The 284,377-nt window shown below is 48.4% G+C and overlaps 4 protein-coding genes across 14 annotated transcripts; 2 read left to right on the top strand and 2 right to left on the bottom strand.

Moving 5' to 3' along the window:
• The first annotated feature begins 9,230 nt into the window (after positions 1-9,230).
• Positions 9,231-40,062, top strand: RAP1A (RAP1A, member of RAS oncogene family). 2 transcript variants are annotated; one of them, XM_039565307.1, is made up of 9 exons: positions 9,231-9,333; positions 23,077-23,146; positions 26,542-26,622; positions 29,763-29,831; positions 30,595-30,651; positions 31,660-31,800; positions 35,000-35,143; positions 37,617-37,732; positions 39,341-40,062. In XM_039565307.1, exons 3-8 carry the CDS (start codon positions 26,566-26,568, stop codon positions 37,701-37,703), a joined length of 555 nt encoding a protein of 184 aa, XP_039421241.1. In that variant the 5' UTR covers positions 9,231-9,333; positions 23,077-23,146; positions 26,542-26,565; the 3' UTR covers positions 37,704-37,732; positions 39,341-40,062. The 2 variants fall into 2 exon arrangements, with proteins under 2 accessions (XP_039421241.1, XP_039421242.1); XM_039565308.1 differs by lacking the exon at positions 9,231-9,333 and adding an exon at positions 9,610-9,708.
• Positions 40,063-53,679: 13,617 nt separating this feature from the next.
• INKA2 (inka box actin regulator 2) lies at positions 53,680-65,146 on the bottom strand. Of its 5 annotated transcripts, none has more exons than XM_039565442.1 (3): positions 65,043-65,101; positions 55,669-55,772; positions 53,680-55,533 (listed from the first exon to the last, which is right to left on the bottom strand). In XM_039565442.1, exons 2-3 carry the CDS (start codon positions 55,681-55,683, stop codon positions 54,571-54,573), a joined length of 978 nt encoding a protein of 325 aa, XP_039421376.1. In that variant the 5' UTR covers positions 55,684-55,772; positions 65,043-65,101; the 3' UTR covers positions 53,680-54,570. The 5 variants fall into 5 exon arrangements, with proteins under 5 accessions (XP_039421376.1, XP_039421377.1, XP_039421378.1 ...); XM_039565443.1 differs by lacking the exon at positions 65,043-65,101 and adding an exon at positions 57,141-64,856; XM_039565444.1 differs by lacking the exon at positions 65,043-65,101 and adding an exon at positions 56,868-57,127.
• Positions 65,147-71,986: 6,840 nt separating this feature from the next.
• DDX20 (DEAD-box helicase 20) lies at positions 71,987-76,974 on the top strand. Its single transcript, XM_039565461.1, has 11 exons — positions 71,987-72,164; positions 72,208-72,302; positions 72,470-72,638; positions 72,843-72,957; positions 73,040-73,182; positions 73,609-73,747; positions 74,032-74,090; positions 74,432-74,514; positions 75,033-75,138; positions 75,219-75,320; positions 75,676-76,974. Exons 1-11 carry the CDS (start codon positions 72,011-72,013, stop codon positions 76,773-76,775), a joined length of 2,265 nt encoding a protein of 754 aa, XP_039421395.1. The 5' UTR covers positions 71,987-72,010; the 3' UTR covers positions 76,776-76,974.
• Positions 76,975-78,112: 1,138 nt separating this feature from the next.
• On the bottom strand, positions 78,113-191,177 carry KCND3 (potassium voltage-gated channel subfamily D member 3). Of its 6 annotated transcripts, none has more exons than XM_039565223.1 (8): positions 190,919-191,177; positions 184,519-185,703; positions 108,962-109,124; positions 94,779-94,880; positions 89,656-89,748; positions 86,973-87,029; positions 85,826-86,073; positions 78,113-84,085 (listed from the first exon to the last, which is right to left on the bottom strand). In XM_039565223.1, exons 2-8 carry the CDS (start codon positions 185,625-185,627, stop codon positions 83,881-83,883), a joined length of 1,977 nt encoding a protein of 658 aa, XP_039421157.1. In that variant the 5' UTR covers positions 185,628-185,703; positions 190,919-191,177; the 3' UTR covers positions 78,113-83,880. The 6 variants fall into 6 exon arrangements, with proteins under 6 accessions (XP_039421157.1, XP_010402601.2, XP_020440483.1 ...); XM_010404299.4 differs by lacking the exon at positions 190,919-191,177 and adding an exon at positions 190,614-190,721; XM_020584894.2 differs by lacking the exon at positions 190,919-191,177 and adding an exon at positions 190,368-190,600.
• Positions 191,178-284,377: the final 93,200 nt, after the last annotated feature.

The raw sequence follows: 284,377 nt of genomic DNA, 5'->3' as shown, positions 1-284,377 counted from the left end.
GAGAGGTGCCTGGAGTGTCCCCAGGAGCTCGGCTCCACCAACAGGAAGATGAGCTGGAGGCAGCCGGGCTCTGGGGGCCAGCACAGCCCAGGTTTGCCAGGGAAGATCTTTAGGAAGGAAGCATTGTTTATACCTTTTTATTTTTAATGTATGTATATTTGGATCCAACCTTTTCCATGATGGATGGCAGAAATCAAGGCCTCTTTTGTTCTACAATTAACTCAGAGATGTTTTCTGGTTCCTTAGCAAAAAAAGGAATTTATTTATCCTTACAACAAAGCACACACTGAGCTCTCATTGCTGTAGAAAACTGTTGTTAATGACACTTATTGCCAGGATTGCTGCCCTGATCTGGGGGGAAATAAAGTGCTCTTAAATACTTGCTCTAAGTTTTGGAGCCTCACAATGATGTATATGGAGCTTGCCCCTAAGATCTGTCTGGAGGAATCACAACACACTCTGCAGTGGAAGGGATTTTAAACCGAGCGTGTTCCCAGGTAAATAATAACACCACAACCTGTTCCTGGTGTGAGGGGGAGATTTAGCAGCTCCTCTGGGACGGCTGCACCTCCAGAAGCAGCATGGGAAACGCAGGTCTGGAAGGACGGGGAGATAAAGTGTTTTTGTTTCCATCTCCTCAGCTCCTCGTCACTTCCACTCCCATCCAAACACGTGGGGGATGAAACTGCTGAGTTGGGCTTTGCTCATTTGGCAGATGGGAAATGAAAACTGTGCTCGCTCAAGGTTTCCATGAGGGGCTGGAGCAGGGAGAGCCCGGCACCAGGGCAGCCGGAGCGGGATCTGTGTGAGCAGGGCAGGCAAGGGCAGCCTTGCCTGGCTCCTGGTGAAGGAGCAAGAGTGAGCAATCCCCAGGAGAGCCCACGAGCCCCTCTGGGGTCAGAGCAGAGGCAGCAGCGTGCCTGGCAGGTCCCAGTCGGAGCCACAGGAGAAGGGAGAGCGGCTCCGTGGCTCTCGGCCGGCCCGGCCGGGCGGCTCCGGACAAAGGGTCAGCGCGGAGGGGCTGCAGCCCGAGCTGAGCTGCCCTCAGCCCCTGCCCAGGGCTGCAGGGCACGGAGCAGGGTGCGAGAGCACAGAGCTGCTGCCGGGGCTGGGGACGTGCCCCAGCAGCAGCGCACGGCGGTGACAGGAGCCATCAGGGAGATCCTGTCAGACTGGAATGCAGCTCCTCACCACAACACACAGCCCAGGCAGTGAAACAAGTGATCAAATGCTCTGATACCTCTGCGGTTTCTGTAACTCTGGAGAGACAAGTGGAGATTTCTGTCATTAAGGCAACCTTAAGAACCGGCCCCCATCCCCCCACGAGCTCAGCTCCCATCCTGGTTTATCGAACGGGACAGCAGCTCCTGGGACACTTTTTGTCTGTTTAGAGTAAAAGTGAGCTCTGGCAGATAAATACCCTCATCCCTGCCATGTTTGTTCCCTGAGAAAACAGCCCTGGGAGCTCCATCCCAGCCCTCCCACCAAGCAGATGCAACGCTGGGGACTTGCTCCTTGTGCTCTGCCTGATGGAGCACGGCTCAGTCCGACATCCACCCATGTTTTAGAGGGAAGCCACAGCTGTGGGTGACTCCAAACCTGGCAGTTTGTCCCCACCCTGCTCAGGTCACTGCTGGGCTGAGTGCTGTGGCGTCAGTTCAGCTTTTTTCCCAATCCCTCCCATAAATGCTGAGACAACTTCAGTCCATGAGCCATAATCTTCTTCCCTGTCCGGGCCGGCTGCTCCCGGCAAACCCATCTGGTGGATTTCTCACATCAGATGCAACTGTTTTATCTTTGCTCCCTTCCATTGCTAAACACGGGCTGGGAGACAAGCTATTTTCAACTGCATCTGCTGTTATTTATGCAAACACTTTCTTTTCAAAGGGCAACAGAGGGAAGCGTTGGAAGCCAAAGCACACCCAAACGTTTCGAGGGTGTCACTGGGATTTTCCGCTGGGCTGCAGCCGCGCACGCTGCTGGTGAGGCTCAGCCAGCACGGCTCAGCTTGCAGGGGGCTTCTGCCTCCCACAGTCTTCAGGCACAGAAAGGAGATCCATGTGTGATCCGTGTGTGATCCGTGTGTGATCCGTGTGTGATCCGTGTGTGATCCGTGTGTGATCCGTGTGTGATCTGTGTGTGAAAGGAGATCCGTGTGTGATCCGTGTGATCCGTGTGTGATCTGTGTGTGATCCGTGTGTGATCCGTGTGGGATCTGTGTGTGATCCGTGTGTGATCTGTGTGTGATCCGTGTGTGAAAGGAGATCCGTGTGTGATCCGTGTGATCCGTGTGTGATCCGTGTGTGATCCGTGTGTGATCTGTGTGTGATCTGTGTGTGATCCGTGTGTGATCTGTGTGTGATCTGTGTGTGATCTGTGTGTGATCCGTGTGTGATCCGTGTGTGATCCGTGTGTGATCTGTGTGTGATCTGTGTGTGATCCGTGTGTGAAAGGAGATCCGTGTGTGATCCGTGTGTGATCCGTGTGCGCTGCCGAGGGGTCCCGGGCTGACCTGCCCGGCCCTGGCGAGGCACCACTGACCCCTGCCCCGGGGGAAACCTTGGCAGGGTGGGAGAGACCCAGGACATTCAGGCATTTCTCAGGCAGTTTCCAGTCAAAGTTTCTGAGTCATAGCAGGAATGGAAGTGACTCATGATCCGCTAAGGAGGCAACAGCTGACTGCAGAGCTGGATTCAGGGGTGGTTGGATGGCGGCTGTGACACTCAGCTGTGGCCCAAAAGGACCAAGGGTGACTGTACTGGGAGGGGAAGCTCAGCACCGTCTGTGAGGAGACACAGGTGCCTCGTGCTCCCTCCTATCCAGCATTTGCTTTACTGTTAACAGCCTTCCCAAAGGAAAATACCTGCTCTTCCCGGGAAAGAGGCCCAAAGCCAGGATTATTCGCTTGTGTTCAGGAAGCAATCAGAACACAAAGAGTGCTGTCAAGAGTCTAAGTGTTACTGTAATCATAATTATAGTGCAGCAGCTATTAAAGGGAGCTCAGGAACAGCCTCTCCTGACATGGCTGGTTTAAGACAAGCTCCCGCTAACCCCTGAAACCAGGAGGAATGAAGGTGCTGGAGGGTCTCCAAGGTTGTGGGATGATTAAGTCCAGTTAGGACAGCAGAGCAGCACTAACTGGAAACACACAGCTCTTCTCCAGGTACAGGTTCATTATTTCCTCACTGATGTCTTTACAAACCCTGTCCTGCAGCCCTGTGCCTGGGCGTGCTGCTGGCCTGGGGCTGGGCTGAGGCACAAGGAGTGTCTGATCCCTGGATACTGGCACTGACCCTGAATGGAACCAGTTATCAACTGGGAGAGGGCAGGAACAGGTAATGAAGAAATTCCACAGATCTTACAGGGATTCCAGAAGCTGACAGACAAATACCTGGATTGTTACTTTTACCTGCTAACCAAAAATTACCCCTTGCTACAACGCAGTCATTGTGTGACTATGCTTAAAGAAAACAAGTGTTTAAACCCCATGAAAGGAAACACGGGAGTGAGTACTTCTTGAATCAGACATTCTCTCATTTCAATATATATGACATTTAATTCCAAGGCAATATTTGTCTCACTGTGTGGCTACCACCAGACCTCCACAGTCAAAGGATGTCTCTGACTTCCTCTGGTAGTTACTTTTATATTATCTTTGTTTTTTCTTTCCTTTCCCCCCACTTCCCCATACTGTGCTGCCTGGATTTTACAAAATAGAAGGAGGAAAATGGCAGCTGCGTGTGCCCTAGAAGTGGGTGAGAGCAGCTGGCAGCGGAGGATGAGGTTTGGTACCCAGAGACACTTGGAGGCACCGCCCAGCCACGGGGCGAGCGGGTGCCGGGCTCCACAGGGCTGTGCAGGAAGAAGTTGGGTAATAGCAGAAATTGTGTGCTTGCAGCTGCCTTTGAGCAGTGAGCACAGTTTGACAGCTGAAAGGATAACACTTGTTATTGCTCCTGTTGAGCTGTGCTGTCCCAGTTTTTCCTGCTTGAGACTGGGCCTCTCCTGGCTGTGGCTGTGTGGGGCTCAGGGAGCTCAGTCCCCTCTCTTTTGGCTTTTTCTTGTGCAAATCCAGCAGCTTTGCCCAAGCCACGTTGCAAACTGTGGATGGGGTTAGCGAGGGCAGAATCAGGCCCTGGGCTGTGTTATGGGGGTCTCTGTGGAGGTGCCACCCATCCCTACCAGGGGATTTGTGAAGTATCTGACAAATGATCTCAGTATGAGGAGCTGCTGGGTCAGCTCCCACCCTAAGATGGGACCATCTCCCATCGTGTGTCCCAGCTTCTGCAAGACAAATTCACCTCTCCCATCCAGAAACAGCCCCAGCAAACTGCTGGCAGCAGCTCTGTGCCACAGCCCGGCTGGCTGTGCAGGGGGGAGATGCACAGATAACAGATTGCCGGGGAGACTCGTTCACACAGAGCTCCAGCACCTGTGACTAAAGCCAGGAGAGGTGCCCAGGCTGCTGGCTCTGCTCCTGTTTAGCTTTCTAAGGGTCCTTTCCTTCACAGGCTCCTCTGGTAGGAAATTCCAGGCTGCTACAGCTTTGGACAAGGAAATTCTTGCTTGTAGAAAGCAAAGAGTAAGAGCAGCCCAGTGTGCTGCTATTAGCCTGAAACATGGGAATCCCTGTGTATGGTAATTGGCAGTTCCCTGCCGTAGCTGAGCACGGGAAGTGGGATTTGTGCTTCCTTCCCCAGTGAGTTTCACAGCCTCTGATGGTATTTATAAAACCCTCGAACCAGAAACCCCTATCAGTCTCTGCCTTTCCCCTGACTCTGCAGAACTGCAGACACCAGACTGACTCCGGGCTTTTCTGGCACGCTTGCAAGGTAGGGAAATGTTTGGGAAGCTGCATAAGAAGCCTCCATCCCATGTCCCTTTCCGAGTGACAGTCACAAAGGAGGAAAGGCCAGGCTTGCTGGTGTTTTTGGTAGAGGAAGCCTTGTTCTTGCCTCCTCACCCTTTCTGCAGTCCTGTGCTCACAAGTGGGACATCCTTAGGGCTCAAACTTGGAAAATATCTCCATGTTTGCATTGGGATCCAGCCTTTCCTGTGATTTCAAGCAACTTTAAGGACACTGGATGAGCTGGCGGAGGAGTATGGCCCCAGCACTGCTGCCCCAGGGCTGTAGTGCATGGAAAAGCCAGTCCAGGCTTTCCCTCTGGAAATCTGCTGGAGCTTCTGCAGAGCATTGCCTTGGGATCAGCCATCCCTCCCCAGATTCCACAGCTCCCAGCTCATCTGCCTAATTACCTGGTGGCTTCACCCAGCCAGACAGTGGGCATGGAACAAACCAGGTCTGCAGTGGGAGCAGGGATGGGGTTTTCAGGGAATCTGGTCCTGTCTGCTCTGGGAACAGGCTCAGGCCTTTGGCGCTCACCCGCCCCTACAGAACCTGGGATGTTGGGCTGTGTTAAATGATCCCTTATGGTCGGATCCTTGGCAAGGGCAGCGTGGGAGGTGAGGTGTGAACTCGGTGACCCTCAGCCAGGGCAGCTGCTGGCAGCCATGCGGGTGCTCACTATTAATTACATCATTAAGTCATTATTCATAATGATACACTGCAATCTCATCTGTAAAGAAAATAATTACGCTTGCACTTCAAAGGCTTGTGTTGAGGTCCTTGGAATGGGCATTTTTTCTTGATTCTTCCATGATTAGAATTTAAAGAATGATTATTGTAAGTTTAGAGAGCACCAGTTCCTTTCTTGTGCAGTTTAAGTTCAGACACTCAGGACTGGACCGTGATGCAGTCAGCACCTTTACTTCTGACAGCCAGAGCAATAATGTGTTATCAGCCTGCACGGTGTCAAACCCACTTTCATTTACTCTCCAGCCCTCTGATTCAATCAGCCAGGAATCCACGGTCATTATGCAATCACAAATTGTTTCTGAATTTCATTAAATCAGCATATGGGCCTCAGCTATGTATTTACATCAGCTGAACTTGTGATAATTTATCCAATTGGCCAATTATTATTTTGGAATAAAAGAAGTCATGAGGGATTCTGCTTCATATTAATTTGCCTGCAGAAGACTCAATACAGCCTCTGCAACTCAGCTGCAAAACCAGGTGAAAAATTGCAATCCTGTTGCAGGTTCTGGGATAAATAAGTGCTTTCCTTTCAGTCTTTTACTGCTGCCATATAGTAGGAAAGGGGGAGTGAAATCTTGGTATGATTTAATATGAACGGGTTTAGATTTCAGAGTTTGGGAAAAAAGTTATTGTGGTAACCCCTGTTTTGTGTAAATAGATGGGCTGTGATAAATTACACTATTTTTAAAATAAAACTGCAGTGTGAAGGGTCACTGGATTTCTGGGCTGTATCCAGGACATTACAGGCTGTGTCCTGTATGTGACAGGATGCAGAGAATCGATTCTCTTTGCCTCATAACCTTGTGTTGTTGCTGAGTTGGTGTGGAGTAGAAATCCCTGTTTTGGGGATGTCAGCAGGTCCCAGCCCTCCGGGCAGGTGTCAGTGCTGTCAGTCACCCTGGAGATGTCCCTGAATTAATGGGATTTGTTAGAAATGGGGAAATGCACCTAGGGAGAGACAAGGTGTGGACACGGGATTTAACACCCTGTTGACAGACTGGATTTGCTGACGAGCAATCCCCTGCTGTACCAGAGATAAGGAGCAGCAGCACAGGAGTGAAACAGCTCTGTCTGAGGAGCTGCATCTGTCTGCCTGAAGGAGGGCAGAATCTGGGACTGGGAGAAACGGAGATCCAGATTTACCCCCTGTTGGAGTCATTAGGAAAAGTGCCTCTGATTTCAGCTGAACTTGGACCTGCTTCTCCCCTTCTAATCTTTTCATAACCAGGTTCACATTCATCCAGATCTAATTTCATGTACTTGCAAAGTCTGACTCAGCTATAAATGTTATCAGCTTCCACTCAAACCTGCAGAAAATGGGGAAAAAAGTCAACCTTCCCAGAACAGACACCAAACAGGAGCTCTGCCTTGCTGAGTCAGGGCCTCAGTGTGCCTGGACCCTTATTGTTCTGAAACTTGGAAGATGGTCCGCAAGCCATGAAATAGATAAGTGTGTGATTCCTTGGATACAATAAAACTCTTCAGTCAGTGCTGAGTGGGAAAAGCTGCAAATGTGTTGATAATTGGGGCAAAGTTTGTTACAGATTTAATTTTAAAGGAAATTTGGGGTAAAACCTTGCAGAATTCTCAAATATCTCCATGCACACTGAGCCTCTTATAGGAATTCATCCCTGTGCAGTTTCTGCCCATAGGAATGATGTTTTTGCACAGCTTTTAAAACAGAAATTACTGGTGATATTTTGTCCCTGCTTGTTTTCCAGACACAGCCTCATGTTTTTAAACATCGAGCTAGTAACTTCCTAAGTTCACAGATTTCACGATAATTTTTGTACTCTGAAGAAACAAGTGGCTGAGCATCCTTCAAGGCAGATGCTTTTGCCACACCGACTGTCCCAGTGTGACTGAGCCTCTCAGTGCTGAGGCTGCCAAGTCCTGCAGAGACAGAAAGTGTGGAAATCCTTTGCTGACATCGCCCTGCCTCCAGCGATTCAAATCAAACAGTGATTCACCTGCTCACTCCCAGCACGGTGGTCCCCAGGGAAGGAGACACCTCTTAAGCCATAAAAACAGGGATTTACAGATCAGTATCAGCAGCCACAAGTTGTACCTGGAAGCAAAATTCTGTGCTGTGTATTTATTTCTGCTGCACACACAAAGCTGTGAGAGGGAGAACTGGAGCAGTTTCAATGAGAGAGGGTGAGTGGGGACTCTGAGCTCTGTGTGTCTCCTGGCCGCTCGCTTGCTGGGGATTTTGGATAAGTAATGTAATCTTTGTTTTCTCATCTGTACAGCCAGACAAGTAATATTTAGCATTTTTGTTGGAGTTCTGGATGAAAGGCAGTATGACTGCTAAAATATTGTTGCTGTAGCCTCAGACTTCAACAAATCTGCTTGTGCCCCCGAAGTTTTGCAAGTGGTGATAGAGGAGTGTGGGGAGGGTGTGCTGCTGCTGCCTCTGGCACCGTCTTCTGCAGCCTCACCAGGAGCGTCCCCAGAGGTGGTGGCTGCAGTCCTCGTCCTGTCCCTGGTTATGTAAGGAGGTGACACTGCCTGGAAACACGAGAGATCCCTCTGCATTTCATGGAGAGACGGCCATTGAAATCACGGAAGCAACTACAGCTCCTCCTGGGGTATTTATACATTCTTAACAAGGGCAAAAAGCCCCTGAAATTTATTGACTGTTGACATTAGCTTTTCTGGAGTGTGTAGTTTAGAGCTGAACTATAGCTTAAGTCGGGGCTAACGAAGCGATCTCCCAGATCATGAGACCCTGCGCAGTGACTGTGCTGGACTTCTGACCCGATCCTCTCTGTGTGGCTGCTGTCATTCACAAACCCTCAGTGACAAAAACACCATCAGGACATTTATGTGCCGTTTCCTCTTCCTGCATTTTGTGTTTATTGTTGATCACAGGCGTATTTCACTTCAATGTTACAGTTCTTTATTTTTATGCTTTTCTGAAAAAATAAATAAAACCCCCCACACTTCTAAGTGCTGTGTTTCAAGAAAAACTTTTTAAGGGGCAGAGGTGATGTGGTGCTGGTCCTGAGCCCTGTGGTGTCAGTGCTTGGTGACCTCGGAGCTGCTTTTGTCCTGTCCCATGCGTGACTGCTGCAGCATCATCTCCATATGGAAACACCCTCAGCCCAGTTACCCGCTTGGTCCCTGCTGTTTGCTGACCACACTTTCCTGGAGAAATTCCTCCCGACGTCCACCCTGCCCCTCCCCTGGCCCAGCCTGAGGCCGTTCCCTCTCCTCCTGTCCCTGTTCCCTGCCAGCAGAGCCCGACCCCCCCGGCTGCCCCCTCCTGTCAGGGACTTGTGCAGAGCCACAAGGTCCCCCCGAGCCTCCTTTGCTCCAGGCTGAGCCCCCCCGGCCGCTCCTGGTGCTCCAGCCCCTTCCCCAGCTCCGCTCCCTTCCCTGGACACGCTCCAGCCCCCGCACGAGGGGCCCAGTCCTGGACACAGCGCCCGCAGAGCCCCGGCCCGTGCCCGCCCCGCGGGACAGCCCTGCTCGGTCCCGCTGGATGCACATTCCCGACACAGAACCAACACCGCCCAGAGCCCCGCACCTGCCCCGGCCCTCCCGGAACTTTTGCCGGGGCCCGGCGCCCCCGTCCGTCCCCGCCCGCCCCGCTGGCTCCTCCCCGGGCCGCGGCCGCGGAGGGCGGAGCGGACGCGGCGCCGCCGCCGCGCAGAGCAGCAGCCGAGCTCCGAGCCCCGAGCCCGCACCGGGGGAGCCGAGCGGCGGCGGGAGCCGGCCCGGGGGCAGCGGTGAGCGGGGAACGCGGCGGGGCGCGGGCCGGAGCGGGGGAGGCAGCGGGGGAAGCGGCGGGTCCGGCCGTCCCGGCGGGGCCTGGCGAGGCCGCGGGGCCGCGCGGGGCGGGCGGAGCGGGGCAGGGGCCGGCCCGGAGTCCGGCGGGGCCGGGCGGTGTCAGCGGGGCCGCGCCGAGCGCTCCCTCCCCGCAGCCCGGCCGGCAGCGAGGGGGAGGCGGCTGAGCCCCGGCCCCGGCCCCGTCCTGCCCCGGCCGGTCCCGTCCCAGCCCCGCCGGACATCCATCTTGCGCGGCAGCGGGCGGGCTGCGCGCCGCCGAGCGTGTCGCCGAGCTCGGGAGATAACCGGAATTCTTGTGGTGTTCGCGGGGCCAGGTGTGTGCGGGGCGTCCCGTGCTCGCTGCTCCGCGCCATGGGAAGGGGCGCAAGGGCTTGTGCGGGGCCCGAGGAGCACCGGAGGTAAAGGCTGGAGGCACGGAGGGCGGGCTGGGACAGAGGGATGCAGGACGAGGGCAAGGGCACGGCAGGACTTGGGACAGGCTTCACCGGCCGCTCCGCTTCGCCGGCCCGGATGGGCGGCAGGAGGTTTGGGAAGGTGGGACAAGCCAAGGGGGAGCCCCTCGTGAGCCGCATGGAACAACGGGTTGGCCCGTCCTCATCCCCCGGCCCGTCCTCATCCCCCGGCCCGTCCTCATCCCCCGGCCCGTCCTCATCCCCCGGCCCGTCCTCATCCCCCGGTCCATCCTCACCCTCCACTTTCACGGACTGGTTGTCTCGGACCACCTCAGCTCTGAAAAGGTTCCTTGCACTTCTTCAGTCGCTTCAAAGAGCAACTGTTCTCTGCATAGGGAAACTTTGGTATTTAGATACTTCTTTTTAATTGGTGTCTTTGCTTGTGGTATTTTGAGGTACAGAATGTTTGGGTTTGGTGCAGGGGTTCCTGCGAAGCTTCCTCAGCGGGAGGGTTGGGGTTTGGACACAGCGAGTCAATTCCGACTGACAGAGCTGGAATTGGGCTTTGCTTTGCTCACAGCTTGGAAAGAGCTGCAAACAGGAAGGGCAAACCATGAACGTTCTGGGTTTTTTCCTTTCAGTAGCTTAACAGGGGAGATAATATTTCTTAAAATAGTTGTTTGACTTGAAAACACCTGTCTGCCTTCGGAGTATTGTATTGGCACTCTGTAATTTTTGTTGCTGTTGTAATTCTCTCTGAGTAGTTGTGTTGCTTCACGTAAAGAGACATCAGACTATCTGAAGAGTTGAGGAAAGCGGCTGTTCAGTTGACGGTGCCTGTGTGCTGTGAAATGTTTCATTGTTGTGATTTGTGTCATTGCTTTTTTTCATGCTGAAATGGTGTGTCAGTGATTCTCCCTGGTGTAGCAGATCCTCGGATCTGAAAGGATTTTAATGTGGGAATTTGTGAGACTTTCAGGAAGTAATGGATGAAGCTTGGAGAAACAGAAAATGGTGCATTAGCAAAGCTCTGTGCCTTTAATGAGAAGTTATCCAAAACCAGGCAAGTTAAAGGGAAGTTCCAGATGGAGCTCTCTTGCTTTTGTGATCTCTGCAACTTTCTGAATTCACAGAAGTGATGTATTTCACGAGTATGAAATGCTGTCTGATTATTCTGACATCATTATCACGTTGCTATAGTGACTTCATTGCGCTGGGAATGCCGTGTTCACATCCGGTTGCTATGGAAAAAATCAGTGTCATAAATAAAAACATTTAATGTTCTGTTCATCCCTGTGGCAGGAAAAAAGGCATCGATTTATCGACGTGAGTGAGGACTGACAGCATATACCAACAGAAGTTCTTAGTGCCAAGTTATAAACTGGGAAATTGTTACTTGCTGTTCTCGGCAGATTGTCCCTTGCCTCTCTCTGTTGTGGCAGGTAGCAGAAGTTGTGAAATCCTGCTTTTGGAATGGAGGGTGACAGAGCGTCTGTCGTTCTTCAAGGTGGAGTCGTCAGGAAGCGCTGTGCTCGCACCGCTTCTAAAAATAATCTGTTTTCGTGCGCAGTGCTTGCGACTCAGTGTTTGTGTTCCTCAGATCCTCCTCAGGGAGCTGAGCTGTCCCCCTTAAACGCAGATCCTGCTCACAGCCCGTGTGTGGGGGTGCCCAGGAGGCTGTAGGGCTCTGACGAGGGGACCACGGCGGTGCAAAGGAAGCCTCGGTGCCATCCGGGCCCGGCGGTGCCACAGCCGGGCTGTCACCCCTAGGGCTGCCAGGGCGCTGAGCGCTGGCTGCCATCACGTGTCCTGGCTCTGGCGTGGCTGCTTTTAGGGTAAGTAGCTTTGCTGAAGGTTTTGAGAGGATCTCCCTGCCAAACGGGCTGAATTACTCGCACAGCCTAAGTCCAGTGACAGGTTAATGCTTTTATTTGGAGACTCATGTTTACACAGAGCATCGAAACAGTTTATATTTGGAACCATAAGGTGCAAATATACAGACATAGGTTATTAGTGATACATTTCGTGGCTGCTCAGCCAGTCTGAGGACTGTTCTTAAAAAACCTGAAAGTAATTAAATAGCAAGAGTGTAACATGTGGATGTACTTGAACATAGAAGTTTTAATTGTATATTGAATCATCGTCCTGGGCATAAACAACTCCAAGCATTTGTTTGTACTTTATATTGCAGGGCTTTTTCTTGTACCCTGCACGTGCACAGTGCACTTGGTGGCACTTGGAACTTGTGCTCAGTGTTTAGAGAACAGATTGCTTCTGTGCAACTCTGCAGACTTAAAAAAAAACATCTTCAAGAGGAATCCTAATACTCTGACAACAGGAACATGTTATCTGTTTTCCTAGAGAAAACAAAGTGAATCTTTTGAACATATGTAAGCTCAAATCTTTAGGCTTTATATTCAGAATGTTTTTTATGTGTAGCTGTTTGAAGTTCAGGATTATCCTTGATCCAGTGTTAGTTTCAACCTTGCTGAAATTAGCTCAGCTGGCTCTGGCTGTGGATCCTGATCAAAACTTTCGGGTTTTAGGGTAATATGGGAGACTTCCTATTTTATCACTTTCTTTTAATTTCTGATGGGCCACATTAATGTTGAACATCAATCACTTCTTATAACTTTGTGTATTTAATTCTGCAGAAGCAGATGCAAGAGAGACACTGCTTTTAAAACTTGGTGAAGTCCTAGGGTTGTATTTGGATTTTCTGGCCTTGATTTGGGGCATGTTGGGTTATTTTTTGAAGATGAGGTAGTGAGGATGGCGGTTAAAGTAAAGCCTCAATTCATTTTATGTTGAGCTCTGAAGTAGTTACTGATTTGCTTTTACTCTTTTATTTAATAGTGGATGGGAAATTAAACAGAATTTTAATGGAAATGTCTTCTGAAAGGGGTGCTCCTAAATTCCAGGGTCAGATTTTCCTGTAGGCATTTGTGTTGGCACTTTAGGAAAGTTGCTGCTGCTGGAAACATGACACCTAATGGCAGAGATAAGTAAGAATGTCCCAAAGTTTTCTGAAAGAACTGTTCATCTTGCTGAGCTCTCTTACTTGGTCCAGCCTATCTTGTTCAGATGTTAAAACTTGTGTGAGGTGTAAACAGTCCCTCTCCATCCTTCCCGTCAGCTCCCTGCAGGTGCTGGGAGGTAGAATCAAGTTCAGTACATTTCAGTTAATAAAAATGGTGAAATAGAGCATGAAGTTGTGAAGATGAGTTTATGCCAATCCTCCCTATACAGGTGATGGATGGCAGTGGTCAGGCCAGGAGGAGAGGCCCGGTTTTTGTGGGTAAGACATTTCCCAGAGTGGTTGGTTTCTGCAGTACTGGGATACTCAGCCCCTGCAGCTGCGCTGTGAGGTGAGTAAGGCAAGTCAGAGATTGAACTCCTTTGCTTTCCCATTGGTGAGCTTTTACTGTTGAGCATTCAGGAACTCTTGGAAGCAAGAACCCAGTAGAGTCCAACTGATACAGTTTTAGTGTCTCCAGCACGAATATTAGAGTGAAAAAGCCATCTGTGTTGGTTAAGTGAAGAACTGTTGAACTGTTGAACCTGAAGAGAAAGGATTAAAGTAGGCGTGAGGAAGATACACTTTTATTGTGCCAGTACCGCTGCTGATGGAGGGAGGGAGTTGAGAAGAGAACAAGAAACTGCAGTTCCTGACACATCTGAGCTAGGGCAGCATCCTTCAGCCTTGTGCTTGCCTGTGACAACTGAGAAGAACGTGACCTGTGGCTTATTCTGGCTGCCAGAATAATACCAAAGAGGTGACATTTGGTCTCTGTCCTCAGAGGTAGCAGGTTGTTATTTGCAAGAGCCAGCCTGCATTTATGGGAGCTCCATTGAGCTGCCTTTCTGTTGCAACAAATTGAGGGTCTCCCCTGGTTGTTTTTCAGCTGGCTGTGCTTGTTGCTGGTGACTGTTGACATCCTCTGTGAGCTGGTTTGACATGTCTGACTGAAACCCTTCAGAGCTAAATGGCTCATTATTAGAAGCTTCCTGTTATTTCCTGTGATAGCATAATTTTGTTAATTAATGCCTGTTTTATGAGCTCCCCTCTGAAGAAAAAGGGACCCAGTGACAGCAGAGCATCAGTCAGGACACACCTGGGCCAGGTTTTTACACTGAAGCACTTTGTGCTGCACCTCTGCTGCCATTTCACTCCCAGGTTTGCTATGAAACAAGTTTTGATCTGCAAAGGGACAGGAACTGGTTACTGAGAGATCACTTCTTCCCTTGCAAATACTGCAATAATTAAGGTTGTCTAAAGTAATCCATTTAACGAAATTAAAATGAGGAGGCTGTGGGAAGAAGGGTGGTGCTCAAGGAGGAGCCACTGAGTGTTACATTCCTAATCAGAAATGCTGTGCTTAAACTTAAATTGCATTCCAGTGCTGTGGGAAGATCCTTTGGGGCGTGTGTGGGAAGAAATGGGACACCAGAACCCATCCGTAATGTGGATCTCCAGTCATTTTGGGGTCTGTAACTTTTCTGTTGGCAGGCTGCACTCAAAGCCCTGTAGCAGGCAGCACACCTGGGTGAAGGTGAGCTCAGAACTGCCTGATTCTGTTCCTCCTGTGGCAGCAGTACCCAGGGCAGGGCTGGGGCTCTTTCTCACCGTGTCAGCTTCTGGAGCAGGTCGGGTGGCTCTGCTGAACCCCGACGTGGCCACATAAAGACGGTGTTTTGATGTTTTGATGTGTGTTCTGCTCCCTGCTGCGAGTGCTCCAGCAGGTATGGGGTGCTGGGAGTTGGGAAATACCTGCTCTACCTGAACAGGCACTTCCTCACTGCAGCTGCAGTGGCTTGACCTGAACCCAGGTAAAGGCACGGATTGGATTTTTTTTGGTTGAGAAATCCAGATGCTGACAAAAGCAGACTTGGTATGTTTTGAAAACTGCTGGTTGCTTTCTTTTGATAACAAAATCACCTGTCTGAGGGGGAAGTCTTACCCTGCACAGGGCTTTTATACCAGGGAAGAAGCAGGTAACAGGACAAACAGCCAAAGAGGAATCTCCAGGGCTGCTCACAGCCCATGGCTGCAGGTGGTTGTCTTGGCTTTTTCACCTGTTTGACTTTGTTTAACTTAAAATGTGGGGAGCCAGGCAATGGCAGTCCTGTTGAGCAGGTGGCCCGAGGCATTGTGGTTTGTTATTTATTTTGAATATTGATAAGATGGAAAATACTTAAATCCATCTGGGCACTGAAGCGAGAGGTCTGGATGTGCCCACAGCAGTGGCTGTGTTAGGGCTGAAACAAATCTTTATTCATCACTTCAGTGAGGCAAAATACACTGAGAAATATGCTCGATGTAATGAGCAGGATGAGCATTTCTGTAATGGGTGATTGTTGCTTTGTCAAAACCCCTGCTTTTTGGGAATGTACTGCAACTAGTAGTGTGTTTGTCAAGGGGCTGTGTTGCATAACTGCTGCTTGCTGGAGCATTGCAGGAAAACAGACACTTGCATTTCACTTGTCAGTGGCTACAACTGCAGACTCAAGGCTGGCTGGAATGTTTTTAGTTGAAATATTTGTTGGATTCAATGATGTTGTGTTCTGCAGTGTTCTAATACTGAAAAAATGCGAACTTGTCATGTTTAAATCAGGGTATTGCGTGTGAACTCAGGGCAGTGCAATCTGCTCGTGATGGATCTGAGCATCTCTGGCTGCAGCTGGGGCTGTGACTGCTCCCTGCCGCTGGAAGGAAGGCTGCTGTAGGTTTTTGTCCAAGTGAAGAATCTGTTTGGAATCAGGCATTTCTCACATTTTTAGTTGGAAATAGACCCTTAATCTGGAAAGCACGGAGGAGGTGGGAGGAGCAGTTCAGCTGGATGTATTGGTTGCAGTGCCTTTTATGTTGTATTTTTATGTAATATTCTTTTCTCTCATGCAAATAAACTTGAAGTTGTAGGGAGGGGCAGCTGAGAAGAGGAAAACTTTCATTACGGACAGCTGACATGCAGAATAATATCTTTTTATATGCCACTCACCACGTGATAGTTAAAAGTAACTCATAGTTCACTGAGCAAAGCTATTTCTGGCGCAATTCTCCTTTTTTTGTGTAACAGTCTCATTCCAGCACATCTTGTTTTACCCTGAGATTTGATGTGTTTGTTAGTCCTGTGCTGAGTAACAGTTACTGGGTATCAGGCCTGAAGAACAAAAATCTTGATGGATTTATGAAGTAAATAAGGGTGAAGATAAATTTAGGCAATTGTTGCTTTCTGCTGTAGATTGTAACAGTAATTGTAGCTGAAAATAACATTAAAGATACCGACTGAAGTGGTTCCAGGCAGCCTTTCTCATGAAATATTTATGCATTTAGGGCTTTTAATTCATCAGATCACTTATGAAGTTGTGGAGATTACAATATTATTACGGCTTTGCCTTGTTTTGTGAATACACTGCATTGGCATATTGATCACTAGAATGCAGTCAAAGCTTTTTCAGGAATCCCATTTGAAATGATCAAACAGATACTGTAATGCTCCAGGGCACCTTCCTCGGTGGTGTGATTCTGAGAAAGTGGGTCTTGTCCTTTATTCTGTAATTTTCAGTATTTGCAGCCTCTGTTAAATGAACTGTTTGCCCAAATCCTGGTCATAAACACAGTATCGAGTCCAAATCCATTTAGCACAAAAGCAAACTTGAGCTGGGTGCTGGGGTGGCTTAGCAGGTGTCAGAAGAATGAAGTTGTGTCTGCAGAGCTGGGATGCTGTGAGTTCTTTCATTGTCCTTTTCATGCCAAGGTCACGTCCACTGCATCTCTATGGGCAGAAGTTGAAATATATTCAGGAACTTTCTTTGAACCAGTGATGGTAGAACTGTGCTGAGGGCACAGGTTTGGCTGATGCTGTATTTGCAGATTTACTCTAGAAAAAACAGATGACTGGGAGTTTTAACTTTGGTGGGAAGGTGTTCTCACCACGGGGAAAGCACAGAAATTGTGGGAGATGGCAATTAACACCCCAGTGAAGTGTGGTGTGTTCTCAGGTCCTGCTCAGAGTGCAGAACCGGCTGTCCCCAGGCCATGTGTTTGACAAATTTACATATTAATATGGGAGAGATGATTTTTTTCCTTTTGCCCTATGCCTTATCATTTCAAAGACACATTCTAAAAATAAGACTTTTTTTGTTCCTGTTTGAATAGTGTTGATGAGGTGGAGGGGAAGGACTGGCTGATGCCAGTGCTGCTCATGGGTAGGATGTGTCCTCCCTTCCGTGTGAGTCAAACACAGCCCCTCTTCTGGGAGCAGGACTCCAGCTGCCCCTGGGCTTGGGGGTTGTTGCTGTTTAAAGGCAGCTGTATAATTGTCTATTTTGGTTGTAATCAAGCTTGACCTATAAATACTGAAATGGCTCATATAAAAATGATTAAACTATCAGAGCTGTTTCCTTTAATGTCACCTTTTATTCACTCTAAAGGAAATTCCAGGATGAATTGTCAAAGGAGTTTTGCCCTTTTAAGCAGGTTCAGGAGGATTAAAAAACTTCAGAGAAGCCCCAGTGCAGAGTCCGGGTCTCGCAGTGGTTTGGTTAAAACCCCCCTGGCCTCAAAGCTCTCACTCCAGCACTGAAGTGTTAATAACTATTTGAATATTCCTTCAGTCAAAACCTTCACACAGAAGAAAGTTTCATTTTCGCTGTAGAAGAAAATTCAGTTTCCACCCCCACTCTGCCCCAAGGTTCCAGGAAGCAGCATTAAGGGGCTGAGCTAAATACTGAAGGATTAAGCACCACATTAAATAACTTCATTTCTTTACGAAACATAATGAAACTGTTACTTTCCCCTCTATTTGAAGTTAATTCTGTGCACTTACTGCTATTCAGGTACCTATCAAGCCTTAAAATCTGCCGTGAAAAGCATTCAGGAGGTGCAGTCCTACTTGGCAGTGCTAAAACACATCCGTTGTTAGCTGCGTTTAAGTCCTCATTACATGGATACTCATTGCTGTAGGGGGTTTATTTAAACTGATAAACAAATGTAGTATTAATAAGTGGCCATATGGTCAGTGGGGCTTTTCATTCTGAAAATCATTGTTAAAAGAGGCGTTTAATGAGCGGCAGTTGCGTGGGAACGGGGTGGGGGGGCTTTGGTTGCTTGTGGCTGCCACACACCAGGCAAGTGAAAATCTCTGGGCTGCACATGCAAAGCTGACCTTTAGAACGGGCTGCACGGGCAGATCCAGTGTATAAACACACACACACACTGATTATTGCAGCTGTGCCAGGGAGATTTAAAGAATCTCAATATTTTCTGGAATTTGTGAGTTAGCCCGGTCTCCTGTAGGGCTGGGAAGTGCCCCATGTTTAGGGGCTTGGTATTAGTCTTAGGATTTATCACTGGTGGGTGTAAATCATAGAATCATGGAATGGTTTGGGTTGGAAGGGACCTTAAAGCTCATCCAGTGCCACCCCATGCCATGGGCAGGGACATCTGCCACTGTCCCAGGGTGCTCCAGCCTGGCCTTGAACACTTCCAGGGATGGCGCAGCCACAGCTTCTCTGTGCCAGGGACTCACTACCCTTTAAGTAAAGACTTTCCTCCCAATATCTAATCTTAACCTACCCAATGTCAGTTTGAAATACATGGGAAGAGCAGTTTAAACCTCTCCAATTTTAATGAGAAGTTTCAAAGAACCCCTAGTGGGCTGGAAGCTTCTCCTCTCCATTAAATTTTTTATGCTGGAGACCAAATAGGGTCAAACTGGGCTTTATGACCAATGTCTGGTCACTGCTGCTGCAGAAATGAAATAATTAACGTGCAAGCTGAAATTGCAGTGACAATCCATCTACCTCATGTCACTTATTTACTCTTAATTATATAAACCAGGAAGAATAGTGGCGAATGTTGCCAAGCTACTATCAGCACAACAAATTATTCCTACCAAGTAGAATGGAGTTGGTCTTTTGCTATGATTGAGCCTCCTCGGGTCTGTCTGGAATTTAATCTGTTTTATAAAAGGTCAGGATATTTCTTTCCACTAAAGGAAATGGAGAGGAATAAAAAACTTTATAGGGCTTAAAAATCAGTGGCAAGTTGGGGATGTGGTAGACAGCAGATGGAGGAGGTCCCCTAAGTGGCTGCTGCGTCTAATGGTGATGCCCGTAAACGTTTACATGTTTGGCTGATGAGGAGGGGGGAAAGGAAGTATTTTTTTCATTTTTTCTTCCAAAAAAAGCTGTGGAGAACTCCTGTGAATGGTGTAAACCCCTCTGCTGAACTACTCCAGTAGGGCTAGATGGGAAAAGGAGAAATGGCGAATGCGGCCGTGGTGTTGCTTGGGAGGACCTGTGACCTCACAATCCTTCCTATCAAGCTACTTCAGATATTTGTAACTGAGAAAAGTGTGTTTTGCCCTGGATGTGCTGAGCTGAGGTGGCTGTGTCCTGTTTGCAGCTCGGTGCTCGTCAGTATTAATTTGCAGAGTGCCGCAGTCCGTCCGGAGGGGAGGCTGCCAACTCCAGCCACTGACGTAGCGCTTTGTTCTAATTTGGGGATGCAGTTTGTGTTGGTCTTTGAGTTGTGCTGCTGGCTTCCTTTCCCCTGCCTTTGTCTGGCTGGCACATGTCCCTAGCAACTTTCTGCAATTGCAGACCAATAGGACAAAAAATAAATTAGCCGTTTCAGCATGGCAGGCTTTAGCTGCCCAGAGCCCTTGTTCCTTGCCTGGAGAGCTTCTACAGCAAAGCAGTTTCCAATGAATAATTAGGCAGTCACTTCCATAGAAGTTAAGATTATGTTATTTGATTCCAGGTTCAGAGTGAAGCTGATTGCACAAAAGATTACAGGCTGAGGAGGATCAATCCCAGAGTGTTTGTGCACAAAATGACTATTTCCAATGACAGAATTATTGCTGTTTTCCAAGAAGTTTGTTTCTCTGCCTTGTTTGTGTGGGCTGCAGTTAATTTGCTCAAAGCTCCAGCTCAGCACAACACTGGAGTCGGAAGGGCTCTGTTGCTGGAGGACTTTACTCTTCGCCCAGGCTTTTATGGCCTTGGCCCTTGCTCAGGAACCTCCCAACGCACCGTGGAGGATGCGGAGTGATTGAGAAAGTGGTCATTGGGATGTGAATGCTGGGCCTTGAGTTTTTGGGAATAGATGCAAGATTTGACGGCTGCTCTCTTGCCTTTCCTGATAGAACTCTTCAGATAACACCTCTGGCCGGTGTCGTTGTTCTCCTGTGTTCTCAAATACCTGGTTGCTTATTTGGCTTGTCACCAGCTCTATTTTCTGTGTGTGCTTCTTGCTGTGTCTTTTTGGGGTTATTTGTTATGCAAAAAACAAAAGGAAAATATATTTAGACTTAAGTTGCTGATGACTTGGACAAGGGTCAGTGTGCATGTTCCAGCATCAGGAATGCACCATAGTGGGGTCATGACTCACCCTACAACACGCTTGTGCATAGCTAATTACACATTTGTTGCCTTGACGGGTATTTGATTTGATGCTGAAAGCAGTCAGTGGAAATGGTAATGATTTTACTGTTAAAATCACAAAACTGAGGCTGAGATTCCTGGCACAAATTATAAAATGTTACCTCTTACGTAATGTTAATATGTAAAACACGCTTTGGTGTCAGGTACCGCAGTGATAACGAGTAAGAAAGTAAATGCAGAGTCTGTGAACGGAAGCTTGTCAAACTAATTTTGAAGTCACATTGAAGTCCTGCTTTCTGCTTAGTTTGGTCTTTTAGTCTTTTGTTTTTCTCTTCCCTCTCATTTTTCTGGTGTTGTTGGCCTCAGGAAAGGTGGAGGAGGTTTTCCCTGCACCCTAGAGCCAAGGAGTTTGACAGCCTTGGGGAAGGGGCTTGGCAAGTGAATCCATGGCAGTGATTTTTATTAATTAAATAAACTCCTTGTTAACTAACAGGGTGATCTATGACAGTGTTTGTCTTGCTGCTGTTTAGGGGTGGTATCTGCTAATGAACTGTGGGATTCCCAGACAAACCCCCTTTCATTTGGGATGCACATCCCTGTTCCCGGCACGGCTCGTGTGTAACCGTTGCATAGTTGATGACAGTTTTGATGAGCATTAGGGGAGTATTTCATGTGCTTTCGACTTCATTGAATAATTTAATATCTCAGAACATGGTGTAGAACAAATTAGGGAGCAGGTGCTGAGTGGAGCTGTCGTTGGGCAGTGCCGGGAACGGCGGCTGGGCTGGTTCAAGCCAAGGAGAGATCCTTGGTCTGGTGTTTCCAGCCTTCACTGCTGTATCATTCTCTCTGTTTGTTTGGATTTTTTTTTTATTGTGGAGGGAATCTGTCAGTTTAAGTGTGGTTTTGATCACTGTAAATCTTCCCCTTGCAGAAGTGCTGGGTTTGGGTTTGTTTTGCCAACATGGCTCTGAGTAACGGAGGGATTTTGGTAGAGTGTTGAGCAATGTTTAGTTGACACTTTTAAAAAAAGAAAATCCACCCCTTTCCATGGCCTAGTTTATAGTAACTGAAAAAAACTGGCACGGAGAACATTTACAAGTTGAAAATTAAACAGGTTTGTTTATAGTAGCCACGATTCAGTATTTAACTGCCAGGATAAAAATAACCAGGACGTGTGGCTGCAACATCCCAAGAATCTGCCTCTCATTTGGTAAATGGGAAGGGCATGGCCACAGGAGTGGCACAGCCAGCCTGGAGTGGAGGTGCTGGAGTTCACAGAGACATCTGTGCTTCTCTCCCAAATGTGCACAGTGCTGACGGCACTTTTCCCTTGGAAACGTTCAATATTCCGGTTTCCTCTGGTGAAAATCAAAAAAAGGGAGGTGTGAGTGATGAGCAAGCAAGGAGTTATTCCCTTTTTTCTTCCCTGAAGCCAGGTGAGTGGTCCTTGCTCCCCGCCTCTCTCTCCTCTCTGCCGGGGACATCTTTCTCTATCCCAGTGCACCTTTCTGGGGAAGAGCAGAGAGCAAATTCCCCTCAGGCTCACAGTGCACGTGGGTGTAGAAGCTGCACCTTGAGAGGCCGTCTCACATTGTCTCTAGGAACTGATGCTGTGGTTTCTGTGCTGCTCCTTTCCGTGCCTCACTTCTTTCTGTTCCTTTTCTCTCACCCTCATTTAAACTCGGGCTGTGCTTTTTGAGTGCAAGTGCAGCCAGCGCTGCCGTCTGCGGTGCTGGAGCTGGGACTGGCAGCACCTTCACAAAAAATCATGGAATCATGGAATGGTTTGAATGGGAAGGGGCCTTAAAGCCCATCCAGTGCCACCCCTGCCATGGCAGGGACACCTCCCACTGTCCCAGGCTGCTCCAAGCCCCAATGTCCAGCCTGGCCTTGGGCACTGCCAGGGATCCAGGGGCAGCCCCAGCTGCTCTGGGCACCCTGTGCCAGGGCCTGCCCACCCTCATGGGGAAGGATTCCTTCCCAATATCCCATCTAAGCCTGCCCTCTAGTCTTGCTTTCTCTTATACTTGGAAAAATAATTGACAAGGATTATGAGAGTTTCATTATCTGTTTCTAAACAATTTTGATTTCTGTGACTGCAGAGCTGCTAAAAAGAATTATTTTCAAAAAACCAGCATACTAAGTTTTCATTTAAACTTCCTATGATTCCAGAGGAACAGTTGATTCTTTTTTTATCCCTTGAAAAGAAAGGATAAAGTGCTGAACCTATAAATGAGAGGACCCTTTGCCTGTCATAGCAGCAGGGTGTAGCCAATGCTGTGATAACTGTCTGAAGTATCAGTACTGCTGCTGTTCAGTGTTACTGAACAAAGGATTGGGATACTGGAAGTGTTACCACCTTCTAAAACTCTTGCACAAGGAGCCAGCAGGTTCCTGGGGCGGGGGGATGGTGCTGCTGGAATTGTTCTGCTCTTGAGGACTGTCACAGAATCCCAGAATGGTTTGGGTTGGATGGGACCTTAAAGCTCATCTCATTCCACCCCCTGCCACAAACCTGACGGATTCCGTAAAATAATTGTGCTTTGGAGGTGTTGCATTGGATTTTACCATGGCAGTGCTGATTGGGAGCAGATAAGCGATGGTTTTCCCCCTGTAACATCATCGAGACGTTGGGCTGTTCTAAATCTTTCTCCTGTCTTTCTGGTAGTACTTCCTGTACTAAGTTTTCATCTTCTGAAATTAGTTGTGAACTTGATGCAACTTCAGACATGGTTAGTTTGACTTGAGTTTGTCTTTTGTAAGTGAAGTCTTCCTTGGAGTATTCTAGGGAGGAGAAGTCCACAGGAGGAGGGTGGTTTGGCTTAAGCACTGCAGAGATGCTTTGCAAATGCTGACACTTGAAAAATGATTAACTTTTTTTAATTCTTCTTTTTTCAGTTCCTTGTGGGGAGCCTGGAAGAACCTTCAGTAGAGCTGCTAACACTGATGAGAGATCTTTTATGCCAAGGTAAGAGTTTTTTAGTGTTCTCATTATATTTTAAATGAAATTTCTGTGAACACTGGAGTGGATAATTGATAAGTGAGGTTCTTGCACTCACTGTATTTCAGTGCTGTGTTTGCTTATTTTGGTTTATGCTTCCCTCTCCCCACCGCCCAAATTATAAACTTCTTGATGAGCTGCTGAAACTTTTGTAACAGAAGCAGCTCGTTTTTGCATCAGGTTTCTGTCCTGCAGGGCCTCAGCCCTGGTCCCCACCACCTCCCCCAGCCTCTGCCCCGCTTCTTCCGCTGCTTGGGAAATACCCTGAAAGTTTTGCTTCTTCCTGCTGTGATTCAGCCCCTGGGTTGCAGGAGGGTGAAGGATGATTTGTGCAGTTTGGGGAGTGCAAGAGGGCTTGGCTGAACAAAGGTGCAGGTGAGTGGGAGCCACGTTTCAGGTCCGAGCTTCAGCTGTGTTTGCACTCACCCCCTGGTCCTTCGCAGGGATCCTCTGCCTGCCCTGCCTTTCGCTTGGATATTGACACAAAAATCCTGCAGCTTTTCTCACCTCTCCATCTGTTCCCAGGGTAGAGCCCTTCACTTTTCTGTCAGAAAGGAGCTGAGCAGCTTGGGGCTGATGCTGTGAATACATGAATGTCCATTTCTGTCTCTTCCTGGGCAGTGTTGGTGACAGCAGCAACAGAGAAGAGATGCTCCTGTTAAAGATACAGAACAGAGATGAATTCTGATGTATCAGGTGTTTGATGGTGTAGAAGCAAAGTTTTTCATGATTACAGAAGAAAGAACCCTCTGCCTGATTACTCTGTAGGTGATGGAGGTGGTTTGGAGAGTGATGAAATGGGCAGAGGGAGCTGCAGCTCAGGGCAGTGCTGGGGGTGTGACACGTGCTCTGTGCCCCGGGCTTGTCCTGCTCTAGCTCGGTGGCTGTGCCTGGGAAAAGGGAGCCAGGAGCAAGGAGACACACTCAGCTTTTGCTTTGTTTTTGCACCACAGCATTCAGAACTAATGTGGCCAGTTTCACAGCATTTACAGTTAATTTTTTTTTTACTTCTTAGCAATCATACTCTTCTCTTGACTCTAAAGGAACACTTAACACTCACAATTTAATTCCATTTTGAAATGGAGCTGTTGCTTCACAGCATGTGACTCTACTACAGAGAGCTCTGGATGGAAATGAATGCTGCTGTGTCTGACTGTATTTAGGTGGGCTTCAACAGTTGCCAAATGAAAAGTTGGCTGGGATGCAGCATAGTAATTTCTTGAGCACTCTATTCATGTTGTATAAACAGATAACATTAACATACTTGTGAAAGAGCTACAAGATAATTAAGGCATGTGGGGTTTACAGTAATAAGGCTCGTGCCTTTCAGGATCTTGGTTTCCTGTTGCACCTGAAAAAAAAATTAGCAAATACTGTAGAGAAGAAATGAGAAGTTAGTCTTGTACTGCTCCCAGCCTAAACTTTCCCACAAGTATTTTCTACTATAAATAAGAAGTGAAATAGTTCACAGCTAAATTTAACCCTTAGCTTGATTGCTTTCTGGGTTTTCTTCGGTGGGACTGACTGTGGGGCTGTAGGAAAATGAAGACAAACTGGATCAATAAGTTGCATTTATGCTTTATAAAAAATGCATCACCTTTTAATTCCTAGGGATTATCAAGGGGAAAATAATTGTTAATTGGAATTCCCCCCTCCTTCCCATTAAAAATCATGATTTTTGAAAGAAAGGAAGTGAATGTTACTTCTCAGGGAAATGTTCAAGCAGAAGAGCTTACAGTTCCCAGAATTTAGCCAAAACTGTTGTCAATGTCCTGGTGTGCACAGACATTGCCTGCTGCGCTTTGAGACAGTTTCTGGAAAACCCCTTTCAGTTTGACTTGATTTCACAATTTGCAGTTAGGCAACTGCAGCTCACATGGGCTTCAAGAGTTGAAGAAAAACCTCCTCCAGGTGCTTAAAACGATGGGCTGCACTGACAGCTTGAGCCTTACTCCCTCTCCAGGGCTTGGATGAGGGAAGGGCAGCTTGGCCATGTGACTGCAGAGAGCCTCAGCACAGGCAAGTCCTTTATTTCTGTTATTCTGCCTTCAGAATGAGCTTAAAGTCCTGCTGAACTGAACACAGAAATTTGTGTCTCTCTCCAGCTGCACGTGGGATTTTAAAATTTTTGTTTAAACCCGTACTTGTGTGACATTCAGCCCATGAAACAGGCTGTGGCTGAGGGTGAGGGCTAAGGGAGGATATTTGGGGAGGGTCTCCAGCTCCCTGTTGAGCAGCAGGTCCCAGTTCAGCTCTGACTGGTGATGGGTGAGCAGCAGCACAGGGGATTCCTCCTCTTGATTCTGTTTTACATCTTCCCCTTGGGAGCTGAAATGACAGAAGAGAACCTGTCCCGATTTAATGATTACATAAACTTGAGACATGGATTGTCAGGAAGTTGACCACATTGCAAAGCTAAAAATACAACCCCTGTTCTTCACAGGCTTGTTCACGGCAGTCGACAAGGTGATACATGTCTCTATCAAACTCCTTGGAAGACGTTTTTCTTTTTAAAGGCTGTAGCCAGTGAACCCATAAATATCCTGTGCAACGTTAGTTTGAGATGCCTTAGAGGAGGGGAGCCTGCCCAGGCTCCCAGCACTCGAGTGTGTGCAGCCTTACTTGGGAAGGAAGCGCTGTCCGTGGGGAAGGGGGGATTCGTGCTGAGCTCATTGTTTGCTGCAGCTCCGCCAGCGGGACAGCCCAGCCTGGCTTCTAATGTAAACAGAGAGTAAAGTGTTTATCACCAGCTTTGTCATTTGCCTTATTTGTCAGGGAATCTCGAGGAGAATGAGAAGTTTTCTGGTGCTGCATAGTGACCTGCGGGAGTTGCAAGATTTCCATAAAAAGGCAGAGTCTGTGCTGGGCGAGCAGAGAGCTCTGCCTTGGCAGCCGTGTGCTGGGCCTGACCTTTTCCAGGGAGAGAACACTGACCTAAATCCCTCCCTGCTGGGGGTGGAGGGGAGAAGGAAAGCTCTCCACTTGCATCTTTCTGATCTAATTTTCTTGTCCCATACTCTGGTTTGTGCCACGAAATGCTGAGGAAGCAGGGGGCAGGCGGTGACAGCTTGTGGTGCCCGGCACAGCTGGGACAGGCTCCGTGTTTGTCCCATGGTGTGTCCATCCTCTTCCTGTCCGAGCACTGCCAGGCAGAGGGATCCAGCTTTGGCAAACTCCTGTAACCTGGGGCTGTCGGAGTGGCCTTCCCCACTTGAGTGTCCAGGTGGAAAAACGAAACCCAGAGCTGTTAATAAAGACATTCTCGTTCTCAGGAGGATTGGGTGAGGGGGGAGTGTTGCTGCTTTCAGGATGCATTGTCACAGTTCTGTGTTTTAACTGCTGCCTTTTCTCCTGCCTTGCAGGTCGCTCTCTGAACAGACCACACCATGCGTGAGTACAAGCTGGTGGTCCTTGGTTCAGGAGGTGTGGGCAAGTCCGCTCTGGTGAGTTTGGGGAAGCAGCTCTGAAGCCCATACACAGCCCTGTCTCACTGCAGAGCAGGTTACTGAGGCTTTGGGGTATTTGTGTGACTTTTAATACGTTCCAGGACTTCCACATAGCCACTGTGACGCTGCTGAGAGAGCTGTGGAGGGATGTCATGGTTTTGGAGAGGTGATTAGTTGCTGATAATTAGCATTTCATGTTTGCTTCCTGCATGGGTGTTGTATTGTACATGGCTGGAGTGAGTATCAAAAGCCCAACCAGCCTGCTACAGCAAGAGAAGTCTGGCTGGAATCAATCACAGGATTAAGGGGGTTCAGCCTTGCACACCTCGAAGGCTGCGTGTTTTCCATCCCGAGTGAGCACCTGGGCTCAAAACACCAGGACTGAGAATCCTTCTGCAGCCTGTGCAGAGCAGAGGGAGGAGCAGATTGATGACACTTTGCACTCCTTAAGTGCCTGTCTTGTTCCCAAGGAGAGGTTTGCATAGCAGGGTTGATAGCAAAGCATTGTGAGAGGGACTTGTGTCACCCATTTATCACTCACCAGTCAAGCAGCTCTCTCCAACAGAAAGGCAAAGAACTGGTCAAGTGTGAAGTTATCTACAACAAGGAACTGCAGTGTTCCTTGTCACAGACATGATAATGGCTGAGCAGCCTTTCATGTCCTGCCCCGTTGTTCATTCTGCTGGTACAACCAGGTAAGAGTCTTGGTAAATCACCTGCGGGATCCAGGTGAACAGGAGGAGAGATTATTCAATTATGTATCAAATTTGATGCACTCTTTCAGCAATCCCATCCTAATCTTTACAAGATGTTTACAAGGTGTACTTTTTTACAAGCTCTGTTCTTCCACAGCAGTTTAAGCAATCTGTATTACTTTTTCCTCCAGCACTTCCTCGATTATCTTAATTTTCTTGTGTAACACTGAAAGACTCACTAGGTGAAACGGGGCACTTAGTAGTATGCTGTAAATAAAAATTACTCAGCGTCTGACATAGTTGAATTTCCTTCTTTGTGATGTGAAGTCTGAGTCAGCACCACCACTGACCTTTTTAACAGCTGAAATGCAAATACTCCAATAGTCTAGTAAACAAAAGTTAAATTCTTTCTGACAGGCTGGGTGCTAAGTCAGCATATTTGGTAATTCATATGCAGCATAGATCCATTATGTTTGTAAGAGCACACAGTAAGTGCCAATTAGCAGCTAAGAGTGGATAATATTTAGCTTTCAAAGAGTCTGTGTACTTATTTACAAGCATTAGCAAGGAGAGGCTACAAGGTGGGATTTAAAATAATATGGGGGTCACTTTAAATTTCATTCTTCCAACTGTATAAACTGACCTGTGCAACAAAGAGCCTGGTGTTCATCTGCAGCTCTGTTTCCATTCGAGTGCAGATGACAATCTGGGGTTGTTTCACTGCAGATCCTCCTGTTGTTTTAACTCTTCTGTGCCAATACAGTGCCGATGGTGCTTCTGGTAACAGTGAGGGAGTAGCAGAAAACCTTCACAGTTAGAAAGCCACTGTTGTTTAGCAACTTTTGTTTCCTGTACAGCAGTTTTATCCCTTTTCTGAGGCTAAAAATCTTCTGGAGTGGCAGGGGGGGACACTGTTTACAAGGGTGTCCAGTGGTGCAGAGTCTTACATAGAACTGGAAACTAAAGTTGGGCTGCACAACCAAAACAAAGAGAAACTTCTAAAAGTCTTGGATCTACTTAACCCAAAACCACCCCCAGATTTGTAGCTTCTCCCTTGGCCTGTATTTTTATTTATGATAGGTGAAAAGAAAGCCCATCAGAGATTGAGTATGACGTGTCAGGAGTGGTTTGTCAGATTCTCACACTCAGGGCCGGCTCACAGAGTTCCCCAAACAGAGCGGGACAGATGTGACAGTGCTCATGTGTGAGCCTCTGGCAAAGAGCTGCCTCCTCCTCTGCCTTCTCTGGACCTCTTTGGGGAGCAGCTGTGCTAGCCTGGCCATGCTGAAATACACAGAAACAATCCTAAAACACAATCTGTAACCTACAGCTCTGGCTGCTGGGTTCATTGTTGATTATCCACGTTCATAGGGGTGTCTTACTGTAAGGATTTCGCTGAGATCTGTTACCTCAGGCAGACTGGGACAACTGTTTAGTGTGAGAAGAAAATGTTGGAGAAGCAGAGACTTCGTTCATTAGAGTGTAAAATACATTTATTTAGGGATATATAATGATTTTGAAATGAGGTAGTTGTGGCTTCTCAGACTTCCCTCACAAATTTGCAGTATTTATGTATAAAACTTGTGAAAGGTTCAGTTGGCAAAAGGTATCTGGTGTGTTTGTTGATTTTCAAGAGACAAAATTCTGTGCTGGGATCTCAGCTGCACAAACAAACACCACCGTGTTTTACAGATATCACCCAAATCTTCAGACACTCCTGTGCTGTTTTACTGCAAGTTATTGTGGGTGAAAAGGAAAAAGGAGCTTTGCCTCCCAGAGGAGAAGGAAAACTCTGTCCTGGCAGAAGCCAGGGCACGGAGCTGGGCTGTCCAGGGATGGTCACATCCATGTGACAGCTCGGTGGGAAATGCTGAGTAGATTTGTTCTGCATAATTACAGGGAAGAAAGAGTTTCCCTGTGAATGGAGTGAGGGCTCCTCCTTCAGTGGTTTGTGCACAGGGAGTGTCTGGAGGCTCTCCAGGCTGCACTTGCTGCTCTGCCTGTCCCTGGGTGTGCAGTCCAGGGCAGCTCCGCGGTGACTCTGGGCTGATTTGGACTGAAATGTGCATTTTCCACAGTGCACAGGTTGCCAGTGGTTCTGCTGAAATTTCAAGGCTTCCATATTTGGCGATTTTTATCCTAAAGTCACAGGCAGTGGAGTAAAGGCATTTTTGAGGATATCCTCTTTTCTGAGAAAAGCAAGCAAACAGTTGACGTGCAAAACAGTTTTGAAAACATGCTTGAATAAAGGGATTTTAACAGAAAATACACGATTTTTTTTTTCAAAATTGTAATTTTTATGTCTTTTTCTCTGGTCATCACTATTGACTTTTAGCAGCAGAGCAGTTTTACTGTTGTTACTTTTTCCTAAAGAGCTTCTTGGTGAATGTCTCTGGTTGTGTTCAGCTCGCTTAGGTTTTTTCTTCTTTCCTTCCTCCCCAGACTGTACAGTTCGTTCAGGGAATTTTTGTTGAAAAATATGATCCAACAATAGAAGATTCATACAGAAAGGTAAAACACCATTGTTTTTATTTCTTTCAAGTGCCACAGAGAATATGAAATTCTTGGGAGCTGTTTTGGATGCAGGGCTGGAATTGCTGAGCAGAAGTCTGTGTAGGATCCCTGAGCTGTTACATAATTCCAGCCACAGAGCTGCTTTCTTCCCTGGATGGATGTCAAGTGACCCATTGTTTCACGGATTAGCATAAATGTCACCAGCATTAAAGGCACCCAAACATACACTAAAAACTTGTGACATTTGTGCCTGTGATAAGTAAATGTAAATTGTGGTGTGAGTTCTGCTGTTAAATTTACTTGAATTTCCTGGAATTACCCTCATTAGACCTGAGACATTTCTCAGTGAGTGGAAGATTTGCAACGTCTTACTGTGAGGATCCTGAAATATTTTGCATTTTCTTCTCTTCCTTATTCCCTTCTCCCCCAGCAGCAAAGAAAAATTAAAGTTTTAAGGTGCTTTGATTTGTAAGAGTGGATTAAGTCGAGATATTTACAATCTCACTTAAGTTGAGAGTTTACAGTGAGCTACTCATTTAAGGCTTGCTAATGAAGGGAGTCCTGGAGCATGTGAGCTGACCCAAATGCCTGGCTTGGGGCATAATTAATCCTCTAACAGCAGTGCTGCTCAGCCCTGGGGAAGTGCAGGTGCCTGCTCTGCTAAGAGCCCTTTGTGGCAGAAGTACAAACTGAGCTGAGATCCCTCTTGCCTGTCCCATTTCAGACAATTTTTGAACAGTTTGTTCCCTTTTTTCCCCAGCAAGTGGAAGTAGACTGTCAACAGTGTATGCTGGAGATCCTCGACACAGCAGGGACAGTAAGTGGCATTTCTTTGTCTCATTGCTGTGGAGTTTCTTTGTTAAGAATGATAATCCTGCCCAAGCGAAAGCAATAAATCAGCTGCAGTAAGGTAAATGGAAGGATTTTGTTAAATAACCCAAACCCAGTGTGGTGAGTGCCAGTGGCCTGGTGAGCTCTGTCCCCAGCTGGTGCCCCAGTGCTGGGACACACAGGTTGGTGCCTCCTGTGCCACTGCCCTTCCCTCTGCCATCCCCCATATCAACATTCTGGTCCGGGAGCATTTTAAACACTAATTTTGCAAGTGGCCAGAATACAAGGACACAGCTTGCAGCCAGTGCCAGGCACAAGGGGTGCTTCCCAGCGAGTCACATCAGCCTGTGGTGGGGAGATTTCCTCAGCAGACCTTGCACCTGCCAAGGAACCCTCCCTCGCATGGTGGCACCTCCCTGGCACTGCCCCGTGCTGCTGGGGAGGCTCTTGTTGTCCCTCACAGCTGGGCTGACTCCCCTGGCCGTGCCAGTGTCACCTGCAGCTGGCAGAGCCCTGTCCCCGAGCAGACAAACCCTGTGGGGGCTGGCAGCCCATCCCAGGGCAGGTGGTGCTCCCTGGAAGTTGATTTGAGAAAGCGTTGACAATTCTCAACAGCAGAAGCAGAAGTGGTTGTGTGGGCATGGTAAAAGCCCTTTCCCTGGTGGGACAGAGGCAGCTCCAAGCTGGCATTGTCCAGCCTGCTCTGGCATTTCAGTCTGTCTGCAGAAATGTTTTTATTGCTGCTCTTCATCTTTTCCCCATTTTTTCAAGAAGCCCTTTTCTCTATTAAGGAAAAAAAAAAACCCAAAGGGAAAGAGCGTGTTAATGCTTTTATTCAATTTCCATGCTTCAGTGGGTTTCTGTGAGGGGTAAATATGTAAATCCATGCTGTGTGGCACTGTATTCTTGTCTCCAGTAGAATAAAAGTATTCCTTTGTAACTATTCATTAGCTGCATTCACCAGCTAATTACTTTAAAAAATATTTGATTGCAGGAGCAATTCACAGCCATGAGGGATCTCTACATGAAGAATGGGCAGGGGTTTGCACTAGTATATTCTATAACAGCACAGTCCACGTTTAACGACCTACAGGACCTGCGGGAACAGATTTTACGGGTTAAGGACACTGAAGATGTGAGTAGAATGTGTTGGTTTTATTTCTGCAAATGATTAGAAAGTGTTTGCTCTCAAATTCCTGTGTGTTTACATACAAAATTTCTTTCAAAGAATATTCTTGGTTAGTGTTGAGTAAGTTTCCGGAGCCTTGTAGTTTCCAGTGTTGTTGTTTGAGGCCCAGCACCTGCTAAGGGGCATCACAAAACCAGATTTTCCCAAGTCCTGGAAGCCACAGTCTTTTGAAGTGGTGGGAGTTGATTGAAAACAACATCACTTATTTTTTGTGCCTTAAACTCCTTTCCAGGATTTGCATTTTCTTCTTCCTCTGTGCTATAGCTGTGCTTTATTTCCTTCAGATTTAGGGAAAAATAATAGCTGAACTCAACAGTAATGATGTTCTCGGTAGCTCTGCAGCTGTCTTGCACTGACAGGGGCTGTTCCAAATGTGAGAAGGGAAAGTTGAGGTTCCAAGCTGTCATGTTTCCCAGGGGTCAGCTGGGAATTCTCTGGAGCCCTGGAGCAGCTTCTCAACTCTCGGTCACTTGGCAAAATCTGTCACCCAAGGAGGTCACACAGTTGCGTGAACTAAACCATTAAGGGTCTGATAGAGCCTTGGGTTGTTGTTTTGGTTGTTTAAAACTCTTTAAAATCAGGAAAAGTCATCTGTGGGGAGTTTGCTGTTTGACAGAAGGTGGGACAGGCTGGGGCCAAGGGTGGCTGCTTCCCTTGGAGCATCATCTGTGTGCTGCTTACCTGCTTGGAATGGCTCTGGGCCCCTCCTTGGTTTAACAAGCTGAGCTTCTATTTATGCAAAACTGCTTTTCCTTGAGGCAGGGATTATGCTGGGGTAAATCCCTGCTGACAGGATCCTGTGCTGGCTGCACTGGGAGCTGGGCTGCGCTCACAGGGGGAATTTGCACCCTAAGCTGGGCAGGTTCATCCCACAACAGACACTGCTGCTTCCCTTTGGACTGCAGGGATCTGATTGCATTGTTAAAATGCATTTATTTGCTTTGTGTGCTACTTGTTGAATCCAAGCTTGAGAACCTTTTGAATGTTTAAGCTGCATTTTGCTGACTTAGGAAATGTCTCCCCCCTGTTTGTCATATCAGAATGTGTCTTAAAGTCCCAATACATAGATCATTAAATTATATATGTCTGGAAGAGTTCAAATTCCAATCTTCTACACCTAACAGGAAATTATCAGAGGCTCACCAAACTCCATTTTTGGATAAACCATTAACACCTTTTGAAATAACCTTACACAGAGTTTCATGTCTTTTCAAACGTGTACTGCTTACTCATCTCAGTATCACTTTTTGCCCTACTATTTTACGTCTTTAGTTTTTTGCTGAGCACGTTCAAAACACATTTTCATGTTTCAGTATGAGAAAATTAACTATCTAGAAAACTGTAAAGAACAGGATTAGGCTGATAGAGTTGTAAATGTCCTGTAGATCTCTGATTTCAAATGAACTTTTTTTGCATTTGCTTCATCTGTACTGACTTAAGGTTTCTGATGAAATAAGTAAAATTTATGTCTCAAAAATAAGAATATGATCACTTTCTAATGGGTATGGCTGGGAGTTTTAAAGACAGAAATTAATCTTGACTGTAGTTGTGTCAGGAAGAGACTACAAATATTAACACTGAAGTAGATTAAAAACACACAGTGTGTTGTAAATTACCAAAGGAAGCGGATAGTGATTTATTTTCCAGCTGGAAAGGACTCGTTTTCTGCACAAAGAATGAAATGTTTGAGGAAATGGAGCGGGTGCACACCCTTATCAGCAGCTCTTTAGGGTTTTTTTTCTGCTGCTCAGTGTGAGGGAAACAGGAAATGGTGCTGGGCTGCGGCACCGTCCTGCTCTGCTCTCAGCCGGTGTCATCCCCGGAGCCGAGGGTGCAGCTGGCCCAGCGAACTCAGCGTGAGCAGAGCCCCCAGGTCAGGGTGTGCACAGCCCTGAGCTCTGCAGCTGCCTCACACTGGGGGCAGTGGGGGAGATGGAGCTGGGGCAGCGCCTGGGGCCGCTCCTGTCACCGTGCAGGTGTGCAAATGGCACCTGGCAGCGCGAGCTGCGGTTGTTGGGGAGACATTCCTGCATGGTTTTTGTTCCCTTGTTTCAGGTGTTACAGAAGCCCAGAGTGGCTTGGGTTGGAAGGGTCCTTAAAGCTCATCTGTGGGCAGGGACACCTTCCACTACCCCAGGGTGCTCCAAGCCCCACCCAGCCTGGCCTTGGACACTTCTGTACCTATTTGTGACATCTTGGAGGGCCACAGCCACGACAGAGACTGGAGAGGGGCAGATGCCACCTCACCCTTGTCTTGAACAAATGATTTGCCTGCATGTGCATCATGAGTGTAGAATGGGTCTTTTGGACACAAATCAAGTGTTTGTGTTGATGTTGCATGGGATGATTTTGGGGAAGTGTTGTGCTTTCAGGAGCTGAGCTGCTGGGTGGGCACTCGTTGGACATGTGCATTACTCTGAGGGAGTAATACTGGGCAGTGTTTGTGCCTGTTGTGGTGAGCATCCCCTTTTCTGTGTGTGCAGGACATGTCCGTGTGTGAGGTTGTGCTGGGGTGGGACAGGGCTCGGGGCTTGGGGAACACTTGGCTGCACGGGACTGTTCCTTTTCACTCTGCGTCAGGGCAGTGCTTTTCAAAGGTGCTTCCATTCATTGTTTTGTGGCTTGGCAGGTTGACAGGGCAGGTCAGAGGGGCTGAAACGTGCAATACATGTCTGAAAACGTGTGTGTGTCTGTGTGTGTGTGTTGGACAGACAGAAGAGCTCTGAACTGGGCTCTTGGCAGCAGCTCAGCCTCTGTCACAGGAAAGGCACTTCAAATGCATTTCAGGAGTAAACTAGGTTTTGGACTAGAAAGGTGTAGAGACCAGAAAATACAACTTTACTGACTTAAAATTCTGCTGAAACACTATAATTTGGTTTTGTATATGTTTAATCTAGTGCACCAGGGGGTGTGTGGTGTGAACTTTGCTCAACCCTTTCCCAGCAGGCATCTAAATTCCAGCCTGGTCTGTCAGCTCCGCTGAATTCCTGATTTTTATTGGTTTTCATACTTCATACTGTATTTTTCATACTGTATTTTTCATTTCAGTGCATTTCCCCCTCCTCAGTCTGAGAGCCACAGCAGCACAGAGCTCGCTGTACATGAACTTGCTGATGGATCTCTGCTCCTGCTTGCTCCTCTGCAGGTTCCCATGATTCTGGTTGGCAATAAATGTGACCTGGAGGAAGAGCGAGTCGTGGGCAAAGAGCAGGGGCAGAACTTAGCACGACAGTGGTGTAACTGTGCCTTTCTAGAATCGTCTGCAAAGTCGAAAATCAACGTAAATGAGGTAAGTACCACCTGCTCCCCTGTCTTCCCAGCATGAACGTGACATTAAACCAGCATGTGTGTCTGAACTGGGGAGATTCAGGATGATTCTGGATTCTCAGCCTAGGAGGGGTTGCCTTGTAGTGTATTTAGGTACTTTCTGTCTGTTTTAAGCTTTGCTCCCTTTTCTTTGCAAGGGAGGGTGACTTCCCAGGTGAGTGTGTCTGTAGCCTCTGTCAGGGGCCATGAATAGCAGAGGGTCCTGAGCAAGCCCAGTTGGCTGCATGACTCTGAGCTTAGATAAACTTTATCTGGAAAGAATATTTTGTCAAGATAACTGCTGCTATTCTGAACGTGGATTTATGCCCTGTTGTACTCCTTGTCTTGTGTGGTGTTGGCTGTCGGTTTTGAAGTATTTGCATTTCTGGCTGCACACACCTCGTCACAGCCCTCTGTAAGCCCCAACTTGCCAAAACAGTGCCCAAAACCCAGATCTGAGCAGTTCCCTGAGTTTCACTGAGACCCCCTTTGCTCTGGGGTGCCTTTTCCTGCTGCCTGGGGCTGTGGGGTTGTGCTGAGGGAGCTCTGCTCCACGTCAGGCACCACGTTTTTATTCTGCGCTGGGAATTATCGGCCTGTGACAGAGGCCAAGTTTCCAGGCACAAAGCTAAGGTGACCCCGTGCAGCACAGCTGGGCTGGTGCCAGCAGATAAGTGGGACCGTTCAGGGGGTGGGTGATAAGCAGGAGCAGCAGGATCTTGGACTGGGCCCAGGGCTGATCTGGCAGCCAGCAGGATGTGCTGCGTGGGGCTGCTGGACAGGGAAGGGAGCTGCAGGCTCCATGAATTGCAGCTCCTGTGGCTGGGATTAGCCTGGCTGCAGTGCTCAGGGATCCAGCAGAGCTGAGCCACGCTGCCAGCAGGGATTTATTTGTGTGGCTGAGCTGGAGTAAAACTGGGACTGGTAATGAAGCAACGAGCAGCTCAGTCATCAAACTCATCCCCAGGGGATGTGACAAATCCTGGGCTGTTTGCATTTCCACAGTTTGGGGGTGCAGACTGACCCTCATCAGGCGGAGGTGCCTCACCCCGTGGGAAGGGGGTTCTGTGGGGGGCAGAGCCCAGGGCTGCCCCGGGGTGGGTGCACAGCCTGGTTTGACACCCCCTCATCCCTAACGTGGGAATCCTGGGTCTCCCTCTTTCCCTGCCGGCTCTGCAGCCTCCAGTGAGGTCACATCAGAGAAGAATGTGAGAAAATGAGTTTCTGGTTTCATTGTGATCTTCATTTTCTGGTTTCCTGCCAATTGATATTTTCTAGTTATGAAAAGTACAAAAGCTGAGGAAATCAAAGAGAAACTGTGAATGAAGCAGCTCAGTGCACTGGGAGTTTGTCCTGCTGGCTCCTGAGCCGGGAAGCATTTGCATTATTTTGGGGTTTGTTCTTGCTTTCTCGCTACTTTTGGAGTTTCTAAAATTGTTAAAATCTAGGGAAAGAGTGATAAATTCCTGCATGCATTTGCTGAATGTGAATCGAACCTTTCAGATAATAAGCTTTTAATCCAGAGTGAATCAAGTGTCCTTCTGGTGACCTCTGAGATGCTCTTGCAGCACACTGACTTTTTTTAGGGATGGTGGCATTCCTGAAACCTTGTTGCAGACTTCTGTACTCACAGTCAGTACTGGCACCTAAATAATCTAATTTATGAGAAAGGAAAATCTTAAATTTCAGTTGTTACAGTATGTTATAAACTGTTTCTTTGTCTTCTGAATTTCTCTGGAATCAACAAGAATTTGTGAGCTGTCAGCCACTCCAGGAAGGGGAAAAAAAATAAACAAGGACAAGGGTGGAGCCCTCTGAAGGTTGAAATATTTCTCCTCAGTGCTGTGACCCAGCTCCAAGCATTTTTGCAAAGCTCATTTTGCTATAAATGGGTTGAGTCTTGCTGGGAAAACAACTGACAGCAGCAGCGTTCACAAAACCTCTGCAGCTGAAAGAGGTCCCTGTAATGTCCCCTGGTGGAAATGTCGGAGTTCAGGGCAGATGTTGGGAAAGGGCTGCCTGTCCCCTCCCTGCAGGGGGAACGCTCTGGGCTGGTGGGGCAGGGTCTGCAGACACCTCCAGCCCGAGGGCACCACTGAGAAGATGATCCTTGAGGATATTATGCCTGTCTTTAAAAAACCCTTTGTTATTCCCGAGTTTTCTCCCACTTTTCCAAAGCAAGGAAATTGTTGCCATTTCATTGCTGTGCTCTTCTGAAGGCTTTGGTGATGATAAACTGAGTTTTCAACTCCTTTATGTTCTGCACACTGATGGGAGCTCTGTGTTTCTTCTTCCATAAGCAGCTGCTTGAGAAACATTTAATAAATTCAAGCAGTTTAATTCAATTTACACAGCTACAGCCACCAGGAAAGAGTTGTCAGCTCCCCAGCCTGCCTCAGTTTGGACAGCTTGTGTTTTATTATTTGAATTTTTCAGCTTGTGTTTTTCATTTGCAGATCTTTTATGACCTGGTCAGACAGATAAATAGAAAAACACCAGTGGAAAAGAAGAAGCCTAAAAAGAAATCATGTCTGCTGCTTTAGACTCCCATCACGCAGCAGCTCTGAGCCAGGTAAGAGGTGTCTGAGCCCTACGTGGGGCAGGTGAGCAGAGCAGGAGCTGCTCCTCTCAGAGCTCCCCTTCCCTCTGCTGCTCTTCCTGGAGTGTGGCTGAGCAGGAGCTTCCTTTTGACTCCTCTGGGTTCTCCCTCTGGCCTGTGACACCGAGCTCTGAGCCACCAGGGCTCGCTTTGCTTCCTTTTTATCCTCTGAGAAATTCTGGTGTTAGTGCTGCCACTGCTGTCCCCGTGCTGGGAGCTTTGGGGACAGTTACAAATTGCTTTGTGTGGGACGTGGGATTCAATGGCACAGAAATAAAAAGCTGCCCACCAAAAAAAAAAAAAAAAACAAAACACCAAAACAAACATAAAAAAACCCAAAGCCAACCAAAAAAACATGCCAAGGCTGGACACAGCTATAAATAATCTTCCTGTGTATCTTGGCAGGGAACTCTGTGTGCTCACAGCTGTTGTGTCGTGCTCCTGGAAGGAAACAGCAGCTCTGTAGCTCCAGGTTTGGGACAGAAATGTCCCCGTTCAGAGGCAGAGGAGGGCACTGGGTGATGGCCCAGCTCTGCCAGCTGCCTTTGTCACGGTGGGCTGCACAGGCTGTCACCCTCAGAGGGTTTCTGGGACCCACCAGAGCCTCTGGTCTGTCCTGTATTGATCAAGCCTGTCCTGCAGCATTAGAGACAAACTCAGAAGGCTTTCAGGGATGAATTCCTGAGGGCAGGGGACTCTGCCAGGCCTGAATTCCCTGCTGTCCATGGCCCTTTGGGCAGCCCAGGTGTGGCTGAGGAGGATCAGTGGAGCTCTGCAGTTAGCGGCTGCTAATGGGCTGCCCTGATGGATGAGGCTCTTAGCCCGAGCTTTGGGTGCCAGAAAATAACAGCTCAGGGCTGTGGGGAAACAATGGCTTTAGAAAAAGAAACTGAAGAGCCTTAAGTGGCTTTTCCTATTGCTCAGGTGATCCCTCCTGCTCAGCCAGGATGGAATTGGGCTTCCCCAGGCGGAGGAAGCGATCTCTGCCCTTGCCCTCCCTCCCAGGATCCCGTGTGCAGCAGCACTGAAATACTGGGAACTGCTGCAGGAGTTCCTGTGTTCAGTCACCTGGAATCACAGAATCATGGAATGGTTTGGGTTGGCAGGGTTCTTAAAGCCCTTCTCCTTCCACCACTCTCCCTAAATCTCCTCCTGATTCACTGCCTGGATCCAGGCTCAGGAGATCTCTGACTCATCAGGCTTTGAGAGCATCTCAAAATACAAAAGATGAAATCCCTCTCGCCCATGTTGCTCATCCAGGGGTGAATTCCAGAGCCCTTGGAGGCTTCCTGGCTCGGAGCTGCTGAGCCGGGCACTGGCAGTATCGGGCAGTGACAGACTGGTGGCAGTTGTCTGTCACTGCTCTGTGGCCGTGATAAAACAACATCTTGGAGAGTTACACTTCCCACAATCTCCTCCTTTCTGTACCTAGAAACAGAGCTGAATTCTGGGAGAAATGAGTTCTGCTGCCTATGGGCACGGGCCGTTGGCTTTCGGGCCTTTGGGATCGTTGATCTCATCAGCAGAGTAAGAAATGTCCCTCCATCACCTTCTGTTTTTATTTCGTTTTACTCTCGCCAGATTGCAGGAATGAAGAACTGTTGCCTAAGTGGAAAGTGCCAGCATTCCCAACTTCAAAACCTGATGGAAATGAACAACATATCGGAAGAAGCTTCTCCTGTTTTTTATATACTACGAGAAGAATTTAGATCTTAAAAATGGTTTGCACACAGTCCCTGGAAAAAGCAGTTGCTCTGTGTATATCTCTTGGAAATTTAAGCCAATATTCCTCCTCCTTTGCAACAGCAATTAACAGATGTGAAAATAAATATAATTGACTCTAGCATATGATTATCCCAAGGAGCATGGATGCATTTCAAATGTTAGAGATTGCTACTATAATTAAAATTCATATTGACCATTTTATCATCATTTCTCCCCATCAAGCACTAAAAATGTTCCACTGTTATATTTTATATCTATAACTATAGATATATATTATCCAAAATTTCCCTTTGAACTCACTGCAACAAATAACTTTTTGAGTCATTGACTTCATTTTATATTTAAAAGTTACGGAATACATTATTTTCATTCTGCCATTATATTCTAATTAAAAATGTTTGTGCATAATGCTTTGGAAAAATGGGTCTTTTATAGGAAAAAAACTGGGATAACTGATTTCTATGGCTTTAAAAGCAAAAATATATAATATACTAAACCAACTCTAATATTGCTTCTTGTGTTACTGTCACAGATTAAATTACAGCTTTTATGAATGATTAAATTTTAGTACATTTTCATTTTTGTTTCTGTGTTTTTGTTACTGTTTCCAGACTTTGGGTTTGCTCCATGTTTTGTGAGTTCCTCTCCTGTCCTGGTGGATCAGGGATGTTTGTGAGGTGCCCCCATCCCGTTCTGCCAAGGCAGCATCTCCGCTCCCCCCGTGTTGTATTTAATGTACCCCTCCCAGAGGACAGCAGGCAACTCTTGTGTTTTCTTTTGGCTGTTAAAAGATTGTATTGCTGCAAATATTTCCTCTGTACCATGGCTTTGATACGCACAAGTTTGGTTTCATTCCAAGGTCTGACTTGGAGGATGATCCTCGGTTTCAAAGCCTGTTTTGGCTGGTGGTCCCTGATCAGCTGAAGGGGGTTTTGGTTTCATTTTGGGTTTGTTCCTTGTATTTTTTTAATACCTGTTGCTTTCATAAAGTTTCAAAGAGCAGGATATGAAGAGACCCGTGGGTGCTCCATCCTCCTGTCTGTGTGCAGTCAGAGCCACCTGTGGGATCCCAGTCCCGTCCTCGGGGGATGCTGCTGGAATCCCCGCAGGGCTGGAGGACTTGCTCCTGCTTCGCTTCCCAGTAAGTGAGAAGAGAAATGTATCTTCACAGTGGAGAAAACTCAGCACTGGCCTTGTCCTGCTGGTTAAAATGGGAAATTAAAGTGTGACAGATGTTCTGGACCCGCTGTAGAGTTTATTGGAAACCAGGGGGAAAAAAGTTTTTTGTAAATAGGTTTTTCTAAAACTGTGTTCCTGATGCAGCTGTTGAATTATAGAGATCCCAGTTTCTAAATGCAGCCCAAACAAGACTGTATGAAAACATCTGGATAACGTGACAACATCTCCCTACTTCCAAGCACTAGGACAAGGATAGTTACTTCAGTTGGTTGTCTTCAACCCACTCCGCACCTCCTTTTTCAGGAGGAGCCAGAAGCACGCTGTTTGCAGGTTGGTTCTCTTTACTAAATGTAAAAATATTTTAGTAATAAAGTAATTCCAATGAGCGCGGTGTTTTCCAGACGTCTCGTGTATGGGATGGGGCGCAGGGCGGGCGGGGAGCGCTCGGAGCGGGGCTCGCCGCTAGATGGGAGTGTGCGAGAAGCGCAGCGGGCGGGGAGCGCTGCCCGGCACCGCAGCGCCGCTTCTCTGCGGGGTGAAGCCCCGGCTCCCACCCCTCTCCTCTCCCGTTTGCTCACTGGGTAAGGAAGAGTTCTTCTTTAATGGGTTTTTAGCACAATAGCCCCAGTTCCGCCCCGGGACACGCTGGAGCCGCTGCGCCGTTTCGTGTCAAGCAGAAATGTCCTGAAGCACTTGGTTAAAAGTGGCTTCGCTGCAGCGTGTCCTAAAGAAAGGGGAGAAGAAAAACCTCCCAGAAGTCCCAGGCTTCTGCTTTTGACCAGAACCCAGCCGAGCACAGTAACATTTTGCTGTGAGCAAAGGGGCACATTTAGAATTTCCCTGGAGCCCCTGGAGCCATCGAGCTCCTCTTTGAGCCGTGCACAAATTCCACCAAAGAGATTCCCGGCCACCTCTGCAAACGCGCCGCTCTCAAACTCCCCAGCCTGTATTTACCTGTCTATTTTCAGTGTTTTCTAAAGGTTATTTTAAGTCATGTTTTCCCATCCAGTGTGGATCAGATGATCCCACACGTCCTGCCTCACTGGGAAGTTTTAATTGCAGGTTGCAATGTTGACCCGAACAAGTGACAGGGACACCTTCCCAGGCTGCTCAAATCCAGGTCTGCTCCGCTGGCTCTGAGCTGCATTCCTGCCATTGCAGTGGCTGGTGTGGGACGTCTTGCATCCAGCAGCCACTAGAGAAACTTGAAAATTCATGTTAAATTCACCATTAACCTTTGCAAAATCACCAAAACTAATGAATGTTCTATTTATTTTGCCAGGACCAGGCACTGAGGAATGAAATTGGATTTTCCAGAGGCCCAGGTGCCATTTGGTGAATAACCAGCATGTGCCAGCCGTCCTGGCTGGGGCTGAACATCCTTCCCGGCCTCCTGGCTGGGGCTGGGATCTGGCACTGCTTTCCCTGCAGCAGCTGGTCAGTGGTCTGGCTTGCAGCCACAGCACTGTCTTTCCTCCTGGGAAGAAACTCCCCAAATTTGGAGACAAACCCTGTGCAGGATGAGGGAGAGGAGCAGGAGTGGGGACTCTGGGCTCAGTAGCCCCAAGCCACGGCCAATTAGCCAATGCTGCAGCCTCCCAGCAGCCCTGGGACAGTTCTGCCCCTGCGGCTGCTCCTGGCTGGGGCTGAGCTCTCCAGTTCAGTTACTTCCCAACTCCAGAGAAATGGGGAAACACTTTGTATTATCCCGGGACTGAAACCAGCCTTTTCTCCTCCCTTTGCAGGAAGCTGCACACAAGGAAACTCTGCTCGTTCCTCCTGTGGTGAGTGACACCCCGTTACCACCTTGTCCTGGATCCTCTGTCCCTCATATCCAGCGGGATGCTCTTCAGAGGGAGCAGCACCAGAAGTTGAAATCATTTGCCAGAGATTTTGGACAAGTCGGTGGCAGAGCTGGGAGTGCAGCCCCGTGCTGGAGTCGGAGGTGCCCGCCCTGGCTCGGCCCTGCCAGCTCTGGACTCGACCCCGGTTGCCCCACGGACCTTGGGGACTCGGGGATTGCTCAGATGAGCCCGTTTCCCCCAGCGCCGGCCCTGGCAGACGCCTGAGGTCAAACATCCCTGGCATTTTCCTCGGGAGGCACCGACGTTCCAGCCCCAAATCCCTGCTGGCACGGCAGGCGGGCTCCGGGGCACAAGGAGCGCGTTGTGCACGGGAGGGAGGATGCTCCGAGCGCCCACGAGGGGCCAGCCCGGCGGGGTGGCAGCTGCTTCCCGCTGCCACCGCCCCAAGGCACCCAACAAAGGGCAAATTCACGGGGCGGGAGCGGCTCCGTGGGCTGGGGGCACTGGAGCTTTATGGAGCCTCTGGCATGGTGAGGGCCCCTCTGTGCCCGTCGGGACCGCCTCGGCTCGGGGGTGCTGCCGGGGGCTCCCAGGACTGATTTCCATGGAGCGCCGGTTTCCAGCCAAGAAACCTGAGAAGCGCCTGGGTCTCCTCCAGAGCAGCCCCAAGGAGAGCAGGAGCTCCCCAAGCCGAGCCCTCTGTGACATGGGAGTGATCTCTAATCCTGCCTCTTTCCCTGCAGGTGTTTTACATGGAAATCCGGTTTCTTGCAACCCATTTTGGGTGAGTGATGGGGGAACGGAGCGAAAGGGAGCAGTGTTGCAGCTCTGCTGCCCTTTCCTACCCAGGCTGATACAAATCCTTGGATAAACTGACTCCAGCCCTGCTGCACCTCGATCCCCCCTGCCCGTGGTTACTGCGTGGGTGCAACGTCTCGAGGGCCGCAGGCTTCCAGTGCTCTACACCCATTTTTCATTTGGCTTTGGAATAAGAAGTGTCAAGCTGCTGCGTCAGTTTGGCTTAAATTCACAGGAGAAATCATTTGATTTGAAGCAGTTTATGTTATTAAATATGACTGCACAGGAGCCCCTGCAGGATAATCCGTTATGATAAATGATGTTTGAAATGAGGGAGACCCGACACTGGCCAGCTCCAGCTCCAGTCACGGATTAATGTGCAGGAACAGGAAGGGCCCAGCGGAGCCAAGGGCAGGGCTGGATGTGGGCAGAGCAGCAGCTCCAGCTCCAGCACCATCAGAGCTCCCCCAAACACAGAATGAACAGAGCATCCTCTGTAACCCCCCGGGAGTGTTCCAAAGCCCTGTGCGTGTGGCACCTGGGGACATGGGGCAGAGGTGGCCTTGCCAGTGCTGGGGGACAGCTGGACTTGATCCCAGAGGGCTTTTCCGACCTCAGTGACTGTGATGAACCAACACTTCCATACCTGAGGGTTTCTGTGCTGTCCCGTGCATCTCAGTCACCTCACTCTCGATATTGTCCAGTGCAGAAGCAGCAAAATTTGGCAAGAAACTGAAATTTGGCAAACAGGAGCCAATTGTTTTCTGAACTCTTGTTGGAAATGTACAGGGATTTCAATGGAAACAAGGAGAGCATCCATCTGCCCCCCTCCCCAAGATTTCAGAGGTGCTGAGCATCCCCAGGAGATGGATTCAAGCTAAAGGAGTCCTTGGACAAGGGACTGGGCTGCCTCAAAACCCTCTGCCAGGGGGTGCTGGGTGAACCTGGCTGGATCCAGGTGTCAGGAGCAGGACCCGAGGAAGCGGCTGTCCCTGGCTCTGTGCACTGAGGCAGGCTGTGATTTTGGTGTGTTAGAAATGACTGTCCCAGCTGGGGCACATTCCCCACCAGCCTCGGCAGGAACAGGACCTGGATGTGCTGCCCTGCCGAGCTCAGGGTGTTCCCTCTATTCAGTGCACGATGCAGAGGCTGATTAGCAGCCGACGGGCAGCTTTTGGCCCTTTCCTTCTGAAACAATCAGTGTTTAGGGCTTGACTGAGAAGGATTTGGTGTGAGATAAGCTTCCCAGAGTGGGGCCAGGGCTGAAGTAATAATTGAATAAGTGTGAGGTGGTGAATGAGACACGTCAGGATGAGTCAGAGCAAGAGCTGCTCTTGAGCAGGAGGGAAAGGCTCCTGCGTGGCTCCCCTGCTGCCCGAGGTGGGACCGAGTCCCTCGAGCTGCCAGAACCTGATTTTTCGGGGGAAAGGGCAGGGAGGGAGTTCTCTGGGGGCTGTGCTGGGGTGCAGAGCTCCCCAAATCGTGCTGCTCTGGGTGCTTGGCTCAGGGCTGGGCTCCTGCTGCCCTGGAGCACCCTCGGGGTTGGGATTCTGCCTCATCAGTGCCAAGGCTGGAGCTGCCAGGGCAGGAGCAGTGAGGGAGGGACAGCACCCAGCATGCAGAGCTGGGGCCATCCCCTGCAAGACACGAATTTATTTGCCACTGTCTGATGTGAGTTGTACCTTCCTGACAGACTTGGGGCTGTGCTGTTGCCATCTCCACTTCCCTTCTGTTGGATTTCCCACTTCCTTTAATTTTTTACCAGTTTGTTTGGTTCTGCTCCCAGCAGAGGCAGCTCCATGGGAAGGAGAAGAAATCAAGTGTTTATTTTTAGAAAGTGCCAAAAGAGTTCAACCCAAGGCAAATACAATTACTTCAGGTTGTGCACAGGCTTCTGAGAAGCTACAGAGAAATCATTTCCAAATGGGAAATGCCCGAAAACCCAGTGCCACGAAGGCGCTGGGGGATGAGAGCATCACTGAGCCGTTTGAGGAGCACGTTCCACCCCGGCGGAGGTGCCCCTGCCCACGGCACAGGGTGGAATGAGCTGGTCTTGAGGGTCCCTTCCAACCCAGATCGTTCTGTGATTCCATGAATTCTGGGGCATCTCCGGACACCCCATCCCAGCCCTGCCCTGGCACGGGGGAGCCCAGCGGGCGCTGCTGCTCCTGGCAGAGCCCCCCAGCTCTCCCAGCCTGCCCCTCCTCGGGGATGCTTTTCTGCTCGAAGGGGCCTCCCAGATGCTATTCCTGGCCCAGTTTTAGGGCATTCACTGCCTGAAGCTTCCGCTGGGCTGTTTGTGGAGCCCTCGTGGCTGGGCAGGGCAGGGGTGGCAGGGAGGCTCCTCGGCTGAAAGCTTTCACTGTAATTAAGCTGAACAAGAGACCGAGTTAAATCTCTGCTTCTCTCGCTCTGCCAGAGCGAACACAAAGAGGAGGAAAGGCCTGAACCAGACAATTAAAACAAGCAATAACATTGCACGGAGAGATCCATGGAATGATTTTTCCTTGACACGCTCGCCCCCAACAAGTGCCACATGTCCTGTGTATAAATAGCAGCTGCCCAGACTTGCTTAATCATCCCATTGTTGCTTTATAATATTAATTAAACATTCCTCTGGGATTGTTTGCATCCTAATTAAGTGGGGAACTTACAAAAGACAGCGAAGAAACCAAACAAGTGCGTGCTGGGGGTGCAATTTTGCTAAACCGTGTGCAACTGGCCTTAAAAAAAAAAAAGTTAAAATTGCAGGACTGTGGTTAAAAGCTTTTGAAGAGTCACCAGTGACGGGGACTGTTTGGTGAACCGTCCTGGGGGATCAGGAGCGGCTCCTCTCTCCAGGATGTTTGGCTGAGGGAAGCCAGGGGGGCTCTGGCGGGATGAGCATCCCCCCGTCAGTGCCACAGGAGCGAATCGTCGCTGGCAGGACCCCACCGATACCAAAGGGACAATTAACCCGCAGCTGCTCCGCACGGGGGATGGAGGGACACCAGGACCTGCTTGGATCCCTCCAGGCAGCAGCTGGGGCCGGGCATCGCTGCTCCCGAGCCAGGGATCCCCAAAACCCCCGGACTCGGGGCCGTGCTGGCCGGGGCAGACCTGCGGCACCCCACGGGTGACAATATTTTGTTGCGGGGGATCCCGGCTTCCGATGCCGGAGGAGCCTTCCCCAAAGGACAGATCCCCAGGGCCCCCTGGCCTGCGGGGCTGGGGCTCGTCCTCCCCTCCCCTCCTTCCATGTGGCCGGGAAGACTCAAGCACATTGTTCCCGACTCAGCCTCATGCACCCTGCAGGGATGTGCTGTGAATTACTTCCCAAATTATGTGAGTAATTAAAATCAATGAGAGGGTATCCTGTTAAATAACGTAATTAGATGAGCACAGTGAGGGAGATGAGTGCAATGGTGTTTTTGTTCTCCTGCCTGGAGACAGCTTTTAACCCTTTCCCTCTTGTCTCTTCCCCGGCAAGGGCTCCCCTGGGTCAGGCCTGCTCCAGCCAACGCTGAAGTTTTATCAGATCCTCCAGAGCTTCTCCCAGACCAGGATTGGCTTTCCCCACAGTCGCCATCCCTGGGTTATGTGGAGGACACTGGCAGTGCCACCACCTGAAGGCTACAAACATCTGAAACTGAGAATACAGAACTCCTTTAAATCCAGGCTAATCCGAGACTGTGGCAGAGGAAAACACGTCCCTCCTGCACCCGAACTGTGAACAGAGGCCCCACAAAATGGGAATTACCTCGCCGTGCACAATGAATCGCCTGAGCCGTCCCCCCAGTCCCTGTCCCGGGGCACAGCCCTGGCCTGGGTGGTTTCCACTGCGCAGTCCCGGTCCCCACGGACAAACACGCGCCTTTCCTGCGGCACTGAGGGCTCACGGCTGCCTTCATTCCAGAGGAAACCGAATGGCTGAGGAACCCTAGTGCTGAGAGTCATTTTGGTTCTATTCGTGCTTCCTCCAGGGCAGGAGGAGCCTCAGCCTGTTCAGATACACGTGGAGAGCTCGCTCCTCCAGCGTGGAGTGCTGAGAGCTCCTGGGGGCTCTGGAAAGGGTAAAGGCATCTGGCCAGATGGCTCTCATTGCAGGGCTGGAATCTAAATAATTAATTTTTAGTATCGTGTTCAGGACTTCGGTGTCTCCCAAAGGAAACGCTGCAAAGTCCTCAACTTGGTGCTTATTTTTTCCAGCTGCGATGCACGGAGGGATGAGGGGCTCTGCATCCTGCTGGATGTTCCACTCATCTGCGATTCTCCAAGGTGGCGAATCCTTGCAAAGATGTGTCACAGCTAATTACGCTCGTCCCACGAAATCATATTATGGCAAAGAACCTGAACCCTGCTGGGAACAACCCCCTCGGGTCGGGACACCGGGAAGGCTCCCTGGGATGTGCTGCAGGAGCGACAGGCTGTTCCAGGGAGCTTTAAACACACACAGAGAACTCCCTGATGGAGCCCGGCGCTCCTGCCCGGCTGCGGCGGCTCCGGTGGGGTGCTGGAGCCAGCGGTGCCACGGTGTCACCCGGGGCTGATCCAGCCAGGGGCTGCACCCGCCCCTGTGCCCGAGCTGAGGAGGAGTGGGAGGAATTGCCTGCAGGGTGCTGGGAAGAAACCGCAGGTCTGGCTGTTTAAGGTGTTTTATCCAGTCCATCTCCGAGTGATTTAGAGCTGCCATAAAACCTCTGCGGAAGGAGGACTTCTGCTCGACTTTCCTGGCAATGCATCTTATCTCCAGAGAATTTCCCAATACTCTCTAGCTGCAAATAGAATGTTTCTCCCATTCCTCTGAGGAATAAATAAGAATTCCTCTTAGGAATGTATCTGTTCTTTGCCTCTTTAAGGCAGATTCCGCGCAAAGCTCCGATCATCCTGCCAACAGCGTTACATCAGTGACGCGTTTGAAAACCAGGTAAGCAGCACACAGAAAAGTTCCCCTCTTTAATTATTTCAAATCCAGAGAACGCGGTCTCTCCTTTTTCCAAGCAGAGCTCAATTCAGGGCACAGGAAACTCAGCACAAAGCCGACCATGAATCGTTTCCACACCATTAGCATGAGCACATGCAGATCAGGCAGCTGCAGCATAAACGCCTGGCTGGCTGCCTTTGGGTGCGAGCTCCCGGTAATTGGTCTGGAACAGAAAGAGCGGAGGAGGGGGGGAAGCTCGGGGCAGGTAGCTCGGGAGAGCTGCAGCTGAGCGATCCCAGGATGGGCTGAACGGGAGCAGCACCCCCAGACTGAGCCGTGAGCGCAGCCCCGGGGAAGGGAACGCCCTGGGCTCCGCAAGTGGCCCCAGGAACGCAAGCTCTGCTCTTGCCTGCACACGGCAGAGGGACAGACCAGGTCCCTCAGGTCCCCAGGACGCTTTTCCTGCTGCCCTGGCCATCTGTGCTGTCTGGCAGCAGAGCGTGCGGCTGGACGTGGTCAGCAGAGTGGCCGGACACACGGATGCGCTGGGCGAGTTCGCTCCTCGCCACGTTACCCCACTGCCTGGCACGGCCCTGCCGAGGTGCCTCCCTACACTGGGATCCCATTCCCTGCTGCCCTTCGGACGGAGCTGTGCTGCAATGCCCTCGGTCTGGGCCAGAGTTGAACAATCCTCTGCAATGCTCCTGCTCCCTGCCAACACCCGGCCAGCCCGCTGAGGGACTTCTCCAGCCCCAGAAGGCTGTTACAGACAAAACAGTACAGAAAATACAGAGTGAGGGCCTGGAGAGACCCTTCAGTTATCCCAAGCAGGCAGAGGAGGCTGCTGTTAGCCCACACATTTTAGAATAAAGCAATTGCTTCATCATGCAGCTGCTTTTCTCAGCCCGAGTCTCTCCCGCTGCTCCCTGCGGCTCTTGGAGCCTTTGGAGGTGACAGTCCCCTGTCCCTGCCTGCCCTGGCCAGGCTGTGCCTCCAGAGCGGCTGTCGCCGGCAGAGCAGAGGGACTAATTAACCCTGGCACGACGTCACGTTCGTTATCTGCGGGTCCGAAATGTCACACGGCCAGCTCCAGCCCGACGTGGGGAAGGCGGCAGAGCCCTCGGGGAAGGTCCAGCCTGGACTGCTGGCGTGGGCTGGTGATGAGGAGTGGACGTGCCCCCGCATTCTGGAGCTGCGGGAGCCCCACGGGCAAAGCCACCTCTGTGTCACCTCTGTGCCACCTCTGTGCCAGGGCATGGGGCTGCTCCCTGCCAGGGCTGCTCCTCTGCGTGCCCGGGGACCCTGGGGAGGTGACAGAGCGGGGACAGCACAAGGCCGCTCTCCCTCCGCTCCTCCAGGGCACATCCAGCCCCTTCCCCAGGTGGGCTTTGGTGCTGAGGGCAGAGGGGGCTGAGCTGGGACCCTGCAGCCTCCCCTCTGAATCCCAGAGCTCGTGTCCTTCCAGCCCCTCTGGGATTTCAGGGTGCGGTTACAGCATGTGGGAAGCCCCCTCCGAATTAACCTCCAGCCTGGCCAAGGTGAGGACTGACACAGAACCCGGTTGTTTTTCTTTCTGGGATATTGATTTTCCCCCCTTTCGCTTTCCTGTCCAGTGAAAGCTGGGAAATCTGAGCCAGCACAGAGGCTTTGCTAGGAGCGTTATTGCAGGAAATGCTCCCAAAAAACCACAGATGAGGAGTCGCTGGTCCCGGCCAGGAATGACCCCTGCAGCTGCAGGAAGGCCACGAGGAGCCCAGAGAGATCAGCCCAGTCTGGCTGGGCAGAGCCAAACCAGGGGGTGCTGGGGGTCCCCAAAGCTGCCACAGCTCAGCCTCGCAGAGGCAAATTGTTGCAGTAAACTCCTTTTTATTTGTGCTCTAAGAGCAGCACAGGAGATTGCCTGCCAGCTGGAAGGGGTGCGAGTCCTTGATTAGAAATGCCACGTGGATACAAATGAACTTGAACAAAAGGGAGGAGAAATAAACCCCAGCCTCCTCCTGCAGGGCCACGCCAGCCGTGCTGTGGAAGCGCTGCTTGAAGAAGGGATTCTGATGATGATGAATATGACGATGAAGGTGATGGGGAATGTGCTGGAGGGAATAAACCAGTGCTGGATTTGGACTCGGATCTGAGTGCAGCCAGGACGTGGCGATTGGCTCCTTTCCTGCTGGACTCCGTACAAGGGGAATGGAGGGGAACTGTGTTTGCTCAGTGTGCCCTCAGAAAGCCTCTCAGGTCAGCTGGGCACACAGCAGCCGTGCAGGTTTGCAGGGCACAGGGACCCCCAGTTCCAGCGGGTAAATCACAGAACCCCAGAAGGGTGTGGGCTGGCAGGGACCTTAAAGATCATCTAATTGCAACCCCTGGGACACCTTCCCCTGTCCCAGGCTGCTCCAGCCTGGCCTTGGACACTGCCAGGGATCCAGGGGCAGCCACAGCTTCTCTGGGCACCCTGTGCCAGGGCCTGCCCACCCTCACAGGGAACAATTCCTTCCCAATATCCCATCTAATGCAACTCTCTTCCAGTCTAAAGCCACTGCCCCTTGTCCTGCCACTCCACAAACAGTAAATAGAATGCGTGTCAGTGGCAAAGGGAAACACTCCCAAGGGCAGCCAGCCGTGTTTTCCTCTCCTCTTGCCCCGCAGTAGCCTAAGAAGCCCCATCTCATTGTCAGAAGAATAAGCTGTGCAATGGTTTTGAAAATAAAGGCTTTTTAATTACAAGCACATTTGGGAGCCTTCTGGAGGCCATCTGGCTGGGAGAGCAGGGTGTGGGCACCGGGCAGGGAAAGCCCAGGGCGGCCGAGCAGAGCAGCTCCTGGAAAAGCACTCGATTAATGTTAAGAGCTAAATCCTCTCTTTCCATTAAGCCATATGGGCCAGACCCAGCGCTCATCCATCCCAGGGATGTGGAGCTGCAGTGCTGGGTGCCTGGGCTTTGGAAGCTCTGGGATGTGCTGCTCATTCGGCCCTTGGACGAGACTGGACAGAGATTCCCAATAAACCCGAATGCCCAGGCTGCCTCTGCCATCGCTGCCTTCCCAGGCAGCTTCATGGGGAACCTGCTCCTGTAATTACTGTCCCATGTCTGGGATTAGCCACTCCTATCAGCCATGCAGAACACAGCCAGGGCCTCATTAGACACTGTCATTGTGCTAATTAGGTGGGTTTCATACTCAATAATGGAGCACAATTTTGTGGCAGTTTCATGAAAAAAAATAGGAGCAAAAGCCATTATAATTTCAGGAAAAGTCCCTGGAGAAGTGAAATGGTAATTCACAAATCCAACTCTGATCTATTAGCAGATCCTGCTCTGGAGACTAAATTAGGGAGGATGTCTGGCTTGGGTGATATTATTTATTATTTGAATGTCTATAAAGAATATTTATTAAATATTTTTTCTCTTAAGAACCTTGAGACGCAGCTACATTTACTCGCTATTCCCAAGTGTTTGAAGCCTAGACCACACTGGATTTGTCACTGCAAACACCCTGGAAAATCCTATTTTAATGCAAAACATCCTTTGAAGATACACTTAACAGGCAGAGAGAACACAACACATTTGAAACCACGTTGGTCATTTGGTCAGCTGTCCATGCAAAGTGTCCCGGTGGGCATCTGATCCTTTGGAAAAGGAACAAATTAAGGAACCCCCACACCCCCTGTCCTCAGGTGCTCCTCCTTTGTCCCTAGAGCCGAGGGGAGGGAGGAGCAGCGGCTGTGGGGTGCCAGCAGCTCCCCGGCTCTGTCCCTGCTCCCAGGGAGGTGGCCTGGGCAGTGCTGGCTGGAGCAGGAGCCTTTTGGGTGGGAAAGGAACACGTGGGAGGCAGCTGGGGCCAAGAACTGCCCTTTCCACGTGGAAGTAGGAACAATGGGCTCTCCCTGGAGCAGGGACAGAAAGGCCGGGCAGCAGCTGATCTGAGCTGCTCCTGGCACAGCTCCGGGGGCAGCTGTCGGGGGGCCACAAGTGCTGCTCCTCCTGAGAAACTTCCCGTGGCTCCTGAGGAGCCTCCAGCGCTGGGGAACGGCCCCAGCAGCTGCTGGGCTGGGGTCAGCACTCAGGAGGGACAGGAGCTGCCAGAGCGGGGCCGCGTTCCCAGAGCCCCGGGCTGCGGCTGGACCGGGCTGGCACCGGCCGGAGGGAACGTGGGGCGGTCCTGGAGAACGGCTTTTCCCATGGAGAAGGTTCCCCGTGTGCATTCTGGGCTGCACATTTCCCTGTCCTGCACACACATCCTGTGTCCTGGGTAACACAAGGCCTTGCAGAGGCAGCCACCTGCAGAAATGTGTCCCTCACCTGCCATCCCAAATGTCACCGTGGCCGTGCCATGCTCAGCCTGGCCCCACGACTGCCCATCACACCTGAGGGCAGTGCCAGGGACGAGCTCACAAAGGCCCAGGTGGGAGTGCTCAGCTCTGCTGAGTAAATCCCCATCCAGCACAGTGCTCCTCTCCCCGTGGGACTCAGCCCTTGGTGCCAATGGGGCACATCTGGGATGGGGGTGCCCCAGGGCTCCGGGCTGGGACCCCCAGGTTGTGCCTGGGCTGCAGGGAAGCCCAGGGCTGGGGCCACACTCTCTGGGGACTGAGGCAGGTGCGGGAAAAGCTGTTCCTCTCTTGGGAAATCTCCTCCCCTTTGCTCTGGAAAGGAGCAGGGAGGTAACAAACAGGATGAACTACAGATAAAAGAGGAGGAAAACAAAATGCTTTACAAGCAGCTTTTCAGCATTGAGAGAAATTAGGAAGGGGGAACAACCAGCCCAAAAGCCCACGAGGAGGAAAGACAAAAGCCTGCTCAGGTTCCTGCAGAAGTGCTGAGCACAGCGCTCGGGTGCTGCCCTGCTCCTCTCCTTGTATGGGCACAAACAGGGCCTGCCTTGTGCCTATATTTAATTTGCAAAGAAGAAGAATTCTCCCTCCGTGCCTCTGCCCCACTGGCCTCTCTGCCTTGGGAAGTTACAACAGGAATAGAGTTGTGCCTTTAAAACAAATAATCCCCCTGCTCGCACATAAACCCTTCCTAAACTCGGAGTGAGTGGAACAGGTTTTTGGAACACAACCCTGCTGCGCACATGGAGCATCTGCTGGGGCTCCTGGCTGATGGGAACGGGGGCTGCAGTGCCCTCACCAGCTCTGTGCTCCCTGCAGCTGTGGTAGGACCCCCGGCCCTGTTCCCCTCCTCAAACCAGGGACCGTGTGCCTCTGAGGCTCTTCCCTGGCAGCAGTTTCTGCCCCGAACCTTTGTCCCTCTGCCTCTCCTGGTGCTGGGGCAGGCAGGACGGGTGTGGAAGCTGCAGAAGCCCTGCAGGCTCTCGGGGCTGTGCAGGGGCTGCAGGGGATGTGCCTCTGGAGCAGTGCTGGCACCCTGGCAGGGAGCTCTGCCGTGATTTACAACCTCTCCTTGAATGGAAACTCTCCTGGCTGCTCCCCAAACTCCCCGGTCCCAGCTGGGAACAGCCAGGGAAAACCCCGGAGTGAGAGAAGAGACCGAGGGTGTTCCACAGCAGAGATGAGACTGATTCCACTTTATTGGAAACTCTTGGAGAGTCGGACACTGAAGAACTTGGTTCTGTCAAGAGGAGGTTTGTACACAACAGCAACAGGGAACACAACAATAAACAGGGGATGGAACTTTGCATCTGGGTGAAAACCCAACAATAAACTTCTGCAGTGATTTATCTGGAGCGATCTGTAGGGACAAGGGGAGGCGAGAGGGGCAAACCCACCGAGACCCCCAGGTCACAAACCCCCTGCAAGGAGCCTTGTGCCCCACTGGTTTAACTGGCAGGGGAGGGAGAGCTGCTGGGAGGGCACCAGGGATGCAGTTTAAGGGGAGACCCCCCCAAAGTTGGGGGGTTGCCCCCCACTCAGCAATTGTTCAAGTCTTATAAATTCAAACATTTCTTTCCACTTAAATAACAAGTGCTTCAGGTACAAGGCTTGGGATGCCTGGTGTATAACCCAGTTTCAAGTGCACACAAGCAGGAATAGATTTTTTTAAAACAACTCTCTTTCTATATATATCTGCACACTCATACACACACATGCACAGCGTGGGTTTTGTGCTGCAGCCATTGAACTGGAGATGATGGAATGGGCCTGGCACCAGGAGCTGCTCACCTGTGGCACCACTCATCTTAGAGCTGCTAAAGATTCGGATTATTTTTGCAAATACCGGTCCCCAAAGGTCTCCCCACGTGGGGCTGTGTCAGCTGCTGCTCAGGCAGTCCCCGAAGCCGTAGTTCTCCAGAAAATTCCATGTGCAGGAGAGTGAAGCCTGCAGCGTGTTCTGCAGGACTCCTCTCCTGTCCCTGTGGAGAGATCAGGAGTCTCCCAAAAAGGTGAGTGTGGCCTCCAGCTGCTGGTGGGTGTGGAAACGCTGGGCAGAGCAGAGGACAGGCTCAGACCCACACGGCCGTGTTGATGTCAAACCCCGCCTGGCTGTAGTCTCTGGAATCGTGGACTTTCTTGGTGCCGATTTTGGGGTGCTCACTACAGCTTTCTGCCCTGGGGCACCTCTCTGCTTTGCTGTGATGGTTCTGCAGGTTCCCATGAAGGGGGAAGTAAAATGTCCCCTTGAGTTTGTTGATCTTTTTGGACCTCTTGGAAATCTCGGGCCGTTTGTCCTCAGGAGGAAGCCAGCAAGGTTTCTCCTTGAGCAGCCTGTCTCGGTCCGGCCGGACGCTCCTCAGGAACTTCTTGAAGATGTTGGCTGTGAGGGAGAACTTCCTGCAGAGCTCCTGGGATCTGCTCATGGACAGGGACGCCTCGCTCTTCTCCCCCTTCTTATCCAGCTCGGGCAGGTCCAGCCAGTTCCCCACCAAGTCTGCAAAGATGTTGTCCCCCAGGACCAGCGGCTGCCGGTTCCTGCTCTGGGACATCAGGGACGATGTCCAGTCGTGGCCGTCATCGCACCCCGGGCACTCCTGGCACAGCAGCCACCCCCCAGCTGTGCCCTGGCTGCTGGACTCGAATGTCCGGGGCCGGACGTGCTCCACTCTGCTGGACACGGAGGAAGGTCCTTTTGGGGGACAAAGGTCCTCCCCGCAGAGGCTCTGGGAGGAGGAGGGGGTGTCTCGAGGGTGGTCACTCTCTGGGAATGCAGTGGGATGGGACAAACCCGCTGGCCGTGGCACAGGACACGCCAGGGCCGGGGGGCAATGTCCCTGTGCCTGCCCCAGCTGCGTGTCCTGCCCGGCCCCGCTGCTCCGGCAGCACCGGCGCTGCTCCGCGGGGCTCCGGCGCCCCGAGATGTCCAAGTGCTCCAGGGCTGTCTGCACCTGGAGCAGCTTCAGCTCCTGCAGGGCGCCCATCATGCAGTTCATCTGCTCGTGCAGCCCGTCGCCCACCTCCTTCATGGAGAGCTGCGGAGGGAAGAGCACAGGCGGGTCAGTGTCCCCAGCATGGAGCAGGACAGCGAGCACAGGGCAGCAGAGCGGGGCTGAGCAGCTCCCTGAGACATCCCCCTCCCTCCTGACTGCATCTGCCATGCATCCCACCTGCACCACATCCATTTCAGCCAACGGCACTCAGGTTTTCCTTAGATTTTTCTAGGAGTGTCCCTCTAGGAACAAGAGGAGCTGACAGAAGTGGTTTGTTTGACCTGACAACAAAAATAAAGAGTTTGAGTTTCCTTTAATTGCTTGGCAGAAGCCCAAGGTGTAGAATTATGAATGGTTTTGGCTGCTGCCAGTTTTAGAATATTCCTGTGCCTTTGTGTCTTTTGTGCCCTGTCACCAGCTGAAATCAGGAGCCAGAACACTGAACAGAGGTGCCTTCCAGGGAGAGCCTTGCTTCCTTACCTGAAATGCTGAAGTAGATTAAAAAGAAACCCCAAGAAGAATTGTTGTTACTCCATAACACATCTTCAGCTCTCAAGGCCCTCAGTGCAGGCACCTCTCACTAGAGGACAGTCAAAGACATTTCAATGCATTGGAAATTTTGTACAGAACAACCAACAAACTCTAGGATTACTGACATTCAACCGGGAATTCTTTGATTCCCAGGCTACAATCTTTAGTAGCAGTTCTGCTTCATCCCTGAACCTCACTACAAAGATTCAACTTTCTATACCAGACTTAAAATAAGCAACTTATTCTCCAGAGCTTCCCAACTCCCCCCCTTCTCTTTCGCTCTGTTGCTTTCTCTCTCTCATGCAGGATCTGATCATATTCCCAAAGCAGCACCATAAAGCAAACGGGCTCCACTTTCCAACAGCTGCCACTTACTCTTTTTTAGCAGGGAGGGGGAGTGGGGAAGGGGCAGGAGAGGGGAGGAACAGCAGGGGCTGGCAGGGCTGGAGGTGAGGGCATGTCCCACTGCTGTGAGGTGGTTTGCAGAAGAGATTACCCCTGTCAAAGGAAGCTTCAGCCAGCCTACGCTGTCACAAACACGTTAAAAGGCTCACCACCATTTTTTGTACAGCAACAGATCTCAAGATTAGGGTGAAAAAGGCCAGCTTTTTCTTTTTTTCTTATGTTCAGCTTTACATTACCAAGGTTTATTTTCTACCTCTCCTTCATTTTAACCAAGCTAGTTCAATTACTTGCTCTATTTCCATCTCTGTACGTGGGGCTGAGCAGTGAGAAAGAGCAGCCATCAGAAAATTGTAACAATCCAGCTCTGTAAGTGGAAACTGCTCAACAGTTTCTGACCACAAATCCCCACTTCAAACCCCAGAACCTAAAACTAAACTCACCAGCAGGTTACGGTCATTTTTCAGGGCTTTTCTCTCAAGAAAGTTGTTTATCATCTGGAATGAGCACACAGCTACAAAGATACAGAAAATCTGTGCTCAGCTTCCTGATTCCACCACCCAGAGCCTCCAGCGATGGCATTTTTAACATCAGCAAATAAACTCCTGCTGCAGACGTGCAAACAACGTCCCAATTCCAGCCTCACCGAACTCCTGGTTCCCACACCAAGCTGGGGCCAGATGCTCTGCCAGCCTCAGACAGAACTATCACCTTACCTCTCCAGATCTGCTGTAATGCTGCTCGTCCTAACCTTTCTTGCCTTATTAATGGCAGTCTGTTTGATCTGGGGCTTTGGAAAAAGCTGGATTTGGAGCCAGCCTGGCCCCTCATTGGCCACTTCCCACCAAATCCCCTGGCGCAGTAATCGCGCCGTGGGGAGTGACGGGGTCCTGCCCCGGGACTGGGCTCCTGGAGCCCTCGGCATCTGCTGGGCAGCTCCGTTCCCTCCACGGCCTCAATTACCTGCCCTGGGACGGGGCAGCCCTGCCGGGCTCAGCCAGGCACACCTCGGGAGCACTGACCCTTCCTCGGCAGCGTTGGGCAGCGCTGGGCTCGCTCCTCACAGCCAGATCCAGCCGCCTCCCGCAGGAACACACCTGAGCCCCGACGCTTCCAAACCCAGCACTTTTCCTTCTGAACAAAGGAGCTGGGGCTGCCAAACCCGGTGCCAGCACCAGACTGGGGAGCCTGAGCTGCTGGAAAAGAAGCGGGGATGTCTTCCTCTGTGGAAACCCTCTCCTGTGAATGACTGAGATGTGGATGCCTGGGCTCAGCCTCCCTCGCAGCACAGGGGCAGGAGAGGAGGCTCTGGGCTGTGACTCCTCTGTCCTGCTCCAGTGGCCTGCCTCAGGAAGGGTGAATCCCACCCTCCAGCCTCAGTGTCCCTCTGCAAACGTGAATCCCACCAGCACCGACAGAGTTTTCAGCATCCTGACCCTTTTACCTCTGCTGGCAAATGCTGCTGTAGTTTCGGGTTGTGCAAGTTAAAAAATGAAGCAAATCAGCCCCCTCTGCTTTATCTTTTGCTCTTCATGGTATCTGCTCAGTCTTTTACAGAGCTGGAGAGCGGGGGAAGCCCAGCCCAAAGTGAAGTCACTGCCTGGTGACCAAACGGCCTGCGGGGCTTGGATTCCACCCACCTGCAATTAAGAGTACTCACCTTGGAAAGAAAATTCTGGAGGGAAAAAAACCTCCCCCAGTGTCTAACTGCCAGCCTCTCCTCCTTGCCAAGACCTCAGTTCTCCCAAGTTCAGACTGGCTTCTCTGAGACTCTCCAGCAAAGGAACAATGTCCTAGAGAAGAGAGATCACCTCCCTGGCAGAGGGTCAGGACTGAACTACCTGGTCTGCGAGAAGAAAAAGGGATTCTGCAAATAATTCAGCAGACTGGGCTGGAAATCAAATGGATGCTGTACTGCAGGCAGTGGGAACTCCAGGCTGAAGGGGCAGCCCTTGTAGCCTCACTGGCTCTTGGTCACACACTTCATGTAGAAGGAACTTGAATTTGTGATGAACTGAAGTCAATTCCAAGCAGAGCGTGAATGTGACACAGAACCCCAGAGAGCCTTAATGTGGTGTGGAGAGAGACCCTGACCACGCTGGGGCTTATGCAAGTGCTGTTATGTAAGCTGGGCACCAGGAGAGGCTCTGGCTTGTGCCTCTCTGTGAGCTGCAAACCCCAAACCTGTTGTGGGATCAGTGGGGCTGCAGAGCAGAGCACAGGGGCAGCAGCACTGCCAGACTCGGCTCTGCACAGAGCCTGCCCTCCCCTCTGGCTCCTGCTGCTCTCTGCTCAAGGTGCACAAATACATCAGCATTTCCAGGGTGTCTAATCTGAGACACTCTGCCCTTCAATATAAGTGGTTGTTTGGCTTCTCTGCTTCCAAAAAAAGCCCTGTTAGAACCATGACAACTTGCAGATACCCAAATCTATCTCTATAAACCAGTTAAAAATCAGATGCCTCAAATTGGATCTCATTATTCCTGAAACTCTCGCAATCCCTAAAAATTGGCATGAAAACTTTTATGTCTAATTCTGCACAAGCCAACTCATGCCTTTTAAAGCAAGACAAGTGCTCACAGGGCTAAGTGCTCCCCTTCAGTGCCCGGGACTGGTGTGTGATGGGAGAGGTTCCTTTCTCCAGCACTGAGGTATTACCTGGCTCAGTCCTGTGGAGGTGTGACCCAGCCAGCTCAGCCTCAATGCTCCTCCAAAGCAAAGCTCATTGAAACTACAGACACCCCAAGCACTGAAAACTGAAGTGCAAAATTCAAAACTCCACTTTCAAATGATCATCATGGAATATTCAACGTGGAGGGGGGGGAACCAAACAAAAACCTGCCAGAGTTCAGATACAGAGGGGTTTTTGCACTGGCAGTGTCCCATCCTGAGCAGCAAAGGCACCAATTGCTCTGGAGCCACCTCTTCCACCATCTCCTCACTCCCCAAGGATAACCCAACAACTGCTTTACACAGTTGGTAATCAATGATCTCCCACCAATGACTAACACCGCAGGAGAAGAGCCCGTCCCAAGGAACCTCCTCCAGCAGTTACTGGCATTTCATCAAATTCAGCCTCAAATACCTGAAGTGTACAAGTAAGGGAGATTTTCCTTGTCACTTCCCACTTCCCAGGTAAATAAGTAACTTTTACCAGCCACTCTGGAACTGGTGTTTTTCTGTTAACATCCCCCTTCACGGAGCTCTCAGAATCCAGTTCCAATCAATCTCCTGGAGCCACAGCTGTCTGCATTCCAGCCCATCCACACATCTGCCTGCCCAGGGCCGCAGCAGCTTTGTGATGCTGATGGAAAGGAAAAGCCCAGCAACATCCCCGGCTTTCAGCTGAGCACAGAGCTGGGAAGAAGAGCCCTGAGAGTGTTTGTCACAACCAGGAGGAAGACAGATGTCCAGCTCTTAGGTAAAAGAAATGCAAAGAGAGGAAGTTATTGCTAAGAGGACAGGAAAGAACAAATGGCAAATAGTTCTTGATAATAGTTCTGATGGGCAACAGACCCAGCAACAAACAATTGGTATTTAAAGCAGATGACATAATAGAGACTGAAATTATTTTAGAACTGCTGAGCTGATCATATTGTTTCTGTGTTTCCCTTCGGGTCACTAACTGGATTAATCTTCAACAAGGCTGCAGTTGTGGCTGCACAGCCCTCGCTGCACAGCTCACACAGAGCTGCTCTCCAGCTCCATGTTCCACCTTTCTTTTTCTTCCCCTGGAGGATGCCAAGGGCCTGCAGTTGTCTTTCAGTCCTTGCATTTTATCACTATAATTCCAAGTCTCTCTTTTACCTCTTGTCTTCCCAGGGTATTTTAGGTGTTCATGAGGATGTTAACCGTGAGCTCAGTTTTCTGAAAGAGGAAGGATGCTGACACTGAACCAGAGACTCCCCCTCACAACAGTTTAAATAGATCCTGAACAGATGTTAACCATGAAAGACGTGGTTCACATCACTCCATTATCCACCTTCCTTCCCACTGCAAGAATATTGTTCTGTGCTTCCCAATCACATTCCCTATGTTTAAAAGCAAATCAGAAAAATCAATTCTCCTCAACCGGGATAAAAATGGACCAAAAATAACTTTAATCTTCAGACTTTTACTCACAACCCAAAGCTAAGAGAGACCACAGGCCTCAATGGACAGACCAGCCACTGCAGATGATGGTTAAAATGTCAGTTTTCAGCCCAGACCAGCTTCTCTGGGAATCTGCTCTTTAAAATTCCTGAATACATGAAGCTGGGAGTCTGAAAAAATCCATCCTCATCTCTAGGAGACTGCTCTGGAAATACCAAGAGGACAAAGCGTGTGACTGCTTTTTCTCCCCAGTTATACGTGACAGGACATCTGCTGTCAAGTCACTCCTTTGCACCTTCCCCTCAGGAACACCAAGGAATGAGATCCTGTGACAAGCACCCAACCTCCTGGCACTGCTCCAGCAGCCAGGGGCAAAGTCACCCAAAAAGGGACCCCTTCATCAGCAGAGACACACATGGAGCCGCCTGTCCCACCTGCTGCAGTTGGGAGCAGCGACACTGGACCCTCAGGGCTGTCTTGTGCTGCTCAGACTGCAAACCACCCGAGCTGCCCCTCCCGAGAGGGCAGGAATGAAAACACAGCAGATCGTCTTGGAGCGTGACACAGTTACCGGAATAGGAGCCGGTGTGAGACAAAGAGTAAAAATAATTGGCTGTATTTTTCACTCGGACCGAATGTTCTATTCCCGCAGGATATTCATAGCAAGAAACATTGCCTACCAGGACATAAATTAATGTAAGAAGGGAGTCAGACTCTATCAAACTCAGTAATTCAATGCATTTATGACAAATGTGCAGGGAGAACATTAAAAGTTCAAGTCAGAGTGGTGAGGTTTCTTTTAAACAGTACTTAAATACTTTTCCTCCTAGAAGAAAGCAACAGAAACCGCAGATATATCCTGGATTCATCTGAGAGACCAAAACACGTAAAAGTTCCAACCACAGCTAACGTGGCTGTGCCCCCTCCCGTTACAGCCATACAAACCCAACGTGCCAGAGCAATCTGCCCCATGGACTCCCCAGCAGAAAATAATGATCGATTCTAACTGCAGACGAGCTCCAGGCCCCCATCCCAGAGCACATGTGTGAGGCTGGGACATGGCAGTGCAAACTGTGCTGGTGTCTGCGAGTGCAGGGAGGCGCTGCCGTGTGCAGCGCGAGGCACGGAAATGAAACTCCTCTCTGCTAATGCCCCAGCAAGACAATTCTTGTTAAATCTGATCTTTCGGCTGAGATAACGCTCTGCGACTCGGGGAGCAGGCACAACTCTGCTGTGCCTCAGGACGATGCTTGCAGATTCTGAACGCAGCCGATACAGTGAAAAGGGCTTTGAGTATCGAGATTAATTGCGTGAATGGCAGATTCCCAAGCTCTGGGGCACATTTCACAACTGCCACTGCAAGGACAGATGACAGGAGTGCAGAAGCACAGCTTATTCCATCACCAGACCTACAAACCAGCGCTGCACATTCCCACAAGCCATGCTGTGTCCATAAATCTCCAGGGGCTTCCCGGAGGAGAACAAGGTCTTAAAGTACTTCCTGCACCCGGGGATGAGGCGCAAAGAGCTGGCACAGCTTGTCGGCGCTGGCTCCGCTGTCAGCCCGGGACGAGGATCCCCGCTCCAGCAGAGCTGCCCCATCCCACCCGGCCGGGATGAATGGCTGTGTCAGCTGAGGCTCTCCCGGCTGCGAAGCATTTGCATGTGGAAGCTTCTGAATGGATTCCAATCAAAGGGACACCACACATGCCAGAAACTATCAGCTTACAATGGAAAACATGCGACTGGAACAGGAGAGCTCTCTCGAACTGACTGAAAGGGGTCAGATTCATCCTGGGGAGCCGTGGCAGAGCTTTCCCAGAGGAAATGGGAAGCGCAGGGTAAGCATGCCTGGACCTTGCTCCTTGGTGACTGGTCTGGCACAGCCCTCTGTGATCTCAGGGCACAGGTGACACGTGGGGGCTCACCAGCACCCCAGCCAAGCACATCAGCATTTAAATATGTTTTTAATAAACAAAGCAAGGGAAAGAAAAACCAGAGCTGGAATCCTTCTATCTCACTAGTGGGGGATTGAGTTGCACAGGAAGATAACCTTTCCCTGGGAACTGGGAGCTGTGCCAACATCCACTATTTTTTGAGAAAATCCCCTCCTCAAAACTGGCCAAGAGTCTGGTTTACCAAAACAGAGGCTGTTTGCACTGAGACAAACTACACTTCTGCAAACGGGACCGTCTCTAACCTTGCCATGTGGCACTGGGCAGCCCCAGCAAGCCCGGCTCCTCACAGAGGGAAGTTCTGCAGAACCTCCCTGCACAACGGAGCTGCTCCCTGGACACAGCACAACCCAGGGTGTTCCTAAATCCCCGGGGATGCCCCGGGGCCGGACTCCCCTTTGCCCCACTCGCTGGCTCCCCGCGGCCAAAGCCGCTCCCAGCACTCCTGCCCGCTGACCCCGGCTCTGGCGCATCCAAAGGCGAGCTCCCGCTGCCCGCGGTGCAGACGGGCCCAGCTGTCCCTCGAGCTGCGAGCTGCTCCTTAGAGAAACATTAATCTATTTTAATTCCGGGCTATCTGGACAGAATTGATTTCTAAAAGCTGTTATTGCTCGGGATATCACTGGTGGATGCTTTAATTGCTACAGCTCCTGCTTTCACTCCCAGCCTGCAGCTCACTCGGGCTGCAGGGAGGCTGAAGGAGGTGACCCCAAGGCCCTCTCCAGCTGCACCCCGTGGATGTCCCCGCACAGCCGCGCTCACGACTGCGCTCGGATCCCCGGGGCACTCGTGCGAAAGGAAGTTTTTAAGTTTGAGTAACAAAAACTGGGCGGTGGGAGGGGGAACGAATGTGACTGGTGAAAACCAAATGTATGGAGATCCAGGCTGCTCTCAGTCAAGTCACAACTCGTCCAGCTGAAGATGACAACTGCCCCTTCCCAGTTTTTTAAGCCAAGCATATACACAGATTTATGCCAGGCTAACTCATGGTTTATTAATATAATAAAAACTGTTGCATTTTTACAATGAAAATCTATTCCTTCACTATAGCAAAGGCTGAACAAAGCCAGAATTTTCTCATTTAAAGTATTTTTTTTCTGGCTTTCACATTGTGTGAGGGATCTGCCTTTCTGTTGAATATATTGACTCTTCAGAAGTTATTTTTTGCACTACAAAACAGGCATGTTTTAGACTCAGAGGTGCAGTGTTTAGGCTCCTCTACAAAAATATTGCTCAGATAACAAAACCGATTTGGTTAGAAGACAAAACACTGATTTAGGAACCTTATTCTTAGGATGTTCTTCTGGAAGTTACTCCTTCTCCCATCTCACCTTCCAACTCACTCAGATTTTCAAGAGCTCTCCCATTATTCTGTATGTCCTGGTTTGCAGTTTGCATTTCATTCATCACACCCGGTGTACAGCACACCAGTGACTCCCATTTTCCTTTGTTTTAGTTTGTCATTCACCTCCTATGTTTGCTGGGGAAACACTGGGAACGCCAGCAGGTTAAATGTCACTGCTGCCACATTTATTGAGAGTAAAAGGCCACTGCCCCAGCCCGTGTTTCACAAGACACTGGGATCTGGAGGAGCACAGGGCTCTCCAGCCCTGGTCCTGCCCTGGGCGCAGCTGGAACTTCGCCTGCTCCGCAGGGACTCACTAGGGTTGTTCCACACGGAATGCTTCCTGCAATGCAGGCACTGTACAGAACTCCGGGGAGCACAAAACCCAGCTGAAATCAACATCCTTTCCAGTCCAAACCGGGAGCTTCTTGCATTCAGAAACTTCACCCACCCATTCTTGCTCTGCCTTGTCTTCCCCTTTTGTTCTCATTATCTATTTATCAGGATAACGCAGACTCCGAGCCAGACCCGCTGGAACCCTATTTTGGGAAGTATCAGTTCCTCCTCCCAACCCACCCCAGCCAGCCCCAGAGCACCAGCAATACCTTCGGGCTGCTGGACAAGCCCCAGCAAGCTCCGGGAGTGAGGTTACCCCTGAGCAGGAGCGGCAGGAGGGCGAAAACACCGCTCGTTTCTGACAAAGGCTTTCCTATTAAAGAAGTATTTTCACAGCGTATCGGAGGTGCCAACGCGCTCCCTTCACAGCCTTTTGATTCCCGGAAAGTTGTTCCTATCCATCTCTGTGGCTGCTTCTCTGATTTCTGACCTGTGCTGGCAGCTTGTCCCTAAAGCCCCCGCACGCCCCCGCCGCGGTTTCTCTCCGACAGACGGACGGACCCCGAGCGGCCAGCGCTGACCGGGACCTGCCCCCGCTCACGGGGATGGGAGCGGCGGGACCCCCGACCCACAGCCGGGATTTGCCCCCGCTCACGGGGATGGGAGCGGCGGGACCCCCGACCCACAACCGGGATTTGCCCCCGCTCACGGGGATGGGAGCGGCGGGACCCCCGACCCACAACCGGGACGTGCCCCCGCTCACGGGGATGGGAGCGGCGGGACCCCCGCGCCCCGGCCGGGCGCTGCCCTCCCCTCCGTGCCCACAAGGCGAGCCCGCCGCGCAGCCCCGCGGGACCGGCCCGGGCGCTGCCCCGACCCCCGGCCCTTACCAGCTCCTGCCGCAGGCGCCGCAGGTGCTGCTCCATGGCCCGGCTCGGCGCGGCCCCGCCGCGGGAGGGGAGGGCAGGGGGGCTGTCCGGGGGGCTGTCCGGTGCCCGCGGGGCGGCTCCGGGGGGCGGCGGCTGCCGGCGGGGCAGGGCGCGGGGCAGAGCGCGCAGCGGGCGCGGCCGGGCAGCGCGGCGGCGGCGGGGCCGCGTGTGCGGGCGGCGGGGCGGGGGCAGCCGCATCCCCCCGCCCGGCTCCGGCGCCCGCAGCCCTGCTGGAAGCGGCAGCCGCCCCTGCAGAGCCAGCCCAGCGCTCCGCCCGTGCCGGGCGCGGAGCGGGCCCTGCTCCCGGCCAAGTTGGGTGCTTTAGTTTGTTGTGGTCTGGATTCTGCACGTTGCTCCGCAGGCGCGGACCACCCCACCAGAAGCACGGATTAACCTACATGGCCTTAATCACGAGAAATTGCAAAGCCACCCAGTTGCGGTGTCCCCGTTTTGTCCTCACGGCGGGCTGGGTTGCGGCCGGGGCTCGTGCTGTGCCTGGCCACCACGGGGATGTGGCGGTCCCCTGGCACGGGCACACAGCACAGGCACTGAGCCCGGCCCGTGCCTGAGTCCGAGCGCCCTTTGTCAGGGACAGCACATGTTAGAGAGCCGCGAGAGACAGGTGCTGAGAGTCCCTTGGCGGGGTTTATTTCCAGAACAGTTTTCCATCCCTGTTCCACCGGCGCTGTTTCAGCCCGTGGGAGTCTGCGCACACAGAGCACCTGGAAAACTCCGGGGTATGGGGGATGTGGGAGCTACGGATGAGCCCCTCTAAGACCAGGATTCTTTTATCTCGGATCAACAACCTCTAATATTGCTTGTCACCACAGGACACCAAACAGATGGACAGGCGAGCCAGGAAAAAAAAATACAAACACTTTTGGATCATCAGACTTTATAACTGCTCTGAATTTGAAAGGGTTTGAAGTTTTGAGTGTTTCTCACAAATAAATATTACTCTCATCTTATTTGCAAAATGTGTTGTTTAGATGATAAATGCTGAGCCCCCTGTGATAATTTAACAAGGTTTGTCTGAGTTGCTCCACAATGCTAAAGAACTTGATAGGAGAAGAAATACTACTTTGTGTTCTAAAATTTGGGATTAAAAATGTAATTACTTGGTTTTTTACCATAGATTTGACAAAGACTGGCTAAATGTTTGCCTCTCCGGGTCTTTATATTTTGGAGGAAAACATTTTTTATAGATGGTAATAGGATTTGGTTTGTTTGCTTGTTTGTTTATAGAAATCAGTTTCTGTGATTTTGAAAGCTGACCTTTGTGTCAAAATCCAATTTAAATGGGAAATTTGCGATCTGCCCTTTCACATGTGTTTGGGAAACACTCCAGAGTTAATGTTTATTGATCCTTCCACTGTCTCTTTTATTATGGATCAAAATTTCCTGTCTCTGCTCATTTCAGGGTTCCCATTTCCCATCTGTTAAGCATGGGAACAGCATCTCTCTTCAAGGCTCTGTAGAATGCAGGGATAATAAATTAATTTATTAAAGAAATGACCTTATCAAAAAGTGAATCACTTCCAACAGGGATGTGATGTGCCATCATGTGAGTGGGTACTTGCCAGTCTCGAGTCTTTCGTACAGTCGAAGCCAGCTAACCCAGCTATGATTTTTTCCTGAAATCTGGCAGGATTTGTTGGCCAGCTGGCTGTTCCCCACGGGCCGGGGTCCGGTGTGGATGTCCACAGCCTATCCAAGCATATGGCAGGTTGAAGAGCCAGGCAGGAGTGAAAAATCAGAAAGCTGGGATGGCTCCAGTGGAGCACAGGGGCCGGAACGCCTGGCTCGGGCAGTTGCTGAGGCACAGGGAACGACCCGGCTGCCCAGGCCTCTCCAGGGTCCCAGACATGGGCAGGAAGGGCCAGCTCAGCACCCAGGTCTCTGTTCACTGCATCACTCCCGAATTTAACTGATGCTTTCACATCCTTTGACTACTGCAGTACAGCAGAGATACCAATGATAGCCATGGTTATTGGAAGGATCAAATTGAGCTTACACAGTGTTTTACCTTCAGCACGTGTCAAGGATTCAGGAGGCCACCTGCACGTGTACATGGCAAGTGGCAGATGCTGTAAGCACCTGCACCTCTTGCAGGACACCAGACTCTGTGATCTTCTGGCAGATGAACAGGAAGAGTTTCTAGGCTCTGTTTGGCTTCTGCTAAGGACATCTTTTTGATCCATTTTCCAGCCTCCGGGGCTACTCCTGTCCCAGGAGACTGATAAAGGAGTTCATGAGCACAGAATAAAGAAAAGACCAGAATATTCATGTGCTCCAAACTCCTGGGAACTTGCAAGAGAAGAGAAAAATCTGAAATATTTTCTCAGTGGGATTGCCTTACTAAGCAGCATTTTTCTCTTGCGTGTAGACAACTGGTTCAAAGCAGCACCAACACCTCATGCCAGGCCCTGCACTCCTTCCGCTCTGTCATGGTGTAAACCATGAGCAGATGGTGCAGTGCAGTGGAAAATCAGATCTCCGAGAAAATACAGAGCCAAGAATAAAACACCCTCAAGCAGAAAGCTACATGGTTTATTTCAGGATAAAATGAAAAACTGAGATCCTTGGGCAAAAATTAGAATACTCCTTCAGAGTGGAGTATTCCACTTCTATTAACTGCCTCATTCCTTCCTGATTGAGGAAACATCCATCCCTTCACAGCTGAAGGCTCATCTCATTTGTTGTCTTTCAGTTCATTGATCTGGTTTCTCCAGGCTCCCACATGACTGTTCTTTGCTGAACTAACAAGCGTAGTTATCGCTGAATTTTCTTTCCTTTTGACTTTCCTGCACACTGACAACAAACCTTTCAGAATTTCCTCCCACTTCAGCTGCAGCATGACCTGAATTGCATCCATCCTTGTTTAAACCCACTGGGGCAGAAACATCCACCCATAGGTAAGGATATAATGTCAGAACTTTGCCTGGTTTTATATTTGTGCGTAAAGAGATAAAATATCCCTGAAAATCTGACCAGAGATAAAATATCCCTGAAAATCTGACTATTTCTTCTTAAGTCTAATTTAGTGCATACAGTCTCTGCACTTGTGACATGCCTCAACCCCTCACTATGCCCCATCCTCAAAATAAAAACTTTTAACTCTGCTCCGCCAAATTCCAGCTCCTGGCATTGCTCTGCTTGCACTGGAGTGCCAGGAGTAAGTACCAGGGAAGCTCCTTGTGCAGCCACTGTGCTGTCTCGTGCTGAAGAACTACTGGATTTCATCTCGGCTCGCTGCGCTTTCGTGACCTAGATCGTGCTCATACGAGCTGAAAAAATAATTTAGCAAATCTTGGTATCTAAGATTTAAATGGGGTGATGTTTACTTATCTGGAGGAAAACAACAGGAGCGAAATACTGGCATTTCTCACCGTAGAGCTGAAATAGCTGCTCTGACCCGATCCCTGAGGTCTGCTTGCTTTTATCTGCAGCTGCACCCATGCCTGTGCCTGTGGTCACTCCCCCGTGGACTTGAGACTCCATCTGAAGTCTGGGGAGTTCTCCTTGATCCTTGTGAAGAATGTGCCTGACAAGGAACCAAATCCATTCCACAGGAGGGCACTGAAATGAGCTCTAGATGGATGTAAGACATCACCATCCTCCTCATCATCATCATTATTTATGACAGCTCCATGCACCAGACTTGCTGGGAAAAACCCACAACTTTGTCAGTTACTAAAGCAACAGAGAAGATTCGGCTGCTCCAAAGCCTTGCTGCTCCTTGGTAACTTGCCATGCAGCTTTTTTTTCCAGAGGGAAAGTGAATGTGCAGGGTGCTCAGAGTCAATTTTCGGTGGTGAATATGCAGCCACTGTCTCTGCTGGGATCAATGGCCCTTTCACGGTCCTGGGCTCTACTGTACAGAGAACAAACACAGTTTCCATGGCAGTGTAAACACAAATACGTCCCACACTCCAAAGAGTGACTCACGCATGCTGCAGAGAACAGAGAAGCTTCCCTGTCTTAATCTGAAAACATCTGGGAGAGGAGGATGAGATTATCTCACTTTCAAAATATTCTACAAATATTATGTAAACCAGATTTGCTCTGAATAATTCCATGTCTTGGCAGATCTGAAAGACAAATCCTTTGAAGGCAAAGGAATAAGGCAAAGCTGGTACCTGTTTGCAGCAGCAATGTCCAAATCTATAATGAATATATTCGTAAGACACAACCCAACAGTTCAGGAAGCCAATACAAATTATCCACGAGCACTTTACCTCAGTATTTCAAAGAGTCACAACAAGAATTTGAGTGTTGTAAATGAAGAGTAAATTTATAACAAAAGGAGGAGATGGATAAATCTGTGGGAATTATTTAGTACAGGTACTAAGACCTGGTATTGCAGGTGTTAGGCTGAAATAGTCTGAAATAGCGAGAACCTGACCTTGAGTATCAGCAGCATCACTCACAGGTGTCATAGAATATCATTTATCTAAAGCTGATACATTGATATACAGATTCAGAGGAAAAGAAGTCTGCCATGGAATTAAAATCAAATATGTGATGTGCACTTTGTGACAGGGACAAGAATGTGTTGAGCACTTTCTCAGAGGAATAAAACATGCTCTCAGTGTGTATGGGAGGAAGAATTTTCCCTAGCAGGGCTTTTCTACATCCTAAAACCTTGAGGATTTTTATGGCCCCGAGCTAGAGAGTTAACATCCCTTCAAAAGAACCTGTTATTTTAGTAATACTCCAGCTCTGAAGGATGTCTCATCTGCTTATTTTACTAACCTAAATCCTTTCCCAGGACCTACTCTGCCTGCAGAGTATTCAGATTAAATGTCAAGATTTCCAAAGGCTGCTCTGAGCAGGAATACTTCCTTTGGATCCTACTGCAAGCAAAAGCAAAGCAATGTCATGGCAAAACTGCAGATTCCTCTTGGCGGGGCTGACATGTGAATGTCGACAACGGGAATTCAGCACTCGAGAGTCACTGCGGTAAAGCAAGGCCTGAAGGGTGAAGATTCCTATTTATACTGTGACTCGTGGCACAGCACACCACTTACAGAGAGCTTACAACAACGTGAGGAGCAGGAGCAGGTAAGATTTAATATGGGAATAAGGGTTAAAACAAAACTTTTCATGGGTCGACTGACAGAGCTGCAGGAGCCGAAATGTGACACAGCCCCCTCAGTCAAAGCCAAAACCAGCAGGAGAGGGACAACAGATCTGCCAGTCGTCGTGGGGAAGGGTGTCACACACAGGGAGATGGTTTGGAGTCTGTCTGCATCGAACATCTGAAGGAAAATTAAATAGCTACAAACAGCAGTATCTTTCGGAATGACGGCGAGGTGTCTGAGTGTCTCATTAATGCACCACAGAAAATAATGTCTGTCTCCAGATCACCTTGGCTGTACTGCAACTTGTATGAAACCTCAGGGGAGAAAAGGAGTAAGTGAGAAAAATAGAGAGGGGAGCAGTTCCTGCAATGGCTCCTGGGGGTTGCTTTGTCACCTCCTTGCTGCCCTTCCCACCCGGGAACAGTCCCTCCTCACTGCTCTTTCTTGTCTGTTCAAATCACATCAATTTAAAAGGGTTATGAAAGGCTGTATTTAATCAAATGTTTGTTGTGTCCAGGTGTCTTTGTCTGTCTCCTTTCCCAGATTTATCCAGAGACAATTATCTCACGTTGGAGACTCTTTCCCCTTGAGGACCAATGAGAATATCCACTTAAAATTTTAAAAACAATTGGCCCAGCAGAATGCCTGTAGATCCTTTTTCACATCCCGTTACCTGTGCTCTGGGGCACAGTCCCAGCCACCTGCTGCATCCCCCTTGGTGGAGGGGAGCTCCCCAAACTGGAACTGCTCTTTGTCCTGCAGTGCTCGGTACTCAGATAGTCACAGGAAAATATCTTCATAATAAAAAATAACTGAATAGAATCTGACAGACTTTTCTCCCCCAGGAATATAGACATGAGGAATTTCAAAGGCGTGACCAAGCCTGTGATACACCAAAGCCATTAAAATTCATTTAGGCTGCCCAGCACTGTAAGAATAATGACACAGTGTATGTGCTTGTACAGTAGAAGCCACTGTGGAGATTTTCCAAATCCCCTTGCAATGAATGGAAGCGGCATGTCCAGAGCCTCAGAAGTGCTACAATAAAAGTTGATATTCATAAACCCACCCACGATTTAAAATAAGTGGTCTACAGAGTAAGTAACGCACATACAGATTAACACATTTACCCTTTGCTGAGTGAATACTGTACTGTTAATTTTTTGTAGTAAGTAATTTTCTGTAGGCTCATAAATCATGTTTGTGTGTTCTGTGAGCTGTGTCCTCTCCTCGGGGATGGGCACGGCCCCAGGGCTGCCGGAGCTCAGGGAGCGCAGGGTGGGATTTTGGGGTGTCTGTGCAGGGCCAGGAGCTGGGTGCAGTGATGGTTTTGGGGTATTCCGGGCCCGTCCGCACCGGGCCCGCTCTGTCCCCACCTAGTCCCTGCTCTGTCCCGCTCTGTCCCCGCTCTGTCCCCCCCTAGTCCCCGCTCTGTCCCCGCTCTGTCCCCGCTCTGTCCCGCTCTGTCCCCGCTCTGTCCCCCCCCAGTCCCCGCTCTGTCCCCGCTCTGTCCCCGCTCTATCCCCGCTCTGTCCCCGCTCTGTCCCCGCTCTGTCCCCGCTCTATCCCCGCTCTGTCCCCGCTCTGTCCCCCCCCAGTCCCCGCTCTGTCCCCGCCCTGTCCCCGCTCTGTCCCCGCCCTGTCCCCGCTCTATCCCCGCTCTATCCCCGCTCTGTCCCCCCCAGTCCCCGCTCTGTCCCGCTCTGTCCCGCCCTGTCCCGCCCTGAGGCGGAGCCGCCGTCATCTTCCCTCTGCCCCGGCGCCCCCTGGCGGCGGCACCGGCGGCCCGCCCCGGCGCGGGATTACGGCACATCTCGCGAGACTTCGCCCACCCGCCCCGCCAAGATGGCGGCGCCCGCGGAGGCGCAGGGCCGGTTCCGCACCCGGGACGTGCTGGTGCCCGGCGGCCCCTCCGACTTCGGCTCCCTCCTGCTGTCGCCGCCGGTGGTAGCGGGGCTGGAGGCTGCCGGGTTCCATCGGGCCGGGCGCGGGGCCGGGGGCTCCCCGGGGGCTGCCCTGACCCCCGTGGCCGCTCTTTGCAGATCTCATCGTGCAGGCCAAGTCTGGCACCGGCAAGACCTGCGTGTTCGCCACCATCGCCCTGGACGCGGTGCTGCTGGAGAGCCCCGCCACGCAGGTGGGCCCGGGCCGGGGGTGCTTTAGGAGGGGAAATCGCTCTTTTGGGGGGAAATACGGCGTTGAAGGCCGTGAGACACAGCGCTGGAAAGCACCACCGCGCTGGGAGCGAGCTCTCAGCGCCGTCCTGCGGCTTTAATCCTCCCGTTTAATCCTTGCCCCGCGCAGATCCTGATCCTGGCTCCCACGAGGGAGATTGCCGTGCAGATCCACGCCGTGATCACAGCGATTGCCATAAAAATGGAAGGCTTGGAATGCCATGTCTTCATTGGAGGGACTCCTCTGAGCCAGGACAAAAGCAGGCTGAAGAAGTGCCACATAGCTGTGGGCTCCCCAGGTAGGGAGGAGCTTTGCTGAGATTTGTGTCCTGTGTGATCCTCCACGATACAATAACTGGGGCTTCGGAAGGCTGGCTTGGGTTTGTTTGTTGTCATTAACAGGGCAGAGCCTCAAAGGTAATTTAAAAATACTTTAAAAGTTCATCATTAGAATGTTTCAGTTCGTGTTCTTGAAGCTGTTTTTACTTTTCCCTCCCCTGCAGGTCGGATCAAGCAGCTCATCGAGCTGGACTACCTGAGCACAGCCAGCGTCCGGCTCTTCGTCCTGGACGAGGCAGACAAGCTGCTGGAGGAGGGCAGCTTCCAGGAACAGATCAAGTAAGGAAAAACCCTTCCCTCATGCCTGTATCATTACATCAGGTGTGTTTTGGTAAATAATTCCCATGGCTTTGTCCCGCAGTTGGATCTACTCCTCACTCCCAACCAATAAGCAGATGTTGGCAGTTTCAGCCACTTACCCTGAGTCCTTGGCTGCTGCTCTCACCAGGTACATGAGGGAGCCCACGTTTGTGAGGCTGAACCCCACGGATCCAGGCCTCCTTGGTAAGCACATGAACAGCAGGTAGACCGACACTGTTAGCAGCAAATTCAGAGGACGAGACTAAAACCAAAACACATGCCTTTAAAATGCATGATTTTCCATAATTTCACCTGTATCTGAGTTGTTCAGTTTACGAATATTGATTCCTAGTGTTGATGTTGTGAATCTTGAAGTGGAATGAGATGGTCTTTGAAGGCCTTTCCATCCCAAACCAGTCTGTGATTCTGTATATTTAAAATACCAGTGACAAATGGAACTTTGCTGTTTCTATCATTCAAAAAATATTTCAGCCTTTTAAGAAAAACTTTTCCTGGAGGTTCTTATGCTTGTCTTTGTTTGAAGTTTTCCTTCAGCTGCAGTATCACATGATTACAGGACTACAGGTTTTTATGGCAACCCCTAATCTGTTGTTTTGGTTTCTTGCTCAGGGCTGAAGCAGTACTACAAAATTGTGAATTCCCATCCCCTTCCACATAAAACCTTTGAGGAAAAAACCCGGCACCTGCAGGAGTTGTTCAGTAAGATCCCATTCAACCAAGCCTTAGTCTTCTCAAATCTGCATAGCAGGTAATGCATTTGAAATAACATCTGGACAAAGCTTGTTTGAAAGCAGCGGTTGTAATGTCCAGCCATGGATAAATTTCTGTGCATATGGATAAATTTATGAGACCTGTGAGGTCTCAGAGCAGTCTGCAAACTTCAGGTGTGAAATACACCCTGAGGAATGCAGCGGGAAATACTGAAAATACAGAAATGCAGTCCTTGGCTGTAGACAGTAACCTAAGAAATGCCCTGGGGTTGTTAGGCCTGGGGTTTTATTTCCAATTTTCATTGTGTGTGTGTTCCCTCAGGGCTCAACATCTGGCTGAAATACTGACATCCAGAGGCTTCCCTGCCGAGTGCATTTCAGGTAAATCCATTTACAACTTTCTGATTCTACTGAAATTGTGCATAAACGTGACCTAAAATAGGAAAATTAATCTTGAATCTTGCCTTGCACGGCCTCTGGTTAAATGGCTGAGAAGAACATTTGAACCTTCATAGGTCTTTTCAAGACTCAACAAGCAAAAGAATTATTTCTGTAATGAGTAACCTGAGTTTTCAAGTTTTGTTTGTTCCTTCTTTACTCATTTGGAAGTGGTGTTTGAGGAAGTTTCTGTCTTACTTCTGACAATACAAAGCAACATTTTCTAAAATGTGAGGGGCATAAAGATGAAGAATGTAACCTGCTTCTGATTTTTATCTTCCTAGGCAACATGAATCAGAATCAGCGACTTGATGCCATGGCTAAATTAAAGCAATTCCACTGCAGAGTTCTGATTTCCACAGACTTGGTGAGCTTTTACTGCTTTCAAACAAGCTTTTTACAGATTTTATTTCAAACTTATTAACTGCTCTGCAAATTTTACAGCATGCAGGAGTATTGCACGTAAAGTTACTTCAGAGGATTAGATTTGGCTTGGAAGTGGAGAGAACATGAATGTGCTGATAAGCACCGTGGGGTTTCTGACTTCTTTTCACTGTGAGGCTCAGAAATCACCCCCAGTGCCTCATCTGCCTGCCCATGGCAGGGGGTTGGAATGGGATGATACTTTTAGGGCTCATCCAACCCAACCCATTCTGTGATCTGGCTCAAAAGTAGTTTTCAATTTATCTGTTGCTTTGCAGCTGGAAGTTTTACTCTGTGGGCAGTGTGTTGTGAGTGCCAAACATGGCAGAGATGACCCTGGGGAGGTTGGACCAGATGACCCCACTCTGGTCCCGTCCAGCCTCTCTGTGGGTCTGTATTTATTTAAAGCTCTGTTGAATTATTCAGCTCTCACTGCCCTTTTTTCCTCCTCACTTTCTGCAGACATCTCGTGGAATTGATGCTGAGAGGGTGAACCTGGTCATCAACCTGGACGTGCCCCTGGACTGGGAGACCTACATGCACCGCATTGGCCGAGCCGGGCGCTTCGGTAGGGACAGCCCTGGCACCCTGCAGCTCTGCTGGGCTCTGCTGGCCCTCCTTGGGAATTAACTCTGTTCCATCTCACAGGCACCTTGGGTTTATCTGTGACCTACTGCTGCCGTGGGGAGGAGGAGAACATGATGATGAAAATTGCTCAGAAGTGCAACCTGCAGCTTCTTCCTCTGCCGGGTAGGCTCTGTGCTGGGGATGCCGCTGGGCTTGGGGGTTTTCTGCTAGTCAGAGCTTCAGACAAGTCCAGGGGGCTGATGTGGGGCTCTTCTGTTGGGGCTGCTTTGCTTTTAGTCCAGGTTCTTCACACTCTGCTCCTGACAAGTGATGTAGTGTTTGTCTTGAGCTGTCTTTGATGCCTTCTATGAAGGAAATGTTCTGGCTCTTTAAACTCTTGAAGAATTTAAGGGGTTGGTTTGTGGTCCTCACTTGATGTCTTAACATGTGATTTTGAGAAGCTTCACTTGGGTACTTGTGTGAGTTCAGAGGGAGGGATGCACTTGATTGAGTGGCTGCTTGTTTTTCTGCTGTGCAGAGCCCATCCCTCCTGGAATGATGGAGCAGTTTGAAGATGGGGAGGTAGAAGTTAAACCTGCAATACCTACAGCTCCTTTGGGGAATTGTGACACTGTGTGTCCTAAACCAGAGGAACCAGTGCTGCAGCCTGTCCAGAATGGCTTTTCAGACACACCTCAGCCTCTCTCTAATCTTCCAAGGGATAATTCTTCTGTAGAAAGGCCAAAAAAGACTCTGAAGCAAAAAAAGATTAAAAAGTGCACAAATCCTGCAAATGTAGAGGAAAATAGTAGAACCCCCCAAACTTCCAACTGTCGCACAGAACGGAGGAATCAAGTCAAACCCATCTCCAGGATGGATGCACAGCACAGCACTCAGGCTCCAGATGAGGAGGCCTTAAAAAAAAATCTTCCCAAAATTCCATGCTTGTCTTCTTTCAAAAACCAACTCACCAATCCCTGGAGCTTCTCAGATTTCGTTGAAGACTATGAGCATTTCATTAAAGAAGGGTCAGAGAGAGAGGTGGAGATTTTAAGAAGTTATTCAGGCCCAGGAGAGCAACGTGAGCTGCCCAGAAGTGGGGATGTGGAGTGGGAAGAGATGGAACATCACACAGAGATGGCAGCAAACGGGGATGTGTCTGCTGACTCTGATGGCTCAGACAGCTCCAGGGATTCCCTTAGTAGTGGGGCCAATAACTCGTGCTTTGGGGCACTTTCAGACACACAGGACCGAAATGCTGTGCCCACAGCACGGCAGGGCCCGGCAGCTTTCTGTCCTGCACCGGAGAAGCCTTGGGAGCGATCCCACATCCCAAGGCAAAATGAAGTGAAAAAGAAAGTTCTGAAACCAAGTGCTAAACACAAGAAAAGCCACAACCATCAATTCTCCAGTCCTTCCACGAGGAGGACTGAAGAGGAGCAGACCTGCAGCTCCTGGGATGATGCTCTGCATGAGGGCTGGAGTTACGAGGACTACTGGCAATGTTACTACGATGCCTGGCAGAGCTACTACGCAGCAGTGTCCCACTACAGCAGGAGTTACTGGCAGTTCAGCTGGATGAGTGCCTACCACATCAACTCAGTCTATCTCCGGGAGCTGCTGAAAGGTGGGGATTGATGTCCTGATGCTCCTGGTTGGGACCAGGAATGGACAGGGTCTGTGACAACAGTGCTGCCCTAAAGGACACTGATAAGGGACAGACATTGTTTGAGATTGAAGAAAAATGGGGTCTTTTTATAAGCAGCTGTGTCTGGTAAATGTTTTACAGAGGTCCAGTGACCATGTTACAATTTGTTAATAAAAGGAAAAGAAAGGATGCTCAGGTGGAATCTTTTCAATCCAAAGTAAACAAAGGATGATAAAAGGCAGCCACTTCCACGTAAGAAATGTCAGAAAGGAGAAAATACAAAGCAATCCCAGTTGTATTTCATGGAATCCCAGACTGGTTTGTGTGGGAAGGGACCTTAAAGCTCATCTTGCTCCACCCCTGCCCTGGGCAAGGACACCTCCCACTGTCCCAGGGTGCTCCCAGCCCCAATGTCCAGCCTGGCCTGGGGCATTGCCAGGGATCCAGGGGCAGCCACAGCTGCTCTGGGCACCCTGTGCCAGGGCCTCACCTCCCTCTTGCCTTGCCTTCCCTGTGACTGTTGGGTGAAGATGAATTCCCTGTGTGACTCCAGGGTCTGTTCAAAGTTGGTGATCATCCCATTTTCCCTAATTCTCTTGGTAAACACCAGGCACTGACTATATCCCTGTGAAGTGGCAGAGTGAAACGAGCATCTCAATGCCTGTATTGCTAATTTAAATCCAGTTAATTAACACTGAATAAATAACATTTCTATAGCAAGGTGTGCAGCAAGCTGTGTGGTAGAGGATTTAATTATGTAGAAAATGTGCAGCAATCATAATTGGTCTGTCCCTCTGGGTGCAACAATATCAGACTTCCCACACTTACAGGAAAGCTTTAATTAGAAATGGAATTACCTATTAGTGCTAAAACTAATTGATATTTCCTGTTTGGCTTGTACAGAGCTGTCCTGGGGCAGGAAAAGATGGGAGTGCTGGCTGGCTCAGGGTGCTGACCCCGGGTTGCCTCTGCACTAATTTTGAAAGGTTTTCTTTTTGTACTTTGTTCCTGCCTTATTCCTTTTGTGTCACAAATGACTCCAGGGAGGGGTTTCCCTTTGTCTTCGTAGTTGGAAAAGGCCAAGACAGCTTGATTCTGTTTCCAAGATGATTTTTTTGCAACTCTTAACATTCCCAAAGAGGACACGGTGAGGGATGCACTTCAGTATCTGCATTATTGCTGTCCTGTGACATCCCACTGATTTCATTAATGATTGCTTGGGGAAGAGTTAATTGGTACTTAAATGCAACTCAGTGGCCTTGGTCAACACCCAAAATTCTCCAAAAGAACCTCCCAGAAGTTTTTTAGAAGAAATTACAGCATCCTGTTGGTATTTGTGGCACATACTCTGTTTAATCCGGATTGGATACATCAGGTACAGCAGTGGCACAAGACTCAATACTGTAAATGATATACAAGTTTCAACATATGCACTACAATTCCAAAAGAAGACAACAGGAAACTTGGTTCTTCTAGAAAGTTGTTCTCAAATGAAGCTACCTGCAGTTGTGTCCAGTACATTTCGTATCTGTCCTCTGATGTTTGTAAAGCAAAGCCCATTTAAAGTACGAAAATAGAAAATAATAAAGTTGAGAGCTTCTTATAACATAGAACTCCTAAAGAAAACACCATTGCATTGGAATGCCATACTGGTTTATCAAAAATAGACCATCACACCATTTTTAGAGACTTGGTTGGCCCGAGGAGCCCACGGGAGCTCCCAGTCATGGTTGAACAGTGGGGAAGAGCATTGGTGTGGTTGGGACCTTCTCCCAGCTGAGGCTCTGGAATAGCACTGGTTTAACCCAAAGTGGGAAGGGACACACGGATACACACAGAGGAACAGACCTGACTGAGAACAGGAGGAGGGATTTTCACAAGCTCTTTGTCACCTGGTCTTTTGTTCCACCTAAAGCATTTCTGGCACAGGTTTTGCTCCCTGAACAGAAGGAGCAGTTCTGGCGCTCTGTATCCAGAATTCCCTGTGGGATTTTGGGGTGGCATGAATTGAGCTCCACTCAGTGCAAGAGGAGGTGCTCATTGCTCTACAGGCTGTAGAATTGGCAGAGAGGTGAAATGACTTCTTTGAGGTCACTTAGTGGTTGCTCAGGAAATCAGGAGCAGAACCCAGGCTGCTGATGCTCAGCTCCTGATGTTCACTGCCTCCCCTTTGCTCTTACAGTTTTAGAAAGAGAAAATCACCATGGGCAGAGTTTTTGGCAAATACAAAGCCTAAAAAACTTGGGCTTTAAACCCATGGATCTACTGCAGTTGGCTCCAAGTGTTGGAGAAAAATGTATGTTTTAAAACAAAAAATTAATTGAGATAGACTGGATGGGTGAATCATGTGGAAAAGGTGTTTTATTCACCTAACTTTAAAAACAGAATTAAGTTTGCAGTTCAAAGCTATTGATATTCACCAGCCCTCCACGAGTGCTGACTTTGTAACTCTGCCTTAGTCCAACAGATAAAACACTACGAAGTCCCAGGGATGTTGCAACACATAAATTAAATGTGATTTTTCATTTCCTGAATTTACAATACATGCAAGATGCAGCATGTTTGCAACCTCTTTACTTAGAAAAGCAAAATCTTGAAGGAAATTTGCTTTCTTTAGCTGGTATTAATCTGATTTTCATGCACATGCCTGAAGCTGTCTAGATGAGAATGACAAGTGCTGGGTTGCAGTACAGGTGTATTAGCAACAGGCTTAGGTTAAACAAGTGGCATTGACTAAATTTAGTCTTTCTGGCCAATTAAAGATATACATTGAATTATCCACGAACTTTATTCCACACTAAAGCCATGTGTGTTACTTGGGTTGTCTTTTCCCCTGTTCACTTTTAACAAAGGTAATTATTTAATAGATAAAAGCAGTCTCTGCGATAAGAATTTGGTGCAGAAAGTTTTATATTTCTCATGTGGAAAGGAGGGGAAATGGTGCAAGGGACTATAAATGGCTGCAAGAGAAATACAAGGAAATACAAGGAAAGAATTATGGCTGAACAGCTGGGGAAAAATCCTTGACATTGAAGTCTGTCACTCTGGAATGAGCTCTCCAGGGAGGCAGTGGGAGTCCTGCGAGAATTTGAAGTCTAATCTAGAAAAAGCAATGCCATATCACAGTGAAGGATCTTGTGCTAGTGGAGGATGGATTCAACTGTTTAATTTTTGTGTGCCAAGATGTATTATCTGTGGCCTCTTCTTTAGGGGTGTCCTTAAGATTTTTAAGGAAAATGAAAGCAAAGGGTGGATTTTGGAAAGAGTAGATGGATGTCAAAGCCTATGTGTGAAAGGTATTCTTCATCATTTGCTGCCAGCTGGGTGTGAATCCTGTTAGCAGCTCAATGCCAGGTGAGAAGAGAGGAAATCTAATGATAGAAGAGGCTGAAAATCGGTGAAAATATTTTTCCTTCAGAAAAAGCTTTGGAAAGGAAATAAAATGCTCAGAAAAAGGAGTTGCTCCTTTGATATTTTTAATATTGCTTTAGGAAAGTCTGAAAAAATAATGCCCTTCCACTTGCTTTGTGTACAAAGAATCCATTTTTATCTCTTTTTTAAAGGAACTTTTCTAAAACTCTAAAAAGTCGTAAGGAATGAGAGGAGGGGGAAGGCTTTGAACTGAAGTGCCAGCACAGCACTGAGGTTCTGCCAGGCTCATGGGGCTGTTCTCCAGAGCCTGCCCCTGATCCTGGTGCTGTTCCTGGCAGGGGGACCCCAGCTGGAGCAGCCCCTGCCCGGTGCCTGGGGACGGCCGGGAGGGCAGGGCCGGGTGCTGGTTTAGTGTCGGGGTCCAGGGACGTGTGTGAGCCCGGGGAAGGGTTGGGGTGCTGGTAAGGCAGGGCAGCACTGGGAGCACTGGAGGGAATGATCCACGTCCTTCAGGTGAAGTTCTGCCTTAGGAATTCTCAGGAGTGGCTTGGCCTGCTCTCGGTGCTGTTTAAGGATTCTGAAGTTTGGGGAAGCTGTTGTGCCTCCCTTTGGTCAGGGCCGAGGGGCCGTAGTGCAGCTCCCTGCTCTGCTGTGCGGACGCTGGTCCTTCTCCCCCTGTGCAGCCCGGGGATGCTCTGTTGCTGCCTGGCAGCCCCTGCAGGGATGGATCTCTGTCCCTGCAGCTCCCGTGGGTGCTCAGTGCCCTCCCGGGGGGGCTCCCAGGGTTTCCACAGCGCAGTCCCAGGTGCTTTCGGAAGCTTTCCTTGGGCTACTGCAGAGGATAAAGGGAGCTAATGCCTCCATTAAAAATACTTTTAGCCCTGTTCCTCTAGGCTTAGACTTCCTTAATTTTGTGTGTTTTTATCCTCTGAGAGCCTGTGCTGAGGAACTGACAGCGTGGGGCAGCACCTGCCCAGTTCATGGCAGAGGCACAAGCCGTGGTTCCCCAGCAAGGATAATAATTCCTGGTTTAGGGAAGGGAACAGAGGCTGTGGCTGCTTTGGCAATCAGAGCCCAAGCAGCCAGCCAGAAACTCCTGGAACTGGCATTCCTCCTTTTTTTAAACTCTTAAAATTGAATGTTATATTTTCTTTTCCAAAAAGTTTGTTTGCCAGCAATTAGAAGCCCCAATAGTGCTTTGGACAAGGGCTGCCACGATGGCTATTTACAGATACAGAGATGTGAAGTGCTTTGTTCACCACTCCACACTAAATCAGGAATAAGAAAGGCAGCACCAAGAATCCAGGTGGAATCCCTGACTCTTTGTAATTTTTATTCCTGTCCCCTGTCAGCACGGGGGCATTTCACCCTCACTCTGTGCCAGTGGAGATGAGGTTGCAAAGGTGGCAAGTGGTGGAGAGCAAGGCCTCTGATCTAGAACGGCAGGGGTGCTCAGATGATGACAGTTGATGAAATTAAAGCAAAAATTAAATTAAAACATCAAGAAAAAAACTCAATAATGGTCAGATTAACTGCAGTATAACCTCCTACAGGAAGCAGCAAAAGGCAGAGCATTTTAATCTTTTAAAACAGGACTAAACATAGTTTTTGGGTAACATATTACAGCACTGGAATAAATGACTAGAAGCTGGTGCAGCTACTGGAGGCTCAGCCATAGCCCTACTGTTCCTAGGATGTTGTAGGATTCTAAGGAGGGTATTGAGTTAATGCATCAGCCATCACTCACTCGCAGCAGGAGCGCTACCAAAGCAGGGTGCCAGCTCGTATGTGTAAGTCAGCGTTAATTACCTATACATGTATGAGTCTGTAATTAGTTACATGTGTATGTATATGTGCATATAAATATTACATCAGGAGAGGTTATGGCAGATGTTAAAAAAAAATCATCCCTTTGCTGAATCAGCCTCAAACACGCTTTGAGCCCTTCTTCTAACTCTGACGTTGGTAAAATCACTGCTCCGAACAGGACATGGGATGTCTTTCCCTGTTCCCTCCAGGCTGGTGGGGGCAGTGCATTGGCCTTGGAGAGGTTTGTGCCATGACCACAGGGATCAGCCAGACAGGGTGGGACAGGTGGGAGGGAACGCGGGGGATGTTCCTCACTCTGCCCTTCAGGGATCCCCCTGTAAAAGGGGGCTCCAGGAAGGCAGAACGGCAGGAAAAGGTTCCTCTTGGCAGGGGGGAATCAGTTATGTCAGGCCCATGAATTTCCTCACGGTGAATCATTCCTAGGAAGGTCTCAGGACGAGGTGCCAGTCACAGGATGAGGTACCTGGCAGTACCACACAGTGTTCTTCAGTTTTTGGTTATCTGTTAGTTCATGATTAGACTTTGCCCAAGCTAAGTGTAGAACTGTGAAAAGGAAACGCTGTCTGTACCAAGCGTTATCAAACGTTTCCCAAACTCCAGTACTGCTCCCCCTTCTCAAGCAGATCCTGTGCTGGGACTGGAGAACTGAAATTGCTGACCTGGTCTATCCCCAAAATCAATGCAGCCCAGAAGCCATGGATGGGACAACTGGAGCCCTAAGACTGTGAAAAAGCCAAATACCTCTCTGTCCATGCAAGATATTTGGCTCCGGGGTTAATTATTATCAAGTATAAATCCAGACATTATTTGGCTACTATTTACAATGGGTTATACGTCCAGTGCTAGCAAAGAAATTTCTATATAGAAACCAAAACTTAAAAATCATGGGCATACATTACAAGGAACCTCTGTTAGACTCAGGAACGCTTGATGCAGTCGAGTTCAGTGCTTTCATTCTTTGCCATTTGTGTGCACAGTATTAAAAAAGAATCCTACTTTTTTTTTTCCTTTTTAAAAATACAGAACTGTAGTCTAGTCACACTCTTACAAGTAAGTGATAACAAAAATAGAAAGCAGATACCCAGGTGGGACTAAAACTCTACTAAAGCCTGTCTCTTTTTTTTGTTGTTGTTTTTGCTTTTCTCCACAAATATGTTTCCACAGACAATAATTAGCAGACAAACACACTGTTTGCAATTGCACTGTATTGACTTAAAAGGTGGATACAAAATAGTCTAAATCCAGGGTGGAAGGTGTGTGTGTGCGTGTGGGTGTGCACAGGGGGTGCTGGCACACCTGGGGTTCTGCTGGGCACCCACCCTGGCAAGGCCCTGCCCTCGAGTTCGGTGGCTCTGCACACTCACACACACACACACACAGCGATGGGGGAACTGCTGTGACAGGTGGCTTCTTTTGTCTAAATTTTTCCTATAAAAGAAAAAAAAAAAGTGAAATTTTGGTTGGTTTAAAGGTTCTGCTCCATGAAGAAAAAAAAAAAATCACAAAATCCATTGTTTTTCACCTTTTCAGTCATTTCCTCATGAATAAATATTATCCATTAAAAACCTTTAAAAAGGTGCTGCGATACACAGTGTTATATTTCCATTTGCTTCAGTGACTCTCTGGTTGCCATGATGATTCCTTCCTCCAGCCTCTGCAGCTGCTTTTTGCCCCGTGCCACGGCACAACTCGCTCTCCACGCAGGTTTTCCCTCCATCCAGCCCCTTCCTCCCTCTCCCACTCGTGCCTCAGTCCGTGTCTGGAGAAGCTGCCCCGCTCGGGCCCCTGGTGACAAACGCCGGCTCGGTCCGTCCCGGCAGCAAGGAGGGGGCGTGGAGGCGAGCAGGGAGAGGGGCTCCGGGCTCCCCCCGGCCCTTCCGCGCAGGACGCGCCTTACAGGGCGGAGACCTTGACGATGTTGGTGGTGGCCGAGCTGGGAATGTTCGTGGCGTGGCCGGGGCTGCCCGGGCCGGGTCTGCTCTCGCCCTCGGGCGTCAGCGCCGGCGGCGTGGGGATGCTGATGATGGCTGTGGTGATCTGGGCAGCTTTGCAGTTCGGTCTCAGCCCATCGTCTGATTTCATGTTGAGGCTGGAACGACTAGAAAACAAATTTAGTGCTTGGCTTGTTTTTCAAAATGAGGTAGTAGAAAGGATGGGAATGGTTGTGGTTCTTAATCAGGATCTTATTCAGCTGAAATATTCAAAGACTCCACTTAAACGTCCCCCCCCCGTTCCTGCAAGGCACCATTTATGTCTACACAGATTACACCAAGCTTTGGTAATGTTCCCCCTGGTTAGGATACAGCTTTTCACAGGGCAAATTGTTCTGTTTCCATTTCCTTCTTGCATAATTCTAGTTTATTTAAAAGGACATCTAAATACACCGTCCTGTGTACTGCATCTTTTCAGAGCACAGGTAGTTCTTTCTGAGAAAGATGTTGTCTTCCTTGCATTTCAAATACCTCTTTCATATTCACTGTCCCTTGATCTTTTCTATTTTATTTCTCTCTGCAGTAGTTTCAAGGATCTGACAGCTGGGAGCATTCTTATTAGATCTGCATCAATTGCATCCTATAATTAATTACAGAGGGAAAATGATAGGTTGATTTCTGTGCATCTGCACAGCTACAGGAGTCTGCTATTACCAGCCCAACATGTTCATTTTCAACACAAGGCCTGTCCTTTCAGAATGTAAAGCTCCCAGTTGGGAAGCGGCTGCTGTTGTTACCTCGGAGTGACTCACCAGAGGATGGTTTTTGATCTCTCAAACACCAGGAATAGAACCCACTCCGCTCCCTGGATGCCTCGGGCACAACCTGAGAGTGGGGCAGCCTCAGGCACTGGGTGCTTCTGCCAGTTTCAACCAGTACACCCACTTGGTTGCATTCCACATGAAAAACAGCTGAGAAGCTTCTTTTTCTCTCTCCATCCTTGCACAGTTTGGTAAGCAAGTGAAATAAGTGTTGACTTTTAAAATATCACTGGCATCTGATTTAGCACCCAGAACAGTTGACACTCCTGTGAATTACTGCTTCAGGTGCTGGTTTAAAATATTGTCATGTTGAAACTGAAATAGCTGGAGACTTGTTTTGTACTTATTCATTCATAATTCATGCTCTGAAATGCCCTTCTGGCACAAAGCAATCGCTTGCTGCCCTAAAGGCAGCTTTGTTTCGGTTTTTACATCCCTTTGATAGGAATGAGGAGAAGAGGAATGGGACATTCAAAACCAGCCCTGGTGCACAAGAAACTTAATGGGCTGAGGGGGATTTAGAAAGTAATTTAATTTTTGCAGGAATTATATGGTGAATAAATGATTCTTTTTCAGCAATTTATGTATAAAATTAAATTTAAAATATTTTGTATTAAAGGACACTTCAACTGTGTCCTTTATGGCTTTTTAGGTCACAGCTACTAAGACACCATTGTGAAATTCCTCTTGTTTGTTTTCCAGTGATGCTTAGAGTGGCAATTTAGATTTTTGGACAATGGAAATCAGTGGAGTGTCCCGGGGGGACCACGTCAGCTCTCCAACAGCTTTGGCTGACAGACACTGCTGGCCCATTCATTTTGCCAACATGACCATTCCCTGGGGAGCCTGTTCCGTGCCCCACCACCCTCTGGGAGAAGAACCTTTTCCTGATATCCACCTACAAGCTGCGCTGGAGTCTGGCTTTAATCTGGTTCTTCCCAGGACAGCCAGGAGCCACTTCCCTTGGGTCATCACTGGGAGGGACACAAAGATGCTGCCACCAGCCCCTGGCTGGGGAACAGCCCTGCCAGCCCTGCAGCTGGGCACAGCTGGGCCCCAGCGCTCAGCACGCCCCCTGCCCTGTACCTGGTGGTGAGGGAGGGCTGCTCGCTGCACTGGATGTGGATGGTGCTGAGCTCCTGCATGCTCCGCAGGCGCGTGGCCGGGACGCTGGAGTTGGGCAGGTGCGTGGTCTTCTTGTTGCGCCGGGAGCAGCAGGACGTGGTCAGCCCGTGGTGGCTGGACAGGGAGGGGCTCCGGGACGAGGGGTAGTTCTGCATTGAGCTCTCCATGCAGTTCTGCTCAAACAGCTGCTCGTCGATGAACTCGTGGTTCTGGCAGGGGAGAAGCAGAGCTGTCACTCCCTGGGGACACCGACAGCCTGGGCTGGGGGGTGTCAGCCCCTGCTCTGTGGGAGATGCTCTCTGCCTCCGTGCCTGCAAAGGGCTGCACCGGGCAGATCTTAAAAAGAAAGGACTCTGCCCTCACTGCAACCATGGAAGATTTTGGTCTCCTGTGTCCGCAGGGAAACAGGAGGAGCTGTTGCAGTGACAAAAGCGTGAGGATGTCACTGCTGCCTTGCTCACACAGTCTGAGATTGTCAGTCTGTTGGGTTCAAATCCATAGGGTTTGATTTTCTGTTCATTTTTTGTCTGGATTCCAGAATGGTCTCAGTAAGTCTGGAATGCCACATGGTTATGAAACCCAAAAGGAGTTCATGCTACTTTTCCTTTATCCCTGGGACCAGGATTGTATTTTATCTGGATGATCACCTGGCCATAGAACTTAATGCTTGCATTGGCTGTTGGGTTCAAAGCATCCCTGCAGTGCATGAGCTGGGAGGAATAAACATGGCAGTGGAGAGGGGAAAGTGTTCAGGGGGAAGGAAATTCAGAAAGCTGAATCTGTAAAGAGCTTTTGTGCTAAGGAACAGGAACTCCTGAAAGAAAGAACTCCTACATGTGGATATGAACACCCAGGTAGAGTGAACAGACTTCATCCAGTCCCTGTCGGCTTCAGAAAAGATGGGAAACAAAAGCAACCATGCTGAAGGCAGCCATCAGATTCCACTGGAACAAGTAACAACTCTCACAGGGAACAAGAGCACTGGGAAGCCAAAGGGAGCCACGTGCACAGACTCCCCAGGACCAGACCAGAACGAGAAGTAAGCAAACACTGTCCAGACATGTCACAGAGACCATACAGAAAACAGATCGAATTGAAAAGGAAATACCTTGATGGTGGAAGTTCGTACAGATAACAGGGGATCATCCACAAGATAGGACAATCCCTACAAGACAACATGCCAACAGAAGATAAAAACACAATTCATTGTCCATTCCAGCATTCAGAAGTTTAGTCCCAGCACTGCATCTCTCGCCTCAGCATTCCAGCTCAAGTTTGAATGGGCAACAGGACCTTCTCTCAAAACCCTGAACCAGAATCCTTCTGACAATTCAGCTTTTGAGTGTTTTGTTCATGGAAACAGAACAAAACCCATAACAACTTTATTACTTTGATCTTCTGAGAGCCGAAGGCAAAGGCAAACAAAGTTTCAGCTGCTGATTCACAAATCACAGATTGGGATTGCTTTGCCATTGTGTCACCAATGGACTGTGGGGTTTGATCAAACTCTGTGAAAACACAGAAGAAGGGTTTGGGTTGAAGGACTGGGTTCAGGGCACTCAGCACTTGGAGAAAATACAGCATGTGAATGTCCAGACTTAATCTGGGAGTTGGAATGGGAGGGAAAAAACCTCCTTTTGTTTGAACAAACTCCATCTGCTGTGGGAATATGACAAAGTAATCTCTGTTGTGGCAGCTACAAGTACTTCAGGGTCACTTTGTCATCTGACACAGCAGATTTGTGAGCCATTCACAGCCACTCAGCTGGAAGCGTGTGCCAGTGACAACGCAGAGACCAGGTCAATAAAGAATGTACTCTGAGAATCCTCTGCCTCGTTTCAGGAAAGGTGAATTGCCCATTAAAACAAGTTTGCAACCATGGTACATTCCTCATTCCATTCCTGCAACTGGATCACAAAATGACTCTTCAGTGTTTAAAAATGCTTTTACTACAATTTAAATTTTCTGTTGCATAGTGTTTTAATAGATTACGTGAAGTACAGGATCTCCACACAAACCCATTGAACTTTCTGGGCCAGTAATTCCAGACCGGAATCCAAATCTGCTGATTTGGTGCTACACCATGGTAATAACTGGCTGAAAAACATGAGGGAAAAACCTGTTGTGCAGCTTCTCCTTCTGAGTTTTAATCAAAATTCAAGTATCACTGTCATTGCCATTCTTTGCTGAAAAAGAGGAACATTTGGAACATTTTCAGTCGCTGAGACTTATTGAGCAGGTTTGTGAGCAGTGTGGTGGGCTGACACAGCCAGGGTATCACACCCACTAATTAGGGTACCACGCCCACTAATTAGGGTACCACGCCCACTAACTGGGGCGCCGCACCACGAATTCGGGCACACTTTGGCCACGTTACTTCAGCTCATGAGCAATGGAGCAACTCCTGCAGCCCCAGAGGTGTTCACCTGCCCCTGGACAGCCTTTCTAAAAGCAGGGCAGACCCTGCAGGCAGGGCTGTCAGCTTTTGTTTGCTTCAGCCAATTTGTTCAAGTTTTCAAATGAAAGTGTTTTTGTGAAATATGGGTCATAGTACTGAAGGGTTGAGGCAGAAAGTTTTAAACTGAAGAGTCAGGTTGTGAAATATCTGTTGGTAATGTAACATTGAAATAAAGGCGAGATGAGTTGTGTAAAACAAATTCAGTAGTCATTGATACAGGAAGAATCAGTTCACTGCCCTTGGCACGGTGACCTTTAGAGCTCCTTGGGCTCAGGTCACTGTAATTAATTACTCAGCTTCTTCCAGTGTTTCTCTGAGGCCTAAGTGGTGCTATTCCAGCATAAGCCAAACTATGGAAGTGAAGGTGATTTGTCTAAAAGAAACCCTTGCAAGTCAGAAATCAAAAGTACATTTGATGATGGATGCAGATAGAAAAAGGCATGAATATTTCAAGTGTTAACCTCTCTTCATTCTCTCTAGAATGAATCATGGTATAGGTAATGTGTTCCTTTACTGCAGAACCTTTTCTATAAACCTGGAAGCAAAACATATGTATCAAATAAATATCTGAAATGTTCCCAGAGACTTCTGCATACACAATCAGTCAGTAATGAAAAATAAAACTCTGGCTCCCAACACCTTGCAGGATGCAAACAGAACCATCATGCTGTACCAGCTGCCTGAGTGGCTTTGAGATAGATCACCTGCCCTTGCAAGCAGACAGAGATGAGAAAAGATGTGTGCAACCTTTAAACCCTTGAACAGAGTTCATCTTCTCTGAGCCATCTCCAAGGCCGAAGGTTATTTTTTCCCACCCTGTGGGCACTGGTGACCAGGCTGTGGTTTGGAGTCACCAGCAGCATCTTCCTCCCAAGGCAGCAGGACTGTCCCTTAGTGCTGATCAGCAGCAGCGATGGGTGTGTGATGTGTGGCTGACAGCACAAGGGAAATGCACTTTGGTTCTCCTTCAGGAGCACTGAAGAAATGAAACTTCTTATTTCTAGGATGTCCCTAACCCCTCACTGAAAATTTGCGTTCAGATGAACTTGACCAAGAAGCTGCTGCTGGCTCTGTACAGACGTGGGTGACTGAGGGGTACCAGATAATCCCATTTTATCCCTCTGCACAGGAATTGTTTTTATTATTTTAAAGACAACAAAATAGAAGTGCATTTAACCCATTGCAGAATGTTCCTGGGAGCCCAGAATGAGTGCCACCCTCGGAGGGAGTGTAACAGGGGTCACCTCAGAGCCCCCTGTGTGTAACCTCCTCCTTGGGGCGCCCTGGCCGGGCACCCAGAGCCGTGCGTGTGCAAGGTTGTGCTGGTACTTACGGTTGTTTTTTCCAGGCAGTGCAGCAGATGGTGGTGTTGGCTTTCGATTAAGGAGGTGCCTTTAGTCATGTGCTGTTCCTCTTCGGTGGATCCCTGAATAGCCACAAAAAGAGGAGGGGAACAAAACCCAAACCAGGTGTAAAACCATGAAAACAAACGGAGCCAGCAGGAGCTTCCACTGGGGTAAAGATAACAATTTCAGCGTTGCCAGCTCTCGGGTTTTTCTCCTCACTCTTAGGAGGTTTCCTCAATTTTTTTTCTTAGTGATTTCACTTGTCCACTCAGGTGCACTCAGCTCTGATTCAAACCCTGTGTGTTTCTAGGCATTCTGTAGCTAGGGGGGAAATACGGGAAGGGCTGCTGACTTACGATGTCAAGCTCAGGAACCAGAAGGCAAAGGAAAAAAAGAATCTGTGCTGCTGTACTTTTCCAAAATACATTAAGATTTCTAAGCGTGCCGTGACCTTTGAATGCCAACAGATGTCCCCTGACCCCGAGTCTCTGTTGGGAGGCAAAGCAAAGCTGCCTGGCTCCCCCGGCTCTGCCCGAGCCGGGCAGTGCTGGGCCCTTGGAGCTCGGGTGCCGCTGCCCAGAGCTCCTGAGCCACGGCTGCACACGGGAGCAGGGAATGGCACAGTTAACATTTGGGGTTTAAGGATATACTCTTACTGCTATTTAAGTTTCTGGTCTCGAAACCGCCCGTGATTTCACGACACGTTAATCTGTTGTGTGTCTTTGAGGATGAGCGCTCTCAAAGACAATGACGTGCATTACAGCAGCAATTAGGTGGTGTAAGATGTGTCCCTGAGCCTCAGAAGGAAAGGGGGCTGGTGTCTTCTGTAATGCCTGAATCTGAAAGTCAGAAATGGATGTGCATGGCTGGAATCGCTGCTCAGACACAAAACAGCAGGATCTGACTGCTCAGGAGAGGAAATGGGTGGCAGAACATCTTGCCAAGACATTGCTTGTTGCTCTCAAGGGGATCAAATTCAGCTGTGGTTAAAGCACTGCATTTAAATGCACCCCTGTGTCCCACTGCTTCCCCGCAAGTGCCTGCTCTGGATGCCATTCCCAGGCTGGTGCTGTGATCCTTAAGTGAAGGAATAACTCTGTCTCTGACAGGTGCCAAAACACAGCTGAAGTGGGACATTAAGGAAGCTGACTTCCCGTACACAGAATTAATAGAATCCTGTGGGAATGCATCTTAGGCAGGTTATGGATTTTTTTGTTGCTGTTGTTTTGGAAGATGAACATTCCCAGATGTATTTTTAGAAGTGGCCTAAAAAAAAAATCAGTTCCATTTTTCTTATTAACAATCCTCCTGGTGAGGTAACACATCCAGCAGGTCCTGTTGGCTCCTGCTGAGATGACTGACTCCACTGAAGTCTGGGTTGGAATATTTCCCATGGAGGCCCTTGGAAGCCCTAAAGCAGAGATGATGCTGCACTAAAACACTGGGAAAAGAGAGAGGAAGAGCACATATTGCAAACAGTATCTTTTTATGAGGATTTGCCTAAGAGGAACTCTAAAAGGGGTCTGAGAGCCAAGACAGAGCTTCCACAGCTCTGGCAGGAGACCCAAACCAGTTGTTAAGTGTTGGCAGCACAGCCCAGGCTCTCCCTCTGCCTTCCACCTCAAGGCTGGGCTTGGTCCTGAGGGAAAGGGCTCAAGGGATGGCAGTGACCAGGAATAAGGAGTGGGACTTGTACCTTATCTTCCTTTGGGATTTTTTTTCAGTCAGCTCAGTGTTTCCAGAAGGGCAGAAACACCCGAGGCTATCCCACGTGGAAATTAGGCATGAGATCTGCAGGAGCTGCTGCCCTGGGCCAGGGCCAGTGCCAACGTCCCAGACACTTGGCATTTTGGGGGTGGTGCTGAGGAAAGGGAACCTACAGAGGTTGCGTCTGCAGGCGAACAAAATCTGTGTCTTCAGCAGAAGAGTTTGGCTGCAATGGAAGAGCTCATGGGGGAGGGAGAGCTTTGCTCTTTGAGCAGGGATGCCAAAGATTTGATGCCAGTTACAATTCAGTTTGCTCTTGGAAGACATTCCGTGAACTGCTGGTTGCCTGGGGGTAGGCTGCAGCACACTGTGGTGTCAGTTCTGAAATCCAAAATTCTTCCACTTTATTTCAGTGCTCCATCACTGGGTCCTGGTGAGCTGCTTCAGGGGCTGGGCTGGCCCTGCCCAGGAACAGCCACAGGGCTTATCTGGGACTGGTGAAAAGGCACCGGACCTCCCGGCCTCCTGCTCCCGGGATATGCACCTCCTGGCACTGCAGCTAAAAGGGAATTTCAGCTGCTGTACAAGGAGATTAGTGCTAAGAGGATATGTAGGCTGCTGCCATGGGAAGGAGCTCACCATCCCTTGAGCACTTTTGACATAAAGCCCACTAAAAAAATCTCAAAATGAGAAGAAAACAGTCTGAGGACTTTGTGTCTAGGTGGCAAATGCCACAAATCCACATGTTTGTGAAGCACAAGCCTGCATTCTTGCTGGAAGCAGATCTCCTTCCTGCTGCTGTCCTTGGATGAGTCCTTTTCTTCACTTTGATGGGAGGCTCCGGGCTGGAGACGTGCTGTTCCCTTGGAAGATGGTGTCAGTGTGTTCATTCTGGTGCTAATGAAAGGACACTCCGGCACACGTTCCGGAACCCCGAGCAGTCCTGTTTTCCCAATTTATTGGTTTGGCTGCAGAGCCAGAGCCAGGGCACGGCGTGGGGCCATGGTGACCCCTCCCAGTGTCACACAATCTGCTGGGCCCTTGCTAAACACCCACAGTGAGCCCAGAGCTGTGGGATCACTGCTGATGGGAGAGAGAACGCCTGGTCATGGCCGTGGAGTAATTGCAGTTGGAATTACTGCTGGGGGACAGAGCAGCCCTGTGGCAGTCTGGCCATGTGCAGCCCATTACTGTTCACACAGATCCTGGGCAAGGTGTCAAAACAGGGCTTGTACCTGAGCAGGGAAGCAGTTTGACACTAATGTGACTGACAAATATGCACAGTATGGAGATAATATTTTGGTGTCTGTTACTGCAGCTACACAAGTCGTGTTCCTTTATGTTTTTACAGCTTAAAAAATTTGGCTGTCTAGACTGTGCTGTCATTCACATTTTGTACTCTTCAGAAGAGTTTGTTGTTCCGCCACAAAATGAAAGGACATAAAATCTTGTCTCCTGGAGTTAAACTGGTCATGTACACCTGAAAGGAAGAACACTCTGCAGTTCTGTAATTAATTAGTGCCACTGCCTGGGGATGGAGAGACACGTTGGGTCTTGATTCTGGCCCAAACCCTTCTGGGATTCTATGATTTAGAGCTATAAGCCCACCAGGAAGGAAGTTACAGCCAGAAAACCTTGTGAAAACTGCTATAGGAGCTCCTATAGATCTAAATTTAGTTATTAATGGGTAAAAAAAATCCTCTAGAACCTCTTTAGAAATGTTTCTGTTTTCCTTCCTGTGTCTACAGTAGCTTTGTAGCCAAAATGATCCTTTTCCCACTTATTTTTGCTCAAGTGCCAGAAGATGAACCCATTCAGCCAAATAGTTCTCTCAGCCTCGTGCATTTTGGACTTAAGCATTGGTGTGTCAGCTGCTCTTCCCTGAGTGGTCTTGGCAGGGAGTTTTGGTTGACAAGAGAAGTGAGGAGATCCTTGCTGGGATGACAGGCTGGAAGATCAAGTGCAAACTGAGTGATCCTGCTAAGCTCTCCTGGCAATTTTTAAAGACCAGAAACCTAAAGTTTAAAAGGAAATTTTAAATTTTTAGTCAAATTTTTGCATGTTTTCTGGGTAATGAAAAAGCAGAATCCCAGCAGAGCTGACTTCCCAGTCCTGAGCCTTTCCTGTGTGGGGATAAGCTCTGGGATAGGTATGACCAGTCATGGCCTTTATACAGAAACTCCTCCTGAACTGCTCAGCAGTGATGTATGGTGCAAGGAACAGATTTCTGAGCGTGGCTGCCATTTGCCGATCAGGAGACAATGTTGGATGTGTAGTCAGAGGGATCCAACTTGTTTTGGAAGGGAGAACAGAGCTGCTCTGGGGCCCCCACCTTCCAAATCCGTACTTGGTGTGAAGTGCTTTTGTTGAACAGTTTAGAAAGTTCCAGTTGTAAAGGGCCAGATTTATCTGTCTCAGGCTGCGCTGAGCACATCCTACGTGCAGAACCAGGTGCTGCACGACTCCCCTGTGCTGAGCCCACTGAGCTGGGCTAGGAGTGGGCTCATGTCCAGGGGAGCAGCTTTTGCAGGGGTTGGAAAGGTTTTCAGCTTTGATTTTACAGAACCATTGTGGTTGGAAAAGCCCCCCCAGCTCCCTCAGCTGCTCCTCAGAGAACTTATTCTCTAGACCCTTCCCCAGCTCTGTTTCTCCTCTCTGGGCACAAAAGCAGGGCTGTGTCCCAGGGAGAGTGATATTGAGGATTAGATCCCAAGTGAGGATGCACAAATGAGTTCTAGGCGGCTCTGGGGCTCAATCAAATATTCTTCATCTCTCTCTTCGCTCCCCACCTACATGAAAGGCTGATTTATTTGAAATGAAATCCATGAAATGTGCTAATACCTGCTCTGGTGTTGATGAGGCTTAATGTAATAACCTCCTCTCGTGTTTGCTGGTTCTGCTGAGCAGTCTGAGCATTTAAAACTTTCCCCCTCCTGAGCAGCCAGAGGCCTCTGGAGGCCTTTAAAAATAAACCCACCACCAGCCTGCCTGAAACAGGAGCTAGGGAATATTTTCCTTGTCCTGTTGGAGATGATCAGATAGTAGATATTAGACTCTTAAAAAATAAATGGAAGGCAGTGGATATTTATAGTGTGGGCTGTGTAAATGAGTCCAGCTCCAACAGCTCCGTCACACCCAGGGATTAGAGGGAGCTGTGAACCTGCTCCTTGCTGGAAAGCCAGATCCTTTCCTAGCTCAAGGAGGAGCTCAAGGAAGCTTTTCCCTGCCATCCAGTCGAGCAGCTGGGTTCCAGCTGTGCCTGCACACCCCACGTGCAGTGTGTGATAGCACATCCCGTGTGCCAGGCTGGGAATGAGCAGTGAGCTGAGAGACGGGGGGAGCCCGGGGAGAGGAGCGGGGCTGGGGGGTGGGCAGCTGTGGAGGGAGAGGGCTGTGCACTCACCGTGAGCTCCAGGGCCTCGTTGAGGAGCCCGTTGCGTTTGCTGTGCAGGTACGCGTTGGAGCTGCCCGTCTTGGCCACGCGGATCCGCGCCAGGCGCGCCTTCTGCGGGGACACAGAGCGGGGTTAGGGCTGGGGCTGGGGAACAGAGAGGGGTTAGGGCTGGGGAACAGAGAGGGGTTAGGGCTGGGATTAGGGCTGGGGAACAGAGGCGGGGTTAGGGCTGGGATTAGGGATGGGGTTAGGGCTGGGGAACAGAGCGGGGTTAGGGCTGGGGCTGGGGAACAGAGAGGGGTTAGGGCTGGGGAACAGAGAGGGGTTAGGGCTGGGCTGGGGAACAGAGAGGGGTTAGGGCTGGGGTTAGGGCTGGGGAACAGAGAGGGGTTAGGGCTGGGGAACAGAGAGGGGTTAGGGCTGGGGTTAGGGCTGGGGAACAGAGCGGGGTTAGGGCTGGGGAACAGAGAGGGGTTAGGGCTGGGGTTAGGGCTGGGGAACAGAGAGGGGTTAGGGCTGGGGTTAGGGCTGGGGAACAGAGAGGGGTTAGGGCTGGGGAACAGAGAGGGGTTAGGGCTGGGATTAGGGATGGGGTTAGGGCTGGGGAACAGAGAGGGGTTAGGGCTGGGATTAGGGATGGGGTTAGGGCTGGGGAACAGAGCAGGGTTAGGGCTGGGGTTTGGGCTGGCTTTAGGGCTGGGGAACAGAGAGGGGTTTGGGCTGGGTTTAGGGCTGGGGTTAGAGCTGGGAGCACTGGGGATTTGTCCCGTGTTGCCAGTACCGGGAGGGAGGTGATTTCAGGTGATCACTCTGCCTGGAAAAGGCTGGGGTGAAATACCAGGGGTTGTCAGGGGGACAAGGAGCTTTTGGGAACAGCGGCACAGGCGGCTCTGGGTGTCTGTCTGTCTGTCCGTCTGTGTGCAGGGGGCAGCTGAGCACAGCTCGCAGCTGCCTGGAGCACATTGTCTGCCACAGGGTGTTAACAACCCCCCCGAGACAGCCCCTGGGTGCTGCAGGCTCCTTTTTGCCTCCCAGAGTTCCTTTTTGGGGTGAGATGCAGAGCACTGGAGCCTCGCGCTGGCCGTGCTGCGGGCACGGGGGCCGTGGGTGCTGTTCAGGGTTCAGGTGCTCTGCACGGAGGTGCCTTCATTTCCCACCTTCCCCCAACACCCTGGGCCCTTCAAACCCCTCTCTCTCCCCCTCAGCTCTGTCCTTGGCAGTCTCTGTGCCCTGCTCTGCTCGTGCTGCAGCAGCACAGGGACAGTGGGCCCTCAGTGAGCCTGGACCTGTGTCCCAGCAGTGGCAGTGGGACTTCATTAACTTTGGCATCTGATAAAAGAACACTCTCCAAAAATACACATCTCCAGGGGGACAAGTTAGATGATAAGAAGCAGTCCAGAATAATGCAAACAAGGAAAACTGACCCTACCTCTTCCTTTTTGATTATTTTTGATAATTCCTTTTAGCGTTTTAGTTTTTCTTTTCAGTTGCTGCCTGCTCCTCTGTCAAGTGATTTGCCTTTTTTCTTTTCTACTGTTAATTTATGACTCAAACACCATTAAAAGTAAATACATGAAATAGCTGCAGCTATTAAAAAATAATTACATTGTGCTGTAGTTTAAAATGCTGCCTAATCCCTTAAATAACATGGAGCTCGTGATTTTCCCTTCTAATTAGAGGTGCTAATGGGTAAACGCTGTAGGAAGAGGAAAGGCAGGAGGCAAATATCTGCAGTGGGTCCAGAGAGTGGAGCCATTTCAGGAGCTCTGTCCCTGTCCAGGTGTGAGCCATTCTGGCCCTCAGTATTGGAAATATCTGAAATATTTGTTTAACATCAAGACCTTGTGCTCAAGCAGACAATTTCTCAGGCAAAGACATGCACAGGGTAAAGTTTGCAGCTTTAATTGGGTGACACAGACTATGACCAATCTGAAAAATAGGTCATCTTTCGAACCCCCCAAAATGGGGACATCTGAAATTGGCTTTATTTTCGATGCCTCACCTAGATTTCCTTGTCCCATTTTAACGCTGAGCCTCCTAATCGCTGTGTGAGAGTGAGATCTCTGTGCTGGGCCAAGGTGCTCTCGGCCTGAGACAGGGACAAAACACAGACTGAGAACACAACAAGAAAGTGAAATTGGATCTTCACTTTTCCTGCAGACTTTCCCAAACTGCTGTGTTGCTCTAGGCCCTCAAAAGGACTGGCCTGAGGCTGCAACATCCATGGGGATTGCTGCTATGGAAGGGGAGCTGTGGGAGAGAGCCGGGATAAGGGAATGAGGGATGTTTCATATTCCAGGTACATGGCATTGTCCCTCTGTTCCTGATAATTACATTTCCATTAAATCGTTTCTTTTAAACGCAAGTATGTGCCTTTGTGTGTGTGTTCCTCACTTTTCACAATGATCTCCTCTCTCCTGTAAGCAGGAGTGGATTTTGGATGCAGTGGTGGTTTTTCCAGGGATGCTCTGATGGTCACCACTGAAGATTCCCATTTCTCCCTGTGCTTGATAAAATACCAGCTCCTTTGCTGGAGGAATTGCCAGTGCCCAGCTTACCTCACCTGTAGCAGGAAAGGTTCATCCTCATCTTCAGTTCAGTCATTTATTAAAGTGGATTCAGTCTCAGGCTGTTGTAATGAACATTATTCCCTTTGCCTCCAGGCTAGCAGGGGATCAAATATTAATAGCTGTACTCCATGTGGGCTGGAGATGGTTCTGAGATCTGTTCCCTTTTCCTTTTGAAACAGGGCCACTTGCTATCTAAATAATTAAGCCCCACAGCTTTTGTAGTTTAGAACAGACGTTATTTTAAAAAATGTCAGTGGGGCAGGACAGAAGTTAATCCTATTCTCCTCACACAAAGGATTGGCTGGGATCATCACAGCGCCCAACGCCGGGTCCCCATCGTGATTAAATTTGGTAGATATCTTGATTAACTCAGCTAGAGAAGTTAATTAAAATTGGTGCCTAAAATTGGTTTGGCCCTCCAGACACTTTCCTCCGTTGGACTAGAAACAACTCTGAAACAACAGTTCAGGTTTTTCTGTGAATGTCTGTGTGCAAATGTGAATTCTTTGGAAAGCATCAAAGTGTCTCTGTCAAGGGACACAGGCTCTGCCTGGTGCTTGGGTACCTGTCCTGTGCCTGTGTGGGGTGTGGCACTTTGATCAAGCCTGACAGTAAAAAGGGGTTTAAGATCTTCCAAATTCTGCCAGTTTTTACCACATGTGGGCATGTTTTTGTCACCCCTCTCCTGCAGCTCAGCCCTCCTGGTCTGGGCACAGAACATGGGCAAGTGGAGGACTGTGCTTCTCTGCCCTTCTGCTGCAAGCGTCATTTTGGGGAGGATCGTTGTCTTCTGCATCTTCTCCCCCAAATGTGACAGACTAAAGGTCACCAGGGCTGGGCCTGAGATCACTGTTACTGAATATAACCCCTGCACAGGGAGGCTAAAAAAGGAAAAGCAAACGGCACACTGTGTCTGCATGGAGATGGGGAGAGGAGTTGCTAGGAAACCACAGGATCTCAAAATGCATATGACCTAATCTGGAAGATAATTTATATGATGAAAATAATAATACTAATGACAGCCACTTACAGGTTAGGATGATTAATTTGGTTATCTTGGAGCCCACGTGTTTCTCAGAGCAGGATGGAAGGCAGGGCTCAGTAACTTCTGGGGCTTGCTGGTTTTTAAGAAACTGGAGGCTCGGAATAAGCAGGAAGGGCAGTGAAGAGCTGCAGAAGTGGAGACCTGAGCTGGGCTGGGGAGGGTGCAGCATCCTGGGTGTCTGCACTTCCCAAAGGGACTGGCAGAGGAGAGAGAAGAGCCTGAGTTCATCTTTTTGCTTTTTGGAGAAGTGCAGGGAGCAGGAGCTGCTGGCTGGGAGAAATGCTTACCAGATGGCAGGCTCAGGAAACAGCTAATTATTATTTATTAATGATTTTCATCCAGTTCTTATGGAGATAGCGCTCACTCTTGATTTATGTGGGATAATAAACTATTAAGCTACAACCTATGACACAATTGCATATTTGCCAGACAACTTCAGCTTTCCAGACCTTCTGTTCTTGAGCAAGCAGTGAGTGGAGTGCCTGCCTGTCAGGAACTCTCTGTGCAGGCCCTGCATCCATTTCTCCCTCTGTGCACTGGAGCTGTTTTTAGCATTATCCCTCTCAGGATGAGGTTGGAAACAATCTCTGGAATCGAATCATAGGCCACCTCCACTCTCTGTCCAGGTGGTTCTTGAATAGCTCCAGAACCTGCACACCTGAAGGTATTTGTACATTAACGAGGTCACCTGATCTAGAGCCACCTGCACCCTGTGTCAGGTGGATTTGGAGCTATTCATAAGGAGGTCACCTGATCTCACCTGCAGGGCCACCTCCACCCTCTGTCCAGGTGGTTCTTGGGTAGCTCCACGCCCTGAGCACCTGAAGGTATTTATCCATTAACGAGCTCCCTCTGAGCCTTCCCTTCTTGGCACCAAACAGTCCCAGTCCTCAGCCTTTCCTCATGTGAGGGGTGCTCTGTCCACATTCCCTCTCCCTTTACTGCTAAAACCACACCATGAGGGTTCCTGGTAGAAAACACAGCTACACAAAATAATTAACCATATTTCACATGGTAATTCTTCAATAATTAATAGTTTGAGTATTAGTGGTGATTGCTGCAGTAGGTGAGCACCACTGGGCCTTTAAGGCTGAAATGGAGCTGCTCTCCAAAGTTACCAACAGAGTGTTTTGGATCTGGTTTTTACTCTCAAGGTGCAATATTGCAGCCATTCAGCAAGCACTTGATTTTTTTGCTTTTGTCTGCATTTGTTGCTTGTTTGGGGTTTGGGCTTTAAATTCTAGATGGAAAGAACGTGGTTGATTTTGGAAGATGGAAAAGGTGACAAGCAGATTGTAGAGCTGAAGAGGAGTTTGTACAGGCTGAACAACAGGGCTTGGAGTCTGGAATGACAAAAAAGTGTTTTCTTGTGGTTATGTTCTCACCTTCCTGAAATGATCTTGTCTCTGGAACCTTTGACTAATTTTTTTAGCCTGAAATTCCGGAAGGAATTCAGCAGAGACTTCAGGTTGTACTTCTGAGTGGGAACTCAGAGCACAGATGTACTTGGAAAGGGAATGGATGGAACCTTCATCCGGTGCAAACCTGCTCAGCTCCCTGGCCTGTTGTGGTAGTTTTTCCTTGCCAAGCAGAACATGGAAAGCCCTTCATTTTTAAAAAAGCATTCAAAAATAATGGAGCAAACAAGATATTCAGTGAATCCACTGTCTGTGGAGTGCTTTGCTCAGTACAGTGAGGCAGCACTGCTCATCTGTCCTGCTTAGGGCCCTGGGAAGCTGCTCTGCCATCTCTGCCAAAGGCTGGAGTGCCAGGCTGGGGCTGGGGCTGCTCCCTGGGCTGGAGAGCTGGGTGAGATGAGGCTGTTTGGAAAGCAAATAGCCCATCCAGTCAGGAGCAGTTGTTATTCTGGCAGCCACAGCCCATCTGCTGCGGGAATGGGCAGGAACCAGAGCACAGCACTGGTACAGGACCTGAGAGTAACTTTTTCTTCTCCTTTTAACCTCTTTTTTTCCCCCTAAGAAACAAAGTATGTACAGTTGGATTTTACTTCCTCTCAGATCTTTACATTAAACAGATTTTGAGCCAAGTTCAAATATTCTGTCGCTTTTGCTTTGGGGGAAATGTTATAGAGCTGCATATGGAAATCAGATAGTGTAGAACTCATTATATTCCTATATAATTTGATAGAACCACTTACAGTCAGACCTTGATCTTATTTTGGGCCTCTTCATTACTTTCCAGAGATGAAAGATTCTCCTCTCCTCCTCTGTGCCTCTCCTTTTAATGCTACCTTACCCTTGGCACCATTAAAGCAACAGAACATCATTTCCAATGAACTTTATCATTTAATCTTTTCCAACACTGAGGAACATCATGTTCAGGCTATTTATAGAACAATGCACAGAATATGGAGTTTAATGGACCTGGGCCTCTCTGCCAGTCACAGATAGCCTGGCTGATTAAACAGGGAATTTTCAAAGGGTCGCAATATGCAAAACTGTTAAGATGGTCAGGAAGCCCCTGGAGCACTGGGCCTGGTCCCCTCCTGTTGTAAACTTCTTTTTGTACATTCTCATCTTGATCTTAACAAGCTCTAACTCAGACTTAGCCAAGCTCTCATTCCTGGAGGACATTTATTTCAGAAATTCTTTTTTCTGATTCCCAGCCTGTGTGTATTTGTTGCCAATCTTACTCAGTTGTCATTGTACTGTCATTTTCTTTTCACATGGACCATCCCTTTTCTGGTGTTTGCTGCATTCTACAGCAAAGAAAAGAATAACCTTCCCTTGTTTTTGTAGAACTTGGTGATTCTCACTTAATTCCTTTGCTTGTAATTTAAGTAGTAAGCTTTTCTGGAGGCCATTTCATATTTTTATCCTCTGAAGATTCCCTGTTTATCTTTAATACCTTTTTAAAGTTATCTATGTATTCATCCACCCCGTAAGGGTTACAGTCAGGCCTTGATCTCTGTAAGGACTGAGTTTATGGAAGTTTTCCCTTGATTGAATTATGTTTTACACAGTTGCTTCAACTTGGCTGAAATTCAAAGCTCCCTCTCTGCTGAAGTTCCTGTGCTGCCAGCCCAGCTGAGTGACAAAACCACCTCTCTTCCCTTCTGTCCCCCTTATTGAAATAATAATAGAAGAAATTCCTACACACACTTTTTTATGGTATTAATGCTGTGACAGGTTTTTAGAGCTTGGGTCAGAATTACTCTTGAGGATGTGGTTAAAGAGATGCCCAATTGTGGTGGGAATAATCTGGAATAGTTGGGATTGTTATGGGGTGTAAATCAGGGTGTCAGAACTTGTCTAGAAATGTGCTACTTAGGAAAAAATCTCAGGAAAAGACCCTCATGTTTTTCTGCATCATTAGTAGAGATGCTGCTGCTCTCCATTAGTCTAAAATGAGGCTCGGTGTTTCACTGGCAGCCAAGTGTGATGAGCATCTGTCTGCCTGTGATTTATCTGTCTGTCTTTTTTTATCTGTGTTTCCAGAGCTCACTTTTATAACCTCTTTCACACAGCTCACACCCCTAATTAATAGCTATAAAGTATTCAGGGGATGGAGGAATTAACAGAATTTTATCTGCTGTCACATGCCAAGGTCCTCTCCCTGGTAGATGAGCACTAATTAATGGTGTGGCAGCTGCAGGAAAGGAAGGGAATGGCTCCAGGTAGTGCTGCCCAGCACCTGGTCCAGTGAGTGTCACCTCTGTCACCTCTGCAGGACAGGTCCCTGCTGGCAGCAGTGAGGGAACCAACCCGAGCTCCATCCCTCTTCTCCGTGTGCCAGTTTTCAGCACTAACTGGGAAAATGTTGTTTGCTGGGAACCAGAATTGCCCAGAACTCCTCACATGACAACAAAGCCGTGTCACGATCGCCTTTCCTACTGAAACTGCCCCTGAGATGTGCGGTGATGCAACTTTCTTGAGGGAAAAATGCATCCCAAACCCCTCCCGTGGGGGGAGTGCAGACTCCAGAACTGGTGTCTCTGCTCACATCCCTGCGCTGACAGCCACAACACGCTGGCTGCAAGCCGGGCTGGCAGATGCGGAGGGAGAATCCTGCCTGGATGCTGTCCTGGGGCTGGACAATCCTGCCTGGATGCTGTCCTGGGGCTGGAGCGCTCCCCAGGCTGTGGGGTTGTCGTGGTTACACACTGCCCTGGCCCTGGTTTGTGCATTCCAGCAGTGGCTCCTGGTTCTCCTGCCTCGCCGCTGGATGTGCCAGGGGTCACGGGCAGTGCTGGAATTGCTCCTTCCTACACGCGTGACTAAAGGAGTCACAGAAGGGAAGGATGGAAGGGCAGTGCTGCTGTGACATCAGTTTGTCCAAACAGTGGCAGTGACAGGGACATGAAGGAGGAGGGCAGCTCTGGATCCCTGCCATGGGACAAACTGGTGACCACAATTTGCACCCACTTTCAGTGACTTTTCCCCTGCCCCAGTGATGTTTCCTGTCCACGAATTCAGACATCAGCACGCACTGCAGTCAGTGCAGGGATGGGAGCTGGGCTCATTTGGGAGCTGCTGGAGGCTCAGCTGTGCCCAGCCCGCCCCATTCTGGTTATTTAGGCAGGGTGGCACAGTATAAACTGGATAATAAAGGTAACAGCATAGAATCCAATCACGAGAAGCCAATTCCAAGGCAGGATAGGGCTTCCCAACGTTCTTTGGCTGAATGCTTCGATCCAGGTCTCCTTGACGAGGCAATTCCAGCCTGCATTTATTTCGACATCTGGGATGGAGTGGGCAACATGAGCCATTACAAATCCTCCCAACTGTGCTACAGAATGGAGCCATCTGGCCAGAGGCTGCCACAAACCTGGGCGTCCAGCAGCCGGGAAAGGGACACCCTGGTGCTGAGGTGACCCAGGAGAGCCCCTGGGGATGATCAGGCAGGTCCCTGGATTTTGTAGGCTGTTTTCTGGCTATGACTGAGACATGATGTGAAAGGGCCTCACTGAAAATAAATGTAGAGCAGCTTCTGGATATGTGTGGAAGGAATTCCAGCTGGGCATTGGGCCGCTGTTGACAGCAGGCTTTAATATTTGGACGTATGGGCTTGCTTTGGAGGCTGAACCCATAAACTGGAGCTCACTGACTTCAGCCCTTCCTTTCAGAGGAGACAACTCCTTGTCTTATACAATTTGGGACTCAGGGAATTTGGACTAGCTGAACTGATGGAAAATGTTGTTTTGCTTTCCTCGATGATATGAAAGAAAAGAGGCAGGATTCCTGGTTGGCTTATTTGTTTGTTTGGGTTTTTTTTTTTCCCTGAACTCCATTAAGGCATGTGACAGAGAAAGAGGTATCTAGCCCAGCAAAAATGAAATGTCTTTTTAAAAAAATAATAAAAAAGCTTTTTTTCCCCTGTCAAAGTCTGTTAAATATCAACAATAACAAAAACATATTCCACACAGATTCATTCTGGTTGAAAAAAACATGTTCTTTAAATGTCAGCCAGCTCCAGTTTTTAACCTTATTGTTTCTCTCTCCCCTTAAGTTCCCAACCCCATCCCCTGCTGGAACTGAGTCATGTTCTGTTGCTGAGCTCTCCTTAGACAGCTCCAGTCACTTTTTCTGGCCGTTCTTTTCCACACTCTGAAGTTCACTAACCCACCTCCAAAATTTAGGGTGTCAGCTGAAAAACAGAACACTTCAAAGCTGACTCCCCTGCTTTGTAGCAAATCAATTATTATAATGGCCTCGTTATTGACAGGTGTGTGGGCCGCCTTCCTCATGGGTATGGGGATGACACAAATCCAGAATTAAGCCTTTCCCCAGCACCAGCTCCCCTCTCCGTGCGCTCTGCTGCTGCCGCCCTGCTTCCCCAGGCTCTGGAGCAGGCTGTTTCCAACGTGCCTCTTGAGGAACAATCAGACATTTGTGTCCTTGCTCTTCCTTCCTTTTGGCTGGAGCCCCTTTTAAGCATCTCCATAGTTACCTCTTCCTCAGCTGCAGTCAGAGCTGCCTGTGTGCCACCATCTCCCGAGGAGATGGAACAACCTCCCTCTGTCCCCTGCCTCTCGTGCACTTCCATCGGGAAAGCTCCAGCTCCTCCCTCGCCCAGCGTCCCTCTCTGCTGCTGGAATTGCTCTGTGACTGAGTGCTTTAATTCATCCCCAGACAATGTGTCCACTTGCCTGCCTCACCTCGTTTATCCCCTCTGCTCTCTGATAGCCTGGGATACAGTTTTCAGCTCAATGTTAGAGTTTTATGTGGGAGCAGCTCTACAAAATTATTCTGTCCTGGGTAGTCCTTGCCTAAATCTGTGTTTGGTTCTCTCCTGGAAGCTTACAGCCTGGAGAATGGAATGAGAAGTCTGTCTCAAGGCTTTTGCAGCACATTGCTTGTTCTCAGGGAGTCAAAGGGCACCAGATAATAAATGAAATGAATTGAACACGCTGAGAGGCTGTAGTTGTCAAAAGCACATTTACTGCAGACTTGAAACCAAGCACTGTGATTACCAAGGGTTTATATTTGTTGGCAGCTTCCGTGCAGCCCCTGTGAAATGCAGCACTGAGGCCGATGCCAATCCCCCTGAGATTATCAGATATTCCAGCATCTCGGCTCATTTAGCAAATCTAACCATTAAATGACAAATGCACTTCAAACAGGCCTGGATTTTTCTTTTTTCCCCACAGCATCTGAGCATTTACATTTTCCCGATGTTGTGTGTACCTCGTTTTGTGAGAGGCTCCCCCTTTGAACCTTTGCTTTCCCCCAAGCTGAGATCTAGAATGACCCTGCTACCTTTTAGCCCTCGGGGGCTCTCCTGTTCCCCCCGTGTCACCCCCAGCCTTCCAGCCCTGCCTGTCCCTGCTGCCCTGCTCTGTGCCTTGGGACTCTGCTCACTCCTTCTCGAACTTCCAAACAATGAACTGTTCTCCTTCCCCACTGCTGCTAAAGGAGCAGCATTTCAGGAGCTGTCAGCAGCTGCCTCTGCCTTTTCTTGCTGGGGTGGAGAAGTGGGAGGTGTTGTCCTCCACCCAGCACCAGCTCCTCGTTTCCTTCTCCTCCGTGGTGCATCTTTGCTGCAAACTGAACACAGCGAGAGGGGCTCCTCCAGCATCATCTGAATTACAAAGTCGTTCTATTGTCAAGCCTTTTAAGTGTCACATTCTCTTTTAAATCCAAGGCTGTGACATTCACTGAGGAACAGCAGCGTTTCAAAGTCAGGAAGGTCTATTCTTAGCACATCAGTCAAAAAAGGAAAAAAAAAGTCGTTGGGGAAGGAAAAAAACCACAACAATTTTACCAAAATGAACCTTGTCACAAATGATCAATCCATCCTCCATTCACACTGACCTGGTCCTTGCTGCATGCCAGAGGACAGAATCTGATGCCACAGCACAATGAATTAAGATTTGCCAGATCTCCTTGTAATTAATTGTCTCACAGTACAGGTTTGGCAAAGAATAATTTATCTTTAAAGTGATTAGATCACTGGTAGTTTGGTTTTGTGTTTGTTGGGTTTTTTTTCTTTCTAAGGAACATTTCTCCTCAGTTAGCTGAAGAATAGATGCTGATGAGTAACAGCCACCTCCTGGTATTTGATTCACGTTACTCAAATACCTCTTTCTGCTAGACCAGAGCCCCCTCAACAGCTGAGAGACAAAGCTAGGACTGAGCCAGAGGGACACAGGGGGCTGGGCTGTTTTCTGGGTTTTTGGGGTACAGCCCCTCAGAAACCCCATGGGGCTGGAGAGTCCAGCTTCTCTCACACCCCACCCTTCCAATCTGTGAGTGCCAATCCAGCCAGCCTGATGCTTGTACAGTGCTTCTGCCTTTGTTATTTGTCACTGGGAAAACTCAGTCGGAGTTCATATAAAAAATTAATATGGTCTATAGCCTTATCTTGAAATCTACCTGTACATCATAAAAGTTATGATTCTCGAACTGAACAGAACTTCCAAAGCATTTATCCTAATACGTACCCAAGAAACTACTCTTCAGTTAAAAGAGAAAAAGAATTCACTAAGTTTGTGGTGTGCTAAAGGAAGACATTGCATTGATTCAGAGCCGTCTCCCAAGTTCTGTCTGTGAGGAGCTCCTGCTGGTGGGTTCTTCATATTCATGGGCCGAGAGAGCAAAGAGATTTTTCCAACCTTCTTGAAAAAACCATGCAAATGTCTTTGTAACTTTAACTAGATGGGGGCAGCGTTTTAACTGTTTCTGAAGATGGGATTCAGTTCAGTGTGGGATGGTGCTGGAACAAGTGTGGTATCAAAGCAGATCCTTAATGTCCCTTTGTACATCCTGACCATCTCTGGAGGGACTGTCATTAATGTGCTTCTCTCTCTTTCCTTCTTTTTAGCATTCATGCAGTGCTGATCATGTGAAAATTACTCACACTTCTGACTTGAGAAAAGTTTCTTAACTGAGAAATTCCACCAATATCAAGGGAATTAGAAATTCAAATGGGGGGAAATTATAAACTGTGTGTGTCAATACAGCAAACCTTTATAAAAGCTGCAATCAATCATATTGGCATCAAAGGTGGTGGGACTTCTCCCTGTCACCAAGTGGATCACAGGCCAATGAATAAAGGGAAAAGCTGAATCAGAGGAAGAAACATTGGTTTGCTGCCTTGAGAGAGGGGCTGCCTTGTCCCGGGGCACGGACCTGGAGCCAGCTCTGGGGCCTCTCTGATTGTGACCCAGGGTTATGCCCAAATCTTGTCTGGCCCATTTCTTTGTGCCTGGGCTGGGCTGTGGAGCAGGTTCTGTCTCTGTTTTGGTGCTGTTTCAGTAGAACAAGGGCTTTCTCTCAAAGTTGTCAGTTCTGGAAATGGGCTGTTGGACACTATCCCCATAAACCTCTCCCTGAGCATCTCTGTCCTTCCCATGCTTTGACACCTCACCTGCTTCTGTCCCAAGTGAAATCCCAAATCCTCATGCTGGGTGCAGCCTCACTTTAGACAATTCACTCTGCAAATGATTGAAATTCTCTAAATGAATGTGCTGATCCACACTGGATCCCACTGCCAGCTGCTGACAGAACAGTGCATGCTACAGAGTGGACTTTATGATACCTTTACACTTCTTTTATCTCTGTTGTGTTGTGTGACTGATCAAATAAACAACTGTCCCTCAAAACACCTCCCCTGTTCCACATGTGCTGTGTCAAACCTCAGGCAGGGATTTGCAAAACCCAGCAGTGACTTGCCGAGGCTGCAGCTGCTTCCTGCACGATTCTGTCTCTCTGCTACTCCCCTTTTGTGTTTTGACTGCCAAATTCTGTGGTTTTGTAGGTCTTGTATCTGAGCTCTCTGCTGTCAGCTCCCTGAGATGCAAGAAGTAGGCACAGCCCAGATGCTTGCCTGAAGCAGAAATAGCACATTTCCCTACTACTGTTCTCCATCAGGTCCCCTGAGTCTTGAATATCTGGCAGACAGCATTCCATAGGGAGAAAAAGAACCTCAGGCCTTTAGTTTGCAGTTGTTGTAAAAACCTGATTCTGGCTGTGGTGTAATTTAGCAGATTGAAATAGAGATATAGTAAATCTGTTATACTCTCTTAGTGACTCAGTGAGCTTCTACTGGCAAAAACTGTTCAGAATTTGGAATATTCTGTAATCCCCTTCACATTTCCAGGGGCTTTTGTGTATTCCCAGTGTTCCAGTCACAGCTTTGAGGGGTATGTGTGCTGATAAGTGCATGTTGCTGGATGGGTGTATTTGAAACTACAGAGAGACAACAAGAAATGAAGCAGCCAGAAGGATAAACAGCTCCTGGGGACGATTTAAGGGTTTATGTGCACACAGATATATATTTGTGTCAGACAAGTATGCAGGAAAGGTGAGTAATAACAGCCCTGTTGCTTCTGATGCTGAAAATACAGCAGTACAGTGTGTGCAGGAATGAGGACTTTAGGTGGTGCATATTTGATGGGAACACACTTCTCTGTCCAAGGTAGGATGTATAAATTGTCTTGGTTGGACTTTGGGTCGACCAGTGTTGAAATTTTGTAGGGTCATATGAGTTCATTTTCCTTGTGATAGAAATGTGATTAGATAAGTTGTTATCTGGGTGTCGTTTTGTGACATGTAATATGAAAATTTTATACAAGGATCCATCCAGTTGTGCGTGAAGTTTCTACACTAACCTGGTGTGAAATGTGGCTCAGAGTGGGATGCCATCAGAGCACTAAAACACCTGGGGGGGGATTCTGCAGCTGAAATTTGGCAACAGTGGATTTCAGACCAGGTCCTGGAGAAAAGCCAAGCAGGAATTACTGTGGTGTATTTTGCTCTGTTTAGGGGTGGGTGCTCTGTTTGGGGAGCATTGGCAGTTCAGTCCCTCACCTTGCTCTGGGGCAGTGGCTTTACATCAGCATCTGTTGCAGGCTGCGAGTTTGGGCACTTCCTCTGTGTTGTTTGTGCTGTGTTTGGTGCTGTGGGTGGGTTTTGTCTATTGTGTCCCTCTTCCAGAGCCTTGAGGGGATTGGTAGGTTTTGGACACGGTGTGGGACTTGTTTTGGGGATCGTTTTGAGGGGATTAGCTGAGCGTGCGGGACTGAGCTGTGCCTGTTCAGGGTGTGAGGGTACACGGTGCCCCCAGGCTCGTTCCCACAGTGTCCCTGTGCCCCAGGAGCCCCTGGGGACACTTACCTTCTGTGCCCTGCGCTTGTCTGCCCGCTGGTTCTGGTGGTAGATGCGGCTGAAGTTGGACACGATGACCGGCACGGGCAGGGCGATGACCAGCACCCCGCTCAGCGAGCAGATGGAGCCAAAGATCTTCCCAGCAATCGTCTTGGGCACCATGTCACCATAACTGCAGGGCAGAAACAGAGAGGGAGGCCCCTCCTTCAGACCAAAAGCCTTGTCAGGTTCCCTGAGCAGCAAGCAGGGTGGGCACTGAGGCTCAGAACTCTGCCAGGCAAGGGACAGTTCGTGGTGCTGCCACCCCGGGCTGAGCACGGACGCCCTGCCCAGGCTGGGAGCTGAGCTGAACCTAAGAAAGGCACCTTTGTGGCAGAACAGAAGCGCTGCTCCAGGCAGCTGCTGGGTGCTTAAAGTCACATCCTCACTCCTTCTGTACCCACCTCTCCATGCAGGTGAACTCCAGCAAACTTAAAACTCTGTGTCTGCTGGGGAGCAGGTTCATATATTCTCATTCCCTTGTATCCAGGTGCAAATGAGGACTGATTTACACTTCCATTTCAAAGCCCAGCAGTTTCCTGGCCATCTGCACAGTCAGAAATTTGGGGGTTGTTCAAAGTGTGCATTCAGTAAAAGGTGAATTCTCAGGGATATGAGACCAGCTGAAAAATACTCATACAAAGCTCTGCATTGGGTTGGACCCAAGAATCTTCTGCTGTAATTTGTGTTGCATAAAGAGCATACGGAGCTGCTGGAGCAAGTGCAGAGGAGACTGTGGAGATGCTCTGAGGGCTGGAGCCCCTGTGCTCTGGAAAAAATCTGAAAACCGAAAATTGAAATCTAGAGCTATCAGATGGTATTTGGGGTGTTCTGGTGCTTGGTGCAGCAAATGTTGAAAAGAGAAATGATTTATTACAACTGAGGCTTTATTTTTACTTTTGATGTCAGTCTATGACCAACAAAGAGCTTTGAGGGGAATAGAGCTGAGCGAAGAATAATTTACATCCAAGAGGAAAAACAAGTATTTCAAAACACCTTTTTTATCAACTGAACTTCTTGTCCCCATGCAAGAACTTGTTGCTACAAGGGGCTGAATAGAAGCAGGACTCCTTGCATGTTAAATGCTTCAGGCACCATTAGCCAAGGCTTATTTATCCCAAGCAGAATCCTTCCCCTGCCTCCACTTGCATCAAAACCCCTCAGAATACCTCAAATCAATAGATTGCTCTTCGTGTCTACTGAGTTTTTAGCTGCTGCTTTATGCAAAGATCATTTCAAAGCTCTTGCTAAGTGACAAGATCTTCTACCTCATTTAACACTGGTCTAAAAAAAATAAAACTCTCTCTTTTCTCCTGCTGGCCCTTAACACAATAAGGCTGAAAATTAATCATATGCCTCAAACATGATCTCAGTGACCTGGAGCATGGAGAGAAAGCCCTTCAGTGCATTTGTGGAAAGGATAATAATAAGTGTCTGGCTCACAGTCTGTCTCAGGGAGTTTTGTTCTTACATGCAGACTGAGAGTTACCTCATTACTTGGGACTTGAGAGAAGGTGCTTTAAAACACCACCAGGACAGATCAAACCCTTGGAGCAGGAAGGATTTTGTGGGGAGATGGAGAACTTCATCTGCACAACTCTTGCGAGAGATACTACCATGAGAGCTCTGCAGTGGCTGGAGCAGGGACAAGACCTGGAACCGGTAACGCTGATTCTGATCTACTGCAGCTCTCTGTGGAGGATTCTCCTGGATTCCTCCCTCTGGGAGTCTGCTGGCTTGGACATCAGGCACTTGGGGGTATCTTCTCACTGGGCTGACCTGAGATGTGGAAATGTCAGCCCTGAGGTTTGGGAATAGCTCAGCTTTGTTTATCAGAGGCAAACCCAGCTAGAGCTCCATGTCTTGCACTTATTGAGAGGCCTCCCTTTGACTTTGACAGGGCTTGGGATGAACCTCTGAAGCTGCAATTGCTCTGCTCCTCTATTGACAGCCACAGCTACTGCAATATTAATTGCTGGAGAGACTATTTCTGTCCTGATGCTACCACAAGCATAATGGCCCCACGGCGTATTTATACCAGGTACAGTGCCAAATAAACTCAGCTATTGGATTTCAGTTAGTACTAATTAGGCATTTCAATCCCAAAACTTCTTTTCCCCAGACTGGAATGAGAGAACTCAACTTCCCCATTAATTTGTTTAGTAAAAGGCAACTTGTCATCTAAAAAACTTCTACAGAAAGTGCATTTTAAGTAATTCATCGATAATCTCATTAGAGCAGTGAGAAGATAGAGGAGTTGGGTAATGATTAACACTCAGCGGGTCTAACGGGGTGTTTGAGCTGCACGAGCACAACAGGAGGCCGTGAATTCCGTGGGCTTTTAATGTGACCTCCAGTAAATCATTGTAACTTTCTGTACCTCGGCTCCCCGCTGAGGAAATGGCAATTAATTCCTTGCTCTTTGCTTGGTTAAGGGGGTGCTGGGTTCCTCAGAGCAGGAGCTGCCCCCTGTTCCAACTGTCCCCAGCACCAGCAGTGACCCCTCGCGCTGAGCAGTGCCAACACTGATGATGCAAATTATCAGTGTGGGGATCTGGGGTGCCACAGCCTGCACGTGGCTGCAGCCTCCTTCATCTGCACCGGCTGGGAGGCCAGGGCAGCATCCCGGAGGGAAATACATCCCCCGTTTATTTTGCCAGGAATCCACTTAGGTGGCACCAGACTGCAGTTGCTGAATTCAGTGGAAGGGTCACCTGGTGGAAGGGGTCCCTGCCCCAGGCAGGGCTGGAGTCAGATGAGATTTGAGGTCCTTCCAGCCTGAAACATTCCAGGGTTCCCTGCTCTGCTCCCTGGCTGTGCCAGTGAGATGAGCTCACCTGTGGAAGGTGTGCCAGTGTCAGGGGGAGCTGCCCTTGCTGCCACATCCCTTCAGTGCCCTCTGCGCACCGGCAGCGATTCCAGAGCCTGCACACAGGTGTATCCCGTGTTTCCAGTGGCACACCTTTGGTGTGTCCCCTTTCTACTCCTGCTGTCCCCTCAATTCCATTTCCTCCCAAGGGAACCCTGTGAACCCCGAGACTGATTCACTGTACACACAACATAAACTTCAAGTAAATCCCTAAACAGGCAAAGCAGGGGGAAAAAAAAATCAGAAAATGACTTTTAAGTGGTCACTCTCTAGACTGGAAAGCACTGCACACAGAGCTTCAACGTTCTTTTTTTAATTTCTCATGTGACTTCTGTGTTCTTTGGATAGAGAAGAGGTCATATGTCACTCACCCTAATGAGCAGCTATTAGTCTTGACAACATAATGTGCAGTTGTTTTTCTCCCTGTCAGCAGAGAAGTGTTATCAAATAGAGGTCGCTGCTCCCGAGCCCTGGTTTTAGCCACACATGTGTCTGGACATTGCTCAGGTCCCCAGCTAGAGACAGAAGTAAATAAGGTGCCAGAGAGCTCATCAAATGACTCCCTCTAAAAATAACCCCTCGCAGCATCTCTGATGATCCTGCATCTCTGTGCAACATCCACAGCCCCGGGAACAGGGAGCTGGAGTAAAGTAGCTGGAAGATCTTACGGGATAGGGACATCAGGAGGTACGGTGACAGCTCTGTGGTGGCAATGGAACAGCTTTGCAGAGGATGCTCTTTTCCAGCAGCCTTTTTATTGGGCCAACTTTTCATCCTGGATGAGGCACAGAGCTGGGGAGGGGGTTCTGGTTATAAATTGCCATTACCGTGGAGCTGTTGTCTCCATGGGTTTCTTTAGGCACTGGAAGGGGCTCTGAGGTCTCCCTGGAGCCTTCTCTCCTCCAGGTGAGCTCTCCCAGCTCTCCCAGCCCAGCTCCATAGGATTGGTGATCAACTTTAGTGGCCTCCTCTGGGCTCATTCCAACAGTTCTGGGGTGGGGGGACACCACCTTCCTTCTCACCACCAGAGCTGTCTTTGGGCAGAACATCAGCTCCAGCCCTCCTCCCCTGGCTCAGGGGGTGTTCAGGCCCCTCGGAGCAGCCCCCCAGAGAGTCCAGGTGTCCCTGGTGGTCTGGGTGCAGTCCCAGGGCCAGCACAGGAACGTGGGGACAGTGGCTCATTCATGCCACAGTCAGGCTGTGCTTTTTCTTGTCGCAGTGTTTAAGTGGTCAGGGGACATTGGCTGCCCAGTGGTGCAAAACTGTGTGGTTTTCACACCCAGGGAAAGCTGAAATGTCTCCTGGAGCTGGGAACAGAAACAATGCTCTCCCCTGATTTAGTATTTCTGCCTCACATGGGCATTAACAGCTCTTTGGGAGCTGCTTTATCTCTCTAACTTTTTGCCCGGCACAGGAGACTCAAAAGAAGATTTTGCTCCAGCCTGGAAGCGTCTGCTTTTAGAACAATAAGGACAGAATAATAACATTATGTACTGTACAATAGACCATGATTTTGAAAGCCTTTTGCATGAAAGAGCTGGAATAAAGCATGGAATTAGCATGTAGACTTCCAGGTGCAAGACGTCCTTTTTTATGCTCCAAGTAATTCACTCAGCAATGTTGTGATTCGCACAAAGGAGAGGAAAATGGCTAAAATTCAGCTAGAAGGTTTCAGTGGCATTGCCCGAGTGTGAATATTGCACGTGACAGCTCCGAGGAGCTCCTGCCCCTCCATCTCAAGGGTGCAAGTCCAAGGTAATCTTGCTGATGTTGCTTTGAACCCCCGGTGAAATAATGATCGTGTCACTTCCAATGATCCAGCGGAAACAAAAGCGAATATTGCTCATTCCTCTCTGGGTTTTGCACATGATGAAAGAGCAGGGAATTAACAGCTGTGGCAAGGGGGCTGGGGTACTTGGATCTTTTGTTTAGGGTTTAATTCACCACTCCTCATCTGCCCTGCTGGAATGAGCCCCCAAAAGCCACAGCCCTGGAGCACCGCGAGGTGCTGCTCCCCTGGGCTGCTCTGCCTCCGACTCAGGGAGTGCTTTGGGTTGGAGGGGACCTTTTAAAGGCCATTTATTCCAACCCCCTGCTGTGAGCAGGGACATTTTCAACTGCATCAGGTTGATCAGAGCCCCGTCCACTCGACCTCGAATGTCTCCAGGGGTGTCCAGTTGGGTTTTGTACAATCACAGAAGCACAGACGGGTTTGGGTTGGGGCCATGAGGGCTCCTGGTGCCTCCTGCAAGGCTGAGCTGTAAACAGAGCCACGATGCCTTTGAAGCAAGAGAATCTGCAAACAGGCTGTCAAATGACAGCCTTGAACAGTAAATCAGCCGTGGCCGGGGAAGTACAGAGCCTATTTCATGCTAGGATTCTTTTACATTAAATATACTTATTTTCTGCCTTGTTTGGAGCTGGGCAGTTCCCCAGCTGGGTATTCAACTGTGAGATCTGGCATGGTTTCACACTACTGTTTTCTTTTTCCCTGGCATAATTCATTTGGTAATGTTTTCATGGATGCTCTAGAAATTCTGCTGCAATTCCATCCCTCAGCCAAGCTGTGAGGGATGAGGGCTGGAGATGCCTATCAGCTCTAGCAGCAGCAGCTTATCTTCAGCACTTGGATTCACTTTGATTTTTAGTAAAGCTGTGGTCAGCAGTTGTCTAGTGGGGATTTTCCAGGTAAAGTTGCCTTTTCGATATTGTTCTGTTTCACAAATTCATTTTTCTTACTGAGTTTTGTGTGATGAAAGGGCTGAGATGTATCTAAAATTGTCCTCTGAGGAGATGCAAGTTCTGCTGCTTCTATAATGGTGAGAATTAGGAAGGAAGAGAGGAGGGTTATTCCCTGATGAATTTCCCAGGGTAGCCTGGACCAACCCTCACCAGAGCCAAACAAAGGGATAAGGTGAACTGGGAGTCGGTTGTAGGTTGCTCATTCCTCCAGTTGTACAGGAGAGGTGACCTGAGAGCAACTGGTGGCAGGAATATTCCTCACAACAACGGCAGGTACTGCCCAAGGAAACAGGAATATTTGTGTGGAGTTGGGAACCAACTAAGCAGGTTATTTAATACACAAAGGGTGGAGAATACTTAATATATGAACACACTGGTTCCATCTATTCCTCCTGGCTTGGATCAGCTCCTCAGCCTGTAGGCAGTTAAAACAGATGGTCTGAATTTGGGTAACATTCAGACCTTGAGTCGAAGCTAAAAATGGAATTTCATTGGCAAGGAAAGTAGGTCAGAAAGCTAAAGCCCCTAGTCCTAAAATGATGAAAGGCTTCTAATCAAGTGTTCCCTATTACCATTCATTAAACGGAGCAGGGGAAGAAATATTATTAGAGACCTTTGAAAAAGGGATTACAATGGGAGTGTGAGAATCCTTCTCCCTGCAAGGAGACCTGTGCCCTCACAGTCCTGTTTCATTGGGAGATGGGATGACCGTGGATGTTGATTCCCAAAGTCCTGCAGGCTGGACTGGAGCCACGGCAGGATGGGAATGGTTTTCTTCATGGAGACATAACAACTTTATCTCGTGCTTCAGTCACAGGAGGGCTGAGAGGAGCCTCTCTGCATATCCTCAGTTAATGCCTCTCCCTAATCCCTCTCTCCACGCTGCCTCTGTCATCCCTGACTCAGGTTCTGGGATTAGATTGGGACTTGCACAAAGCTGAGACTCTGTCCGTGCTTTCTTTGCTCTCCATCCTTTTCAAACGTGTGTCAGCTGCTGAAGCCTTTCTTTGCTGTAGCTGACAGGAATTTTTCAGAGCGAATGGGGAGCCTGTCCCAGCTCACCCAGTGGTCCCAGTCCAGCTCATTGTTTCAGCTCTCAATTAGCAGCACGTCCCTAGTTCCTGTTCACCGTGAGGATGGTGATGTGCTAAACCAAAGAGGCTTTTGGGAAGTACCAAGGTGGATGTTTGTCCTCTGCATTTGGCTCCCCCCAGCTGATGCACTGGCATCGCTCCCCTCCCTTTCCCCTCCAAATGCTGCTGGAAATTCCCTCCTCTGAGTGGGGAATTGTTGCATTTCAGCCCTGCCACAAACACATTTCCAGAGAGAGTGTTGGAGATGTCCTGCTTGCTCTCCCTCGGTGCTGGGTGCTGCCACCTGCCCTGATCCTCAGCCATCACTGTCACCAGGGCAGGTGACAAAGGTGGGGGCTGAAATCTGGAGTATCCCACCCCGGTATAGCTCAGGAGTGTTTGCAGGGCAATTCTTATCACAAATAGCATTTTACTGCATCATACCCAACTCATGGAAGGAAAACAGATGTTGTCCTTTTTTATGATAGCTCAGGTTTTTCCATGAAACTTGTTAAAGCACTGGATATTTTTTAACAGGAAAAAAAAAAGGAATTCTAAACTGTTGATTTAACAGTTATTCAGAGAAAAAGTGGAATTTACTTCAATGTAGAATCAATATAAGAAAAGCTGAATTTCACTTTGGAGAAAATACCTCCAATCTTAAAAGGCAGTTAAGTGTGGAGGTTATTCCTGATGTTTATAAATTCAGCTTTTCAGAGGAAGCTCTATTCCCTTTAGTTCTTGCAAAGCTGATAGATCTGGCAAAAAGTAATCTCAGGCTTTTTTTGCTTCATGTCATCTAAGATTTTGATCCTCAGATCTCAGTTTCAGCAGCGATAGATGTATCAGGAAAAGCTCTCTAAGATTTTTTTGTTTGGGTTTTTTTATCAGCCTGCTGAATTTAACAGCATTTTTGGTTGGGCAGGTGCTCAGAGCAGCGTGGGCACCTGCGGGTCTCTGCGGCAGCCTCGTGCTTGAGGGGAATCCATTGTCAGCACAACTGAAAAATGCAGAAATGTTCACAACAAGGGACTGTTTAGCCCCTCAACTCACCATTATCCCTGCAGAAAAAGCTCCCTAGTTTATCATAGCAGTGGGGATTTATTGTCATACATGAGCAAAAAAAGAGTCTCTTTGACTCTTTGCTGACAAAAGCCCACCCTCTCCACGCCGTGGGGTTTTTCCCAGTAAGGGTGAGAGTGTGATACTATTTTCAAGCACTCCTGTTTCCTTGGTAATTGGAGCTGTTCACCCTGAGCCTGACAGCAAGTTCTTCTCGGTCAATATTTAAGTTAATTTAAGTTCTGATGTGGGCGCTAAGACTCAAATCCGTTCATGGGAATTGGCCCTTGGGGGGTACGGGGCCGTCACCACCCGGGGTCCTCTCTGGCCCCTGGCCCGGAGCTGGGGCAGGGCTGGGAGGAGGCACCGGGGGCTGATCTTTGGGTTCATTTCTCTGTTTTACCCCAGGTCAGTGCGGGTCAGGCTGCAGGGCCAGCTCTGGGGTCTCTTCTCTCCCAGCCCGGGGTAAGGAGCACAGGAAGGGCCCTCCCCACCCCGACCATCCTGGGATTCCAGGCAGCAGCAGCTTGGCAGCCCTTCAGCTGGAATTTCTCGTTGTGACCCCAAGTAATACTTTCAACCTTCCTGTTTTCCATCAAGCATGAAGAACATGATTGAAATATTAAGAAAATGTCCTGAGTATTATTGTCCATCTGATTCAGGCATCTGGCATGTGAGTGACTGAGTGCTGCTCAGTAATGCCCACTCTTTAAAAAGTGTTTGTTTTAATGGAAAATAAAATGTCCCAGATTAAAGCATTATTTATTTCTGGCTGCATACACTAAAGGCCTTTAAAATTACTTCATTCATTATTAATTCAAGAAGAATCCTCATATTACTCGGAGTGAAAACCGTACACAATTACCTGCTCACAGAATCCATTTTTTTTAGCATCTTAACTCTCTGTAAAAGGAACTTTTTGGAGAACATAGAGGCTGGAGAGGGCAGGCAGTGCATTGAGCAATTAGACTTTTCACCGAATAGCAGGGCTGAAGGCTCCCTGCCCTGTCTTAAATCCTTAACTGTGGTGTCAGCTTAAAGGAAATGCTGGGGTTTTGCTTTCTTTTTATCCTCATCTTTTTCTTTTCTGTCTTTTTAAGCAGCTTGAGTGTCCATGCTGAGCCATGTCACATTCCAAATGATCCACATACTGTGCATTTTAATGAGTTGCTAACAGTGATTATACAAAAAGCAATCCCAGAAATATTTACTGAGTCAAAAAAAAAAAAAGCCTATGGGGAACTAATTAGCTTTTTAAGAATTGGCTTTTTGAAAGCCTCAGACTCTAGAAAAGTTGAACTTGGAAGCAGTTTCAAAGAAGTTGAAGAAGTGACTGGAAGAAAAGGGAATGAGTTGTAATGGAGCATTTGTAACAGAGTATTCCACACCCCAGGCTTCTCTGTACCGGCCAGAAGATGCACTGGAAGCTGAATATAGAATATATAGAGAGACAAGAAATGCAATTGTTATGCAGAGAAATGCCACATAATGCCCAGATCTTGTGTCAGGTTTCTGCAGCCTTTCTGGGGGGTTGATCAGAGAGGGACAAAATCTTCGTCTCTCTGTCCCTGACCAGTTCCCTCCACCAGGATTTCTTTAAATGATGATATTGGAAACTCACTGCATAGTGGGCAGTGTCAAGAAAATTCCGGTTAGTTTGGGACAGAGCTGATTAAAGTTTCCCTTTCCTGAGATGTAAAATGCAATCCAAGGTCTTCTTATTCCCTGAATATTTACTTCTGTCCCTTCCAAGGGAAAGTGATCCCAATAATGTCACGTTTGTCATCAGACAGTGACAGATAAAAGGAATTGTGAATTTACTTGGATCAGGCCTGCATTGTAAATAAAAGCCATTTTCCAGTGATAGGAGGGATTGCAGGAGCATCCAAATGCTCGTGGTGCAGTTAAGCTCTGCAGGAGCTATTCAAGTGCAGACTGTTCCGGTCTGGAAATGTAAGGGACAAATCCCATTAATAATGGGCCAAATGTCAATCCAGAAATTCAAACATGGGCCGGGTCCTTGTGGGCTGACTCTGTGTGTCCAGGGTATTACTGAGATCAGGAAGATTTGGAAGGAGTTGGCTTCGTTGCCCTTCAGTCAAATCCCAAATAACATTGCAAATGTTGCAGAGGTGTGTTGGGGGTCGGGGAAGCACTCAGGGTTCTGGATCTCTCCTTTAGAGCTCACAAGCTCCAGTGAGGGGCTGGGCAGGGACAGTCTGTGTCCAGTTTCTGGGCCTTTTCTTTAAGCAAAGCAGAACCAGGGGGAAGTGAAGACTGGTCATGTTGTGTTTCAATGGTTTCATGGAATCCCAGAAGGGTTTGGGTTGGAAGGGACCACCCAGTGCCACCCCTGCCATGGCAGGGACACCTCCCACTGTCCCAGGCTGCTCCAAGCCCCAATGTCCAGCCTGGCCTTGGGCACTGCCAGGGATCCAGGGGCAGCCCCAGCTGCTCTGGGCACCCTGTGCCAGGGCCTGCCCACCCTCACAGAGAGGAATCTCTTCCAAAATCCCATCTGACCCTGCCCTCTGGCAGTGGGAGCCATTCCCCTTTGTTCTCTCACTTCATGCTCTTGTAAAAATCCCCTCTCCATGTGTCCTGTAGGCTCCCGTTGGGCACATCCTGCTGGGCTCTGTCCTTCCAGCCTGGCCACTGCTCCTCTGGCTTTGCTCCATCTCAGCCTCACCTGAGCAGAATCACAATGGGGCAGGGCTCGATTTACGAAGTTAATTGAGCTCGTAAGAGGGATCACTGGAGCACTGGTGCAGGCCTAATGCTATTTGCATCTTTACACACCTATTTAATTTTGCAAATCTGGCCATAGATACTCTGTAGATCCCAAAATCTGGTTTTGGCTCGCGTCAGCCAGGCCAGGGTTGGCTGCAGCAGAGGCACGGACTGAGAGAGACCCCGTGAGAACCTGGGAGGTGGCACCCAGGGCGTGTTAAACTCTGAGGTCACCCAGGGTGTTCCCTCTGCAATGCAGGAGCCTCCTGGCGCTGGCGTGGGCAGGCTTTGTTCTACCTCGGGTGAGGCGCTTAATGACTCCTCCTGAACGGTCTCATTTAAATAAATATTAATGCTTCATCTCAGAGCAGGTGCAAACCTGTGCTGCACAAGGGCTGTGTTATGGCTGCAGAACCATCATCCCATCCCTCCCAATTCCATTCTCATCTCTTCCTGGGATGTAAGGAGCACGTGTGGCTGGTTAACTACAGATTTTATTAAAAGCCAGGTGACTTCAGCATTCCTTCCTCATAGCTCTGCTCCTTCTGCTTTCTTTTCTATGAATAAAATTTGAATTTTTGGAAGCCTTGAAATCAATTTTCTGCCCCTCATTTCATGTATAGCAGAATACAAAAATAAATAATAAATCCCTGAGAAATCCAGATGCCTTCTGCAAACCTACTTAGTGCAGGGCAGCAAAGGTTGTCACAGAAGACAGTGAAAACAAACAGCTGTTCCTTAGGCTATCCACTCTTTCCTCTTTTATCTCTTTTATCTTTTTTATTAAAAGAAGGTGAGCTTTAAACACCACGCTGCCATAGGACGTTCATTCTGATAAGTGCGGGGCAGCCAGATCAGAGAATCTTTTTTTCAGGGCTTGGAGTGCCCTGGGACAGTGGGAGGTGTCCCTGCCTTGGCAGGGGTGGGATGGGATGGTCCCGGAGGTCCCTCCCAGCCCAAGCATTGTGGGCTTTTCTGTGTGCCAGGATGGAGCAGGCTCAGGCTCCCACCCGCTGCTTTCCGGTGCAAAGGTGGGAAGCGAGGAAAGGCAGAGTCCGTCCCCTCCACAACAGTGACCAAGAGCCTCAAAGTGACCTCCTGGAAGTCACCAACCCTCTGACACCTTCACTGCCTCTCGATGCTTGGCCCTCCTCCCCTGCAGTCCCAGGAGTTCAGGCTCGGACCCACTTTATCTGTACTTTAGAACATCTTCTCCATTGGTTCTTCTAAGCAGGTGTTAATAACACACAGATAATTTTTCTGAGTAAAAAATAACATTCACCTACATGCTGCCAGCTCGACGCCTCCAGGGAAGTGTTCTGAGTCTAGAGCTGGTTGAATATTTTATTCAATTTCAGAGTTTTTTCAAAGATGGACTAAAGGGCTATGCTCACAAATGTCAATTTCGCTTGAAACGTTTTGCATTTTTGTTAGGAAACAATTGAAACCACAAACTTTTAAAGTGAAAGTAACAGAACCCAATTGAAAATAGAGGCTGGTTTGTGAATAGTTCAATTTCCTTTGTCTGTATTTGATTAAAACCACCTCAGATTTAACAGGATTTTTCTTTCAAATAGAAAGAAAATCAAGAAGAAAAATAGCCCTGCCTGAAAGTCCCTGTTATTTCTTCTTCGTTGGAGTGTTTTATCATTCTCAGCAAAAATTAACCGGAGTTGTTGAAGTTTGCCAGTGATGGATAGTGTCACCTTAAATGTTACCAGTCAAAACTTGTTTTCCGCTCTTTCCCTCCTCCAGAATCCGGGTTGGCAGTTTGCCAGAGTGTAAAATTCCCTTTTGTGCAGTTTGAGAAGCCAGCAGCACTGGCCAGTTCTCAGTGCAAACCCACACGGGGCTGGGAACAGGGACGGGGTCCCAGAGCTCTGAGCGTCTCTTTGGACTCCCTCCAGCAGCCCCAGAGCCTCTGCTGGGCTGCCAGGGCTGTGCCAGGGCTGTGCCAGGGCTGTGCCAGGGGGTGCCCCGTGTGCCCCCGTGCTCCTGCCCTGCCTCCTCCAGCCCCTCACCTGCTCTGGCTGTTCCCTGCAGGGTTTCACAACGAGCTCGATGCTCCTTTCCTCGGGTAATGCTCACAAAGTTGGTTTGGAACTTCTGGCTTTACAAATGTGTTTCTCCCAGATGAGAAAGCAGACAGCTTGTGTGGAAAATTAACTTGCTAATAAAAATAATTAGTACACGAAGGGACAATCACCAAAATCAAACCCCGCTTTGTTTCTCTAAGAGTGTTTGAGTATTGCATGAATAGGAGCAGATTATAAGAATAAATCACTTGAGATCTGCATCTCGGGACCAAGCTGAATGATGCGTCTTGTCTCTCTAGATACCTCAGGTCCTTTTCTTTGTAGTTTTACATTTGAGCAGCCAGATTTTTATGCACATTCATAAGTATTTCAGAAAAAACAAATCACTCAGTTGCCTGGTTTGTTTTCTGGTGCCACAACTACACAGTGAAATTACCATTTTGCAGCTTCCACCAGTAAATCTTTTATCTGATCCTAAATCCCCTGCCTGGCCCTTCCCATCACTGCTTGTACAGTTGGGAAATTCACAGCTTCCCTGTCACCAGGTTTTATTTTCTAATTCCCTTCCTGTCCTAGAAGATTTTTCATCATTACTTGCACAATATGAGATTTAAACCATCGTCTGTTACTTCTTTCCCATGTCTGCTGTGAAGAATTTCCCCTTTCCCCCCCAGTCTTTACTTTCTCTCAGATCTCCCAGGAGGAAGGTGAGCATTCCTGAGATATCCTTTCCTTCCTGTTGCTATTTATGCACCTTGGGAAGTTGAGCTTTTCCCTGTAGATGCGACACTCAGAGTGCTGAGTCTGCCTTGATGCCTCCATAAAACACTTGGCTGTGATTTCATTCTCTTGCAATTGCTGATTCCCCATCCTCCCTGCAGGTACAAACCACCCAGACACCTTTATTGGAATTTATCTATGGGAGTGATGTGCAGCAGCCTCATTTCCCAAGGTGATTTCGGAATAAACAAGCCAACAAAACCCAAGTCAAAGCAGAACATAAAACCCCTAAAACAAACAGCCAGGAGCCCAGGTCTGCAGCAGGCATTTTTCTTCTTGCCTTTGCTATAGAGAAGGGAGGGATGCCAGGATCCAGGTGCCTGGCAGTGTGTCCTGCACAAGCTGTGCAGCTTCACCTCCTGCATCTGTCAGGGATTTATGCAGTGACGGGCATGGGGGCTCCTGTCCCTTCTCCCTGCAGGTTTGTGACAGCTCTAAGAGCCCCACAGAGTGACACAAGTCACAAACAGTCCCTCCCTGGCTGGCCAGGGAATCAGGTGAGGGAGAGCTGAGTGCCAGAGATTCGTTTCTTTGGATGTTTGGGGGTTTTATTACAGGTCTTGAACGGAATCATGGAATCGTTAAGGTTGGAAAAGACCTTTAAGATCACCCAGTGCAACCACCAGCCAGCACCACCCCCGTGTTGGCCACTAACCCTCATCCTCCAGAGCCACATCCAGGCATGGTGACCCCCCCACTGCCCTGGGCAGCTGTGCCAGTGCTTGACAACCCTTCCCATGAGGAAAGTTCTCCTAATGCCCAACCTGAACCTCTCCTGGCACAACTTGAGGCCATTTCCTCTTGTCCTGTGGCTTCTTACCTGCGAGAAGAGACTAATGGGAATAAATGGGAAACAAACCAGATTTCTCCCTCCTCCTGATTTAGTAAAATCAGTGGCTGAGCTTTAAGCTGCTGGATTCAGTCCACGGATTTCCTCTGATTTCAGCACATTTTGTGCCTTTTGTATCCCAGGGGCACTTAACCCCCTGCCAGTCTAAACCCTCTTTTTTTAGAAGACATTTTTGATCTAGCACTGGATAATACCTCACATTTCACCAGTTCTTAGGGGAATCACCTTTGCCTCATTTTGAGGAAGACAGGCAAGAGGACAGACAACAAGATGTCCTTCCCTAAACTGCGGAGCTGCCAAAGTTCAGGATAGAATCCCAGAATGGTTTCGGTTGGAAGGGGCCTTAAAAGTCATCCCATATGGGGGGTTGAGCCAAACATTTGAGCAGCTACAGCTGTTTGTTCCTAAAAGGTTGGATTTGGACGTCCTTTCCAACCTTTATGATCCCCTGTGCTTGGTTCTGGCTGCTGCAGGAACCCGGGCGGTGCATCCCGACTGCCACTGCTGCTCTGTTGGGAGCGAAGCTTTCTTGTTGTTTATATTTTTTAAATTAAATAATTTATTGTTGAAATGAATGGGTGGGTTTAGGTTTTAATGGAACCAGAGTTTTCCCAGTGAAATCAGCCTTATTCCCATCATTGTGCTTAAAAATTTTATCTCATATAGCAACTCTGTCCCCTGAAAACTGAGGTAAAACTTCCCTGCCTGTCAGTGAGAGTGGCAGGTTTGATGCTGTGTCAGGAAAATGAGGGTAAAACTCTGGATGGCTTCACAGAGCTCACGTACCTCCAGCCTTGCTCGGATTTATGAGTATGAGCTGGGAAGGTTTTTGATTTTAATTTTATTTATTGAGTATAATCGTTGTGCTTTGAGCAGGAAAACAGACTGATCCTTGTCTTTTCTCTGTCCTGTCTAAATCTCATCTGTAATACCAGAACAGCCAAAGTTCCTTGCCTTGCTGGTGGAACAGACTGCTTAAGCACTAAGCCCCGGTAATCCAGTTTATGTTTTCCTACCAGTAACTGTAATGTGAAGATATGCACAGCTTGTGCTTGATGTAAGCACTGAGATCACGACAGTGCTCCCAAATCCTTTTGTTTTAAGATTTATTTCGTTGATAAACTTTACATGTTTGTCCTTCATTTGTCATTTCTAGTAGGGGATTTAGCCCCAAGGCAGCTTCCCATTCCTTCCTCTCTCCTTCTGCCTGGAGATTTATTGGTACAGGAGCCCTGGAGGCGTCACCTGCAGGTGGCAAAGCGAGAGGCTCTGAGGGATGTGACTTGTGGCCCTTTATGTGACCTTGGGCAGCCTAAGCAGCTCTTTTCTCTTCCTCTCTCACCTAAGAGCGAGGAGCGATCCTTTCCTTCCCCTAATCCCAGCGTTTCCTCCTGCTCTTTATCTAAGGGACTCTGCTCTTTGCACTGGCAGTGTCCACTCACTGCTTTCATAATCATTATTTACACTTAGATTAAGCATTCATATTATTCAGTGCATGGCATTAATAATATCAAAATGCCATTTTATACAATATGTAAGATCAGAATTTCCTGTTGGAAATCAATGAGAACATCTTCCTAAAAAATCAGTGACCTGAATGTCCCTTCTTATATAAGAAGTGTCTATATTTATCAATGCTGATATCAGCTGCTGTGGTTACCTGGCTGTTCATGGCTTGCACAGAATCCTGAGATGTGTTTCTCACACAACCAGTTCCCTGTCAGGAGAGGGTAACTTTTAGTCTGCACCAAGATTTAAATGAATTCCTGTTTGGATTTAAAGCAGAAGCCTGCAGATGGTAGCTCCAGCTCCCAGTAAGAGAATTATTTGGCAGCCCCTGCCCAGGACACTCCGGTGCCCAGGAGGGGCTGCTCCTCCCCAGCCCCACATGGCTCAAGGTGACTGAGCAGTTCCCTGTTCAGAACATCATCTGTTAGCAGAGCTGGGTCAGGGAGAGAGCCTGGATTCTGTTCCCAGTCCGGCTGGGAATGACACCTCCATGTACCCGGGACAAGTTTAGAGTCAGAGCAAGGATGTCAAGTGATCAATGCCACTGAGAGCAAGGCTCCTCTCTCTGGTCTGCAATAAATCTGTGTACATTGCATATGATACACAACACTTGCACTCTCAAATTGCAGAGGGATTAGGGCTGTGTTTGCTGAGCTCAACATTTTGTGTTTATCCGGGAGTTTTCATCCATACATATGTATATATCTATACATCTATCTCCTGTATCTGATTTAGTCTGAGGTGTAATCAGTAAAAAATTGCAGGGTAACCTCATCACCTGGAAGCATTCTAGTGGGAAAATGTGCAGCACCAGCAGGAATTCAGATTAAAGATGCTAAAAAAAATATGTATCTTTTCATCAGTGCTTTCTTCCTCATTAAACACAGAGTTTGCTCATAAGTATTTGCCAAATAAAAAGGGAGAAATAGGTAAAAGCAAATACTCTGCAATTAAGTTCCTTTGAATTTTCCCAGAAGGTTCACCTTAGCTTAATTTAATATCCCCTCAGTCCTCCCAAGCCATCTGTTTGGCTGGGATGCAAACCAAATGTGTGTGGATTTATCCTGCCAGCCCTGGGGTGTCAGGAGCTCCAACAGCCAGGGGTGCTGGGGTCCCTCTGGGGCAGCAGGGTCTGCACGAGCCCCCCATGCCCAGCAGGAACTGCCCTTGGCCCCGCTGGAGCCTCTGGGGATGAAGATGCAGCCAGTGCTGAGTGAGGAGCTTGGCCAGGGCCTCGGGGACTTGGGAGCAGCTGCTGGAGCCACACAGAGACCGACCTCGTCCCCAGCTCAGAGATTGTCCAGTGCCCAGAGCCCTTCCACAGTTCCCTGCAGTTTCCCTTTGGAACGCCAGTGTGTGTGCTGGGATTCAGGTGGAGCACAGGCTCTGGGTCTTACCTGACTGAGCTCCACTGAAGGGCAGGCATGGGGGGATGTTGGACCAAGCTCAGATCTCTGTAAGGTTTTTTTTTCAGGGTTTTTTTTTTTTTTGCATGCCAGTGTGATGTTCTCTGCCTTTGGACTTGCTGGTATTTCAGCATTAGGTGCAGCTTAACAAAGATCAGTTTTCTATCTAAGTAAACTGTCAAAAAATTTCATTCCTTGGAGGCTGCTTTGGTGTTTCACTTCTCCAGTTTACACCAGGGGCAGAAGAGGTTGTTTGGGGAGTTCTTTAATATTCATAAGGTATTAGTTCACTGCTGTTTCAGAGGTAGATTCCTGTAAGGTCCTCCGGGCAAGTAAATGGATTAGTTTGACTTTCAGTGATTTTTCACACGTAACAAACTCTGTGGCTGAGTAAGGGCTGGCCTTCAGCTGGGCAATTTTCAAAGTGTATTTATATTCATGAGTTATCTGGCAGTCACTATTTCACAGCCACAGGACGGTGTTCAGATTTACAAAAGGAGGGGACATATCTGGAGCAGTGCTCAAGTTTTTGGCCTTGGAGTTGCTGTAAGTCGATGCCATATATTATTTGTGGTTACATATTTCAGTGCAGTGCATGCTGAGGAGGGTTTGTTGTGTGTTGGGTGCTGCTGCCTGGCTCTGAACACGCAGGAGCTCACCCTGCTGCAGTTTTGTCCTTGTGGCTCTCCAGCACTGTGACCATGGATGTGAAGATGCCCTTCTGGGCAGGGCAGGATGGCAGGACAATCCCCAGAACCTGCCTAAACTGTAAAATCTGCTCCTTCAGCTGCTCTGCTGCAGATTTGTTGTATGGGAGGGAATCTTTGAATTCTGAAGTTGAACAAAAAAGGAAAAAAAGTTGTACCCAAGTCCTGGTGTTTTAAGTGATTAGGCTGTAGCTCTTGTTTGAAAGAATTTGATTGCTCCTGAAGCCCATCTGTGCAGGGCTATGTGCTCCGACGAGTCATTTCTGAGGAGCAGAAGTCAAGGAAGCACAACCCTCGGCAGGGAAGTCGGAGGGTAACGCGCCCATCCCCGCGCTGAGCGCTTTCTGCTTTGCTATTTTGGAATCTTTGGCTGACTTGAAAAGAACTTGATGCTTGTGTCATTTTATGTAAATCGGCCTCCGTCTGTCACTGCCTATTGTACGCAAAGGGGTTGGAAAACGCTTTTTTAGAAATGCACGAGGCTATTTCTGCAGAAATAACCACTGTACACACTTCCATGACACAATATTTTTTTCCATAATTGTAGCACAATTACCCATGGATAGAAATCAGAGGATGATTCTTACAGCTGTCCTAGAGGTATAATGGAAAAGTTGATATTTTAGAGGCAGAAGTCTTGCTCAGTTCTGCAGAACAAGAATATTGAGTTGGGACAGGGGTGTCAGGTCAGGCCAACGACCTGGTGAAGGTGCAAAGCCCCAGCAGAGGGGTTGGCATCATCGTGGTGCTGCTTCCCAGGGAGGGATTGCACCTTCTCCCGAAGGACAGGACCTCAGGGAAGTGGTTCAGGGCGTAAAGATCATGCAGAGAACAAACCTTGTGAATGAACAAAGCTAGACATAGAAAAGATTAAAAAAAAAATATTTTCCCCTTTTCCTGTTTTTAAGGGGAATAGAGGCTCAGGGGGGACCTTGTGGCTCTGCACAACTCCCTGACAGGAGGGGGCAGCTGGGGATGTTGGGCTCTGCTCCCAGGGAACAGGGACAGGAGGAGAGGAATGCCTGGACGTGGCACTCAGTGCTCTGGGCTGGTGACAAGCTGATGTTCGGTCAAAGTTTGGACTTGATGGTCTTGGAGGTCATTTCCAACCTGAACAATTCTGTGATTCTGGGATTCATAGAAAGATGTTTTTGGTGTCTGGAAAAGCACAGCACTGCAAGGTGTTCTGGGTGTTCCGGGCAGTGATTACAGACTGACCATCGCCCTGCTTCTCTCAGCAGCACTGGATTCTCCACCAGTCCTAGGCCTGTCCATCATTACAACGTTGGGCAGAAGAACAACGAGCTCCACCAAAGATAACTGCAGGTGTTAAATCTGTCTGTGCAAGTCTAAGTGTTCTGGTAAAGTCAGTGCCACAGACTTAGAACCGTGACCCTCTGGGCTGTGCTTGGTTGTGAACCAGGGGTTTAAAATCCTGGCACCGAGCCATTTCCCCACTTCACTGTGGTTTTCAAATCGTTATTAATAAAACATAACACTGTCTATGTCTTGATGCAGAGAGACCTTAGTCTTAGTACAAGCCCTCCCATTTATTATTTATACAAGCATTTAACAGCTCTGACATATTTCAACACTAACACCAGGCAGTTGTTTGCAAACCAGAATTAGTAACAAAATATGAGATACTTCAAAAGGGATTTTTTTACATGCATGTGATTGCATGGGAATCATCCCTGGGTCACAGGAGGAATGATGGAGGATGTGTTGCTTTCTGAGATTTTCAACAGTTTTATCTCTTGCCTTCTATCTCCATGTTAGAAGAGTCATTCAGGTTGGGATATTTCATATATCTGTATGTGTGTGTGTATATATATATATATATATATATATACATACATATATATATACACACACACATATGACTGCTAATTTAATTTATATATGCAGCAGGGGCTGGGTAAGAAGTGAAGAGATGAATTGTGCTGCCTTATTAGAACCTCACGAAAGCTGATTGCCTTTCCCTGCCTGCTCTCTCTTCCTGATGGATGGATGGATGCTCCCGTGAGTGTTGAGGGTTCTGCCTCCTTCCACGGAGGATTACCCAGGCTACAGCTGTGGGTTCAGAGAGGTTTAACAGCAGCTTTCCAAAGCCAGGGAATAACCACTGGAGTGACTCCTCTGAGAAATTTCCCTGAGCAAAGCTGTGGGTGAACCAGAAAATCTGACTGGGGCAGGTCACGGCTCCCAGGAATGTTGTTTAAAAGCAGTGAGGGAGGAAGAGAGCTGCAGGCAATCAGACCCGTGGAGATTTTCACTTACACCTCTGTACCATTGAAAACAATGACAAATCTCATGTAATAAGTAAAAATAAACAGTAGGACCCCAAGTCCCAAGAATAAAGGGAAGCTCTATCAAACATTTAAAGAAAAAACCATTGATCCTGCACTACTGAAGTGGAGGGAATTTTACAGTTGACTTTGAGGGAAGCAAAAACAAGTCTTTGAACTGGATTACTTCTTATTTTCATAGCACTGTGGAAAATATCTCCAGCTCATATGAAAACAAGTCAGTATTATCTCCACTCCCAGGGCACTGAAGCGTGGAGAGTGTGAGCCTTTGGAAAATCAGTGACAGAGTTGGGAACCAGACCTAAATTTCTCCAACTTCAGCCCAGGGAAAGGACTTGTAGAAACAACGTGATTCTTTCTTGCATTCTCCAAACGTGAGAATTCACATGATGAGTCTGAAACTCCTTTTCCAGCTGCTTTGTGGTGGTGTAGGTTAAACACTCAGAAGTAGGTTACAAAGGACTCGAGTGCTGAAGAACAAACATTCCTCTGGTGACTTCTTGGTGGCCTAGTTCTGGGGCAGCAAAGTCAGAGGAGACAGAACATTTCGAATCACACTAAACAAACGCCGGAGGCACTTTCAGGAGAGGTCCAGAGAGATATGCAAAGCAAAGTGAAAAGATGCCATTGGTTCTTTAGGAACTGCTGGTTCTGAGCTGTTTTACAGCTCCTGGGGAGAGGAGCTGAGGGCAGCGGGGTCGGGAGGTGCCGGGCTCGGATCCTTCTGGGTCTGGAGATCAGCAGATTGCACTTGAACCATCCTCAAGTGCCTCTTCTGCACCCCCTTCTCCTCTGAAACATGGAATTGCTGCTGACCGTGGGTTAATCCAGTCCTTTAAATTCATTATGTATTTGGATGAATATTTGATTAGAAATTGCATTTAATTCTCAGTTGAATGAAAAGGATAAAACCCTTCAGGTGTTAAATGCTGTCTCTGGTCACTAGAAACAGATTTCAAGTGTTTTAAAGGTGCAAAGGCTGTCTGCCCTTGGAATGCCCTTTCTGAGTGACTCACAGCCACAGCAGCCTGCTTTGTATAGGGAGAGAGAAGGGATGCACGGCCTTGTATTTAAAGGTTTTATGGGACATGAAATAATTTTGCTGGTTAAAAGCTAAACTTTATAGTGTTTCTATTTTTAATTAAATATTAATTGCAGAAGATGGCTCTGGAATTGACTGTTCAGATCATTTAATCCATATAGATGACCTTTACGTTGAATTTGTTCTCTCATGCTTACACTGCCCTTCAACCCCATCTGGGGACTGACCTCATCTGCCAGGCTCTTCCACTCTTAATTAGAAAGATGCCGAGCTCACGCTCCTCTTTAATGTTTATTAATGTTCCTTTGCTGAGGATTCTGGAGGAGCTGGTGATTACTGCTATAAACTTTCCCTGGCAGTTCTTTATGTACAAACAGCTAAGTTATTCCTACACAGCTTTTGAGACTCGGATGCACTTCAAAGGGGCCAGGAAAGGGGGAACAGTTTCTCCTGAAGTTAAAAAGCAAACCCACCTCCTATGCTCCTTTAATGGAACATAAGCATTACTTGAAAAATGTTCTTTTTTTCCCTCTCCCAACCATCTTAATTCATTTCTTTTGATGCTGATAAGCAGCTTTGTGCAGCATGAAATTTCCTACCATGATTCTGAGCTGCTTGAGAATTCAGGTATGAAAATGAACCACTGGCCAGCAAGAAAATGTGTGTTCATGTGCTGAAAGCTCTGAAAGGATTAGGTTCATTTGCAAAACTCTGTTTGCTGCTATGAGATGTGATTCTACTTCTCCTGTCAATGCACAAGTCACAAGCATTAGTATGGTTAAAGACTGAAAAGTTAATTAAAATGGCAATTTAAGGAGGGGAAAGACCAGTGTAAATCAGTCTGTTCCCTTTGCTTGTCTGTGGGACACCTGAGAGCAGAGGCTTGCACCAAAGGGGAGGGTTTAGTTTGCACTTTAAATTACTTGAGTTGCTCTGGCACATCAGGCTCGTGGTTTCTACTGCTCTGCTGCTGATGTGCATTGAATCATGTGGCCTTTGGTGAAAACAAAGATAAAACCAAAAAAATCCACCCCCAAACCCTCAAACAGCTGCTTCAGAGGACCAAGAGACTGTGACAGGAGCCCAGAAACACTCTGGCTGCTGGAATGTGTGAGAGCATCTCAAGGAGAGGGCTCTTGCTTTCAGAGCTTGGTTTGGATTGAGCCTCTGCCCAGGACTGAGGATTGGGCTGCTTTGGGTGCTCCCAGCAGATCCTTTGCCACACCACTGGTCCAGAGAGCAGCAATCACTCCTGTGCTCAAAAACTGTGGTGCTTCTGATGCTGCTGTCTGATGTCATTGCACAGAGCAGAGGAGGGAATGCAAAACAAGAGAAAAAATTTGAAGTTATTCCTTCAAAATCTGCTTTTGCCCTCTGGGGTGACAGCAACCACCTGCTGTTTAGGATAACTGAGGCCTATCAGGATGTTGCTTCAGTTTGGGGATTTGACACATGGATCAAGTCCCTTAAGCCTGCTCCTGAGGATTTGGAGATTTTTGTAAAGCTCAAATGCACAAAGCAGCCTCTGAGCTGTGGCTGCTAGATGGATCAATGGAACTGCATTTAACTTCTCAAGCAAAATCTGCCATGTTCCTTCTCTTGCATCCTCTCCTGGAGTTTCTATTTAATGTTTAATAATTCTGTTGCTGCGCTCACCGTTGTTTTCAAACAACAGCCCCCTCAAAGCAGGCAAAAAATCCCTAAGAGGAAAGAGCAATGAGCTCTTTAAGCATATTTCCCAGACCTCTCCCTATCTCTGCTCTCCAGTTACAGCAAGGCTATTATAATTCAAATCTAGACATAAAACAGCCAAGTTCTTCAGCTGAAAAGATAGAAATGTCTGTGCTAATAAGCACAGATGGGCTGTGGCAGCAGCTGGTTCGAAGGGACCCCCAGTTCCCCACCAGTTCCCCACCAGTTCCCCACCAGTTCCCCCAGTCTCCCAGATTTGCAGCTCTGGTAACGTTTGGCCCTACACACCGGGTGCTCAGGGGGGACCTGGGTTTGTTTCCCCTCCAGTTGCTGTTCTTGGTTCAGACAAAGCCCAAAGGGATTCCCTCACCCCTGGGCTCTGCCCACCCCACCTCCCTGGCAGGCACAGCCGAGCAGGACATTGATCTGTGCTGGGCACAGGAGTGGCACTGGAGCACCTGGATCTTATTGCCAGGCGCAGTTGCCAGCTGGTGTCTGTTCCCCAGCCCAGCTGAAGGGGCTGTAAATGCCTGCTCTGCTCCCAGCAGAGCCCGGCCGTGGGGCAGAGCCCTGTTTGGGGACAGGCAGCTCGGCAGGGCCGTGTGGCGTGCGAGCAGCTCCGGCTGCTGGGCCCTGCCCTTTGTGCTCTCCAGGTGATTGGAAATCTTCACCTTCCCACGTGCAGGTCTTAACCAGCTCTGCACAATTATATTGATGACTTTATGAATGGATAAGAAAAGTAAATTTGATTATTTCTCAGCCATGCGTTGCTGTCTATAATTGCACAGATTTGGACTGTCATTAGTCAGATTGCTTCCTCGGCGCAGGGCTGGACAAGACAAGAACATTCACATAAAAAGCTAAATGTCCTCTCCTTATCAAACCCAAAGCACACCTCTGGGTCCTTGGATTTGTCTCCTGAAAGGCTGTAATTAGGTCCTGGATCTAAACATTGCCATTAGGTCACACTTAATTTGTGGTTTTGTGTTCTGCATTTGCTCTGTTCTTGTACCTCGGTGTATTTTTAGGGTATTTTTGTGTAAGCTGGATTTGTACAGCAGGAAAAGAGGTCCTGGCAGTGAAACTCAACTGAAATCCATATGTGCAGTTTGCACCTTTACTCAGCTCCTACACCTGTAATGATTTTCACAGGCAGATGAATTTTGAACACAGGTGCTTCAGAAACAGATAGTCCAGACTAAGGCATGAGTTACACAAATCGAATTTTAAAATTAAATTTCTGATGCCTAGAGAAAAAGATTGCAGGGAGCTAAAAAAAGCCCTGAATCTGATGGTGAATATGAATATACCAGCAAGTCACACTTCAATAAGCTCCAGAGTTGGAGAACCAGTCCCTGGAAGAAATGCTCAGCGGGCTCTGTTTTAACCTCTGTCTGCAGGGCTGAGCTCTACCTGCACATGGCAGCCCCTGAAGTCCTCATCCTACTCCCTTTGGCTTCCTGGATGGATAATTTTCCTTCTGCAAAGCAATGCTGGGCTGCTTGACTGAGTATTTCCAACCACCTAAATCTTGGGGCAATTATTTTAATAAATATGAATTGTGGGACTCCTGCCTAGATATGTAATAGGAATCTGATCTGTAATACAGATGGAAAGCAGTGCAGCTGCACTGTGTTAATTAAGTATACACCAAACATATGGCAATACACCTCCAGACCAACAGGCACGGAGCTCTCTTGGATGCAATTAGCTCTTGTGCATGCATAAAGAGTCAGCCATGAACTCCAAAAATGCACAAGTCTGACTGGTGGAATTACTGGTGCTAAACTACTGCATTTCCATGGCAGAAGTGGTTTTCTCATCACTGAAATGCTGCTGAGGTTGGGGTGTTCAAAAGAAAGAAAAATCATCTATTTTCTTCTATTTCTGATCTTCTTTGGTGCACAGTTCCTACATTAGAGCTTTGCCTCTGAGGAACCAGAGGAGAGGCTCAGGGAAAGAAATACAGCCCCAGAGGGAATGATCTTCCATTGTGCTGCAGTTGGTGCAGTTATTTATGCAGGTTTAAAATAGATGGGAAATTGCTGGAGAGTATTCCTGTCTGATACAGCCTCACTCCCATTCCTGGTGTGGATTTGCACCAAGATGCACAAGGTTCACAACAACAAAATTTTGACCCCATCAGTAAATAATGTAGAAAATAAGAGTAGTAGGGCCCATAATATTCCATCACTGGCTGTTATTTGTGCAAGAGCAGTGCTGGGTGCCCAGGGATCCCAGAGATGGACAATGAGCACAATCACAGGTGGTGAGAAGCTGCCTCTGCCGATGTGACAAAGCCCCCGGACTCTGACGGCATCTGGGTTTCACTCAGACAAAGCCACAGGTGTTGCCTCAGCCACAGCACAAGCAAAATACAACAGGAGATGCAACAGGAGAAGCAAGGGGCAGCTCTAGCACAGCTGGAACCTGTTTCCCACAGATGTTTTTTCCCTGATTCCCGAGGAAATCCTGCCAGGCTGCTCCTGGGCGACAGCAGCCACGGGCAGTGCTCCTTCCTCTTGCTCATAACTATTCAAAAGGTTCAAGGCTTCAGATTAATGTGGTTTTTTGCTTCACATGGCTTGAAGAGTGGGGGAACGTCACTCTTGGTTGTAAATTGGTGGGGGTTTGTTATTTGTTATTTGAGCTCGTATTTCCAGCAGCTCTTGCTGGAGTTGGCTGTGCTTTTTGCCTCCAAAAAGGGCGACTTTGAGGGCAGTGAAGTTTATCTGAGTGCAGTCTGTGTGAACACTTCTCACCTGGAGGTACAGAATGAGATTCAGATCAACTCCTTGAGATAAAACCAGGTTCAGCTTTGCCTTGTTTCTCCTGCAGTAGAGATGGATATCACCTCTTAGGGCAGACACTTAGCACTGGCTTTCCTTATTCCCAGCCTGATGCAGCAGCCTGTAATTAGTTTTCACGCCTTGGCTATGTTTAACTCCCCTCTGTCTCATCTGTTAATCTGCTAACAAGCAGCAAATGTGTTTTCGAGTAGGCTCCAAATGGGAGGCCAAGACCTCGTAGTTCACCTTCTGAGGGAGCTGCTCAGAGGGCACAATTCTTAGATAATTTTCAAATATCTTGTATTCATGTAGTTTTTACAGCCTGGACAAAAATGAGATTGTATATCTTAATATTAATGCAGAAAGTTGTAAATGGGCTAAAACCTAATAGCATAAAATAATCTTTAATTTCCTTTTGGTCCAGGGAAATGATTTAATGTCAGTAAAGGTACCAGTTTGACAGCCTGGCAGAACCTTCCATGAGTTGAGCAAACCGAGCAATTTCTATTCTATCAACGTTGTGGCACTTTAGGAGGGAGTGTTCCAAAAGGGACCTTTAGTGGGTATTTGGGCAGGGGGGAGATGGGTCTCCTTCCAACAGAATTCAGATTAGTCTGTGCAGAAGTCATGCTCTCCTAAATACAGGTTTAGGAGATGGGAGACTGAACACGGACATTGGATTTTAGCCCCCCAGTGACTTTGGGGTGAGGTGAACTTCTCCCTCCCTCCTCTCGGCCACTCCCTGCAGTGCAGGAGCTGTGGTGGGATCTCCTTCTCTCTCTAAATCTCCCCAGACAAGAAGTCCTGAGACCAGTGAGTCTCCAAGCTGCTTTTGCTTCACCCAACAACCTCAGACTGGAAGTAAAGCAAAGCACTGGGTTCTGTAGCACATGCGGTCCCGTTTGCTGCAGGAATTGAGCATCCACAAACTCATAAATGTGTATTAAAAAAATTTAAAACATCTATAAATTTCTCTTGTGGGTCTGTACTGGAGTCCAGGCAAGTGCCTGGGTGAATTTCTGGAAGAATTCCTTCCTGGAAAGGGTGGTCAGGCATTGGAACTGCCCAGGGAGGTTTGGAGTCCCATCCATGCAGGTGTCCAGGGAGCACCTGGATGTGGCACTGAGTGCTCTGGGCTGGTGACAAGGCTGGGGTGGGTCACAGGTTGGACTCGATGATCCTGGAGGGATTTTCCAACCCAGTGATCCTGGGATTCTGTACAGTGAGTGTGTTTTTATATTGCATTGCCTGGGTCTGGTCAAACCAGCCACTGCCGGTGTATTTATCTCCCTCATAAATTTTGACTTCCTAGGTCAGATCTCCTTTGTCTGGACATAAATGATGAACAGCTCTTTTTAAGTTTTTTCCCCCCTACATTTGTGCTCACTGTTACAGCAGTCATTGCCTCTGTGTAGCTGTGTCTGGAATATCAAATTTGGAGCTGATCTAAAGCCAGCCAGAGCAGGAGGGTGACCTCTGTCATGTCCATCTCCCCACGGCTGCCATTCACAGGCTCACACAGGCGTGTGCTGCTCATCCCAACCAGAAACCGTTCCCGTGCGTCAGCCTGACTTTTATTCATTTGTTCCTTTATTTATCTATCCATCATTCCCTCCAATTGTTTGCATAAGAACGGAGATTAAAACTTCTGCAATAATAGCTGGAGCTGAAATTGGATTCTAAGCCTGCCGGGCCCTGGGATGATTGGAGTTGTCAGAGGCTGTTGCAGAGAACTCCCCTCGTTAGGGGGATGATGTCCTGCCCCGGCTCCCGGCCCCGCTGCCCCCGCAGATTAAGGGAAGATTGTTCTTTCATTTTCATATTCTGCAGCTCTCATTCGCCTGAGTCAATAAATTGAAGCCGCCTGTGCCATTTGTCCTAAGTCTCTTTTCCAAAGAGCTGCCACTGATTATCGACCTTTTTTATTTTCCATTGTTAATCCTCCTCCTTCCTTCAGTGGTCTGTTCATTTACTAATCCCAGCTGTCGTGTGCGTAGATGTCGAGAGATGGAAATCTAATCTCAATGCGGTTTTCATTCTCTATTTAATGTACTTACAGAGATTCACAGGATTGAAGCTTTTTTAGGGGGTTGGTGGCAAAGCAGATGCCCAAATGACCACTGCTACCTGGCCTGGGGAAGTGAATCCAGACATCCATGGATTTGGCTTGGCTTTATTCAAATGCAGGCTGGTTTTTATAGTTATAAATTGCACTCTTATCCTTCCTGATAATTTCACTGAGACAGAAGTGGTCTGTTAAGAGGTTTGGAGCCCTTCCCAACCAATGAGCGTCTTCAAATAGGAGATGGGAGCTCCTCTACGGAGCAGAGCAGGACCTCGTGCCTCAAGTTGCCCCAGGGGAAATTTAGATTGGATATTACGGAAAATTTCTTCACAGAAGGGGCTGTCAAGCTCTGGGCAGTGGTGGAGTCCCCATCCCTGGAAGTGTTCAAAAAACATGTGGATGTGGCACTTGAGGACACAGGTTGGGGGTGACCATGGTGGTGGCGCTGGGCTGATGCTTGGACTGGGTGACCTCAGAGGTCTTTTCCAACCTAAACGATTTCATGATTCTCTGACTCCCAGCAGCAGGATCCAAAGCTGGAGAGATGCAGCATCTCCTGAGCCACTGCTGGGCAGAGCTGGAAAAGCTGCATAGGCACGTCCCTGAGCAGAGGCTTGGAGAGGTGGGGAGGATTGACAAGTTTAACGTCACAGGCGTGTTCCTAAATGAATCTGTTGTGATAGGTATTAGTCATAAGTATAAACTGCAGGGAGATTTGCATTTTATTCTCTTTATCCTACTTCAATCCTGAACAGCCCCTTCTGCCCACCCTAATTTGGCATATTTAAGGGGATTTGCTGCATTTTTTAGTAATTAAAGGTCCCGGAGAACAGCGAGTTCCTTTGAAGGGAATGATGTGTGTGCACTCTCAGGCCTGGGTGTGCACAGCTCCTTGTGCCCAAACACTCACAGAACCATGGGCTCATTAAGGCTGGAAAAGCCCTGTGAAACCACAAAATCCAACCATTAACCCAGCACTGCCCTGTTCACCACTGAACCCTGTCCCCAAGTGCCACATCCACGTGTGGTGCTGGGTGATTCCTCAGGAATCAGACTGCTCCCTGTTTTGTGCTCATTCCCACTGGGAATCCACACTTTGGTCTTGTGGGTTTCCTCTTCTCCCCTAAGGATTGTTCTGGGGGTTCTCAGCTGCTGGCTGAGCCCCCACCCCCACTGCAGCCCTCAAACACAGCGGGACTTCCACACCAAGAGTCTGAATTTATCTGGTCTCTGTCATATGCTGGTCTCATTGTGTTTTATGACCTTTAATTAATTAAGCTTCATAAAATTCTAATCATGCTGGAAATATTAATCCTGTTTTAAATTAACTGGCCAAAGAGAGGTGAAATGTCTTACCAGGCTGTGGGTACCTGATTTGAACCCTGACGTCCTGCTGCTGTAACCCAGCAGGAAAATTCACTTCCCACAGGACTTCAGGTGAAGCCTTTGGCTCTAAAGTTCCTGTGCTGAACTCTTCCCATTGCACATGGATGCAGTTCCTTTGATCCTAAGCAAGCCATGCCTTATCCCAGGACCCAGCCACAGCTCTTGCTTTGGAAACAGTTTCAGAAGTGAGAATTCTCTCTCCTCCTGGCTGCTGTGCCACAAACTTTCACGACTCCTTAATTCCTTTCACACGAGTGCAGAAGGCAGTCCTATTTTATCAATCTTAGCCTGGGATTTCTTGGCATTAACTGACTTGTAATTTTCTTTGGAAGGAAAGTTCGTAAGTGGTTATTTAAAGCTCTGCTGCACCTCCCCTGCGAGGTGTACCAAATCTCTGTCCTTCCGAGGAGGGAAGCAGTGCTGATGACAATGTGTGTCCTGGCTACATTTCACTGAATCTGCAAGCAGGCAGGAGTGGGGGATTACTTGGGGATGCTGAAAACGCTGTGTTTCTGCCTGTGTGTGTTTTCACAATCTTCTAATCTTCATGATCGTTGCAATTTGATTTTGCTGTGAAGGGCACACACAGAGGCAGCAGTACCTGTGACCACAGGGTGGTTGTAGAAAAGCTGTCTCTCAGCCAGAGAGGTGGATTGCATAAAAGTGGTCTCACACAGCACGGAATCACAGAATGGTTTGCGTTGGAAGGGACCTTACACTCCTCTAGTCCTAATCCCCTGCCTGGGCAGGGATGCTGCTCACAGATCACATTGTTCAGGGCCTCGTTCAACCTGGCCTTGAATATTTTTATCTCAATTAAACAAACAAACAACCCCCAAAAATACAAACCCAGACTTCCAAGTCAAAGTCTGCACTCATTGTATTCTTGCATGAAGAGTGCTGTGTTAGCAAAAGAAATGTGTTTGCTCAGTGTCGGAGGAAAGCTGACAGCTTCGTGTAAGATATTACCCTCAAGGAAGCGTTTCCCAAGGACTGGAGATCCCTCTGTGACTGAGCAGCCCGTTCTGGTATCACTCTGCCAGAGCCTCCCTTCAGTGAGACACTCCCAGAGTGGTGCCGCTGCTTTGGTGCTGCTTGTGAGGGTCGGCCCCGGAGGGCTCTGGGGAGTGAGGTTGGTACCTGTGCTCCTGCACAAATTTTATTTGATGCTCTCATGAGTTCTTGTGTGACCTTGGGCAAATCCACATCTTCCCTCCACCGAAGAGCAGAAGGCACTTTCCTGTGTTCTCTCTCCTGCCCTTTAGCTCCCTCCCATTGTGTGCCCTTCCCGTGGAAGCCGTAAGGAGCTGCTGGGTGTCCCAGAGAAGCCAAGTGCAGCCCTGCCTGGCTGGGTGGGTGCTGGTGCTGCCAGGCTCCCACACCACAAAGATAGCTGCAGTATAATGCCACGTGTCCTCTGTGCTGTGGTTCGGTTTCATGCTCATTATAATCCACAGGAGTCTGTGGAATTAATCATAATGCCAGCACTCCATGCAGCTGCCTCACAGCTCTTTGCACACATTCGTCACATCAGTCCCTGAGCCCTGCCTGAGGTGAGAAAATGCTGCCTCTTATCAGCATCAGATGGCTGAGAGAGCTGTGCTGGGAGGGGTGCAGGAACACACACGGCGCCCTGGGCAGGGGCTGGAGTCAGCCTCTGCTTCCCACTCCTTGACCAGGAATGGTCTCACTGGATAATTCTGGGGCTGGGGGGCTGTGAAAGCTCCCAGCTCCTTCCCTCCCGTACCTGGCAAGCACCACAAAGTGCTGACATGACGGAGAATGACACAGGAGTCGCATGTTGCCGCTTCACGCAGGGATTTACTGAGAGATGTGAAATCTTTTGGGCTCTCTCCAACTCCCTCCTTCCTCCATTCATTGTCTCTGAGATGAGAGTCACCAGTGTCTGGCAGTGCTCAAAGTTCAGTGAAAAACATCTCCACAGTTCTGCCGTAGTTTCTTGCCTTTCCTGCACTGAGCGGGATTTCTGTGCTTGGATGACTCTGAAGCTCTCAATATGCACAGAGTGCCCTGACAAGAGCTCCTGTGGGGTCACGTCACCTCGGGAAATGCTCTGTGCCACAGGAGCTGCTGGCCCAGCATCCTTTCCCTGTGGGCTGGCCCTGGACATTCCTCTCCCGGCACGGCCGAGATCAGGATCTGCTCCACGCAGTTTATGGGACTAAAGGGTTATGATGATAACGAGTTCTCTTGAGCTCTTTAATGCTGTATCTGTGCCAAGACTTCTGAAGTGGAGTGAAGCAGGTCATAAAAGGCTCCAGAAACCAAATACTTGCTGGTTTTTGTAGCCATTTAAAAGAGTTGAGATGACCTGAAGTGGGTGCAGATGATACCAGGCACAGACTGGGACACACAAATTGCTGGTCCTGTTAAGCAGGGGGGGATGGGATGGGATGGGATGGGATGGGATGGGATGGGATGGGATGGATGGGAGGGTGGGGTGGGATGGGATGGGATGGGATGGGGATGGGATGGGATGGGGGGAGGATGGGTGGGGTGGGGGATGGGGATGGATGGGATGGGGTGATGGGTGGGTGGATGGGATGGGATGGGTGGGATGGGATGGGATGGGTGGGATGGGGTGGGATGGGGGGGGGGGTGGGATGGGTGGGATGGGGTGGGGAGGATGGGTGGGATGGGGATGGGATGGGATGGGATGGGGTGGGATGGGATGGGATGGTGATGGGGTGGAGGATGGGGTGGATGGGATGGGATGGGGTGGGATGGGTGGGAGGGATGGGGTGGGATGGGATGGGATGGGATGGGATGGGGTGGGATGGGATGGATGGTGGGATGGGGATGGGGGATGGGGTGGGATGGGATGGATGGGATGGATGGATGGGATGGGATGGGATGGGATGGGATGGGATGGGGGTGGGGTGGGATGGGATGGGAGGGATGGGGTGGGATGGGATGGGATGGATGGATGGGATGGGATGGGGTGGGATGGGGTGGATGGGATGGGATGTGGAGCAAGGTGGCTCCAGGCTCTGGGAACACCACAGGTACATTCTGTGCTCTCTGTAGGACTGGGGAGTGTTTGCAGTCTGGGAAACCAAGGCTGAGCACGTTGGTTTCTCTCTATTTCTCCACATCCCACCTTGAGCTGTGGCAGAAGGAGACTCCTGTCCGCCCCCCCGATCCACACCCCCAGCAGCAGAACAGGTACTTGAGAGCAGAGAAGATTAAACATTTCATTATTTATTTCCCTGTGGTGATCTCTGTACACTCGAGTCAGGAGATTTGATTACATTTACATTAGCATGTTAATAATTCATCACATTATCCAGACTCTTAAATCCAGATGCATAAGGTGTTAGCAGTAAAAATACTCTTCATCTGTATTTATTTCTGGACATGTTTTAAACATTTTTATTTTTCTCACTGCTCTGGGCTTACTCAGGAGTCTTGTCACTGTCTCCCAAGTATCTGCAGTATAAGGAACTAGAACTGGGGATGGGTTCCGCGACATTTTAAAATGAAGTTTGCATTTATTGTCTATTTAGAAGGTGTCTCTGCTGTGGCAGGGGGTGGGATGAGATGAGCTTTAAGGGCCCTTCCAACCCAAACCGTTGTATGAGTCTAGATGTAACCTTGTATATATTCATATAGACACAAATACATATCTATATCTGTATGTATATTGCTTAGGCATCTTTAGACACCCACAAATTTAGATTTCATTCAGTCAAAAAGCTGCACAGAGTGGAAATGGGAGGCTCTGAGCTAAATGATGTCACTGGTTTTGGGATCACAGTGAATACAGGGACTCACAAAACAGGAAATTTTTGAGAAGATCTAGCAAGATCATACTGGATAACCTCAGATTTGATTTGAAAAAGGAAGATTAACATCCTGATCACAAGGAATAATTGTTACAATATTTCACATTGCGCTGAAGCTTATTGCTGAAATCCTCTGTTTGACACTGGTGAATATTCTGCTATTTTATCATTTGCTGACTTGCACAGGAAATGGAGAATTCTGTCAGGAATGAAAAGTAACAGTGCTTTTCATTTTAAATAAATAATAAATAACAGTAGATGTTTCTCAGGCTACCTGGGCTCTGCTGTAATGAGGTTTTCCTGGTGCCTTTGGAGCCCAGTGGAGAAGGACCTGTCACAGGTTATTACCCAGCACGTCACAGAAACATCACTGCTTTCCCTCTAAACGTTCTGACCTTCCTCGTGATTGAGATTTATCTGCTGCTTGATAAAAAACGTCCCAAATTCTACAGCAAAAGAGGAAAAGTGTGTTAAAGTTAAGGAAGTTGCTGACAAACTGGGTCATTAATAATGCTGCGAGGCCTTTGTGCAGAGGTGCTTGGGATAAATTGTCACTCTCAAGTTTGTAATTTCCTGGGTTTTGTCATTTTAAAGGAAATTCTGAACCTGGGTGATTTTGTTTGTGAAACATTCAGTTGAGTTTAATTGCCTGCTTTTCTTTCATAAATCTGATCTGATAATGGAAGGTTTAGAGGCAAATTCATTCTGTTGCAATAGATTTTCCTCTATCTTTTCCCATTGTATTTTGGATCCAGCGGGAGGTGTGGGGACCTGAGAAGGGAATGTTCTGCTCTGACTCTGGCACAAGGCAAGTTCCTGAACAGAAAAAGCCCCCCAAGCACTCTCCAAGACTATCTCAAATTGTCACAACTGACACAACTAAAGAGCAGCTGGTCTCAGGCAGGTGCTGTTTGTGTACCCAGCTCCCTCCCAAGATTATTTCAAGCTGTTCTTTCCCATGCACACTGGCGTCCTATGAAATTCCTGTAAAATATAAAACATCCTCCTGTTAGCCACGGGTGCCACTCTGAATATCAGCACTGGCACTGTTGGAAAGGTGGCACAGAGCAACCCCCTGGTGTCCAGAGTTCCTCTGGGGCACTGATCTCTCGTCTGCTGTCCACTCCAGCAGACACCCAGAGCTGGGGGCTGACAACATGTGCAAAAAACGTGTATTTCTCTTGACAGAATTGATTAAAAATAGCCTTTCTTTCTCAGCCATGATAATGAGCTTTTTTTTTTTGTTTTTCCAAATTGTCTTGATAAGGACACAGTGAGTTTGTAATGGAAAAGTTATTTGGGAAAATAAATGAGGTTGCTAATCTTTTCCTTTTTCCTTCAGTGCACGTGTTCCCACATCAATGCATAAGTAACTGTTAATTTAACACTTGTTTCCTTTGAACCATTATTTTAGTTTTCTCCTCATTTTAATCCCCCTTGGATAGTAATTCTCATTTCTGGGAGCTGTGAGGCCTCAGAGAAATCTGATGCTCCAAAGTGTGCTTGGGATGCTCGAGCTTCTGGTTATTGTCGTTCCCCACCTCATCTCTCCCTGTCTGCCTGTGGCTGTTTCTGCACAAGCTTTAGCATCATCCAAACCTTTGCAACAGTGTGTTCGTGCTATTTGCATGGCTGTAATTCCAATTATCTCGAGGCTATTTTCCTCCAAGTAGGTTTGTTAGCAAGTGCTCAGTCCTACTGCAGGAAATGGCTCTCTTAATACCTGGAGTGTGTCTCAAAAATTGTTCTGACATCAGATGTCTTTCAATTACAACTCTTAATCTTTATAATAACAGTTCATTTTCTTAATTAGAAAATGATAACCACGGTGCTCTAATGAGAATGGCAGTGTTCTGAAACGGCTCAATATTTCAGACCCTGGAGAAAGGCAAGGAGGCTTCACCTGCCCAGGCTGTCCCAGCTGCGGTGACCAACCGGGCTTTGCTTTACTGGTGCCCTTCTGCATGGAGCCTGTGACACCGAGGGGACAACCAGGAAGGAATTATGGGCTGGAGCTGGTCTGTGTGGAAGCTGAAGAGCTGTTCCCACCCTCGGAGTGCTGAGGGTTACCTGGCAGGGAGCACCGGGGTCAGGCTCACCTGAGCTCCAACCCTATCATTGCCTAAAGTTGAAAGTTTTCCTGTCCCAGAGCCCCAGATGCTCCAGGCAGGTGGAGGAAAAGGGAAACTGGCTCATGTGGGGCTCCGTGCTTCCCTTCCCCTTTCCTAAGTGAAACTCCTGGAGCCAGTGGAGGTATTTCTACTTTGTCCCATGGTGTGGCAGGACCAGGAGGAACCCTGAGGTTTTGTTTCAAGGGAGGGGCTGAGAAGTGCAGGAGTGTCCAGGTGTGTTCTCCATGGGGTGCTCTGGGAGCCCTGAACATTCTGTCAGTGAGCCCCTCCTGCCTTCTCTCCCAGGGAGAAAAGGAATGGCAAAGTCCCTGCTCCTTCCATTCCCACAGCTGGGGATTTTCTGTTCAGCTCTTTCCCAAGATGTGATGTTATAAATCCCACCTTCTGCTTTTTCAAATAAATCCCATTTTTACCTCTAAGGAAAGCCATTTGAAACGCACTTAGCAACAGTCAGAGTCTATTTTTAGCTTCTATCAGGGTGTAATGTACAAAATGTAATAATCTCGTGCTTGAAGCTTTTTCCCTTCTTCCCAGAGACGTGAAATTGCTGCCATTGAATGAAAGTGGGAGCAGCTCTGCTCCTGAGCTTTGCCCAGTCTCTGGCTGTGGTTCCACGTCTCACGCTGTTCGTGATCACCTTTGGCACTGGTTATTTCTGGGCAGGCACAGCCGCGGGGAATGTGCTGAACAAGGCAAACCAAGTGTGAGTTTTTAGATCCCTCCCTGACAACAAGCTCCGTGGTCAAGGATGTTTGTAGGACAGGGAGGCAAAGAGAGGCTGGAAAGAGAATGAATAAACACCTCTGTGACTTCAGGAAAGGTGGGGGACAATCTCTCCTCATCCAGTGGACCTGGAAAACTGAGCTGCAGGTGTTAACCCTGCTCCTAAAGTACACTTTCCATTCTCTACAAATGCACTGCCCTCCCTCAGATCCTGGGAACTGGGCCCTTGCTGGAGCTGTCAGGTCTGTGGGAGCTCTCAGGGTGTGTGGGGGAGATGTGTCTTCCATCAATCTGTCTGTGCTCGCTGAAGCAAAGCAGGAAGGGTGATCTGAGGGCTGTAGAGCTGGGTTGGGACACCAGTGTTCCCAAATTGCTGCTGTGGAATTCTGTGTGAGACCTTGGCCAAGTCGTTAACCTTCGTGTGATTTAGTTCATCACTTTCAGCTCGTATTCCATCCCTTTTTCCAACTCTCTGACAAGGCTGTAATAAAGACAAAGTCTGGATCCCTGGAAGTGTCCAAGGCCAGGTTGGACGGGGCTTGGAGCAGCCTGGGAAAGTGGAAGGTGTCCCTGCCCACAGTAGGATGGGGTGGGATCTGAGGCCCTTTCCAACCCAGACCATTCTGGGATTCCAGGATTCAGTGATCCTGGAAAGAAGAGAAGCTTTCTGAGGTCAAACAGCGGAGCACAGGATGAGGGTTCTGTGCCCTGTGTTTCCAGACTCTTTGTTCACTGGAGTTTTGAATGGCAGAAGTGATGGGGCTCCCGTTGCTCCCTTCTGGAGATCGAGTGACCTCCTGTGCCAGATCAGAAATAGATTTTAAATAATTCATTGAATAAAGTCTAGGTTTTTTGTAAATGTCTGTCTGATTCTCCTTGCTCTTTATTATTCCTGGCTTTCCAACCAGCCCATAGAGCGCAGAGCCTCATCCCTCTTGTCATCACATCTATGCTGCCTCCTTCCACTCACAGATCATTCCATTGCTTTGAACATCACTTGAATTTTTCCTTTTTTCTCTTGAATGAGGGAATTACTTTGCCTAATAATACAGCTTTGATTTCCCTATTGGAGTGTGCTTTGCTCTGACGTGAGAGGACATGGCCATCAACTTCCTCGGCGTGGGACCGCCTCCCATCAGAAGGCAGCGCGTTAAAGCAAATTGCAGGGTCCTGTAAACACCCCGGATCAGCTCTGCTCTCATTGGGATCCACGCAATCACGCTGAGTGGAATTCAGCCTGTGGAGCTTAAAGACGTGCACGTCTAATCCTGGGCATTTGAGAGAATAAAAGCCTGCCTGGGGTTCCAGGGCTCCCGCCTCAGCGGGCAGGGAGATGCAGGGCAGCAAGCAAGGCAGAGTTCTGAAACTCTGGATAGGAGCAAATCAAAGGGAATTTGTTAATTTTCCTGAATTCCAAGCACTCTTGCTTACTCCTCATACCCAAAAGGGATGGGTTTGTTTAGGCTGTTTAGCTTCTGGCTGGAACAGAACACAATATACATTTCCTTGCAAAGACACATTCCTATCTTATTTGATGGTCTGAAATTAAATCAGGAGGAATGTTATTTAATCGGGGAGAAAGGAAAGAAAGAAGGAATAAACAGGCATCTGATCAATTCCTGGTTCTCACTGTGTGATGTGGGAGGTCCTCTGGGAAGTTGCTTGGAGAGCATCGGGCTCGTGCTCCCTCCCTGCCTGGCACAGGTTTGAACACCTGAGACAGAGCTCCAGACGGGCTCCGTGTGTGCACTCCTGCCTCAGGGAGATGCAGAACTGGAACTCTTTCTGTCTTTTTTTTAAAACTACTACAAACTTGAAGTGATTTATTTCCATCACAGCTCTCCTGACTGTCTCACTAGCGGGGAAGTGAGGCCAGATTTATTCCAGCCTAAGCAGGAGTAAAATGTACCTTCCTTCATCCCCAAAACCTTGTGTGAGCTCCAGTTTTATCCCCTGGATGAACAGTTACTCTGGGATGCTGGGGTGAATTTGTAGACCATCAGTTGCTACCTTTTCCCTTTATTGTAGAGATTTAACCCAAAGAGGTTTGTGCTTGATAAATAGTGAAGTCCTGGTGGTGGTACTGCCAGAATGTTTCCTGTTCTGTGGCTTCAACAGACTTGGCTTTTCTTTTGATAGTTATATTTCTTTTGTAATATAACCCCACGAGTTTCGTATGGATTATAGCATCCTGCTGGGTGTGTGTACACAGGGCAGAGAGAAGCTGGAGTCAAACCCAGAGCCCTTTAAGTAACAAAACAAAACCAGAAACACAGAAGTAGAATTGCACTGGAGCTCATTTAAACCTCCCTGAAATTTCCATTGTGCAAGCGTTTGAGTGGTGTAGTTACTGTGGCACATCTCATTTTCCTTTATTCCCTGGTGGATGTTTCCCTGAGAATTTGGTACAGATGCTGAACAATAAAGCCTGTTGCAAATTGCTTTCCAACTGCTAGGTAATTACAGCAGATTTTATGCTAAATGTAAAGAATGTACTGCTATTTTTTAATAAAGGGAACATCTTTTCTTATCTGATGCCCTAATGCAGTCTCATTTGTCTCACTTTCCAGCTGAAGGGTGACTTCCAGTCGTTCACACCCAGCTGGAGCTGCTGGCATGGCTGCCTTCCCATATTCTTCCCCAGAACCTGCTTGTTCCAATGATCAGCTGGAAGTTCAGACCCTGTGTGTATTCAGTAAGTAACTTTAAATATTTAATATGACTACACGGAGGCCAGGGAGCATGTTTCTATCTGTACTTGTTACCAAATCAGACAGAATATTTGGTTCCAGCAGGCTCCAAGGATTAGCTTCACATTTTGTCACATTTGTCAGTGTTTACTAACGACCAGTGACATTATCATCTCTCATACACCAGGCTGAGTAAACATGAAGCTCCTCATCCCTTCTTGGAGGGAGTTTTCTCTCTCTGCCTCTGTACACAACTGAGCATCTCGAGCTGCAGGAGGAGTGTCACTGATTGCACTGCAAAGCAGATGTGTGGGATGGGTGGGATTCATTTCGTGGGGAGAGACCACCAGCAGAGTGGGGTTTGGGGGAGCCTGCTTCTCTAAACACTGAGAATTTCAATCTGCTGATGCACTGATTGCTTCGAGAGCAGTGGGACAGGGTTGCTCAAGAAGCTGTTACTGAGCCAAGGAAAGAAGCATTGCTGCTCTGCTCAGGGTTATTTAGTAAAGTCAGGGCTTCGTGCTCAGCCCTGGCCTCTTGGAAGGCTCCTGTGTGTTCTGCTGGGCTGGAGCTGGTGACGTGGGCTCTTTGTCCTGTGGTTTCGTGGGCATGGTGGGACTTGGTCAGAGGCTAGGCTGGATGAGCTTGGATGGCTTTCCCAACCTTTCTGTGGTTCCATTCTATGACTCTGAGACTTTCTGGGAGGAGGAGGAGGCAGCCCCAGTGCCCCAGGAGCTGCTGCAGGGGGTGGTGGAGCTTCCCCTGCTCCCATCTCAGGATGGGTTCACTCCACCCACGGCTTGGCCTCCGCAGGGTGGGTGACAAAGGGCCGGGGCTGTTTCCATCTGCATGTGCAGATCTGTACCTGGAGCCATTGTAAACGTGCACTGAAATGTATTTTAAAAATGTGTCAGTCATTAGCATCTAAAAATTGATGTGAGCTCACACGGGGAGCAAGTGCATGAGAGGGGATGGGAGTAATGTGTTGATTAAACACAGCATTAGAGAGAGTGAAGTTACTGCACTTTAGGCCCTGAGCTGATGGAAAAGAAAGGGATACAAAATCAACCCCAACACCCAGGAATCTGCATTTCTAAACTGCATGAGAATCAAGAAATCCTAATGGAAAGATGTTTCTGTGCAATTACTTTGACATCGGGTGTGATGGTGGTGAAAGGCTGTGGGATGCTCCCCGAGTTGCCCAGTACTTCCTGATGGTGTTTTTAGTCACCTGCTGCAAGTACCTTTCCAGTGGCTTCCTGTCAAGAAGTGGGATGGTGTTTGGGATTTGTTTAAGAGCTGTTTGGCTGTTCTTAGGAGGAGCTGTGTGCTGGTGGAACACACAGCAGCAGCAGCAGCCCTTGGTGCCAGAATCTGCAGTAAAAGCCCGTGCTGGGGGAGAATTGCTCTCAGGTCCTTGTGGATATTGTAGTGAGGTTTAAAATGAATCTCTGCTGTTGCTGTTTATGACCTTCTTTATCTATTTCCATTAACTTTTAATATGGCTGATTGATGGGAATGCAGGAACAAAGAGGTGCAAACCCTGCAGTGTGATTAGCACAGAGATTTCAAGCTCCTGGTAATCTGCCACTCAGACAGAGCAGCACCAAATCACTTGTCGGGGAGGGAGCTTCTCCCGGGAGGTCCCTGTTCCTCTGTCAGCAGAGCCTGAGAATGCCATCGGCATCCGCTGCTGTGACAAGTGGCTCTGGGAGGCAGAGGCCTGACCTGCTCCTCTGCCTGGTGCTGGGAGAGGTGGCAGCTGAGATTAAACACAACCAGGAGAGATGAAATCAGATGCTATGAGGTAGGGGGAGAGGAAGGAGAGTCCTGCCCTGCCACCAGGTGACTTCACACCTAAAGCAAATCCCCACATGGCTCAGGAGACAACAGAAACCCCATCTAGATCCGTTCTGACTTCCAACAGCACTGCTGAGTGGTTGAAATGTGCGATTTAACATATGGCTAATAAAGTACTAATTAAAACAAATAGGAAACAGTCAACTAATCAAATCTCCTTGTTGCCATATGGCAAAATTCCCTGGCAGGCTCCGAGAGAGGAGTCACCCAGTCCGGGGTATCAACAGGGACCCAGTGACTGAGCAGGGGATTAGGGTGAAGCAGGCAATTTGGGATGATTATTCATTAGCTGTCAAGCACAAGAATCTCCTCTTCTCTCTTACTTTGGTTGCTGTGAGGCTTTTTGTCCTTCTTTCCCCCTTCTCCCTCGTGTCACTGGCAGGATGGGGCTGGCAGGTGCCCAGTCCCAGTTCCCAGCCCCAGCAGTGGGAGAAGGGTGAGGGCAGCAGATAAAGCATTTGACATTCTGCAGTGGCAGCTGAGATGTTCTCCTTGAGTGCAGCACCTTTCCAGGGGCTTCCACCTGCACCCAGGCTGCTGAGGGGAGAGTTTGAGATAAGTTTTGTAAATGCTTGCAGAGAAACTGTGGACTCCTCGTCCCTGGAAGTGCCCCAGGCCAGGCTGGACGGGGCTGGAGCAGCCTGGGCTAGTGGAAGGTGTCCCTGCCTGGGGCAGGGGTGGCACTGGATGAGCTTTCAGGTCCCTTCCAACCCAGACCATTCTGTGGTTCCATGAAATCTGTCAGGGGGGTGCAGGGGGATGCCTGAAGCTGTTTTCTCACAGGTGTCCCTGACAGACTCAGAGCAGAGGATGTCACCAGGGGAGAGCCTGATGGCACTTCACAGATGAGGATCTGCCTGCTCCATGTTTTGGTTGAGAAATGCTCTGTGCTAATGCTTGTGGCAGCACAGCAGCTGGGTGGAGGATAATTGAGAAGCAGGAAAAAGGCCTTGGAATGATTCAGCAAGAATTAGCTCTGCTCCACACACGGTCTCGATACCACATATGGCTGAGGGAGGGAGACAGCAGCTGGGGAGCTGAGGGGTATCTCAGACTCTGCCCCACCACACCTGTGCCATTTCTGTCTCGACCACTGACAGTAGGGTCAGTTACTGTGGTGGCATTGTATAAAGTCATTGTCTTTTTGGTATGAAGAACAGAATTTAATGGCACTGGGGAAGCAGAGGGGCAGGCACTGATTTCTGCTCTCTTGTGACCAGGGACAGGATCCCAGGGAATGGGCACGGCCCCGAGGCTGCCAGAGCTCCAGGAGCCTTTGGACAGTGCTCCCAGGGATGCCCAGGGTGGGATTTTGGGGCGTCTGGGCAGGGCCAGGGGCTGCACTGGAGGATCCCTGGGGGTCCCTCCCAGCTCAGGCCATTCTGCGTGTTTCACATATGGAAGTGGTGATGGACCGTCCTACAGGGAGAGAGGGTTGGTTAATTAGGCTGCATCTTAGTCAATGATAGGAATTAAGAACAAAACAGGATGTTTGCCCTCTCTCTTTTATTAACTTACTCCAGCAGCAGCTGGATGACTCACAACCTTCCCTGAGGCACAGAGACCCCGTGGTCACGTAGGCTCAGAGCTGGAGAGCCTTGAGCTCACACAGTCACACCCCTGCTTTGGCACTCGGGCTCATTTTCTGCATATTTGTACCCCAAAAATTTAATTTGAAACCATTAGCAACAGATGAGCTTTAGAGTGGTGTGATAAAAGACAACAGAGATAGTAAATCCTCCCATGAGTCAGGAAAACCGTGTCCCCTTTCTAAATGTATGTGTTCCTATGGAGGGGATCTTTTATTCTCCCTTGAACAGGACTTTCTAGTTCTTAAATGGAATCATTGCTTATAAAGAAGCTGTAACTGGATTTTTTCAGACCTTTTGCCCTTGTCTTGGTTCAGCTCTAAGTCATGTCCCAGGGAATAAGAATGCAATGTAAAACTCGGTGTTAGCAGAGCACAGCCCTGAGGTGTGGGAAGGGTCATTTTCTATGGGCATGTGAGGTCAAAGGGGCCAAAAACGTGGATGGTGGGAAGATATCTGCACTGAGACCTCATTAAGGAGTTTTATTTGGCTTCATTTTGCAGACAGCCAGTAAGAGATAAAGCTTGATATTCTTCGTAAAGTGACAGAATTATAACAAAATGAAACAAAAGTGACTTAACTGCCACAGGGAAGTGCTGGGCTGGATCCATCAAGGCCCTCAGTGTCCCAGTCATCATCCAGGAAAGCACTTAAGCGCCTCCTTTACTGTAAGCACTGCTTAAATCAGTGCTGATTGGCTTTGCTGCATCAGGAGCAGAGTCCAGGACAGTTCAGGAGTCAGACTGTGGGCCCCTATTTTTCATTTGCACAGTGGGGCCCTTCCACTTCTAAATCCTCTCCTCCTGGGCTGGGAGGCTTTTGGAGCAGAGAATATCTCTGGGAAGCTATGGGAAAGATCCCTAGAAGCCTTGTATGGAGAAAAGGAATCTCTTGAGTCACCCAAAAAATAATGATGGTGAAAAGGGGGGCTGAACTCGACAGAAAACCTGACTGATATTCAAAAGTCAGCAAAGGAATAATGAGCTCACTCTGGCTATGACATACCTGCAGTACGTGGGTGTTTGGCCTCTTGCTGCCAACCCCAGGGTGATCACAATTTCCCTTCTGGCCCTAAAAGCTGTTAATGAATTCCTGATCTCCCATGGCCACCTTCTGTTTATTTACCGGTGCATTCTGCCTTGCTTCTCCCACGGGGCATTTGGGTGCCCAAGCTTTGGAAAAACATCCAAAATGAATAACTTGCTCTTATATCCAGCTATAAATACCAGTTCTGGGCTGTGAGGGATGGGTTTTATAGGAAAGGGGCCTCTCCACACTGATCGGATGCTCAGGTTTAGGAGAACATTGTGCAATCCTATAGACAGAGATAGAGATAAATATCACACACGATTTCCTCCCATGAATGTGAAGCCAGGGAAAGGTAATTTAGTTACATTAAGTAAGTCTTATTCCCCAGGAATGGATTTTCTGTGGCTGGACCTTGAGCTTTCACTGGCATCCAAACCTTCACTGCTGTCTCTTCTTCCCAAGCTCAACCAGAAGCCAAATGCTTAAATCTACACCATATGGTCCCTTTTAGATTTTACTTCTGGACAGAAGTCAGGTCCCCAGTGCTTCCCTCCGAAGTGGCCCAGACAAGCATGGAGATGACAGGATGCTGTGGAGCAGGGCTGTGTTCCCAAAGGAGCTGCAGGAGATTTAATTTTCCTCCCAAGGGTGTCTTGGCCCTCAGAGGGATGAGACAGCTCATTTTTCACTTAGAGCAGGGCTACACCAGACCTGCCACCTGGAACAGCGGGATGCAGAGCACTGAGGAACTCCTTGGATGCACAGGAATTTCTGCCTCCCATCGTTTAGAAGACCCCGCTGCTGAAAAGGGCTGTGCCCTCATTGCCCAGAGAGGCTGTGGATCCCCATCCCTGGGAGTGTCCAAGGCCAGCTTGGACAGGGCTTGGAGCACCCTGGGACAGTGGAAGATGTCCCTGTTGGTGTCAGAACCAGCACAATCCCCTGTGAGTGAGAAGGATCTGGCTCTTTGCTCCCTTTCCCTGCACAAGTTACTTTAGGAGGAGTCTGGGTGAACGGGCAGGGCTTGGCAGCGCCGTCGTTCTGCAACTCAGCCCCATCAAACGAGTTAGCTGGGAGTGAAACCACGGTGGTGAACGTGCAGACTTGGCCACGGGGCTCCAGACTCATCTGGTGTTCTTTTGCAAGCACCACTGAGCTCCGAGGCTCGAAGGGAAGATTTGAAGAATGACAATGAGGTCATTTTCACAGATATTCACAGACTGCTCTTCAATGTTTGATGAGCAGCATGGGCCTCTTGGTGGAAAATGACTACAGAGTTTTATGGGGTTTTTTAGTTTGCTTTGATTTTTATTTCTTCCAGACTCATAAGTGTTTGGAGAGCTGACTGAAAGCCTCCACATGAGCAGGGCTGTGTGATACAGGCCTGTCCTTGCCTTGCTGCTCCTGACGTGTCTGAAGCTCTGAGTGATCGCACCCAACGCTCCCAGGGGTGCTGCAAATGTTCAGCAAAGCGTTCAGATGCCTTTAGTACCTCCATGCAGAGTTCATCTCGTGCCTTCTCCATGATTCAGTAAAAATACCCTTGCATCAAATATTTATGAAACACAAATGAAGATTTAGGCCCTCAAACCTTGGGCTGCAAACGCTGGGTTTATGGCACTGGGGAGGGGAATCTGCTCCTATGAGGCAGCCAGGGCTGCTGGAGCCAGGCAGTCCTGGCACATGGCCCTGCTCCCTCCTCTTGCCTTTCCCTCAGTGCTACTCCGGGGCAAAATGATTTATTTGACATTTTCAGATAAAACCTCCTCGGTTCCTGGGCAGATGAGTGGCTGTGGCCAAAGCAGGGGCCACTGCCCCATGTTCTGTCCCTCCTTCCCTTGTCCAAAGCCCCTCTCAGCTCTCCTGGAGCCCCTTTAGGCACCGAGGTCTCGCTGGAGCATTCTCTTCTCCAGGCTGAACACCCCCAGCCCACCTGCCGAGCCCAGGCTGGGGGTGGGCCCTGTCAGCAGAAAACTCTGTTCTCCAGCTGGGGCAAGCTCTGCTCCCTGTCATTTGCAGTTCTCCAGGTTTCTTTCATTACACCTGGGTTTTATTCTGGTTGGCAAACACTGGTTCCTCACAAAGTGCCATTCATTGCAGGGTCTTAACCTGATCCCTGCTGGGTTCCAAATTGACAAAACTCTACCTGGCTATTAGTGAGATACATAATCCACAGCTAAATATAGAAGTGACAAAGCTCTCCCTGGAACGGTGCCAGCATGGGGATAAAATCGATGCCAGTCCTTGCACAGCTCCTTGACAGGCGTGTGCTGGGAGAGCCTCATCTGTGCCTGATTCCCCTCAGTGCCCAGGGCAGGGCTGACCCCTCCCTGGAAAAGCTCCTTCTCCCTCCCTGCAGGGCTCTCAGGCGTTATCCCACAGGAGTCACCGCATTGAGATTTGCAGTGCTGCAGCTGAGTTGGTATTTGCTCTTAAATTATATTGTTTCCTTGTGTACTCTTTCGTGAAGGTATTTGCTTCTCTCTGGAAAGGCACAGTATCCTTTTGGCATTTCAGAAAAGGTGGGCAGGATGAATTATTCATTTTAAAAGTGTGTGACATTATGATGGAGCTTCAGCAAAGTACATTTAAACATTACAAAATAGGATGAATCAGTTTAAACTCATCTGAGCTTATAATATATCAGATAAAATGTCTGATATAAAGGCTACAAAGGAAAAAAAAAGCTCTTCTCAAACCATTTCTAAATTAGACTCCAAAACCACACCAAATATAAAAGGAGGTTTATTTTCAGAACTTTTAATGCCAAGAGGTTTAGGGAAAATTGATGAAAATACAGGGTTAAACCCCTCTTTGCTAAAAAGCCATGCAACTCTTGGAACTGTGCTGAGGTACATCCCTGGAGGCAGGAAAGGGGCAGGTGGGGACAGACCACTGGGGCTGGTGGATCACTGGGGACCTGAGAACACAAGTTCCTTGGGAGAACTCGTGTAAAGAAGAAAAGGCTCTGGTCAAAGCCTGAAGGATAAAGTGCTAGAAGGCAGCTGAAAGAATCTCATGGAGGTGCCTCAGGAGCCTCCTTGGGCTTCAAGTCGACTCAGGCTCCTTTATTCTGAAGTGGTGGTTTGTTTTGTTTTGTTTTATTTTGTTTTGTTTTGTTTTGTTCTGGAAACATAAATATGAGTATTTCTGTACCCCCCTGCCAAACCTTTCAGGTGCATCAAATAAGGATCCTTTACCCTGCAAAATGGATGTCCTGAAGTACAAAGCATCGGGAATAGGATGTTTAGACTCAGAATTTAAACTCATTATTTTAATGAAAACTGTGTCTTTAAAAGTCAAATTCTGGGGGGAAATCCTCTCTAAGCAGTCATTTAAGCAGAATCGTTGCTTATCATCATGCTTTAAATATTGCTCTCTTGGTGATCACTGTTGTGCTTCCTTCCAGGGCCTCAGGCTGCCCCGGGGCTGTTCGCTCCCATCTGGACTGAGCACAGCAGGAGTTTCCTCGTGAGGCTCCTGCTGAGCCCTGCCTGGTGCTGTGGTCTGTATCCCAATTCCTCCCCTTCCTGCACCCTTTTTTTGCTTTGACTTCCATGATGCTGCAATCTCCTGGCCCTTGTGAAGCTGCTCCATCATCTCTGCCTCCCTGCCCGTTCCAGGCGAGGCAGAGCAGCTGCAGCCCCGAGCAGCTGCCCTGCTGCCTTCCCCGGGCCCTGCTCCTGCACACTGCCCTTCCTTTCTCCGTGCTGCTTTAGTCTATCCAAATATTTATTCCTTGCCCACTTCTTTTCACTTTTCCAACAAACAAGACTGTTCTAGCTTAAAACTGACCTTCAGATCCTTTCCCCTGCAACAGCTCCTGCAGGAATAACACAGATGCTGCACAAGCACTCAAACATGTGCTTTTGGTTTCCCAGACAATTAATGTTGCTGTTCTGCTTTACCAAAATCCCCTGGAAAACTCCCTTAAAGCTCCCTGATGATAGATGTAAATCCAACATCCGACTCCTTGTGATCCTTAGGATGGGGGGGAATATGAGCACAGGCACCCTCGTGAGCAGCCGCTCCGAAAATCCGTCCAGTTCAGCATCCTGTCACTCACAGTGACAAATGGGAATTGCTCCTAAAAAAGAGACCCTGAGCAAGTGGAAAACCTGCCAGCAGGGCTGTTTCTCTATGAATTCAAAAGAATTATAACCTTTTCTAAATTCACGTTGCCTTATTTTGACAACAGCTCCTGGTTTTGATAGAAATGTTGGTTCTTTCAGAAAAGGCAGCTGAACTCCTGCTCCCAGGGAAGTGTTGTGGCACTGACTCCCCAGGTTAATCCTGCGGGGATGCATCCATTGCTCTGTTTGTTGAATTTGTCATTTGGATTCGAAGCCTCTCAGCCCCCTCCCCTCTCGTGTCTTTAAGACCGATGGGAATTACACATTCCTCATCCACTGCCCTTTCCCACTCATTCCAGATGCAATCTTAAGCACACAGCAGTGCTGCAGCCCAGTCAGATCTGGGACTGGGTAATTGTGTTCTGCCAGGCTAAATTTCCCTGCAATTCCAATTGGATGCAGTGTTACTCATTAGGTGAGGTCCTAATCGCCTGTGCCGTGTTGCTGTGCAACAACTGCTGCAATTAATCCCCAGGGTCAGGAGACTCAGACACTCCTCCTGCATATTTGTAATTTGTAAAGCTGTAATGGGTCTTTTCCAAGGAATATTACTTAATATTTAATAACAGTAATACTAATGGACTCTGCATTTGCTCCAATTAAACACTTGGAAGGGTGGATTGTGTAAACTGTTCAGCTGCTGGAGTGTGGCACTTTCTGAGAGACTTTGTACTTCAGGATGTGAGTAGAAAAGTAGGGTAATACGATTTCCAAGCAATTATGCATTGCATCCACATAGTGTAGCTGCTGAAAGCATTTATCATAATTAATGGAACCACACTGATTATCAAAGGATGTTTGGATAATGATTGATTTGTCACTTGTAAAGCCATGCAGGACATCAGAGCACAAATTACACTGATTTACTGGAAGAGTTATAAGCTTTCAAGTGCAGCCATTCCTTAGGGGGGAATCTGGGGCTCTCCTGCTCATTCCTTGCTCTCTGGGTCCCTCAGAATCATTTCAATGTGATAAAACAGAATTAGGAGAATTACTGCTGAGAGGAGGCTTGAATGAAGGGACAGAACTGCCAGGGATGCTCCACATCTTTCCGGAAGACAAAGATCCTTCCTCCCTCTCACCAGAGGGAAAGAGAAACACAAATTGCACTTGGCTGTACTGAGAGCTCTGCAAGGCTCTGAAGCCCCCGGGCAGTTTCCCACTTTCACCTTCCATTATTGCCTTTCCTATTTTTAGTTGAATTTCCAGGTTTTCCCAAGCCAATTCTTTTCAGCCATTCAACATTTCTCCCATGTCAGAGGGAAGGATGGCTTTACATGGTGTTGCCATGGAAACACCTGCTGGATGGAGATGGGTGAGAGAAGGAGGTGCTCGGGAGGCTGAAAAGCCAAAGTGCAGGAGCCCCACCAGGTTTCTTTCCTCACAGGGATCCCAGGTTTTTGTGGATTTATTTGCACAGTTCAGAACTTTGTGTCAGAACCAGGGAATGTGGCACATTGCAGCAATGGGAAAAAGGACAAATGTTAACCCTGGTAATTTCCTTGCCTCCTCCAAAGTCACTGTCTGATTTTTTTCATGGAAATCTGCTCCCAGCCCGCTGGACCCCTTCCCCTTTCCTCGAGCACCGATGCTCTGTGCAGGCAGAGCAGGGCTCATTCCTTGTGGGTTGTCTTGGCAACATGGGATGTCCAGAGAGGGCCAGAGCCACATGCAGAGATTTCCTAGGGGGATCCTCTGCTCCCAGCCCAGTGTTGGGAGGTATTTTTTAACAAAAGTTATTAACAAAAGTTATCACAGTGACTGCACAGGAGGGTTATTTTTAATTTTGAGCATGCACATTTTACATTCCTGACCCCAAAAGCAATGCTCAGCTCCTCCATCTGACAGCCTGAGCCAGGGCTTTCTCGAGTCAACAGGACTCTGTTTTCCCCAGCGAGCTTTGGCTCGAGCTTTGCCATAAAAGCTTTTGGATCAAAGCACTCGTTGTGCAGAGAGTCAGACAGGTATAAAGAGCATCTGCTGTGTTGAGTCATTTGAGCTTGTGCCATGCCTCAGACCACTTGTGGATGAGCTCTCAGCTTTCTGCTGTGTACACACCACTTTAAACCAAGCTTAATGTCTGCCTCTCTAATTTTAAGCAGAGGGAAAAATGTTACCTGAGTTTGTGCTTCAGCAGCAGGGGCTTCATAGAGGCTGTGGGAGTGTGAGTGCTGGGAACAGGGCAGAGAGTTTAAGGAGGATTTTAAGATGAGAAACTCACTATTCAGTGCTTCTGCAGCCCTTGCAGGACACCCAGATGCCAGTGAAGAGATCAAAAGCCACTGGATAACTGTGAGGGATACGTCCACGGATGGTGGATGGCCAGTTCAAGGTATCACTTCAAACAGCTCCAAGTCTTGGATGTTTCCAGACCTGTCTTTCTAAGCTCGTGCCCGTGTGGTCTTTTATCATATTCAGAAATTTAAGGCTGCAATATTTGGGTAGAAGTGCTGACCTGCTGTTAGACAGTGGCCAGAGCAGGAGGGAGAGATGGGATTCTCCCTGAGGATGGATCAGCTTCTCCATGCCCGTGCTGCTGGGGGGAGCAGCACTGGTTTGTGCAGCCACAGCTGCCTTTTCCTGAAGATCTCTGCCTGGTTGTGTTACCCAAAGCTAAACTGACCTGGGTAGCTCTGGAAGGCAGTTATCCACAAGAAATAAAATCCTTCTGGGAACTGGTTTTGAAAACCGACTCTCTGTGGTTGCTACAAATCGTCTGCTGAGTGTTCAGAGAAGTACTGCAAGAAGTTGAGTACTGAGTCTGTGTTTCCTGGCTTTTCCCTCTTTCTTTCCGGTCATCCTTCATCCTGCTTTGGTCCCTTCTGCTGTTACATTTTCCCCATCACCAGGTTTGCCTCTCTGCTGGGAACCTGAGGTTGTGTATTCAGCTATAGGGCTCAATTTGCCTTTCATGCCTCCTGCAAATCTTATTAAGCTGCGTTGTATTAAATGGGAGAAACATGCAGTTAAGTCTCTGGTTTTCAAAATGCATTAGACTTCTTTTCAAGTATGCAAAGTGTAAATGGATTTTGTGCTTTGGGAATGGAGCAGTGTGTTTACAATTTTGGTTAGATAAAAGGATGTTGAGATGGCCTTTAACACTGATTTCATGTTACGTTTTTCTCAGCTTTAATATAGCCTTAGAGGTTCTTTGAGTATTTTGATTTACAGAATACATTGGAAAATGAGTTTTATTTTATTTATCAGTCAGTAATGGGCTTTTCTTTCTGTTTTTCCCAAGTGCAGTTAGCCCTGAAATAGTAACCTGGGTAATCTCATTAGGTCAGGCTTTCTTCTCTCAGGTTTTCTGATGTAGAATGGGTTGAAACACTGGGAAATGAACTTCTTGCACTGTTTTGTTATTTTTCTTGTGAATCCAGCTGAAACCAAGCAATTGAGTGAGCCATGACAAGTATACATTAAACCTAGGCCTTTCTGAAGCTGAAAATGAAATTTTCTGAGTAATGAAGATTTAAATATCAGGAGAACTTGAGCTTTCTCTGGGTTGGTTGTGTCACTCTGGAGCAGAGCTGGGCAGTTCTCTCCCTCCCCAAGCTGCAGCAGCAGAGGCTGCTGTTGTTTATTCATCTGGCAAAGGCACTTGTAAGGTTATGTTTGTTATAAATAAACTGAAATTTGACAGTGAAAGTTGCCATGAAAGTGTTCTGCATACCCACGGGACAATTTGTCCAGGGAAGCTGACAAAAATACTGGCAAAATGTTAAAGACTCTCCTGGGTGCATTGGCACAGTCTGTGTGTTACTGGTCCTTTGAGGGAGCTCTGGGGCCGTGGGGTGACTCCTGCAGGAAGGAAAGGGGGGCCACAATAACAGGCCTGGAGTTTTGACTTTTTCAAGTGCCTTCATTATTGAAATCTAAATTTAATTCTAGTTATGATTACTTTGAGAGTGATGCCAAGTCCTATATTACCTGACCTACTTCAAAGCTGTATGGAGAAATACAGCCACCAAATTGACCTTCCTTTTGCCTTTTCGCATCTCAGGTGTCACTGTAGGAAACTTGGCATTAATTTTGACAGGAAAGAGAGAGAGATTGGGTCAGACGTGGAACTTTGCAGGTAACAGGATACATGTTTGTACTGATCGGCAAAAGGAGATGCTGTGCCCAGGCTGGTGAATCTCCTGCTTGTTCTCTCTGCCTGCCCATGGAGCTGGTGTAGGTGATTAACAATTGGTTTAATGCCCTTAACTCTCTAGAATGCCCTTAACTCTGTAGAATCCCAGACTGGTTTGGGGCTGGTGGGACCTTAAAACTCAGCTCATGCCACCCCTGCCATGGGCAGGGGCACCTCCCACTGTCCCAGGCTGCTCCCAGCCCCAATGTCCAGCCTGGCCTTGGACACTGCCAGGGATCCAGGGGCAGCCCCAGCTGCTCTGGGCACCCTGGGCCAGGGCCTGCCCACCCTGCCAGGGAACAATTCCTTCCTAATCCCTAAATCTACAACAATGCAGTGTCTGCCAGGCCTGATGCTGCCTGACAAACGTGTTTGTTTTCTGTGAGGTTTTCTCTCAGTCCAGGTCTCAAATCCCGCTTTGTGACTGAAGCACAAGTAACTGCCTCAGCAGCCGAGTCTGGTCAGAGAGTGAAACATTAAAGCAGCTCCTCCAGCCAGGAAAATAGCCATGTTTTATTCATAGACGAATACTAGTCAACATCCCCCAGTTCCCTGGATACAACCGTGAGTCTATAAATAGCCGTGCAGTGACACAGCAAACTGGCCTGGGGACAGCAGCCAGCCCGGCAGCCTCGGGGGAAACATCCCTGGAGTCCGCTCCAGCAGCAGGAGCAGGGCTGGGGCTGCCCAGGGATGCTGTTCCTCCCCTGGGGGACCTCAAGGTCCCCAGCCCTTTCCTCTGCCCTGCCCCGCTCTGTGCCCGCTGGGGGCTGGTCCCTGCTCCTGCCCCGGCGTTCCTTTCAGCTCCAGGTGAAGCTCACCTGGATTTCTCTTGCACGCCCAAGGCAGGTGTGTGAATGTTTAGGAGAAGAAAGCTCGAAGGAGTGGATAATCTTGGGGTGGAATACAGCTGGGAAATCGAGAATGACTGCGTGCCCTACTCCCTAATGATGCTCTGCCTGATGGATGCTCAGTAATAATTCTCTCTGTAGCTAAAGCTGGCTGTATCCTAATTTAATGTAAACTTAGGTGAGTACAGCTGTAATAATTTACAGGGATGAAGGCCTGGGAGACTTGCCTAGAGTTTCTCACTTGTGCCTCAATCATATTTTAGCATTGCTTTAACAGTTCAACAGGCAGAGCTGGCATAACAAATTCATCATGTGAGCCATGATTTATGGACCTGTGTTGATCTATATCCTTGCTCTCCTTATTTTCCAACGCATTTATCATTCTCACATGGTCATTCCTTTCCACTCTGCAATTCTTAGTGGCTTCTAACTTTTTGGCTGCTCCTGAGAATTTCTCAGGAACTTTATCTGGAGCAGAAGAGCCTTCAGACTCTGTCCTGCCCTGGTTCAGAGCAGAGGATTCAGAGCTGGATGGGTCGAGGCAGGGAGGTTTTACAGAATGCGATTAATGAGTTGTGTGATTCCAGCACAAACACAGAGCTCCATTAAAAAAACCTTGGGGTTTTAATGAGCTTTCCCCCTGACTTTAATATCTGTTGGACCAGAATAACACAAGATTTAGGGTTCCCTGGTAACTCAGTCGGGCAGGAGCCCGGCTGTGATGCAGAGCTCCGCTGCTTTCAGCCCCAGACAGAAGCAGCTCTTTCCAGCCCGCCATGCACTCGCAGGAAGGGAGGGAATCCCACAGTCCAGATGTGCAGCTGCAGCTGCCTCCTCGCCAGGAGCAACCGCAGCTCCGTGTGCCCGGCTGGGGCCAGGGGGGACTTCTGGCCTGGGGTTTGGGTCTCTCCCAGAAATCTGCCCCACCCTTCCCTGTGGGATCCTGTTCTCCAAGGATGAAGCTCTGGTGAAGGCAGATCTGGGTGAGGGCTGGGGGGAGCTCGGTGTTACTTGCCTCTCTCTAATTGCTCTGATGCACACTGAGTACTAGAAAGTTGTACAAGTTATTTTTAAATTGTGGAGGAAGTTATGTAAGGCAGATCATGCTAAGAGTTTATTTTATTTTTAATGACTATATTTAAAAATTCATGCAGAAGCATAGAGGGACTTTTAATTACTACATTTAAACCTTCAGGTGATGCTTAAGTAAAGGGGGAAAAGTGCCTTTTTCGTTATTTTTTTTATGTCCTCCTTTTCTTTGTGAAGCAAACGTAGGAGCAGACTGGGAGGTTACCCTGAGCTAAGAGAGAGCTTCAGCTTGGGCAGGAGCTGCAAAAGCACAGCCATATATCACAATATCTTATACTTCACTGATAATGCAACACCTCTCATTCTCCATTGCAGAAACTGGCTCCAACAAGAGCACTTTGATTTCCTTGGGGAGGGCACGATATTACTGCGAGCAGCTTCCTCTGCCTGGCTCCTGGGGGAGGCTGCGGTGATGCCTTGGGCAGGTACCGGGCAGGGCTGAGCTGGAGCCAGAGCTGGGCAGAGCTGGTGCTGAGCCGTCTGTCCCACAGCCTGCGTGGGGAGGGGCTCTGCTGAGGGCAGCAGGGTTTAAATGCCCGCCGAGGGGAAGATGTGCTGAAGTGCCTGGTGGACCCAGCATGGAGAGAGCTGGCACCTTGTTCTCATGAGCGGAGCAACCACAGCTTCCAGAATTCCGTGTTTCACGCCAAAAGAACAACTCTCCTACCTCCCCAAAAGAGATTTTAGGGCTAATGAAGAAACACACCTGAAAGTATTGTCTGGGCTGAGTTTCACAGGGTGTTCTGGTTAGGATGTTAGGATTTTGATCAGAGGTGGAAATAATATTTTCTTAGGGAAAACTTTTAGGAATTTTAATAAGTTTTGAGCCAGGAAGAGGTCCAGAGATTTGGTGGAGTTCCAAAAGTCAGCAACAAGTCCTGGAGATAAGAGTAAGATCATAGCTATGGCCTCAAATCAGCAAAGAGTTTCTATTCAGGGTAGAATTTTAAACCAGTCTGAATTCATATCTGTGCTTCAAATTAAATGTAAGTTGGTGGTCTGGCTAAACAGGGGTGGATTAATTTTTAAAAATTAATGTATTGTAGTTTTTTGAGTCATACCCATTTTTCTGCATGCCTTCCAGACACAGGATTAAAAATCTTTTAATGAGGACCTGCTTTAAGGCCTCTGGCCATTCTGAAATGTTTAGGCAGAAACATATTTCTTTTCTTCATGCCAAAAATAACACCAGAGGGACACACGTATACCCAGAAATAAAAATCATCAGCTCAGCTTTTGTGTTTGCTGTCTAATGCTGTAAAGCATCTTTGAGAGCCCAGAGTGTACAGTGCTCTTTGTGTTCCTCTGGCCTGTGTTTATCTTATTGACCAGCAGAGAGAAGAGAAAGAAAAAGTGCATTTTAATTGGTCCTGAGAACTTCATTTGTCTGAAGGTCAAACTTGAGCTTGGCTGGGTCTCGCTTGCACTTTGGGAATGGATCCATCCTTTGGCCAGACAGCCCCAGGGTCATGGGATGGGTTGGGAGGGACCTCAAAGCCCGTCCAGTGCCACCCCTGCCCTGGGCAGGAACACCTCCCACTGTCCCGGGCTGCTCCAAGCCCCGTCCGGCCTGGCCTGGAGCATCTTTGCCTTTGACTTTATAAGAGGAGCAGAAATGATTCCCACTCCCAGACCCCTTCCCACTGTGCCTCGATTTCCTCACCTGCAGAGGGAGGTGCCAGCACTGACCTGCCTGGGACAGCCCTGGATTTCAGTGAGGACAAACTGCTCTCTCAGGAACAGGCAGCTGAAATACTCCCAGCACTGGTTTCTCCTCTCTCCAGCTCGTGCCTCGGCTTTGTTCAATTGACAGCCCTGAAGGGGCACAGAGATTTTACAAGCCTTGAGCTTGTATTGCCTGAAGGGAACAAAAATAGATTCTTCCATCTCGTTTTATTGAATATGACCAATCAGGCACAATTGATCGCTTCAAAGTAATCCCAAACCTCACCCTCCCCTGAATGGGACTGGGTAATTGAAGTCATTCAAATCCTCGTGAGAAACAACCTCATTGTCTCCTGCTGGGGATGCTTTGTCCTTATGAAGATGCACTGGTTATCTGCTCATCCTTCTGCCAGGGGACTCCAGGGGAAGAGGGGCTGTGGAGTTAAATGGGCCAAGAGCCGACTTTCAACCCTCACAACACGATTCAGATAAATTCCTGCACTGGCAACACAAAATATTCCCATTAGAGACACACAAAGGCTTTTGTGGAGTTCTCTGAAGGCAGCACGGGATGGTTTCCCAGCTACCTGCCTGAGGAATGGCAGTGAAAGGATTTGGAAGAGATCCCATTACAGATTTTCAGCCTTTTTTTTCCTTGGAGCTGATGTTGTCAGGTCTCCCATCCTTCCTGCTTTGCCCGAACAATTTAAAATCGCTGCTAAGCTCAGGAGCCAGCCCCGAGCCGCTGCTGTTCTTGGGGGAGCATTTGCAATGCTTCTCTTGCCCTGTGCTCCTGCAGCCCTCGGGTGATCCCTGAGCTCCACCTCCTGAGCATGGGGCTTTAGGGACCAGGTCATTGCTCCACAACACACAAACAGGCTTTCTGACCACCCCAACTTCTTGCAAATCTTCCTAAAATTCAGATCAAAGTTATGTGCAAGTAATGAAAATCCTCAGGAATTGCTTCCAGCCCTTAAGTTGTCCCTGTTTAAAACACATGGGAACCGTGAGATGAGTCCAAATGTCCCTGGTCTGACACATCTCAGAAAATGATGAAGCTGAAGTATAAAGAAACCCAGTATTTTCCTCCTCTTTTTGCATAAAGTGCTCATTGTTAATTTAGTTCTGAAAGATCCTTGATAGATGGCTCCAGGTAGGTTTCTCCATTTTTCTTTCTAATCTGCTTGATACACAATTTGAGGGAGTTGAGGAAAAAATAAGGAGGCTGAAGAAATTCAAATCAGAATTCATTTATGCAGCAATTCCAGCATCCATTAAAAATAACCCATTAAATATTGTCCTCTGCTAAATTTAGAAAATGCTCAGGTGTGTCTGCTCTTGTGCTGCACAGAAAGTTTTAATACAGATTTAATCATACTGAGTGTTAGGGGAAAGGGCTAATTAGATTGGCAAATTTAGAAGGCAGTAGTATATTATATGGGAAGAAATGGGTGATTAGATATTATTCACTGTAAAAGTGACTGGCCTTGGGGAATATCTTTAAGAATGTTATATGACATAATCCTAGTTTAAAAATTGAGAAAGCCGAAGTTCACATCGTCCTCAAAATTCCTCCATTTTTCAAAAGAAGTTTTCCCAAGGTTAATTTTTAGGGGTTTTTGGCAGCTGGAGGAGGGAGAGTCCAGCCTGGTCAGTCGGGCTGTCCCTGTCCTTTTGTCCCTCTGCCCAGCTGTGGGTGGGGACAGCACCACCCCCAACCCCACATTTGCAGCCCCCAGGCCGATGCTGTGGGACATTCCCTGCCAGCTGCTTCAGTGCATCCCATCATGATCTTGTGGGATTTCTGCCAATAATGGTCTTTGTTTATCCCCATAAATTGTATTTTTCCAGCACTCATTAAATTGTTGATTGGCCGTAAACAAATGGTCTCCTTCGCAACACTTTCAGTATTGCACTGCCCCCAGGAAAGCCGGTTTGGGAGGGGAAAAGTGGGTTGTTTTCTTTAAGCAAGTAAAAAAGACTATTTCTGAACGTGATATAGTGAGGGAAGTCTCAGTATTAATGACTTTGCTGAGCTTTAATCACCATAAAAGATAAACGTAGCACGTTGGGAGCTAAAGCCCATGGAAAGCCAGAGGAAGCTGTGTTTCTGTAGGAGCCCTTCTCACTGCATTTTCCAGCTCTGTTCACATCAGTTCGTGGCATTTTCTGACTGTGGTGCTCTCGGAGCCATTGTCCCCACGTGTCCCCAGACTGCCAGGACCCCACTAACTCTCCGTCCTTGCCCCATGAAAAGATTCCCAGTCACCTTTAGTGCCTCGTTCCATCTCCTGAGGTCATTTTATAGTGCTCAAAGCAGGGTATAAAAAGTGTCAGGAGATCTGCTCACCCCACAGACCCCGCAGAGCAGTGATTGATAGAACGTGTCACTGCTGAATCGCTCACATAAAAAATGATTCATAGGAGTTCCCTCACACTTGTCCTTCCATTACCCAGCCTGGTGTAATTGCAGGTACGAACCCGGCTATTTGCAGAGAGCTTTGCAACCCTGCTCACAAACAAAGGGAGACATTAGTTTGGGTAGGAACAGTTTGATGGTGTGAAAATGACAATAATCACAGAAGCGTGTGCTGTGCCATTAGAGACTTCGCTGCCACAGTTCCCAAATACAGAATTATGGCCACCACAGCAGCACTGGGTAAGGCTGGCTGGCTGCTTTGCACCAGATGTGTTAACTTTATCAGGAAAATAAATCAGGAGCTTGTTTTGTCCTAAAGCACACATTATTTTTTTCCCTCTTCTAAAGCAAATTTCTGTTTCATCCTTCTGAAGGGGGTCATTTAATAGCGTGTGAAATGAAATGTCAACAAGAATTAGAACAAACGGCACTGTAAGCCCCAAGAGACACCAAGTATCTGCTGGGAAATGTTTCCAGCCAAGCACTGCGGGGAGAGGAGGGAGAGGTCTCAGGTGCTCTGGCTGCTCTTGGAGCCAGAGCCCTCCCACCGCCCAGAGCCCCTTGTGGGGAGCCTCACGGGGGCTCTCCTGGAGCCTTTGGGACCCTCACCCTTAAAATTCACGAGCTGAATCTGCTGCTGTGCCCAGGACATGCTCAGGGACTGGGTTTTCCTGCAGTCCCTCTGCAGAGCAGGGGGTTGGTGGGGCTGGCAGGGTCCCGGGGCTCCTGATCCCAAGGGGCTCCCAATCCCAAGGAGCTCCAGCAAACAGCTGGAGGCACGGGAAGGAGCAGGATGAGATGGCCAGGAAGGAAGAGGAATTGTGTTCCTATAGCTGGGGTTCATGGAATCAGAGAATAGAGTCACAGAATGTCCTGAGCTGAAGGAACCCACAAGGATCACCCAAGTCCCACTCCTGGCCCTACACAGACACCCCAACAATCCCACCCTGTGCCTGGGAGCGTTGTCCAAATGCTCCCGGAGCTCTGGCAGGTGAGCTCCAGACACGGCCGGGGCTATGCTGAGCTCCTGCAGGATCGGCCCCTCGGGTGTCGTGGCACAGATGGAGCCGAGGCCATAAACAAAGTTCCTGCCCTTGGGATTATTGCTTTTATTACCACAGAGCCTGTTGTTTATGGGAAGTTCAGAAATTACGTGAAAACATAAATGTGAGGTATGCAAATAAATCTTTCTGACAAAATTGTTCACTAGACTCATTATTATGGAAATAAATTTCAAATGTGACTTTTCAGAGCTTCCGAAAGACATCACTTTGTAGAGCTGTTCTGTGCCTCTCCAATGAGCAAATGCCAAAATCTGTGGTGTGTCGGGAATGCTCTTCAGATGTTGCTTGTTTTGAAAGCAATTCCAGTGAAACAAAGGCCCCTGGATAATTAGGAAGTCTCTGTTGTGGTGGGTGAGACCATGAGCTCCTGCTGTGGCTGGGGCTTGGCATAGTCAGGTGCTCTCCCCTCATTGTGGCCCATTTGCATTCTGCACAGAGGGTGCAGACCTATTATTGTGATGTTGCTCACTGCATAAAGCCCAATTAATGAAAGGTTAGGAGGCAATTAAAAATCACAAAGTGTCCTTTATTTCAAAGTGAAGTTTATACTGCAGTGCGAGTTCCTGGAATGCTACAAAGTCCTTTCGGAAGGCTGAGGCAGCTGCTGTTCATGAATTTGTGTGTTTGTTTTGACCCCTGTAGAACTTTGTGGATTTCTCTAAAGGGATAGAAACAACACACCAGTCTCAGTCGTCCTTAATAAACAGCTCCTTAATGGATTTGTGCCTCTGCTCTTCAAAGGGTCGTGAATGTGGGGGAACAGAACTGAAATGAGCGGTGTCAAAACGACCCACCTGGGCAGCAGAATTTACAGATGTTCTGGTAATGAGCAAGAAAATTACAGGTGGAAAGGTGCCAGACTGACTCTGAACACACATCAGAAAATCTCAGTGCCACCCCTTGCCTGTCTGCAGGAGGTGACCTGTTCTGGTCACCTTCTGTGGACATCAAGGTCTTTATAGAAACAGAGGATGATTTGATCAAAGCTGCCTCAGGCCGTGGTTCTGGAGGAGGTGCTGGGCTGAGGGAGTGCACAGGTTCCCCTGCTCCACTGAGAAATGTGCCCCAAAGCAGCTGCAGGGAATTCTTTATTGTGTGGGTTGTGTAGAAGTTCAGTCTTTCTCTGACTTGGATTTTACACCTGCAAAATAGAGATGTCAGTGTTTATCTGGGGAGGCAGTGAACTTGAATAAATGGTTGTAGTGTACTCTGACAGACTTGGTACAGAAATGTCATTAAAATTCACTTCTCCTGAGTTATTTATTCCTTTTGTTATCAGTCCAGTGATACGTGGAGAGGTTTCTTGACTGCAAAGGAACCTGTTGCTATTATATCTGGTGCAAAAGTCAGTAGGAGTGTGCAAGAGTGGCAGCTGCATGAGCACACTTTGGGTTGCAAATGGTGCTGACGTGTCTCACATCTGTAATTAAACTGATTGACCTTTCCATGTGCAGCTGGAGGGGAGAAAAGTACTAGAGAAGATGGATTGAGAAGTGAATGAGATGCCAAAGCAAATCTCATTTACCCATCCCATGTGTCAATAGTGAGCTGGGAGAATATCAGTCTCTGAAATCATCTCACGTCCCTGAAATCGCCTCCGACAGCGGCTGTGGCCGCGGAGCTGTCCCACGTCACAGCCCTGGCAGCTGCTGGAGGCAGCTCTGTGCTCAGGTCCCCCACCATGCTCAGCACCGGCACTTCCCCTCTAAACCAGTCCCAAAACAGAGCCACAAAATCACTGCGTGGCTTGGAGGGAAAAAATGACACTTTGGGAGGATGCATATCATGAAAAGAAGCAGCAGGAGAGGCAGCAGAAATGCCCAGCCCTTGGAAGCTCTTTTCTTTCTGTAGCAGCTCTTTTCTCCCTAACTCCCTAAAAAAGAGTCTTTTAGGCTTAGGAATTAACCCCCTGAGCTTGCAGTGGCACGAACACCAGAGTGGGACAGAAGAAAAGTGGTTTTGAGCTGTGCTGCCCTGCTGGGCAGCTCCCATTCCTGAGCTGAGGACAGGACGGATGAGGAGTGAGCAGGAGAGATGCTCTCCCTGTAGTGACAGGATCTGGGGAAGGAAATACGCAATTTATCCTTAACCTCTTGTGCTCTCACTGTGTTCCCTTTCCCCGTGTCCCTGGGAATGCTGATGCCGTGTGGGAGTGTGCAGGGGTGGCCACAAGGATCCGTGTCCGTGGTGGTGGCCACAAGCCGAGGGCAGCCCTGGTCACCTCTGCGTGGGCCCAGGGCCTCGCTGGGTGCTCGCAGTGGTGCCTCGAGAACGGTTGTGTCTGTCTGAAAGACAACCCTGGGCAGTGCTTGGTTTTTAAATAGATCATTCCTGACAAAGCCCATTACTCACGGTGGGCAAAAAGCCAAAACCCCTTCGGTTCAGAGAACCCTCCTGCCACGCTGCTGTGAGTGATCTGTGACCGCGGGGGGCATGCGGGGAGAAGGAAAAGGCCTTTCCCTGACAGCTGAATGCAATCTCTTCATCAGCCAAATCTCTGCAAATTTAGGCTTCATTTGCTACGGCTCCTTGTGGGGTGTGACGTGCTCCAGGTGTCTCCTCAGAGCAGGATTCAGCCCGTTCCAGTCACGTCAGCCCAGACAGGACCTGCCCAGCACAGGGGCCTCCAAGAAGGGCTGAATTCCTCTTGAGGGCTGACCAGTCCCAGATCAAACTTGGAGTGTATCAGCACATCAGGAGCAACTTTTTGTCTCTGTACTAAGAAATGATGATGATTTTGTTGTAAAGTCCCCACACGTGATACTTTTCAGAAATGAATGACAAGCAAAACATACACAGGCCCAGCCCTGTTGTTTCCCCTGTTCCAGCAGCACATAATGAGCTCCTCTTGAATTATGTACAAGTTTGAATACCAAGAAAGAAAAAGAATTTGGAAAAGATGTGCTGGGCAGAGGAGACCTGTCCCTCTGCTGTGTCTTTCCTCAGACCTGTGGGTTTTTCCTACCACTCAGTACTGGAGGGTTGTTTGCAAGAAGGATATACTTTTCTACCATATCTGAAATTTAAAAATCCCTGTGCTTCAATGCCAAATTCTTCAGGCCTTCAGTGCTTTGTTTTATGGTTATGTTTTACCATATCTGGTGGTGCGGTTGCTTTTCACATCTTACACATAATCCTCAAGAAGCCTATTCATATCCTCTCAATCTGATTTACTCCCAAGCAAATCCCTGTAGGGTCATGGATACACTCACTCTGCTCATGGGACTTCAGGATTGCATATTAATAGTTGGTATTAATCCCTATTTTTAAGTGCCTGTTGTCCGTTCACCTGGGCCTGGGACCCCTCGCCCTGTGTGTGAACAGGTTGGCAGCTGAGGGAAGGCAGATGCTCTGTCCTGTGAAAGGTCAGATTATTTAAGAAAACCAAGAAGCTCTTCTGAAATGGATGCAAATGCGATTTAAAAGCCTTGAAATCACTATTCTGTACCTGAAGATGTGGTGCTCTTGATAAAGGTGGGGTTTTTTTTGTGGACAAGGGATCTGGAACAACTGAAAGTCAGGGGTGGTGTCAAAGGGGTTCAGTGCCTTGTTCCTCTGACAAGCAGAGAGAAAGACACTCAAAGACCTGCAGAGTTCCATGAAATCTGGTTTGGGTTTATCACTTTTACAGCTCCTGACTAGAGGCAACGTTAGTCTTTAGCCACAGGATATAATATTACAACACTATTTTTATTTCATTGATTTAGCCTGGTCTTCAACAGAGTGGGACAGAAAATTGCATTCAAAAGATAAGTGGAAAAAAAAGATCTAGAGGATGCATTGCATCTTCAATGGCAAACTGACTGCTGTGATTACAGTTTGTTATGCTGAGCATTTGGGCTATATTTTTGCTAAAAATCCAATTTTACCATAGAGCAACATATCTAAGAGTACTTTAAAATGGATTATATAGTAAAAGCCCAAACCTTACATTATACTGTAGCTTAAATGAGCTGATTTTGCTGTTATTTAGCAGTTTCCATCCTGTGTGGCAGCACTTGTCACAGAGTGCATCTATTCCACTTGAATAAGTCACTGGGTAAAATATTGAGGAATGCCCAACTGCCTGGGCCATGGCAGAGTCTGACTTAAAACACAGCCTGGTGCACAGATGAACTGGCTTCCCTTCTGGCTAGAAGTGTAACTATAATCTGTTAAAACCAATAATTCATGGGTGAAGTTGAATCTGAGGAAAGGGCAGCACAGTGACAGAAATCGCTGGGAGCTCATGGCAGGTGTGGAACAGCCCCGGCTGCGCCGCCTGACAACCTTCTGGCACAGCCTGCTGAGATGTGTGGGGCTCTGCACATGCATCCCTCCCTTCCTTGGCTGGATGATTCTGCAGATTTGCTATTTATAGTATTTCTGTATTAAATAATAAATCAACGTCTGGGAGAGAAACAACTCCTGTTTGCATTTTGCTAAATCATGTTCCCTACAAAGCCGGAAAACCCAGACCTGTGGAACGTCTTTCATTCTGCCGTCTAAAATGCTCTGTGATTTTTTTCACCATTCTCTCCTTTTATCTGTGAGAGGAGGTGGAGTTCTTTGATGTTTTGTTTAGATTGCACACACGTTTGGAAGGAAGCCACTGGAGCTGGTTCCTGTCCCACTCGCTGGGTGACCACGTCCCCTTCTCTCTCTGGGCCACTCTGAGCTGTGTGCTGGGGACAGAGCCTGGCTGGCAGCAGAATTGTAACTGCAGCAACCCAAGCGTGGATGAGAGGGACAGCTGACTGTGCACGTTTACCTGATTAATTCCAGAGGGCTGGGAATTCACAGAATCATGGAACGGTTCGGGTTGGAAGGGATCTTAAAAGCTCCTCTCATTCTGGCCCTCCTGCCGTGGGTGCAGGGCCACGAGTTGGACTTGATGCTCCTCATGGGTCCCTTCCAGCTTAGGATATTCTGTGATTCTGTGAAATCCTTGTCTGACTTGCTTTTAGCCACCAATTGTTTTCATCCTGAGTATTTCACCTTGCAAACAAAGCACTTGGCATCCAGGGATGTTCAGATAAATGCCCTTTCTCTCAGTTTGTGGTGATTTAACGGGTGGATTTAATTTACTGTACAGTCACGTGCCATAGGCGGTGGATGTGCTGGCTGCCCACTCTGTTTTGCTATTGCTAGGGAAGCAGTTATTAATGGCACAGAAATTCTATCCAACAGTTTTCTTAAGCGCCTTAACGGGAGTGCAGCTGACACAGGGAGCTGGGGATCAGCACCTCCCCGAGGCCCCAGGGAAGCCCTGGCAAACAGGAATGATGAGATGGGGCTCTGAGAGGACCTGCCCCAGGAGGCATCTCCTGCCATGACGGCTTTCCCATAAAACCAGTGCATAAAGGCCCCACCCTGGCCTATTCCAAGGCAGTTTCCCTGCCAGCAGCACTTGTTTTCCCTGCTGTGACTCATGGCTGTCACAGAGTGACTCCCCTGCACCTTGGGACCAGAGTGGGCAGCACCAGCAGAAATGAGTTCACAGATGACATTCCAAGGGGGTGTCCAAGCTGCCAGAACCCCCCTGGAAGGACACACAGCCACAGCCTTTCCTGCATGCAGGGTTTGTGCTGCTGGCACCGCTGGACACGGCACATGAGCAGCTCCAGCCACAGCCTTTGTTTCTGACAAAAAATGAATCATAAAAGCTGCTGAAATTCATTTTCGGTTCACAGTACATTTGGTGCCAGACTTTCCTGCTGCAATCATGTGAATATATCCTGACACGTACAAGGAGCTGCCTGCGTTTGTTTACCCCGGGCTGTGCACTTCAGGGCATGCGTGCAGAGCTTTAAAGATATATATTTTTAAACACTGAACACCCATATTCTACTCAAAATCTTTTTCTCCCACGAACCTAGCCATTATATTTTACTGGAAAGCTCATGTATTTTCCTTCCCTTTTCCTCTTCCAACATTTTTTTGCCCTGCTCAGATGGTAACAGACAAATGATGGACAGTGCCAAGGTTTTGGAGTGGCACAACTACAGGAAACGAATGCTTTAGACAATATTTCAGTATGTGCTGAAAATCTAAGAAGAAATGGTAAAAATAAATGCAAATGATGCTATGTGAAGTCAAAATGAAGATTTCATCTGTAGATCCCTTCTCCTTTTCTGAAATCCCATTTTCCCTTTTCACTTCCAAGTCATGAGAACTGAAAACTGCACTAAGCAGCCTGTGGGGATGATGGGCCATTCCTTACAGGCACTCCAAGACTCCTCTCTGCCTTTCTGGGCAATAAATTGTCCACGAGGCAGTGTGGATGTGAGATTTCCTTTGGGCCTTTTCCAAACCCTCGGAATTGGCATCTGCTCTGGCAGATCTCCCCAGGCGCCAAAGCAAGGCTGGGGTTTTAGATGGAGATTCACAGAGATGAAGCATTTCGGGAGCATTTTTGGTTACAGTCTTGGTCCTTTGGAGGTTTCCTAGTCCAGCTCTGCAGTGTCTTAGGAGCAGGGTGGAGCAGCCTGATGTAAATGGTGAAGGAAAGTTACAGGCCACGGGTGTGGTGACGAGTTGTGTCCGTGCATCCTCGTTCGTGTCCCAGTTTGAGCAGAAAGGACAGAACTGGAAAAGAGCCTCTGCTCTTTGCTGCTTTTCTGATCCTTCCTGACATCCACACCTTCGGGAAAGGCTCAGCCAATGACCCTGAGTTTGCTGCTGTGCTTCAGATGCCTGTCTGTGTGTAAACTGATGGAGCTGTTTACCTATGTTTGATCTGTAGCAGGGCTTTCCCCAGGCAGGAATTCAAGCTTGTTCAATAGAGCTCATTAGATAATGAGCTTATTCGCTAAGCTCATTAGTGGTGGAATTCATCCTGCTCAGCCCTCTCCAGCCCAAAATCTTGTGTCCCTTCAGCCCAGCTTACTACTCGTCCTGACCCTTAGCTAGAGGGATGACTTTTACCTAATATCATCCATTTCCCATGTTTTCATTCAATGGCTGCTTTGCTGAATGACTGTTTCTATTATTTAATCTGGCCTGCTATTCCTCTCTAGCAGAAAAACATCTAAGAGGGCTGAAATCTTCTGCATCGAGTGTGCCAGGGCTAGAATATCTTGCCAGCTCATTTCATGAACTGAAGCAGAGTGTCTGACTCAGTAGGACTCATCCTATTCCGTGATGGATGCTCCCAGGATTGATGAACAGACGGTTGGGCAGATGTAAGTAGGCAGGAAAACGAAAGAGGCACCAAGTAAAAGTTGTGATTGCCTCCTGCGAGCTGCCCGTGATTGCCCATCTGCACACAATCCTGTGGTCTTGGGGGAAGTTCTGAAGCACACACAGGCATGGCAGAAGCTGGGAATTTCATATTTTGGTTAATTATGCAGAGATAAGAGAGCGAGATTGGTAAAAAGGGTATCTCAGATGCAAAGCTGGGTGGGAGACGGGGTTTTAAATCTTCCTGAACCAGCAGCACAACTGAGATGTGTGACAGTGAAGAATGTGTTGGCAATAATGCTTCATTGATTCGTGCTCAAAGTGGTAAATTTAGGTGCTGTTTCTACTCATTTCAGACGCTGACTACTAGAAAAAGGCTCTGATGCAGTGGAGTAACGGAGGTGTCAGAGCCTGTTCCCATCTTCCCTCACGAGAGGCAGAAAGAAGCAAGTGGAGCTTTTCCCACATTAATATTGATGACAAAGCCCAAGAAATGATGTAAACATCAAAAAAGCCCGACTAAAACAGGATTATAATTGAGAATGAGTTTTGAGCTCAATGGTAGGGAAAGGATAAGTTTATACCTGCACTGTCAGGCGGTGCAGGTCAGCAGGAGCTGGAGCAGAGTTCTGGGCGTCCCCTGCACACACCTGGGGACTATTCATTGGAGGCCAGACCTGTTCTGCTCAGTGCTTGAAAGCCCATCAGCAGTAAGAGCACATCAAGTGTTCTTGGAGTGCCTCTTCCAGGGGTATTTCATCCAGGAGGGATCGGTCCTCGTGCTCTGCACTGGGAGCCAAACTGCAGCGGGGACAGGAGGGCTGGGTTTGCTTCCACGGAGCATTCCTGGTCCAAACTAAGACCCCAAAGTAGATGGACTCAGGAGAAAGCAGCTCAGAGCAGCTTTGTCTCACTTTAGCTTTCCCTTTGAAGACAGCTTACTTCTGCCCAGGTTGTGAGAAGAGCTGGCTTGCACAATCCTTTTCCATTGAAAAATAAAATGCTATTTTTGTTCTTACCACAGTGACTGTAATTAATATTTGAGGAGGATGGCTCCCTTGTGCTCCAGATCATACAAATACAGAGAAAAATGTGCATGTGTTGTCTCCAAATTACACCCCAGAAGTGCATGTGGAGCGTACAGACATGGAATTGAGGATTGTGGCCCCATCCCTGGAAGTGCCAAGGCCAGGTTGGATGGGGCTCTGGGATAGTGGAAGGTGTCCCTGCCCATTGGAGGGGGTGGGAATGGAGGAGATTTTCCAACCCAAACCCTTCTGGGATTCCATGATTCTAACTACATGAGATACAAGCAAAACTAAATGATAGTAAGAAGTGTTTTCCTTAGCATAAAAAAGGAAAAAAAGGGCTGCCTGGTGCTGGGGTGCAATCTTGTTATCAAGGCTGCATATTTGCATATTAAAGGCTGAAAGTGACTCAAGATTTTATCATCTGCTGTTTTCACATCTGATGTGGAACCCTGTGTCTACAGGCAGGATGAGAAAAACAGCAGCAGTTTGTGACTTTTCGATGGCAAAGGGGAGTCACACGGACACCAGGAATACAGCAAGGGGCTCTTCGCAGTGCTGGGGATGTGTGATTGGGCTACCAGGAGCTGTTCAAAGTGAGCCCAGCAGACTGGGCGAGGCTGGGGAGCTTCGGGGGTGCCAGGGTGTTCAGCAAACCCCAACGCGGTGCACATTCAGCAACAGCAGCTGCCTCCCTCTGTGTGTTTAAGACTTATTACTCGAATTATTTGACCTTTTTATGAGGAGGCTCCACAGCACAGATCCACCGAGCCCTCAGCAGCCCTGCTCCAGCTCAGCTTCCAGGGGCCCGTAGCCTCATTCCGCGGGACTCCTCTCTTTAGAGGCAAACAATCCTCCTCAAGGCCTTTATTGGGCATGCACATCAGCCAAATTTCGCAAAGTCCTGAAGGCAAAAAGTTAAGCTGATCTGTGTTTTAGTTGTGCTGCAGATGGCAGCCCGAGATGAAAGCAGCAGCTTCCCCGGGCGAAGCCGCTCCAGTGCTCCCGGAGCGGAGCGGGAAGGGCAGCTCGGGAAATGGCTTTGAGTGCCTGCCCGGCTCGGCTTCGCTGCTGCTCCTCGCAGATGCTTTTAGCGGTGAGAGGCAATTCATCCTCAGAGCTGCCACTCGACATCGGGAGTGACAGCGGGGACAATGCCCTGGCAGCGCCCGGCGCCAGCCCCGAACGCCGCACGGCCCCGTGTGGAAAGTAAGAAAAACCCACAATGGAAAGGCAGAACAAAAGAGCGAAATCAGGGAAGAATGAGGGAAAGAAGGAGCCAGATGCTCCAGCGTAATTTCTGAGGCTGCAAAGCAGAATGAAAAGCCAGTAAAGGCTTGCACCTTTAAAAGGAGTAATGAATTGTTTCCTCCTCTGGCAGGCAGTGATTTGACTTGCCACATGCCTCCCAGTAATTTCCCAGCAGGTTTTAATGTTGGAACAATGGCATTCTGTTAGATATTGATTTTAAAATACCTCTTCCACACTTACTTGTAACTTTAAGAGGTGAATTACAGCCCTTGAGTGTGTTGTAATGTAGCAGTGGTAAATAGTTAAAGAGACACAATCTGTTTCTGCAGGCATTGTCTGTCCAGGAGAAGGCAGAGCTTGGCTGAATGCTGCCTGTCTTCTGGTCTGTAGGAAAAACATTCATCTGCCTTCACTGGAGGAAAATATTAACAAATTCACGATGGATGTGGTGGGATTTGACAGAAGAAAAATTCTGTGCTGGGTGGTGAAGCAGCGAGAGTGGGAAGCAGTGGGTAAAGGACCAAACTGCAGCTCTTTTCCTCTTCAACTTCTACAGAGCAGCGATGCTCACGATGGGATATCACTGCCAGCAGCCTTGCCTGAGCCTCGAGAGCTGCCTGGGGCTGGCCCTGCTCCTGTGGCTGCACTTTGTCCACGGGCAGTGCCAGCACCGGCTGCCCCGCTCGGATATCGCCGTCTGGAGCTTGTGCCGTGATAAAGATAAATAAACCATAAGCCTGCCCCATCCTCTGGCAGTGAGCTTGGGCAGCTCCTGTGTGCTCTGCAGGCACCGGGGACAAGGGCAGGAAGCCACAACCTGTGTTCAGTGCCAATGGTTCATTGCTTCCCCTGACACCAAACCCGTTCCGTGGATCAGAGGGTAAATGTTCCGTGAGCACCGAGGTGCCGAGCTGGGTGTGAGATGGCTGGCAGGGAAAGGTGCTGGTTCATGCTCAGGAAAAGTTTCTCTGTTTATCTTACACTTTTTTGTATTTTTTTTTTCTTGATGAGGTGATTCCATTACAGCGCCTGGGACACAGCCTGGACATAGGCCGGCTTTTGTCACAGGTATCCCCATACCCAGAATCACAGATTGGTTTGAGGTGGAAAAGACTTTAAAGATCATCTTGTTTTTAATCCTCCATGGGCAGGGACACCTCCCACTGTCCCAGGCTGCTCCAAGCCCAGTCCAGCCTGGCCTTGGGCACTGCCAGGGATCCAGGGGCAGCCACAGCTGCTCTGGCACCCTGTGCCAGGGCCTGCCCACCCTCACATTTCTCCCCAATATCCAATCTAAACCTACTCTCTTGCATTTTGAAGCCATTCTCCCTTGCCCTGTCACTTCATTCTCTTGAAAGCACAGATCCCTTAAGAAATTGCAGTAAAAACTTCTCTTGTTATTTTCCTGACATCAAAATGTGGCGGGGGTTTATCTCAGGTTCGTGCCCCATGCTAAACCCGTGCCAAGGGAGCAGGGCTGGGCAAGGATGTGGGGCCTGGATGTCCCTGTGAGGATGAAGATGGGTGTTGGCAGGATGAAGCTCCTGCAGAGACTGGGGGCACTCAGCAGCTCCCTGTGCTCCTCTCCCTGTCCACTCCCATGGGCTGTAATCAGCTGAGACACGTAATTAGTTTTGGCTAATTTGTTGCAGGGCCTTTAACTTCTCTTCCCCTCTCTCTGCTCTCTGACTGACAGTGGCTACTCTGTCCCTTATTTTCAGCTGATGTCTGTAAACTGATTACTTTTACTGGGTCAGCTCTGTTATGAAATTATCATTTTATGCGACTAAAAATAGCCCAGATCCAGTCAGCATGCCAATCACTTCCCTTCATCTCCAATGAAAATGCAATGTTATCTTTAATCTGTATTTCTCAGGCACTTACTGTAAGGCAGGTTAGAAAGAAAAGGGGGAAAAAAAGAAAGAGGAGATCAGAAAAAAATCTGTAAATCAGTTGCTATAGATGCATCCCTGCCAAGGCTTCCACTGGTAAATTTAGCAGTCACGTTACAATTTTAGTCAGCAACATTTCTTAGCCTTATTCAAAATAATTCACTTCTCACACAATGAGTTACCCTAAAGGCAAGTTATTTTGTCTTGCACATTAAAAATGGTGCGTTTGCACATACGTGCAATCTTTACGAATATCCAAAGCCACGAAAAGCACAAGGATAGATAATTTTTTTTTAAGAGAGGAAAAAAAATAATCCAGTGAATTCCACTTGCTCTGAGAATGAATAAAGGTGTCTTAATACTTCTGGGGTTCTGGTGAATACAAATAGCTCAAAAATGAGATGCTTGCCTGAGATTTATATCAAGATGGTGAAGGGAAAAGGTTCCATCTGTAGTTTCTGATACAAAGACATTTCGCACACAATATCTGTAAATCCATTAGGAGGAGAGAATTGATACACGTTTGGTATAAGATGAAGCCGGAGTGAAGAGAATGAAAGCTCAAGGAAATGGCCTCTTTGTGTAGCTCCATCAATTCATGGTTTGATTGGACCTTGTGTGTATTAAATTCAAGTAGTTCTTTGGCCCATGGATATAGGAATTGCTGACTGTGTGGGAAATGGTGAGAGTGATGAAATTCCAGCCCCTTCCTTCACAAAGGAAACATCCCACATCTCATCCCTCTTCCCATTGGTGATGTTAAGTATGCAAAGTGGTGTTTCTATTCAAGAAGTTTTTCCTGATTCAGTTTAATGGCAGTTCCCAAAGCCCTGACACGCACAGTGTGATTCCTGGCCCAAACAACGATCTTTCCAGAGGAGTGGGAATGGCAGTGCTCCAGAGATGATTTATTATTTTCCTTACTTCGCAAACTCCTCTTAGTCTGCGTGAAGGAGGGTGAATGAAGGTTACTATCAGCTTGAGTGGTTTTGCTGTGCAGAAATCAGAGCAGAGCTCGCTCTGCTCTCACGGTGCCTGGCACCAATCGCTGAAACGTGCTCAGGGTTCAGCCCAGCTGGCAGCACTTTGGCACCACGGCCCTCACGTGCCACTGCACTGCTCACACTCCCTCCCCACTCCTGTCCACAACCGAACACCAAGAAAAAAAGAAAACCCAAGAAATAAGCAAAACAGAGACTGATGTTTCTTTCAGGGCGGTTGCTCAGGCGCCCGTTCGCTCCTGTTCTCTCTGATCCACATTCCACAGAGGCAAAACTGAGCCAAACCAGACCCTACCCCCAAATCCCCGCTCTCTACACACTCGGCTAATAAACCCTCTAAGAAATTTCAGCTCTTTCTCCAGATCAGGCTGTTGACATAACCAGGCCAGCAGGGCTGTTTTATCGACTTTCCAGCGTTAACCTGGTTCCTTAAATGAATTATACAGATGGGCCTGTGTTGTCCAAGTGCACTGAGCTGTGTCTTTCAAACTGATTGACCAGTGCAGCTGAACCTGAAAGAGGGATAGTGCTCTCAAAGCCATTATGTTCTTGCAGATTATGAGGGCGACACTCAGCCAGAGAGATTCTCCACGGAGCACCCCGAGGGTGCTGAGCTGAGGGAGCTCAGCCTTTCTATGCAAGAGAAAACCACACAGTTATGTCCCTAAGGACAAACCAAACCCAGCACCAGCCTCTGTTCCCTGGCCTGTGGTGCTGCTGCTTTCTTGACAAAAATGGCTCAAATTCCCCCATGACAATCACAATTTCCCCCAGGAACATTCCCTCCTTATAGCACCTTACAGTGCCTAAAGGGGCTCCAGGAGAGCTGGAGCAGGACATTTTACATGGGCATGGACTGACAGGACACAGGGGGAATAGTTTCCCACTGTGAGAGGGCAGGGTCAGATGGGATATTGGGAAGGAACTGTCCCCTGGGAGGGTGGGCAGGCCCTGGCACAGGGTGCCCAGAGTAGCTGTGGCTGCCCCTGGATCCCTGGCAGTGTCCAAGGCCAGGCTGGACGGGGCTTGGAGCAGCCTGGGACAGTGGGAGGTGTCCCTGCCCAGGGCAGGGGTGGAACTGGATGGGCTTTAAGGTCCCTTCCCACTCAAACCATTCCAGGACTCTCTTCCCCTGTCTGGGGCACCATGGGCAGCCTGCCTGTGATGCCCAGCAGGGCCCTGGGAGCCTCTCCGTGCCCGCAGTGGTGCAGGAGGATGTGGCACTCAGGGTTTCACAGCTACAGTTTGATGCCTCTGCTGCAGGTCATAGACACTGCCTAGGAGTCTGAAACATATTGCTGCTGTCAGATGAAATGAAAGCAGCTCTAAAAAGCTTAGAAAAACACATTCTCTGGGCAAAAGTGGCGTGGGGTTTAGTGGGGTGAGAGAGGTCTCGTGTTTGTGTTGCACGCGAGGGGCAGCAGCAGAACCTGAGGCTTCCCCATCCATATCACTCCCTAAAAGTGAATAAAACTGAATATTGGGTGGGGCTTGGAGCAACCTGGGCTAGTGGAAAGTGTCCCTGCCCATGGCAGAGGGTTGGAATGAGGTAGCCTTTAAGGTTCCTTCCTACCCCAGCCACTCTATGATTCCATGAAAACCAATGCACTGGTAACAAGGGAACCAAATTCACTCTAATTAACACATTTACCTATAGATGTAAACCCAGTGATCGCATATGGAATTAGCTGAAAGCCAGGACAGGGACCGCTCCTCTGCTGCTCTTGGCAGCACTTGCATTCCCGAGCGGGGGGTCCCAGGGGTCAGAACCCCCCACAGAACACAGGAAGGGTCTGGCAAAGGCAGAGCTCATTGCACTGGGGCTTTCGAGAGGGACGAGAGAGGAGATGGGAGCTGTTGGCCTCTTGAGAAAAATGTTTCTGCATGAACTGGAGAGCCGATTTTGAATTAATTTTGAATAGTTGTTTCAGTAATTCAGATTGATTTAAGATGCACCCAAGAATAATGCTTTCATTATAAAGCCTCCTGAGCAAAATTTAAATCGTGTTAAATTAAAAACAGTCTCTGTTAAACCAGGGCTGATGAGCACAGCAGAGGGATCAGAGATGCAGGGTCAGTATAATTTAATTCCTTTGCTTTGTTTCCCACTCCAGAAAAGCTGCTGTACCTGTCTCCCTGGGCTGTTAACTGCCTAAGGAGCCCCAAAGCCATCCCGAATTTCTCTAAACTGATTTGCATGGTAACCCCACCAAAAGCAGCGGTTATTTATTGATGCTGGGCTTCACCTTCAAGAAGAAAAACACTTTTATTGCCTTTTTTTTACAAGACAATCTGGAAATGTGATTGTATCCTAAAGATACTTGGGAATCTGGGAGAGCAGCGGATGCACAGTACAGGGGGAGGGTTTATGGTCTCCTACTGTTCGCTTTGGTTGTTTGCTGTAAGTAAACTTTTGTTTTATACAAATGGAGCTAATCTTAGTAACAGGGAAGAAGTTATCCTGCATGTTCCAGATCACTCCTCTAAGGCACTCTGTCAAAGCAATGCTGAGATTCCAGCATCAGGGAAACCCTCACTTACCTGGATTTAAACGTACTGGTGGTGAAAGCAAGCTACATATATATATGTATATGTATATATATATATATGTATGGTTTTGAGTTAAAAACTGTTGTGCTTTATAGTTTCTTGTTTTAAATGCTGGCTGAATTATTAAGGGCAAAAGGCAGGAAATATTTAAGATCTCGATAAAAGCTCTGAGTGCTGCTGAAATCCAAGCAGTGAAGTGGCCAGCACTGAGGAGGGGAAGTCTGATGGATTAGGGAGCACGTTGGAGACCTTGGCTGCATTTCTGGCAGCGTCTGTGCAGGACGAATTGCCAGGACTCTCATTAGTAACAAGATCCTTCCAAACAGATTGAAATGACTTCTGAAGAGAGATGTATATGAAATATTGTCTGAAAGTGCCAGTTTGTCAGAACTGGAAGGACTTTTGGGGAAATGAAGGGGGCCAGGAGGGTTAGCCCTGGGTGGTGAACTCCTCCAGGAGGATGGGAGTCAGGAAGGTGGAAATGACCTAAAATGACCAAACCACTACAAAGTCCCAAATCAGCAACACCAGAAGTCTCAGTTTTAAGACTTTGACAGCCTTTTATAGGTCCCTTTCCAATGAACCCTTACAAGGCCATGTTTAAATGTCTAATTTCTTAAATCCGTGTCAGCTCATTTCCAGCACTTGTACCTCTATGATTTCTGTGATTACAACAAATTGAGAACCCTCTGAGGTCCTTGGGAGCACTCGGGTCTGTCCCTGTGTTCAGAAAGGGAGGGAAAGGGATGCAAACCAAGGCACTGCCCTGGCGGGAGCAGAGCCTCAGCTGCTCTCCAGCACATTCTGCACGTACTGGGGCTGTTCCCAAGCAGCACAGGACGGCCCCTCGGCCCCAAGTCTCCTGTCACAAAGATGTAACAGCACGAGCGTGAATGGGTGCAGGCCTGTAGGACGGGTGTGATCATTATTAAACAGGAATCTGAAAATAGAACTGGATTTTCACGCATCTCCCCTTGTGCAGAGACACGTGAAGGAGCCACCCCAGGCAGGTGTCCCCCTGAAGCTGATCAGACACAGTGGTGGGGATGGGCAGGGAACAGACCAGTATGGACCAGTCAGAATATGGGAAGTTGAGCTACAGCGTGGGGCAGTGCTGGGATGCAAAGCCCAGCTTTGATTTCTAAGTAAGCGCTGGCCTTCCCAGGGTAAGGAACAGCTTTTGCCATAAATTTGCAAACTTTGCTTCGATATTAAAAAGGAAGAATAAGAGATCTTTAGGTGACTATGACAAACAGGTTCTACATTTCACCTAATGAAGAAATTCAGACTTTCAGTTGTCATATGCCCAGATTCGGCGCCTTTCTGACAGCTGAATTATGATTTTAATAATTTAAAAGTGCTACTGTGAGCCTGTTCATGTATAATAGGCACAGAGTAGTGTTTAAAATCAAAAGCAGTTTAGAGAAAAAGTGGTCACTGCATTACAAGGAGGAGAATTGTCTACCTCTGAATATTAAACTGTGTGAACTCTCCAGTGGGAAACCTCTTTGCAAAGTAACTCTAAATTTCCCATACGAATGGGATGCAGAGATTGCACTTGATCCTGACTTTGTGTGCGCCCAAAGCAGCAGCCTGCAATGCCTACTTTCCTCTACATAACCTTGTCAGGGTGAGGGTTTGGCCGTTCTGCTCGCAGAGGTTTTAGTTCAGAGCAGCAGAAGCTCAAATCTATAATCTCAGTCGCAACATCTGTAAGACGGAAATGAAATATAAGGGGGAAAAGTGCCCTCCAGGCTACATTCCCCTTGCTTTGATTTCATTATCTTTGTACCTGTCCATGGTAATGTTTGAAATTCTACTGCAACTGCTGCAGCACACTCAGTTTTCAAACTCACAGCTAAACACAGACAAGAAGCCCCTATCCTGCTCGATTAAGTAGAAACCAGATCATGTCCTGGCCATCACTGAGTATTTTCAGTACGGCGACCCACAACATCCACTTGAGTTCAGCAAATCTGTAGTTCCTGGCAAGTCAAGTGAAGAAACAACGACTGACACCGCAACGAGACACAACAGATACATCAGCAGCTTTGTGTGAACGGCATGGCTGGAGTGAATGTCAGAGAGAGCAGAGCTCTCTCTCCCAGCCCCTTGCACTCGGGTCAGCTTTTCCCTCCTGCAAAAATGAATCAGGACCTGCTACTCCACCACCTTGCTCCTCCTGCACTCATTTACCGTGGTGCCGAGCATTTGCCAAGTGGGTGTAAGTGCTTTTTCTGGTTTATACAACTGCACACAAATTGCAGGAGTTGTAAGGCAAAGAACAATCAAACCCTCAACACTTCGAGCCCCTTCTTGAACATGCACCCAGGAAAATGCTGAGGAGGAGCTGAAGTCAAGCTCCCAGTACATGCTTGCCTGCTGCTCAGGAAAAGGAAAAGTAATACTCACCCCAGTGTTGTCATGGTTACAATAGTGTACCAAAAGGAAGCAGGAATACTGGTGAATTTGCTTGCCGAGGACCCTTTCTCTGCATAAAACATCACAGTTGCAAAGATGATGATTGCCATAGTGAGGGAAAAGAGGAGAAAGCCAAGCTCGGAGGCACAGCTCTTCAAAGTGTAGCCCAAGATTCTCAGGCCTTGGGAATGGCGAGAGAACTTGAAAATCCTGAAAACCCTAAAAACCCTTAGTGTGACAAAGGCTCCACTGACGTCCTCGTTGTTGGTCATCACCAGGCCAATGTAGTAGGGCATGATGGCCACCACGTCGATGATGCTCATCACGCTGCGGATGAAGCGGTAGCGGCTCGGCGCAGCAAAGAGTCTCAACAGGTACTCGACGGTGAAGATCATCACGCACGCCGTGTCCAGGCAAAAGAAAGCCACCGCGTAGCGCTCCCCACAGGGCAGCTCCTTGTTCCCCGGCACGGTGCCGCAGGGCACGGTTTCCACGACGTTGGTGATCACAGAGACGGCGATAAAGAACCCGGTGACGTAGTAAAAGACTAAGGCTAAGGTGCTGGTGTGGGGGTTCTCGAAGGCTCGCCACATGGTCTGCCGGAAGCTCAGCGAGGGCATGGAGCCCTCCTGGTTGTTCTCGGAGTCGTTGTCATCCATCAGCCGCTCTGCGTTCTCCCGCTTCCTGTCCTTGTACTCTTCGTAGCAGCAGTCCCCGATGATTTCAGGGAGGATCCCGTAGAAGGCGAGCTCTTCGTCGTAAGCAGAGATGCACTCGTACCTGGGGTAGTGCAGCTTGCCAGTTCTATAAAAATTGAGGATGCACCTGAAGACCTCGGGGTCCCGGTCAAAGAAGTATTCCTTGGTGTCTTCGTTGAAGAAGAACTCCTTCTCTGTGCTGCCCAGGAGAGTGTCCGGGTACCTCTCCAGTGTAGTCCTCCAGGTCTGGAAGCGCCTGCCACTCACATTGAGGATGATCAGCTCATCTTGCCTCTTATTTTTCTCCGTTGGAGCCAGTGGCATGGGACAGTTGGCCACTGGCATCCATCCTATGGCAGCTGCCCTGGCGAAGGGCAACCACGCTGCTACTCCTGCTGCCATGATGAGCCCAGGCCGTGTTACTGGAGATGAGGCTTGGGATGTTCCTGGGACCTGCTGGGAGTCAGACCAGTTCCATCTAAAACACAAAACAGAAGAGAACACAGCACACAGTCACACAGGGCGTCCTGCCCCGTTGGGTTGAAGAGTCCAGGATCAGCACAGATGCGAGAATTTAAAACCACTGGCTTGCCCCCACCTCCCAGGTGAAGAATGATGCTGAACAAGGCACATGATAATCAGCTCAGCGGGGTTATGGCATTATTATGGATTGAAATTTTGAATAGCAAATGATTCCTCATTAAAAGCATTTTAAAAGTAGCATAAACACAGTAATTTATATTTGCTTCCTCACAAACAAGACTAATCCATAATTCCCCAGGTGTAAGCCTCATGTGCTCATCAGTTTAACTACAGCTGTCAAGAAAGAGCCGGGAACTCCAGTGAAATCAGCCTGCAGTGGAATCGTACACCACGAAAACCCGCGACTGGGCTTAGCTGCATTTCCAGTCCTAAAGAAGCTCAGTATGTTCTGAACCTCGCACTAAGAACATCTTTAGTTGAAAGAAATGGAAAGTTTTCTCTGGTTTTCACCAGTTGTCTTCCATCTTTAATGCTAGGCCTGGCCTCAGCAGCAGTTTGCTGCTGCTCTCTTTCATTTAGAGGTGGGGTTTATTCTTGGGAAATATTGCAGCCCTCCACTGGACGAGAGCAAAATTCTGATTTTTGGGGAAACTTTGTTCAGAATACCTGAGCACCAGTAAGCTTCAATCCCAGGTGTGACAGCTGATGGATTAAGCTACCAAGTACCAAGAACATCGGAATGAAGGAAGGCTCCAAAGCTGGAGAATTTCTTTCCAGCAGGAAGATGCTTTGCCTGTTTCCTGGCTAACAGGGGCAGAAGTCCTTCAGCTGAAGAACTGAAGGACTCTTAGGCTGAAACAAAGTATGTTTACTGCACTCTTGGATTTTTGTATGAGAAATATCCCAAGTTGTCCAGATCCTTAGCCGCTGGAGGCCAACATTCTCTTGAAGTTTGAGTAGTTTTTGTGTTCTGATCTAGCCATGAAATTATCTTTCTGATCTTTGGTCAGAGTTCCTACAGTCATTAACTTTTGTTTTAACTTGCATTTACTTTCACTTCCCTAGAGCTTTTCTAATTCTACCATGAAGTTATCTGAACAAAGGTGCCATCATCATATGAGATGCATTAGGAGCCCTATCAAAAGTCAATTTATCAATGGAAATTCCATTGATTCCACTGACTCAGGCCCTCAGAGCTTAATTGTGTCTTTGTAGGCAGTTTTACTCTAAAGTTTTTAACTTACATGAAAGCTGCCATTCCAGCCAGTAAGGCTGCAGCCTTATTGATTCCAACAGGCCATCAAAATACTGAATAAAAAATGATGGAATCAGTCTGTGGTGAAAACGACTGAAGTGCTCACAGAAATGCTCTTCCTCTTCGGGGCAAATTAACATTCATCACCTTAATGTGGAGCATCTTTCTCTGCAATTTTACTATCTAAAGGACAATTGAAATCCCTCGTGCGAGCATCTTATTGCTGCTGACAGCTTTTGCAATTACGAAACATATAATAATCCATAGTGATGCTTATCCCAAGGAGACACTTTGCTCATCTACATGGTACTGGAGCAAACATCCCACAATATTTCCCTCTAAAGAATTGTTCAGTATTACAAAGCACCACTTTTTCTCTCCCCCTAAAGAGAGAATTTATTGCGTTGATGGTGCCAGACTGGCCACCCTGGGGACCAGGCTCTGTCATCTGCGTGAGGCAGAGCTCAGCACTGAAAACTTTCTCTGCATGACTTTGAAAATCTCCCCCAGCCCTCAGCTGAAAAGGCATCTCCAGGGGCTCAGTGGGCTCAGACTGCAGCTTTCTACCGCCAGTGGTGGATCTTTTACCTTTTATGAAACATTTAAGAACAGGAGGCAGCAAAATAAGAACTATTTCATTCATTAATCACCAAATATATACAGGCAAATAACTGAGAAACCAAGAAAAGGCATCTCGTTCCGGCTTTCCCTGCTGGCAAACTGTCTTCCCTGGGTTTTGATTTCACTTAGCACCATCACCAGAGTCCTTCTGCCAGGACTGACTGGTGACCTGACCAGTTTCAGCACATTGGATCCTCATCTTCCTTGATTTCTCAGGGGAACCACGTTAGAAATCTCTTCTGTACTTTCATAACTTTGGTTGTGGATTCCAGGTTACCTACATTAGCTGCTGAGGCACTATAAATACTTCACATATAATTGTTCCAATAAAGCACTGGTAACTCATGAGTGACTTAGACATTTTTAAATCCATTTTTAAAAGATAAAATGGGTCCTTTCATGCTGGCAGTATATGTGGGGAAGCTATAAATATCTCAGCTATGAAAGGGACAGGAGATTAAAGCAAAAGAGAAAGAAAGGGGAATTCTTCTGTGGAAGTTCAGTTCCCGTTTCTCTGGGTCCAAGAGATGTGGCGGGATAGGAAAACAGAGCGCACCCAGCTTAATTTTCAAAGTTACATTGAATCTGTCCCATTTGATCCTCAAAAGACACAAAAGATGACTCTTTTTCAGCTATAAATTATCTGAAGGAACAAGAGTGAGAAGAGTAGTGAAATTCCCTCTTGCAGAGGTTTTGCTTTTTCTTGTCCATGACTCCTTGGAACTCTACCACTCCCTGAAGGAAGTGAAAGAAAATTGGGAGAGAGAGAGGACTGGATTTATAATTCTGAACTGCACAACCTAAGCTGAGTAAAAAAAAAAAGATGAAGTAACCAATTTATCTAGAATGTAGAATTCCAGAATGTAGAAAGAATCCTCCTTTTCTGTCTGATTGGATTTTGGTAACTGCTAACCAGCCTATTTAGGCTGGTGAGCAATTGGCTGGACTCAAAATCTAATGTACTGTTGACAGTCTCTGGAGCTCTCATAGAAAACAGACACACTTTAATTCTAACAAGCATATATTTAGCTATATCCATATTTCTAATTTTAATTACCATAATTTCTGCATGTAATTTAAAAGGAACTGGTTGACAGCAGACCGGCACCCTGCTGATGACATTTAGAAGACTGGTACACAAAATAGAATGATTTGCCTCCTGATTTAAAAAAGTATCTGTAGAGAGAAGAAGCTGTTTTCTTTAGGTAGCTGTGGGGACAGCGAAACAGTCAAGCAAATCTGATAGAAAAGTCTGAGCCTGAGCCCTCCGTCCCCCTCCCAGGGCTCCCGACCCCATCGGATCCCTCCCGACCACTGCTGACTCCGCTGCAGCCGCTCCGGGGGCACCGTGGTCTCATCCCAGTTTGGAACAAAACCCCAACAGCCAAGGCTGGGCCAGGAAAGCTCTGGAGGAAAACTCGATAGAGAACAGTTATGACTGTTCACCTAAAGGGTCAAGAAATAAAGGATGGATTCTTACCACTTCAGCTCCCACAGCAATGCCACACTGATCAGTGTCTCTTCATCATCTCAAGAGAGCAGAGACAAACCAAAAATCTCAGTGTTTCCCTTTCTAGAAGCAGACAGGGCTGGTCTGAAATCCAACCGATAAACATACTGCAAGTTTCTTGATGAAAACTGCTAACGGGAGTGAAGAGCCTGGAGATCATTCCTTCTTCCCTCTCCTATCCTTGTTGGGTCAGGCTCAGGCAGCAAAGACACCTTTGCTTTAAAGCAAAATATGTCAGCTAAAGCCTCGGTGTCTTCTGTCAGTCACACATTCCTTTTCCTTCACAGCAACACCAGAAAATAAAACTTTCTGCAAAACACTCACTCCCTCAGTCTGTTGGGGAGATTTAGGAGCAAAAGCAACAGGCTTAGGATACATGCATGCAAACTTCTCCCCTCCCTCCCTCTCAGCGAGCCCAGAGAACCCCATCTTGCCGGCTCGCAGCGCTGCCTTACCTGGCAAGAAAAGACACTCGGCACCCAAAAGTAGGGCTGAATGTGGGGAACGGGAAGGAAGGGGGAGCAGTCACTCCTCAGGATAAAAGGTGAACTGTGCTGCCTGCCTCTTGACTCCCTCTCTAAATGCAGTCAGAAGCAATCAGTAAATGTGATCATCATTGTGAAAGTATATATAGAGAGATGACTAAACAGCTTCTCCCTCATTGCTGCCGAGACGGAGGCTCTCCCTGCCTCTCTCGCCTGAGCTCGCTTCGCGTTGCCCCTTTCCCTTCCAGCACCGCTCGGAGCTTTCCCTTCGCTGCCCAGCCCAGCTGGGAACGGCACCCGGGTCCGGGAGATCCGCCGGGGTGGCCGCGGCCGGAGCTGGACCCGGCTGGTCCAGGGAGGCAGGCGGTGGAGCGCGGCTGGAGAAGGGCGGTGTGAGCTGACAGAGACGCCGGCAAATGGAGTCGTTAAATACACACCAGAGCCTACCCTGCATGCTAATGTGCCAAGGGGGAGATGAAGGGGGGAAAAGTATGGGATGAACTTCGCGGGTCTCTCCCGGAGCTCCCTGTGTGTCCCTCCTGGCTCTCGGTCAGGCGGGGACAAGGCAGGAGGGATTCCTTCTGGACCAGGAACTGAGCTATTCCTCCGGCATCACAAACCTACAACCAACACCTTGGCCAGGGCAGAAGGCTACATTCAGGAATAAAAAGAAATCATTCAGATTTAAACCGATCTTTCCCTATCTTCTCCCTTCTTCCTTCCCACCACCTTTCCCTTTGCCCCTCGCCCTGCTGTTCTGGCTCGCTGTGCTCCTTTGCAGCTCTTACCAGTCCTGTCTCCACACCACCTCAGCATCCCTCTTTCATCCACGGTCAGAAGTTGGACTCGGCACGCTCAGAGACCCGGCAGCCTCGCTCATTTATCTGTTTGCTGTCGAATCTCCATTAAGTAAATAACCGTAAGCCCAAATCAGAGCGAGCCAGCCTTGCCCTGCTCTGCCGGGCAGCTCCCGGCAGTGACTGATGCGCCGCAGCGATAGTTGATGACTTCCATAAAGTGAGAGCGATACGTACACGAGCGAGCGAGGCTCGCCTGCCTCGCCATTGCCTCGCCTCCCTGCGCGGCTCAGCTCCGCACTTTATCGCCGGCAGTGCGGGGCTGGCACGGGCTGTGCGTCCACGGGCCGGGATCGGCAGCGGCGAGGGGCGGGAGGGAACCGGGGCCGGGGGTGGGAGCGGCCGGGGGCACCCTCGGCCCCCGCCCCGCCCGCAGGTGAACCCCCGGGCCGGCGCGCCCCGCATCCCCCCGGGCCAGTGTCCCCCGCATCCGCCGGGGCCGGTCCCTTTCCTGCCCCCGCCCTCCCGGTGGACCCCCTCACCTCCGCAGGGCGCTCCCGGCCGCGGCCGCCCGCCCGGTGCCTCCGCGGCCATGAGGCTGCCGGGAGCGGAGCGCGGGGCTGCGCGGAGTGCGCGGGCGCGGGGCGGCGGCGGAGAGCGATGGGGAGCGATGGGGAGCGACGGGGAGCGACGGGGAGCGATGGGGAGTGATGAGGAGCTGTCGGCACCGCGCGGCGGAGAGCGGCGATGGGCACGGGGCTGGCGAACGGCGGCGATCGGCGGGGCCGGGGACAGCTCCGCGCAGAGGGGAGGCGGCGAGGGGCGGGGGGCGGCGGGGGCTCCCCGCACACGGCCGCGTCCCCGCCCGCCGCCCGCCCGCAGAGCCGCCGGCAGGTGTCACCCGGAGCGAGCGGCGCCGGGCGCGGCAGCCCGGGATGGAGGCAGCGCTGGGCGAGGGGAGCGGGGTGCGGGACCCCCGGGATGGAGGCAGCGCTGGGCGAGGGGAGCGGGGCGCGGCAGCCCGGGATGGAGGCAGCGCTGGGCGAGGGGAGCGGGTGCGGGACCCCCGGGATGGAGGCAGCGCTGGGCGAGGGGAGCGGGGCGCGGAACCCCCGGGATGGAGGCAGCGCTGGGCGAGGGGAGAGGGGTGCGGGACCCCCGGGATGGAGGCAGCGCAGGGCAGGGGATGGCCGGTGGCCACAGCACTCCCGCAACGGGGGCCCCGCGCCCGAGTTCCCGAGCCGGGGAGGAGGGGTGTGTAGGGAGGGGTCCAGCAGGTTCCGGGGGCTGCAGGGGTTGCACTGTCAGGGGCAGGAGATGCTCCCTCAGCTGCATCACTGTGAGCAAGGGGTGTGTGTTGGGAGGTCCGATGTGCCTGTTAAAATAAGGGAAACAGGGACTTGGTACAGCCAGCAATGACCAGGGGCCGTTTTCCAGGTGCCTTTCTTCCCAGAACTCTAAACCCAAGACCTTCTTAAAGAAAAAGAAAACAACCAAAAACACAAACAAACAAAAAAAAAAAACCAAACAAACAAACAAAAAACCCCAACCAAATAAAAATAGGGAAATACCTCCAGATACTCAATATTTCAACGCATCAACGGTCTGGTTCTAGAAACTCTGAAACCAGGACCCTGACCATTGAATTAGTAAGACCACAAAAGACCTCCAAAATCATGAAGTCCAACCTGTGACTGAATCCTACCATGCCCACTAAACCGTATCACAAAGTGCCACATCTACTCATTTTTGGAACACTTCCAGGCGTGGTGACTTCACCACTTCCCTGGACAGCTTGTTCCAATGCCTGACCACACTTCCAGTGCTGAAATTTTTCCTAAGATAAAACCCAACCTCAACCTGATAGATCTAATTCAGGGTCTAATTTCTGCTAATTCAATGCAATTATTAAAAAACAACACTGATTTCTGAATATCAGGTCCTGGGTAACCCTTCCCAAACCCAGTCCTTCCCCAATAACATCTGTAATATTCATTACAGTGTCTGCAGAGTAGTTCACAAGTTCATGCAAACACAGTGCATTATAATCTTTGGATCACGGGTATTAAGAGTTGTGTACTGGACACAAGAATAGTTGTGTGCAAACTGAATCCTAAAACTTCTATGAGAAACTTTCAGCGGCTGTAAGAATTTAAACATATCAGAGCACCCTGAATCCGTCTTTATTAGATGTCTTCAGAACTGCTTTCCACTTTTAAACCTTCCCTGTATCTCCACTTGCTCTTTCCCTCTTGCAGATGCTCAGAAGAAAGCAGAACCAGAAATGTCATTTGGCTTTTGCTGGTATAAGAGATTTTTCTGTGATTTACAGTGTCACCACTTCATAAAACTTCCTGACTCCTCTCTCGCTGGGGCGTGCTCTGGCCTCACTCTCTGCTGGTGCTGCCCTGGCTGTGATTCTGAATCGCTTTTCCCCCATGACTCGGCCCCTTTTAACTTCCCATCTCTATTAAAAAGCTAATTTGGGAACTCTTTTTCAATGCTCCCAATTTCGTATTTTTAAATAGAGTATGAAAGTCAAAAGCAAGCTTGCTGCAGATAGTCTGAAGTGAAAATATTCCTTCTTCTCTTACTTTTTTTAATCGATATATTTTCTCTGTTTCTTTTTCTCTCTTCTCTCTTTAAGTCTCTCTTCTTTCCCTCTTTTCGTTTTGCTCTCTCACTCTGCCTTTCCCCTTCTCTCTCTTTTCTAGGAATTACTCCTTAGGTCCTACTGCCCCAATTATAGATTTTATTAAAACTTTTTGAACAACTTTTTCTCATTCTACTACTGAAAAGTAGAACCTGCTGGTGTTAAAACAAGCCATGTAACCAGGGAAATTATGGAATGAACTATCATGGTTAAATATCAATATTAAATATAGTTCACTTAATTTTTTTCCCCTTACATTTTCTTCTGTGTTTATATCCTATGCCTCTATAGTGTATTTTATTTATTGTGTTTGTTCTCTACATTGGGTACTCTTCTGCACAAATTCTGCATCTAAATACCCCATTCACCTCGTGGCTGTGCTGCAGAAGTTCTGCAGTGACAGCTGCAGGAACACAGCCTGGCTGCCTGAAATTACAGCTCCCATAACACCGGAGCTTTGTAGTCTGATTGTGTCCCATAGACTGTGCTAACAGTTCGCTTGCTTTGGCTCCAAGCTGGTGAAAACACCTGCATAAATTAAAGAAAGGTCATTAATGTGATTATGCGAAAGAGTCGGTCTTTGTAACCTTAAAATTAAATGTGTGCTTCAGCACCTTCATGCTACAGGTCTGGCAAAATTGGTTCAAGCCCCTTCCTCGTGTGTCTCTCGTGCAGAAAATGCAGTGTCTGCTTTGGGGGTGGAAATGATCTTCACTAGGACCAATCTAAATTTTCTTTGAGGCAGAAAAACACTGCCAAACATTGGATTCCGATGGAAGTCCCTATCCCAGCCCCGCTCTGCAGCCTCGCCGAGCCTGTGGGCCTTTGGAAACCAAGGGCTTTGGTTCAAGGCCATCTCTGATTCACATCGTGATCAGTTTTTTCCCCCTCTGTGTCTGGAGATTTTCCAACCCAAAATAAAGCCTCAGCTGCATTCTACCACTTCTTCCTGAAAGGGGAGAGGAAGGAGCCGTGGATGGGGTCCAGCAGCAGTGACAGTTACCCAGCAGCTGCAACATTTTCTGCGCAGCTGATGTTAATGAATCGAGAAAGGGTCACACACGACAGTGGAGGGAAAAGACCCTTGAAGGGCAGGAGTGACACCGAATCAGGACTCTGACTGATTGTCCTCTGTCCTGTGTCCCCTCCCGGTGCACTCCATGGCCCAGGCCCATTTCCCATGCAGTTTTCATGTCTGACAGCCCAGGCAGGACTTTACACTTTGCTCTTTATCCAACTGCTCTGCAGCAAGTTCCTTTTGCAAGATTTGCTTCCAGCCAGTTGGGAATTCTTGTAATTATGAGCTGACCCAGGCTAAAAAGCTCCAAAGTGAGCAGAGCACAAGGCAAGTGCACTGCTTTGATCTCACACTCGTGGGTTAACCCGTCACCATCAAAGCAATCATCCTCAGCTGCTGCCGGTGGAGAGCCCAATTAAAGAATAGCAAAAAACCCCCAACAAAGCCCAAGCCAACCTAAAATAAATGATCAATGTTAAATTATCAGGTTTGGAATGATTACCAGAGATTGAGTGATGCCAAGGGTTTTGCTGCCACAGTCAACAACACAATAAATTGGAATTGCAGTTTTTTGGTGGCTCATAACCAGTAAATCAGGTCTGGGGAACTATACACTTACTGCAAATTTAAGGAGTTGTTCTTTCATTTCAAAGAGTGCGTTTTAAATCAAGTCAACAGCCATAAAGCAATATCCAGCCTGCCTAGATATTGTCTGGGGAATGAGTCCTGTACTATCATAATTCCTTTTTATTATTATTATATGTGGGGGAATGGAGAAGAAATTTGGGAGTGAGATTGTCCATGTTCCTCCACCAGGTGAGCCTGGACCTCCAGACATGGACAGGTTTTCCCAACATTTCCTAATGGCCAGGGTTGGATGGTCCCCACACATTGCTGAGGAAAAAAACCCCAAGAGGTGGATTTAGCCCCAAACCAATTTATCATACCGAACTCCTCTCTATATATGAGAATTCTAATAGGCAGAAATAAATTTATTCCTTTATCTTGGAAGAGATTAAAAATAACTTTACCTGCAGACAAATTCTTTAACTAGAATTCAAGCTTAATCTTATTTTTTTTTAATATTGAATCTAATAAGATCATTATTTCTGCCATGCTGTAGCAGGATGTAGTCTCCCAGCTAAAGGGAAGGTGCATCTATGTGTCAGTAAGGGCTAACCTGGAATTCAGATCTTAATCCTCAGTACAGACCTTTGAGAGAGAAAGAAAGCTTTTGTTAATGCAAAAATTTCAACTTGCTCCCAGCAGCAGCAGTAGCTGATAGCTTGAAAGTAAATTCAGTTAGTATTTTTGGATAGTCCAGAGCCAAAGGAAGCTCTTCATGAATGGAAAATCTCTCATCTAAGCCTCTCAAGGAGCTCAAAAGGGATATTTATGCAAACATCTATCTGAGCAGGAGGTGTTCTTGCTCTTCATGTAAAAAGACACAACTGTCGGGCTTGTTAGGAAAATGTGTCACATCACCCAAAATGCAAGATTTATTGGTGTTGAGTGATGTTACCTTTATTGCAGGGAGAAGGGAGGCTAATCAAGACATACTGGCACGTCTTGTTAAATACAACTGGGTTTGCTTATAGCAAACTTCAGGGCCAAAGTCATTGGTAATTCTGGGTTTGTATAAGGGGAGAAGCTGGCAAATCAAAAGAATGGGATTTTTCAAAATCACTGTGCTCATGTTTCTGACCAAGAAATCCTCTGTAATGAAAACTCATATTGCTCACCAAGGAATGAGTTACACCAGCTCCTTTTTTCAATTAGATAAGATAACCTTTACTGTTGTAGCTGAATGCTCAGATAATGTATTTTCTAACCCTGTGTACAAGGAAGAACATGCAGAACACGGCACAGTCTGGGATGATGTAGCAGGACAATACACCCAGCTTAAATGGGAATACAGCAAACGTTGAAATGGCCAACAATAACTCCATGTTATAGCATTTGAATGGAGTTCCATCCAAATGATGGCTTTGCTCTTGATGAAATGTCTCAATTTATGCCACTTCTTGTTTGGAGAGCTCTGAGTTTGCAGACATTGTTCAGTTTCTCAGACCACGAGAAGCAGCTCTTTATTTCTGTTGATGGCAGAAATGGAGGCAGATAAAATTCCTCTTTTTCTCAGTTTTGAAAATGTTGAAGAATCTTTCCTCACAGTTTATTTGTTGCAAAGACCCATTGCCTGGGATATGGCCTTCATCTGCATGAGGAAGCTGAGGAACAGGGTTAAATTATCCTGCAGGAATGACACGGGTGATTAGGAATTTGGATCTGACAATGCCTTTATTGCTACTGCAAACAGCAGCAGAAAGAAAGGAATTAATTTATTATCTATTATCCATATATTATAGATCCAAACAAGACTGTACCTTATTCCCTGGCTGCGTTAGGGGCCGGGAACCGGCAGCACTCTGTGCAGGCACTCAGTGGGTTCAGGATCAGATCCTCAGGTGTAAAGCTTAATGAAAAGAAAGATAAATATTCATGAAAGGTCTGATTTTATGTGACCTGCTTTTTACCTGAGCTGTGATCCAGGCTGTTGATCCAAAGAATAGATTCTGATTTCCATCTGATAAGGCTTACATTTTTTGGCAAAGAGAGGCTCAAAAATAATCCTTCTCTGAGCAGATAAATCATCTAAAGTGCTCAAACATGCAGGCCAAGGTAGGGGTAAATCTGCTTGCTGAGTTTCTGTGATTGCTTATTTCCAGGAGTCCCTCCTGAAAGCTGATTTTGGGGGAGAGGCTGGGGGTGGCTCAGTCCATGGCAGAGGACACGGAGCAGGGCTGTGCCCCGGGGCCCGGCAGAGCTAACCCTGAGCACTCAGCCCTGCGAGGTGCTGGCTCTTTGGAGCATTCAGAAATACTTCAGCCTGTGTTTGAAATGAAGATCCTGAAGGCCCAGCCAGTCAAGAGGCTGCTAACGCACATGGAGTAAACAGGCACTAAGTGCTTCGCTGGGCTGTAGCCAGGGGCTGATTCTGTAGGATCCCAGCCCCTATTAAAATGTGGATTTTAGACCCAGCTGATAATGAAAGCTCTCACATGGCACTCGGACCTGCTGCTGCAGTGGAGGTTTTGTGCCCTGGGCTCCTCGGGCAGCTGAGCGGAATCAGCTACAGCCCTTCCTTGGCATGGCAACAGCACCGAGGAGAAGAGAGGGGTTATGATTATCTACTAATTAATCCAGTGCAAGTAGACTCATGAAAAATGTTCATTTAGAGTTGCTGGTGGTTCACAGAGCAAGACCAGAGCCCCGCATGCCATCGAGAGGTTTCCCTGGGCTCGTCCTGAGGGACCGTGCAGGAGAGCACGTCTGAAAAACAAATTCTGCTGGCAAGGAAAACAAGCATTTACAATTCTGAACAACAAAATGAAATCATGAAATAAGCAGGACTTTAGGTTCTAACTAGTGCTGGAATGTTGTCTAAACCAATATATGTATCACTTACCTGAGGCCCCAGCTGCTTGAGGGACTGGGATCACACTTCCAACACATTTCTTTGTGAACACAGAGCCGTGCAAGGGATGAGTCATGGTACGGGCCCAGATCTCCCTCCTGGAGCAGCACCTGCTCTAACTCGCTTCCATCGAGATCCAGATTCGGCATTAGCAGCTCCTGCAGGGGAGAATCAGAGCAGAAGAGAAGAGAATTTGGCTCAGGGACTGGTCAATCCTGCCGACGGCCCTGCCCAGGGCTGCTAAATGAGCCTTTTTCTCTGCACCAGCTCAAATTCCAGGAGTTTTCACAAGTGCTGTAGTAACAAAAAGTGCTATTGAGAATAAATAATTATGATTACCACTTCCTGACTTCTACTCATAGCCTTTCTTCAGGAACAAAAGTAGGGATGGAGAATTCTCATCTGACCTTCAGACAGAAGGATAAGATGCACAGCCACAAAAAATTGCAAACAGGACTCAGGATAATTTTACCTAATCTTGAGAATACAGCAACAGGCTTCCCAGGAGGATGATGACATTCAGAGCGTGAGCTGTTGCTAAGCTTTTTAAAAACATTTATTCTTTGGCCACAAGCTACTTCTGGTCTTTGTCATTAGCAGAGACATTTATGTCAGAAAATGCTGTTCCTTTTAAAATATTCTGTGATAAAAGGCACTTAGATGTCCAGTGTGAGCTTTAAATTAATGCTGAAGTGGGGCTGTGCTGCAGGAGCTGCTGACTCCTCCACGTTCCCATTTCGCTCTCAGCAGTGCCAGTCTTCCTACAACGGGTTATTGCTGCAGTTTGAGGCACAAAGACCAGAGTCAAATGATTTTCTTGACAAGGACACACTTTGCTCAAACAATTTCCCTCCCAATTTCTTAGATCACTGTCTGGTCTACTTCCACAACAGCAAACAAGTGTAAACTCTAACAAACCACAAACTGGCTGTTGCCATCTCTGCTGGCCGACTCCTGGCTCCAGAAACGTCACTGCTGAAAGGTGTCACTGAAACACTGGGGCTCTGCAATAGCCCTGAACCTAAACTCATTTGTTTTAGATGTGATTATTTTCTTATTTGTTCTCAGAAAACCTTTCTTTTGGCCGTGTGTTTAATTTAACAGCACTGAATGCTATTTAAACAGAGGAGCTTTAATTCCCTAGGTTTTGCAGAATTAAAGCCTGCTTATGTTATTTTGTTCTACCTTATAGTTATTTTGCTCAATTTCTTTTGAGGACAAGCTAACAACATTCTGCCAGGTTACAAAAATTACACAAATTATTCCTAAATCTGGCATGGAAACAGCTGGCTGTGAGCCATTTGCACTGGAGGATTGAACCTTAGATCACAAAAAAAAAAAAAAAAATGGGAGAAGTTCAGAAAAGCACAGAGAGATCAGATGAACCTTGGCTGTGACACTGATGTGATCGTGTGAGAGTGGGATCTCTTCCAGGAAGCTCAGCTCTTCCCCTCTCAACCAGGGCCAGAACTACCTGGGAGCAGTTTTGGCTTTTCTTCCCCCAGCACTTCACTTTTCCTGCCCCTTTGTTGGTGTGAATAGAGAATTTTGATATCCAGGCTGACCTCTGAGTCGATGTGAAGGTCCAGGGGCTGGATCCTACTGGAGGCTCACTGGATGCCCCCACGGTAGATATTGGCTCAGATTTATCCTGTCAGCTTTGGCATCTTCCTGTCTCCACCAGATCCCATTTGCTCTCGGTCTCGCCAGTGGCAAGAGGCTCTTTGGGATGGTGACTCACAGCAGGATCCTGAATCTTTGGCTTTGTTCTTTGAATGATGCTCTGGAGGTGCCTGTTCCCACAGACTGCAGAGGAGGCTTGCATAAATCACAGCTCTAAGAAGGATGAATTTTTGGAATCTTGGGATGGCCGCTGGAGTGAAGCGCAGACAGAGCTCTGAAGGAGCTGGGTGGGAAGGTTGGCGTGGGGAGAGGATGGAGAGTGTGGGATCAGGACCTTGTAGTGCTTTCAGTGATGTGGGAGAGAAAAGCCAGTGCAGGTGCACCCTGAGGAGCTGCAGTTTGTCTCCACACTCTTTGCTCCAGCCTTGTCCAGTGCAGTCCTAAATTTTCCTGCAGTCAGGTCTGAGGAAAAAATACCCAACCCAGTACTGTGAATTCCTGACCGTGTGTGTGCCCTCACCCCAGAGCTCCACAGAACCTGCACTGATTTATCTCATTCCTCCTCATTTCCTGCATCCAAAGAGCCCGGTGAAAATCTGCCAAGGGCTGTACTTCCTGTGAAGGACAGTGCCTGGCAATTACTTGGACAGAAGCTGAGTGTGTTCAATTTGGAGATAATTATAAATCTATTTAGGAAATCAAAGAAGCCACAACTTATTTTTAAAGCAGAGTATTTTCTACTCAATGCGGATAAAAACAGATAAACATGGCAATAAAAGAAATATTCAGCCTTCTCATGTGGGCAGTCTTCAGCACCACGTAAAAGCATTTACCCTTTTCATGATTTAAAGATAACATTCTCTTATTAGATGCTGATGATTAGTCATCAGATGCAGAACAGAGCACGTACCAAAGTGAACCCACAATTATTTCACTCCAGCGGATTAATCTCTCCTTTCAGGAGCTCATTACCCAAACACTTTTGTAACGTGGCCAACGTATTACGAGTTCCTCAGAATTCTCTAACAGCATTACATCGTCCTAAAACCTTTCCGTGGTGAAGCAGAAATTGGTGTTTGGCATCTCCCTTTTCCTCAGCCCGATACCGATGATTTATTGGACATGGTGGGATTCAGTCAAAGGCTGGATTTGATGATTTTGTAGGTCTTTTCCAGCCTTACTGATCCCATAATTCTATGAACCTGTTTCCATTACACAGTCACAGAGTGCTGGGAATGTGTCCCCTTGTGCCACCGGCATCTCCCTGCTGGGCTCAGGCACCACAAGGCACAGTCATAAATCACTTTCTGACCCTCCCATTGTTATTGCTGTAACCTCTGGGCAACTCCCCCTTCACGTCTGTTTGTTCTGTTCTCCAAATGAGAAATACCAAATCCACCGATTTACGGAATCCCTTTGTAGTTCATATTAAGACAAATAAAACAGTGCAGGGGTTGTTTTGGGTAGGATGGCAGGGAGCAGCAAAGGCAGCAGAGGAATGAAGTGCAAGGCTGGAAAGGAACAAGATGTTCACAAAAGGGTGGATGTGGCACTTCACGTTATGGTTTAGTGGGCAGGGGGTTGGACTGGAGGATCTTGGATCATCAGTGGTTCTGTGCTCCTGGGGCAGCCCTTGCTCACGGGCAGGAGGGATCTGCAGGGCCCTGGTGCCCGTGCCAGCCCCAGCGCACGTGGGAGCGGCTGTCCCCAGCTGGGTGTCCCGTCCCTGGGGAGCTGCCTGGGCTCTCCCTGGGGATAGAGAACAAGCAGGGCTCAGCTCTGTTACCCTGCCTGCCTCGGCTGGGAGGGAAGGGAGCTGCTGGGGCCAGTGCCCTGCAGGCACAGGGGGCTGTGCCGGATGGAGCTCCCCGGGTCCGCACGGGGCCCCCGCAGAGCCCCAGCCACGTCCCCACTCTCCTCTGAGCACCCCAAGCACCCTCTGGGCTCCCCATCCACTCTGCGTGCAACCTCCATTTAAAGGCATTTTTCTCCTTGTTCAATGGCATTAAAGGCACGCTGTGAGTGCTGGGTGGTGATGCCACAGCTGTGCCAGGTCCGCCCAGAACACGACAGTGAATCAAATGAAATATGAGATTTATTGATCTTGTCTGTGCTGCATTGTTATTCACACTGAGAGAAATTCACCCCTAGGCACAGGACAAACATTAGAGTTGGGAAAAACATTGCAGCTGAATGTTTTATTTGGTGAAAAAAATGCAGGTTTGAATCAGTTGCAAGTGCTTGTAAATTCATGTTGCATTTGTCAAAGGGTTTCGGTACATAAAACATTTTTCAGAAAATCAAAACATTTGCTATTGATGCTTATTAAATGCAACATCTACATTTTAAGGTCTGAAATAGCTTTTCATTTTAAATATTAGTAAGATTTACTTTGAAACTAATACTAACCCCTGAAAAACAAACCAGTATTTTGCTAAGGTTCAAAATCAACAAAATACAAAAATTATAAACAAATATTGGGCGACTTCAGTTTGGAAAGAAAACATAACATTTTCCAGGTTGATTCCAAATATTCCCCCATTCTTTTGGCTTAGCCCATGAGAAATCCATCACCCCAGGTCTGCTGAGCTGGAGCAGGGCGTTTGTGCCCCTTGACTGCAGACACGAGCCCGGTGGGTGCTCCAACACCCCTTGGCCTCAGTGGAATTTTCTGTCTCTGGGCTTGTCTTGCGCTTGTTTTTCCAAGCTTTTCCCAAGTGATATGAAACTAGAGGTGGATATCAGGATGTTGGGGTGCTGTGGCACAAACTTGTACTTTGCTGAATGTGTTGAGGCTACAGAGAAACATGTGGAAGGAATAAAATAATACAAAGAAATGTGTTGGAGGATTATCCTGCATTGGCAACAGATTTACATCGGTGCTACACAGAGTCAGCTTTTAAAAAAGTCTGTAATAATTTAATGTGCATTATTAAACAATATAGATCCCGATGCAGCTGCTGGGGCTCCTGCCTGCAACAGTAGCATCTTGTACCTTTTATTTTTAATCGCTGACGATGTTCCCCTCTGTTCATTAATCTTGCATTGAGGTGTTGTTCTGCAGTGGGCTGGCGCGGCTGCCAACGCCAACAGCGCTCCAGCGCATCCTCAGGGAGGGCTGAGGCGGGGAAAACCTCCTCAGGCACCGGTTTGTGGTGTCTGTGCCCTGGGAGAGCCGGGCCAGGGGCACTGGCAGTGCTGGAGGTGCCCGTGGGCCGCAGGTGCGGGGTCCTGCGCGTGGTGGGGACGCAGCTCTGGGAAGGGAGAGGGGAAAGGTGGGACCCTCGTGGAGGAGAGGGGACAGAGCAGGAGGGTGGTTGGGGACCCCAGAGGTGACCCTGTGCCCACAGCACCGGGGGCTTCTCACCATCGTCCCCTGGGAGCACCAGGGGTCTCTCACAGAACAGCCGTGGGATGACCTGATCCGAGCTGCCAGTGCCCAGCTCCTGCAGCTCCTCCCTGTCCAGGTGGCCTCTAAACTCCATCACTGCCTCTGCCCTGGCACTTGCACGGGGTGTTTGCACTGCAGGACACAATGGAAACAGCCCTCAAAAAGGGGAAAGAAAAAAAAAAGGATTATGTAACCCTAAAGGAAAGAAAGTGGAGAAGTGTGGAGATAAACCAAGACAGCCAAGGATTTATTCAATGAAATCCATCACATTTGTCTGGGATCTGCTGAATAGGAGCCTCATCAGCTGACGGAGACTATTTTTCCAGCACCTCCTCAATCATCTACTTTGTTCATTTTTTCCCATCAACCATATATGGCCTCCGTGTCAAAACATCATTTTACCATTATTGTCTATTTCCAGGATGTCTTTTATTATCCTGATCTCATTTTGCAGCCCAGAAAGTGGCACAGGGTTGGCTCTATTCCCTCAGGTTTATGAAAGACTGCGGCAAGAGGGAAGAGCCTTTCTGCTCCTGTTCAGCACCAGTCCCAAGCCCAAGGCTCCCCACCAAACCCACTGGAGAAATCCAGGCTGGCCAGGTCTCCTTGGCAGCTGGACTCGCCCCTGTGTGCCCACAGCTGGGGGAGCTGCTTTAAAAAACAAAAATAATAATAAATAATGATTTAAAAGATCTCAATCACACACAAAGTAGATGTGATGGGATCAAATTTACTTGTGGAAGAATAGAATCACAGAAGCATTAATGCTGGAAATTGCCTCCAAGTCCAACCTCCAAGTAGTACATGAGTAATTATGTAAGTAATTATAAAGTGCACATTTTTCAGCTAAACAAGATAAAGCTGGAGATGTGCTAATGCAGCCTTTCCCAGATTTATTAAATATTTTGCTGTTTAGGCCATTAAAATTTTAAAAACAGCCACAGCCAAACAGAAGGGGAGGAGAATGTTTGAAGGGTATCCTGACTTTTCCAAGTATTAATGGAAAAATGTGTCCCTGCATTGCTATATGTGATTCTTTAGGTTCTAATCTATCAAAGGGATGCAATTCTTAGGGTCTGGACAGCTAATTCTCTGCCCTGGAATTTACAGATCATCATAAAAAACATTTAATCCTTTGGGGAAATGAGTTCAGCTCCTTCAATTGCTGAATAATTAAGGGTGACCCTTGTCCCAGGCAGGGTGTGTGCTATCCATCACCGCATTACCTGTCTGCTTGGCAGCGTTTTGCAGGTGCTTTAGAGCTCTTATTATATGTTGGTTTTCATTTAGATGCAATTTCTTTTGTAATGAGGCAGAACTTATTTTCCAGCCCCTACAGGTGCCTTTGTCAGCTCTCCAAATTGGGCATGAAGAGGCGGGTTCCCAATTGATCTCTCAATTAGGGCTCTGTTGATATTGAATAAGTGAGGGTTCACCTGGCTTGGACACAGCCTTGTCTGATTGTGGGCCAGGACCTTCACGTGAAAAGCACCCATTAAAAAGGAGGGAAAGAGGTTTGGGTGCTGTTTTTCGCCCTTGACTGTACAGGCTGAGCACGTGGGCTGCTGGTTTGGGGCCAAAGCTGCGGGGTGGGTTCAAGTGCTGACCACAGCCTGTGGTCACCCTCCCAGTCTGTGGATGCAAAGGTTCTCCAGGCTGTGGCAAATCCAACATCTGGGATGTTCCCAGCTGCTCTCCCAAGTCCTTACGGTCCAGGGTGCCAGGTTCCCAAGCCCTGCACTGGAAAAATGTAAAGCAAATTGTGGCTGCAGCTTCCAGGGGGTTGTCCTGGGGGTTTGGCTTCACCTTTAAGAAGAAAGAAACGCAGCATTTGCAGCACAGATGAGGCCCCAGTTTGCACAGCAGTGTGATCTGGTTAGGCAGGCAATTAACTCAGCCTTATTGACCACAGCCCAAACGCCTAATGGAAGAAGTCTGGAAAGTGCTCCAAAAATTATTTCCTGCTAAATCAAAAGCTGAGATGAAAGAGAGGTTAATTTACAAAGATGGGCAGAAAGTTTAATAGCAATTTAATTTTTGTGAAAGATGTGTGTGTTGCTACAGCCTGACATTATGGAGGAAATTGCAACAGTCCTGGAATCAAGCTCTGTCTGATTTTCCTCCTGACTTTGGACGGTTGGGTTTTATGTGCAACAATTCATTTGATGGCAGACTTCAAGTATTAGATTTACAGTAAAAATCGATGTGAGGTTACAGGCCCAGGCTGAGTTTATGTCACTTTGACACCAGTCACGAGACTGAATCCCTGCTCCACTATCCGTGCAGGGATGGGATGGATCTGCCCCAATCTCTGACATCCCGAGCACAAACATTTCTTCCTTGTGCCAGGATTTCCCTGCCTGCTGCCAGCAGCTGCTGTCCCCCCCCAGCTTCTGGTGCAAAGCTGACCTTTTCTGACTCCTTTAGCCACTCTGCAGAACTTCAAGCAACAACAACAGCTGCTCTGGAGATGGGTCACCTCTTCTAATCTGATGGAAAAGTTTGTTTGCCGATGTGAACACATGCCCAGAGAAATTAAATCAAATCTCTGCAATTAATCGTGCGGAAAGGATGGGAAGAGGCTGGGTGAATTCCTTAACATCTCTTACAGACAAAATCTTCCTTTCCATTGGTTTTCCACAGCTAGCTGCAATTCCTTCATTTCTCACAGCATTCCCCTATATCAAAAATCTTTAGCTTTATTTTCACTGCTTTAAATTTTAAAGGCAGCACTTATTGCTGTTCTTGGGCTGTGATACTTGTGCTTTATAAAGCATTTTTTTCCCAAAGGACAACTCCGTGTGTGCCAGACATGTCGCTGCCATTGATCCCAGAGACCAGGCACAATTCCATGCATTTTTGGAGGTGTGCTGTCTAATATCAAAATGTTTGAATTAGCTTGTTACACGAGACTGCCAATGGACTGGCATCTCTCTTAAAAATATTATGAGCTTTCCTAGGGAGCTGTAGCCTCTTTGGTATACATGAATTCAGTAATAACTGTAATTATTATGAAGTTAATATAAAACATGATGTCTCCCTCTGCCAATTCAAGGGCAATAAGTGTGAAAAACAGCTTTTCTTTGGATTGCACGTGGCTCGCTCTTCCCTGGGCTGTGGAGCAGCTCCCGGGTTTCCAGCAGGAAGAGCAGCTCCTTTTGCCTTTCCCAGCACTGGGGGATGTGGGGAACACACGCTGCTCCCCCCGGGCCCCCCTGGCTGTGCTCTGGGGGCTCCTCACAGCCCCAGGAGCCGCTGTCCTGCTGCTCCTGCGGTTCCCAGCCCGGGAGCCCGCGGCTCAGAGCAGCACCCCCGGCTCGGAGGCTGTCGCTGGGAGCAATCCCATCACTTGAGCAAATATGTGTGCTCTGGGCATTTATGGCTCTCTTGGCAGCCACCAGAACCGAGTCCATCTTCCTTTTATGTCTCCAGATTGTTCTTTAAACACAGAATTTCCTGGAGGGGGCATCCAGCCTGCCAGGCTCTCGCCGCAGCCTCGCCCTCCCTCTATTTATGGCCCTTCTCGAACACCTCCACGGACTCCATTTACTTTTTAATGCAGCAGATGAAAACCAATTCTGTCAGGATTTTCTTGTGATTCTCTGCCAATGACACCATCGCGGGATGCGGGATCAGAGCCCGGCAGGAGCCGGGAGCCCTCCCGTGGGATGCGCTGCCTTCCAGAGGATGCTCCCGGCCCTTTGATGCTCGTCCTCAGATGTGCCACCACAACGCCCCGCTTGGATCTTCCCGCAGAACGAGCTGAAGCAAACTTGATAATGAAAAGAGCCTTGATGTTCACCTGCTGCCTCTCATCCTGACAGGAAAACCAGAGACGCTGCCACTGAAATGATTTTCTGGTTGCCCCCGTGTGCCCCGGTGCCGAGGGAGGCACAGCCCCCCGGCGGCACTGCCGCTCTGGGGGTTCCTCCTCGGCAGGTCAACACCCCGCTCCTCTTCTCGATCAAAATGCTGAGCACAAACCTTTGATTCATGGCGTCTTTTTAAGGCAAAGCTAAAAATAGCAGTTTCAAATCCTCAATCATATATAATTAGTCCTGCATTTATTTTTCAACAGATGTTCTCTCCCTGTTGCTTTTGAACGGCGAGTGGTGAATGGTGTCTGTGTCTGCACGAGCAGCCAGCGAGGGAGGGACCTGCAGCACTGCAGCTTTTCCATGGGAATGCTTTAGGAATCGCTGCAGTGACTCCCCGCAGCCCCTTTGCTCCGGCCTCCACAGACAGTTTCCTTCTCACGGACAGGGGCTGAGTTCCCCGGAGAGTTTTCACTCGAGGTTTTAGAGGCATAGTCTGAGGAAATCCATTTTTCCTGCCTGGAGGCACTAAGGGAATTAAGGCTGCCACAAGATGATGGATCAGCAAAATTTTCGCTAGGAGATCAGATTAATAGGGATTATAGAAAAGTTGCAGTATATTTATCAAAAGAAAAAAAGAATTAAATTCCTCCTCCCACCATCAGAACTGATTGTAAATTAGGTAAATCTATTTTCCTTTAAAAGAATAATAACCATAGATCAGACTCCCAGAATCTATATCCCCGAGGGCTCTGAAAATGTATTGAATTAATCTTGGCTACAGGAGCAGCCCAGATCTTCTGTGTTAATTATTGTGCATCTAATTTGCCTTTTATATCTGGTCTGATAAGGCACAGGAGCTCGTCAGATAAAACGAGCTGTCAGGTGAACCAGGGGCTTGGGGTGATTCAGCCGTAGATCATCCGGAGTTAAAACTCCAGAGGCACAGACAAGAGCCTGAGCAGTGTCAAGAAGGGCTTAAGAAGTCCTAAAACCCCTTTCCACTGAAAGTCAGTGTTCGCTGCTGCCTGGCAGGGAGGGAAGAAGAGCTGCACAAAGCTGTTGTCATTTCCTCCTCTTCACTGCTGTTGTGGATTTTCCTGAATGAATTAGAGGCTGCCAGCAGACACTGTCACAGCAGAATGGCAGAACAAAAACACTTCTGAACCTGGACTTGTAATTTGCCTGCAAAAACAAAGATGCTGTTAAAAGAGTTGTGACATTTCCTTTGCTTTCAAAGAGACTGCCAAGATTTCCAGGCTTTTGTTTCATCTTTTCCTTTCCTAGTGTTAAATTATTCCTCATTTTCATACTGTAAATTTACATTAAGGTGGTAAATGAAATGAATTAAAGTATCTGAGCTTAAAAACTTGTGGAGGCCTGGCAGCAGCAGTGGCTGAGGAAGAGGAACTGGAGCCTGGGTTCCCTCTCCTCCTGCCCTTGGGGCTGCTGGTTCCCTGCCCTGCTTCAGCCTCTCTTCCCTTTCAGCTCCCCGTGGCTGTCTGTGAGCACATCCCTTCTCCACAGAGAGCTGGGATCTGGAGCTGTGCTGCCTCCATCCTGGGATCCAGCAGACCAGAGCTGATCTGCTTTCCCAGGGTTCTGTTAAAATCAGTCTCTCGTCAAAAAACCTGCAGTTTCTTCCTAATTCCACTCCAATTATTCTAGAGTGAGGGGTGTTTATTCCATTTTATCTTTTCTGTGCAGCTCTTTTATAATGAAGAGTTGGATTTCCCTAAAAGCAGAGACATTTTACACAGAAGCTCTGCACCAAGGTCTGAAATGTTTAAAGCTGATTGCTCAGTGATGGTTCCAGCAAAAATGACAGAGGGCTGAAGGTGCAAAGCACCAAAGTAAGCCTCACTTGATTCCACTGCCCATGAATGTTTTAACCTCGTTTATCCTCTCAGTACTTACAGAACCATTTCACATTTGTGCACTTAAAAGATTAAATAAAATAAATGGAGATGATTATGACTGCCCTGAAAAGCTAATGTGCAAAGGCACGGTGTTTCGTGGCTGCTGGAATTGTATTTGTGCTCTTTCCGTACTCTGCAAGCTTTCCAAAAAGGGGATGATGAATCATGCCATCTCCAGCTCTCTACTACTAACGAGAAAGCTCTTAGCAAGATGCTCTTTATGGTCCCCTCTCAAGCCATAACCGGCGATGCTCCCCTCCTTCCGTGTCACAGGGAGATGCCGGCTGGGTGGCACACGCCAGCACTGGTGCACAGCCTGCAGCTGGCTTCAGGCCTCTTCAGATCCTTGAGGTGACGTGTAAGGAATTTGGCTGCTACCCTGTTGCTCACTTCAGCTGTGGGTGGAAATCACAGAATTGTTTAGGTTGGGAAAATCTTTAACATCATTGAGTCCAACCATTCCCCCAGCACTGCCAAGCTCACCACCGACCCATGTCCCCAAGGGCCACATTCACACGTTTTTACATCCCCCCAGTCCCTGGGGACTCAATATTGCACTTTCACATGAATATTACAAAGCTCTGGTTTCTTTTTGCGAAACAATCCAGTTGAGATTTAAACCTGTAAAGTTTAAACTCGCCTCGAGATGATGATGGCTCACTCTGTATTTTCTTGGTTCCTCAATCCATGTCACAGCCTATGGATGCATAAGGGAAGAATTAATTCAACTCACCGTGTAGCTGGGGTTTGTGGCTGGCGTTTGGAGCAGGTAACACCCGTGGCTCGCAGAGCTGCTCCCTGTGCAGGGAGATGGTGGCAGCCTGGGCAGGCTGGGGCTTCCCTCTCCAGAGCCATGAACTCTCACAACTCCCCCGGGGCAGAGGCAGCTCTGGAGCCCTTCCCTGATGGCAGTGGCCGCATGTCCGTGCGTGCTGGACTGGCGTGGGCTCCACGGACACAGAGCTGCCTGCTGGAGCCTCTGCAGGGCTCCTCAGAGCACCAAAACACAACCTGCCCCAGGCAGCCTGAGCTCCTTTAGTGCTTCCTGGGGGAAGGAGGCCTCTGTTTCCATGCCTGTGTGATTCAGAGCTTTCCTAAGTGGAACAAGGGAAGAGACCTGCTTGTCAAACTCCTCTCAAACTGCTTTTCCATCTGCTGTCGCGGGTGCGGAGCTGTGCAGGCGAGCCCTCTCTCGGGTGCAGCTAATGCAGCTCCATCCCTTTGCTGTATTAATGGCATTATTTTCCTCTGGCTGGGAAGTACTCAGGGCTTATGTTGTGACAAGATTCAAGCACTCAGTTGTCAGTCTGAGGTGCTGGATGTCTGTTTTCTAAAGTCTGCTTTGCAGCCGCAGGGAGGGGAAGAAGATTTTTCCGAAGGCAGGGAAGCACATCACCCCCTGCCAACACCTTCGGACCCTCTTCCCTGCAAAAAGCCTTTTCCGGGAGCACCAAAGGGCTGGGATTTTTCAGGACTTCCCTACAAGTTTGTCATTCCTCATCAAACACCCGTTACTTTAAGCAACTAATGTCAGATCAAGATCAAGCAACACTCTGGTCTAAACTTTATGCCTTTCCCTGTAATAATTACTGTTCAACCCAGTGCTTTATGGAGGCCTTTGACTTTACTTTGAAACAGGCATTGCTGCCTGGTGCCAAAGACAGTGACTAAAATGAAAAATCTTTGATCTAACTCAATATCACAACTTCTTTTTTCATGTATTAACATAATCTCTGTACTGAAATTAATCTGTGGTGTGGCTGCAGTCTGTTGAAGATTATCTGTATTAGCATTCCAGATGATGACTTTTTTAAGCAGTAGCAGTTCTTATTTTACAAGCAGCTCCTATTTTAGGAGTGTATCTATTTCACCCTACAAAACATCCTCAGGAAAAGTTTAGGAGGCATTGGCAGAGGAACTGGGTTTACTTCTTTGGATGAAATTGGCTGCGTGACTGTGCAGCTGCTGAACCGTGCTGGGCCAGTTCATGGAAAACAGATGGACAAGGCCCGAATTTTTGACCATGTTGTCCTTTATTCCCGCCCTGGACACCAATGTGGACCCTGCAGTGAGACTCCAAAGCTGATGGAGGTACAGCAGCTTCTCAGTTCAGCTGGTTCAGATAACAGATGACTCCTGAGGTGGCTGAGGAAGGACCTGGTTAGGAAGGCTGGAAGGGAATTAATGAAGCACAGCCCCCCCCCATGTAGGGCTGTCACCTGCATGGGCTGAGGAACTGATGGGTGCCCGCAAATTATCCTGAAAATGCGTTTTTAGTGAGGAGGACACAGTCAGTGCCTCTGCCCGATGGGCAGGTGTGGTCTGGTGTGTGGCCAGGCCAGGCCAGGACAGAGCAGCTGCTGAGTGTCACCGTGGGGCTCACCCCAGCTTGTCCTGCCTGCTGCTGCCTTGTGCATCCTGAGCAGGGCTTGCTCCCTGCCGTGTGGTGCTGGAGGGCTCGGCCCGGGCTGGGCTGGCGGGTCTGGCAGCACAGGTGCCTCATTCCAGGTGGCTTTCAGCTGGAAAAGCATCCATGATTTATCCTGTGAAGATCAAACCTCTCACAGGGCTCCCTCCTGCACTGCTCCGCTTTTCCTTCGTGATCTCACTCGAGTCAGAAGCATTCAGCTGCTTGCAGAGGCCTGGAGATCTTGTTTTGCAATGAGAAATTGGATTATCAGAGGAAAAATATCAGCTATACATAAAGCATCAGAACACATTTAATTTGGAGCCTTTTGTTGCCTCTTTAGCTAACAAAATAAGCAAAATCTGTATTCAAAAGGACAGGATTTTCCAACAGATTCATTAAAAGAGATTGTAACTGACAACTGATGCCATTAGCAAGAATATATATCTCTTATTTAACGTATTTCCATCCTGAAAGTAAAATCTCTATTCTATAAGTCAATTAATATACACTTCATTAAACTAGAAACAACTGTATAATTAGGAAACAACAACAATTCATTAGCCTTAATGGGATTTAATAACGTTCCTAAGCAAGGATTCTTCAGAGAATTAATTACAATATATGAATCAGGGAAAAGTCCTGTTCCTCACTGATATATCTATATTATATCTATATTATATATGCATGTATCACTTGGAGATTGGGGTCTGTGAATCCCATCCCACAGCCATGGCTGTGCCTTTACCACCATCCTCAGGAAGGTCCAGGTCTCAATCCAGCAAAAGTGGAAATGAGAATGTTGGAGTTTCATGGTCCTTACCAAAATACATTTTTCATCAGGGATCTTCATCCAGGCCCATGGTTTCTTCCCTTATTAGCCATTTTCTTATTAATTAAACAGCAGCTTTTGGCTGGCATCAATTGAACTTTCAAGCAATACCTGCCACAATAAAGGGACTAAAAAGACAAAGATGTGTTATTTTTAATGCAAATAGTTTCAATTCAGAAATATTTGATCAAATTGAACTGACAATTAAATTATAAATGAATCAAGTGAAAGGGTCAGTGATATAACAAATGACACTGTCATTGTCACTGTCATATGTAAGTGAACCAGGTTTTTAAAATGAAATGAGAATTGCAAGTGTCAACTGGTGCTGGCTATCGAGAGTTGAGAGAAGGATTTTTAGGAGATAGGAATTACTCTGGCCATATTTTCCTTCACTGCATCTGCCAAAGGAGCAAAAAGGAGCATTAATTCTCAGTGTTGTGGCAGAGGAACCATCGCTGTGTCACAGCTACGGCTGGGGCAGCGTGGGGGGACGGGGGTCCTGCTCTTCCCGCTGGCCTGGGGCTTCCAGAAAAGGGAAACACAGATGGGTCTGGTTCTCTGTGCCGTGTTCCTTGGGCATAATCCAGCACCTGCACAGACCCTTGGACATCTCTGTCCATGGAGCCAATCCCAAATTTCCCTCTTGGAGGAACTGTTATGACCAGTTCAAAAATAGTGACTTTTATTTTGGTACCAAAATGAATTCTTTGTGTTTTCCATAGTAGGGCATTCCTGCTGTGGACTTCCCTGGGCTGGGAAAGGAGCAGCTTGTGCCCCAGGGCCAGGTGAGCTGCTCTCACCATCCCTGAGGGAATTTGGGGGCTGTGGTGCCCCTCTGGTCTGGCACAGCAGTTGTGAGCAGAGGAAGGAGCTGTGTGTGAGCACAGAGCCCTGGGAATTCCCAGTGGGATCTCAGGGGGCTGCTTTACCCTGGGAGCACTTGCTGACTTGCACACTGCAAATAAATCTGTAAATCAATAACTGTAATGTGCAGAAATCCCAGCTGACTGGTTTGCACCACCTAATTCAGGCCCAGTTTATGTTCATTATGAACTAATCTTTGAAGTGGTCCCTGCTGCGGTTTCCCAAGTGCTGTGATAGGAATCTGCCTCTTCCTCTGGTGTTGATGTGCATCTGTGAGGCGTTTTGTAAGAACATGTTGAATTCCATGGTGAATTCCATGGTGAATTCCATGGTGAATTCCATGGTGACATCCCTGACGTTATCAGTCCCACTCCAAGTCCCTGTCTCAGACACTCTGAGCAGTGCAGGGGATGTACATTTATCTCAGCCTGGCACAAGGCAGCTCCCTCGGCTTCCTGAGCCTCTCTCCACTCAGAGCAGCAGTGCTGCACCTCGGGAAGTCTCTGGAATAAATTTCTAATACAGTTGTATCACGGTTTTAACACACTTTGTGAAATCCTAGGAGATCATATCCCTGTATCTCCTTTCTCTTTTCCTGCTTGTTTCCGGATTTATTTATTTATTTTACCTTTCTGCTGCCATGTCACCGAGCTGAAAAGATTAATAAAGAATGATTAAGGGCTGCAGAGGATATTTTACAGTGATAGACTTAAGGAGCTCAGTCTGTGTTTCTTATCATGAAGAAGCTTGTAACTTAATTTCTATGGATAAGTACCTTCGCAGCTCCAGGTCCTGAAAGGCATTTTCTTCAGAGAAAGTCACAAAAAGACCTAATAGATTTAAGTTGAAGCCAGAAAAATCCAATTAACAAGGTAGAAATTTTGAACTTTGAGGACCATTAGCTACTGAGAAAATTTGACTGCAGTACAGAGTAGTACCCTCTATTCTGGATGCCTTCAGATCCAGATCACTTTCCAGAGTGACCTGCTCTGATGTCACAGGCACTGATTGCCTGTTACCTCCCAGGCAGCCCAAGATAATTTTACCCTCTGGATCCACAAATATCCCAAGATGTTGCCCAGGTGCTTTCCTGGGCTGTGTCATCCTTCCTGAGGTGTCCTGCCTGGGCTGGGGCGTGCAGGGCTGCTCTGGCTGCTGAGGCTCTGGCTGAGGCACGGCTTGCAGGGACCAGCCAGGAGCAGGGGCTGGGCTCAAAGCAGCATCACCCTCCAGGGCTCTTCTGTGTGCTGGGGTCTGGCCAGTTCCCCCGGGTCAGGATCTGGTTTGTGTGCTGGGAAAGTCTCAAAGTAGTTCAGACAGGAGAGGATGAGACCACAACCCCAGAGTTCCCTCAGCAGGCAGTGATGGGAGAGGGTGCAGCTGCAGACATCCCACGATAAACTTCGCATTTTAAAGGTTACTGACTCAACCTTTGCAAGCTGTGAAAGCAGATTAAAAGGACCCAGGGACAGTAATTGGTCATTTGAGATTTGCCTGGAGGGCCCCTCCAGCAGGGCCAGCCTGTGAGGCTGCAGTTCAAAGAAGACACCTCCCACTAAACAAGAGTCAACAAGGACGAGCAAGGCCAGGGACAGGGACAGGGACAGGGACAGGGACAGGGCCAGGGCCAGGCATTTCCAGTTCATTTGCACAGCTCTGCCCCTGGGCACAAACGTGGAAAACTTCCCTTCTCCCCTGGTTTTGTTCTCAGTCCTACTCAGGTTTCAGCCCCAGGAGATGAGCAAGGACATTCCTCTGCTCTGGCCAGCCCATGGAGCAGCATTTGGGGTGGGAGGAGCAGGTGTTGGACAGATGTGCAACAGCAGCTTTCTCTGGCTGGGGGTAGGAGGAGGGGCCTTGTTTTCCCCCTGTCCCGTGGGCTCGGGTGAAGCCGTTTAGTGCTTGTGACCCTTAACAAAAACCTGCGAAGTCACAGCTTGGACACAGAAATGGATTGAACCGTGTTTGCAGTTACTGACTGGAAAACCAGGATAAATGAAGGATGCTCAGGTGTACAAGGGCTAAAATCAGGCTGTGCTGTCCACCCAGGGAATGTGCTAAATACTGTGGACTTCTTTGTGAGTGATAATGTATAATTTTTGCAACAACTAACCTACAGTAGTAGGCTCTGGGAAGCATTTATCAATTGGAGCCAGAGCAGGAGGTTGCCATGGAGATGGGAAGTAGCTGGGCGATATTTTTTAGTTCTGCAAATACGTTGTTGCAAAACACAAACGGGGAAGGAAAAGGAGCCACGTTGTCTCTAAAGAAGTACAAAATTTGGGTTTAGGTTGTCACACAGAGGGAAAAATGATTCCCTTGGACGGTGGGGGTTCAGATGAATCCCATTAAACGTGAACCTCAAGCTGAGCTCTGCAGAGCAGGATAGAAACCTGGAAGGGCACCTGGGATCCTGCAGCCCCCAGTGAAGTTACTGAGTCAAAAATAAAAGCAGTCAATTTCCTGTGACCAAAGGCCTGTGTAAATCCAAGGTCACCAGAACCACTTCTGTGGCTGCTTCTCATCATTTAAGGGAGATAAAAAAGAGCAATTAAGTTTATGCTGGCAATTTGGCACATTAGCATTAATCTTCAATGAAATCAGAAGGTGTTTGTTTTTGTGTAAGCTCAGCTAACGTTTCACTTTATTAGTAACAAGCAGACGCCATAATTACTCTTCTATTTGACAGAATTTGAGGATGATTTTATTGACAGCTCCCATGTTATTTATGCACACAAGTCATTTACTTAAGTGAAATTTTAACATCAAGTATTTATTCAACTTCACTAATTCCCATCCCTTCCTACCCAGAAAATGGCTTTGGGTGATCTCCATTAAAAGCTTGAGTATTAATCCAGAAACTGTATAACCTACTTTAAAAATCCGGGATCTTGTATGAAAAATACAAAAATAATTAATTCAAATACTTTCACCCCAGCATGGGCACGACCCCCTCCTGCAGCAGGGGCTGCTGCATCACTGCACACATGGCAGCAGAACACAGCCCAAACTCCAACACTTTGGCACTGGAACTTCTCAGGAAGACTTCAGGACTTAATGTTCTAAGAAAAAAAATCCATTTTTGGCTTGTTATTTAAATGTAATGGATGTAGCTACAAAATACTGTCATTTTCAAATATTAATTTTGTTAATAACTTTATAAATTTTGAAAGGATTTGAAAAGATTTTTGAGAAATAAAGCCAGAATATATCCTTCTTGGAAATGCATTGGAATGAGCTGGAAAGTGTTTCCTGAGCCTGGGGAAGGAGCAATTGGATGTGTTGTTACTGGGACTGGGCTGGTTTCTGTGTTTGTCTGGGAACCTGCAGGGTTTAGCTGGCAAGTGAGAGAGAGGAGAGGAACAGCAGCAGCCAGGCAGGTCTAGAACTCCTCACTGGGAAAAGCAGCTGAAAATTCCCAGTGGGGGAGAAGGGAGTGAAAGCTGCTGGGCTGAGCAGAGGCTCAGGGCGCTGGGCAGGGGCTGTGTCCTCACCCTACGGCCGCAGAGGGGTGGGGATGGCTTGGCTTGGACCTTCTAATAATGACAGGTTCAGTCCAGGTGTTCGGCCAGATGTGTTGGGTTCAGTGCTCCTGAGTGATGACTCCATCACCTCCAGCATCCCACAATGGCAAATCTGGGAAAACTCTGGTTTTTCTGGATGGACTGCAGCAACAACAACAGCATTTGCATGTGCAAGAATGGGCCTGGCCCTGGCCTTGATTTATTATTCAGTTCACTTAAGTACTGGTACCATGCTAAAGTGACCTGCACTTGCTGTTTATTCATACAAAAAGAATAAATTCGAAATCTATGAGGAAGGGCCCAGACTTAAGGCTGGGATAAAGCAATGAGTTGCACAGATTGCATTTGGCATTCAGGACTACTTCCAGCACTTAATGGCTTAGCTTTAATGTTTCTGATTTCTTTTTATTAAAAAGTATCCCACAAGACCATGGCATTTATTACAGGGCTGTGTTGGGGGCATACAAGGCGTTTCTAAACTCATGGCAACACTCTATGTTAAATATTCATAACTGCAGCTACCATTTGCTGTTGATAAGGACATTGATTTTCTTTGGAAGCACCGGAATTATTTGTGGCCCTTATTGTCTGCTGTGATGGTTATGCATAAAGTTCGGGAAAATATCAAGCATCGTGCACGCTTTTGGGTTTATACCCTGCTGCAGCAGGGAGAAGAAAGCCCAAATAGAACAAAATGGTGTTTCTTAGGGCTGGGGTAATGCAGAAGATGCAAGCTGGGAGCAGAGCAAGCCCGGCCAGCATGGCTGCGTGGGCAGTGGGGCAGAGGTGTTCCTGACATGGCTTTGGGGTTTGTGTGGGAGCCCCAGCTCTGCCGAGGCAGCCAGCACTGGGCTGTGCCCCACATCGCCCTCACCATGCTCCCCCCAGTCCTGAGCCTCCTGCTCACTCTCTTATCAAAGGTCTGCACTGGAATTTAAACTGAATTCAACGAAACCTTAAATTTGGAGTGAAGTAAAGGTAATTAGGCAGAGCTTGGAACAGATCAGAAGCTTGAAATAGTGCCTGATCCATTGCCTTCACCATGCCCCATGCTCTGTGCCCTGCAGGGCCCACCACGCTGGACTCTCACATCTTTCCTGTGGCTGCTGGAGCTTTTCTTTATCAGAAAAGAACATGTTTTCCTTTTTTCAACCCACCTACATTGACTGTGACTGCAGAAGTTGGGCCCTCCAAGGCGCCGTGAGGGCAGGGCTGCGTGGGAGGGCATGAGCTGAGGGTTATTGTTTTAGCATTTATGGTGTTTCTTGCAGATTAGGGGCTGCTGTAAAGGGTTCTCCCTGCTGGGATATTTGCAGATGATCCCAGCCCTGGGCTGGTGCTGTGCTGTGAGGTCAGGCCTGACGGGAATGTTCTTCCCAAGCTGGGGGAGCACAGCTGCAGGTTCTGTTCCCTCCCTGGTAGGGAAGTTGAGCTGATTTCAAAAAGAAAAGCTGATTTTTCTCTCAGCAGCAAAGTGCAACACTTTATTTCCAAAGATGTCAGTGTTTCCAAAACCAGAATGGGCCATTTCATCCCCCCTGTGGGCCCCAGCCCAGGAGTTTTCATGCCCTGGTTCTGTACCCCTGGCCTGGCTGCGGAAGGACTCCGGTGCCTGGGGACTCCTCGTGGGGGCCAGGCTGGTCTGTGACACAGCCACGTCCCTGCCAGCGGCTGTCCCTGCTGGCAGCAGCCCAGCTGAGGGTCTCTTTGGCTGTTTCCAGTTTGCAGCTAAAGAACAAGCGTGACCAGTGCATGGAATCTGCTGAGCATGGTGCCTGTGCCTCAGTGCCAGCTCAGCCAAGGTGCTGCCCTTTGCACCTGGCTCCTTGTGAAAAGCAGCAAGGAATTCGGAAATGGCCAGGGAATGCGCACCAAATTATTCCCCTCATTTGACCCTGATTAGCCTCTAAAATGTGTTGGGGTTGGCAGGCTGGGGATGTCTCCTGATGGGATGACTCAAATGAGGTGCCTGGCATTTCCTGCAGCTGCGAGAGTCACCTTAACTCAGGCCCTGGAAAGGTTATAGTGCTTGCACCAAAACATCTGCTCTGGCTTTAGAGGTATTGTTCTGATAAACTCTGTAAGAAGGGCCAATACAAAAACTAAAAATCCCTGCTTGGATGTGTCACACTCTGGGTGTGTTCTCCATGCAGAGGGACAGCTCCTGAAGGAAGTGCATGGGGCATCATGAGGAGCTCCAATTTTATGGAGAAGCACCTACTCTTGCTGTTGCTGGTCTGTCAGAGTGAGAACTGGAAAGGGAATTAGAGCCACAGGGGAATGAGAGCAAACCTTGAGCCACTTCCCCATTTGAGCCTGCTGGGTTTGTTTTAAAAGTCCTTGTTCTGCAGGAGAGCGATTCCTGGTCCAGCACCGGGGGGTTTCCACCAGGATGGGATGGCAGAATAACAAGTGTTGGCTGCACATGCAGGGGAGCCCCGTGGGAGTTAATCCTTATAAATAATCTAGGTACTGTCAGCTCAGATCTTCTATGGAGAAAGGTAAGGAATGACAGAGGGAATGTGCAGCCAGCCTTGGGTTTGGAGGAGGCACAGGGAGAACTTTGGTGTTTGAGCCCCACCTTAGTGCACAGAAAGAGGCATTTCTTCACTCCAAGGCCATTTGCTCGCTTCATTTATCAGACCTGGAGCATCTGTTACTGACACTGGGAGCACTTCGGCCCCTTGGGGCAGAAGCACCGACCACAGAGCTGTGTCCTGTGCAGGACACCCGGGATGGGAGCTCAGATTTCCCTTTGGCTGGAGAGAAATCAGAGAATTAGGGGTCTTGTGGGTTTTGAGGTTTTGTGGGATTTTTTCCCCCTGCTGCAATGACAAATGGTGTGAGCAGATCACTGGGTGCTTCCTGTGGGTATTTCTCATTTAGGATTTAATGTACAGAAGTAGCTCAGCTCTGGGTGTGTGGACAAAAATACTTCACAGTCCAGGGCAACAATAACTCATGTCTCTTGTGCTATTTTCCCTCCTGATGTTGCAGCTGTTCAAGATATGCAAGAGCTTTTTATGTAAGTTCTTTCTTCTTGCTTATTTCAAGTTTCAGCGGGGCAAGACACTTCTCACTGTGAGAAATGTCATCTTTGCTTTTCTGCTGCTCTTTCTGCTCTGAGACCTCTCAGCACTCCGCTTCCCTATTCACAAGACACTGGATTTGCCTGATTTTTCCTGTTGGTACCATTGTCAGGAACTGTTGGGATTAACACATTAAATGGGAAAAGGCATGGGAGGATTTCTGTGTCTTCTTGCTCAAACAAGTTGTTTTAAGATTTAGTTCAATTCATTTGCAGAGTTTTTTTCTTACTTGCATTTAACATTTTGTCACAACTCAGCTCATAGAAAACATGCAATTTTCAAGGTGGTTTCAAAAGCAGGGGAGGTGTGGAATTCCTCAGCCATTTTGAAGAAAAACATCTGACACAAAAGAGACAATTGAAAAACTCACATTTGCTTTGTACAGAATATAATTAGGCAGATCCTGAAAATATCTAAAATCAGTTTCCTTCAAGAGTGGGAGATGAATCCGAGTCTTTACATCTATGGGCTGCACTTCCAGATAGTCAATAGATCTGAGTTTGTGTCGCAACTGGCAAAACAAGCAGGGGACATGTAACAGAAAAATTACTGATCTTATTCCCAAAATTAACATTGTGACACTTCTCCTTGATGTATGTTTTTGAGTTATGACAGACTCAAGATAATGTGCAGTATTTTAGTGTGATCACAGTTCTTTCCCAGAGACAGAAATCCAACGTGCTTAAAGGAATCCAAAATTAGAAACTGAAAAACAAAGCAGTAAATGTTTAAAACAGAGAAGGGAAACTTCAGCAGCACGAGGGAGTTCTCTTCTAGTGCACACTGAGCACTTCCCACCCTCTGGAAATTCCTGTCAGGGCTTTGGTAGGACTGAGATGACAAAAAGCTGTATTAAAGGAGCAAAAAACAAGCAGGAACTTGTTTAGAGTCTGACCTACCTGTAAGGTGTGTGAAGCACTGGTTTCACTGATTGCACAGATCCTTTTGATGTGTGGTATCTGCAGTTCTGCAGCCCCTCAAGTATCCCAAGTGGGTAGGTTTGAAATTCCATTGGAAAATTGTTGGGTTGTTGTAGACTTTTTAAAAATAAGGATGGTGTTGATAGGACTTTTGAGTAGCAGCTGATCCTTGGGCACAGATGGGGCCAGTATACAGAATTTACACAAGTACTCTCAAACCTAAACCTGGCAATGCTTTAATGTGTGCAATCCTTGTTCTCCTGAGCACTGCAGTGGAGTGTTTGTGCTATTGCCTGTGTTATTTCCAATGTTATAATCTGTCAGTTCAGACTATTTTTTAAAGAATTTTACTTAAATGCCAACTAATTAATAATTTCAGGTGCACCATGGAGAAAAATTTAATAACTTCTTTTCCCTGATGTTGAGCTGGTTTCCTGGAACCACAATCTCTAATATATTTTGTAAATCTCTCTTATCTAATCAGCTAGTTGGTAAATTAATACAGAATTACAACTCATTAGCGAATGATGCATTGATGTCTCATAATTCCCTGCTTTCTTACTTGGAAGAAAGTAGGTTATGCTGTTACTGAGTTAGTGCATTGAGTTAGTTTCAATGCTTTTTTATCATAAGAATTAAGTGCTTTTTAAAATATGAGTTAATTAAGAGATTACATCCACATCAGCACTAAAGCACTGTAGCTGCTGCAATTATGGAACCGATTCTGGTCTCTCCAACCATGACAGAGCAGCCAGGAGTCCCCTTGGTCTGGTTTCTGTGGGATGGCTCAGCCCACACCAGGAAAAGAACTTAGAAAGGCGCGGGGCAGCATATTAAACAGCGGGGTTGGAGAGCTGTGCTGAGGCTCCTTGTTCTGCTCCAAGGAACGTGCTGAGGCATTCCCCAGGTGGGAGGAGTTCCATCCTTTGGAGAAGAGAGGGCAGAAGCACAGAGATGTTAGGAGGCTGTGAAGTCACAGCAGGTGGAGGACATAGGGACTCTTGTCAACTGTTCCTCAAACATAGGAGCTACAGAGATGAGCTCTGAGGTTCCTTCCAGCCCAAAACCATTCAATGAATAAAACTGTGGAGCTTGGTTTTGATCTACTGGAAAAGATTAAATTTTGAAGATGATCACATCAGCACATCAATATTAAATGCACACATCAAAAGACTAAAAGTCTATTCTTAAGTGCTCCAGTTTACTTCCTTTTGTTTCTTTAGGGTGAGTAGTATTTTCTAACCTTTGCTCAGCCTGATGGATGCGGCTCAGCAAGCAAAGCGACACCCATTTTTATTTCATGCCATATCACTACAAAGATAAACCACAGAAAAACCTCCTGTCTGGTGCTACTTATCACCTCAAGTTCAAAGCAAGCTCTGTTTGTGTAGGATCAACTTATCCCATCAGGCCATTTATCTTTGACAGGAGAGAGGCTGATTATAAGAGGTAGAAATGCCCTTGAGGGAAGTAAATTTAATGAAGTTTGTAACAGACTGCAGGAATATCAACCAAATTATTAAGAATATGACACAAGAAACAGTTAATTAAGACTGTCCATCCATCTCTCTCCTGCTCAGATGATCTTTGTTCTATGGAGTTTATGTCCATCCAAGGAAACTTGCTTTCAGCAGATACCAGAGCCTCTGCAGCCATCTGAGCATGAGCCTCGTGGTGCTCCCCAAAACTGGGGCACTGATGTCCCTCCAGGGCACTCACAGGGGTGCTGGGACATCTCCTGGCACGAGGGAACCTGTGGCACAGAGCCCCCAGGTCTGTCCCCAGCAGAGCAAGGGGACACCCCCGGCCAAGCAGGGGTAGAAGATCTGATTCTTTGAGCTCCGTATCAGGGTGAGTCCCTGCCTGCTGCTCTCAGTAGCTGTTTACAGACCTGCTGTCCATGAATCCACTTAATTCCTTTTCCCTCCTCTGGCTTCACAGCCTCCCCGGCAACATTTCCCAGCTCACTATCTGCTCTAAAAGTTGAACTAAAACCAGACAATTCAAGAACCCCTCTTTTATCACATTCAAACATCATCCCAGGCAGCTTCCATGAGTTCTGAGGGATTTGGTGAAGGAGTCTGCTTTGATCTTCTCTTCTGCCTTTATGACATTGCAAATATCAGTTGTGTTCCTTGTGACCCTGAGAGTGGCGGTCCCATTCACAGGAATACCATTAAGAAAAAAACTGCATATTCATATTTTCATCCCTGGAAGCGTCCAAGGCCAGGCTGGATGGGGCTTGGAGCAGCCTGGGACAGTGGGAGGTGTCCCTGCCCAGGGCAGGGGGTGGCACTGGACGGGCTTTAAGGTCCCTTCCCACTCAAACCATTCTGGGACTCAGTGACAGTTGTGGCTGCAGCTTGCACTGATGGACAGGATGATGGACGCCTGGACAGCTGCACTGGCTGAAGAGCAGTGCTGAAAAGGCCAGTTAACATTGTGCCCCTGAGCATTTATGCTATAAATGCATCAAAACATGTGTTAGTTTTAATTATCCCCACAGTCTCACATAATCACTTCCCTGGTCAATTAATTTAATTACTTTTTGGATAATTATTTTCCTCAATGGTGCATTGCTCCAGACTGTGATAGTTGTTGTGCTGCAGAACTATGAGATGGGAGAGGCTTGGCTTTGAAAGACACACAGAACATATCAGCAAAACACACATTTATAACACAGACGCCTGAATTAATGACATCCCTTTGGAGTGGAGACGGAACAATTCCTCCTCTGGATGTCAGAAGAAAAAAGCACTTTGTGGCAACAGTAAAATTGGTCAAAACATGTCAAAAATACCTTTTTTTTTTTCCTGTGTGCAGCCTGCTTCGAGGCAGAGCCTGGTCTAAAACTCAGGAAAATGTTTAACTGGGCTGTGGTGGGATTTAAGAAGTATTGGGAGCTTTCTGAGTACGAGGCCTCGGTAGCAGCATCCTTCAGTCAGGGCAGAGACAGCAGCTGTCTGCAAATACTGAGTGCGAAATGAACTCACACCGGCGTCAGTCTCACTCCCCCACTGAGGCACGAGATGCGAAATCTGGAATTCACCAGCGTAATTATAAACCCAAACATTTGCCAGCTTGGATGGGTTTCTGGGCTGAGGATGATGGAGTGATCATTAACAAACAGCCAGGACTCAGAGAGAGGCTTTGGGAAGTGAAAGTGATTGTGGTGTGGAATGAAAGAAGTGATAACTCTGCAGCCCAGTCCCCTGTACAAATGAGCACGAGAAAGAGAGCAGGGGATGATGGTAAAAGAGCGAATGATGTTAAACCCCCTCACTCCAAATCTCTGTGCCCTCTGCTCACAAAACTGTGTCCTGTCCTTGTCTCCAGACAGGGAAACTCTGAGTGCTACATTACCCTGCACAAAAATGGGGAAAATCCATCCGAACAGAGAGCTTTGTCGAAATGCAAATATGTATCAAAAATAAATTTGCCAGTTATTTGGAGGAGAAGATGCCAGGAAACGTGGCTGTTTCAATTCCAAACCTGTCTCCCAGCTCTGAGTGTTAACTCAGAGTGTTAACACTAGGCTGATGCCTAGTGAGAGTCTAAATATTGACTGAAAGCAGACAAGGGTGTTTCTGGAGGTTTCCCGAGTGTGCCAGAGCCTGCCTGGCTCTCTGGCTGCTGACACACTCGGTGGCCTGTGTTCCTGAGCTGCTGCTGCTCCCTGCAACAGCTCAGCTCTGATTTCCCCGGTGTTCAGGAGGATTCCTCCCCCAGTGCTCATCAATAGCCTCACTGCTGGCTGGATCTGTGTGAGGGCAGCTGGCTCGGTGGCACCTGAGCCTGACATCCCTCCCAGGATTTCGGTGGGAACGGAGCCTCTGTGGTGTCAGCAATGCCCTGCTCCAGCCAGAGCTGGTCGGGTTTTCAGGCTTCTGCCCCCACGGGAGCTGCATCTCCTGCTGAACAGCAGACACTGCTCCTGCAGGGATTTGAAACACCAGGGGAGAGAATCTGTTTTTGAGGGATTGCTAATTAGACCAGAAATGGCAATAGCAGGGAAAAAAACTAGAATATAGCTAATGATTTTTAGATTTCTGGCTTAATTTTGCAGAAACAAGAGACTCATAAGGCTTTGGAGAAGTAGAAAAACTATCAGGGGCTTGAGGGATTGCTTTCATTTATCTCAGTCATTACAGGACCTTGTTTTGTTCATTTTTGCTAGCACATCTGTGATGAACTACTTGCCTTATTGTTATTTATTCTCCACATGTCTAAAGCGTTTGCATGTTCTACTCAAATCTATCTTAACCTGGGGTGGGAAATCCAAGAGCTGCAGTCTCCAGGGTGGCAATATTGGATCAGCAGCCGCGGATGGGAGGTTCTCCACTTGAGCACATCATTACAGCCCTCAAGTGCTTTCAGATCCTTACCTGGAACAGCTGCCTGCCCAGAGAACTCCTAAAGGATTGCTGATATAAAGAGCACACAAACCCATACAAGTGTATTTTCTCTCTGGGGTGGACATGTATTATGGGATGCAAACTAAGATACCTTTGTGCAGCTGAGTGCAGAGTTTTAACTATAAATATATAGTGGTTTAAAGCCTTTGGTCAAGTAGCTGAGCTTGAAAATTGAGGTGATTTACTCAGGTGCACAGCTCTTCAGTTGGCTCTTTGATATAAACAAGGCAATAAATTGAGCGCGTGGGGACATGTCTATTAAAAGGCAAAGCAAGAATGAGCCAAACCCCAGGTGCATTGTCAGGATTAATCTCCTGGCAGGACAAAACTGGCCCCGTGCCAGGCACACGAGGACAGGGCGATGCCACGAGATAACGTGGGCTGACTCTAAATAAACAACAGCACACAAACAGGGAGCTACACACGGGGGAAGCACAGAACATTCATAAGCTGCGTAACCAGATATCACAGCTTCCATAAAGATTCATTTTTTTAGTGATAAAGCAGATATACTGAGCTTTGCCCTTCCTTTTGAGCATGAGGGTATTTTTGATTTTAACTTCCGAAGCATCGGGATTGATGGTGCAGCCCTGGAATGACTGCAATGGATCCCCTGTTGTTATCAGTTTTGTCCAACAGATGTTAGTAAGAGACAAGGAAGAAAAATGAGAAGGAACATTGGACAAGAAAAGCTACTTAATGTGAGTTCTCTCTCCAGTGAAAAGCTTATTATGGAAATATCAGTTAGAAGAATTAGAGAAGCACCTTAGGGCACTTGTGCCAGTGCCACGGCCAGCAGGCAGCCCTCACTGAGATCCTGTTGAATAGATGGGGTTTAAAAATTATATTGATATTCCAGAGGGCTGGCGGTGGACCAGGGTAGGGCCTGGAAAATCCTTTAAATCGCCCAGTTGTGTTGTTCGGCGTCACCACCTCCCGTGTTCCCTGTTTGCCTGGGGAGGGAGGGAGGCCCCAGGTCCATGTGAAAATGCTGGAAGTGGCAGTGGCATCAGTTCTCTAGAAACACACACACAGTGCTGTGCACTCCCAAAGCCATTCCCAAGGCACCTTCCCCTAAGCCATAATTCCCCTCATCATAATGTGAAAGTGCTCACGCGAAAATGTAATAACCCAAATGTGGTCTAAACCAGCACACAGAATAAGGACCCCCACAGCAATTAGGAACATTTACCAGACTTTGCTCACTTCAAAACAATTGACAAAGGATTTTTTTTTTTTTTGCAGTGTGAGCCTACCAAAAGGCTTGGGCTGATCAGTGCAAGGAGGGTGCGTGGAGCATTTGAGGTTTAGAAATGCACTCTGTAGGTTTTTCCATTGTGAAGTTTACTCAGAGATCAGTTCTTTGGGACAAGGCAGGAGGAGTGAAGTGAGGCTCAGCTGCCTGGGCAGGGGGAGCCGGCTCTGGGGTGAGGGGTGTCCCTTTGGTCTGTGCCCAGAGCCTCGCTCCCAGCAATTCTCAGGTGAGCTCTCAGGCAGGAGTAGAAATAAAACAGGGGCATGAACCAAACACCCAGGGCAGTGGAGTCCCCATCCCTGGAAGTGTTCAAAAAACATGTGGATGTGGCACTTGAGGACACGGTTTAGTGGTGAACACGGTGCTGGTGCTGGGCTGACAGTTGGACTTGATCTTAAAGGTCATTTCCAACCTTAGCAATTCCATGATCCTAAATGAAAGCCTTTTCCTGTTTGCAGATGATGATTAACGAGGCCCATCAGACATCCCACTTTAAAATCCTTTCTATCAAATAAAGCCCCTTCTGTCACCTCATTCTTTATTTTATTTCAATCCGTTTTCCCTCATATTTCTTTTACGTGAGCTGTCAAAAGCAGTCTTTGCTGCTTTGTATCTGCGTGTCACATTTGCTGACAGCCCCAAAGAGAAGATTCTTGGACTAAAACCTCAGGAAATGTTAGGGGGAGGTGCCTGTGTCACCTGGGTGACACCGTGGGTGACACTGTTGATGGGGCTCTGGGCAGCTGGGACGAGTGGCCAGCACGTTGCTCTGCCACGGGGAGCAGCTGCTGTCCTCTGCTCCCCTCAGCACTGGTTTCATGTACAGGATTGCATTTCCAGGGCAGTCAGGTGTTCCTGCTGGCAAGGAGTTCCCATAGCAGAGCTATCTTAGTGGAAAAGGTACCAACACTCATCAGCTCCCATGCAGTAATTTCTTCATGAAAGAACAAAGGCTGCTCCTGAAGTGTTATACTAAGTAGAGATTATTTTCAAAATATGAGGATTTTCCGAGCCAGAAGGCTCCCAGGCCAGCTCAGCCCATTCCTCTGCTCTGCCCATGCACCTCCTCTCTCCATCCCAGCTCTCTCTGTCACAGAGCTCCTTCTTTATTCCTGCTCGCACATCCCAGAGATGGCAAATCCACTGCATTCACCTCCAGCCCGCTCTGCTGGGAGCGCTGGGCAGCGTGGAGGGAGTCAGCTCCTGCTGATGCTGTTCTGACAACAGATCCCTGTGTTTGCAGGGATCCTCTGCTGCTCTGGCTCGGCTCCGGGAGGGATGAATGGCACAAAGGCCCATTCAGGAAGAAGTTCCTGCCAACATGAAAGCACCAAGTTGTGTTTCCTTTGCCCAGACAGGCAGTTCAGTTCTTTGCAGTCCTTTGCATCTTTCATGAAAAGCTCATAAACCCCCAAAGCTGTATCTTGCTCTGCAGCAAAAATTATAATGGATTTTTTTTTAACGCATTTTCACTAATGTTTGTTACTCAGAGGGCTCAGGCTTTTTGATTTTCATGGCATGGAGCTGTGTTATGCAGATGCACAACATCCAGCTAGAGAGCTCAGAATGGAGGAAAATGAGTCTGTCCTCAAACCAACTCTGCTGTCTCTCCTCCCTCCCTTAAATAGTTTTACTTTGCTTTACAGAAATGTTTTGAGGTTACTAATGGGAAAGGTTATGACCTGTGAATAAATAAATGTGTATATATTTGAGCACATTGGGGACCACATTGCTCTCTACAAGTCCCTGAAAGGTAGAGAGGTGGGGGATCAATCTTTTTTCCCAGGGAACAAGACTTAGATTGGATATTAGGGAAAATTTCTTCACCAAAAGTGTTGTCCAGCCCTGGCAGAGCTGCTCAGGGCAGTGGTGGGATCACCACCCCTGCAGGGGTTTAAAAGATGTGTGGATGTGGCACTTGGGAACACCTTCCCTCCTGGCAGTGCTGGGTGAATGGTTGGACTGGGTGGTCTTACAGGGCTTTTCCAACCTCGGGGATTCTGTGATTGTGGGAGTGTGCCCATAAACACTCATCCATTGAAAGTCAATAATTGCAGGTAAAAGCAAATACTGAGAAAATCAAGAAAATGCTCAAGGACTTGTACCAAAAATCTGAACCTTGGAAAGCGTTCAGCCTCAGTGAACTCTGTTTTTAGCACTGGATCTTTTGGAAAAATATTAAAGGATGTAATCAAACTAGATAAAGCAGCAAATGTTGACAGTATGGATTGTCCAAAGCTGCTGCAGTGAAAGAATTACTCTGTGGTTGCAGTAGTTCAGGGCTGACTTTTGCACTGGAATGGAAAGGCCAGAGCTGTGTTTCACATCCCTGGAAAAGCTGCGTGGAGGGAGGAGGCGGCTGGTTCTGCCCCAGGGCTGGTGCTGAGGAGCCCGTGCCACGCTCTGCTCCTGGCTGCAGTCACTGCTGCCTTGCCGCAAATCCCACTGGTTTCCGAGTAATTCCATGTTTCTCTCGGCAGGAGCAAAGGCAGCTGCTGCCTCAGGCACGGGGGATTGTTGGGGTGTGCTGTGCAGGGCCAGCGCTTGGACTCACTGATCCTTGTGGGGCCCTTCCAGCTCAGGATATTCTGTGATTCTAAGGTTCAGTATTTCTCCTCCTCGTTTAGGAGTTGATAATTAATTACTACCAGTGAGAGAAGAACACTGGCTGTAATTTCTGTAGCTGCTGCAAGCGCTCGGTTCCAGACGGAGGTGGAGGTTTGGCTCCTCCTCACCAGCCCTCCATCAGCTCGCACTCGGAGGGACAGACAGGCTATTTCGTGTTCTCAGCGCTCGAATGCTCGGAGATTAGCAGAGAGCAAACACCAAGGAGTAACAAGCATGATCTAATTGAAATTTCCTCTTGGATTTGAATGACTACTTGGAGACACTTCTCTCTAAGCCCTAATTGTCTAATTTTAACTATTCTTTGTTTTGCAGGTTGGAAGCTGTTTAGGTGTAGTAGGCAAATACCTGACCTTCAAAACAGCCAAGAATGGAGAAATTAAACAGATTAATGTGCCTGCTATTTAAGCCTTTGTGGTAGGTGGGATTTTTGGCTGCCAAAGCCCTTTTCTGTGAATACGAGACATCAAGGCCGTGGATATTTCAACACACATTTTATCAGCAGTGCAAACAGAGACTTAACACGAGGCATTTTGCATAAAGAACTTAATGTATTCGCTTCAGCAGGTTATTTTTAGCTCCCAAGTGCAGTCATGTGGACGCTGATCCGCTCGTGTTGCCCCAGTAGATTGCAGACATATGTTGGAGTAAATGTGGCAGGGAAAGCATGACTGAGATAGGCAGAAATCCTTTTAAGATCAATTATTGACATGCCTCTTACAAAACCTGCTCCCTGAGTTCACCGGGGCAGGGAAGGAAGAAGGGTGGTGGGGTTTGCATCCTGCCAGGCATGGCCAGAGGGTTGTTTGGTTCCACGGGCCCTGCAGGATGGGGATAACATACCCACATCTAAATGAAAAAGGAAGAAAAACAAGCAAAAAATTTAAAAAAACCCTGGCATAGTAAAGCCAAGGAGAGGAAGATACAAATCCACTCAAATCCACAGCAACAAACTCATTCAAAGTGCCTGTACTGTACACGAAGGAAGAAATGGTCCAGATTAGGCTGTTGTTATAATGATCATAAAATGGGGTGAATGAGGTCAGCTTTCATTTTAATGTAGATTGGTTTAAACTCTGTAATAAATCTGATCTCAAAAACCAGTCTTAAATATACACACTTGTACAGTACCTTTGGTAATATAAACCAAATAAAAAATAAATATAAACCAAATAAAAACCAATATAAACCAAACTTTAATCTCTCTGCATGTTTGAAGGTTGGGAGAGAAAAACCCTTGCACTGAAGAGATCACTTCGTTCCAACTAACATTTTCTTTTCTAATTCTCTGGCTAATAAGAAATTGCTTAAAAATACTTTGTATCAACTCAACCATGTTAAAAAAATGGTTTGGAGATGCAATAAAAAAACCAAATCCTTGTAAATGGTTTTTGTCTCAGGAGCAGTTCTGGCTTTTTGTCCTTGATAAAACAGGGAAAGTTGGTACATGAAGGGTGCTGCTCTCCTGAGCAAGGACCAGCATTTCACAGGAGCAGGTTTAATAAGTTTTAATTATCCAGTTTCCTATTCATGCTTTGATGAACTTTGTTTATGGAAACTGTGTGGAGCTTCCCAGCACTCCAGCCTGGTATCTGCCTCTTCAAAGAGGAGTCAGGATCTGCTCATCAGCTGAGCAGGAGCCCCCAGACAAGAGCAAAATCAAACGCTCCTGGTTGTTTTCTCTGGAGCGAAGCAGATCCAGGCTGGCTGCCTGGCCTAGGTTGGAATAAGCAGGCATGGAAATGGAGAGGCCAGTCCTGAGGGAATTCAGAGAAAATAAAAGACAGTTGGATTCAAGAAGAAAGTTCAAACAGAAAAAAAGTTCAAACAGAAAAAAAGTTCATCTATAATTCTGTTATAAAGTAGGAAAAATAAGGATAAGCCAAAATTTTATCTCATCCCTGTTTCGTTTCTTGGACTCTCACTGTCTCACGTGAGTCTCTGCGTGCTCTACAAATATTGTATAACTCTTCAGATTCTCTTCTTTCCTTAAAAAAATAAAAAGGCAAAAAACCAAACAAAAAGCCCAACAACAAACAGAACTCGAATGGAGAAGCAGAGGCACATGAAACTGAGCATCACCGCAGGTCTGTGCTCCCCATGCACTGAGGGAAGGTGACAGTGCTGAACCACACCCAGGGCTGCAGGAGGAATTCCCTCTGGGACAGCCACTCCTCAGAGCCCGTGCTCCAGGGGGAGCTTTGAAATATTTCATCTCATGAGCCCTCATCTCTCTCCCAGTTGTGCTTTCTGGGCCAGTAGGAAAAGTCCCTGCCTGTGCCCCGGAGCCTTTGGGGCCCCACCTGGGAGTGCTCTGCACCTGTATTCTGCAAATGATGCTCCAGGTCAGTGGCCAAGAGGGGCCAAGTGCAGATCAGTGCAGGAAATGGGATATTTTTTTACTTTATTACCCAGCATCCACACTTGACAGCTTTAACAACCGAGCCACAGAGCAACCACTTGGGCACACGACCTCCAAGCTCCCATGATTTTACTGCTGAGCAGGACGAGTATGGATTTTTACTCCATGTTCTCTGGGAAGGAGTATTGATTTGGCACAAGAGACATCAATAGATCCAAGTAACTGAATAAAGATTCTGAAGCCAGTCTTAAAAAATAATAATAATAATAATAAAAAGTGCAGCTGATAAGTGAAATGAGCCATTTATTATTCTGAAAGCCACATTGGTCACACCGTTTGAATTCTTTGCTGAGTGTTGACTTTTCCAATTGCCTTCCATACAGTTTTCTTTTCCTCTCTCCTTGTGAAATAAAACAGACAAGGGAAGGAAGGGTAAAGGCTGTCTTTATTATCTGCTTGTGTTTCTGGAGACATCTCAATTTGTTTCTTTTTAAATCCGTAGGTATTTGGGTTTAGAAGTGCCAATGGTATGTTCTGAAAAATTCTTAATTTCTTTGAAACAGAAAGAACATTCTCCTTTTCATACACTTTTGTTTCTGGTTTTCATCAAAGTTTTATTCTTTGAAGCTTTCTGTTGACCTCCACAGCTTGCAGACAGCTCTGGCAACTGCAGCTCATCTCAGCCTTGTATGAAACAAGTGTGTAGGAAGAAGTTAGGAAAATGTCAGTGTAAGTTTGCACTATTGTACACCTGAATTTCTGTGAATAACAGCCCATTAACAGCGCTTTACATCCCCTCACATTTGTTCATACAGCCCACGTCAGCTCTCTGCCAATTTGTGTGGTTGGGCTGTAAACCAGGCGTGTGAAATCCAGCTCCAAAGAAATCAATCATTATTTAGGATAATCTGCTGTAATCTGTTAAATGCAGCGGCTTTGGGCCAATTCTCCTCTGCAGTTACAGTCTAATGTGTCCTTATTCCCCGTGCTCTGGGCTGGGGCAGCTCTGAGCAGCCACTCGGACCATTAAATCCATTTCCCCTCGGATTTCTGCCGCCGTTTTATTCAGCACTTTCTGCATTTCCGCCTTGACTTTGAGCTCTCGCATTTTCTGCGCTTTCACAAAGCAGCCTCAGGAAAGGAGGCAGAACAAAGTGGGAATAACATCTGGTAAAATCAACGGAGGAATGCTGGACCCCCCTGCTTTCCCCATGTCCCCCCAGGCCGGGACCAAACTGAGCAATGCTCTCCTGTGCTCACAAAGGTGTCCGGGCAGGGGTTCCAGCATGGAGTGAGGGGCACTGCTAGCACCAACTTTATTTTATAACTCGGAAGATGGAAATTCTGAGGGACGTGCTCCTGGTCAGCCCCGGGGCTCATGGCTCAGCTGGGCTGTCATCGAGGTGTTTCTGTGCCATCTGATTCTCCTTCTCTTTTGCAGCAGGGATTGTTCATTCTGTTCTTGCCCTGGGGACACTTGTACAGCTGCCAGGTGACACCTTACCTGGGCACAGACACCACCACAGCCCAGCCGCTGTGCTCAGCCAGGGAGATCTTTATCCCTTTAATTTTCTTTCACCATCTGCAGGCAAATTAACCAGTACACAGGACTGGTGAGCACTGGTGGAAATAAAAAGTGTTGCTCTATTTCAAGCAGGGTATAATCAGGGAGGAAGAGTGTATAAATAAAACATCTTGCATAAAATCTGGCAGGATGAGGCTTTCCATCTGCATCTGCCTGGGGCTCGCAGAGGACAGAATGCTTCAGGCAGGGGAGCCATGCTGGCTGAGAGGGGAGGACACAGTTCCCAATCCCACTCCTGGTGCTGCAAGGCATGCCAAGCCAAGGATGTTGTGGTTGGGTGCTTCAAAACCTGTGTAACTGGCAAGGGAGAGAGAGTGATTCCCTCCCAGGCCAGGCCACTCCATGATTCCATGCTCCCACAGCGCCTGTGCCCACGGCTGGGGCTGGGCTCTCCCTGGTACCAGGCTGCCTTGGTTCCCTGGGCAGCTGCACTGTGAGAGCCTCGGCAAACCCCTCAGGGAGATCCTGGCTGGAGGCAAATTCTGATGTAAAAATTAATTTTATGCCATTTCATCTCTAAGGACCTGTAGTGGCCTTTTACTCCAGGTGGTGGATGTCCCTGGGCCCGTGCTGGCTGCTGGCCCTGGTGGCACCGCGCCGGGCTCTCGTGGCTCTGATGAGGCAGGACCAGGCAGTGGTTGGTAAAATCTCTGCTCACTCTGTGGGGAGAATTTTTCCATCCCTCTCCAGTGCTACCAAAGACTTTTGAAATCCGAACATCTTCATTAATGCCTGCTCTACCCCTTTATAAACGTACTAAATATAAAGGGGAGAAACAAAAGGAATATAGGCTGAAAAAAAAAAGCTGTAATTAAGCAATGTCAGATGCCTGCAGTGTAAGTGGGAAATCTGAATAAAGACAATGGCATGTGTGAGTTAAGGGTGTGAGTCAGCCTGGAGTCAGCATGGATTGTAAGAGCTGCCTCTGGATTGTCTCCAAGAGCTAAAGCTGTACCAAAATAGGCTTCTATTGGTGTTACTGTAGTGAGGGACGTCCTACACAGGCAATTTGGCCTCAGAGAGAGTTATACACTCATTGACTCTGAGGATGAGAGACGTTTCTCTGTCCTTGTGATACACATGGACTTCAAGGATTTGAGTTTTGACTTTGAGTTCAATGTTCAGGAGCACTCAGATCTGAGTATCATGAAGGATATGCTTTTGTACCATGAAAAGTTGCAGCTGGCGTACCAAAACAAACGGGTTTGAACAGAAACTTTGATGTTTGTTGAGGGTTTTTTTCACATTTCCAAGTCCATAAGAGAGCAGCTTTCAGTGCTTGTGTTTCCTGGAGTTTGGGGTAAGAAATGAAGTGACCATGTGTCTTTCATCACATCTGCTTGACACATCCCTGATGTGCTCTCCTTTTCTTTTTAACGGCAAGATATTTTCTTGAAGCAGAAAATGCATTTCTCGGTGTTGCTGATTTGACCCCCTGTGACTTCTTTGGTTTGCTCTCAAGTGAGTGGTGCCTTGAGGAGAAAGCAGGAGGAGCTGTGGGAGGTGGGATGTCAGCCCCTGATGCACGAGGCAGCAGGACCTGCATGTTCAGAACGAACAGGTCAAGCTTTGCCCTGGGAATGGTGCCTGGAAAGATCCCCATACGAGTCTCAGGCCCTGCTAAATGTCCATTAAAACCCAGTAGCAGCTGGTAGGCACCAGGTCCCCAGAGGATTTTCCACTGACAGGGATTAAATCAGCAGGTTTCTGTGGAACACAACAGCATTCAGGAGAAACGCTGTAGAGTGTTAAATAGAGAACGGTCACCATCCTGGAAAACGTAATGGGGGAGAGTTCTGTGGGTGGCTCTGCAGTCCTGGAGGGGTCATCCCTCTACCTGACCCCGGCTGGGCTCCCACAGGGGCAGCAGCTCCCACCAAGGGCGAATGGTGCCGTGCCCGAGCTCCTTGGAGCTGCATGGGCAGAGTCCTTGCTCCAGGAAAATCAGCCCTTCCCGTGGCAGAGGGAACAGATGGCAGTGATGATCTTTAATGGGCTGTCACAGAAATCACAGCAATGAAGCAGCTGCACTGGAGCGGCTGAAAGCAGAACCTTCTCTCAGTGCTATGCGGGGAGGAAAATTGGCATTGTTCAGTTTGGAGAATGGTTTCTGCTGCTTCTCTAGAAGCCTCCAGCTAGCTGATTTCTTGTCTCACCAGCTGATAAGCAGTTGACATGTTTCAAAATCTCCGTGACATCTTGGCAGCTGGGAGTGTTAAGGTTCTTGGGCTTTTTCAATGATCGGTGTCTCAAAGGGGCCAAGGAACAACTCGCAGGGACCACTTCATCTTCAGATTACAGAAACATTTGTGTGGGAGATGCTCTGGTGGAGAAAAGTCTGCAGGGGAGGACAAGCAGAAGAAGCAACCAAGTCTTATTTAATCAAGGAACCCTTACTAGAAGAGTAAACAAAGAGAACACCTGGCTCAAGGGACACCAGGGAGAAATGGCAGCAGCTGCAGTCAGAGGTGGATGCTGAGATCCACATGGGAAAGACCTTAGAGACAGCTGGTGGGAGGTTGGTGGTGACTCCAGGGTATCTGGGCAGTCAAATACCAAAGGGGAAGTCTCTTCACTCAAAAGCAATCTAAAAAAATTAAACAGGACCCTTTGATGCTGTAAAAGGACTGCTGTCATTCCAGTCTTCCTCTTGGGCATTGCAAGGCACAGGAGGGAGAAACCAGGAGAAACCTCAGGGAACCACAGGTGATTTCTGTGACTCAGGTACTCCCTGTTAACAGGTGGTTGAACCTTTCTTTGCTCAGGTGGCCAAAGGAAGTGGTTAAGAAGCCATAAAGTCCAAATATCACCGGCCCTGGAGGATGTCATTGTCTTCCTCCAGCATTTGCTCCTTCCCAGCATCTGTTGGGGTAGAAAGAACTGCTCTGAGGAGAACATCAAAATTAACCCCTTTCTCTCAGCTCCACAGGGACCTTTCCTATCTCAAAGCAAATCACAGAACAAGAGATTTGTAAATAAACCAGCAGACAAAATCCCCATAAATCACAGCCTGTCACGGCACGGGCCTGGCAGCTGAGGGGAGAACTGTAAATAGAGCCTGACTGGAGAGAGCAGCAACAGGCAAAGACAATGGGTGAGGGTAGTGCAGCAGACAGTGAATTATCTTTGCCATCTGCTTTTTGCTAACACCCATTTATAGAAGAAACTAACATTTGGAAACACTGAGTACTGATTGTTGTGCCTGTGGAATAATTTTCCACTGGATACAATTAATCATTAAGCCAACAGAAGACTTGTCCCAGCGTTGCTCCAGCTGCAGCCAGAACACCTGCTGAAACGTCCGAGTTCAGCAAGCACAAACTTCCATTTAAAAACTCAGGCTCCATCCTAAAGCTTAATCCCGTATTCCAGGGCTCCTTCAAAAAGCGGAGAGGGAAGCTGGGATGACAATTTGAGCTCTGTAAGGAGTGGAGGACAACTGGGAATTTTTAGAAGAAATGCCTTCCTTTCTGCTGATGTGTTTGGCTGATGTCGCTTGTCCCAAAATTCAGGCTTGGCTGGGGGAAAGGAGGGAGGCAGGGCATGCAGGAGTCTCCACACACATGGAGCAAGGCAACCCCTGCTTTGAGCATGTGGAGTAAGCCAGGCAGGCTGGAGAGCAGCTAGTGGTAATCACAATCAATTGCAGTTGATTAAAAGCCTCGAGAAGCCAATATATTGCAAAGAAAAACAAATAGCAACTCTGCAAAAAAGTTAATCAATAACTAGCCAAGCAGCAAACAATTAAAAGGGGAGAAATACCCTTATTCTCCCTGAACTGTGTAGTATTCCTTCTTCAGCCTCTCGGAATGTGCTGTTCCCAGGCGAAAGGCTCCAGTGGGTGCGGAGGAGGAGGAGGGCAGGGTTCCATCCTCATGGAGCATCCTGCCCACCCTTGGCCCAGGACACCAGCAGCTCCTGGGGGGTTGCAGTTGCTTTTCTCTCTCCAACCAATTAAAACAACTGAACACACTCTTTGCCAAACCAGTCCCACTATCCTGGGATACTGGGATATCTCTGATTTTGGAGACTTTTGTCCTAAGTTTTGTTTATTTTTGTTATTGAGGCTGTGGATTGCCGTGGATCACTGCCCGGCCTGCAGCTCAGGTGGAGGGGATGCTGCCTTCTGAGGTCGCACAAAACACCCACAGGGAGGTTTCTACCCAAAAGCCTGGGCTGCCTTGCTAAATTAATGTGATAGAAGAGTTTACTCTCTGGCGTGAAGTGACAAAGAGAATTTTCTATGAAGAAAACTGAAAGTGAACAAGACATTATACAAACCACTTAAAAATTGCCTTTTCTTTTTTTTTTTTTTTTGGTGAGCAACAGCTTCTGGCAAGATGAATAATTTGGAAGTGAAAGTCATATTTTGAGACAGAGCAAGAGCCCTTGATCTGAAACTAATTTGTTGTCAAAAAGAGTTAAGGGATTTTAAGTTGGGCTTTATCTCGAGCAGAAAAACGCAATGTAAATACGAAGACCTGCTCAGCTCCTGCACTGCCACAACAACTTCATGCTGCTCTAAATCCTCTCTGAAATGGTGTGAAGCCAATGAGGCAGGTCCAGCAGATCTTGATTCCTCTTTAGCTCCGGTGAATATTCTCAGAGGTGACTGGAGGCAGTTTTGGAACAGCGTGAAATGAGTTGCAGCAGAGGGTGGGGTCGGTGGGGGAGGGAATGAGGAAGAGCAGATCCTGCAGGGATGGAGCAGAGGGCAGGAACACCAAGCCCTGCCCCTCAGTTCAGTGCCTTTTGGGGTATTTTGTTGGCATAAACACCCACTGGGCAGTGCCCAGGGTGATGCTCAGTGCCCAGCAGTGGAGTGCTGCTCCCTGGGTGCCTGTGCTTGGGGAGGGCTGACCCTGGCTGGGGGACACTGACCATTTGGACAATGCTCTCAGGCACAGGGTGGGATTTTGGGGCGTCCTGTACAGGGCCAGGAGCTGGATTTGGATGATCCTTGTGAGTCCCTTCTGGCTTGGGATATTTTGTGATTCTATGAAATGAGCAAAGGAGTTCACAGTGGTTGGTCAGATTATTTATTGCCAATAATTTACACAAATAATTTAGATATTTTTGGTCAATACATTATTTGTGGTTGTTTTTCTGTCATTAATTGTTCAGCCATGGAGGCACCCGTATAATGCTCAATTAGTGATTAATTCACTGATTGCCACCTTTCACCCTCTGTGGGATGTAAGCAACTGCAGCCCTTGTTCCCTCCTGGAATGAATATTGATGGCAGAGGTGGCACTGGATGGGCTTTGAGGTTCCTTCCAACCCAAACCATTCTGGGAGGCTGTGATCAAAGCAGGCCAAGCTGTGTACCCGCTGCCTGCTGGGGATGCTGACGGGTGTGGGGTGTCCTCCCCACCCGTGGGCAGTTGTCTGTAATAGCATCACAGCTGATTCTTCCTCTGGAGCAAAGGGAATCCCCCTGGAAGCTGGCAGAGGCGATGCTCCAGCGTGGAGTTTCTCAGTGGCTGGGACGGACAGCGCTGCGCTCCACACACCGGCTCCAACCGTGTCATGGTTATTTTGTGTTTCCTGCTGAAATTGCCTCCTCTTTGCTTAGAGAGTGATCTCTGGTGCTGTTGGAGGAGCTCAGCTGTCATGTGGGAAGCTGCTCCGTGACACAAATCATTCCTGGCCTGATGGCCACAGGGCGGCTGTCAAACTGCAGCGTGTGCTGAGTAAACAGGATCACGTAATAAAGACTTAATTATAAAGCTAATGGTGTAAAACTATTATGATTTGTGGAAAATCAGTCATTAACTGCAGGAGTATGAAAACCAAACATTTTTCCCTGACACTTCCACTCAGCCACACTGAGCAAACACATGCTTGAAAATTTAGAAACATCACACGTTACTCAAAGTGGTTAAACACGATGGATTGCATTTCCCTGGGCTGGTTTCTGGTTACTGAACGGAGTTTGGCTGCCACATTTGCAGCATTACACCACAGTTACAACCCCTCTTCCACAGAACAAGGCAGGGAGCTGCTGGAGCTGGTGGGCAGGGATGGACCTGTACCCTGGTACGGGCTGAAAAATGACTTAACGAGGAGCCAGAGCTTCACCTTTCTGATCCAAAATACCTCTCACTGCCACGAGAGTGGGAAAAGAGCCCCTCTTTTCCCTGAGACAAAGCAGAAACTTCCCAGCTGCCATCAGCTGGGGTGACATGTGCTGATGGTTCCAATTAGACTCCCAGATTCAAGTTTGTATCCAATCAAAAAGATTATTAATGAGAAGTAGGTCACTGTTAATTAGCTGCTGTTAACATAGTAGCTTCCTCTCTCCCAAAGACATCACTTTTTCTGATATTAACCATCAAGTAGTCTTTCTCAGAGCAATTATCCCATCAAAACTGGTTGCTCTCACAGTTAACAATTTTCATACTAATGCATTAATTGCCCCTGGCTTACCCACTGTCTAATCAGCAAGGTGGGTATTAGTTTCTGGAAGTGATTGATTTCAAGGGACTTTTTGCTTAATTACATTTTAGCAAACTCTGTTTTGAATCCTTAGAGAAGAGAGACGTTTTCTGTTTGGCTTTGAACTTGCTGTGTTGGAGGGATCCAAGTATCTAAATTATTCCATTCATTCTTAAGCATGCTCGTCATGAGATGGTGGAGTTTTGTCACTTCTGATTCATCTTTGCCCAGAAGAGCTCACCCCAATTGTAGGGTTTGCATTAATAAGTAAGTTTGCTTTAAAAAATAATGATTACATTATATATATCTGCATGTCAAGCATGGAGAGAGTAGAGTGATCTCTCAAAATGTAATTTGTGTATCAATCACTTAATTCAATGGTTTGGGATGAAATGTGCTATATAAATGCAAGGCCATAATTTATCTTCTTTCTTCTTGCGTCTCAACTTAATTGCACCTTTATTGCCCACTCTCACTCCCAGAACCATGAGCTGAAGGGCTGGGGCAGAGCAAATGCTCAGCTCAGGCGGTGCCGGTGGCTGAGAGCTCCAGTCTCCCTGGATCCAGGGGATGTTATGGAAACCTCTCGCAGCCAGGTCTGGACTCATCGTCTGCCAGACATTTTCATGGAATCACAGAATCCCAGAGTGGTCAGGGTTGGAAGGGACCTTAAAGCCCACCCAGTGCCACCCCTGCCATGGGCAGGGACACCTCCCACTGTCCCAGGCTGCTCCAAGCCCCAATGTCCAGCCTGGCCTTGGGCACTGCCAGGGATCCAGGGGCAGCCCCAGCTGCTCTGGGCACCCTGTGCCAGGGCCTGCCCACCGTCTCAGGGAAGGATTTCTTCCCAACATCGCATCTAAACCTGCAGTCACCAGCCCTTGGCTCCATCCCAGAGACACCTGGTGTGTTGATTTCCCAGTGGTAGAAGATGCTCCCACTGATCTGCAGGAGTTGATCTCTGACTCCCCTTTACTTCTAAAATTCACATTTTTTATGAGTAGAAAGACTTTGGTATTCTCTGCCTGCAACCCCAGAGCAAGAGATCTCCAGTTAATGCATTGATTCCTAATGATGGAAGTGTCTTGGGGGAGAGCAAGAGGAAAATGGGAGGAAGAAAACCATTTTGTTTACAACCTTTAGGAATTTCTTTACAGTTAGGGACTTTTATGAGGGAGATGTACAGAAAGATCTCACTGTTCCTGTCATATTTTTGCTACAGGCTTATTATTTCTGCTTAGAAATGGTCTCATTAATCAAATGTTCTGGGAATGCATGTGATCAGTGGTATCAAAATCACTAATCATCATCAAGAAGCAATGAAAATTCATTTTTGCCTGCAGTTTGCTAGACCTTACTTACAGCAGAAGACATTTTCCCACCTTCTCCCCAGCTCTGAGCCAAAGGCTGGCAGGAGCACCAGGCAGCTGCAGGCTCCAGGAGAGGGTTGCCAATTCCAAAGAGGAAGACCAAGAAAAGCAGGTCGTGTGGGTTCCATCTCAAGACACCAGAAAACTTGGAAATAACTGCAAGGCTTACTGGAGGGATAAAGGTTTGGGATTAGCTGTTGTACCCCAACTCAGCATGGCTGAACAAAGCCACAGCTTCAGGTGTCCTGTGTCCGTCTAGGTGAGCACTTCCACCTGAACTCCCTATGGCTAAACTGCTCTAAGCAGCTTGAAATTATTTGGATCAAGCGACTAACAAATACGCAAGTGGAGGAGGAAGAGAACACGAGGCATTTTGCAATTTTCAGCATCCTCCCCATTCACCCAACACCTACAGCACACCCTGGCTCTTGAGGGGTGCAGGGCTGGCGGGGTGATGGGAAGAGATGGAGCTCTCTGGATGAGGGCTGTGTCAGGAGCTCAGAGCATCACCACTGCTACCGCTCCCACACCCAAATCCTGCCACAGCTGCGCTTTGATCTGCCCTCCCCGAGCTGTGACAGAGGCAAGAGCTGATCCCGAGGGACCAGCGCCCAGCACGGGCGGGAGCCGGGGCCGGGGCTCTGCAGGCTGGAAGAAAAATGCTGGAAGCGGGGAGGGAGAGAGGGGGCTGGAGAAAGTGTTTTTCTACTTGAAAAATGATAAAATTTTGATAACTTCAAGCCAGCTCAACCAGCAGACAGGCGGCTCAGACAAATGTATAAAACATCAAAAGGCACAGGATGGAGAGCGGTGCCGGAGAGCTCCAAATATAGATCCCTGCAATGTAATTCATTCCTGAAGCAGAAAGGGGAACTTTGCCATAACATGTTGTGTTGCAGCCCCATTTCCGCGTGTGCAATGAGCCAAGATGAAAAGGATTGAAGAGACCTGTGCATCATTCTCAGAGATTGAATGAAAAACCCCACAAAAATTAAACGTGCATAAGAAGTTAACAGGAGGAAATGCTCAAAGTGTGCTGAAACATTTTGCAGCTTGCTAAAGAGAGAGAGAAAAAAAATCCCCACCCCAATTCCATCATGTGAAGACTTTGAAATCATGACAAAGATAGAAAGGATAGATTTGGAATTCAGGTTTTGCAGCTCCCCGTGTAAGGTGTTGAACTGTTTCATTTGTTGCAGTTTAACTACAAGGGGATTATTTACTGCTGCTGGGAGGAGCAGGGCACAGCACGGCAGCGTGCCGCAGAGAGAGCCTCCCCGAGGCACAAAGCTCTGCTCCTGGAAAAGCAGGACTCCTCCCGACAGCCGGCGGGAGACGAGGCTCGATCCCTATCTGCGCTTGAGCACACGCTCGTGGGGCCTCGAGTCCTCTCGACATCTATTACTTAAAGAAAAAACATCAGTGGAACTTGAAGATGCTCTCCCAGCTTCTTTGCCCTTAACGGTGCTTGAGTGGTTTTTTCTAAGCTCATCCTCCAGCTGGAGAAGAGACCCCAGTGCTGCCCAGGGACCCCTCAGAGCCCTCAAAGGGTGATCTCCCTCTGGACAGGGCTGGTTGGAGCCTGTGCGGTGGTACCGGGGCTCTCGTGCCTGACACAGGACAAGGCACCTCATGGCAGCATAATTATACATTTGACTTTTCTGGAATGAGCAGCTAATTTTTTCCTTCTGACTCGGGCAATCCTTTTCCATAAGCTCTAAACATTACTGATTCATCTGGCTTTAATTTCTGTATCAATCAACAGCAGAAATTCTCCGGATAAGCAAGTGGGTGTAGGGAGAATCTCATGATTAGTCAATGTTAATTAATGTCCACTTAGAGTAATTATTAGCAGGGTTAAATAATTTGTAATTCTGATCTCTCTAAACAACCAGAAATTATTACAAGGAATGCTCAGCTGAGAACTTAATTAACCATTGGTGCATAGATCTTGTTTGGGAATGGCGTGGCAGGCGACAGGATCCTAAATGCTGTCAGCAAACAGCTCTGCTTTGCTCACTCATCGCAATCTACAGATATAAATGTTACTAAACTGTTACTAATGCTAAATTAAGGTTAATTAGGCAGTTTAAAATACTGCTTGTATTTCATAGGATCACAGACTGGTTTGAGTGGGAAGGGACCTCAAAGCTCATCCCGTTCCACCCCCTGCCATGGGCAGGGACACCTTCCACTGTCCCAGGTAGCTCCAAGCCCCGTCCAACACTTCCAGGGATGGGGAAACTTTATCACAACCCATGAGGCAAATGTAACAGGGCAGTTCCCAGTGCTGTGCCAGGAGAAGCTCCAGCCCTACAGGACCTGGGTGTTCGTGGGAGAGAGCAAAGCTTTAGCCTGATTCCTGCCCGTGGGATGCTCCCAACCACACCCAAAAAGTCCGCCAGAGGCAGCGTGAGGTGCAAGTGGTACCATCCAAAGCAGTTCTGGATCTCTGTGTGCTTTCTGAAGAAGTTAGGACACAATTCTTTCTTTTTCCACATAAAACTTGGGTCCAGGCACGTGTGCTCCTTGTGTCCCAGCAGAATCCTCAGCCAGGGCTTGAGGGAAGAGCAAATCTGCCCTGATGGGATTGAGGCTGCATTTCCAGAGCAGCCTGAGCTTTTCAAACCCGCTCTGCAGAGTGCCAAGGCGCTGAGCAGACCAGGCAGGGCACCACAGCAGCTGGGTTATCTCCACAGGAGCCATTAAGAGCAGGGAACAGGAATTAGGAAGCTTTGATCAGCTTTGGGGATGAGGCGTAAACGTGCACCTAATCTCTGAGCAGAAAGCTTCCACAGTGAGCATTTCTGTTTCTGTTGGTGTGATTGTTAAGTATACAAATTAGGCAAAGATTAAAAAAATCATTAAAATGCAATCATAGCAGTGATATTAGTTTATGTCTATATAAGTACATTAAAAGACCAACTTTGTAGGTCTTTATGTACTTAATAAAGCTGAATAATTTACCGGAAAAAGATCTGTGGTGGCAGCAGCAAAGTGAATTTTTAATCTGTATTTGACTTCAGGCATACTCCAGGTATAGAAAGAAGAAACATTACTATATTTCAGATCACATGTTTCCATATTGGGATGAAGAACAACAATTCTAGGGCAGAAAAAAAAAGTTAAAAAGAGAATGATGTGCAGATTCTCTCTCCCTCACAGCATGGTGTGGGGTTGAAAGGATTGCTGCACCTCACTAGCACCATACCCGCTTTCCATCTTAATCCTTCCCCACCCTTCTCCTCCAAGGGTGAAAGGGGAGGAAAAGTTCTGTTGTCAGATTCATTTCTTGCAAGTAGGAGCTGCTCATCTGAGGTCCTGTTTCTGGGGGAAGTGGTTTTCTCTGCAAACGTGTGTCTCACTGTCAGCACAGCCATTAAAAGGCCTTTTGGCACAATAGAAAACATTCACTGCAAAATCCAAATGCTCATTAAAATACTAAAGGGTGCATAGCAACCTGCAAGCACACGTGGGGATGGTGCTGCTTGCTCTGGCTCCTCCAGGGTCGAGGCTGGAGATGGTCCTGTTTTGGCTTCCCACTCTCCACCCCCGCGAGACCTCCCAGGACATTCTCCCCCAGTGTTGTAACCCTCGAGAGCAGATGTTGATTAAGGACATTCTCCCAAAGGAATCTGCCAAAAAATTGAATAGGACTTTCATTGGGTTTAGTCCTTTAATATTTTCCCCAGTCTTTTTATTTCTCTGCCTACCCGCTCATTCCAGCAGGTCCATGGAGCAGGGTCAGGATCTGGCCAAGTAGCCTGGCCTGGCCTGTCCTGTCCCCATCGGGTGCCCAGATCCTCTCCCCATGTCCCCATCCTGCTGAGGGGCTGCCCAGGACACTCCAGGGAGTGCATTTCCCACCCAGCTCATCTTTGACTCCATTCTGTTTATTTAGTAATGAGGCCAAGAAGCCCCGGCACTGTGAGATGATGTATGGCATGTCCCAGTCCTCAGGGATTAGAGGACTTTATGTTAAAACTGATGATTAGTTAAACAGTGCTGTGTTTGTGGCTGAATAATTGCCATACCCAAAATCCTCCCCCATCAGCATCCTGTGCTGAAAATGCCATGCATCATAAAGAAGGGGTTTAGCTTGGTTCTTTTGCAGCAATCCCTGGAGACAGAAAAGGAATCAATAATAAATTTAAAACCTGGCAGGTTTCAGGCTGCTTGAGCTCCTGAAATGAGTGTCCCCCTCAGCCAAGACACTCGGGCTCTAAGGACAAGCAAATGCCAATAAAAATGTTGTTTCCACATTCACTCCACTTGATAAAAGGTACAAAAGGCTGAGATTAATGTCCCACTGCTCCCATCCACCCTTACAGGTATGTGGGAGGTGCAGACTCCAAAAATTCTTGGCAAATTAGGATTATTTTGGCTTGTCTGCAGAAGGTCCCTGTGCTGTGTCCAAAGGCAGGGAGCCTGCCAGGGATACAACAAGACGTGGAACAGCAGGGCTGTGCTTTCCCTGGGTTTAGAGAGGGCTGGACACCAAAACCCCCACATTTCCAAGTGCTCAGGAGCTCAGGCAGGTATTAGATTTATATTTAGCTTCATTTCCATAAGGAGACTGACATTTTATTCAGGAAATCTCTGTCAGATTGAGTGGATGAGACCAAATACATGGATGTGAGTACCTGGAAGCACCAAAGCAGTTGTGTTCAAAGGCACACGAGGACAGGGTGCGATTTCAGGATTGTTCCATGCAGGGCCAGGAGCTGGACTTGGTGATTCTTGTGGGTTCCTTTAAGCTCAGGACATTCCGTGGTTCTGTGATGTGTGTGCGCACACACTGTGTGAACATCCAGGTGCAGGTGCCTATACACACAGAACAGAGATTTATCAAGAATGGCTGGTTAGCAGAGAGGAGAAAAGAAATGAGAAATAAGTTTAAGAGCAGATGTGGATCAATAATTCCATAGAAAAAGTGTATGGGTCTACGTACGTGACAAGAAATGGAAATCTTCAGCTGAAAAAGTCTATTTTTTGTTTCAGCAGGTCCCCATTTCCTGCCCCTTATAATGTTACTTTATGCAGTTTCAGGTCTCCAACACATGGAAGACAATCAGCAGAGTCTTCACTTTTCCTAACAGGAACTCTGTAATTCTTAAAATAACCCTTGTAGCTCGTTGCTAGTGCCCATCCCTCCCTGCTCCCCTCTGCTGCGAGCTGAGGCTGGGGCAGCTCAGAGGTGCAGGGTGCCCATGGACAGCCCAGGGCTGTGCTTTGCTGACCGGGACAGCCGTGGCCAAGGGGACCACACAGCCACAGCCTGCCCCAGCGTGTCCCCAGCCCCTCTGATGGCTCCAGGATGGCTCCCAGTCCTCCCAGTCCCTTCAGCTGGCTGCTGGAACAACAGCTGCTCTTCACTCAGGGATTTTATGGGAATATCTTAACCACTTTAAGTTATTGTAAGGATACTGGGGGAAACCACAAGCCCTGAGCTCCTGGTGCAGCTCCTCCGAGCTGTAACCTTGCTGGGTAAATCCAAGGTTGCAGCACGTAAGCACTGCGAGTCCATTCAGCATTGCTGGAAGCTATTTCCTATTCCTCTTTTTGTCTTGCTGATTTATGCTATTGCTGAGGAACGAAGTGTTAAGAGTAAATCAATACCTTGTGGCCAGGCTGCTGTGGCCGGCAGTGGATTTTTGTCACTTGCCGTGTAAGGGCACGTGGCAACCTTGTGTTAACCTGGGCTCCTGCAAAGCCCCGGCCTGATCCCGGGAGCCAGGGGCTGTGTGGGACACTCTCTGCTCCCTCCTGACACTCTCTGCTCCCTCCTGACACTCCCTGCTCCCTCCTTCCTCCAGTCCCCTCTGGCCACGGCCTCGTGTGCGCTCAGCGCCCGCGGAGACAGCGACGGGATCCGGAGGCATCTGGAACGGTGCTTCCAAAAATAGCTTATTGACCAGATTAATGGGCCAGATCAAAGCAAGGAGGGCTGGAAAGCAGCCCACATGGAGGAACGGGTAAAAGGTAGAGGGAAATCATGGCAGGCACGGATGGAGCACAGGGGCAGGCACAGAGCTCCCCGTGGAGTACAGGGGAGTGGGTGAGGAGTCAGCTGAGGCGAGGGAAGTGTGAGGATAGGATGGGATGAGAGATGAGGAATGAGGATGGGAGAAACACCTTCTCCAGGAGCCTGGGGTGTACCTGCTCCTGCCATTCATCTGCCACTTTCCAAGGGTGGGGACAGAGGCACTTGGTAAAAATCAGTCAATAATTTCTTCTTCTCGGAATCCATCTAACTCAGGGTTAAAAGGCTGCTCTAGTCCAGCTCTCGGCAGTGCCAGGCACTCAGTGCCAGCATGGAAGGCCTGCCTTTCATCTTTGGAATCATCCAGGCATCCTCCAGGACTTCTCTAGCCACTTTCTGGCCTCATCACACTGGGAAGATGATCCACAGTGCTCCCCGCCGTGTGTTCAGCGAGGGCGTTGGGATCCCAGGGGCTGTGGAATATTTATAGGAAATTATACAGCTGGTTGAAAGTTTGCTGTTGCTTTTTCCCCCCCAAGAAATTCTTGTCTTTTTGAAACCCAAAGCAAAACAGTTTAAATAGATCAAGACTTGCTTCCAACACGGCTTGTGGTGTGACTTTCCCCAAACTAGAGGACATTCTTTCAGAATGCATTACCTGGTGTCATTTGTCCCGATTCCTCCCCATTGGCAGGCGTGAGTCGAGACAGATCAGCCTCCTGCTCCCTCCCATCCATCCGTGCTGAACACGATGGCTTTGACCTTCACGTGCCAGAGCTCCCTGGGCATCAGCTGCATGGCTCCCTGGCACTCTGAGGAAGGCAAATGCCATCTCCAGATGGAACAGGGTGCCCAGAGAGGCTGTGGCTGCCCCATCCGTGGAGTGTCCAAGCCCAGGTTGGAGCGGCCTGGGATAGTGGAAGATGCCCCTGCCCACAATGAGATGAGCTTTCAGATCCCTCCCAACCCAAACCGGTCTGGGATTCTGTGATCTTCCTTTCAGAGAAAGGAAAGGGAAGAACAGAAGGGTTAAGTTGTGGCTGAACAGGCTGCTCTGCAGCAGGAATTCCTGCCTGTGGGCACCTCAGGCAGGTACTACTTGGACCTACACCTCCCAAATCCAAGCTTCAGCCCTGGGGCTGCCCCACTGCCAGGGCTGCAGCCCGAGGGTGGTAAAAGGATTTTAGGGCCAGTCCTTGGTACCCAGTTGTTGTTACCAGTTCTTTGCACGTTTCCCTCAATTTTTTACAACTTACCTGCAGTCAAATTTGACTCTTTGGCCAGTGGATGTGTGCATGTGTATGAGACAGAACACACCTCGAGACACCCTGGGAGAGCAGCCTGATCCCATCATTCCTGTGGCATCAGCTCTTGGGGATGTGTCACAGCTCACTGGGACAGGCACACACCCCATAAGGCTCAACAAGTCTTGGAAATACAAAGACAAAGCTCTCTTTCCTCCAGCAAGATGTTGCTGCTATTTAAGGTCTATTATCCTCCCTCTGCTCACACACTGCTACCATCAGTGTTATAAATGGGCTGGGTGTTCAGAGAAGAGAAGAGACCCCCAGGGTAGCAATTACTGGAACTGAATTGTCTGATGCAAAAGGCAGCATTACCCTGGTGTAATTTGATCATAAAATAAATTGCATTGCCCATAAACTTGCTGAACGCTGGAGTTTCCCCCCGAGTTGTTTCCATGCATTTGGAGCCAGAAGGGCTGCAGGGAAGTAGCCCAGCTCTGGCCACCGCTGCTCTGAGACTCCAAGGAAAACTGTCATGGAACAAGTGAATATTCATAATGCGATTAAACTCATCTCTGACATGGTGCCAACGCTCATCTTCCCCAAACAGGCTTGGATGGGAACTGTGTGGAAAATGTGCCCACGCTCTTGAGCAGCAGCTCCTGGGTCCCTTGCCTTGTCAGCTGTGGGGCTGGAGGGCTCCCCTTGTCCAGGTAAACACACCTTGGGGTCCAGGTCTCCTTCCAGGCAGGTCAATAAGAGGCAGTTGTGCCTCTCCACAGTGTGACTCTGTTCTAACCTCACCAGCCTTGAGCAGGTCAGTGTTTGCATTGGGAACCTGCAGGGAAAAAGCAATGAAAAGAGGTGTTTATCCACCAGTGTGCTCTGATAACAAACCAGAGCCCAGTTTTATGCTAGGAGCCATTGCTACATTTTAAATTAACGTTAAACTCCAATTATTTGTGCTTGTCAGAAATCGTAGCATATAAAACACATCTGCTGCCCGGGCAGAAAGCTGGGTGGGTGCTGTGCTGGGCTCTGCCTTCATCACTTCTTGGCTTTTATGGCTATGGATTGCTGCAGATAATATCTGGGAAATGCTAATTGCATCTCTAGTTCACTGCTACATGGGGATCAGATAGGGGGTGAGGAGCAGTAGTGGCTGGAACAGAAGAGCTGCTCTAAACCAGCAGGGTTTTCAGTGCCAGGCTGGGCGTGCTGGGTCTTGTATCCATAGTGTCTCTCTCAACTTTTTTTTCTGTACTTTCTGTAAGAATCCAAAGTAGCAACCAGATTCTTGTAAAAAAGGGAGAACATCCCTCAGGCTCCTGGAGCTGAGGATGTGAGCTGCTTTCCCTGTCTCCCTCCTGTCCATGCACTGGGAATGAAGAGAGAAGAGAGAAGAGACAATATTTCATCTGGAAGGGATCTACAGGAGTGCTGGCTGAGGCAGCCCTGCTGCTCCTTCCCAGAGCCCTTCCAGCTCCCCCCAGCTCAGCAATTTTGGGTGCTGTGAAAAGCCCCCAGTGCTCCCCATCTCCTGTATCTCTTTCTCTGGTCGCTTTTGTCATCTCTATTGTGCATCCAGCTCCCACTGTGGGAGCAGCAGGTTTCCATTTACAGCCCCGTGGTCTGTGTTAACCCAAGGGCATCTGGATGATGTTGGTTAAAAATCTGAGGCAGATGCTGCAGCAGAAGCAGGGACAAGAATCCACTCTCAGACTCTCTCCTGGGAGACCAGGAAGGCTGCAGGAAAGCAGAAATTTGATAAATTAGAGGTCGTTTGATGACAGACCAACTCCTTGTGGTTATGGAGAGATATGTGAGATCTGGAAGGATGATTTGGGGAGAAGATCCCTCATTTATGTGCCTAGCACTCATTTCAGTGGGGTGGTGGTTATACTTGCCTCTGCTCCCTTTGGTGTTTATTAACCACAAATTTAATAACTCATTAGGATTAATGAATTCAGTTGGAGGTGACTTCCAGGTTAGCCTCATGACGAAATAAATGGCATTGGAAATCCAATTAGACACAATCGTACAATAATTATATAAGACCATAATCCCCTCTCTGCAAAAGCAGGACAGGTGCAGCATTTCAAACCTTTTTTCCATGGAAAACCACTAGATTACATGCAGTCAAATGGGATTTACAGCTGTAAATTCATGCTTTCATGGTTATCCTAAGGTGGTGGTGGAACAACGATTGCTGAGGACAAGCCCAAAGATAAACACACTTTCAGGGTCACAGGCAGGAGTCCTGAGCTTATTAAAGTATGTTCTAATACTTTTCAAGTTATTTTCCTTTCCCTGGTGTGCTGTGTAGGCCAGGAATACAGAGGCTCAGAAATTCCCTGTTATTTTTATAGAGATACTGCTAAATCTGTTGACCCTGAACAGGTCTTGCAAACAGAGAGATTTTTATAAAAGGCAAGTGAAAAAAGAAATGAAAAGGTTTCAAATCTTTCAAAATAGGAAAATCTTCTAAGGGCTGAGCATCTTCCCTGTTAATAAACTGCAGTGCTACACACATGGAACTTGCTGTGAGACACTGCTGCATTTTAGGGAGCTGGGATGGAGGTGCCAGGGAGGTGGTAGACGAGGTGGTTTAAATGCTCTGAATACAAGTAACTAATTTCCCTGAAAAGCAGCTGAGACCCAGAGAATGTCTGAAAGATGAATGACAGTTGGTGGCTGCAGCCTAGAGAGAAAGAAAATACATGTATTTTATATATATTCCTTTACTCGGAGGGTGGGGAGGCCTGGCACAGAGAAGCTGTGGCTGCCCCTGGATCCCTACTAACCCAGGGAGGAACAGCATCAGGAGAAGCTGCCTTATATCCCTTCCAGCACTGGCAGGATGTCCCATATTTTTTTTTAGTGTCTTTTGACCCAAAATAATTGTGCCTTTCCCCCCAGATATTCCTCCTGGGCTGGAGGGAAGGCAATGGAATATTTTGCTGCAGGTTACAACAACAGTGACAGGAAAATAACTGGGAGCAGCTGAGCTTTGCAGCGCTGTGAGCTGGAGTTTGCCTTGTCTGGAAGGCAGCTGAAAAGCAGGTCCCAAGGAGTAATTAGCACTATCTGGAGTAATGAACAGCCACTCCACAAGAAAAGAGTGGGCACACTGTGGTGTTATTACCTCCTGGTCCTTCGTGCCAATTTTCTGATTAATAACATCCCAAGCCACTTGATGCACTATTGATTCTAAATTCAGTAAGAAGAACTGGCAGCTTCTGGCAAGATCACGTCATTTTTCCTCAAAAAATTTTCCCTAATATTCAACCTGGACCTCCCCTGGCCCAGCCTGAGGCCGTTCCCTCTCCTCCTGGCCCTGTTCCCTGGCAGCAGAGCCCGACCCCCCCGGCTGCCCCCTCCTGTCAGGGACTTGTGCAGAGCCACAAGGTCCCCCCTGAGCCTCCTTTGCTCCAGCCTGAGCCCCTTTCCCAGCTCCCTGAGCCACTCCTGGGGCTCCAGCCCCTTCCCAGCTCTGTTGCCCTTCTCTGGGAAGAGAAGCCCAACCAATAAACAAAAGCTGTTCAGATCCATTAACAACCTAGGAGAGAAAGGCAAATATGTAACAGTGAGCAGAAGGCAGCTCAGAAAGTGTGGAGAAGCCAAGAAATATTGAGCTTTGATCCAGAGAGAGTATTTCAACAAACGCTGAATGCTTTGCAAATATTCCGTGCTTGCAGGAGCCAAAACACATGGCAAGGGAGGAGTAATGATGCCCGAAGCTCCGGGGTGGGCAGCAGGAAAGGGTTCCAGCATACATCTTCTGCTTCTTTGGCACTGGGAAAAGCATCCTTTACCTGAACACGGTTTTCCACAGGAGCTGCCACCACTGACACCTCTGAACTGGGAACAAGGCAGCTCCTTCTCAAAGCTGCATCTGTGCAATGTATTTCTGAGCAGGGGAAATATTGTTTCTTAAAATGATGCAGGAACCAGAAAAGCGAGTTTTTTCTCACTTTTTGGAAGAGAGTTGCATTCACACAGGGCTGGATTTTCAGGGGTTACTGTCAGGAGGGAGAGAGAGGAGATGGAAGCACTGCTCTGGGTGTGAGTGCTCAGCTCCTGCAGACCCTGGGCAGGAGGTGACGTAGAACCCAGGCATTCCCATTTTCTCCTTTCAGACTTGTTCAGAGACAGCCCCACCACGACTCGCCTGTTTTGATGGGGCAGCTTTGCCCACTGCTACCCAAACTGTGGCAGGGTCTGGGCGGTGCCAGGTGAGGTGAGGCTTTATCCCAGCACATCCTGCACTGAGCAGCATCATGGAGCAAGGGAGCCCCAGGACTGAGGCACTGGCATAAGCACATGCAAGTGTGGGGAGCTGAGAATCAGTAAAAGCCCAAGAAACAAACAAACAAGCAAGAAAAGGATCACCTGGTCGTTGAAACTGGGCTCTGTGTTCAGCCCGACCTGCCATCCTCACAAGCATCCTCTAATAAAGAGAATAAAAGAGATTCTCCATCTCCTCTATTGAGACCTTCAAATTTTCATCTTAATGGGACATGGTGCCTGACAGATTGAGCTCCACTGAGCAGCTCATTGTAAATTCAAATGCGGGCTCTGGGGCTTATTCGAGCCACCGAGCCTATTTCCTCCCCTCGTTTGCTGGCTGGGCAGGCGGCTCCGGGAGTGATGACTGTGCGGTTTGTCAGCAGCGCTTCCCGAGCACCGGGCTCTAATCTCGGCAGCCTCCGCCGTTCTCCTGCCTCCCACCCAGCCAGGCGTGTGCGGGGCTGGGGCTGCGTGGGCTGGGAGGAGGATGGACTCGCTGCTGTTGAGGGATAGATTTCATTTCACACGGGCAATCGCGGGTGCAGCGGGCAGAGGGCAAGCACAGAGGGGCTCTCGGCAGGCAGGTGTCGTACTGGGTCGTACTGGGTCGTACTGGGTCGTACTGGGTCCTGCTGGGTCCTGCTGGAGTGCCACAGGGACCCAGCCTGGCAGAGCCGGGAGCTCGGGACGTGCCACCAGCTCCTGTCCCTGCTGTTCCCGGCTCACCGGGAAGGCGGTGGAGCCCTGTTCCCTGTCCAGCAGGCTGGAGGAGAGAGGACCTAATGCATTCCATAAAACCATGTGCCAGCATGCCTAAGGAGGGAGGAAGAGTGTGACAGCCACAGGAACAGCAGCAGGAGCCGCTGTCACCAGAGCTCTGTGCCTTGAGCCCTCCGTGGTGCTGAGCCCAGAGTGGAAGGGGAGGACTCACGGCTGAGGAGCTGGGAATTGGCTGGAGAAATGACTAGAAAATACTGGGAAATGCGCAGCAGGGAAGTACCGAGGCAGAAGGTACGGCTGCAGGGAACCTCGTTGGCATTTCTGCCTCTGCAGGCACTGGTGGGGCTCAGAGCAGACAAAATGCCCCACAGGTCACAGATTCTTTTCATTCCTTCTCCCTGTTAGTCCCAGGCCTCTGGGCACTAAAAACACATCGATTCGTCCAATTCGAAAGGAAAAAGGCAGTTGTCTCCTACTGAGTGGGAATGCAGTTCTGCCCATGGTTAGATTTTGGCCAAATTCAGCAAAGGGAGACCATGGTTTTCTTTCAGATGTGTTTTTCCATGTGAAAGCCAGCCCAAACTACTAATTTTGCTGCTTTATTTATTTATTGTTCCTGATTTTCAGCAGTCTCTGGGCCATGAATTATGTAGAAGATGCAAAGCAAATAAGCTGAAGCACTGGCAGGTTTAGCGCAGCTTCCCGAGCCGGGTGTCCAGCTCCACCTGTCTGCAGCAGCTCCCTCAGCAGCTCCCTCTCCTCCCACCACCCTCCGGGAGTGTGAACGTGGGGGCTTTCTGACAACCCCGTGGGCAGAGGGGATGACAACCCCTGCATTCCCCGTGGCCCCGTGAGGCTCTCCAGGGTGATGATTCCCGGGGTGGGTGCGTGGGCTTCCACTGCCACTTGGATCACACACCCACACCCTGCATCCAGACCAACCAAATAGATCAGCCCAGTCGTATAAATCTAACCACGAAATCAAGGCCATGACATCTCTCCTTAAAAATCAATTCTCATTTGTGCCTTGGAGCCTGGAAGCTGCACTGACTTCCTCCTCTCAGAGTAGCTGGCACTTAGCACTTGCTTTTTGTTTTTTAAACCCGAAGTTCTACCTTTTTTTTTTTTTTTTTTGTTAAATCCACATTTAATCTTGCATTTGTGTGCACCAGAGAATAAGAGAAAGGTTTTATTACTTGCATTATTTATGAATGGTGTAATTTCAGGGCATATGTATTAAACTAAGGTTCTGAGTGGAAAATAATATTAAACAAGACAAGTGTGTATATTTGTTTCATAAATCCATAAAACCTGATTAACAATGGTGCTCCTAATGCTGGGTTGATCATTAGAAGACTTCCTGTATCTGGACCAGGGTGCTGCACTGGAGGTTTTGATGCATTAGGGCAGAGCCCTGCAAAGCTCTGTATACTGAAATTTGTGGTGCAGCAGGGTATGATTTAACCAAGGCTTTGTTTTTGCACTTGTAATTATTTTTATTACGTTTCTTTCTCTGTGAATTTCAGAGCTGATTAACGATACAAGAGATGGAAACTTTGCTGTGTTCTGCCAAAGCAGCTGCTGGCTCCCAAAGCAAGACTGATGCTTTGTGTTTCCTCTTCAGGTTTTCTCACTGAAATTGTGGCTGTTCCATCCCACTGCTCCCTGGGAATGGTTTCCAGCAAACATCACCCCTTCCCCTGCCACGAGGCTGGGGTGCTCTGGGATGAATTTCTGTAAGTGCCAGCAGCTGACAACCCACTGGGCAGTGGGACAGCCAGAAAATAGATTTTTCTATCAATTTCACATATTATTTGGTAGCAAAGGCAGAGTTCCAAAGTAAAGCCTGAAGAGTAAAGGGCAGATTAGGACATTTTCCCGGGTACAGTTAATGAACTGTCAGCCCCCTTTGGGTCTCCTTTGGGTCTCCTTTCAGTGCCGAGTGGTAATTTATTTCCTTGAGAACAGGTTCTGTCAGTCTGGAGGGGACAGGCTCTGTGAGCTCTGAAGGTTTCCCAGAACCTGTGTGACAGAACGCGGTGATGTTCTGCCTGCTACCAAAACCTCATGTCCAGAGCCCCCAAATCTGACCCAGAGCTCTTGCTGCTCGTGCTCCGTGGAGTCACTGAAACCTGAGTGATGCTGGGCAAGAGCCAGAGGTGAAAGAATATGCCTGGGGGGCTGCAAGTAGTGGCTTCTCAGAGAAAGGAAATATTTTTGCTAAGAAAAATAAAATGATCTCAAGAAATTCGTATGCAGGTCAGTGACACAGCAAGTGTGACTCCCTTGCAGTGAGACTCTCCATATGACTCCTCCACAAGTGGCGATAGAGAAAATTTTCTGCAGAAAAAAAATTAGCCTGAAGGTGAAAACTTCAAAGGGGCTGAACTCTGAATCCAGCAAGAGCCTTATGCACGTCGTGGAGCTGAGAGGAGCAAGTGTTGATAAAGCACTTCAAAACCCTGCCAAGCCTGTGATCAGCTTTCTCCCACTGCAGGAGCCAGGCTCTGGCCAGCCCTGAGCACCAGTGGGGACTAAATGCTGATGAAACGCTCCGAAATCCCCCAAACAAAGTGTGTGGAAGGGGAGGATGGGAGGAGAGCAGAGTGCGCAGGGCAGGGTGGTGCTGGGCAGGTTGAGGGAACACTTGGGGAGCAGCCTGAGCTGCCGGCCCCGACACCCCAGGGACGAGGGTGTGAGCACAAAGTACCCAGAGCTCGTGGCCCCCACGACCCCCGTTCACCTCTGCCGGAGTGTCCTGAAGGGAAAAGTCACCCTGTTCAGCCCCAGAACTGCAACTGGAATGACAAATCAAAGTGAGCAGAGCAACAGCTGCTCCCAACTTCTCCGGGAATTGGGCCACCGCTGTTGGGATGATTCATCTGAGCCTCGGTGCCTGCAAGTCCCTTGCTCGATGCTGCTGCTCCTTGCGGGCAGGCGGAGGATGTGAGAGGACCCAGCCCCTGCTCAGCCCGTGCCGTGTCACCAGGGCGCAGCAGTGACACCCCGCAGCCTTGGATCGCCTCCGCTTTCCAGTCCTTTCCCCCTTGGAGAAATGGAATTTCTGTATTGCTGGCACATGAAAGAAATAGGAGTTTTCTTGCTGCAAGCCATAGAAAGCAGGCTTCATTCAGTTCCTGAATAATTTAGAATACAAGCCTTTGATTAATTTCATGAGAAAAAGGAAACAAAGTTAGCTATAACTATAGGCCATTCAAAGTATGGATTGCCAGAAAAATGTGCAAAGCGCTGTCATGAGAGGATTAATTACACAGATTAAATATTTTATAAGTTAAATAATGTGTATTTTTTGGAGACAAAATGGAATGTCATTTTTTCCCCCAAGACAGGGAAAGTAACTGTATTCACTTCCATTTAGCCCACAGAGCAACACAGACTCCAGTGACAGCAGAGGATGGATCAGGGCTGTAATTCCCAGCTGGCACCAAAATCTATATTCTGAGCAGCATTTTATCTTCTCCCTGAGAGCCAGCTCTGAGCTTTCAAGTCTCTGTCACTTGTGAGGTTCTTCTGGGGGAGAAGAAAAGGGTCCTAGCAATTGTTATTCTCTCTATTATAGCCTTCCAAATCGGGAAGGAAAATGGACTGTGTAGAGTGATTTTAATTATTGTGTTATTGTCCTGGAGGATAATGGCAGAGCCTTTCAAACTGTTTTCCTTTCTCCTTTACAGAAAAGAAGACCTGAAGCCAATTTCTGCCTCTGAACTGTCCAGAAGGATGAATCCCTCTGCAGAAGAGTTTGCTCCATGGCACACAGGGTACGTCCAGCCACTCCCCCAGGGGAGTCACTGACAGAGAAATGGATGCAGGGGAGGTTTCCCAGCCATCACACAGGTTTGGCCTATGATTCCGTGATTCTGTGATTCCATCCCAACAGGAGCATCAATCTTCGTGCTGGTTTTTATTGCTTGACTCAAGTCCAGAACATCTAACAGCGATTACATTTTCTTCCTATTGAAATTGTTGTATTTCCTAAAGGTTAAAAATGGGCAGACCCCCCCATGCCTGTATAATTTTCTCCACTGGGAGCTGATGTGCATCTTAATAAAGACGTGGAGGAAATCACCCTTGTGAGGCAAAAGAGGGACAGAGCCCAGTAATGAGCCTGAGCCAATGCTGTGCACTAATCCATAGCAATTAAATTGTCTGCTTTGCATTGAGCAATGAGAGCTGCTGAGGAATGGTGATGCAGTCAGAGATACTCCTGTGAGCCCTTCATCTTTAAGTGTTTCTTCTGAATTTTGAAAAATAAATTATGCTGAAGCTCTCTAAGTATTGAAACAGAAGGTGGAGCTTAGTTTCATGTGAGGCAGTAGTATAATGATTAATTTGTTTTCAATGTGATGCCCTGGAACTTCTGATGATGCGACTCAGAATGTAACTTGGCTTCCATCAGGTTTAGATTAGATATTAGGGAAAATTTCTTCCCTGAAAGGGTGGTCAGGCATTGGAACAGGCTGCCCGGGGAAGTGGTGGAGTCACCATCCCTGGAAGTGTTCGAAAGGAGTGTGGATGTGGCACTTGGGGACATGGGATATGGGGAATGCAGCACTGCTGATGTAGAGCTTGCACTCAGAGATCTTTTCAGCCGTGATCATTCCATGATTCTGTTACTGGGCAGATTCAGAAAGCCCAATTAGTGGGAAGTCTTCTCAGATAGAAATAACTCCCTGCTCTTATCTGCATTTTGAATCAGTGATTTTCCTGTCCTGCCACTGCCTGTTCTGTCCCTGGGGGAGGTTCTTCCCACCCTGGGCTCTGGCACCTTGTGCCAGCTCCTCCTCAATCCCTGTAACCTCCTCCACCACCTTGCTGCATTCCAAATTCCACTGCAGTCCTCGTTTTGTCTCCTGCAAAGCCTTTCCCTGGTGAGGCCTCTCCTCTCCCAACGCAGCCACTCGGAGCACCAGGGCTGCTCAAGAACATCCCTTGGCAAAGGCACTAAAGCGGTGTGTGGGAAGATGGAGCTGAGATGGAGCAGAAAATCCTCCACCCCTCCTGTTTGGGTGTTATCCATCCCTGGCTTGAGCCAAACCCTGCTCTGCCTGATCCTGCTCGCTGCAGGTGCTCCCGCTGGGAGCACAACCCCAGCCTGGGAGGCAGGGAAGGGTCACCCCCGTACGTGTGCACAGTTGGTCCTGCAGTAATTTCTCATCCTTGTCCCATTTGTGCCACTCTTCCCTTGAGAAAAGGCAGTTTAGAGGCAATTTGCCTTGGAAAATTACAATTACGTTATTGATTGGGTAAAAAGGAACTGTTTTATTAAAGCTTGGAATCCTGCATGTTTCTTTTCCTTACAAATATTCTATTACATGCTCAGAGACCACCCACACGCTTTACTGCTTTTACATTTGCCCAGCAATCTTTCATGCCAGTTGACTTCTCATTTCCAAATCCCTTTCTGCATTAAGCACAGACCCACACACTCCGACCCATTTTGCTTTGAAATAAATCATAAGTCCGTGCCAGAAATGACTTGGGGTGTTCTTCAGAATTTGTAAACAGCACTAAAGTCTTGTGGGAAATGTCACAAAGAGTTGCTCTGAATTTATTAAGTAGTTTCTCATCTTAAATGTCTATATTCCTGTACACAGCCTGACAGTGTTTCTACCTGTAATGGCATTGGATGGGTGGTAGATTTTGGGGCTCCTGGAAAATCCCACAGATCCAGAAAGGGGAAGGAGCTTTGAGGCTGTGCAGGCTGATTTGATAAAAGGACAAAGAATCAATTTTGCAGCTTACTACTAACATTTCACTTGATAAAAGAGAGGAAAAAACACAATTTCTTTGGCCGCGGTCAGGATTTGCTGGGTCTTGCCTTCTCGGAGGATAGCCCTGACTCAGACATTAAAGCAACCACAGGCAAATCCCAAAGGAAACCCCAAAACCTCTCCTGGTTCTCAATAAGGGCATGGGGGATAGAGCCACTGCTAAAGTGCAGTTGGTTCCTGGTGTAGCAGCTGGAAAAGCTGCCCCACAGGTGGTTCTGCAGCCCAGAAGCTCCAGCAGCTGCTTTTTCCTCTTATTTCCCATTCTCTTTCATTCCCCAGTGCTTTCTCCTCTGCCAAGCCGTGTGCCTTACTCAGTGCTGTGGGCAATTATCCCCCTGAACCAGGGAGCACAATAAACCCCGTTAGTCAGAGGTGATGAGGGTTTTTTTTAACCCAAAAGGCAAAGGGGTGACCCAGGCCGTGCTCCTGTGGGTCACCCACAGGCTGAGATCAGCTTGGTGGGGTCATGCCGTGCCGACCCACAGGTGCTGTGGGTGAGCCACCTCCTGTGCATCTCAAGGCTGAGGAGAGGGCATGTAAATTTGGGAGGAGATTTCCTCCTAATCCATGAAACCTCTCCTTCTGGCTCTGCAGAGGAACAATCCTTTATTTGAGACACTTTCCAGTGTCATGAAATGAATTGCTGGTGGCAGAAGACAGCGAGCCACCTGTGAGGAGGTGGCTGGGTAGGTTTTAGCACTTTTCCCCTAATCTCTGGGCCTACAGTTTTGTTTTCCCAGGACATCAGCTGGAATCCAGCCACTGGTATAATTAGCAGCATTACCAGAGATGCAGAGGATTTTGTGGCCACACCAGGCAGTTTCCATCCAGCTACTCTTAATTTGAGTGCTGCCTTGCACCAGCTGCTTAGAGGGTGTAAGAAATACCAAGCAGGCAATTCCAGCATCAAAAAGATGTATTGCCAGTTGAAGCATGTTGGACATAAAAGCAGAACAGCTTTTAATTAAAATTTTTTCCACCAGCCATGGAGGGCCTAAACAAGGAACAGGAGTGTTTAACAGGAGTGAAAACTCTCAGCACTTCACTGTAGCAAGAGAAAAGCAGCTTTGAAATCAAGAGCAGAAAATGCTGATGGAGAGCAGGCTGTGCCTGGGGAGTAGTGTGTGGGATGGCACGTGGTCCATGTGGCTTTTCATCAGGATTTTCCTGACACATCTGCAGGAACCTTTCCCCAAGCCTTGTGGCCATCAGCTACAAATTTTCTTCCACACAATATCACGGAGGGATGCAGAAAGAGCCGGCAGACCAGCCCCACTCTCACCTAATTTTAATTTGCCCTACATTAGTGCAAATACCAAAAGAGATGGATCAGGCCACAAGAGACCTTTGAACAGTTTTGTGCCTTGACAGCTGCTTGCCTGTAGCTTGAAAGGAGATGGGGCTGGAAGGAATATCCCACCACCAGGTGATTGGTGGGCCAGGGCTCCCGAGCCCCACAGAGCATCCCAGGTATCCCATAATTGCTGTGGTGGGATCCTGCAGTGCTGCCATATGGAGCGATTGCTGGGACAGCTCTCATGGCGTGGCAAATGTCTGAGTGCTCACAGAGGTCTGCTCCTGCTCTTGGCTTTGCCATGGGGCCGCTTTCCCTCTGCCTGAGGGGAGGCTTTCCCTGGCTCTGACCTTGCCAGGGCAGGCAGATGGGACTAGACCCATTTTCCCTCTTGCGCCTCACAAATCTGACCCTTTCTGATCGTGCTTATTCTGAGCAGTGTTTAGGGGAAAACATCCTTCGGGAGCTCCGCTATTCCGGGGGCACGCTGCAGGTACAGCAAGTTCCTTCAAGAGCTCGTTCAGTGTAAATATATAATGTGGCTGCTGGGAATGATCCTCCGGGGAAAACCTGCATAAATGCATATTGTACAGAATGCGAGAATGATAAAGGAGGTGTTAAATATTGCCCTGTGGGCTTCCAAGCTGGCTGGGAGGAGCTAAGAGGACTTTGCTCCACGCACCACGGGACTGTGACCAGCGAAAGTGCCTTGGCAGCAGAAGCTGCCGGAGCAGGAGGGGGGAGCTGGGTGTGAGCAGGGGAGCGTGTCGGGGTTAAACGCTGCTCGCTGTCCGGGATGGATCTGTGTTCCCACAGAGTTCATTGTCAGCATTGCATTACAGCAGCACCTGAGGCTTTGAAATACTTGAGGGCTCTGCGGAGCTGAGCCTCGGCAGCGGCGGGACGGTCGCAGCCCGGGCGAGGCTGCGCTCTGCTGCGCGGGGAGGCTGCTGGCGAGCCCGGCTTGCCCTGTGCCACGCTCTGGGAGCGCCTCAGGGGCGAGGATGCAGGATTGCAGCTTCCCTGCGGAGCAGCGTGCCAGGGCTGATGTGCCAGGCGCTGATGTGCCAAGCCCAGCAGGAACCGTGTTCCTCGGGCAGTGTCCAGCTCGGGGGCTCCTGCTGCGGTCTCAGGGCATGCAGAAGAACAGAATTCAAAGGGGTTTGGCTGCTGAACCCCGGGTTTTAGATCAGCCTGCAGCTACGCCAGGGAGAAGAACAACCAGGTCCCAGCCTCATCCCTCTCCCCTGCCCTTTGTTCCTGGGAGGGCAGACCAGCGAAGGGATCCTCTGGCATCAGGCTGTACCTGCCTTGCAGGTGGAAAGCAAAACTATAGTACCTGGGGATTGTTGGAGGCACCAAATTCAGTGTTTGAGCAGGAAAGAAATCAAAGCAGAGGAGCCTCTCTGTTCTCTTGGACATAATGACAATGACTTTGCTGGCTCCTGTCACCGGTGATGGACTTCCCAGGTGCAAACAGCATTTCTAGGCCTGCTGTGGGTACACGGAGACAGGTCAGGAGTACATTAAATGAGCTCATCCTCGATGTGTGTGATTCCCAGCTGATCAATTACCTGCAGGGCCAGGCAGTGAGTTGTGCATTATTTGTCAGCTCCTCCACGGCCCAAGCCCAACATCCTGATATAGATCAAATTCAAAGTCAAGCCAAGCACTTTCCTCACAGTGCAGCGTGAGGGCTGTGCCAGCCCCAGGTGTCCCCTCCTTGCAACAATAATGGCAGTGACAATGTGGGAAGGAACAAGAGGAGATGGTTTTGCTGGGAGCAGGTCCCAGCCCTGATGGATGAGTCTTCACTTCCCAGAACTCCTCGCCCCATACTGGCTTTGTTCATATGGAGTTTTCTTCTCTGTTAGGGCATCAATTACTGCTGTAAGTCAGCATTCATCCAGCCCAAATTGTTCTACACTGAGCAGAATCTTTAAACAAATAGAAATGAGAAGGGTTTCAAGTTTCTGGGTCTGTGCAGAGAAATCCATTTCCTTCTGACACTGCCATCTGGGCATCTCTCCTGCCTTCCTTGAGCCGCCGGCCCGGGGAATACTTGCACTCAAATTAATTGACATTCTGTCTCTTAGTTTTCTGTCTGCTCCCAAGATAAGCTTAATAATGCCAGAGCTGCCTGACACAGAGTTCATTCTCAAATCTTTTTGGTTTGTATCACTTTATCTCCTCTTGGCAAAGCCAGCCAGTGGTTCTGAGAGCCAGGGAAAAAACTGCCATCCTTCCTTGTGTCCCCTCAGGACCTCGCTGCTGTGCCCGTGTGTGCTTGTCCCTCATCCCCTCCAGGCCCTGCTGGTGTCCTGCTCTGGTTCTGGGGTTGCTACTGAAGGAGCCAAACCCCCAGCATGACTCCGAAGGCGCTGCCACGGGCACACAGCCCAGCCCAGCTCTTCCCAAAGGGCAGCAGCTCTGTGCCATCACCCTCTGTGGGCCGTTTACGTTTGGATGAGGTGCCAAACCCAATGTTCTCGTGTTGGGGCAGTGCTGACAGACCCAGGGGGTTGAATTCCTGCCCTCCCAGCAGGACAAGGAGCTCCGTGCCAGCCGGCAATGCCAGGCAGGAGCCACACACACCCAGCAGGAGAGGCGGCTTTTGCTCGCTCTCCCCAGCTGCCCATTTAATCCCATTTTGATTGGCACTGCCCTTCCCAGAGCAGCCTGGTGGGCTGGGTGGGCACGGGGCCACCGGAGCAGATGGACAAGGCTGCAGCTCCCTCGGAGCACGGATGGAGCCGGACAGGACGAGGAGAATCCTGCTGGGAGGAGATGCTGGTGGAGAGGGAGGTGTCGCTCAGCAGGGCTGGGCTGGGGGGAAGATTTAAAGAAATGTCAAGCAGCACATCTGTACCCTCCATGGCACATCCTGGAATCATCAGGGTTGGAAAAGACCTCCAAGATCATCAAGGCCAACCTTTGACTGAATCCCACCATGCCCATTAAACCATTTAACGAAGTGCCACGTTACTCAGTTTTTGAACACTTCCGAGGATGGTGACTCTACCACTGCCCTGGGCAGCCTATTCCAATGCTTGACCACCCTTCCAGCAAAGAAATTTTTCCTAATATCTGACCTGAACCTCCCCTGGTGTAACTTGAAGCCATTTCCCCTTCAGTAGGGCCGAGCCCTTCGTTAAGCACCTCCCCTCTGTCCAGGCTGGGTCTGATGTGCAGGAGTTCCCATCCCGTATCCCACCAGAAGCAGTTTCTCTTGATCCAGGCCTGATCTTGCTATCCAGGCATTCCCATCCTGTATCTCTCCAGCTTTGGGACCCTTCTCAACCAAGATGGGGGAATCAATCTGTTGGTGTTCACACTCCCTTAGCACATTATACAATTACATGGGAATTAAGTTTAAAATGTGCCTTATCTTTGTTGTGGCTTCAGTCTCCCTGGAGGGAAGAGAGCTCATGTTCAAACCAATTACTGTTCACCCAGGGATTGCTCTTCCAGTTTCTTCCCACGTGAATATTGCCTGAGTAACAGGCAGGCTGAAGGCCTGGGGTGAGGTGGGGGACTTGCACGTGAGGTCTGATTTATTCAGAGTTTGTCATTTACATTAAAACTGTGATTATATTCATCTTCTTGGGCACAGGACATTGGTAAATTCTTCATTCCTTCCTCTGCAATATCCATCACTTCTCCACTGCCTTCAGCAGCCCAGCATTGCCAGTCTCTGCTGCTTTTTCCATCTCCAGTGTCTCTTGATGTGCGCAGGGTTTTATTCTCTTTAATCAGATATGCTGTTTCAGATGTTTTATTTTCTGAGCCCACATAACTGACAGAGATGTCCTGTCAGTCTCCCAAACATCAGAACTCATGATTGTGCTGTGAAATATTTGCTTTATTGTGCTCATAAAACCACAGGATGGGTCAAAGTGGAGCTGTCCTGGGGTTTGGCTGATCGATAAATCACAGTTTGTAGGGCTGGGGGTTTCAGTTCTCATCTTTATGCAATGGGAGATCTTCCTTAGATATCTATTTCTTTCTTTCAGTCTTTGTGGCATAATATAAAAGAATAACCAAAAAGTTTTCCGAGATGGAACACAGATTTTATTTGTTCTGGATCTGTCAGAAATACACTTTTCTCCCTAAATCATATTACTTGAAGAAATGCACCGATCTCAGGGGGAACAGGATTCATAACAAACAGTTCATGCCTCCTGCAGGTCTGCAGACACTCTCTGCTACTGTGTTGATGTGATATACGATGATGGGTGATGCAGAACCACTGATTTTTCTTAATTTGTAGTAAACCAGGGCAGGGCTTGGAACTAGATGAGCTTTAAGGTCCCTTCAACCCAAACCCTTCTGTCATTGTATTATTCTCTGATTCTGTGAGATTTAAAGTGTTTAGTATTAAATAATTAAAATGTATTTAAATTAAAAAAAAATCCATTAAAAAATACCAAAAAGTGACAATAAAGCAGCTTCCAAATATTCTCCAAAAATGTGAAAATGTCCACCTTCCCAAGGTGTCCTTCTGACTGCTGCCTGTTATTGCTAAGTGGTTTAATTGGAAACTCCTCTTGCTCCCCTCCTGCACCCAAAGCACAGTGATGATGTGCCTGGGGTCAAAGGCTGAATGCAGAAAGCAAAACAGGATAAACACAGCTGCCTCCTGACAGCTGCTGTGGCACTATGGGATGCTGATATTAAATTCATATTAAATTCAAACCAGCTCAGCAGTGTGCAGAGTGCTTGCTGCAACCATAACTCCTGATATTTATGTTGTGGCAGTAAAGTAGAGGACACAGTCAGGAGCTCCAGGGCTTCAAGAACTGGATCCATAAGGAAAATACTCTGCCTCATTTTAAAGCAGTGGATGTTGAGTCCAAAATGCCATTTCACATGTCCAGTGTTGTTGCTGAATAATTTTGTCCTTGGAAAATCAGTTTTTCTCTTCCAGCTCACATTCCCTCCCAGTAGCATCATTTAAATGATGATTTATGTATTGTTATAACAATGGAGCAGTAACTGGAAAAAACACCGGCCTGGGGATCTGTGTTAGGGGGTGACGGGGTTTGGTGAAGTCCCTTTTGTCCTCTGCCGTTAATGCTGGGCTTTGTGCCCTTGCTGGAAGCCGTGTGTTACTGGTTTAGCACCAGCTGAGACCCCCTTTGCACTGGGGTAGATGTTGATAAAAACACGTTCTTGGAAAAGCCAGGCCCTCAGCTGAGTTCCTGGAACCTCTGATCCAAGAGTGAGCCTGGGGAGGACAGAGCTTGTGCTTGACTTGCTGCAGTGCCACATACAGCTCCCAACAACAAAGTGAGTTACAGGAGAGCCCTGCTCAGGTGTCTCTGGGAAGCTCTGGGATCTGTATTTTAAGAAAATCAATTGCAAGGAAAAGAGAGAATGGCTCGTGGTTGTTCCATCCCTCTGCAGTTCCTGATGGCACCTCGGCGGAGCGGCGCTTCCCAGTGGTGGAAGGGGCAGGCAGTGTCTGCAGTCTCTGCATCCCTGAGCACAAACTGGGCTCCGAGGCAGGAGATTCCTCATTCCCTAAGAAAGAAAATTTAAATTTTGGTCACTGGCAAAGAATTACAGAGAGCAAGGAGGAAAGTGTGGAGAGGGCCTGGGGCTGCCGTGGCAGAGAGTATTTGAACAAGCTCCTTGTGACAGTGATGATCAATCCCAATTTTTAACTTCCCACTTTCTAAATAAAGCATTACCAAAGATTTTTATTACAATTACAAGTTATTACTATACATGATTTTAAAGGGGGAAACTGAGGCATGTGAGTGGGAGTGACCCTGCAGTGATGCTTGTTCAGCTGCATAGTCCACTTGGGGACATGGCTTAAAGTGTGACAAGTGACTGGGAAGTGTGGGCTTAATGGTTGGACTCAATGATCTTTAAGGTCTTTTCCAAGCTAAAACGTTCTATAAATAATTCGATCGTTATGACGGGACAAGGAATGGCTTTAAGCTGAATGAAAAGATCAGCGGGGTTAATCTCCTTTGTCTTAGTTCTGAACTTGTTACATTTTTATGGCTGGGCTTGCATTGGATCTATTTATATTTTTCTTAATCAGATCTCACTTTACCTCAGCATTTTCTACCCAAAGCCAAAACAAGTGTGTTCTAGCTGGTGTTGTCCCAGACAGTTTGGCTGCAGCAGAGAGACACCAGCAGGATAAAAGGGGCTGCTCACAATAAAACCCAATGCATGGAAAAGGAAGGAAAAATTTCAAAGCACCAAACCCCCTGTACTTCTGAAACTTGTTTTTCTATTTGTTTCTCTTTTGTTTTACCAAGGGAAATTTATGAGATGTCAGAGCTTGTTAATGTTGTTGCTGCTGGAGAAGCAACAAGCACCCTGGGCTGAAAGGCTCCAAAAAAATTAAAATAACCTAGCGAGGGAGGTGGTTGCCCAAGGCCAAACTCATTAGCTCCAGTCACTCCTCTGCTGGGGCCCGGGATGCCGACAGGGAGCCAGGGATGCTGTGGAGGGGAGAGGAGGTGGACGGGACCAGCCAGTGCTGGGCACATGGGCTCTGGCCCCAGGCTGTCCTGGACATGGGGAAATGGTGCAGCAAAATCCATGTGAGAAGGTGCAACTGCAGCTGTTTTCAAAGTGAAAGATGGAAAGGAGAACAACAAGGAGAAAAAGCACATGCCCGGCTGAGAGTCTTGATGGGAGTTTTGTAAATAATTCAAGTCGCTCTCAACATGAAAAATAACGTCATTAATTCTCCTTGTGTTTCAGTAGGACAACAGCAGGAGCTGCTCTTTAGGGCTGATTTTTTCCCATCTCATCCAGGCTGGAGGATGCAGCCACCTCCTGCAGGTCTGTCTTGGAAGGGCAGTGTGGTGCTGAGGGGACTGTGGTACCCCCAGCCTGGCCAGTGGCTCTCCTAAACCACAGGACAGTGACACCCCTGTACTCCAAACAGGGGATGTGACACCCCCACTCCTCAAAGAACAGGATGGTGACACCCTGGTACCTCAAAGCTCAGGACAGGGACTGTCCCTTTCCTCCAGGTGAGGGGGAATATTTTAACACAGAGTGTGCTCCTGTAACTGCCCAGCTCACACCAGGAGGGGAAGGTTTTCCTTAGAGCTGATGAGAAGTATTGATCTAAGGATAATTAAAAGCCTCACATTAAAGAAGTCCAGCCTGCATAATTAAAAGCCTTGCATTAAGACAGTCCAGCCTGCAGCGATGAGAACAAGCCGGGCTGCTTGGAGGAAAGCTGTGGAAGTAGCACCCGTGAGACACAAGATGTCAAATTACTCCTTGCCGTTAAATTACCTGATTAATTTAACCACTGTTTTGTGTGTGGTTGAGCCCCATTTCTATGGATGTATTCATTATTCATCAAGACTGACCTGAATATTTTAAGCAAACCATTTTTGTCCTGCGTGTTCTTTGGTGCTGTTGGGCTCTCCAAGCTGCCGTGCGCAACCCAGGTCCCCGCAGAAACCACAGCACAGAGCAGGAGAAGAAATGTTACCCCCAGGCTGGAAATGTCTGCAGGACTTGATCAACTCTCTTCTGCAGGGGTACGAGGATTGTACCTGAATCGTGTGTAATTAATTGCACTGTGGGCTATTAATGGGCAAGTGAAGAAACCAGACAAAGAGGGGCTTGCAAGAGAATCAATTTTCTTTTCAGTGCCTTTCAGGTTTTCTGTTGGTGTGTTATGACAGATTGTGCTAGACACAGCAACTATAGGATGATGGTCTAAAGAAGACAGATATTTTCATATATTCCTTGCTACATTATGGCCACAGCCCTTAAAAATGCAAAGTTATGGGTTTGGGGTATAGGCTTCATTCCAACCACTTATTATTTTTAAACGAAACTTGAAATATTGCAGCCAGCAAAGTCTTTTGCATAAAGTATACAAAGTTTCCATTCTATTTATTTAGCTGTGATTACCCAAAACATCATCATTCTTTAAGTGCATACATTTGTCTATGTTTTGAGGGGGAAAATGTGAATAAAGCTAATTGTTGTTGTGCTTCATTAAAGCATATTTCCAGCTCTGGTTATTTATTAGCAAAGCTTCCCTGTGGATAAATGACTGTATCTCCATGCTGCAGGTTCCTGGTGAGCCATGTGAGAGCTGAGTCAGTCCAGCCCTGCATGTGACACCACTGGCAGGTCCCCAGCCCTGGGCAGGATCCAGGGAGAGCTGCTGTACCTGTAGCAGGGAACATGAGCCTCCTGCAGCCTTTGGGGACAGGTAAGTGGATATATGCAGTGATGGCTACAGGAAACCCATGGAAAAGGTGCTGGCGTGGGGCTTTTATATATTCTGAAAGCTTTTCTCACAGTGGTACCATCACCCTGCTGTGGAGACAGGCACACCTCACCAAGACAAGGATTTGCCGCCCCGCGGCCTCTGTCCTCCGGGGATCCAGCACCGACTCATATCGGAAAATAGACCCCAAACCCATCCTCTCCTTCCACGGGAGTGTTGACATTTAGTTTCTTTGCACCTCTGTCTTTGAACAAAAATACTTTGTACATTTCTCTGGATAAAAGAGACTCACAGGGTTATTTTGGGAACAGTTTTTCAAGCTGGTTTCAAATTCAGCAGTGCACTAAAGGGCTGTGAGCGTGACTTTGCCTCAAGCCTGAACTAAATACATTTCTAGTTCACAAATACAAGACAAGTGCATGTCCTGGTGTCACTCAGAGGTGACAGTAAACACTTCCACGGCCCCTTGGAGCAAGACCCCTCCACGGGTGCGTGACTGGTGGGTGCAGTGTGTCCCATCCTCCCACAGGACAACGGAGCTGTCGGGCACCGGGAGGAGATAAAGGCAGTGCTCGTGTCATTAACTCTGAAATACTTCAGCAAATTATGCCCTGTGGTACTTTCAATTTCTGTCCATGAAAGTTTGGTTCCTGTGCTCTGTTTTCACTCGAGCAGCTCTGTGCTGCAGAGCTGGGGCTGTTTAACATGGAATTGGGCTGTGGGACTTGGAGCCCCTTTGGGCACTGGAAGGGACTCTAGGGCCTCCCCGAAGCCTTCTCTTCTCCAGACGGAACAGCAGGTTCTTTTCTAAGCAGCTCCATTAATGCCTGTCCTTGCCCAGAGGTGGCACAGGGAAGGAAATCTCTGAGCGTGCGGGCTCGTGGTGCTTTCCAAGCTTGTCCAAACCTCTCCCGAGCACAGCTGCTGATGAGCACGAGGGCACCCAAGCAGAGGAGGCACTCACATCCATCAGAGTAACAATTAAATCTCCCGCGTGCTGTGTTTAGGGCTATTTTGGGCAGCCTGGGGGAGTTCTGCGTCTCAAAAGCAGGTGCTGTTTGCAGGAGAGGGTGAGTGCCGCGGGCTCAGCTGTGCCGGGGGGAGGCACAGCGACTCAGGAATGTGCAGAGCAGGGAAGTTCATGCAGCTGGAAAAAAGGCTGTAGAGACAGACGTGAGCTGTAAGCTCGTTTCTAGGAATTGCCCTTGGGGAGTGAAAAGCCCTGGGAGAGCTGAGCCTTGCGGCCGTGCTCCCGCTCCGAGCCGCCCTCCGCAGCCTCCGGCACCGCTGCAGCTGGGCCAGATGTTCCTCAGAGAAACCTGCCCTGCTCCCCTCCTGCTGCAGGCTTGGGCATTGCCATGGCTCAGTGACAGATTCTCTCTCACCCTGTAGCTTCCCTCCGGAGAGCTCTGCTCTCGGCTTTCCCATTCCCTGGAGTCTCATCGGTGCAAGTGGAGCTTTCACACGTGGAAGCACAGCACAGGTAATGCATGGAGAAACAACAAGGGAGGTGAAACACCCCAGTCAGGACACTGAAGGGATGAGGATGTCAAGTGTTCCCAAAAATCTGTCTCTTGCACTGTCATTGAAGGGAATTTTGCCAGAAATGGGAAACAATGGTCGGTTCTCTGCGAGCACAGCAAGGTGATTTGAAAGGCGGTTGTTTGGTTATTTCAAAGGCAGCCCACAGCACCCTGATGAACACCAGCTTCCCAGGGCTCCTCCCTGTCCCTTGCGCCTCCATGAGATCAACAGTCTTTTTCTTTTGAAGGTCAGAAATGAAGGATTAGGAACTGACGCAGCTGGAGGAGCAGGTGGGGTAGCACGGCACAGCGATGCTGTGCCCGTGGGATGCAGGGAGGGGAGGGTGGGATTGCGGGGCTGGAGCGAGCTGCACCCAGCTTGGCAGGGGGAATTCCTGGTGGAATGGTGCTCTCCAGGGGCTTGCCAAATTGGGAACAGCAGCGGTGAGGATGGGGGATGCGGGGTCAGGGCTGGGGGCACCCTGGCACAGTGAGGGGGTGGCAGGGGAGGTGCTGCTCAGCGCAGCCCCTGGCACCGCAGTGTGTGCTCTGCTCCTCACTCATCCTGCACGGCATTTATCACGGTAATTATGGGATGCGTTTCCCCATAAGCACTTGTCCTTGAAGGGCGTTCGTGCTGCTGATCCCGGCGGTGTTTGCGCGGGCAGGGACATGACGGATGAGTCCGGGAGGGAGACGCCTCTCTGAGGCGCCTGGGAAGCCACAGGCACACAGCACCGGGGCAGCGCCTCCTCTTCGCCTCTTCTTTCTGTGCATCTCCATTTTGCATCTGACTGTTGTCTGTGGGAGTGTTTTGTTCTCTCGGGTCACCGAAGTCAGCAACACAAATCTGATATTTCAGGCTTTCCGCTTTGTTTAGATACTCCTTGAGTAAATGCTTCCCATCAGGAGGCTCCCTCAATTCCATCACTGAAAGATATATTATTAACAGTGCTTGGCTGGGATGCAGCAGCCTGGCAGGGCCCTGGCAAAACCTTCCACTAGCCCAGGGACACCTTCCACTATCCCAGGGCCCCAATGTCCAGCCTGGCCTTGGACACTGCCAGGGATCCAGGGGCAGCCACAGCTGCTCTGGGCAACCTGTGCCAGGGCCTGCCCACCCTCCCAGGGAAGAGATCTAACATTGCCCCCATCACTGAATGTACAAATTAGACATAAAATTAATGAATTAGGCACCATGTTTCTACTTACATACATGCAAGCATAGCCACATCACTGATCCAAGGAGCTCCTCATCCTCGCCGTGCACCCCCAGTAGCGCTCTTGCAAAAGATCAAAATTAGGAGATGAACACTCACCCTCTTCTGTTCCCAAAACCTCTCCCTGCAGAAATGTCAGGAGAACATGCAAGCTTCTCCAGCAGACACTTGCTCCTACAGGAGCTGTATGTTCTCTATTCCTCTGCGTGGCCAGTAGACCATTGTAGCTTGAAATCAAAATTAATTAAACCTTGTTTACCATTTGGAATTAGTGAGCTAATGAATATCATACCTCTGAGGCATCCATCTTGGTCAAATATATTGTGCCTCACAGCTGTTGTTTTCATCTAGATTAGGTTTGCTCCAGGTTTTATGAAGACGTCTACGAAGTAATAAACCTGGCGCTTATTCGACTCAAAAAAAAAAATTATAAAATTTTTATTAGCTTCCAAGGAATTAGGTTTTCTAGTTTTTGTCTGGCAATAAAAGTTGATTTGTTCTCTATCTGCCTGATCGAGTACTTGGGTGCTGGCTATTACTTAAATCTAACGACTTTTTAAAAGACATTAGGGTTGTCTCCTGAGAGCAAACACACTGGGTTTGTGGAATTACACACTGATTATTCTGTTATAAATGCAGTCACACCTCTGCTATTAAATTTTACCTGCATAAACAATTCCAATATGCAGAAATACTGCTGTACAGTTATTTATACCCACTTTAGTATGGTTATTTTTTCAGCAATCGCGGTGCTTTTAAATCTGCCCTGGCTTATTTAGTACCAAGTGACAGAAAATCCAGTGTGTCATGGGGAAGCATCGCTTTCAGCCCTCTCTCTCTGGCCACCTGGATTTATTTACTGCTGCGGGTGATGACAGACAGCAAAAAGACAGAAGATAGCAGTCTGTCCTCCCAGATATCTCTCAGGCACGGCTTCTCGCAGTGCACATTTTGCTGCCCAGCCTGCGTTCCTGGCCTGGAGGCGAGGCAGCCGCCTCCCTGCCACATGGAACTTCGTCTTGTTTCTTGCTCTGCAGTGAAATCCTGATGTTCAGTGCAGCTCAGGGCTCCAGAGGGATGTGTCTGTGCAGGGGGTACCCCTCTGCTCCCGGGACAGCCCTGGCAGGAGCAGCCCTGTTACAGCAATTTGCAGAACCTGATGGGGCTCCAAGAGAGCCAGGGAGGGACTTTTTGCAAGGGCCTGGAGAGACAGGACAAGAGGAAATGGCTTAAACTGGAAGAGAGTAGTTTAGATCAGATATTAGGAAGAAATTCTTCCCTGTGAGGGTGCTGAGGGCCTGGCACAGGGTGCCCAGAGAAGCTGTGGCTGCCCCATCCCTGGAAGTGTCCAAGGCCAGGCTGGATGGGGCTTGGAGCCACCTGGGATAGTGGGAGGTGTCCCTGCCCATGGCAGGGGTGGGAATGAGATGAGCTTTAAGGTCCTTTCCAACCAAAACCATCCCAGGAGCAGGGCAATGCCTTGGCACAGGGCTGCATGGACACTGCTCTGGCCCTTGGGAATGGGCATCCATCAGAGCCTGGGGAGCTGGGGTCCACCCCTGGGGAGAGTCAGGGACCTACAGGGAGACAAACCTCAGCAGGCATGAGACATGCTTCTGCCAAAGCCGCCCCGTCCCTGGGAAGGGAAGGTGGGAAGCCATTAGGTGGAAAATCACAAGCTGTAATCCTGACAAAGCACCTGGGTCAGAGTTATGTGGATTAAAGTGGGCTCCCATTATTGACATATTGCCTGTCAGACCAGGGATATATATATCTTAAATGAGCACCCATTCCAGGCAGGTTCCAATGAGTAACACGGCTGCCAGCCCTGCAGAGGGGCAGAGTCTTGTACAGACATCAGCTCTTAAATAAGTGGTCCCTCACCAGATAAAAGCCAGACCGAGGGCCTGGTGGCAGCCTCCGTGTTGCTTAGCACTTGTTGCCACGCTACAGAGAGCCAGGAGCCGCATGGCCATCGGCCATCACCCCGCTGTGCTGTGGTGCACTGGCATTGCAGCAGGAAAAACTGCCTGGATTTGGAGCAAATGAGCTGTTTTCAGCATACAGAGGAAGCTGTAGTGGGAAGTGCAGATAAAAATTCCGTTTTGGTCCTTCCCAGACCTGGTGGGAGCAGAAGGGGAGGAGAGAGAGGAGCGAGCTGTGTCAGGGACGTGCTTAACCGTGGATGTGACCTTGCTACTGCTTGTCTTTGCCTTTGAGCTCCCCAATAAATCAGACACTTATCTCTGCTTATTGCTTATTTATGACTTCATCGGAGCTGCAGTGCCGGGGCCAGGGGCCGAGCTGCGCGTCCCCAGCGCTGCGCACACACGTGCGCGTGGCTCTGCATCGCCGGGAAAACAGCAAGAGCAGCAAATGATAACAGAAAGGCCCTGCTGGGGACCTGCGGGCTCCAGCAGCAAATGTTACTCAGCCATCTGTTCAAACCAGCTGAACTTCTGTCCTTTCGTGCATTTCGAGCAGACTTCACACCCTCGCAGCCGTCGGTGCTCGGAGTGCGGGCCCTGCGAGGTGGGGACGGGGCTCGCTCCCAAGGGCACCTTGTCCTCCGTGCTCCCAGGTCCCAGCTGCATCCTTGGCATGGCTGGGCTGGATCTGCAGCCTCCGGTGCTGCATCCCATGGGGTTAGTGGAGAGGGATGTGATGCTGAGGACACTGGCTCAGCCACGTGGAGAGGAAGCTCTCCGGAGGGGTGGTGGTTTCCTGCATGAAACTGGCCTCGTTCCTCCAAAATTCCTGTGGGAAAGGCAGCAAAAGTTAATGGAGCAGTAAATATTTCTGTAGCTCGGGATGGATTGGCAGGACTGGTCTCTTGGGAGGAAATGCTCGGGATGGTGCTGTGACCCCTCCCTTGGCAGGCACAGCACAGGGACAGTCTGGATCAGGTCAGGGCTTGGGCTGGCGGTGCCGACCCTGCCCTCGGTATTTGCTCTGAGCTTGACTTCTCAAAAGCCCATTTCCGACAGAAATTCTCCCCCAGCCTGTGCTCTGAGGCTGTTCAGGGTTTTATCACAGAATCCCAGAATGGTTTGGGTTGGAGGGGGCCCTAAGGCTCATCTCTTTCGCCCCTGCCCTGGGCAGGGACACCTTCCACTCTCCCAGGTTGCTCAGAGCCCCAGTCCTCCAGATGATCGATTTATCCCAAAGCCTGTGGGGAAACGATGAGAAAACAAACTTTCATTTAAACACTAAAGCTTCACTCTTACGATCATTATGATTTTCAACTCCCTTACCTGTTTCTGCATTCATTTCCATCCAGGATAATGAGGGTCACATTTGCAGAAAGTGATTTAATTACAGGAACTTTTGCAAAGCAAGGAGTCTTTTTCTCTCTAATCCAGAGTGTTAGCAATTCCCCACATACTTATGTTCATTTTAAGAATCAATAAAGCACAAACATGTCTAATTACCCTAAAATATTTTGAAAAATCAGAAGTCAGATTATATTTTGCTTAAGCATCAAATAGAAATTTTAATGTCTGCCGGAATCGATATGTTACCCCTGGGTCCTAAGATTTTCACTTACATGCTTGATCATACATTATAATGAAGGTTTGTAATAAGATTAAAACCTTCCTGAAAGCATTTTCTGTATAATTTACCTTTTTTCCCCACTTTCTGTAGTGCAGAGATCCAAATATCATTACTCAGAAAAATAATACACAGCTTCTTTTCTTGTCCTGTTCCCTGAATTTACTTGCTGATGAACATCAGCCTAAAATATTTTGATGATTTAATTAAGGCCTTACTAAAAATAGTTCAACTGCATTGTAATTCTTCCAAAAGGGGGAGAGCTGCATGGCTGCCCTTTCCGTTCTGCACAGGGAGTGAAGCTGGGCAGGAATTACCTCCCTCTGTCCTTGACAATCCTGTCAGCTGACATCAGTTCCCAGCCAACTCCGCAATTCTCCAAGACCCCCCCCACCTTTCCCCTGCACCAGAGTTCCAGTGGGTGCCGGGTGGCCGTGGGGTCAGGAGCCAGCCGGGGGGGACAGTGGTGTGGGGTGGCTCTGCCCAGTGCCTGCCGGTGCTGACCATGCCCTGAATGAATGCATGCAAATTCTCTTTTTCCACCCTTTCCTCTGCCCCCGGGATGAGCCGTACCCGGGTGTGTGAGGGAAGAGCCGAGGATGGGCTCTGCTCGGAGTCTCACGTTCCCAGCGTTTCTCCTCTCCCAAGGAGAGTGCCCACGGCCCTTGTCCAGCCCCTGTCCCAGACACCACCAGTGAGGACACAGAGACTTTCCGAGCCAAGCTGCAGTGCCAGGGGCTTGGCAGCAAACACTCACTGGTGTTTGCCAGCACCAGCCATTACCCTCATTACCCCACGTGCCCTCATGGCCACAGTGGGATTTCTCACTTTGCCTCTATTTTCCCCACACAGATGAAGCAAGGAATTAAATCGCTGAGCCGGCTCCTGAAGGTCAGACACTCCTGACAAGGGGCCGGGGACTGCCAGGGGCTTCCTGGGAAGCACCAGGACCCTCTGTCTGCCCTCCCAGCTCCAGGGGAAGCAAAGCCGTGCCCTGCCATGTGCCAAAGCTGGCAATGAGGACCAAAAACCCAGGGAAAGATGTAAACAGGGTGGCTGGAATGCAAAGATCAAGGCCATGGGGACTCAGAGGCTTGATCAGAGCAGTCCCTTCCCTCTTGGGAGGTTTCCCAGGATGGAGATCCCACCCCACAAGGCAGCTGAGGAGTCTCTCACACTCTGCTCTGAGTTCTTAGGGAGATTTAGGGACTAATCAAGGTGTAAGCTTGGTTAAATTTCTTCAAGCTTCCGTTTATGTGGTGCTACTTGGAATTAAAGTGAAGCAAACAAAATCAAGTTAGTTCACCTTAATTCTAAACAAAAGTGTTTACAAAGGTATTTAATGCAATTTGACTAATACATTTAAAAGTTAATTCTGATTATTTTCCTGATCTCACTGGGCACACAGGCCCTCATTAACTTCAGCAGAACTTGGTGATGCACCAAGCTCCACACTGAATTCAGCCCAGCCCAGGCTGGGAGCAGCCTGGGACAGTGGAAGGTGTCCCCTCCCATGGCAGGGGGTGGCACTGGATGAGCTTTAAGGTCCCTCCCAACCCAAACCATTCAGTGACTCTGAGTCCTGTTGCCCTCCACGGGACCTGGGTGCTCCCTCCTGCTGTGGCAGGGACTCAGCAAGACTTGTGCAGTGGAAGGGTGCCTCTGCCTCTGCCGTCCCCAGGATAACCAGAGGGATAAGGGACACCATCGCTGTCAGCTCAGCACCTCAGCTACTTAAAATAAATCCTGACTGCAATGCAGAATTGCAATTTTCCCCTTCTGTTTTAAAAAAGGGGTAGGATCAAGTAGCTGCAGAGCCTGGTCTGCCAAGCGTGCAGCAGCAAGCTATTATTCCTCCCAATTAAAAACCATATTAACATTTGTAGAGCACTGTCATTGAGCCTGTAACAATCTCTGCTGGCTCTGCTTTACGTATGAATGAGAACTTAACAGGCCTTTGCAGACAGATGGAAAATGACTTTGCTTTCTCATCTGCTGTGTTCAGAGATGTGGGAGCATTAAAAGCTTTAAGCCCTGTCTTAGAAACCCCACGTTTATAAAGCCTGTCCATGTCACCAGTGGGACCAGTGGCAGCAGCTGCAGCAGCTGAGGAGGGAAGGGACTTTCTTCCAAAACAAAAAATCTCTGCCAGGAGTGACCGTAAGTCACAGAATCACAGAACAGTTTGGGTTAGAAGGGACCTTAAAGCTCATCCAGTTCCACCCCCTGGACAGGAACACCTTCCACTACCCCAGGTTGCTCCAAGCCCCGTCCAACCTGGCCTGGGACACTTGCATGGATGGGGCAGCCACAGCTGCTCTGAGCACCCTGAAGTGGCACAGGTCTGTGCTCCACCCGGGAGGACCAGAGCTGTGCTGTGCACAGAGGAGCATCCCGGTGCTCCCCGCGCCTGTTCCCACGTGCAGAGCCCCAGGAGGAGGCAGTGGATGTGCAGAGAAGCCTTTCCTGCTGTCAGCTCCCATCTCCCACCTCAGCTGGCACTGCCTGCTCTGCTCCTTCGGGCCCATCCATCACTGCCACTCGCTCTGAAGTTTTCCAAACATCACTGAGAACAAACCCACAATATGTTTTCTCCAAACAGTGCAAATGAGCCCAACAAATTCCACTCATCACAGCCTTGTACTTCAAGGTGCTCTATTAATATTATTGAGTCTGCAGGTGTGAGTCAAACTTGTCCAGTCACTGCTGATGCCGGGGGTGGGGAGGCTGTGACTCACCTCCCCTGAACTTCTCTCCGTAAGTTCGGTGCAGCCCAATCATCACCAGATGAGTTGGAACCAGCTATTCCAGCCTCATGCACAAAACCACGAACTTTCAGGGCTAAAGCTGCAGTGACAGGTGTTTCTTTCGTCACCCTCAGTGTAACTGCCAGTCAGAATGGAAGCAGCCACGTCAAGAGGGCCTTTGCCTTGCTGTCCTTGGATTTTCCAAGCCCACACAGCTTAAGAGATAACTCCGTGTTGGTCTGGTTTTCTCTAAAGTGCAAGTGACCCTCATTTCCACATCCCTCCTTCCCCTTAATTGCTTCATTCTCTTCCAGCCTCTCAGCCTGTTAAACCCAGTGGTTTTACTCTGCACATCACAAGCTGATCCTGTTCTTGAAAAGATTCAGTTGAATTCTTTTTGCTGCTTTTGTATTGCAGATTTATGCAAAATTTATAAACAAAAAAGTCCCAAGCAGAAATCTCTTTTTTTTTCTTCTAAAAATATTCAGAACAAGACTTGTGGAACATCAGGAATAATAATTCAATGATTCAATCCAGATAGATTTCAACAGCAAGGAGAAAAAAAATAATTTCTTGAGAATGGCAGATTGAGAAATGACTACATTACATATGAAAAAAAAAGAGTGTGTTAAACTTCCTAACTTATTAGACTTTCTGCCACAGATCTATTAAATGGGATGTAAAGGAGGCAGAGAGTCCAAATCAAAGCCCTCCTCTCGAATGAAGCCACTGGGAATGTGCCCATGTCTGTCCCCGTGTCCCCACATGCTGGTGGAGGCTGGGGGAGATGACCCACCAGCTCACCTGAGAGCAACCCAGGTGAGCCCAGGAGAGGCTGTTCCATGGAAGAGATACAGATTCAGGTTTTATCTCCTTGTTCCAGGCTGTGTTTCAGCCAAGGACACCTTTGGAAGTGCCCAAGGCCAGGCTGGACAGGACTTGGAGCAGCCTGGGATAGTGGAAGGTGTCCCTGTCCATGGCGGGGGTAGCACTGGATGAGCTTTAAACTCCCTTCCAACCCAAACCATTCTGAGGTTCTGGGATTCTCTGATATTCACCAGGACCCTGAGCAGAGCCATGAACAGATCCCACTTGGTAAAGAAAAGAGGCTTTGGGGATTGCAGGATTTTTTCCTTTATGGTAAATTTATACTTGGGGCAGTACTTTACACATCAGGAGATTCAGACAGGCCCCTAATGGAGCTTTCAGAGGTCCCAGGCTGCACTGATTTCATGCCTATCTACACCTTTCAGGGCTTTAGCACATTTTGGAATCTCGCCAGAGGATCACTACTGCAGCTTATTTTGGCAGAGCTTGACATGTGGGGCCAAATCCTCAGCTAAGATAAATCACTGACACAAGTGGCACTATGCTGATTTGCGCCAGTCACAGAGTTTAAATTAAAATTTAATTGAAAACTTAAGCTGCCATTAATTTTCAATGAATGGCTTTTGCAAGAATGCAGCCAGATCTCCACCAGTTCAGTCTCCTGCCTGGCCATCTCCAACAAAGGAACAAAGAAATGCTGATTACCACGGCCATGCCTGGTGTATTTTGATCCTCTGCCTTCACCTTTCCCTTCAGCGCTGCCTGCCAGCACAGCCTGTGCGATCCCTTCTGTCAGGAGATCAGTTATTTCCATGCAAATCTCCTTCGTTATCGTCACCCTCTCCTACAGAGTAATTGACTTTCTGGGGCCTGGGCTGTGTCATGGTTTCCCCAGCTGGGGCTCCTATTATGTTGCATCTTCTATTAAGTGTTGCCCTAGAAGTGCGAGCAAAAAGCAGGAATTTACAAGATAAGGTGTGTGCACGTGTGTGCGCATTCATCTGCAGGGCCACACACACAAATGGTGATGGGTACTCCAGAATATTGGTTTTAACAGGATAATAAATTAATTTTGACTTTGGAGAAGGGATTCCCACATTTTACTTGTAGCATGTAAATATTTTATTTAGATTTCTTTTGGAAATAGTTTGCAGTCCAAAAGAATTCCTGTCTACCCATAGCATAAAATCCAGGAGAATTGGGATTGTTCGGCCTGGAGAAGAGAAGCTTTAGGGTGACATAATTGTGACTTCCCAGTACCTGCAGAGAGACAACAAGAAGGGTGGAGAGGGACTGCTTACAAAGGCCTGGAGTGCCAGGACAAGGGGGAATGGCTTCCTACTGCCAGGGGCCAGGGTTAGGTGGGGTATTGGGAGGAAATTCTTCCCTGTGAGGATGGGGAGGCCCTGGCACAGGGTGCCCAGAGCGGCTGCGGCTGCCCCATCCCTGGCAGTGTCCAAGGCCAGGCTGGACGGGGCTTGGAGCAGCCTGGGACAGTGGAAGGTGCCCCAGCCCATGGCAGGGATTGTAACAGGATGAGCTTTAAGGTCCCATCCAGCCAAACCATTCCACAATTGTGTGATTTTATGATCCACACCTGCTTGCCAGACTCATCCCAAAGAAATAAAGGCAGGTGTCACTTTTCAAATAAAAGTGGTTCCTACTTAAAGCATAAAGATTATGGAATATCCTGAGCTGAAAGGGACCCACAGGGATCATCCAGTCCAGCTCCTGGCCCTGCACAGGACACCCAAAAAACCCACCCTGTGCCTGAGAGTGGTGTCCAAACACTCCTGGAGCTCTGGCAGCCTTGAGGCCCTGACTGTTCCCTGGGGAGCCTGTTCCTACTGTAGCCAAGCCATCCGGACCACGAGGTAACAGGGGGAGCAGAATGACTGATGTAACAAGTGATCTAATTTCCCGATTGGTTAACCCCAAATTAAAATCCTTGTGGTAAGATTTAGGTCTCTGGTAGTGTGGAGCCACAGTTGGAAGCAGAGCCCAGCTCATAATGAAGTGACTCCCATTAGCAGGGGACGGCGTCCCTCATTAGGCAGCACCACTGCTCCTGCAAATGAAGAAAAATGCTTTAGACGGGACGTAATCGGGCATAGAGAGGCACAGCCACAGCACCAAAGTTGAGGTGACTTCAGAGAGATGTGATTCTGTGCAGCAGCAGAGCATGGGAGTTGTGCTGATGAGGCTTTAAAATAACAGAGAGAGAGAATTGTGCTGGAATTTTCATGGATGGGAAGTATTTCTCACCCTGTAAGTCTCTGCAGGACTAACTTCATGTTAGTATAAGCTTTAGAGAAAGGTGTTGAGAGGCAGAGGTCACGGGAACTGTGGGATAATTGGAGAGTAAGGGGAAGCTGGCAGCTGGTTTTGATGGGATGCTGAGGGCAGAGGAGGGGTTTGCATCGATGCTGCTGAGTGGGAGGGAGAGAGGGATGGAGAGAGGAGAGGAAGTAGCCAGGAAGTCTCCAGCCCAGTAACAGGAGGACTCTGAGATTCAAGGGATATGTGGAGATGAGGCTCCCGTATTTCATGTGCCAAATCACTTAATTATTCATAATTCAAAATCCATTGGCTTACCTGGAAATGCTTCCCAACAGCTGCACGCACAAAGAGCAGGTTTGGTCTCTGTCCGGCAGTTTTGTCAGATGCTTTCTTGGCCCAGGGAGGCAGATTTTGAAGGTGCTCTGGAACAGTGCAGTGGTGGGAGCCAGGGCAGAGGGGCTCTAGTTTGTGCAGAGGCTCAGTGTCCTCCAAGAGCCCACTCTGAACCTGCTCCAGGGGAGTTTTCCACTGTGCTGTGCATGGAATGGACCCTCAGTGTCAGCACCTCACCCTGGAGTGTTCTGACAGTGAGTGAGGAGGGGGCTCTTGCAGTGGGTTTGTTTTCAATTCCATCCCTGGCTCTAAATCCATCGAGTGAATAAACTCGGCAGTGCGGGGCAGTATTAATTCTGCAGCTTGTCTGTGAACTTCAGCTCCTTGTCTGTGACTCGCGCTCGGGAAATGCCAGAGGGAGGGTAACCTTTCGCAAGGGCTGCTTGTCTCAAAGCACGACTCTGCTCCGCTTTCAGGAGAGCAAATGGCAACACGATGAGGGCAGGTGAAAGAGCAAAGCTCTTGTGCATGTCCTGCAGAGCTGGGGACTGCTGTGTTGATTTCCAGCAGGAATGGTTTGTCCAACTGTACTGTGATCTGAATCTCGCCCTTCCTCCCACAGACATCTCCATCTCTCTTTGTTTTCATTTCTTCATTACTATTCCCACATCCCTCTGTCCTCATTTCCTCCCAAGCTCGTCCCTGGGCAGGACTCCTGTCTCCACTGCACATCAGAAATGCCTGTTTGAGCTGTTCTGCTCTCCAGCATATCACAGATCGTTCCTAAAGGCTTTGTGTGTGATTTTAACTGTTTCTAGTGTAGAGAAACTATCATCACCCAGTCGATGGCTGTTGGGATTCAGGGTGAGGGGCTGGAGCCTTTCAGAACAGGTGTATTGCAAACAAGGTCTGTAGTAAGTTCAAACTCACTCTGGCTGCCTCTATACCTTGAAAATGTGGAAATACTGAAAATCAGCCCAGCCTGCAGAGTCCTCTGTTTCCCCAGTGATGGGAGGTGTCTGTGGCACCCGATGTCAGAGGGACTGAGCCACCAGGGCCTGTGTCACCCTGATTCACACCCAACACACACTAATCAAACATGACCACAGCCTCAGACAGTGTTGTGTCACAACTGCTTTAAAACACGTTTCCCTCGGATTCATTTTCATGTGCTGACAAGATCGGGCCCTTGGACTGACAGCAGCAGTTGAAAGCCAGAAGGTGACGTGGCCAAGCAGCTCCTTCCAGGCAGTTCTGCCTCTGCCCTGGCTGCAGCACCAACCCCAGAGCCTCCACCATCATCCCCAGGCACACGAAGCCTCTGTCACTCCCTACAGTGACTGCTCCTGTCTCCCTGCTCACGCTGCTCTTTCCAAACAATCCATTTTCCACTGGTGCCAGTCCAGGATCTTCATCAGAGGCAAACTCCGTGCTGAAGAATGTACCTGAGAGAGGGAATATTGCTGTCTCTCCCTCAGATCATCCTAACAGGACTGAACTCTGTCTATAAACTGTCACTCACTTCCCTGTGACGCTTGAGAAATTCCAGTGGAATGGGTGGAGGTGGGATGGTGGACATGGGAAGCTGCTTTGAATGCAGGGACAGATTAGGACACAGTAAATGAATATTTCTAAACTAAAAGCAACAACAACAGAGGAAAAATAGGAGATGAGGAAACATCTGGGTGCTCCACTGGTGCTTGGCAGAGTGGGAAGCTTGGTCTGGAGCATTTGCTGGGTGCACAGGATCACTGCACCCTGTGGGAGCTTCAGGGCAAGGACAGGCTCTAAGAAATGCCATTGCACAGAGGGCACGGGGGAGTCTGAGCTACCAAACTGCACAGAGGGAAATGGGGAGTGTGGGGCAGAGGCAGGAACAGGTCACAGCATTCCAGAGCCTGTGCAGCTTCCCAAGGCCTTGGTGCCCTCCATCCTCCCTCGGCAGCACTCAGTGCACAGTCCCCGTGCTTATAAACCCTCTGTGCACAGCACTCAGGCTTCCTTCTCCTTCCTTAAATCCATGGGGGCGTTTCAGCTGGATTGCTGGTGATTTGACTGTCAGTTTTAATAAACAGCTTAAACAAACAGCACGTGCCAACCACTCCTGCAGCCTCTCACTTGCTCAAACAGTTGGCGGATTTGAATATTGGGCGATGGATTTAAGAGAAGCATTTGTGCTCATGTACCAGGCTGGTGGAACAGCTCGGCTGGAGCAGCGTGGAGGGGGAATCCAAAGGCTCCTGCAGCCCTGGCTTGTGCTCTCGGATGCTTTCCCCTTTCCCCAAATCCAGTGGCTTTCAGGGTAAAGTTAGTTCTGTATTTCTCGTGGCCTCAGCATGGTCTGGTTATTCCTGCAGCTTGTTGGGAGAAGCAGTGGTGGGGATGGATTGTGCTGTGAAGTCATGGGCATCGATTTCCAGCTTGAGATCAGTGTTAACTTTGAAAACACTTTCCTAATTTGGCAATTTTAGGCAGAAATGTATTGAACAGCTGGGAGAAACAAAGAAAAACAGCGAATAAAATAGACAGGGACTAGGGTGGACCATTTATCCTTCCCTCCTGCTCCAAGAGGTGGTTTGCTGTTCCCAGGTAAACCCTAGCAAGCACACCCATTCCTGGGAGCCTGCATGGGCAGAGGTCTCCACACCATTATCCGTGGTTATGAAGGAACGAGAGCTGTGGGGCTGCTGGAGGTGAGCCCAAGGGTCCCGTGGATGAGACCACCCGTCACCCACGTGTAAGGGTGGTGCTGCTAGTGCTCATTAACAGGGACAGCATTATTCCCCTCTCCTCAGTCACCAAATTCCTGCACAAACAATATGATATATTTAAATTGCTTTAAAACCATTTGAGATTATCAATTGTCTTGCCTGTCTGCAAAGATTTCCTGGTTTGAGGAAGTTCCCTGGTTGGCCCCAGTTTCCCAGTTGGCAGAGGATGGGCAAGGGGTGATGACAATGATCACTGCTTGGCCAAAAGGACTTCCAAAGGGGAGGAAAAAGGATGAAAACAGGGGAGGATGGAAGTTGAAGAAGAAGCTGTTGTTCTTGGTATGTTCATGAGAGGAAAAGAGGAGAGAAGTGAATTATCCAGCAGGTAGGGATAGGAGAAAAAAAAAAATTCAAATTGATCAAAAAAATTAAATATTCATAGGACATTATTCATCAAGATTCATCTTGCCAAGTGGGTGAAATGAGGCAAGGGAAGAAATTAGCTTGCTTGAGAGTGTCAAAGTGATTATGTGATTAAATTGCAATTTATAATTTCTCCTTCAAAAGTGTTACTCCTTGATTTGTATTTCTGCCCCCTCTCTATTTTCCCAGGGCTCCCATTACGTGTGTGTGACCAGTGCACAGTCAGGGCTTGTCTGAAAGCAAAGCCTCAGACACCTCCTGCCCACACCTGTGTGGGGCCAGGAGATCCCTGTCCCCAGCATTTCCCATTGTTTATTTTCCTAGACGCTCCTTGCACATCTCATGATCATCCTCCCCTCATCCCCACAGATCCCCAGCTTTATTTACTCATTCCACAGGCTCGTCTCTGCTCCTCTCAGCTTCTCAGACTGTTGTACTGTATAATCCATCCTCCCGCTGCATCTGTGAGGAGATTTGGTGCAGAAAAGCCATGTTTTGGTGCTTGTTTCTGTAATCCCCCAGTGCTGGGGAGGCTGCAGCTTCCACTCACACAACCTTCGCTCCAGCACATCCCAGATGTGCTCAGTACAGGCAGCAAAAGCAGAAAATAAACTTGTTCTAATATTTTACTCTCATTTAAGATCTCAGCCTCTCACTGTCGTTGCAGTACCTACCCTAGAAAGGGGAGCTATTTCTGTTTTGCTGCCCAATAAATATTTACTGGCACATGCTGGCTACGTGAAAAAAACCCCCACTATTAATTCCTGGCTTGTTTATGAACAGCACAAGGCTTGCACAGGTTAATTAGTTGAAGCAGGCTTTTCTTCAAGTGAATGAGCAGGCGCAGGGTTTATGGCTCTGTCACCCAGTTTATTTGTTCACTTTGTGTTTTGTTTGGGAATACACTTACACAACCATAAATAAAATCAGCCATGACAAGGCTTATGTCTGCAGCAAACATTTAAGCCCTGCCAAGGTAGTAATCCACACAACATCAGCCTGCAGGAGCTGGGCTTGCCTCCGAAGTGGTGGGAGAGATGTCTGGGGGCACAGGGGCAGTGCCCAGCTGCAGCCAGGGGGGTGGGGGACAGGAAAACTGGTGGGGAAGATGACAGTGTCGGGTGGGCTGAAGAGACACCAGCAAAACACGTTGGCTGCTGCTTGTAGGGAGAGAAACTCCCATCCTTGAGCCTCCTCCATGGGCTCTGCTGGTACAGAATCACAGAAGAGGGTTGGAAGGGACCTCTG

The sequence above is a fragment of the Corvus cornix genome, chromosome 26 (genome assembly GCF_000738735.6).
Source record: "Corvus cornix cornix isolate S_Up_H32 chromosome 26, ASM73873v5, whole genome shotgun sequence".
Classification (NCBI taxonomy): Eukaryota; Metazoa; Chordata; class Aves; order Passeriformes; family Corvidae; genus Corvus; species Corvus cornix.
This window is presented reverse-complemented; position numbering and strand designations above follow the sequence as displayed.

Coding starts and splice junctions, on each gene's coding strand:
- RAP1A (XM_039565307.1), top strand. CDS start 26,566: ATGCGTGAGTACAAGCTGGTGGTCCTTGGTTCAGGAGGTGTGGGCAAG. Junction 29,832..30,594: donor TAGAAGATTCATACAGAAAG/GTAAAACACCAT, acceptor TTTTTTCCCCAG/CAAGTGGAAGTAGACTGTCA. Junction 35,144..37,616: donor CGAAAATCAACGTAAATGAG/GTAAGTACCACC, acceptor TTTCATTTGCAG/ATCTTTTATGACCTGGTCAG.
- INKA2 (XM_039565441.1), bottom strand. CDS start 65,078: ATGGAGCAGCACCTGCGGCGCCTGCGGCAGGAGCTG. Junction 55,534..65,042: donor GGCGCCTGCGGCAGGAGCTG/GTAAGGGCCGGG, acceptor TTCCCTCCGCAG/CTCTCCATGAAGGAGGTGGG.
- DDX20 (XM_039565461.1), top strand. CDS start 72,011: ATGGCGGCGCCCGCGGAGGCGCAGGGCCGGTTCCGCACCCGGGACGTG. Junction 74,091..74,431: donor CCCTGCCGAGTGCATTTCAG/GTAAATCCATTT, acceptor TTATCTTCCTAG/GCAACATGAATCAGAATCAG. Junction 75,139..75,218: donor TGGCCGAGCCGGGCGCTTCG/GTAGGGACAGCC, acceptor TCCATCTCACAG/GCACCTTGGGTTTATCTGTG.
- KCND3 (XM_039565223.1), bottom strand. CDS start 185,627: ATGGCAGCAGGAGTAGCAGCGTGGTTGCCCTTCGCCAGGGCAGCTGCC. Junction 109,125..184,518: donor GTAACCATGACAACACTGGG/GTGAGTATTACT, acceptor TCTGCCCTGCAG/TTATGGTGACATGGTGCCCA. Junction 86,074..86,972: donor TACGAACTTCCACCATCAAG/GTATTTCCTTTT, acceptor CTCCCCTGCCAG/AACCACGAGTTCATCGACGA.